The 265,810-nt window shown below is 39.7% G+C and overlaps 5 protein-coding genes and 1 long non-coding RNA gene across 12 annotated transcripts; 4 read left to right on the forward strand and 2 right to left on the reverse strand.

The window, feature by feature from the left end:
* Positions 1-9,588: 9,588 nt before the first annotated feature.
* On the forward strand, positions 9,589-53,068 carry LOC146309648 (vesicle-fusing ATPase). Of its 2 annotated transcripts, XM_084744382.1 has the most exons (21): positions 9,589-9,707; positions 34,184-34,269; positions 36,766-36,865; positions 36,988-37,027; positions 37,472-37,638; positions 37,764-37,871; positions 39,299-39,374; positions 40,270-40,425; positions 41,575-41,774; positions 41,855-42,020; positions 44,740-44,814; positions 45,402-45,589; positions 46,681-46,776; positions 46,880-47,036; positions 47,651-47,784; positions 48,028-48,174; positions 48,689-48,823; positions 49,210-49,323; positions 50,368-50,423; positions 50,798-50,855; positions 51,741-53,068. In XM_084744382.1, exons 1-20 carry the CDS (start codon positions 9,696-9,698, stop codon positions 50,826-50,828), a joined length of 2,244 nt encoding a protein of 747 aa, XP_084600508.1. In that variant the 5' UTR covers positions 9,589-9,695; the 3' UTR covers positions 50,829-50,855; positions 51,741-53,068. The 2 variants fall into 2 exon arrangements, with proteins under 2 accessions (XP_084600508.1, XP_084600509.1); XM_084744383.1 differs by lacking the exon at positions 50,798-50,855.
* A 4,606-nt stretch (positions 53,069-57,674) lies between these two features.
* LOC146309649 (thyroid hormone receptor alpha) lies at positions 57,675-181,447 on the forward strand. Of its 5 annotated transcripts, none has more exons than XM_084743622.1 (12): positions 57,675-57,950; positions 58,684-58,767; positions 75,683-75,788; positions 107,789-109,000; positions 146,945-147,173; positions 164,837-164,898; positions 167,328-167,449; positions 171,676-171,823; positions 173,945-174,150; positions 176,995-177,141; positions 179,833-180,091; positions 180,890-181,447. In XM_084743622.1, exons 5-12 carry the CDS (start codon positions 147,118-147,120, stop codon positions 181,138-181,140), a joined length of 1,251 nt encoding a protein of 416 aa, XP_084599748.1. In that variant the 5' UTR covers positions 57,675-57,950; positions 58,684-58,767; positions 75,683-75,788; positions 107,789-109,000; positions 146,945-147,117; the 3' UTR covers positions 181,141-181,447. The 5 variants fall into 5 exon arrangements, with proteins under 5 accessions (XP_084599748.1, XP_084599750.1, XP_084599749.1 ...); XM_084743624.1 differs by having other exon boundaries at positions 167,349-167,449; XM_084743623.1 differs by lacking the exon at positions 58,684-58,767.
* A 20,089-nt stretch (positions 181,448-201,536) lies between these two features.
* LOC146309650 (dual specificity protein phosphatase 3-like) lies at positions 201,537-206,923 on the reverse strand. Its single transcript, XM_084743628.1, has 3 exons — positions 206,702-206,923; positions 202,522-202,754; positions 201,537-202,251 (listed from the first exon to the last, which is right to left on the reverse strand). Exons 1-3 carry the CDS (start codon positions 206,875-206,877, stop codon positions 202,043-202,045), a joined length of 618 nt encoding a protein of 205 aa, XP_084599754.1. The 5' UTR covers positions 206,878-206,923; the 3' UTR covers positions 201,537-202,042.
* Positions 206,924-208,869: 1,946 nt separating this feature from the next.
* prl (prolactin) lies at positions 208,870-211,786 on the reverse strand. The gene is made up of 5 exons (XM_084745256.1): positions 211,675-211,786; positions 210,938-211,050; positions 210,683-210,790; positions 209,560-209,742; positions 208,870-209,366 (listed from the first exon to the last, which is right to left on the reverse strand). Exons 1-5 carry the CDS (start codon positions 211,715-211,717, stop codon positions 209,175-209,177), a joined length of 639 nt encoding a protein of 212 aa, XP_084601382.1. The 5' UTR covers positions 211,718-211,786; the 3' UTR covers positions 208,870-209,174.
* Positions 211,787-215,115: 3,329 nt separating this feature from the next.
* Positions 215,116-229,065, forward strand: LOC146309652 (uncharacterized). The gene is made up of 4 exons (XR_014772486.1): positions 215,116-215,273; positions 218,537-218,686; positions 227,967-228,076; positions 228,718-229,065. It is a non-coding gene; the product is annotated as an uncharacterized LOC146309652 (long non-coding RNA).
* Positions 229,066-237,910: 8,845 nt separating this feature from the next.
* On the forward strand, positions 237,911-262,153 carry brsk1b (BR serine/threonine kinase 1b). Of its 2 annotated transcripts, none has more exons than XM_084744699.1 (20): positions 237,911-239,210; positions 241,091-241,185; positions 245,456-245,541; positions 245,811-245,951; positions 246,780-246,896; positions 248,184-248,217; positions 248,305-248,373; positions 249,326-249,472; positions 251,958-251,989; positions 252,143-252,307; positions 254,125-254,222; positions 254,416-254,566; positions 254,914-254,974; positions 256,200-256,812; positions 257,155-257,203; positions 258,024-258,147; positions 258,273-258,374; positions 258,937-259,045; positions 260,433-260,522; positions 260,629-262,153. In XM_084744699.1, exons 1-20 carry the CDS (start codon positions 239,123-239,125, stop codon positions 260,850-260,852), a joined length of 2,595 nt encoding a protein of 864 aa, XP_084600825.1. In that variant the 5' UTR covers positions 237,911-239,122; the 3' UTR covers positions 260,853-262,153. The 2 variants fall into 2 exon arrangements, with proteins under 2 accessions (XP_084600825.1, XP_084600826.1); XM_084744700.1 differs by having other exon boundaries at positions 256,536-256,812.
* Positions 262,154-265,810: the final 3,657 nt, after the last annotated feature.

A 265,810-nucleotide genomic window follows, 5' to 3' on the forward strand; every position in this document is an offset into this window, starting at 1 on the left:
ATTGTTTGACATGCATGTGTGCTTCTATAGGTTTCCTAGCATGCTGCTTTGTGTTGGGCACACCGCACCACATGTTACAGAAGAGACTGAGCGGTCACCGTGCTGAACTGTTGGAAGCTAGACTCAGTGATGTGACATCCAGGCAACTCGGCACAAAGACTCTCGAATGAAGGAAAGGTGTGAAAGGCTAGTTGTATCCTTGCCTATGCTGCACATACACTGATAACGGCAAGTCCAAGCATTGACCCCTCATCGGGATTTTTGCTGTTCTTGGTTCCATGGTGCTCAGGGGCCTAAAAGACCCCTCCAAGATTAAGTAGTTCCTGCTTTCAGAAACTAATTATGGCTATGAAAAACTCAAGGATTTGTTCAGACTGCAGGAAAGACTGAAAAAACCTCTCTATTAGTGGTCAGATGAGATTTGTGTGTCCAGACGTCACCAAACTATCTGCTTGGGTTGCTGTGGTAACAACAAAGGCGTCAGCAACTAGGTACGCTGGTGATGTGGCTTTTCGCCATAGAAGCTTGAGAAATGGAGATCCATCATCTCGACCTCCAAACAATCATGTGGACAAGTCGCAGTTCAGAACTTCTCTGTTGGAGAAGGCTTATACATACATTATGATGCTCAGCTGCTCCAATTTACTTCAGTCACTCCAGATTTGATGTTGTGTGTCAAGTTGCAAGTGACACAAATAACAATTTGAAATCTGTTTTGAGCGTTCCATCTACACCTCAACCTGTACCTATGGTCATGAATTTTGAGTAGTGACCGAAAGAATGAGATCATGTATACAAGCGACTAAAATTAGTTTTCTCGGTAGGATGTCTGGACTCAGCCTTAGAGACAGGGTGAGGAGCTTGTACATCTTGTACTTTCTGTCAGAAGGAGTCGGCTGAGTTGGTTCAGGCATCTCATTAGGATGCCTCCTGGATGCCTCCAGAGGTTTTCTGGGCATGTCCCACTGGGAGGAGACCCTGGGGTATTCCAAGAGCCCGCTAGAGGTATTACATATCTCATATGGCCTGGGAACGCCTTGGGGTCCCCCAGGAGAAGCTAGAAAGTGTGGCAGGGCAAAGGGACGTCTGGAACACCCAGTAAGAAAATTATTAGATGGACTTTCTAAAATCAGTCTGGATATACCAAAAAACTGATTTTGGCTGGCAGTCTGAACAAGGCCCAAAAGAGTTTAAATCATTTTGTTTGGCTATTTGAGGGGTACTGAACTGATGTAGTGAATCAGTATTGTAGTTCATTAAAGAACGGGGTGTCACATGAGACAGATTTTTTTTTTAAATAAGAGATTAAAATTGAAGCAGTAGATGCCAAGATTTCCTAATGTTTAGTCCCTAGTATGGGTCAAGCTCCAAAAATCCTACATTTCCAATAATGCAAGCAGATTTCATGACTCATTCTTTCTGTTAAACATTTTAAGTCTTAAGCCCAAGCAGAAATAACCTCCAGAGCCACTGAAGACCTCATACAAGCAAACCGTGTGCCTCAAGAGATTCTTCGCCTTGATGATGTCACATCACTAAGTCTAACTGTAGCCAATAAACTGTCTACAATTTTAGAAAAGCTTTGCCTTCTCAAACAGGGCAGAGATCTTGTGCCATATCGTTCTAAAGACTCATCATTTCATACAAAAAAACCAACAAAACACAAAGAAACATGAGCCAACTCAAAGTCTCCGACTGCTGAACAAGAAAGACTATACAGGAATCATGAATAAGCTTTTTCACGATGGTGCTACATCATATCAGAGATGTAGACCATGATGGAGAGACTTCGTACAGGCGGTGAGGACGTGGAGTCAAATGGAAAGCTTGTGATTTTAATACACGGTGAAGTTTTATGTGTCACTTTGCAAAATGTAAGCCAAAATTGGAGTCATCCAAAGCTGGACCATTCAGTATTCTGTTAGTGAATTTATAATTTCTGAAATCATTATATTTGGCCTTCTGTCTTACATGATAAAATAACTGAAAATTGAACAGTTTCCTATTTACCTAAAAGACATGGGGAATGGGGTTTTAAAAAAAAACCTGTTTCCAGACTGGGTGTCTCCACGATGCAGGTGATGTTTTAACTCTGGTTGTGTTTTGTGTTCAGATGAAAATCGGTGAGGCTGCAGTAGGTACCATGCTGTAAAAATAATGTAGCTTTGATGCAGAGTCAGACCTCATGAGACAAATATGCACACGAAGAATGAATCCATGGCAAACAAGCTTGTTTACACATCCTTCCTCCTATAGCTGTTTCTGACGGGTTGAACAGTATACAAGTAGCATTTCTCTGAATGGCATTCCCAAGATGACTGTTTGTGATCATACTATTTCTTAATTTGATGTACCTAAAGATCCAAACTGTCGGTTTGGTAGGAAGCACATCACAGTAGGTTTATGGACAAAAGACCATGACAAGACATTCGATGAACTGAAATATGGTGATAAGCATAACTTTGTGTTTCTGTATCACCCAGATTCAGTAGAGGAATGATGAATTTGTTGTCAGATTTGGATTCTTTGTGGTAAATCTTCAGGTTTAATTGGTCACTCACTAAGCCCTGCCACCTTTAGTTACAGCCAGTACACCTGTCAAGCTTTCTCTTCTTGCACAGCACAAATGCAGTTTACAATGAGAACGGTGGAAGATTTTCAAATAAAAGTATGCATCCACAATTTCAGACAGAGGTAGACAAAAGATTTGTTTGTCAGCTTCTCGTTTGTAGCTGGCAATGGTTGATTTTGGCTGGCTGATTTTATCAACTGTAGCTAGCTAATTCAGCTAATGTTTGCTCAACAAGTTGGGTGAAAATGCTGCCTTGGGCTGATTTTTTATTGTCAGCAATCAGTGGTTGCTGGAGTGTAAACTGCGCCAGAACCAGTAAGACACAGATGCTAATTGTACAGCCTAAACTCTGATAGCATCCATATCCAGCTAGCTCACAGTAGTAAAATACTACACAGAGGAAGTACGGAAGCCCTGTGAGGCAAACGGGGGAAAAAAATCTGGTGGTCCATTTGCCAGTCTGATAATTGTTTTCTCTAAGTGCTCAGAGTAATTTAAACTCCCCTGGAAGAAAACATGAATGCTTTTGGTCCTATTTAGTAAATGGGATAGTGAAATCACCTGCCAGAATATTTTTTCCCATATGTTTCTCAGATAAAAATAAATGACTTAGACAGATTAGCATGGAAGTTAAACTTTAGACAGGGTTGGCAGCAAAAGGTATTTTAGCTGCTTAAGAAAGGTCCATCTAAAAAACAACAACAATCAGTTTAAATGTACATTATATTTAGCATATTTTCACCACAATACTTTGCTGTCAAACAGCTGCTGTTAAATAAGCCAAATATCACTCTCTCTAAACCAGTGTTTCACAAACCTGGTCCTCAAGGCACACTGCCCTGCATGTTTTAGATGTTTCCCTGCTCCAACACACCTGATTCAAATGATCAGGTTGTTGTCAGGCTTCTGCAGAGCCTTGATGACGAGCTGATCATCTGAATCAGGTGTGTTGGAGGGAAACATCTAAAACATGCAGGACAGGGGTCCTTGAGGACCAGGGTTGGGAAACACTGCTCTAAACCACTAACTGACGCAGGTAGACCAGCAACTCTGCTGCTCTGGGAGGTAAAATGACTGATTTCGCCTGTGGAGTTTGTTTGGTTTGGGGAGAGCGATAGAGTGGCTTATATCACCCAGTAGAAAAGGCTGTCTGACAGGTAACGCAGTGAAAATATTCCAAGCATGCACTTAAACTGATATTGATTTTTATGAGTGGACCTTCATTTTTTTCTTCTTGCTGTCTCTGTCCACTGCAGTTCATTGCTTAGCTTCTGTGCTGATACTCCTGTCTGCTTCTCCTGACTGTGGACATACCTCATACAACCCAACATCAAATAATCTGAGCTAATCCTTTAAGTCTTAAATTCAGGATTTAGATCAGATGTAGAAAATGGATCACCAGAATTTTTCTTCTTCACTTTGAGGGCTTCTGTAGAATTCATGAATATGGCTTTTTATGTAACTGTAGCCCCCCTTCTCCAATTAATGCACTATATTTTCTCCTTGAACCTGGATGCAAAGCTGGGTTACTACTGTAGCTAGTAAGCTAGTTAGTCAGTCATGCTAAAGCTTACTTCAGCAAATAAACACACTGTTTAATCCTTTCCTTGCTCTTTGAACTCTTCGTTACTATGTGCATCAATAAATCCAAAGCTTGACAGGCCTGCTGTACTTAGTTTCAGCTGCTAAGCTCATTAAACAAGTACTGTTCAATGGATGGAGTTAGCAACAGTCAATTCTACTATTTCTATTAAATACAAATTTGCCATCCTATCCTCTTTATAAAACACACAACCCCACACACTCCAAAGTATTATATGTTGACTACTCAATCCTATGTGGATGTCAGGTAACAGTTTTTTTTTTTTTTTGACAAACCAGAAGAGAGATGATGCATATCTCTGCGAAACGAAAGAACGGATGAGCAAAGATCCTGTGAGATTTCTCAGTATTTTTGCTTCCACCTGCTCCGGACATTCCAGCTGCGCAGGGACGACAAAAAAAAAGAGAAGGAAGTCAGGACAGGAGACATGTCCTCTGAATGAACCCTTTTTCTAAAATTAGAAAGAGAAGTATGGGTTGACTACACCCCCTCCTATACATGCTCTCATCAATGATCAACTCATGACAATGTGCCATATTTTATCTTGCAACACGTACAAGACAAAAACTATCGTGTAACATATGAAACTTAATGATAATGATGATGAAGTTATTATGGTTTTTCCTTCCTTTTCATTTGTGAATCATATTGTGTAAACAAGAATCTTTGTTGAACAAAAGTCAAGGCTACTAGTGTTACTAGAGTGCTGATGCTGCAGTCTGTTACTATGTGGATGTATGAATATGTATGTGAGAAATAAGAATAATTTGGTCAACTGTTACAGGTACTTTATATAAAAACCTTTACAAGCATGGTCTCCTTTGTTTATTTTTCAGATCATGTGATTTCATATTGAACGAAAATATAAACACTTATATACCTATATACTTACTTACCTGTATAACATTTTTCAGAGTTCAACTAAAATATTCTCAACATTTTCTGTGCATGCAAAAGGTTTATTTCTCAAATTTTGTTCACAAATTTGTTAAATTCTGTTTTTTCGTATAGTGACACAACCAACAAAGGCAGAAAGTACTAGCCAATCAGAGAGACTGAAGCAGGTCATGCCCTCCTTGGACAAAAATATTGGTAAAATCTGTAGCCCTACTCATGAAATGGCTATAGTTGAGTGTCTAATAAATATTTCTGTCACACCTGTCAGGTGGATGGATTATCTTGACAATAGAGATGTGCTCACTAACACAGATTGTGAACAAACTGAGAGAAATAAACCATTTGTGTGCAATAAAGACATAAAGATAGATAGTGGAACAGTTCTTAGTGTGGCCACAGCAGGGCAGCACTGAGATGCTGAACTGATCAAATGCAGCTGCAGGTGAGGCTGATGGAGAGTAAAGTGCTATCTGGGGAGTTTTGAGAGCTCCTATCCAGGAATAAGCCCCATAATAGGCAATGCAATTATTGCTCGCTGGCTCTCTAGCACCTAAGTGGTTGTAGTGTTGACAGATGTTGTTGGGATACACCAAGAGTGATGAAATTTTAATACCACGTGCCACATGAGATGTTGGCCTGTGAGAGGTGTGGGAAAAGTGCAGCTTGCAGCAGCCTTCATGTGTCTGTGTGTATTCTGGAAGGAGTTAGTCAAGCTACAAGCTTGTTTAGGTTAACACAGTCTGAACATACTCAGCCTTACACTGTAAAACTAAATTGTTTCTTTTCTTTTTTTTTAAAAAAAGTGAGTGTTTGGACTGTCTTCAAAGTTTAAGTTGGAAAAAAAAGCAGCCACAGTGTATCATAAAGTGTATTAAAGACTCAGTCGCAATCATGCGTTTTCTTCAAACCATAGAGGAGAAGGATCTCATCTCAAACAATGCATGCTGGGAAGTCTGCTAATATGCTGATCATGCATTAATTAACTCAGTTTTGAACTCTTTGTACACTACATTCATTCAACTCATTTCAAGTTTAAGACTTAAAGTTAGAAAAAGTTGTTTTTAAATTCTGCTGCATTATGAACATAAAAAACTTTAAACTCCAATTTAAAAAAAATTATGTGAATGTTAAGGAGAAAAAAAAATTTACTCCATTAAATTTCTGCAGTGTGTTTATATTGTAGAGCCACGTATCTGCGCCACGAGCTCAGTTTAATAAAAGCATCTTTAACATCAAGTCCGTAAACAAAATATACTGAATCATGTATTAGAAAGTGGAGCAGTGACAGGAAACCGAGAAGAAAGAAATGCAATAGAAGTCTCCGGCTGAATTCAAATCAGGGACATTGTGGGTCATAGTGGTGTCTTAACCCACGAGGGCTTCCCACTGAATCAGTAGCGTTTAGCTCCCCTCACTGGCAGTTTGTTCAGATTACTCTGAAATGTTTTCAGCTACTGATTACATATTACATGGCATTTTTTTCATTAGTTACATCTTCCATTGGACTAAAAAGGATGTAATCTAATAATAATAATACTTCTGGATTACTTCAAACACCTTATACTAAAAAAGGGAAACAGCCACAAACATTTGATTTCTCTTTAAACATTATAAATATTATATGACAGTGAAAATTGAAACAAAATTCTCTACTCCAAAGCTAAACCCTTATATTTTTGTGAAACATTTTCTAGCTAACATTAGCTAGTTGACAGTAGATATGCTAGGCTATCCAAGAAGGAAATGTATCTCCTACAAACTATATTTCAAAGCTATTTTAAAGCCACTATGAGTATTTATCTGGTTATGAAACAGTCTCTGATGTCTTTATGTGACCCACATACACAAAACCATCTGTGAGAAGATTGGCTGTTTCTGAGTAGATGTTTTTAATTCCTGCAACTGGGTCAGATTCTCTGTTAAACCAGATGAAACAAGTCCGTGCTTACATTTTTCTAATTTACAGTGAGTAGTATGTTAGCCAATTAGAAAGAGGACGGAGGAGATTTTCACACACCTTGTGGTTATTATGGTGGAAACACTCCTGCTTTTGTCCACAGTTTAGGGTCCAAAATCATCACCACATGTAGCTTGAAGTCGAGGTCTTTGCAGATGAAAGCAATTTTATTTTTGTCTTGCATAAATTGTACTGGACATATTCTTGCGTTTAGAGAATAGTGAAAATTAGTTGCCATGAAAAAAATATGCTAACTTTAATTTGACCGCATTTTACATATAAAACATGTAATCGAGTAATCCTTGATAATATGACTAAAATCTAAATCAAATGTAATCTAGGCTGAATATAGTCAGGCTTCTTATTTTTGTAATCTGATTACATACTCATGATTACATGTAATGCATTAATACTCAATTCTGGTAACTTAAAGCATCTTTATCACCTAAACTGTGATATACAGTACGTCACTGCTGGACGTCAGTGTATTGTGTCATTATTATGGCAGTGATGTGCAAAAAAAGAAAGAGTGGGTGGGTTTTGTGAACCACCTGCAGGTGACCGATGTAGAAATAAAGCACAAAAATTAATCTAATCTAAATATAAAAAACATTTTGTGTGTTAGCTTCTGCTCACTGTTGCTGGCCAGCGTGCTCAAAGAGTGTTGGTGTCACTGTGGGTGGTGCTGTCCATGGTGCTGAAGGAGCACAGGCTAATGCTTGTCCAGGAAACCATAATATATAGCTCTTAAATGCATTTTATGCAAATCAAAATGACTCAGGCAGCCTGTTTTTAATAATATTTTCATGACTTCAAAACAAAAGTAAAACTGCAAGCAGACCGACCACACTGATGATACCATTGTAACACTTTTCACACAATACACAAAATGGCAGAGACACAGAACGCTGCATGGTTTCTCATCTGCTGTCCACGGTGCTGAATCTGCTTCAAGGTCATCCAGGGTGGGTGGTGCTGCAGTTTAATTATTGTGTTCAGCAGTCTATTGATATTTTACTCCTGTACATGATGTTTGTTACTGTTCCACTGGCTGCTTCCCTGGTAAACAAGTAGTATACTTATTTACTTACTTTTTCAGTGTTAGTATTTATATATGATAAAGTATATAATATAATATATAATTTAAGAAAACAACAGTTCTTACATGTATGTGTGTAGCATTTGGACTTAACTTAAAGTATATTTAAAGGGTAGTTTAAAAGACTGTATTTCAAAATAGATGTCATTAAGTTCAACTTTGATGCACTGCAATTCTGCAATACTAAAAATGGCATTTCAGTGTCCTTACAAGAAATGTGCTTTATTTTAAGTGAATTATTAATTGTACATCAGTGTATACTAAATTGCAAATACTTATTGTGGGAAGTTTACTTTTGAACAGTATAATTATTTTCAATTCCTTCATAATACACTATCAATATGCTTTAGTAAAAGTGTACTTTAGACTCACTTCATTAAAAGTACTTCAGTGTACTTTGAAAAAAACAGCAAGTACATAAAAGTACACTGAATATACTCAATACTGAATATATGAACACAAAATTGAGCTTTTCTACAATTCAATTACAACTAAAACTACTTAGTACAACATTAATTGTCCCAAAAATCAAACTTCAAGTTAACTAATCAACAACATGCTTGAAGTACAACTGTATGATGATGATTAGTCTGTCTGCAAGTAAACTCAAGTATGCTAAAAAAAAAAAAAAATTAATATACTCTGCATATCTACTTTTCATTTACTTCACTTTTCATTTTAATTTGGGTCCTTCATACTGTCTTTCCTTGTCTCAGCAAGATTTATTACTGCGGGGACACAGTCCAGAGAGAGGGGCGCTGTCCAAGGTGCTGAAAATGTGAGCGGGGCCAAAAACCTGATATTCACCTAATTATAAGCTGCTGTATAAAAACATAAGGCGGAAATAACAAATGAAGATGATCAGTGGAAGGAGATATTTTAAAAACTAATTCTTTCATGTTATGAAATTAAAATTACTGATGCATTAAATTATTAATTGTGATAGGCACTTGAGCAATGGAGCAAACCAAGCAGTTGCACCCCCACTGTTTGATATTTGATATATATTCACGACGCTTTTTATTTTGTGTTTTTATGTTGTATTTCATATTTTAAAATGGGGTTTAGCGTAATATTTTCAACGAGTACACGCAGGGAGGTTTAGTTTAATTCAGCTTTCTGATATGTTAATGGTTTTTTTTTTCCTGCCATATTAATCTCGCACCCCCACTTTAGGCGCCCAGGATCACACTGACATTATCAGTGAGAGCAGCCCAGTCAAAAACGTGCGCACGTGCCAAGTTTGCTCATGTGCATCAATAAGAGTCGACGTCTCAGCTCCAGTATAACTACTGTCACAGTGAGCCACATGTCAAATGTGTGTTTTGCCCACTTTCGTCAATCTGCCACGTGAGTGTTTCGACACGGAGAGACGTAAAGACGAGTGGTTTGATCCTCCTCAACAGCACGCGAGCTAATCGGCTCGCTTCCGCTTGAACCAGCCAATCAGAGCAAGGTGCGCTGCCGCCTATAAACCCATCTGCTGCCGAGCCTTTCCGCTCACTGTCCCCGCTGTCCTATGCATCATTGACCCGAGCTGCATCCCTGATCTACCGCAAGAGTGAAGATGGCGGCCCGGGTAAGATATACATATAATATTTTTATTAAAAAAAAATACATAATATTCCCGTGTTCGTGTCTGGGAACGGAGAGAAAACACACAGAGGGAAAATGTAAAATGTCGGGCGAGCGGTAAGCAGTCCTGGTACGTTTAGCGCCTGAATGTCACCGCGACAGCAGGATGTGGTGTGTATTTCACATGATGCTGCGGCACCGTAACACTGGCATGTACCAGGAGGAGTCGTTTCTGCCAGGACCGCACATTAGTTCCAGCATCAGAGCCCCGCAGCCTGCTGCCTTCCCTGCGAGTATATCTGCTTAATCTCCCTGCTTGTCCTTGAGCCGACGCGGCTGCGTACCAGGCGGCCACCGAGCAGCCTTTACGAGCCGTGCATCCAAAACAACAGAGTGGACGTTGCACAGAATGGTCAGAACACGTCGTGTACATCGTGTAAAAAGCAGCCTGTATAGAGCATGTCAGCATGCATTGGATGGTATCGGTCGGAACCATTTATCTGTCAGTGGTCAAAACAATGAGCCGGAGAGGTTCTGCTTTATAGCCTCCAGTCTGCAGGGTGTTTGCGGTGTGCACATCTGGCTGGCTGCTGGATTGACTGTGTGTATATTTATTTCAGTGGTCGACGTACAGGGAGGATGATGTAAGGTAACCAGTGTCAACCAGCCCAGGCCAGGCCTTACTGTACAGGGATGCAGATGTGACTGCATGTAACAGGCAGCACAGAGCTAAAGTCCCCCGTTTAGCCTCACAGCTGGAAATTCACCCCAAATTACCCTCCTTTGATTGTTCCTTTTTTTGTTAAAATTTCTCTGCATCATAAAAGTAGCATTCATCGATTAACAGTAATGTAAAAACTGTGATGACGAAGGGTAGGGCACCCCAGCAGTTGCATTTGCTGCAGCATGTACATTTATATTCCTGGTGGAAGCAGGTTTGCAGTAAATTTAGTGAAGTGATCACAGATGAAGATGCTCTTTCAAAGTAGTGACCCTGTTTTTCCATCAGGTTATTTTAAAAAAAGAGCATAAAAAGCAACCAAACTTCAGATGTTACATTTTGGTTCTTCTTGTAAGTCATCTAAAACGACTTTTGTGCAGTAAACATGAAGCTACCGCCAGCAGGTTTTTAGGTTAGCTTAGCATAAAGACTGGTACCAAGAGGGAAACAGCTATCCTGGCTCTGTCCAAAGGTAAGAAAAAGTACCTACCAGCACTTCTTAAGCACACATACTCAGGCATGGGTTGAAAAGGTGTGGTTCATCTGTACTCAAGTATGATCCGCATCAGGCCTGACAGCTAACCATACCAAAAGTGAAGTGGCATTTAGATCTTGACATTGGCAGGCTTTTACATGCCATAGCAACAACATAAACAAATGTTGTGTTTGGGTACAGAACATCATTACTATTGTGAAAACTGACCGGCGGGGGAATGGGGAGGGGGGTAATTGTATTCAGGTACGGTACAAAGTAATCGCACCTAATATTAAAACATCCCTGATTAGGTTTTGTTTTTAACTTTGTTTAATCTGTACAAGGAATTAAGCGTAAAACAATGATAGACATTTTGAGATAATCTAAAAAAAACGTTCATTTAAAGCTGTTCTATAACTGTCATGCATCCTGTTGTAAAAGTCTACATTTCCTCACTCACCATCATCCTATATAATGTTAACACGTCTGTACCATCCTAAATGACAGTAAATATGAAACTGTTACTGGCTGGTGTCACATATATTTATTGTAATAATGGATATAATAATGCAGTCCATGTTGCTTTTGACATGCTGTACCTCACTTTCCCTTAAATGCCAGTCACGTTCTGAAATTTTCCATGTAACAGAGCACTAGAACGGTCCATGACTATTTTTCTCCAGTTGAAAAAAAAGAGAATATTTGCAGTTTGCATAATCTTTTTATTATTATTATTAGAGTGCAGTTTTTGCAGTGAGAGGCGTCTTTTTCCAGTTGATTTCAACAGACAGTAAGGATTTTTGCTTGCTGCTAATATGGCATAGGTCCCTCTTATTTTAGACAAGAGAACCAATAAAAAAAAATGGAATTGTTAAAGTTGTCATATTGATATTTAATTGATGAGCCACTGCAGACTCACAGTGACAACAGGGAGGGAGAGGGTGAGAGAGCACTGCCAGGTAATATTCTCAGCATAACAAAATTATTCATTAAGTCAGTCTAACATTTGATCAGGTGGTCAGTTATAGTTGACTAACTGTATTTAAACAGTGGTTACATGACCTGAAACAAGCCACAATTTAAGCATTCAGGTGCATGTCATTTTTTTTTTGTCTGCGCAATAATGCAGAGTCATTATGCAAAGATGCTAATAGCTGTAGCATTACACAGCAAGAATGTCTCATTGTGATCATGTTACACTACAGGGAGAGGGAATGTAAATCATTTATATCTATGCATGAACGAATACCTTTGTGCTGGCAGCAGAGACCTTATTCATAACACCTCAGAGCAGACGTGCAGATTTTCAGTTTATTCACTCGTTTCACCCATTTACTGTTTGAGCTCTCAAGCTAGATGTGAAAAACAGCACATGAAGTGACTCTCAGGGGTTAATACATGCTTTTAGGCGGGCGCTTTTATCCAAAGAGCCTTGAGCTGCTTGTCCATAGATGTTGATCTAAGTTGTTTCCGAGGAAATGTGCCGGCTTCACCACACCTACAGAGGGAATGCTCACTGTGTCAGTGAGACTCTTTTCTAATAGCTCTAGTAGTCTTTTTTATCTGTAATAGTTCTGTTGAAAAAACAAGCAAAAATATGCCTGACGCTGGAGAGAAGCGCTGACCTGCAGGAGCACAGAGTCCGTTTTTACTGCAGAGCCCAGACAGGCTCCAACAGCAGCATTTTGTTTAACAGTCTAACCACTGCTGTGTCTCAACAATCTGACCACTGGCTGATTTGTGGAGGAGGCTCAGCACCCGAGGGAGCTTGGTCAATACCACTTTGAGCGGACGCTCATTTTCATTAGTCAGTTTTTACATAAGGACATGATTTATACATTATTTCTAAATGTAATTAGTTATATTAAAAAAACTAAATTCTGTACTCTGATTTTTAGAGAAAACCTTCAGGGCGGCTGCAGGGTTGTGACAGAAGAAAAAGGGATTTCTATTCTGCTTTCATATTAATATAGGCCTAGTTGATTTTTGTAGGGGTTGTAGGCATAGTGAGAGAAAATTCCAATTAATTCTGATTTATTCCAACCTCAGCCTCAATATTAAATACATATGATAAAAAAGTATGGAGCAAACACTTAATAATCACATTTAAACATGGTGAATAACTTTGATTTGCTGAAGCTGAGGAGTTGACTGCTTGCCAAGCCCCGCCCCCCTAAACTGTTGCCATGCGTGTCACTAGAAGATTTTTGATGCGTCCAAAATAACATACTGTGCACTACATACCCAAAATGTCTACTATCATTTAGTGTACTTTTGTTTAAATTAAAAGTAGTATAGTTCTTTTTGGGTGCACTACTCTGCACGTACAACATCACTTCCTGAGAGCCTCCTCGCCAGTTGGAGACACGTAACCATGGTAATTCTTGCAAATTTTAAAAATATTAGTATATACTCAAACCTTATGTTTATATTTTTATGTTATATAAATATTTAATTTGTTAAGATGTCGTATAGAGCTGCTTTAATCACTGTCTAACTGTGTCTCCTACGTTGTTGCTGTTGTCATCGCTACTGCAATGCATTGTGGGATATAGTATTTGTTAGTTAGCATTCTCACCTTTGAAAGACTTTGAAATAAAGAAACAGCATTGTTTTTATATTGCAAAGTAGAGCTAGTTAGTCCTGACAGCATGCTTAGCTTACATAATTTTTCAAGCAGTACATTTAGAGCCTACAGTAACTGTATGTTTTTTTCACTTTAATGGTGACAAGAAAAAAAAAGCTGTATCCCTGCTAACTAATTTGGTTAGTTAATGATATGCTCCATGGATCTGCAAGTATAACTACAGGTAGCCTGGTACGCTAATTAGCCATGCTGGCATGCTAATGACTGCTATAATAATGACTTGGAATCAAAAGTAGAAGAACCTGCAGCCTTAAATAAGAAAAAAGGTTATGTTATTTGAAAGAAAATTTTATTTAAATGAGACATGGATGCTCTTATTAATTGGAATTCTTTTCTCGTATCAAAATGCATCACATTTGGTATGTGTGTGTGTGTGTGTTTGTGTGTGTGTGTGTAAGATGAGATGCAATGGTACATTCCTCCTCTTGGTCATCCAGCATGAGTCAAACATGTCCACTGGGGTGTTGTTTGAGTCTCCCCGCTGCTGACACACACACGCTCATATACCCCTCACCCTCTCGTGCCCAGCAGTCCATGTGCTGTTGCTGGGCATACTGCAGCTTGTCAGAGGGAGTCAGGACAAAAGAGACAGTATCACAGACTGACACCATGATGGGCTCGACATCAGTTTCAAAATGGAAAAAAGAAACAAAGCATGAATGAAAAAAAGAATTGAAGTGTGGGGCATTAATTATTTAGATTTCCTCAATTTGCACAATGGTGTTGGCAGAAAAACTGTTTTTACAATCTTCTCCCCCAGTTCTCACTTCCAAAGCAGGTGATGGCCTCTCAACAGTCTGACTGTTTGTCAAACATATTCATGAATTTTTCATAGCTTTCATAATTATACTGCCGGGAAAGCTTTCAGAGGGGAAAGAAGAAGATGTATGTTGATAAGCCTCTGGCACCAGCTTGCTGTATCTGACCTCATGTGCTGATTTCCCTGTAGAGGGAGAGGAAGGCGAAAAGAGAGTCCATCACTGACGCCTAAGTAAGAAACACTGTGGTTTGCTTGTTATGATGCTGATCTCAGACTGGGCTGTTTCCTGTTTTAAGCATGAGTCTGTCCACCAGTGTGCACACACAGCTGCAAGCTTGTCTTTGTGCATCTGATAAAAAAATGGTGTACATTAACTTTGATTTTTAATGTATCTTTTGATGATAAATTTCACCAGCTGTGTTAGTCATTTGTCAGTGAAACAAGTATGATCTTTCTGAATTGCCAGTTGTAAGAAATTGCTCTGGTAATGAAAAGTATTTTGTTGTTGCTGACATGAGGGTAAAAATAGTTGTATAGAATTTTACTAGTGTTGAAAATTCAAGCACAGTGTTCCCTGAAGGTCTTTCACAGTGTCTAGCCTTATATACAAAAACAACTGATTTCTCAAACTTTAGTCGGTTTAAGTTTAAGTAGAGGCTCAGCATTTGCTAGCACCAATGAGAGTGAAAATAAAACTATATTTATATCTGACATGCATAATGGCTAACATTAGCCTAATGCTGGATGCCACTTAACTATTTCCTGTATTAGACAAACTGTAAAGACAGCAAGATAATGGCACTTGTTCACATGTCTGCCAGTTTAAAAACAGATTGTGTAGAGCCAGACGGATATATTGGTATCTGCGTATTAGTTGTCTACATAATGTTGATTGATTGGTGGATGTTTTCTTCCTCACATATAATGTTTCAAGGATTCTTAGTTTTATGATTGATTGAATGTTAATGATTCAGTGTTGAAAACAAAAACCTAGGGGCGGGAGTCGAACTAGGGGCCACTGCAGAGGTCTAACACTCTGCCGAGCTATAGGGCCGCCCCAGAATAGATTTTTCAACTTCAACAACACAGCAACTTTTTCAGCTCAAAGTTGAATGAACTTTTGCTCTCCAGGCCCCACCAACCCAAACTCTGTAAATGCACAGAATCAGTAGAACAGGTGACCACAGCCAACGTCTTTATTATAACATGCAGGAGCTTTAAGATTAAGATGCATGTGGGTACAGGAGGCTCATGCAGCTTGGTGATATGTTATGGATTATTGATCTGCTATCTTAAATAGTGAACTGATATCAGGGTCCACTCAGGGATTTTCTGTCTTTTCCTTACATGGCCTGAGATAAACACAGTTTAAGGTCAGAGAGGGTCAGTAAGACACTTGGACACACAGGATTGAGTAGGAGAGCAGCAACTCAAACCTGAAGCATGTAAACATTACAAATTGTCAAAAATAACACAGTTGAGCCTATACTTACCAAAACTTACTATATCCTGCTTGATTTAATAAACTACTGACAACTTAAATTCAAAGTGAAGCAGTGGAAATAACTTTCGCATCACTATCCAGGCATGGCAACGTTCTTCCCTGACAGTGTGTCAGGCATGATAATTATTCCCCACAGTCTCAAGTTCAGAAGAGTTCAATGGAAACGGAAAAAGTAATAATGGCTGAGTTTTATTCTTGTTTCAGTTTTTTTTTTTTACGATGCATTGAAGAGAGTATCAAGAATCGTGGAAATTCACTGGTATTGGTATTGACCACTAAATTTCCGATATCGTGATACAGCTAGATACGATACAGCTGGAGTGGAGAAATGCTTTAGCTACTTGACTCAAGGTGTAACAGTAAACCAGCACAGCAATGACAGTTACCAACCCAGACCACATCCCAAATAAACACAACTCAAACACAATAGAAACACACCAGAAACTCATGTCAAACACATTGCAAACTTGTGATATGATGGAACTTAAAAAAAAAATAGCAGTGATTGAAGAACATCATTACACAAGTTACATTATACAAACTACACAAGATTTTCAGACTGAAGTTCAGTAATCTTACCACTACTACTACTACTACTAATAATAATAATAAATCATAATCATCAAGAAAAAAAGTGTGCTGGTATCGGTATCAGCAGATATCCAAATTCAGATAATAGATTGGAACTGAAAAAAAGTGGACTCTTATCATATTGACTCTGCAGGTTTTGTGTTGTGGACATGAAACAAGGTTATTTTCAGCCAAAAGTTGAAGCATCAAACTAAATTCAACCACTGACAGGTGGTTTCAGCCATAGATTGAAATTCTCCTCGTTGCTGTCAACATTTATTTAATCTCCCAGCAGTGCAAAGAAGGTGCTTTTTGTGTTTCAAGGACAACCTGATTGATCTAATTATGTGAAAAATCAATAGATAGAGCTGGGGTGTTTTTGATCCGACACTCAGAGAAGAAAAAAACAAAAAGAAACTGACGCCTTCTGGAGTTATGGAACAAGCGAGTGGGCTACAAAAGATGGCAGCTCTCCCGGTGTGTGTCTTCTTCCTCTGTGGCTTCTTTCTCTCTCTTCTTTAATGAATTGAGCAGTTTGATTTCCTTCATAATTTCCCTGCTGTTCCACCGTCTATTGCTCAGCAACTATTCGTCAAACGCCTTTGATTTCTTTCTCTGCTCTCACCTCTGATTTTGCACCCACGCCCAATTTTGCATGTAGCAGAGTGCACTGTCGACATCTCTGTCGAGCTCTGCGTTTGACAAACACACCTCTCCTTCCAAACAGCAGAGAAGCTTTTCAGCTGTTTTTTTACAACCCTGATCGATGAGCGGCACTGCACCAGCCTGGACCCGCAAACTATTTTACAGACAATGCAACAGCACATTTTCAACACGTGTGTTTTCTGCCTCCCCATCTTTCTGCCAGTCATCCTCTCCCTTCGTAGTTTTCTCTTTCTCTGTCCTTTTCCTACACAGACAGGTACTCACATTGGTGTACAGATTATACACATACATCACTGCATAAATCTACTCTCATATTGAGTCCTAAAATTAGATGAATTAATACGATTTTTCCTTGTTTTCAATAGGCTACAAATGAAGTGAAGCACCAATCCTTCCATGAATGCTGGAAATCCAAGAATTACCATGAATACAAGTTAACTTAAGAAAGCTCTCACTCTAACCAAGCAGGGGTGGATATAGACACTTGGGGGCCGAAGACAAACACAGGCATGGGGTCCTCCACATCCATGGTCTGGAGTCTCACAGCCTCAATGTTCAACTTGAAAAGGCAAAATTGACAAGTCTCCCGGTATTTTTCCCCCTGTGCTGTCTCACAACTTACACATACATGACTTAGCTTACCACCTGTTTTATCACCATCAGTTTCAGCTAGAATTTGAAATCTGTTGATCTTTACACACAAGACTTGATAATCTAACAATGACATAACAGTCAGTGCAAAAAGACATGTTTAAGCTGAAACATTTAGTCAAATCTTGTCAAGTCAAATTGATCGTGTATTTGGAGAATCTGATAGCCTTAGTCCCTCCAAGATACAACAGAGATTTTTAATATGAAAACCATGAACTGTGAACATGAGAGGAGACTTTCGGTGTAAATTAAGTCTTCCTTTCATTGACCATTTAATTATGATTAAATTAAATACCTTGTAACTACATCTATTTATGGATTAAAACATTCACTTCTGACATTGTTTATTAATCCCTATTTGTATTTTTCAGCTAGATATCAATCTATTAAGTGCTTTACGTCATTTACACAACACCTGTCGTCTTCCTCACACCTCAGATGGCTGTGAGTCATGGTCATTGAATGTTTTTATCAATCATTTTAGGAACGTACAGGCCAACAGACACTGAAAACACGTAACGTCATTCCTTTCCTGTAAGTGTGTGTGGATATATATGGCCCTGATCTATTTGTATGGAAACCACATACATGAAAATATATATCTGTTCATACTGATATTGTGTTTGTGCGAATCATGTATGTGCTTGTTTAGTACGTGAGTGGGTGTGTGTCAAGGAATGCATGTGTGTGAGACATAGTAATGGTTAATCCCCGATCGTCTCGGTGCAGGGCCTTCCTCTGTGAGCTCTGAGCTGGAGCTATTTTTAGAGAGACACTCTCTGCTGTGGGGCAGCCAACACAACAACACAAATACACAGTTGCACACACACTGTACACACACTGTGTTTGTGGGAGTGTCTTTGCGTGAGCCTTTGTGTGCGTTCACTGAGAACAGGAGCAACCTTCACGGTGGCATGTTTTCACCTTTTCCACGGCAGCCATATTGATATGAAAAAGTCGGGTAAACACAGTCGGGTGTTACCAATGATACCAAATAACATCCTGTTCCATTTAGTGTAGCAGAGCCTTTACAGAGAGCCGACATGCACGATATCAGCACCCAGACTGTTTGACCTGAATGAAACAAAATCTTCATTAGTATCATGGTTGGTCTTTATCATTGGTTTAATAAACAGGGAAAACACTGATGATTTAGGGTTAGGTGATATTAACATTTTTTAATTGGGTCACCAGTTGTCATTGTAAAATGCGTACTGTATTTCCTCAAATAAAGGCCGGGGCCTTTATTTATTGCCAGTTAAAGAAATTAACATGGCTTTATTTGAAGCAGAGTTCTGTTAAGGCATTTATTTCTAAGCCGGCCTTTTTGATAAGAAGAACCTTTGAATTTTGGAACATAAATCAGCAGATTAAACAAAGTGCCCAGTCAAACACTAGGCATTATGGGAAATGTGGGACGTGACTACAATATTGTAGTATGAAGCCTTATTGATCCACTCCTATTTGCCCTGTTAAAGTTACGGTTGAAATAAGCTCTTAACTCTTAACTTCCTGTTTCAGATTAAAAGCCTGAGCCTTTGAGTGGATGGTGCAAGTTCTTAATGAGCAGACTCTGCAAATTTGATTATTGCTGTGTTCTGTATCAGCCTATAAATGCAGATGTTATAGCAATTATATAATTTCAAAGGGGATAACAGGAGCTACTTTAGGATGTCAGTGCTTCCATTCAAGACATAGTCCACAAAACTGCAATTTTAAAACTTAACTTTTTGTCTGGATTAAACAAACAAGATATAACTTGCTAATTTGTCAGTTCTTGGATGATGACAGTTGAAGGCAGAACTGTCACTGCACTGTTGGTCCTCTTTTTTTGATTTAAAGACAAAATAATGCTGAAATTTCCTCCCAGTGAAATGTTTTTTCTCTATGCCATGAATTGACTGTAAGATCAGATGGTTTGTCTGAGACCAGAGGGGTGTTGTGAGTCTCTGGGGTGTTGTAAAACGTGTACTCTGCACATAGTAGTTCTTTATTTTAAAATGCTTTTTAAGATTGTAATCCTGCATCTGTAATATGATCACATTTTTTTTTCTGTAACTGTAATGGAATCCCATTGCATATAATCCATTACTATTGTCATATCATTGTGATATGTTCCCACATTAAAGGGATAGTTCACCCAAAAATGAAAATTCAGTCATCTATTCAACGTTCATGCCAATTCAAAGTCAGGAGAGTTACAGGAAAAGAGAGTTGCATAATCTCCCAAACAACTGAAGTGAAAAGTTAAGAAGAACTGAAATAAATAAATGAATGAATGAATAAATAAATAAATAAATAAATAAATAAAGTGCCTCTATACTGCTCTTCTGGTGCAACCCAAGTCTCCTACAGCCCCAACATGCTTGAAAATCATTATTTATCATTATTTACACCATGTTTGTAGCAGAAATCTTCACTTTAGATCCTTCGCTTGGAGCCACGTTAACATGTCAGTGCACACCATTTGAACTGGTCGTGTTGTGTGATGTTGAGTGTGTGCAACTGAACGGCATGTTGGGGCTTTAGAAGACTTTGATTACTCTTTGACGAGCAGTATGGAGGCGTTTTATTTATTAATTTTTTTGTTTGTAGTCTTTGTTTGAAAACTAGTCACCATTCACTTACATTGTTTGGGAGGTTCTGCAACACAGTTTTTCTGTAAAACCCCCGCAGTGTTTTGTGGACTGAAAAACTAAACCTGACCTTCAATGCATGAGCGTGAGTAGATAATGAACAAACTCTTTTAAGTCACAATAATATCTGGCAACCATAGTGAGTGGTGAAAGGTTTACACAGCGTTCATGGTAGATTGTCCTGAATCTACATCCAGTTTATCTGCTTGTTAGTTTGCAAGTGTTGGCTTAGACAGTACAGTACCTCACTAATTCTTACCTGACTGTTGGTGCACGAGGACTGTCGTTTTCTTGTAGCAGAAGTTGTCGAGTTAGGTCGTCGCCAGCGGCAGCTGCCGATTGATGTGTCAGTTTTGAAACAGTGTGGAAACACTTGGCGAGGTCAGGTTTTGAGGAGTACTTACTGAGATCTATTGACCTCTACATGACACTGAAGACGCTACTCTGGCTGCTTGAAGTGATGTTCACTTTACAGACTGACAATACTCTGCAGGAGCTGAACAACAGGTCAGTCACTCAAAATAGCTCCAGAGCTAAACATGACTGTAGCAAATTATATTTTATTTATAATAAAACACTGCCCAATTTTCTGCTACAATGCATTTTTTGCAAAGTTTTTTACTTATTATACATGGGTAATTCTTTATGCTTTACAAAACTTAAAATGGCATAACAAAAATATAATTATGTTCTTTGATTAGATGGACACTTACTTGTAACAAATTAAATCTGAAAGGGACGAAGCATCACCCCCTGTGAAAAATTACAGCTTCGTATGCCCTGATACTTTCTTGATTTAATACTGTCTTCAACAGAAGGCTGCCAGGGAATTACTTAATGTGATTTATTCACATGGGAAAGCAAGTTGGCTCTTATAGGCGGCTTATTAATTTTGTAATGTGCTCTGTGAGGGTTGATGGCAGATATTGAATTTTTGTCTGCTGGCCTTAAGTGCCAAACAGGACCTAATCAAGGGCTTTGAAGCTGGTTTGTGTGTTGCCTCTTATTTATTGTAATTTGTCTCTTTATACTCTACATCAAACACACACCGGTGAATGTTGATTCCTCATGCAGTGTTTATACGTGTTGCCACATAAATTCCAAGGCTTGAAAATGGACCCAGAGCTGATAGAATTAACTTGTTGGCTTGGCTCGTGTTACGTGCACTTTGACGAAAAACTCAGACAACAGTGGTTCCAAATTGAATTGCAATGAAGAAAATGCAAGAAATTTGTTTTACATCGATTTTTTCTGATATTCTGTGGCAAGATCACAAAGCCAAAGGTTGTGAGACATTAGCTTAAGTGATTAAGATGGAAAGATTGTTGATGATCATTAGGTTTTTATCCTATATTAGCTTTCCATTTCCGTCTTGTACAAAAACACACTCAGCAGATTGTTTTGCAAAGTTATCTTTAATGTACTCTAATAAACCCTTTCTGAAGATTATAATGTTCAATTCATGTTGAAACCGATTTAGAGAACTGTTTGGACTGTATGAAGATTTTGGAGGATGTAGTTTATGATGCTGTTGAACACTGAGCATTGTGTGAGGCCTACGGTGAGAGGTGTTCAAGTATTTACTCTCCTCTCATTGAGATAAATAATAGTAATTAGAAATACCACTCAGCATGATGCAACATATTTTAACAGCACCAAACTACAAACTCTAGTATACCCATACAGTCATAATAACACCTCTTTGTTCACAAAAATTAACATGACAGCCTTCATGATAGTGGGATTTATTGCAGCACAGTTATATTGTGCAGCATTAGTTTTAGCTAGGTGACCCTAATAAACTAGTAGAATATTCCAATATTCCAAATGAGGCCTTATTCGGAACGTAGCATTTTTTAATTAAGATGTGGAAAATTCTGATATTATTTGGGTTTTAGTAGCATTCTTTGGACATGTATACAGCACATTCAGAATATGCATCTCAGTTGGGATTTTTACCACAATGCACATGGCCTCTCGCCTGTTTACAGTCAGCTCTGTTCAGTGTAAACCAATTATCCAACATTTCATGAGACTGGGCTAGAGAAAGAAAGGCCTACACTTCTGGTCAGAAGGAGAAAAACACCTGCTTTTGAAAGACTTGGATATCAGCAAGTTTTTGGATACATGCAAATATCGTGGTTTGTGGTTGAGCGAATGAAAGAGGAATTTTTGGAATAAGTGCACAAAACTGAATATTTTGTCAATGGAAAACAAAGTCAATGAGCTGAGGAGGCTCCCTGCAGCTAAGGGACACTGCAGTGTTGCATTTATTTCTCTGTAGGTTCATGTGACCCCTTTCACATTACGCATATGTCATGTGACCAATTCTTTTTACACAAATATTGATTAGCGCAGCTGTAATCTCAGCGAGAGGTCAGAAATAAGAGCATTACAGGGTATGTGAGGAAGAAAACATATGTGAAATGGGATGTAACCACCAACAAACGTGTTGAGAGGTTCTGCTGACACAACATACTGCAGAGTAATGTATCTTTAGAGTGCCAGTAACATGGACTATTTTCCAAAACTTGAGAATGTCCTCAGGATTAATTTTGCAGTCCACAGGGAACAACAGATACCGTGCTCGTAAAACCTCGCCTCTGATGCAGCAGCGGCTTCGTTACCCATCGATTGCCAGTGTAGACTTCTGACTGGATACACCCCTGAGGCAACGCGGGATGAATAATTTAATAGGAGGCTCGGAATAAGAGGAATATTTAGATGGAGTGAGGGCAGACGCAGGGAGACACCGTTGCGTTGTCTGGCCACTCCCTGCCTCTGCAGTTTTACTCACACGCAACACTGCCAAAAGAGAAGAAACGCTGCAGCAATAGGAGATACAGTAGCTTTGTCACAGTCTCATGGGTGAGAGTTGACTGATTAATAACTGAAAAAAGTGTGATGTCCCCTTTTAAAAAGGTAGGAGAGAAAATTGATTGGGGGCATTGAAATTATGAATTTTTCCTGGAGATAATGATGTTTGCTGAAATGAGCTCAACAAATAATTAGATGAGCGCGACACAGTGAACCGAAATCATTTCACAGAAAGCCCAGGGACGGGTTGTTTTTCTGCAGACAGTATGTGGAGGGAGCAGAGAGGTGGGCGAATGAATCCAGCAGACAAAACTGAGATGATGTTTTGGCAGAAAAAAAGCTTTTCTTGGAACACATGACTTTACCTTATTTAACCTGACATTAAATATGGAGAGATTGCCACACAGAGCAGCTTTGAAAGAAAAAAAAGAAACACCTGAGCCAGCAGCAACTCAGAGGAAATCCTTAGAAAACAATGTTCTCATATCAGCGATCCAGACAAAACAGAGACGGTGGCTGAAGCTGTACTTTCTCGGAGTAAATCAAACAAAGACACTGTTGAAGCCTCTAATCATCTCTGTAGCCAGGCTGCAGTCACAGCACACTTTATGAAGAGGCTATTGTAAATATTTTAATAACAAGGGAAAGGAAGGAAGGAGGGAAGGAGGAAAAGAAAAGCAAATGTTTAATGTCACAAGAGCCTGGAGATATTTCAGCAATTTATTCTAAATGTCTAAATAACTGCGATTTATGTCCTTCCATGCTGAAATGTTGTAGAAAAGCAGTTTCCAACTTTTCTGCCGGAGCCGCCCAAGAGGTTGCCGGATAAATCTAAAGGAGTTGCAAAATAAAAATGAAAAAAACAAACAAGAAAAGCATTTCTGTCATACAATCTACTCAACAGGTCCTATACATAAACAACAGAAGTGGTTGATTGCGAGTGATTCCCAACACAACATAAAAGATTGTTGGAAAGTACCAGCGACAGGCAGCACCAGACCTTAAGTATGTTACATAAGTCACATTATGTAAACAAACGTTTAATGTTGTGAAATGGTCACTGTTCAGTTAGGTTTAGGCCCCAAAACTACTTGGGTTAGGTTTCAAAACACTGTTGTGGTTTGGTGTAAATTAAGTAAGTTATGTTACACAAGTCATGTGATGTAAGTCATAGCAATGTTGTTCCTCACTTGGTGTGTTTGAGAGGCATCAGAGGTCCAGGAGAATCAGAATGTGTCTTGCTGAAATAAGCAGGGACATCTACAAAAAAGACATTGCCTGGATGGCAGCATATGTTGCTCCAAAACCTGGTTCAGCATTAATGGTGCCTTCACAGATGTAACAGTTACCCATGATGCCATGGGCACTTGCACACCTCTATAAAATCAGGGATGCTGCCTTTTAAAGTTAGCGCTGGTAAAAATCTGGATGGTCCCTCTCCTCTTCTATGTCAATAATTTCCCAAACCAATTTGAAATGTGGATGACCTCAGGCCCAGAAAAGTCTGCAGCATTTCTGGATGTTGGATATATGGCTTTGTCTTTGTCTGCATTTGTGAATGCAGTGAGAAACTGTCCGATAATGGTATCCCAAGTGTTCCTGAGCCCGTGTAATATTCTTGGTACGTGGGTTTCTTTTAAGGCAGTGCTGCCTGAGAGGTCAAAGGTCGCAGGCATTCAGTGTTGGTTTTCGATCTTGCCTCTTACGTGCAGACATTTCCCTGGTTTCTCTGAATCTTTTAATGATATTATGGATTGTAGATGGTGAAATTCCAAAATTTCATGCAGTTTTGTGTTGAGAAACTATTTCACAGATACGCCTTTTATACCTCATTATGATACTGTTACCTGTTACCAGTTCACCTGTTTACCTTATGATTGTTCCAAACAGATGTTTTTTGAGCTCTCCACAACTTTCCCATGTTTTTTTTTTGCCCCTGTCCCAACTTTTTGGACACAACAATGAGTGTATATTTACAAAAAACAATAATGTGCCAACTGATTTGGAATTAGGGGTTGTATAATCTGTGTGATATAATTTCAAGCCACTATTCACAGATGCAAAGAGGTAAATGAAAAAATAACATTTCCATCCTTTTCTGTTCCTACAAGGATACTTTCTTTACAGTTGTATTCCCCTGCTGTTCCTCATGAGTTTAAAGAGTTGCTAGAGGTAGCTGACAGCTGCCTTGAGGCAAAATATTTAGATAAAACTGCTCAGAAACTGGAGCAGGAAGTCAAAAAGGGAGTTCATTCAAGACGACTGATGTTAACGTGACCGCTTGTTAAAAACGTGTTCATGTATTCTCTTCTGATATTGTTCCACTACCTGTGATGTCCTGTCTGTTTGAGCATGCCAGCTAATGCTAACTGATCCAGTCCTAACAGCCATAACAGTGCAACAGTATAGACCAAACACAAAGCATTAACCGGACTAGTACTGGTGTGAATCACTGCCCTTCCTACACCGTGAGGGATTCAATTCAGTTTACAAATTTTCAGATGTATTCCTCCATGATTGACTGATTTACTGATTGAGTGAAATGTGAAATTAAATTACCATAAGGGCATATAAACACAGTAAAGGTTCCCATTCACAGTATGGTCACATTGTTGACATCCTCCCTCTCATCCATTAACAATTAACATTCACCCATAAGAGAAGAAAGTCAACTGATTCCTCTCGCTTATATCCATGTCTCTTACCACATCTTGTCTCTGATGTGGAGAAGAGATGCAGCCTAATGATGAACATAACACTGTATGTTTGGCATGGCACTCTGCATACAACTCATCTTCATCATACCACCACCACCACCATACCAAATTTGGGGTGTACTTTGTAAATGCAAAGTGTGCAAATGTGGCAACTGGAAAAGAAAAGAAAGAAAATCACGAACGTTTTCCAGCCCAAGCAAACCCCAAATCTGGCCTGCATGCACTTGACACCATCACACATGATCTGTGTGTGTGTGTGTGTGTGTGTGTGTGTGTGTGTGTGTGTGTGTGTGTGTGTGTGTGTGCGCGTGTGAATGAGGCCTGCATGAGTGAATCTGTACATAGGGTGACCAGGCATCCTGAAAAAATTAGGACTTTCCCAAATTACAGTTGTCAAACTGAATCCTGTCCTTTTTGTCCCGAAAATTAACCGTTACAGCAAAAGATAGTATTAACGACATATGAATTAATGAAAATATTCTGATCAAATTAATTATGTAGGTCATAATTCCTGATTTTAGTTATTAAAAAAAATGTCCTGTTCATTTTTTTAGATATATTATTGAAGTGTTTTCACTTTCACGTATTGTACTGATCAGTACTTGATGTCATTTGACCAGTTTAAACCAGCTGATGGAGAGTGCAGAGACCACTGCTGGATGAATTTATGATAACAAATATCTAAGAATATGTGTTTTTTTAAGCTTCTACAGCTTCATGACAGCAGAAAAGACATTTAAAATAACTGGAAAACACACGTCGCCTGTGCCAGGACTCTGTGCTGCATATCACCTTCAGAATCTGTTACTGATCTTCATAATATTAATAACAAACCGAATTTCACCCATTCTCATCTGGTCACCCTATCCATCTATGTGAATGCGGCCTGAATGCACGTGTCCTCAGCTGCCACAGCTTCGCACCTCAGCAGCTTGCTGCTCTAAGTCCCCCTCCGTCTCAAATACTGTCTTCTGTGCTTCCTCTCTGCTTGCCCACGCTGGCGCCCTCAAGGTCGTAATATTTTTCAAGGTATGTATGGATACACACCTGTTGAACTTTCAGAACGAGCTGCCGTCTTCCTCGTCATGTGGAATATATTTGCTATACCCGCTATACTGTATAGAGGATGTGCGTCTCTGCTTCCAGCCCCACTGCTGCAGGTTGGACAGCTGGTTAGCGCCGCAGGAGACAGACAACCACACACATAGCAGCAACCCTAGAACGTGTGTCACCATTGCAACCAGTGACTGAGTTGCAATGTCTAGCTGGTGATGACTGAATGGAAACGCTAACTCATTAGCATCCATTAATCACCTCCCCTGTCGCACTGCAAGTCAGAATGCCTAGTCTCTGTAGCCCAGAACAAAATGGATGTGTTCCACGAGGAGCTGGCCATTTTGGTTCAGGTGGCGGGTAGTCTGAATACAGATTAAAGTCAGTGAGGTAGATTGGTATTATAGCATATTAGCCAAGTCAACACCTAAGATAAAAAAAGAAGTGATGGCTGATATTCAAGAAATTTAATGATAATGCCATTTTTGTCAATGAGGCAGCTGACAAGTTATTTTAAATTACGCTCCACTCAAAATTTGTGAATATCAAACTGAAAAAAAAAAAAATTAAAAAAGGAGGAGATGTAGTAAAACAAAGGAAAAACTGGAGGCAAAGTCAAATCACCAAGTTTTATTGCAAACCAGCTACCACTGCCTGTTAAAAAAATGAAAACAATGGTGGTCAAATGTGAGAAAATGAAAGCTGGGAATTGAGGTCAAGCCGCAACAAAATGAACACAATGAAAAGATTTCAAGCAAGGAAATATTCTCTTTTATTTTTGTTATTAAATTGAAAAATACAACTGATCACCTTCTCAATCATTATTTCTCTTTTTTATTGAACTAAGATGAGCTTTAATTGCCTTGTAAACTCCGCAGGACGAACTTCATTTAAGCTCAACAGGCAGAAACAAAATAAACATCACCAAAACCATCTTGGTCAGTCTGTCTGCTGTTGTGGCAAACACCAACTCTTTACTTCACCGTGTTAGATGTGAAAATAATTTGGCTCTGCTGGCTGTTTACCTCTCACTCGTCCCCCAGCCCAGTGGGTGTGCACTGTGCTGCTGAGTGTGTCGTTAAATTAACAAAATAAAACGACACAAATCGCCCACTCCTTAAAAAACAAGAGACGATAGACTTAGCCAATCGTCAAATCGTCCAACTCGCAACTATAGAAAGATGGTCCATCCACTGAGTGAGCGTGAACGGGTCGGCCAGTCTGCTCTCACTGGTTAATGTGGACTTCTTTAAGTAACGCTGAGAGTGACCGTACATATTTAGAAGAGCTTGCATTTTCTGCTGTCATTGTTAAGACACAAGTCAGCAAAATTCGCCGGATAATGTTTGCTAACGTGTTTAGGGAATTGTTTTGCCTCCACTTAAGCTCCTCACATAAATCTTTATAATGTTTACAGACAGAAAACATTTTTGGATGCCATTTTTAAACTGCAAGTTTGGCACCATCCATAAATCAAAGAAAAGAAAGAGAACTTGCCTGCGAAACAACATGTTTGTAATGGTGCAATTTCACCAATTTTTAATTTGCAATTTCAAAATCGAGACTGGTCACACTGGGTGGGGCGCAGAGTGTGTGGCCCTCGATGTCAGACTGGATTAGATCATTGTTTTTAACTGTGAAAACTTGTTGCCACTGTAGGAATCCATTGGAACTGGTATAAACCCAAGCTGAGGTGCTACAGATTCCTGCCTATATTATACATTAAGTTGTTAGCAGACTAATCTGGTGCTAACATGCAGGCAACATTAGTCCCTGAGCCCATGAAATATGGAGGACTATGTGCTGAGTATGGAGGTTCATTCATGACCTTAGAAACAGTTACGGGGGGAAACGATCTTAAGTCAAAAGTCCACCTGCGCCTTTAAAATAAAAAAGTTGAGAAAACTCTAAATTTCAAGGCACTTTACTTCAATAGATTTTTGAGTTTTGACTCCTTTGGATAAATTTGAACCTTTGAGTTTTAGAAACCCAAAACTGTTTTGTGAACTCATTAAAGTGAAAGTGAATAATGGTTAATAATTTAATATTTTCAGTTGCAACAAATTCATTTTTAGGCACCCAAATTTTGACAAATCAGGTTCACGGCTCACTGTAAATACTTTTTAATAGAATTTCTGGGGGTTTCTATAAGTCAGAGATTCAAGTTTATCTAAAGAAGAAAAGTAAACTCTCTCAACAAAAGTGTCTCAGTCAGTAAAATGTTTAGTTTATTTCAAAACTTGAGTTTGATTCAAAACTCAAAAATTTAGCGAAGGCACTTTTCTCATCTTTCTTTTTACAGTGTGCTAGCTTTTACCATAGCTTTCGACTGCCTCTCATGGTCTTCATCGGTGATTGAAATTGGCCCAGCTGTCATCACATGACCTACTTTGGGAACTTCGATCACTTTGTCATCAGATGTGATCTTTCTCAGAGGCTCTGAATTCAGCTTCAGAAAAAAAACAGTGTTAATGGATTTTGGAGTCAAGATTACTTTCTCACAGTGCAGTTTCTGTATCAGGTAATTTGAGACCATATCACAATATTATTGAATACCACATCTTAGTTTTAGTTTGAAAAGATTTTATGAAAGCTTGATATAAATGGGTTGTTGGTGTAGTGGAGTTAAAAGTACCATAATTGTTTATATTTGATTTCTTTGAGAGAGCAACCAGACTGACTGTCACAAACTGTATTTCTCAACATACAGTTGAGAGTGTATGATTCTAACCAGATCATCATATATGTCATGACTTTGGGTTTTAAATAAACCGTGTTATGACACTTGATAGTTACTGTTTTCTAGGTTACCCAGATGCTTTCTAGGGTAGCCTACATAGGATGCAGTTTTCAGCCATGGCAATCTTGTATTTGTATTTCATGATGCTTTTGCTCCTTCCTGCCCTCTCTGTCATCCATATCGATCTTTTTTTTTTTCTTTTTTTTTACCACTTTTCTGTCCCTGCTGAAAGTGATATTTCCCATCTCCATTACCATAAAATGTTTTTCAACATGTATCGCATTTGTATTCTGTTCCACTGTTTATTATCCCCCAGTTTATGGCACACTCACGTTATAATTACACTGCGGGACGCTGAAGATGCCTGCTTCTACATTTTTAACTAGCTCTAAAGAGCTTTTGATTTGAAATGTGTGAATTGAATATCTTTGCTCTGACATGCTTCCTAATGATAAAGCATTGGTGTGCTGTATAACAGAAACAGGAAAAAATAAACACATATCTTTAATATATACAGACAACTTACAATTATATCTATATGGTCGTCCAGATAACTAAATTACCATATTCCGAATGACCATATGGATGGAAAGGATTTTTGACTATTTGATAGTGCAATCAAAAATGGGATACGTTAAAGATGCACTGATCAATGTTTTTATATTAACATTGATCAGTTTAGTGTGTGTAATGCAAAAAGGGTCACTTGTATAGGGACCACGCTCACCAGTTTTGCAGAGCACAGTTTGGTTTATTGTTTTATGGCCTGTTTTGGTTCACTCTCACTGCTCTAATTCACCTTCACTTAAATAATAATAACAATAGATAAATAGAAAAAGTTTAGCAACTAGCTGGTGAACACAGTGTAGCATTTAGCAGCTAAAGAGGTTAACATCAGCAGTTGGTGGAGACCAAAAAACAGAGCCAAAAGAGAAGAAGAAATTGTGATGAGCTTTTTTTTTTTTTCCTCGACATTTCATAGACTAAAGGAATAATCACCTAATTCTGGAATAAATAAACAGATTAATCGATAATGAAAATAATTGTTGCAGCCTTACATGACAGTTTTGAGTTTTATGTGAGTAGTTACTGAACTAAAATGTGCACATCTCCTCCCAGACATTATTTAAGTGGCCATGTGATTAAGATTTTTGAGGCTGTTGTGTTGTTGTTCTGAATTGCTCGTTGTAAGTCAGCCCTGCTGTATAAGATAAGAACTCTTGCTGATTCGATTTGGGAATAAAAATCCAAACAGAATCAAATATCCGTCCAGTCATCATAATGAAATCCTCTTTTGGGAAATAAATACGGCTAAAGGGATGAAGGGATGGAACAGAAATAAAGGGGAAGGATTGATATTTATTGTGAAGTGAAAGGCCCCTTTAAGGCTTTGCTGACACATTGGTCTCGCTCTGTCTCACCTCTGTCTGGTCAGACTACAGGGGAGCAGGTGATGTGGGCACGATGCCAGCACTGCAGTGTTTTCCACCAGTTTGTCTCTCTGTCCCTGTTCTCCCAGTTCCCCTCTCTGTATCTACTGTCTCCTCAATTTCCTATACAAAAACACTGTATAATATTTTGTACACTACTTATATTTTAGCTCTTTTGATGCTGTGTCTATCCCCCTGCATCTCTTTATGTCTAATTAAGCTTAAAACCTCAGGGTGCAGCAATCACTTTGATATTTGTCTCCACGCATGATAACTCAAGAGAATTTTTTCAGCCATCTGCAGGTGGTTTTCTTTCTGCTTCAAATCTCAAATCTAATTTGACACCTTATCTCATTTTGGCAATCTATATATATTAAAATTCATTCTGTAGAAAGGAAAGGAAAATATCCGAACTGTTTGTACTTCTGGGAAAGATGTATTTGTGCAGAAAATTTTGAGAGACGCTTAGGCAAAAGAATGGTTGGTTGGTAGATTTTGCCTCTGAACTGGATCTGAAATTTCACCCATGAAACAGTTTTTGTTTTCTATGCATAGCTCCTCTCCTAACGAAGAGGCCTGACGATTTAGCTGCTAAATATAACTGCATTTATGTGCTATGCTGGCAGCTGATCAAAGGATATAAATGCTGATTTTAAATTGCTGCAGCGGGTGCAGCTCTGCGAGTAGCAGCCAGTGTTTAAGTGCCTGCTGGTCATGGATTTACACTCAGTGTCCAGAAAAACATCTACATACATCTACTGTTGCAAACAAATGGAAGGAATGATTCGTTATGGATCAAATGTCAATGTAAAAACAATATGACAATATATAGTGATGAACCTATGGGGAATTATCACCTGAATATGCAGCTTCCCTCAGTTTTGCAGAGCTTTCTAGTGAGTTTCAGCTCACTGTTTAGCTGTCTGGCTTCAACTTTACTGATCTGGTTCAGTCTCATCACTATTATAGCATCGTTTTCATCAATGAAATAGGAGCTCTAAAAACCCACTGTACACGTGAAGGGGGCGTGTTCTAACTAAAACCAGGTGCTGAGTCGCTCAAAGGGCGAAAGTTTCAACAGTGTATGTCGGCAAGCTGCTATATTGCATTAGTTATAAATGAAACACTTCAGCCGAAGCAATACAAAGAGCAAATAGGAAACGCCGAGGAGCTTTACCCTGTCAGTGAGTGCAGGTCTGATGTATTTACTGGAACAAATGACTTAAAACTGTTTGCAGCAGAGTAACCTGTGCTGCCTCGGAGGGACAGCGCCATTCATGGCTGTGATAAATAAACCAGCAGTAAAGCCTGATTTATCGTCCGTGGCTCTGCCTGATCGCTTAATGCAGTTACCATGGTTACCACTTCATGTGCTCAGGCTGCAGGGATGTGCACAGGAATTCTCTATCTGCTGGAACTCGCGGCTCATCCTTGTACCTTTCTCTCCTGTGCTGCAGAGATGGTTGTACTACAGAGGCTGTTCAATAGGTGCTGAAGATAAGGACATGGCAGCGTGTCCTTACGAGAAATTTAACATATTCAAACCTGTCTTACCACACCTGCAAAGTAGTAGGAGTCTCTCTGAAAGACATGGTTCAAATGGCTGCATTTTGTAATAGGAAGTCAGTTTAAATTTTTTAACAGATAATAAATAAGCAAGGCCTTTGATGCACAGGTGGCTTCTCTGCAACATCATCAAAGACCCCAAATATTATCTGTCTGTCTCTGACCCTCTCGTGATTTAAGTGCTCAGAAAGCTATGAGCCATATCCCCTCTTTGCTTTATCACCTTCTTTGGTCATGTTGAAATGTTGCCAGTATTGATTCTTCACTCACTTTGAGAAAAAACATCTGATACAGCGATTAATTTCCCTTGAGTCGTTGCTGGTTCTGTTTTTTTTCCCCAAAGCTGCTTCCTGCCCGTTTAGCAGCCTGCAGATGCTGAATCTAGCTCTGAATCTTTTCTTTACCCTGTGCTAATTTAAAGAGCTGTTTTCTAATAATAGAACCGAAGTGAAGACTTCTTAGACTTCTGTATCACCGCAAAACATAATGCAGGATGCAAGTTTTCAGTCCTTACCGATGGTGCACTTTTAATTTAACAAACTGAATTTGGCACAAAAGGGCTCAGACAGCAACCACAGCGGTTAAGGCCCAAATACACTGAAAGCATCTGACACACATTTTGCTGGAGAAGATAAGGGTGATTTCCCCCAGTGGTCTTTCATTTTTTATCCCCAGTCTGCATGTGTTATCACTGCCTCTAGTTAGACTGAATAAATGAAATGCATTTCCCATGCCCACCAGTAGATGGTGCAAATTAATTAGCCAAGCTAGCTATTTTAACGAGACATTATGGATGGCCCTAAGTGGACTGAGTCACGAGTGAATATGTTATAATTATTATTATTATTATTTATTTTATTTTTTTTATTATAGTAAACAAATAATCAGTTACATATAAATAGCAACTTTTTCATAAAATACTGCTGGTGATCAGTGAAGAAGGGAGGAACAGTACTTAAGTTTTTACATTGAACCAACTTGAAATGTCTTACAGTTTGCAGTTGCAAAGAAAAATATAATGGATGTGTTATAATTTTAACAGTTTTGGCATTTTCGTGAAATTCAGTTATATTTATACTGTGTTGGAAATTTAAAATCCTAATAACTGGACACAGTTTACATCTAAATCACTGATTTCATCTTAGGCTGCACATTCGCTCTTTGACCGTACACAAAATATTCAGTATTTTGTTAATGCGGAGAGTAAATAATGTTGCTTAGTATGTGAAGCAACAAACTTAGCTGAGACAACACACACAGTGATTGCATTTTTTATCAGCCAGAATAAAACCCACCGCCTATTGCAGGAAAAAGACTTCATATGTTCAGATGGTGAAAGTGGGTGTTTGTCACGATCAAGTTAACATTTTTCCCCTTGCTCTGATGTTTTGCATGCTCAGAATTCATGTTCATCAATAAATAAAGGCTAAGACAGAAAGACAAAAATCTCTACTGGACTATAAAATGTTCAGTCATGCTCACTGTAATTTAATCATTGCTCCTTTTTCTCTATCTTTCTCTTCACAGACCATGCAAGCGGCGCGATGCCCGACAGATGAGCTGTCGCTGACTAATTGTGCTGTGGTGAGCGAGAAGGATCTGCAGTCAGGACAGTGAGTAGTCATTATCGCCTACTCATCATTGCATTTGTCAATACAGGCACGCACCTGGGCATCTCTCCAATCATTTCTCATCTAACCAAACACCCATCAATCCACTTTATCTCACATCATTCATCCAGAAGATGGTTCTTAATTGGATCAACCATGTGTCTTTTTTTTTTTTTAGTGTGTGGATTATTTCCTCCCTGTCAGACCATTCTGTGTGACTGTGAAATAAAACCCTTTCGTGTTGGGTTTGCACTCTGCAGAGTTAAAAGCATTCAGATACTTGAGATGTCATTGGGCTGATGCTTTTATCTCTTAGTGTTGAAGCAAGAAAAGATGATATTAAAAAACAAACAGTGATGAAGGGACTGAGCTGCTGACAGACAACAAAACAACATTCTGGTTGTAGTAGCAAATGTATATAAGAATGTGCGCAGGCACTGTTGCATATAAAATAAAAACACATTTAAAAATTTAAAATTGTAGCGTTACATGCAACTACATCCTATTGCGTCACAGCATGAATTGTGACACACACATTAGATTCCCACCAGAATCACCTGTTATCATTTTGTTATTCAACACAGTAAAAGCACACATTATACAACACCTGACAGGTCTTAGAACAAATGTGAAATCTGAGTTTGTCCTATAATTTTGCTGCCATGGCAACTGCAGCCTTGTCTTTATCATACAGTGCCACCAAGCAGTGATGTCTGTGCTGCCAGTAGTGTACTGTGCACACTCAGTTGTCTTAGAAATTTATCAATGTGGAATTTTCATGATTGAAAAACAGATTTTCTGGCGTCAGTGTAAACAGCGGTTCATATTCTCCTGGTAAGATATCGTATTTTTAAAGCTATGACCAAACCAACACATGAATTTTCAAAATGAAATCTTTCATTTCTAACAATATATAGGATGTTTTTGCTCAACATCTGTTTCCACCTGAAGGCAGACTTACAATAAACTATCTTGATGAGCCTTGTTGGAACAGGGGTCATTTATGTGAGAAGAATGGACTGTATCCTAGTAACCAATGGAGATCAACCAATCACAAATCTTCAATAATGCCCCCATGAAACCAGCCAATTAAATAGTGCTGCGTGGTCTGCAAACACACTGATGTATGTCAGAGACGTGACCTGGAGAACTGCAAAAACATCAGTGGCATATTTGATTGAATTAATTAAAGCTGCCCTAAATATTTTTAGTCAACAATTGTATTATATTTTAGGAAGGCTTTTAACACCTTGGCCAGGGAATACGGATGAGAGCCTTTTGGCTAATTTTGGGATTTTTGTTTACCATGTGTATGTAAAACCAGAGAACGTGTCACCAAATTCTGTGATTTCCTTACCTCTGCTGAGCTTTTTACTCTGTTTTGGATAATTTTCTTGATTTTTAAGCAGGCAGCTACCTGTCCAGCACCGAGCAGAAGACAGACAAAGTTAGCAACTAGCTGCTGCACATAGTGAAGTGTTTTAGGCTCATATTTCTCTCAAGAGTTGGTGGAGACTCAACCAGAGCAAGATGGAGAATAAATATTGGACTTTTATTTGTTAGGTGGTAAGAAATACAACTTTTACGAAATGCTAATGTTGCTCCATGTCTATTGGATGTGTAAAAGGCAATTATTTAGCAAAACATTAGCCATGTCATGGAAATGAAATCAATGAATGCAACTTTAATCCATACACAGTAACTCTGGGGAGGTATAGGCCTACAATCAACATGTCACAGAAAGGTATAATAAATAAATAGGTTAGTTACAGGGGAATGGCATGGCAAAAAAACAAGAATAAAACTGTAGATGAATGTAAAAGCTGAGGTTATGCTGCCTTCAAATGGCCTTGTGATTATGATATGGGAAGCTGTCTACACATCTGGTTAAAACTGGCATTATACAACTTTTCAAGCAATCTTACTGTCTGAAACAAATTTCCAGTGTCAGAATAAATGACACAAATGAGAGTTTTGCTGTAGTTGAGGCATGCTCCTGTCATCCTGATTGTTTGGTGTAAGGTGGTCATTAAATTCAGTCTTTGTCATGAGAACACCATTGCTAAGCAACGGCAACATGACAACCAAAACTGTAAGCATCTAGAGAATGATTCGGTAAGTGAGTAGGTAACGTAATGCAGAAAATGCAAAGGCATAATCAAAATTACAATGTGAACCTGCCATTCACCGAAATATGGACTCCCATGGCCTCCACCATTTCTGAAAACATCACCAAACACATCAGAACTATCAACAGCTTTCAGAAAAAGTGTGGAGGTTGTGAGCACCGCAGGAGGTGGGTGTTCTCAGTGAACACGGTAAACAAGACTCCATCTGAAGGCACTGTTGAACCGCAAAACAGAGTGGAAAAGAACGTATCAGACCATGAAAGGTCAAATAAGATAAATTGGTTTGAAGGTGAGTCAGCAGTGTTACACTGCATATAGATGGATGTTTCACCTGTGATAACCAGAGTCCAACTGTCTGCTGTCTCTGCAGACACGTGACCGTGAAGACCACGCCCAACCACAAGTTTGTGTTTACAGTCAAGACCCACCACACTGTGGCACCTGGAAGCATCGCCTTCAGTCTGCCACAGGTACACACACACACGCACACGCACCCACACACACACAAGCACTCCCACACACATTGTTAATTCCCAGTTGCTGTCTTAATTTCAATATGTCTTTATTTCCTTTTCACGTCTCTCTCTTATAGAGGAAATGGGCCGGTCTCTCCATCGGCCAGGAGGTGGAAGGTAAAACATTTGTCATTGAATTGCTGCACATGATGTTTAACAAGCAGTGCATCTAAGGTGTTATTCTGTACTTGACATTCACCACGCCCTGCTTCAGTGCACATAAGTTACAGCTAGCATAGCAACTATTAGGAACTGGACTGTTTACCTTGAATAAATTAGAGATTTCTCTGGATTTGACTATTGTTGGAAACATTTGTGATAATGTAAGTTCACAGCTGAACTAAATATGTAACATTTCTTGAGTTTTTAGATATTTTAATGCAGAAATGTTAGAGCAAGAAGGGGTTTGACCTAGGTATGGTTAATTGGCTGTATCTGTCCTCAACCTGAGTGAAAGATTTTGCATGTTGTGTTCAGTTGCTCCTTGCTGTTCTGGTCTATACTGTCAGTCTATCGGCTAACTTGAATTTCTGACATCAATTTATCAATCTGTCTCCTCAGTGTCCAACTACAACTTTGACAAGTCCAAGCAGTGCATTGGCGCCATGACTATCGAAATTGACTTCCTGCAAAAGAAGAGTACCGACTCCTCCCCTTACGACTCAGACAAGATGGCTGCCGAGTTTATCCAACAGTTCAACAACCAGGCCTTCTCTGTTACCCAGCAGGTTCTCCAAATAACAGAAACAAACATACTAATACACAGACGTGGAAGCACACATACATTTTGCCTTGTCCTTGGCTCTGTAGGTTTTCTGATCTTGTCCTCCTCTTGCTTGTCTCCGTCTCTCAGCTGGTGTTCAGTTTCTGCGACAAGCTGTTTGGCTTGATGGTGAAGGATATCGAGGCCATGGACGCCAGCATCCTCAAAGGAGAACCAGCATCGGGAAAGAAACAGAAGGTACCCGACCACACACAGAACCCGAACTAGTAAAATCAAAAAAAAAGTTGAGAGTGTCACAACATTCACAAGCCTTTCTCAAATTAGGCTTTTATTGAAATGAGTTATCCACCTTGTCCTGTTCAGGAAGGGGGTTTTCTCCACTAAATGGAGATCTCTCATGGTAAACAGGAATGCTGTCACGTTGCTACTGAAAGCTCATTCTGATCCCTTTTATTTGGAATTTGCACGTCTTGCCCTGGTGGATTTTATCGATCCTATATTTCATTGCACCTCTGCTCCATTCTCCTCAATTTAAAAGCCATATATATTTTGGATAAGCAAACATAGCTCTGCTACTGGACTAATGTGTTGCTGCTTCTCCTTAATTAAACTCAAATAATTAGAGAATCAGCTTGAATATGAATTGCTTTTGAGAAATTTAATGGTCTGAATATCGTCTGGATTTCTAGGACCATCAGGCATTGGTCATAATAAATCAAGGGGATGGAAGCATCACAGTGGTGTACATCGTTAAATGATGTGTCATATCTGTAATATTTACTGCTGCAGCTTAATGACCTCTGGTGAATAATTATTTTTGCATTAAGCCTCATCTTGATCCCCATATACACCCATAAAGTTATTACTATCTGACAACCGATGGCTTTGCACTATGGAGAAGCGTCCCTACTCCCCAGTTTATTACATCATTGTGCTCATTACTGATTCATGCACATTAATATGGTATGGTAATAACAAAACACAAACGCTCCAAATGCAGAGATGTGATACGTACCCTTATACAAGACACTACAACTTCATCAGTTCATAAAGTACTACAAAACCTAACATGCTAGATATATAATTATTGGTAGAGATGTTGTTTCAAAGTCAGAATTGCTGAAAATTGTTGTTTTTAGATCCTTTTATTCCTGTTTTTATCTTTTTATTCTTGTTTTTATTGTACTGTTCTTGTATTTTATAGGTTTTGTCTCATTTTTCTTTTTATTTCAGTTTTTATTTCAGTGTAATTACTCTTTACTCTTGTTTTTAATCATTTTATTCTATTTTTTTTTATTTCATTTCTTCTTGTTTTATCCTTGTATTTACATTTAATAAACAAATAAAGCATGGTATGGCTTAATATCTTAAATGAATGAGGGTCCTCTCCCAGCTAATGTTTAAATCAGTAGATGGAGGGAAATATTTTTACATCATCAGAGAATCACAAAAAAAGATGGCCTCAGATGGCAGGTGATCTCTGGGGCATCAGTGACTAACCAGAGCTGTTAAAATAAACAATGAACAAAGCACATCAACAACTTTTATCCTGTTTGATCCCATTAAAGCTTTTAGCCAAACGAAGGATGCTGATGAATAAAAGTGTAGATCTGCCACTTCTCTGAATAAAGACAGATTGACTATGTTTCTGTTTTCTCTAACAGATCGACATCGGGCTGATGGTGGGGAACAGCCAGGTGATTTTTGAGAAGGCGGAGAGTTCATCCCTCACACTTGTTGGTACGTTCCTCAATTCTCCCTGCAGGTTGCTGATATTTCCCAAAACTTCTGAGGGCCTAAATCAATAAATGTGTTTTCTTAATGTGTTTATTTAAACATAACATAACATAACAGTTATTTTAATGCTGTACAACTCACCATGGTAGCTTCAGGGTGCTGCATAAACAACATGAGGATCATGGAGACGTCGTGCAACAGTCTCATATACATTTCCTCCACAGGGTGGCAGTAAGAACACAGTAATACAATACAATAATTCTCTCACTAACGGATCATCTTCCACAGATCACCTCACAAGACCCCTGTTTACTAAAGAACAGGCCAAGAAAGACTTATAGACCAAATCTGGCTTTTATTCTATGGTTTTTAATTCATTTTTAAACTCCTCAGATATTCCCTTTACCTTTCCAACATCATGAAACATGGTTTGTTTTCAGAACTATTCAGATCTGCTTCTGTCCTCTTGTAGCCACTCGCTTTAAGATATACTATAACTGTTATTTTCTGTGTCAAGTAGTTCCTTTATCTATTGGTGGAATGTAACTAAATACATTTATGCAAGTAACTTTACTTAATTATGATGCAGAGCTGGAGATTAAACTATCCAACAGTTTATAAAGTAGTTAAAATAAGTTCAACCTTAAACAGCTACAGCAGTAAAATGCAACCTACACATTAATGCAGCTGTAAAATTAATCCACCGTCATTTAATAATAAAACACTGACATGGAACATTTGACCGCAGAATTTAAGTACATTTTGTTAATAATACTTGCATACCTTTACTTCAGTAACGTTTTGAATGAAGGACTTTTACTTGGCGCAGAATGTGGTGTTTTACTTGAGTTAAGGATCTGAATTCTTCTTTCACCTCTGCCTTTATGTGTCTTAACAGGTAAGGCAAAGACCAAGGAGGCACGACAGACAATCATCAACCCAGACTGGAACTTTGAGAAGATGGGAATTGGAGGTCTGGACAGGGAATTCTCTGACATTTTCCGCAGAGCCTTTGCTTCCCGAGTCTTCCCTCCAGACATTGTGGAGCAGATGGGTGAGATACCCCCTCTTTCCTCACTCTTTTTTGTCACTTTCAAGACTTTTACTATGGTTGTTTTGTTTTTTACATGCCTCCCTCCCTGTGACAGCCATGATCTGAGGCATTATGTCCTTGTGTGGTCCATTTATCTGTGCGTCCCATTCTATATCTCAAGAACGCCTTGCTGAAACTTCTTCAGATTTAGTCCAAACATCTCCTTCAACACAAGGATGAACTGATTGGAATTTAGAGGTCAGAGGTCATGGTGATGTCTGTCCCATTCTTGTGAGCGTAATATCTCAGGGACATCTGGACAGAATAATACCCAGACTGGCTGAGGCTGCAGCCGAGGGGCCCGGTGTGTGCAAGGGCCCCCGGACTGGTCGGGCTGTTTTTAATTATTTAAATTTTGCCAGAAAATACACGTAATACCTTTATTAAGTCTGGACGAACATGGATGTGAACTGCAACTTGAACGGGTCTCGATTTTTGACATCCACTGTCCTTTTATCGGATCATTATGAGACAATTTGTCATTATGTCTATATTTTTCTCTGTTTTTCTGAGATCAGAAATGTCTCTTTGTCCTCATACAACGTACATGTAATGCAGGCACTTCAATTTGTTCTCGCGTTTTACTGCAAATATATTGCTTTTTCGCCCAACAAGTGAATGTAATTACTGTGGAAAATGTATTTTATATTATGGATCAAACATCTGATTTGGATAACCTAACCTCGCCAGTAATTTTGTCTAGTGCATCTTTCCCACGGGAGCGAAATGTAATATACAGTAATACGATGGAGGAAACAGGGTTAGTCACAGTACAATGGCAGCTATTTGTTTTCATACCCACACGCACACACACAGAGCAAGAGACAATAATGTACAATTTATTCATTGTTTTCATGATTCATTTTATTAACCTGGTCTCTTCTCCCTCTGGCTTTGAGCACATAAAACTTGCATATAACATGCATACATCTTTTCTCCTTCCAATGTCTCCCTCCCCCCGTCTCCTGCCTTGTCACTGCTTTTTCTCCTGACTTCTTCCTTTCTTTCTTTCTTCTTTCTCATTCTTCTAACACTCTTCACGTCTTTTGTTTCTGTCCTCCTCTATGTCTCTCTGTCTCTTCCCTTTCCGCCCCTCCTTCTTTGTTCCAGGGTGTAAGCACGTGAAGGGCATCTTGCTGTTTGGGCCTCCAGGTTGTGGTAAAACACTGATGGCCAGGCAGATTGGCAAGATGTTAAATGCCCGGGAGCCAAAGGTCGTCAATGGCCCCGAGATCCTCAACAAGTACGTGGGAGAGTCTGAGGCAAACATCCGCAAACTGTTCGCCGAGGCAGAGGAGGAGCAGAAGAGGGTGAGAGACGCTCAGTGTATTTTTTTCACCTGTTCGATTTTAAAAAAACTTCATCATTTTTAAACACAACTTGTCTCCAGCTGGGAGCCAACAGCGGCCTCCATATCATCATCTTTGATGAACTGGACGCCATTTGCAAGCAGAGAGGCACGGGCGCCAGCAGCACGGGCGTGCACGACACCGTGGTCAACCAGCTCCTGTCAAAGATCGACGGCGTGGAGCAACTTAACAACATCCTGGTCATCGGTCAGTAGCATCCAGAGTTATTATAGTTTTGGTTTTTTTTCATTTGGTATTTTTATTTTTATGTTGGTTTTCAGTTACAATTTATTTTACACCACAATAATAAGAAATAACAGGCTGTGCTTTGTATTAAATTAGACAAAAAAATAAAAATGAAACTTAAAAATTGTGGAAGTAGAGGAATATTTTGTCTATGGGTGACTGCACAGACTCGTTGTAATAATGTGGGCAGACAATGTGATTTGATCAAAGAAGTAGGCATCAGTCTTGGCTGTTCTGCCAACTGTATGAGACCACGCAGCCAAACAATGTGTGTCTCAAGTAGCAGATCTGTGATTTCACTTTAGTTTACAATGCAGTTCTGTTGTAATGTGTCCATAATTACTCCCTAATAAGTCTAATAAGCATCTCATAAGTGCAGCTTTATTTGCCAGGGGCGAGATTTACAGAGTTCAGAACAGGTGTTTCAGTACAAACATAACACTTTGCACATTGCACCACTGCCTCCTCATGCTTGTTTTGTTGGACCATTTTATTTTAATTTCATTTCATTCATTGGCTAAATGTTTTTTCACACCTATTTTAGTATTTGGTTTAGTTTTATTTACTTATAATAACCTTGGTAATAACCTGATTTAGTGTCCTCACCAGCTGTATGATGTGATATGATTATACTGACTGAGAGCAGAGCATACTTGTGACCCATAGACTCAAGAGTCCCATAGGACTCCACAATCTGCAACAATCATTTGTGAAACACTTGCACATCATTTCCGTGAAATGTGCCCCAGATTGTGAACGATCCAGTGATGTTTATTTTATGTGCGTATTTTCTGTGTGAAATGACATTTTATGTTCCATGATGATTGAAATGCAGTTTTTGCGCACAGTGTTGCCATCATCTGAACAGTTAGTGACGGGACTCCAGTTCTACAGATATTGGAGAATCTGGACCAAGCAGCACTGCAGCTACCCTGGAGGCACTGGGTAGCCCAGTATCTCACTGACTCATTATATAATTGGGCTTTCCTTCAATTTGTCGCCCATTCTCTGAACATAGGTATGATGGCAAGCTTTGAAAATACTACATTTCAGCAGGAAATATGTCTACTGACATCTTAGGCACAGAGACAATGGGCCTCATGTAAGAACATTTTTGTACTCACATCTTAAACCTCTCTTACTTTTTTCTGTGAGGTTTGTTTGTACGATCAGTGTTGGAGAAAATAACTACTAGCTACTTCACAATGAAACATAGTTAAACTACATTTAAAAAATATATAGCTTGTCTACTTTTAAAAAGTAGTTCAACTACATGTCTACTACTACATGTAATTACCCTGACTGTACAAGTGTTCCAAGTCAGATTCACCAAACTCTGTCAACTAAATTGACTTGTCGTACATCGCTCACTTCAACTTGATGAGTGCCATCTGTTCACGTGCAGCTGTGCGCTCCTGAGATTTGATCATTAGCGTAATCCACGTCCCTGAAGTTATTATATCAGACTGTCTGCTCTGCTCCATTTGTGGGCGAGTTTCATCTATGATAGTTGGATAACAGGACCCAAAAGAACTTGCTAAAAAGTGAAGATAAACCGCCAACAACGTTTCATTAGATCAACGCCGTGAAGAGTGAATAGTTTGACATGAAGTCAGACAGTGGACAGAGCAGAAGCTGTTGGAGAGGCAGAATGTCTAAGTTGCAGCAACACATATGCCAAACTTTAAAATTAGAAAGGAAAGTTTTTAAACCTGCCTTGACATTTTGAGTTTTCTCAAGTTTTTCTGTATTCACTATGTAAAGGAACTTTATACACAACCTTTATGGGACCTTGGAAAATGCTTAGAACATGCTTAGAAGTTCAGTTATTCTGCAATTATTATCCTGAGTGTAAAGAACAGTGGGCGGCCACTATGCTGCACCCAGGGACCAATCCCAGTTCTAAACCAGCTGATCAAGGACAATGACAGGAAAACTAACCTCACACACACACACACTTTTTGATGGTGGGGAAACTGGGAACCGAACATGCAAACTGCTGGACTTGATATCCACAAAGCAGATTAGAAGAAAAATTATCTCAGTTCTTTTATAAGCATGATTTCTGACTTTATTTTGGAATATACCAACAGTAGTATTAATATCTATTCAATCTTTGATCCTTTGGTTCAATAATGTTACTGTAATGCAACAAAATGGACCAATGTCCCTTGTAAGTGCTGGAAGTTCTTTTTGTGGACGTTCCTGGATGGTACGTGACTCCTGGTCTTTAGGAGACTGTTGAACTCACAAGGTCATTTAGCGACATGACAAAGAGGACATCTGGGAGGGTAAACTTAGGGTCCCCTGTTGGTCATATGAGAATGTTTCGCCCCAGATGTCCTTTCTGTGATTTTGCAGTGTGACCATAAATTACAACTGGGACATCCCCATGTAGGGAACTTTGAACTGCAGCACTTCCATAACCAAAAGAGGATGTTTTAGGAACATTCCCAATGTTCTGTAAAGGTTCAGGACATTCATCACCTTAGAACTTTTAAGGAATGTTATACAAGGTCTCCAAAATGTTGTCTCCTATGTGGGGATGTGTCATATCTTCAGTTGCATCTTTTGACTCCTTATAAGGTCCATTGTATGGATCTGCACACACAGTACAGTATCAAAAAATATATAGTCAACATCCATAACACAGTCCTGCCCTCTGCCTCTTTCTCTGCAGGTATGACCAACAGGCCTGACCTGATAGATGACGCCCTGATGAGGCCTGGCAGGTTTGAAGTCAAGATGGAAATCAGTGAGTGTTCAGCTCCCTCTCTTTTTTTCTTTAGAAAAACTAATCTTGACATTGTGGTTAAAGTTAGTATCTCTCATCCTCATCCACGACTGCAACGTGCTGAAATATCACCTTTTTGTGTGAGGTAGTTTCTCATGAAATGTGCAAGTGAGAAGTTTTATATAGTTTACTTGTGGTTTTAGAATAAAACAGAAGTACTGATGAATGAATATGATCACCAATCGCCCATTTAAATGGGAATGGGTTGCCTTTTAATAAATGTCATATACTTTTGTTAAAAAGGAAAGAAATCCAATATACAAATTTTACTTTTACCTTTCCTGTTAAAAGAAGGCCTTGAAATTGTGGGGATTTTATCAGTGAATGGTTTGGCAGTGTGTTTTCTAAACAATACATCAAGCTGATAAAGCAAAGTGGAGCTGAATTGAGTCTGAATTTTCCCTTTTACCTGTTTATTACCTTCTTGTCTGCTTCTCTCATTCACTCCAACCTCTCAATACTCATTTCTTGCCTTTCCATACCCACGGCCATCTCTTCCTTCCACCCCTCTTCCTCTGGTCCTCGCCACCTCACCATCTAACTTCCAGGTCTGCCTGACGAGAAGGGGCGCGTCCAGATCCTGACCATCCACACCAACAAGATGCGAAGCTTCAACCTGCTCGCTCCCGATGTCAACATCAAGGAGCTGGCAGTCGAGACGAAGAACTACAGCGGCGCAGAGCTGGAGGGGCTGGTCAGGGCCGCTCAGTCCACCGCCATGAACCGGCACATCAAGGTCGCTGCACTTTCAAATACACAAAGCTTGCTTTAGGGCTGGGTTGGGATCCTGTTTACAAGAGTTTAAAATGTTGTAATAACAGCCAACAATGATCCACAGAAATTAAATATGCAAACTCTTTAAAACCTTGATTTTCAAACTGTGGTACTGTGGTTTTATCTTTTCTGTATTTTTGTTTCAGTCTCAGCCTGTTATGTGGTCGCAGTCATGCATGTAGCACACACATATGTCATCTATGATTTACAAGATGAACTGTGATGGTGAGATAGTGAGCAGAAGTAAAATAAAAAAGTACTATTGTGGCTCCAAACTGGAACTATTATGAAGAGAAGTGCAGATCAGGGAGACAAGACTTTGAGCAGCCGTGTTGAAAATGAAGTGGATGACCAGGGAGGTGTCCACAGCAGCTGACAGCACCAAACAGCCCTCTGTTGAAGCAGGACTTATTAGGAATAAACCTGCCTCTTGTCTTTGTCCAACTGTCCATAGCTGAATAGAGTGGGCTTAAAATACCGTATTCTAACTTTGAACATAATGGTGGTACTTGAACGGCTAAATATTTTCTGAGGTGGTACACAGTGTAAAAAGTTTGAGAAACACTGAGCACACACCACTTCCTGATAAGGACTATAAAAAGTGGTTGAAAGCCTCAGAACACAGCGGGTGGACAGGGAAGTGGCAAGAAATCGACACATCTAAGGGCGTAATGTACTGCTTTGTGTGCTACCAGTTTCCTCCTCGAGCTGAGAAATCTGGCTTGTTTTGCATGGCTGTGTTACGTTGTGTTAAATTGGCTGTGACACACACGGACAGTCAAATAAAATGGAAGACGAAATTGGTTTCTATATTTCCCATACAACTTGATAGTTCCTTTTATTAAACTCCCCTGCCTCCTTAGTGCCCGCTTTTCTTAAAAATATCGAAAAATGCAAAAATTAGATTTATTTTTCTAGATTTCTCCAGACCCATAGAGAATATTATGACTGTTTTTACAGGCTGAGTAGTTCTCTCTGTGTAGAGTAAACTGAAGGTATGTCTCTTAAACCCGACAATGGTTTGATGCAGTTATCTGTTATATTCCTTTCCAGGCTACATCTACAGTGGAAGTGGACATGGAGAGGGCAGAGAAGCTGCAAGTCACCAGAGCTGACTTTTTGGGATCCCTCAACAATGACATAAAACCTGTATGTACCAGGTCTTTTAAAGACTGACTGCAGAGTCCAGTGTAATCCTGTCATATGAAAAGGCAAAACACAGTTCCTAACACGTCCTCATATTGTCATCCAGGCGTTTGGAACAAACCAGGAGGATTATGCCAGCTACATCATGAACGGCATCATCAAATGGGGTGATCCAGTCACTCATGTCCTGGATGATGGAGAGCTGCTGGTGCAGCAGACCAAGAACAGTGATCGCACACCACTGGTAGCTGTGCTCTTGGAGGGTGAGAAACTAGAAACACACAGAAAACGAATATTAAGACTTCAGTAACTTTGGTGTTTTTTAAGCTGGACCAGGCCTGGAATTTCATGGTAGGGGGAGGCTGCTTACCTTAAAATAATGAGTTAGTATCTTAAATTGCTCGATTGATGCTGGACCAATTAAAAAATATATATTCTCCCCATTAGTTACTTAGACAGAAACACATAGAAAAATAGGGTCCAGGTGGAAAAATAATGAATTTACCTTTTTGTCCAGACCAGTGAGATCAGTGCAAAGATTTACACCAATTGCAGAGTGTGCATCTTCATTTTTATTCTTGCAATTAGGTTACTAGCAGGTACCAACAGTTTGATCTAGTTTACAACTCCTTCTGTCGCATGGACACAGCCAAAATGGACGACCATCCCCAGCCTCACACGTGTGAACAGATGTGCAAGCTGGTCCTGATGTAGATCCCTCCGCGGTTAGCCTTAATGGCTACGTTCTGTTTTTTTACTGTCAGTCAGACAAACATTTGAAACGATTTTGTGTAAAAATCTTGTTTATTTGAAAAGCTTACACACATACAAATACAAACACGTGCAGGCAGTGAATTGTCCCCCTCCTCTCCCGCAGGTCCACCCCACAGTGGAAAGACAGCCTTGGCAGCTAAGATTGCAGAGGACTCGCAGTTCCCCTTCATTAAGATCTGCTCTCCAGACAAGATGATTGGACACTCAGAGATCTCCAAGTGCCAGGCAATCAAAAAGGTAAGAGCTGCAGTGTGTTTTAACCCTTAGAGCATGCCAGCAAACAATGAAGCATTTGCATTTAAATAATAGCTTATGTAACTATTTCATCTGGTTAATTGCTTCTGCCCTTCCACCACTGACTCCTCCCTTTGTTTTTTTTCCATCCATTAATGCCTTCCTGCATCCTCCCTGCCTGTCTCTCCATTGTCCTTCTCTTCACTCATTCGTCCCTCCCCCTCTCCCTGCCTCCCTCTGTTTCAGGTCTTTGATGATGCCTATAAGTCACAGCTCAGCTGTGTGGTGGTGGATGACATTGAGCGTCTGCTGGATTACGTCCCCATCGGACCTCGTTTCTCTAACCTGGTGCTTCAGGCTCTGCTGGTGCTGCTGAAGAAAGCTCCACCAAAGGTCAGAGTGCATCTGCACCCTGGAGACATATTGTTACAGACTATATTGTTTTTTACATTTCTCAAAATGTGGACTATTCCTATAAGACAAATGTATAATATGTAATAATCAGACAGTAACAAAGCACTACCCCATATTGTTTTATTTTTGGTTTTAACTTTCTATTTTTTTTCCCCTGTTTCTACACTGATTTCCTTTCATTATATTACTGCATCATAATTTTGTGCATTTAATTTAGCTTTATGTGTCTTTGATTCAGAATTTAACTTTTTAATTAGATCAACAAAAGCTTGAACAGTTTATTTGCTCATCTCAGAATTACCGAACCATTACCCCAAAAATCTGCTGAAATGAAAATCTGCAGTGTGCCTGTGGTTACAGCTCTATTAGTATTGTATTTTTTGAACTCGTGACTTTGTGACTGGACAATTAACCTTCACTCACCACAGAAAATTGAATTTCCCATGTGGCATAATTAATAAAGGACAAAACGAGTCATCTGTTCCTCCTGCAGGGCCGGAAGCTGCTCATCATCGGCACCACCAGCCGGAAGGACGTTCTGCAGGAGATGGAGATGTTGGACGCCTTCAGCACCACCATCCACATCCCCAACATCTCTACTGGGGAGCAGCTAGTCGACGCCTTAGAGGTATGAATACACACACGCACGTACACACACGCACACACCTACATGCATACAATCACAGGTCTTTAATGTATTCACTGCATTCAGTTGCTTGAAGGTAAAGATGCTCACGATTGTGCTTACACGCAAGGACACACAGATGAATGGGGTGAATTAAACATAACCATCCCCCATTCTCAAGAGCTCATATTCATGCACACACTCAGCCTTGACGTATTCCACTCTGTAACATTTGTGGCGCACATCAGGAAAAACTACGTTCACCTCAGTGACTGAAAAAATGTGACATAATTAAAAGGGTGTTTTCAGGGGCACTCTTCCTTTATTTTGCTTTTCCGTTGGAGGTTTTGAGGGTAGAATTTTTTTTTTTTTCTTTGTTGTCGCTGTAGCTGCTGGGGAGCTTCACAGACAAAGAGCGTGCCAGCATCGCACAGCAGCTCAAAGGGAAGCGAGTCTGGATCGGCATCAAGAAGCTCCTCGTGCTCATCGAGATGTCGCTGCAGGTATGAAGACAGTAACAGCTCACAAAACACCACACATCAGCTGTGATGGGACCTTTGAGGATATATACTACATTCTTAGAACTAAAGGTGCTGACTAGAAACACTGAGGGTTCCTTGGCTTGTCTCCATAGGAGAACCCTTTCTAGTTCCTGAAACTTGGTACCCTCTCAGAGAGTTCTACCTATAAGACAATATTATATATATGTATATACAGAAGTATTTCAACAATCATTGAAGAACTCTTTCTACCAAAAAGGTTTCTCTGGATGAAAAGGGCTCTCAAGGGAACCCTTAGTCTTCCAAAGAGCCCTCGACAAACCCTTTCTTCTTCAAAAAAGGGTTCTTCAGAAGCAAAGAGTTGTGGATTGTGCAGGTCTTCAGAAAGAACCCTTTGAAACCTTTATTTCTAAGAGTGTGGAGTCTTTCGACGGGTTATGAGCATGTTTGTTCCTCCTCTGTGGGGCCAGATGGCTTCCTGTTGCATCTCTGCTCACAAGATCAGTGTTGGGCAAGTTACTTTCAAAGTGTAATGTATTACGTATTACTGTTACTTTACAATGTTACTGTTCCTTTTCTATCAATTGTGTGTCGGAAAAAAGTCTTCATTCTGCAATTTTAGATGTTCCAACCACACCAAAACCACCTGATAGTCCTGCAAAGAAATAGTCCCACATGCAAACCCCCATAAAGCCCCAGTGTGTGGTTTTCACACCGCCAGATGAACACGCTTTAACAACATGCATGTGCAAAATGCAGGCATCTAACATGCTAATCATTATAAACACTTTAAAACGTCTCCATCTGAGGGAGGGAGACAGTTTCACTGTCTCCAGTCACGTCCACAATCGTGTCACTAGATAACAGGGGATGGTTAGCTACTATTTCTGCTCGAGTGGTCCTTCACAACAGCTTCAGCTGCGGTGGCTGGCAGATTTCTGATGTGGCTGCGTGGCCCCATATTGACTTTGTGCTGATTATTTGCATTACTACTGTCAACAGACCGTTCAGTCTCTTTCTGTCTCTGCTTTCTCTCACTGTCTCTAGATGGACCAGGATTACAGAGTGACCAAGTTCCTGACTCTGCTCAGAGACGAGGGGGCGTGAGTACAACCGTTCTGCACCAATCACGCTCAACGTTATTGCTCATCAACAGCCCCCATCCACTTAAACCTTCTAATTTTATTCTCATCTTCAGCCGTTTTGTTTCTATTCACTTCCCATTTACTTTCCTTTATACCATTATGTGTCAGTATGTTATTTCCATCAGCATCATTGACATAATATAATATGTTAAACACAGCTCAGTAGTGTCCCAGAAGAATAGATATTGATTTTGAAGACTCCAGTCTTTCCACACTGCACACCCACACAGTAGATGTCCCCATTGTCCTTTAAGAGTGCAGAAAAAGGCTAACAATCAGTGACTTCTTCCTACCAACCATTGACCATAACGCCTTTATTTTGCAATCACCAGGTTGAATGAAGGCGATCAAATCCGAATTTAAGCTGTCGGTCGCTCTCGCTGTGTACTGGTAAGGTCAACCACAAAGCAATGAGATGTGTGCCTGAAGGTTAGGAGCATAAAACCTGTAGCTTCCCAGTTAGCTAATAGATTAGCATTTACACATTTATTCTCCCACCACCTAGGATTTTGAGTGCAGTAGCAGCTTCAAACAACTGTTTTAGTGTGTGCAGTATATTTTACATGGAAAGCATTAACACCAAGGGTACAGATTTTTTGTTTTGCATGATTCATTTCATTTCAATTCATGTCTCACTCATTTGACAGTTTAAAGAGAGACAATGTAACTTTGGAAAACAGTGTCCAACAATGTCCAAAACCCCAACAGTCTGAAAAATGTCCAATTAGACCAACAGCCAAAAACAACCCCAAAACAAATGCCCATTGCTCTGAAAGCCAATTGCTCTTAATTTATGCAAACCTGTACCTTAACTGACGACTTGTAACTAAAATACGCATGTTAACCCAAAACCATGATATGTGACCAGCATCATTTAGCTTTTTATCACACTGACAGTGAATATTCATGCATCTTTTGTGCCTTAAATCTCAGTGTGTGTGTGTTTTTGTTTTACAACCTGCTACACAATAGCTTTACTGGATTTTTGAACTTTGCCTCTCACAGGATCAAGATTGGACTAGAGTTAAAAGCTCAATGAGTGATGGTTTTTTGTGTGGCTGTCTTCTTGTTTTATAGCCCGTTAAATCCTGCTCATCACTTTTTGTTTTTCTCGAGACACCGCCCAGCGTTGTGCTGGTGTTGTGTGAGTACTCTGGAGTTTGTTGCTAAAAAAGGACCCCTCTTAAGTAGGAATTCTGTTGAGGGGGAGCGGTGCAACACAAAAGAAACTTAAATGCTCTTGTCTTTCTTCTTCTGCTGTTTCGTTTTTTCTAGTGACCGCAGCTTCTATGAGTAGAGGAGCCCGAGGAATGGAGCAACCATCTCGCCATCGACAAGCCACATGTGGGACAAAATGAGGGGGAGGAGAAGAAGAAGAAGAGATCTTCCTCTTTTCCGTCCGCCCAGTGATCCATCCGTCTGTCTGTCTATCTGTTTAAACAAACACCTGGTCAAAAAGAGGAACACACGAGCCCTCTTTATCTCAGCATGTTTCTGATATCACTGTCTCACTGTCCTGCTCATCCACACTTTCACTTACTGACATATCGAGCAAACTACTGTTACAAATCTGTTATCTGTAAAGAAATTGCAATAGATGATTGTAAAAAGTGCTGTTTTGTGCATCGTGCGTAAAAAATGACCAAAAAAAAAAGAAGCCATGTATGTTTTTTGCTATAGTATTTGTTGTATTTGTTGCATATTTCTCGTCCTGCTAAAGATAGTTATTGTTAGTGTGATATGTATCCCCACAAACACAAGCCGTAGAAACAGAGTACATCCAAAAAACTGACCCAGAATATTTGAATATTTAAGATGTGAATCTATGAGAGGCTTTTAGTGAATATATAGTGGCTGTAAAAAAGAAGCTGTTCCATGTGTAAATGTAAACCCTTTAAATATAAAGTATGTATCTTGTCCATGTTCTGTAAATAGTATATATAGACAAATTGCAGTATATCATGAGAATAATTTAAAAGATCAGTCTCAAGTCTATTTCGTACTATATCAGTATGATTCTTCCTCTTCCCTATTGCTCTGGAGATGTTGACTTTACCAGGTTACTGTTATAGTGAAAGTAAATGTTGGATTGTTGGCCTGTGGGTCTGTCTGTTTTGCGTGCAGTACGGTTCAGTCTAGCTAGTGTAGTTCTGGCATCATCAGTGTTACAGACAAAAAATATAATATTCTGCACTTTGAACATCCGAAGACTCTGAAGACCTTTATCTCGACTCGAGCTTGTGTCCGCTCGTGTGCATGTGTGGGGAACTAAATGCTGCATGTGTTCATGTGTGTAGGAGGCAGCGTGGGCGAGTGTGTGGGGGCAGAATGTGCTGTAGGATGTGAGCATGCGTGTGTTTTAAGTGTGTGTGTGTGTGGAAAAACCAGGTTTAGACAGTTGGTGGTTAATTTGTGGGTTTTTTCTCATGTCATGTGTTCAGTGCTTGGTGTCCAAACTTCTTGTTTTGTCCTGATCATTGATGATGTGTGTGTGTGAGAGAGTGTATGTGTGTGTGGGCGTGTGCGTGTGTGTAAATATATATCAACATGCAGATGTATTATTGCAATAAAAAGCACAGATGCACAAGAAAAAGAAACCCCAACTGCTTGTCTGGTCTCATTTATTTATTGATGACTTTGTGGACATAAATATGTCGATAGATAAAACTGTATTTAAGTAGAATTTTGAGGTTTTCAAATGAAACAAATAAAACAAACGAATGCAATGATTTGCAAAAATGTTTCAACCTATATTCTATTGAATCCAGTACAAAGACAAGATATTTAATGTTGAAACTGCAAAACTTTGTTTTTGATAAATATACACTCATTCAAAATTTGATGCTTGCAACATGTTCCAGAAAAAGCTGAGACATGAGCGAGTGCATCTCTGTGTTGCATCACTTTTTTTTTAGGCTTGACTTTTTACGCATCTTTGATTCAATCTTTACTTGCTGGCTGAAAAAAATGGAAATTTCCGCATATGTGTAACAAGATCAAAACAATATCTGGCAGAGGGCAGGATGAAGATAATGTCCATAAATGTCCTGCGTGGGCCACAGTCGCAGACTTGATCCCTGATCGCAGGGTTCCGATTCAGTTCAGTTTGTTCCTCCACACTTCCTCCAACATCTTTTCTTTTCATGTTTGGCCCTGGGCTGACACTCAAAACAAAAAGCTCGGGGCTACTTCTGATTCATCCAGCACTTATAAAAAGCTGGGAGAAGAATTCGTACTTGACAGCTGGGGCCCGGGGCTATTGTCTGCGCAAAACTCACAGTATGTGACCTCCACTTTACTTCACTTCTACCTTTGTTGCAAATCAAAAAATACTTGCAACATGACTTGAACTTCACACCATTGACTTATGACTTAACTTGGACTTTAACCATCTCACTTAAACATACTTTTTCATTATATATATATATATATATATTTTTTTTTTATTATTATTATATGAATGTATTTGGCTTTCTTAAATGATAGAGCTGAAGTTATGACAGGAAAGAGGGGGTAAGAGTCAGGAAATGCTGCAAAGGGCTGCAGGTAGAAGTTGAACCCACAGCCGCCGCAGGGAGAAAAAGGTGTGTGTACTTCTGTCAGAGCCTGGTGCTGACAGTATCAAACACTTTCTGTTTCCTCCACCCACTGTAGTGTTAGTGGGACAGACGAGCCAGGATGGGAGGAGGAAATGAGGATGAAGAGGACAAGAATATCTCCTCTCACTCCTCTCCCCCACGCCTCAGTCAGTGGAGCTGCATAATGATAATGATGATGATGATAATAAATTACAAAATACAACATAATTTCAAGGTGCTTACACTTCTCAAAGCAGGAGATCTATCTCCTCTTGAAAATCTTTTCGCTTTGTTTCCTCTTGGTAAATCCCCCATCATGCAGCCACCGCTTAGGCTCCTGGACACCTGCTCATCAAAGGCGATGAGAGACGACGTTCTGATTGGTTTATTGCATTTTCAGCCTTACCTGGGCTCAGCTGATAGGTGTATACCACTGTGTGCTGCTGGCACAAGGGGCAGAACAGAGCAAGATACCCCTGCGCCCCTGGCACAAGACAGCAAAGGTGGATTTGGACACACCTTGAATAAATTAAATCCATTGCACCTCACGCTTTCAACTTGCACTTCAGATCAGCATTCAACAGAGTTTAAGAATTTAGGATTTATTGGGATTTGTCGGTTTTAACTTGGGACTTGACTTGGGACTTAGGTTCAAAGACTTTACACTTACTTGTGGTTTGCATAGTAATGACTTGGTCCCACCTCTAGAGGAAACAGAACTGTAATCCTTTATATAGATAAAAGTAGCAGTAGTGCAATATAAACACACTGCATTAGGCTGACAAATATTTAAAATCCAATATTCACTTTCTATTTAAGACAAGATAAGATAGGACAAAACTTTATTGATCTCCTGTGCCAGAGATTGCTCCAAAATTATCTATCTATCTATCTATCTATCTATCTATCTATCTATCTATCTATCTATCTATCTATCTATCTATCTATCTATCTATCCATCTATCTATCTATCTATCTATCTATCTGTCTGTCTGTCTGTCTGTCTGTCTGTCTGTCTGTCTGTCTGTCTGCCTGTCTCTGTGCACTGCAGGGCTGTTGCTTCACACATGACTGTGCTGCCAAATATCATAACAGCATTGTGAAATTCACAGATGAAACCACAGGGATTGGACTGATAAAGGAAAACAAAGAGAACGCCTATAGGAACGAGGTGAGGGACCTATCCATATGGAGTCCAGACAACAGCCTCTCTTTGAATGTTGAGAAATCAAAGGAGATAATTAGAAATAAGAAAGTCCAAGATGGTTCACACACTAGCTTGCATCAAAGGTGTCCCTGCTGAAGTGAAGAACTTCAGATTTTTAGGTATTCATATCTCAGACTCCCTCTCCTGGGGCTGTATTCACAAACAGTCTGAGAATCCTTTCAGTGAGCTTTTAACTTAGCCATAAAACTTCCGGCAAGGACTTCTACCTTAGGAGTGATTTAGGAAAACTCTTGGAGCAACTCTGAACAAGAAGGGGACAAAACGCCCATTGATTAAAAAAAAAAAAAAAACAGCTTATCTTTCTGGTGATATGCCATCCCCTATTTGTTTGGAGTGTGAATTCAACAGGTGGCCAATTGTCCTTTTGATCGTCCATTTGACATTTAAAAAGTAGTTTAAAGACACGTGTTACCAATGATACTAATTAAGGTTTTGTTTCCTTCAGATCAAACAGTCAGGGTGCTGCTACTGTGCATACTGGCTCACTGGAATAAATACCATTCATAAAACCATTGGACCGTATGTTTTGTACCCAAAATCAGTTTGTATCTAGAGTAGTCAAGTAGGGGTAGACGGGGGTCAGTTGCAACAGGGGATGGTTGCAACAAATCTTATTCCTCCAATCAGCAAGAGTGATGATACACTGAGGATGATACACATACTGCAATCATGCAGTTAGACCCTCTCACCACCATGAAGACAGAAAACACATTCAACATCTGCTGCATTTATTGAAAAAACTTGTTTTGGAAGTATGAAAATATTTTTTGTTTTTGTCGTACTGTTTTTAACTGTTGTTTTAATTGATCAAATTTAAATAAGTTTGAATCTTTTTGTTGTTGTTGTTGTTGACTTCTAAGTCACGTGGCTAAGATGTGTCAAGGTCACTGTATCTAGCACATAATGTTCCTGTCATGGATGAGGTGAGGCGATTGTGATCGTGAGGGTAAGCAACAGCGTCAAAACAGACCACACAGCAGTATTTTTGATCCTAAACAAGTCAGCGTGGTGCACATAAAAGGGTGGTTCACCCAAGTTCAAGACTTTGCATTGTTTTGTTTTTTCAATATACACACATCTATATGAGATAAATTAAGTTTTACAAGGATAGTTCACAAAATAGTTTTTAAATAAGATGCAGTTTTTTGCAATAAATACATGTTTAATACAAGTGTGTGTTTTCCTGTTTCACTTCACCAATTTGAAGCTAATTATCAAATACTTGACCATGGAATTTGGGGGTAATTTGAATGTAATTTGTGGGTAATTTCTAAGAAATCTCAAATATACTGCTTGGTAATTAATACCTATTTACCATGAAATTATGGGACCTGGAAACTGAAGCCAATAATGTCAGTGCCTTTTTCCATCACTGATTGTAGTGAGTGTAGGGCAGGGGTCTGCAACCTGAAGCTCCAGAGCCACATGCAGCTCTTTAGCTCCTCTCCAGTGGCTCCCTGTGACTTTGGCAAAAAGTATATGGAAATGAATAACATTATATTTTTACTTTTCATTTTTCATTGCTGTAGGTCTATGAAAAAAGTTGAGACAGCTCAAACTTTCAAGCCAACATACTACATACACAGTACATCAGTTTGAAGTCAAATTCTTCAGTTTTGAAAAAAGTTTTACCCACTACTGGTCTTTTGTTGAGATAATTTACTTTTCTTCTTTAGATAAATTTAAATATCTGAATTTCAGAAACCCCTAAATGTTGTATTTAAAAAATTACACCGCAAACCATTTAATTTTAAGGCAACAAAACAGTAACAAATCAGGTTCACGGTTAACTGTGACCAAATTTTGAAACATTTTTTTTTCTTAGTTTCTCCAACTATCTAAGGAAGAATAGTAAATTATCTCAACTAAATGTCAGCAGAAAGTTTGTAAAAGTTTGAGTCGGGCACAAAACTCTATTGCAGCATGTTGTACACCGAATTTAAAAAATGACTGTGTCTTCCTCTAAATTGTGATAGTGACTCGTCTTCTTGAGTCTCCATACGTTATGGCTGCCAAACAAAAAGTCTTTAAAAAGAGAGCATTTAATAGTTGCGGCTCCGGACATTTTTTTTTCTCCCTTTTTTGGCCCAAAACGGCTCTTTTGATCGTAAAGGTTGCAGACCCCTGGTGTACGGAGTGTTGCTGGTGTAAAAACGGGTGAGTTTCCCCTTTAATTGTCCAGGCTCTTGGGATTACGCAACTACCCCTTCGCCCCTCAACCCCCTCCCCCCCTGCCGCAGTACTCCCGCTCGGCCGGTAGAGGCCGCTGCAGAGCCTGGTGATGAATCATCCCCGGCGGCAGCTCCACTTCTCCTGACCCGCATTCACCCGTACTGTACAGGCAGGAGGGGGGAGGGGGGGGGAGGAGGACCGAGCACAGAAAGCAAATAAACGCTGTGGAGTTCTCCTGCAGACCGTGGTCATGGCTTTGGCAGTCCCTGGCAGACACGGCGCTCCCGTCTCCTCGCACATGATAGCGGACTGAACTGAACGGGGGCTACCACCGGGGGAGCCGTCATCGCGAGCGACGCCGTTTGAGACGCTTATCAGCTGGACTCGCTCCTGTTCCTACCTATTTTGTTCTGCTTTTTTCCTTCACGTGTTAATCCGGCTGTTCCTCGTTCACGGGCTTTATGTTGACGGTTCGGGAGGCGGGTGTGAACCACAGGTTGAGCACTGGTGAGTGTGTCATTTTGTTGCGTTTATCCTATAGCGACATACAGCTTCTTAATGGGGCGGCGGTAGGCTATAACGTGAGCGCTGTCCTCACGTCAACCCGGGCGCTGCGCCGGCCTGCATTACTGTACTGTACCAATAGGTTAATGCACAGGAACCCGGCCACTGTACTGTCTGTACTGACTCTGTGTGCCAAAGTGACCTGCAGACCTGCCATGTGCTCCCTTCACTGTTCTCACGCCGAGCGACCTGCATGGGTCAGGTAGGGCTGAGTTAAGGTCGGGGAGCTATATGATGATTGCAATAAGAAACCTGTTTACCTACACTGTGCCCTAAATGGCTGTACCTTCTGGACATGTGAGAGGTGACACCCTAACCCAAGAAGGTACAGACACAGAGCTTTGTGCCAAGATGTAGGCAGTTTATAGGTGTGTAAGGTTATATATACATATATATGTGTGATTTACAGCTTGGTCACTTTCCCTGAAGTAGGTCTGTGTGTGCGCCTGTCAAAGTGTGCCAAAGTGTGCTGCTGTAGACTTGATATCAATCATGCATGTGTTACAGGACAGCATGAAATATGAAATATGTGTTTTCCCCAGCCTATAGGTGCTCCTGCAGGCATAGTGTGTATTGGATGATATCATGTATTGAGTTACACATAATAAGGGATGGATGAAAGGTGTAATTAGGAGGAGGAATGTGCTGGTAATTATCCTTTAAATTTTAATTCCAGGTGAGGGCAGCATCATCTGCTTCATTTGTGGACCAATCAGAGGGGTGTCTGTGAGAGCAGCAGTACAAGACGTCCTGGGTTAGGGTAGGTGGCCAACACAAACAGCTGAGCAACATGCAAGGGTCAGGATGTTACAGGGATAGTTTGGTTTTATTTGATGTGATGTGTTGTAGTCGGTGTATTACCTACAGTAGATGCTGGGCAGCATGCCCACAGTTTAGGGAAATAGAGAGGAGCACGAGAACAGAATGTACTTCTGTGGGCAGGGTCAGCAACTAAAGGTATTTTAGGTACTTTAAAAAGGTCCACTTAAAAGAAATTATATTAGTTTAAGTGTCAACTACATTTGGGATATTTTCACCACTTTATCTTTCTGTCAGACAGACTTTTCAGACTGGAAACCACCGTTATATAAGTCAAATATCACTCTCTCCAAACCAACCAAACTGCATAGACCAAATCAGTAATTTTACCTTGCTGAACATGAGAGTTGCTGGCTGTCTTGATCTGTTACTTTGTTTGTATTATGGTGTGATTTTGGTGAATCCAAACTATCCTTTTAAAACACCAAAGTTACGCAGTAACACAAACAAACTAACAGATCGAAACAGTGATACATCAGCAACTCCCTTTGGTTTTTGCCTGTGGAGTTTGGTTGATTTGAATGGAAAGATATTTGGCTTATGTGACATTAGTTTACCATTGGAAGAGGTTGTCTGACAGAAAAGTGAAGCAGTGAAAATATTAAGTGTAGCGTACACTTAAACTGATATTGTTTTTTTATGGTAACCTTTTTTAAGTGGTTAAAATACCTTTTGTTGCTGACCCTGTGCTGACTGCCTATAGAAAAGTACCTCTTACAAGCCTATGTCAAATACTGAACTATCCCTTTTAAGTGTGATAAATCAAAGGTGATTCCATATAAAATGTCTACACAACACACAAATGGTAAAGATTGCTCTACCTCGTGGCGTGCATCATGCACGACTTCATATTCGAACCCTTGTCACTCCACATTTCACTTGTGAGCAAATGCTGTTCCTCCAGCTGCAGGTGACATGGCATTTTTGACATGGCGCGACCCATTTGTCATTTGTCTTTTTGTCAAAAACCTTCAAATCCGGTCAAGAAATACAACGTGCACGTCACATTGTCAAGAAGAACATTTCCAGTGATGTGGACACGAAGGAAAACTCTCAAGCAACCACAAGTGGGTGTAACGTAAGAATGAATGTGGAACCAGAAATGATATTTCCCTGTAGGCTAGAGCAGGAGGCTGGCCTACATAAAATTACACGGGAAGCACTCTCACTCACATTGTTTACAAGAGTTTCCCCCAGTAACCCAGTTAGGATTTAAGAAGCCGGTGGTTTTTATTAGTTTTCAGCTGCAGTGAGTCCTTCCCTCTGACGTTCTTGGAAGAGAGGAAATTTGTCTGTGTGGACATTTTTTACTGCTTTACAAGCAATGATACAATACATAAAAAAAACCCCTCATGAAGCTTAATAATGCTAAAAATGCAGTTAATATCCGTTTGGCTGGTATAAGCCACATGTCAGGATTTCACTAACATCATAGAAAACTGAAGAAATATATTACAATTACACGTATCACTCCTCTTAAAGAAATCACAGTGAAAATAGCTTACTTCTGCAATGCATCACAATCAAAGCAAAGAAAGTCCATCTAAAAATACTTCATGTATGTATGTATACAAACATACAAAGCCATAATCTCTGCCTGCAGCCAGACGTGACCTCCTTTGACGTCCCTTCCTAACACCTTCCTCCCCCTCCCCTCAGTTCCCATAGCTCATTGCTGCAAGGCAGCGTCCTGGTTTTCCGAGGTTGAGGCTTAATGTATGGCGAGTGTGGGGAGGGGGTGGCGGTGGCGGTGGGGGTGAGAGGGGCGGTGGGGAAGAGACAGGAAAGAAAACCAGTCCCTCTCTCTCTCCCCCCTGCCTGCCTCAGTCTGAGTGAAAATCAGTTACATAACAGGCACTGTGGAGGCAGCTGCTGCCCCAGTCCCCGAGGTCCCAGGGACTGCTTACATCACAGAGGTGTAGACAGCAGGAGGAGGAGCTTATAGACATCTATCCAGTTAGTTTTGAAAAATACTCACTTTGTACCCTAATTTAATTTGACATGAGTGTCTACATGCGACCCACATAGTGCAGTTTAAATTGTTTACTGGAACATTTTGTACTGTGCAGTGAAGTGAGGGATTGATTCACTAAATACTTCTGCACTTTATAGATGTTTGAGATGTTCCAGTACCATTATTTCCTTCCCGAAACCGATTCGATTACCTGAGTTTTGCATATCAGCCGATACAGATTACAGATAAGATACCAGTGCATTTAAAAAATGATTGATTAAGTGTTGAGGTCATCAATAACCATCACAAGTTACCAGACCTGAAAGTGACATGTGCCCTACAAAGGTCCAAAACCCCCAAATTATTCAATTTTCAGGGATATTAAACTGAGAAAACCAGCAAATCTTCACAATTTAGAGGCTGGAACCAGTAAATGTTTGACATTTTTGCTCATTGAATGACTTAAAATGTTAATCAGTTATCAAAATTATTGTTTATTAATTTTGTGTCGAGGAACTAGTTTAGGTCTGCAACTTATAATTATTCTCATTCTTGACTGGTCTGCAGATTTTATGCTTCTGCGCTGGTGACAGCTGTGGCAGGAGACATTATGTTCTAGGGTTGTCCGTCTCTCTGCCCTTCTGTTCCATTGTAGTGAATGTGACTCAACTTATTGGAATTTGTTGGTCAATGATTAAGGCCACTGTGACCACACAAAACATGTTGTTGGCAAGAATTCTAATTATCATAAAATCATAGTGCTAATTTAGGCAACATATGATTGCGTGCTGCACAGGAAAACCCCTGAACTTTTTGCAGGATTTGTGATCAGTCCTGTTTGCAGATAAGGCAGCTCACTTTTTTTTCTTTTTTTTCAAATTTGATTTTTTTGTAGATTAAATAATTGATTAATTGCCTTATCATTTTAGAACCACACCAAAATAAAAGCAGCACTGCAAAATAATCATTTGGGTCACTGCAGTACATATTTTTCAGTGTTTCTTCAGTATTTATGAGTGTTAAATATGGGAGGACAGGGATGGACAGACATGGGTTGTTACTTTGATTTTTGCAGGTTGCTGACTCTAGCAGAGACACCATGAGTGTGATGGAGGATGTTGTAGAAGCTGTTTCTAAATCACCTTCAACTTTGGAGTACATCATGTCACACTCCAGTCGATAAAACCTTTAAATTCAGTCTCTGAGCTTTCTTCTCTGCTGTCAGCAGACATACCATCTCCTGCGATATATCCTTCCTTTGTGTGCATTGAAATACAAATCCATTTCTTTTACTGAGCTCAGTTAGTTAGCAGAAAACTTTCTTTTGCACTTGGTTTTCCTGGTATGCTTTCTCTGTGACAAAGAAGTCTGTGTCAACTGACATAATCAGTGTTGGTAAATACCATGCTAAATTGAAAACATGTGGTGATGAGAAAGGATGCTCCCCTAATGGTAATAATGTGCACAGTAAATCTGATTTAGTGTATCCATGTTGTTGACAGTAAGCCAATTAACAGAGTACTTCTGCCCGCTTCCAGCTGCACAGGAAAAATACCCCCAGACGTTAAAGTGGGCCTTAAATTAAGGAACATTGTAAAGAGCCTTTAAAGTTCTCACACCAGAGAAACACACAGGAGAGGCACTGTGCAACAAGGTTAGATGAGTTAGCATGTAAAGGATGGGGATGAGTTCATTCTAGCTGAACTGACATTACAAATAATAAAGTCAGGTTGATGAAGAGTTTTCTCTACTTGTGCTATTGTTGTTTTAGCATGAATTTAATACATTTTTTGTCATTGAAAAGTTTATTTTTCAACTGTAAAACATTATTCTGATCTTAGGTGTTCTTATAACAGTGACCAAATTTGAGAAATTACATGTTTATGATTTTATTTTTAAAAAGTATTGACCGAACTTTTGGATTTTAAAACTTCGTTGTCTTCTGTGGTCATGTCTCTCTTGAACTATTGGCCACACTGTCACGTTGCAGTCCACGACTTCTGGTGACACAGCTCCTGTTTGTCTGTATACGTAAGCTTTCAGAGAACATGCACAAACGTAGAGCGTAGACAGACGGCTCTGTCCATATCCATGTATCTAAGGTTAAGCATAAATGAACTGTTAGTTGCTGTCCATGTAGGGTGACCTGATTTAGTTAGAAAGGTGATTTAATAGCCTTAACCATGCTATCAAGTCGGGTACAAACAGATTAAACCTTTTATTAGCAACATGAGTCTTCATTGGCACACTAGCCTCAGTCCAAGTGCAACAACAACATTCCTACACTACTTTTTGTAGCATTGATATTTTTTGAAAATTAGCACACCAAAGCTGTGGAGCACATGAATGAAGTATTATTTGGGCTAATTTGCCTTGCTCTCTCTGCAGAGGACTGTGTGGGTGTGTACAGACTGTGCCTGATCCCTCGCTCTCCTGTCAGGGTGTGATACATTACACCTTTATCATTGTCACTGTTACACTGTTGTCATGGTGTCAGGTGACTCTGTACGTCATTCCCAGCGCACTGTAATTCTGTTCACATTCAGCATGAGCAGCACTATGATTAGCCAGAAATACTGAAAACACCTGTGTGGGTGCAGTGTAGGGCCTTCATGCAAATCACTCAAAGAGTGTAGGGAAATGTGGGGAGATTCAGTGAGCCGGTGTTGTGGAATTACCACTTGAGGCCACAGTGGCCGCTGTTCAGCCCAAGCTCTAACTGTAGCCCTGAAGAGGCCAATACAGATATAAATAATTGACAGTTGGCCTATAGCAGCAGGGTTTTCAAGTCTGAGGCTGTGGGCCCCCTCCTCTCAGGCTAAGGTTGGAAATGGTGGCCCCATTAGTTGACTTGCCAAGTTTCACTCAATTCCTGGATGTCTAAGGGATCATGATTATGTCATTTGATCCCATAGACACTCAACAATTGTGCCAGGATAGCCTAATATTGCTGTTTGGCATAACTTCAGACTACATCATACATAAATAGGGTCTGTTAGTGCTCTGTGGGTGACAAACTATTAGAGCTGCAGCTAGCAATTATTTTTTTTAAAATGAATAATCTAAAGACAATTAAAACATGAGTCATTACTATTTCATTGTTTTATTGAGTCATGATCCTGAAAAAGTAAACTTGTGAAGCACATTAGAATAATGATAATGGGGGCATATTTTAAAATGAATCTGATTTCCAGGTCGTACACTCCATTTGTCACATGCCTGATCAGAAAAATACTTAAATTACAAAGGATCGCTGTGACACATATTAATTTAATCAACAGTCAACCCTTTGCCTGAACTGGACAATCAGTATGTTTTGTACTTAAGTACTTGACTTAAGACTTAAAATGGGTATGACATGGATTTATTTCATCACTGGACTATTACGCAGGTAAGATCAGTGTTGGGCAAGGAAAACAACAACAGTCAATAAGCTATTATCGGCTGATATATTGACCTGTGTAATATATCGGCCTAGCTTGAGCTCTAACTTTCTCAACTGACCAAAGTGTAATATAGTTTTTAAATGATTAAAAGCTCTTTCAATGTAATGGAATTATAAGGTGATTTCCACTGAAACACTGAGTTGATTAATTGATGAATAGATCAAGAATATTAATCAGTCCTTTCTTTTATGTTCCTCAAACAGTTTAAGTCATGTATCGAGGAAAGCTGATGAGCGTTTGATAGTGTTAACTTGTCAGTTGTGAGGATTTGCTGCTTTTCTCTGTTATATATCAGTCTAACTTGAATGTCTTTGGGTTTTAGACTGTTGGTTGGACAAAACAAGACATTTGAACATGTCAACCCGGGGTTTTGGAAATCATGTCAATCAATCGGTTAACCTGAAAAGTGAGTAAAAAAGAAACCCCAGATGACTGTAATTAAGGGGCAGAAAGAGAATGGGATAGGAAAGAGATAAAGAGCCTGAACGGAGGGACTACTTTGAAGTTAGTACCTGGTGGATACACAACCTTAGTGCCAAAGATTTGATGCCTGCAGCACGTTCCAAAAAGTTGGGACACGGCGAAGTTTGCCACTGTATTACATCACTTTTTCTTTTTACAGCACTCACTCAGCGTTTGGGAAGTGAGGACACTAATTGCTGAAGTGAAAGTGAAATTCTTTCCCATTCTTGCTTGATATATGATGTCAGTTTCAGGATCTCTTTGTTGTATTTTGCACTTCATAGTGCGCGACACATTTTCAATAGGAGACAGGTCCGGACTGGTGGAATCAAAGTGTCACAGGTTTATATCGCTGTGTTTTTTAAGCCTCCTGGCTGAGGCTAATGCGAACCTCACTGTCCACTTTAACTATTATTATTTGATGTTTTCTATGCTTCATACACAAAATCTGTCTATGTTTTTGCCCTAGGAAACATTTGTGTTAAATATTGCTGTATTAGCAATGGCAGCAAAAAGAAAACAAAAAGACGAAGAGAAAAGTTGCAGAGGTCAGAGTTGGCAAGAGTTGGCATCTGAACGAGAAAGGAGCCCTGAGATCCTGCCTGAAATACTGTGTAAAGCTAACTGCGGCCATTAACTTTCTTCTGGTGACTGCATGGCTGGTTAGCTCTGACTATCAGCTCTATATGGCTGTTCATGCCACACAGAGCGGTGTTCAGACTGTCTCTGTTGGTCACTCTAGTCGGTGTCTTCTTACCCCATGTGTCGCACACTAACCATGAGGCCACACCCCCTACAGTGGTTGTCCTGTGCAGACCTCTGCTGCATCTTTTAAATAGGCTGCAGGGAGCTAGCAGAGTCTCAGTTTTGAGAACAGGGGTGGCGAAAACATGTTCGACGAAGTGTATGAACAGTGTGAGTCAACGTAATAATGTTTTAATTGAAAAAGTTAGGAATAAAAGTCAAAAATCTGTGTTGTCTACTTGCAATTGTTGCTTTGAAGTCAGCTGTTGCTGTTTTTTTCTTTTCCAAAATGCAATTGGTCACATGCTGTGTTCCTCACAGAGGGAAACCAATCACAGTAGCTCCTCTCAAATGGGACTGATGTAAAAGTGGAAATGCATCATCCAGGCGCTCTGTAACAAGCTCTCCCTCTTTCATTCAAACAAAAAGCGGTAATGGTCACAGCAGGAGAAAGACAAAATTAAATCTCAAGATGTTATTATAATTATTAATTGTTCCAGGTAGACTTTTAAAGTTGGATTGTTTTTATCGGTATGAAAAATACAGCATAATTCATGTATATACTGCCTGTGAAGACAGAAAGAAATCTCAGATATTTAACAGACTTGGAGAACTCCTTACAGTTGGCTTCAATCTAATATTATGCAGTGATTTTAATACAGTTACATCAGAAAATGACAATAACTGTCCTTTTTGTTTCTGATTGCATTTCTATGCTGATTTTTTTTTATAGGTGTTTCTATAGACTTTGTGTAGCAGAGTGGTTCTACAAACAAGTCAGTGCATCATTAGATGTTTCAGAGAGTTACAAGCTTCTGTAAATGCATCATGAAAACAATACAGCATATACTGATATTAGAAAATGTACTTTGTAAATTGTACTTTTGAATACTTAAGTATTTTTAAAAACGTACTTTTGAATACTTAAGTATTTTTAAAAGCAAGAACTCTAGTACTTTAACTCAAGTAAAAAATTGACTGAGCAACTTTCACTTGCAGTTGAGTAATATTTGACCAGGAGTATCTATACTTTGACTCAAGTACTGGGGTTGAGTACTTTGTCCACCTCTGGCAATGAGTGAAGCTTCAAAGCTTTGGAGTATTCAGTACGGGCCTATATTCAACAACTTAACCAGTCTTTTTTTTTTGCCTCTGTTCAAACTTCTTTGCTGGGATCAAGTTCAGAATAAAGTAAGTTCCTGCACTGATCCAGAAGTGATGTATGTGTTTGGGAACAGACTTCCTTCTTTGGAATTGGAATTTTTGGTATGAGGTGATTCCCTGCACAACAGAAGAATCCAAGAAAGTGGTCTGCATGTTGCCTTCTATGCATCTGATGTATCAGCAAAAATATTAACGCAACACTCATGTTTTTGCTCTCATTTTTCATGAGTTGAAGTAAACAATTAAGACTACTTCTACAAATTGGCTGAAATCCTTGTTAGTGAGCACTTCTCCTTTGCCAAGATAATCCATCCACCTGACAGGTGTGGTATATAAAGATGCTGATTAAACAGCATGATTATTGCACAGGTGTGCCTTAGACTGTCACAATACTGTAAAATGTGCAGTTTTATCTTGAAAATGATTAGGCACTCAACTATGGCTATTCACACAAGGCTACAGATACCAATTAACACTTTTTTTACCAGGAGGGTAAAGTCACGACCTGCCCTACTCTGCCTCTGATTGGCGTACCCTGATATCCCTACCCTTAACCAATCACTCCACATGCCTAAAACTAACTAACCCAACCAATGAAGGCAACAAGTACTAGCCAATCAAATCACACAAAGTAGGTGGGTCATCACTCCTGGGGATAAAAAAATTTGTGTCTGTCAAACAGCCACATTTCAGTGCCTTGTAAATATCTTTTTTTTTTCAAGATCAAACTGCACATTTTAGAGTTTTAAAACAATTTGTGAACAAAATCTGAGAGAAACATTTTCCGTGCATAGAATAAATCTTTGTTCCGTCCTCAGTTGAATATGTGTCGGAAAGAGTTTAGAAATGATCACATTCTGTTTTATTTATGTTTTACACAGCGTCACAGCTTTTTTTGGAGTCGTGCTTGTACATACTGTACATACTGCCTGAGTACAAAATAAAACAGGCTGTCCAGCTCTTAAGTGAGCTCATTCACACTCACACTCACACACACACACACACGCACACGCACACACACAGACACATGGTATTGTAGAGCCTCGGGGCACCTCCTTGGTACTGGTTTCTTTGGAATGTTCTGTTCTTTTCTGTCGAGGCAGAAACATCTTTATGTAAGTCAGCCTCAATTCAATTAGTCTTAAACACCAGATGTATCCCACGCAGAAAATTAAATATCTATCAGTCAGAGACGGACAATTCTCCCTCCATCTGACAGGAAGTGACTTATAAAGGAGGTCTTAAATTGGAATTGAGAATCACCAGAGGTCTCATGATATGTTGTTTTAGGGTCATGACATAGTGCTTTAACTGAGTTTGAGTCTTAATGTTCTTTTACTTGAGTGATTCAAAGGGACGTGTACCCAAAACATGAGACAAAGCTGGACACGTTAACGATTAGAATTGCATACGGAAAGAGTTTGTTTCTTAGCAGCGTGTTAGTACCACCGCTGACCTCATGAAGGGGTGTTGGAGTTGTTAATAATTAATGAATTAGTCTTTATTACTCTAGTCTTTTCTCTACAGTCAGTGATTCCCACTCCTGCCCACCTTGACAGCCACAACCAGTTCCCCAACCACAGCAAATGGCACTAAAATGTAGAGCTGCAGCGATTAGTCGATTGAAAGAAAATTAGATGCCAACTATTTTAATAAACGATTAATTGTTTTGGTCATTTTTCACTGGAAAACATCAAATATTTGCTTGTTCCAGCTTTTTAAATGCAAAGATCTGCTGATTGTCATTTATAATAGTAAATGAAGAGTCTTTGAGTTTTGGACTGTTGCGATTTTGAAGATGTCACTTTGGGCCAGAGCTACAGCTAACAATCAGTTTAATTGTTGATTAAACTGTTGATTATTTTCTCAGTTGGTTGATTAATTGTTTGGTGTAGAAAATTTCAGAAAATTGTGAAAAATGTTAATCAGTGTCTACCAAAGCCAAAGATAATCTCTCAAAGATAATCAGTTTACTGTCATAGAGTTAAGAAAGAGTTAAGAAACCAGAAAATATCCTCATTTAAGAAGCTGAAATCAGAGAGTGTTGACTATTGATTACCAAAATAGTTGGTGATTAATTTAATTATCGATTAATCGCTCTACTCTGAGCTCTGGGCAATTGTGATGAGCATTTTTCACAATTAATGGGGCATTTTATAGACTAAATGATTAATAGATTTATTATGAAAATAATCGGCAGGTTAATTGGTAATGAAACTAATTTGTTGCAGTTCCATTAAAATGTTCACATCAATTACAAGATCATTTGACAGCAAACAGAAATCTTCAGACGTTGTTTACCTTTGCTTAAAGAAAGAGAAGCAATTCTGTTGGAAAAAAAAATGTTTTTTATCTCTCAGTGTGTTGTTGGGAAAAGTTTGATTACATACAAGTTTTTAAAAAAAATATTGTACACGAGCTGTATATAAGGTAAGGTACATAAGGTGAGAGACAGAAACAGACTGTAAATGAAAAGAAGCCAAAATGGTATCCACCGTGGCACCCACTGTGTCCATCAATAATGTGGGATAAAGGCAGGATAATATAAAAGGGGATTTAAACAGAGGCTATTATCTTGAAAACAGGCCAAGGATCTAAAGATATTAAGGTCTGGAACAAAGCAGAGAAGACTGGAATTTGTCTTGGAAGACATAAACCCTTCTGTTAGTCTTGGGTTTAACTGTTCTGCCCCTACTTGAGGGCAACACTAATGGCTAAAGTTGAAATGGCTCACTTGTGAGCAAAAAGTTGACTATTAACACATTCAGCAGATCTTAACATTTCTTGTGTTTCTGTCCATCTGACAAGTATAAGTCTAATGTTCAATCGTTTTTATCACCCTCTCAGAAAAATGTTTAGCTGCTAAATGCTCCACTGTGTTCACCATTCACTAGCTAGTTATCTAAACTTGGTCGGATCTTGAGGTTACAACTGGTGGCTGTTGCTGGACTTGTGGATAATGAAAATGATGGATGTGAACTGCAACATTATAGTCAAATTGCTGAGCTCCAGTTGGACAAAATGATACCAAAGATAATTTTGTTGGGCTACAAAAACTATGCAGTGATCAACAAAAAAATTATTTAGGGCAGTATGCAAAATGTTCTCATCAAAAATTACAGAGAGAAGCAACGACTTCCAAATTTATTCAATATTAAAAATTGCACGAAGAAAGGTAAGTCGAGGCTGCTTTGTTAAACGCGAATTATGACTTGTTTAGGACTCAGAACCTGAAGGTTAGGACTTGGGACTGGACTTGGGACTTGAGTGCAAAGACTTGAGACTCAGGTATAGACTAGCACTGTAAAACAGAGCCCTACTGGGTCTTTTGTATAATTTGATGTTTTTTTTGTGAAAAAAACAAGACAATAACCAGAAATATTCTTCATTTGAACTCAGTAAAAATTAAACTAGGTCAGCATCATGCTTTTGTGTGTGCTACGTTTGTAACGGGACACCACAAATACAATTTAAACAAAACCAGGGGGAAGTGATCCATCTGTCCACCTACTGCTTTACAGCGTTTTCAGCATTAACACTGATGGGCCAGTGGGATGCTAAACTTTGTAATTGTTTGTCCATGTGTCACTCTTGATATCTCACACTCTCCTGATCAAATTAGCTCAAACCTTGAGGAAATTATGCATCTCATCAATGTGGTTTCATGCATTTAAATTACAGTGACTGGCCCAGAGGAGGACATTACGTCAATCATTCAGTGCTCATCCACTTGTCACGTGTGGCGTCCCTGATGCCGCTGATCAAATTCTTATTAACCTGTTCTCAGTGAATGTGGGGGACTGAGCTGGTGGGCATTCACCGAGAAGTGAAAGAAACAATTTACAAAGTATGCAGCAAAGTTCTGGGTCCATAAAAGAGGCCAACTAACCAGAACTAAACTCAGGCTATGAGAACAGAATCTGACAAATTGTTATCATTTCACCACTCCCCAGTTGATAATCTACTGAAAACACAATGGATAGTGAAAATCTGGAGGAACATTGTGCCATATTTAAAGATAAAACAACATATTTGGAAACCTATTAGCTACTCTGTGTCAACAGCTAACATTAGCAGCCACTTCCTAGCTAATGTTATTCCCGCCACACAAAAAACACATGGCTTAAGTGCGTGTAACACACTTTTGTGTTGAATGTATGAACATTTCACAGATATATGTGCTCCAGTGAGTAAAATGTCATGTTACTGACTTATCCAAAATATTTCTGAAGTCGGAAAATGGTCTGAAATGAAAAAACTCATGGAATATCTGCACTCCTCTGAACTATATAAAAAATAGAGTCAAAATTCCTTAGGTATTGAAATTTGGTACCGAATGACAAATAATTTTTGATACTCGATAGTACTGAAGCAATTCGGTGCCATGAAAGTATCGAAGTACCTGGTTGTGCGAATATGCTGAATAACACAAACGTATCAACTGAGGCAGCGGCTGACCAGCAATTCCAGTGTTCTGCGATGTAAAATGACGTTTAGCCAAAGGAGTCCACTGGCTTTGCAGAGAGCGATATTTGGCTTATATAACAGTGGTTTCCCTCACATAACCCCACTTCAAAAAATGTGAACTATCCCTTTAAGATGAACATAACTCTGATAAAGTACTGGCTGTGCTGAAGTTCACAAAATGTGCGCGCTACAAATAGAAACTAATGTACTGCCAAAAATACCAAATTAACTCTGAGTATGATGTATGAGACAAAAGGTTTGTGTCATCATTTGTCGTCTTGTGGCGTCGTTCATGAGTGATGGTATGTTTGTCGTCGCTGTGTTTGCAGTGGCAGGCTCTGTTCTCTCTCCCTCTCAGTTTCTCCTCCCTCCATCTCTGGCTCTGTTGCTGCACGGTGTGTCTCTTTCTTTCTTTCAGTGGCATCTCTCTGGGGGCTTGTATTGTTTTAGGGGATAAGAAGAAAGACCAAAAAAAAATCCTGCTTTAGTGGGATAAGAGAAAGACTTTATAACAAGCTTTCGGCCCTCCAGGGAGGACTCTCGCTCACACACACACCCAAATGTTTTCAGAGAGTAGACACAGATCCGTGTAATACGCGACACACACACATGGACTCCCTGCCCTATGGAGAAAGGAACAGAGACAGAACAGAGAGTGTTAGGAGTGGCCACAACAGGAAGTGGTCCAGGGATTACATTAAAAGGACGGACTCCCTGCTCAGAATGAACTTCTGCTGGGAGGTCGAGGTCTTTACTCCTCCCCTCAGGGGGTTTCAGCAATCTTGTACAGTAAAGCTCGCGTCACGACTTTTGAAAGAGTATTGTCCTGGCGTCCCGTTGTTCTCAACATCTGAGAGAGATGGGAAAGATGGAAGAGAGGAGAGAGAGAGAGACACTGTGCCGGGGAATCGACTTCAAGAAGGGAGGCACCGTGCAGTAAAGGTCATGTTCCGGACGTGGATCCACAGTGTTGGAAGCTTTTGGCGTTGCCCCTTCTACTCCTATAAGCCTCCACCAGGGAGGAATTACACTGAGCTGGGATTTTATCAGTCAAACATTAGCTGTGCTGTTATTGTTTTTCTTCGCATAACCTCTGAACATTACATTGTCAGCTCTTCCTCTGCCAGAGACTGTGAAAGATCTCATTTATCCAGCAGCACGCACCAAGGGTGTAATGGTACACAAAATCCACAGTTTGATATGTACCCTGGGTTTAGGATCAATATTTGGTATGTTTTTTGGGAACAGTATTAGATGACAGTGTTAAAGTCAAAATAACTTAATAAATTGGTACTGGCAGATATCCAGATTCAGATATGGGATTGGAACTGGAAAAGGGTAGATTGGTGCTACTCTCCTAACTCTGTATGGATGTTAAAGTTAAATCTTTTGAAAATAGACATTAATAAAGTCTGTCTTCTTCTTCTCCTTCTTCTTCTTGAATGCCGCAGAACATGGACACACAACATAACTTGGCCATCCTGGGCAAATGGCACGGTCCCATTCCAGGTTCATAAATTAACTGATGCATAGTCTCGTGTGCTCGCCGTGCTGATGAGGCATTTTCTGATACTGGTATTGGATCAACCTTATTTGTGTCCGTCTTATGAGCAATATGTCCAGGAGCTAACCTGAGTAGCATAGTCTAGCTAACAGACAACTGTCCTTTTGTCAAAGCAGGTAGAGCTCTTATGTTATTCCAGTAATTATTTTGTTCATTAGGCACACCAGTCTGTTCAGTTCAGGACAAACATTGTTAGATCATTAGCTAGCTGACTTTTTGCTGTTTTGGTTTTCTTAAATATGGGTTACAACAGAGTAAGCTAATATTTTTATTAGTGATTGTTAATTTAATCTGTTGATAAGTTTGGCTAAATAATCAATTAATTGTTCGTGTTGTTTGTTTAGTAATTGTTTAGTCAATGAAATCTCACAAAATAGTGTAAAATGCCACTTTCCCAGATTCCTCATTTTGTTCAAACAACAGTCAAGAACTCAAAGATATTCAATAAGAAACATAGAGAAACAGCAAACTGTCACTGATGTGACTCAGACAGAAATCATGTTCACAGATGAGGTAATGTATTCAAATTTTTTCGTTTTGTCACGTTTAACGACTTCTTTCATCACTCTCCGGCTTATCCCATGGTTCCCTTGAAGTTTTAGAAGTATAGGGGTAAAGGGCATGTAACGCCATTTACGAGCGACCAAATGACCATTTTTCTGTTTGAACATAATATAATCATTTGGGATAATTTAAGCATACAACTCAACAATATATATAAGATAGGTCTCATCGTTTTTAGACATGTCACTGCACAGATGTTACATATTATACCTTTAACTTTAACCCAGTGCACTTGCTGTAGTTGTGGCCATATAGTTTCCCATGCAATGGGGGACTGTTACCAACATTACAGCTCTGCTCACTTTGGAGCTTCAAAATCCAAGTGGTTTAGCAAATCTGGGGTAAGATGGAAACTGTGAATGTTTGCAATCTTATGAGTGTAAAGATTAATTTCTCTTTCAATTGTCTGATTTCATTAGCTTATTAATTAGATTAATCACCAAATCATTTCAGTGTAAAATTACATTATTGTGTACAGTCAGCCATCTCTCCATCCATTTTGGCCTTTAGTGTATTTTTTTGGATTTCCTGACATTTATTTTACAGTAAAAAGTGTTTTATAGCATAGCTAATCCTTTAACTGAACCCAGATGAATGTTTCCTGCTTGGTGATGAATAAGTATGAGACGAGGAAATAGCAGCCTAAGGCGGTGACATGCATGTGGAAGTGGCAGTATTCAGGCTAGACTCTCCATAGGAGGTAAATGGAGTGGAAACAACACATAGTCTGATGGTGAAGGTCAGCTTCAGGTCAATGTGATGTTTGTTTAGTAATTTAGACGTTTTCTTCAGTCCTGGTGCAGGATTTGCTTCGGGCCAGCGGCTTTGTGCGGCTTGTCACATACGCTACATCATTAACACCAAGCATTTCACTAGTTAATAGATTAAATGCGTTCTCAGTTTTCATTAAGATCACCAGGTCAGAGCTGGCAGCAGATATTCAAGTGGAGCACTGAGGAAAAGGTCTGAAGGCGACTGTTTTGAGACGAGCTGGGAAATTCTTCTTGATATCAGCCATGTGATACGACTTGAGGCACAAGTTGACCCTCTTATAAATAGTCTGTACATTCAGATCATAGGTTGATTTTTTTTTTCTCTCCCCATTCATTCAACTGAATCAGCTTAACAAGTATAACAAAGACACACACACAAACACACATACACACAGTGTGCTGTCCTGAACATGACCCAGCTTCACCCAATTTAGTACAAAATCACATAAAGCTCAAATAGTTGGTGTTCACTGGTGATTTTGAAGTGATAATGAGATGGGATCAATGAAGAGTTGCTTGACTTTGTGTTCTTATTTCAGAGGTTAGTCCTCGGTGGTCTAGTAATGAGTTCTCTCTCTCTCTCTCTGGGTGCTACTGGAACACATTTTGACTTTGGCTTTTCACTTCACCGTATTTAGTTGATCCAAACTAGCACTATCCAAATTCCATTGATTTCAGTTTCTAAGAAAGCACATTAGGCTTATTCTATGTGATTTTATTTGCATTTTTTCTGATTTTCTGCAGTTTTCAGTTGTGATACATTTTGATAAAGTGCACCACCAGTATGAGTCTTTAAAAAAGTGGTTGCTAAATGAGACCACAGAGGTGAACATTACCGCACAGAATACTAGTCTCATAGTGGTTTTGACCTGAAACTCATGCGACCATGGTGAAGTTATTTTATAGCCGTTAGCTTTTTACTTCTGCCGATGGCATTTGTCAAGATCACTTTGTGCACGAATCAACAATCCAGTGGAAAAATCCCATTGCTTTTTGTGGAGGGAACCATAGCGATGCTATCTCTTGGGTTGGCCTACAAAAACATGTCATCCCTGCAGAGCTCTATTGACCCTTCTTAAGCTCCACCCCCTTGCACTGCCCCCCAGTAACAGTTGAATAAGCTTAGTACCTTTCAACTTTCTGCTTTTCCTCTTAAAGCAACGTATAGAGTCACATCTTAAGTTAGCTAGTGTTTGCTAAAGTTAGCACAGAACTAGCTAACTAGCTAGCAAACAAGCTAATGATAGATATTAATTAGCTAGCTACTTAACTAGCATTTTGCTAACATTTGCTAACTGAAGATGTGAATATAGCTGCGTATACGTGTATAAGTTCCTTGGCAGCATCATTTAACCATCTTCAAAATTTGTTTTTCTCTTCAACATAGACAAGCATAGTACATAGCATATCTAAGTTCAGGGGACAGGAAAGGAAACAGTTGACTGAGGTTCCAGGCCTGCTGACATGTCATTGGAGCACAGGTGGAAAGGGGGCGGGGCTTAGAAAGTTGTACCAGGCGGACTTTTTAAGGTGATAAGTGTAAGGCAGTGATGACATGATGTTAGTTAAAGTTAAATTGGGATACTCCGACAACCCCGTCTGCCAGCTGTCATTTCATTTATGCTTCTGTCTAAAATAAAAAAAAATACATCTCAATTTTACCATGTCAAAATGTTAGATTTTCAGGAAAATAAGTTGTTTTCTCATCTTTTTTTCAGATTTTCCAGACTGGCATAGGAACTGTGCCTCTATTTCAATGAAGACGCTCTGACATCTGATGTTTGTGTTGATTAGGAAGACTGGCCTTCATCTTCATAGCACCAGGTTTGTTCTCTCCTCTTCGTCGTGGTAGCCTATCACAGTGAATGTGGTCGCAGTTGGACGAGTTACCAAACCCTTTTCTGTCAGAGCTCTGTCCTGAATGAATTCACTGTAAGTGTTTGTCACCTGAATTACTGCACAGATGATTTTCAATTTGAGGCACCATATTTTGTAAGCCACAAATTACAGCGATACAATGTTCTCCTGATACTTTTTAAATATTAGCAGGGTGGAAAATCTTATTAAAAAGATTTACACACAGGTAGTCGTGCTCAGGTGTGAAATCACATTTAGTAATTATAAGGAAATGTTTGTTCAAGAACGGTTAAATAAGAACAAAATTAATATGGCATTCAGTCACACTCACATATCTGAGCACATACAAATTGAAATTCTCGCCATTGTCATATGATGCTGCTAATTTTGTGTACCATCTGCACATCTGTGACACAGTCTGTCGTAAGGTTATTCGAGGCAGAAACTGTTAGTGAAATCAGCATTTTATTAGTCAGAGGAATAACTGTGTCACGTCTGCAGGGCACAGCAAGCAGCAACAAGGTATGAAAAGAACAAGAGCTGTGTACTTAGTCAGCAGACAGTCGAAGCCTTCAGGCTTTTTGCACTTAGATAGATCTTTTAAATTAGATACTAAAACATGTTTTTACATGAGCATATTGGCCCTTGCAAAGTTTTGAGAAATCTGGTCTGTTTTCAGAACCAAGCCATGCCGTGTGTATTGCAGCATAAATGACTTGCTCATGTTCTTGCAGTATGATGAGAATGCCATGTTAAATATCTGATAAGTCTTTGAACACATTGTTGCCTTTTATTTCCAAACAAGCGGCTGAGGTTTTGCATCTAATGATTCTGCAGGTGAGACGGTAAAAACATTGGTGGTTTAAATGGCAGCAATTTAAACTTATAACTCAATTTCAGCCACACTAGCAGCTAGGGTTGGGTGACAGACTCACGCAGCTATACAGTGATATTGTTCTCGGGGGTCGGGGATCTACTTAAATGTAAGGTAGCTGCTTGAATGGCATTTAGATTGGCCACTAATGGCTTGGCCAGACGACGTGACTGTCAGATTGCTGTGCCAATCACACTACATAACTTGTAATCAGGAATCTTGAATATTTGCTTTGCACACTACATGACTGATGAGCCACAGGGGGTCACACAACATTTTGCACCTGAGAAAATCCCTCAGTGTGTCTCTAGTCTGTCTGCTCTCCAATCTACACTGGCTGACTTCCTTCCTTGTTGTCTGAAGGAATCAAGGTCATTTATTGTCATCGCACGACACAAGGTTGTACAACAAAATTAGAATTGTATTTCCTTCATACTACACACAAAATACAACAGACCGATAATGAATTTAAATTCAGAATAGAGTAGATACAATATAAAGCAAAGATAAAATAAAACATTATATTCAGTTATGTACATATATAGTGCATACAAGTATACATCCAGAAAATAATTCTGTAGTGGATGTTTTGAATAGTAATCAAGTTTGAGGAGCTGCATTCAGATACATGTGCAGCTGTTGGCATGTATCATCAGGTGTTTCCCCAGAAGTTGTAGCAACTATATGTGCCACCATTGACAAACGATCATATGAAATGAAAATATCTTGATTAAAATGATGGATTTCTCTGGGTTTGAACATTGTTGGAAACATTTGGGATAACGTAAGTACACAGGTCAGCAAAATATATAACAAGTTTAGATATTTTAATGCACAAAATGTTACATATCATGACTTTAAATTAGCAGCACAGTAGAAGAAACATGTGAGTGTGTGTCTTGACTGTAAAGTGGTACCTCCCCTGCTGTTACAGAAATGTACAGACAGTGGATAACGGTTGCATGGCCTTATTACCCCCGCTGAGTGAATGTGGGGAAAGCAGAGCAGAGAGATTAATGTAGCGGCGGGGGTCACAGATAGATGTTCTTGGAGCTCTGATGTGATGCGATGTGACAGGACGGTTGATGTAATGTGATTTGATATAACTTTGTCTCATACACCTCAAATTATTTTCACACTCTTGAGCTCCCATGATGTAAATTGATCACACATGTTCAATACCCTTTAAAGCCTGTGTTAACACTGTCCTAATTTCCTCACATGCAGCACAGATCTGAATCAGTGTGAGCAACCATATCACAGCGAGTGCAAGTGTCGGTGATTTGCTTTGTGCAGAAATTGATGCTTCATAGTCATGCAGACAGTCACTGACCGCACTAACTACCCCTTGTATGACTGGCTGATATTGTCGGGGTTAAAGTACGGTCACAGTAGCATTCAGTTCAACAAAACTGTCCTACAGTCACCACAGAAAGAGCATGTGATGTCATGGTTGTTATGTGGGTAGTAAGTAAACATTGGGCAGAGAGATCATCAGCTCTAAACAGTGTATGAGAGTCATGCATTAGGTTGAAATAAATGAAATATTGTCGTCTGGTAGGATTGAGATTCAATAATATTATATCAAATCTGAATCCAGTAACAAGTTCCCTTATCGAATCTGCATCCTTTTGAATCCCTTATTAAATTTAATAAGTCTGTGCTTTCAACATTTTCAGGTAATTAAAGTTATTAATAACTAAAACTCAGAGCTCTCTAATCATCTGCAGAAACTCTGCAGTTTTCAGTGTCAGCCTCGTTAATATTCACAACCTGCAGCTACAATCTGAAAATGAGATGAGCAGCAGGAGATAAGAAACGCTGATTAAATATATCTGACACACGCACTGAAATAACTTAGGTGGAACTGACTTGCTTTACCTTGTTCTGCATAGGCTACTTGCTCAGAAGAATGGAGGAGCTGATTCAGAAGTGTGATGCTGATCAGCTTGAATTGTCGATATGACATGCATGAAAGTTGAACTTTGAGATTCTCCTGAAATTGATATGATGTCATCAGCCAGATCATTTCTGGAGTCAGCACGTTGGTTTTCACTGATATCAGGGTACGGTATTCATCAGGTTTCAGACTCCCAACACTGATCCGCATTCCAATCTGAATTTCCTAGCGCCATGTTTTTGCCATGCGTTTGCCACGTGTTTTCTATTTGTAGCAGTGTGCATCGACAGCTGAATAGGACTTTCTTCTACTCTGCATTTACGTGTGATGTATGAAGAACATGTTCCAAATTACTGTGCTACGATACAGCTGAAGTGAAGAAATGTACCCCTCACACATGGTTTAACCATAAACTGACAACTACCAACATAAACCACCATGAACTATCATGTTCTGAACAAACACATTACAAACACTAATCATAACATTTGCATTTTGGAAGATAAAATAGCTAACTTAAACTCTCAGCGGTGCCATCTCTCAGCCTGTCAGTTGCTCACAATTTCACAACCCACACAGCACCCTACAATGACTAAAGGATGCCATCACAGAAGTTACATTACACAAACTATACAAGCTTTCCGGACTGAGGTTTAGTTTCAGTAGTACTTATATTGATATGTATGACAAAGAACAGACAAACAGGTAGAAAGGTAGAAGGACATTTTTGCTTGAAACATGCAGAAAAGTATCACTTAATGATGCAGCCCTACACCCATCCCACATGAATATTTGTGCTTTTACTGTAGGCCTGGGGTTCTCATGTGAAAGCCAAAGTACACAATGAGGGGAGAACTTAAGAAAGCTTAACTGGTAGGAGGTGAGAGTCTTCAGTGAAGCACAGACGCAGTGAGGGATTTCATAAACAAAATGTGTTAAAAACAAACAAGGGAATTGCTCAGAAACCTCAGCACTATGAATAGGTGGTGTAGTCCACATTGAATAATTCTCAAAAAATATGGTAAGAAATCCAATATGATAATTAAAAAATAAAATGAAAGAATGCTGACTGAGCATAATCTGTGGTACACCATGAAATTGCAATTTCTGCTTTGTAAAGCACATTTTTCAGAAAATTGTGATATAATCTGATATGTTCTGTTACACACTGAATTTGCTGCAGCACAGCAGTTGGGAATTAAGTTCATCATATATCCCAGTTATTCCAGTGTGGTGTTTCTGAGCTCCAGAGCTTTGTGATAAGAAAAAGAAGTTGCATCCATGCACTGAGTTGGGTCTCTCAGTTAAATGCCTTTATAAGCTAGTGGGTATTCAACCCTTTCAGAGCCGCTGAACATGTACTGTAAGATGCAAACTCTCCCCTCAGCTTAAATTATAGAGTCCTTCAAACGTTGCATAAATAATTTTGGTTGCGAGCCCTACATGAACATGAGTACATGACGGACCCAAAGGCAAAAAATGCATTAACCTACATAAAAGCTGAGACGTGTCATCATAAGCGAGTTAGTTTTTATATAATCTATCTTTCTTTTAGTTTTCAGAAGTGGGAAGGCAGATTATATCTCACCATCAGGCACAGCAGCACTCTGGTTCTGAAACACTATTAAAGGTTATGGAATATACTCTGTAGCTGTTAAAAATAAGCACTTACGCTCTAATGGCTGTGCTAATTACCTGAACGTTGAACAATTTGTCCATCTCCACACAGTTTCTTGGCCTTTTTCGTAGTTGGGTTAGTCAGACTGTGCGTCAGAAAGGTTGCCAGTCAGTCGTTTCGTCAGCTTATCTACCACTCATCCAGCCGACAAAGTGTGGAGCAGGGCAGGTGTGATGATGGACTTGAAGGCATATTCTTTGTTGTGATCTATGCTGCCCTAAGCCCACATGAAATTACCAACAACCACCCTAATGGCCTGCTAATGGAAGCATTTCCTGTACAACCAAGACCTTCCTCTGTCTGCCCCCTCACCTCTTGCTTTGCTCTGTTGTACTTTCCTTCGATCCATCGTTAAAGGCCCCTTCATACTGGGGACAAAACGAACAAATGAAACGAAAAATATTGTTCCATCCCAAAACCAACACTGGCTGCTCTTGAGTACATGTCCATGTCTCTGGAAAATGCCAACACACCATATACTTAACCCACTTAATGCATACTTACCTAGTGCTGCAGGACTTGAGGTCGGTCTTGGTCTCAAGACCATTTTTTGAAGGTCTTGGTCTTGTCTTGGAAACTAGTGCATTTTTACTCTGTCTTGTTTCTGTCTTAGACAAATAAAGCATAAAGAAAGGTAAGCTAAGTGTAAGTGATTCAAGCAAAGGTAGCTAACTATGTTGTTTTCTCTTGTCTTGGTCCTGGTCTTCTCAACTTGGTCTTGTCTTGGTCTTGATACACTGTGGTTTTAGTCATGACTCGGTCTCAGTTTAGATCTTGACTACAACACTGATAACAACCTCATACATAGTGGTGTGGGGAAAGAAATTGATTCACGTAAGAATCATGATTCTCATTTATATTGATTCTGATTAGTTTCTCAGATAAGATTTATTTTTTTTATGTTCATAGTTAAGTATATAATATGTGTTATATTGACAGTTTGGCTTATTAACTAAGAATGTTCCTGTCTGCTCAAAAAATGCTTGCGGTCTTAACAAGCACTTAGGCTGTGATAGCAACTGGAACTGGATACTGGAAACATGTCACACAAGTAGACACTTAATTACTGGAAAATACTATAAGTGTAGATATTGGAGCGGACCTTATTTTTCCAGACCCAGAAGTAGGAAATGAATGACCTCACAATTGCCATTTGGTCAGTACTTTCCTCCAAAGTGCCTCACAGTACGACAAGAACATAACAGTGTAAGAGCCTCAAACAGCTGACAGGAGCTCACCACGCTGCCTGAGCAGAATCAATAGAGAAAAAATGATTCTCTAAAATACCATTGTCGGGATACAATTTGTCTGCTTTTTGATGAGCAGAAATAGAGATCTTGGGTGTATAATGTTATTCGCAGGGAACTCCAAAGAGATCATCAGCATTCTGAATAGATAGACGGTTTTCACTTTTTTCGCCTGGAGGATTTTGGTTGAGTCAGTCACATGAGCGCACATATTCTACTAAATAATCCCTGCTTTTTTATAGCTAACATACAAAAAAGCTGTGAGAATAATATGTACAAAGGGTTCGATTTATTTTCAGTCTTGTTCACACACGAGATCAGAGCCACAGATGAAAGCCTCTGGGCCCAAGGGTGACATCTTCATTTGCAATGCGCTGTTTCCGACAGGCGATATGATTAATGTTCAGCCCCAGTTGGGAGTCAGAATATCCATTGTCAACACATGGAAACACGGATGGTTTCCCAGCATGCCCCAGATCATGGGTGTCCCAACTTTTAATGCCAGGAGTTTTAAGCACTCTGTTCTGTGCACTTAAATCTGCAGTGAGATGATTTTATCACTATCAAATTTATTCACCAGTAAATATCATCTCTAATGGGAAAAGTGCTGCTGGGCCTTAGACCGAAGAACTGCTGTCAGGTCAGGTGTATGTCTTGCAGTGGAGACATTAAGTGTGTTTTGTAACCACATGTTTTTTTATGCTCATTTTCAATTTGCAAGTAATAAAACTTGAGCTTTCTTTTTTCACGATTGTCTGAGTCAGAATTGTTGATGCATCAATAGACACTAAAGTTCAATGGGTACAGACTTAGGGAATGAATCATGACACAAACCAAGCATGTGACTAAAACATCCACTGAAGCGTCCGCTCTACTGGAGAGATGAAAAATAAAGACGGACAAAAATATCGGATATGTATGGAGCAATGAAGGGACTGTAAACTTCCTCAAATCAATATAAGAAACAAACAGAAATGCCGTACTTCCACAATGTCTTCCACCCTGTTTTTTTTTTTCCTGTTTGTGTTTTAAATAAGTTTAAGTTTGCTTATTCAACACATGCCTCCACCAGACAAAACAATGTCAAATTAGTCACTATTACTGCAATTTCTTAACTATCAATTGATTATCAGTTAATATATTTTTAATCAGTATCATTCTTAACGTTGATTAGTCGATGAATAATTCATCATTGACACCCTTAAATCAGGTTCATCTCTACTTAAAAAAATGATGATGATGATGAAAATGAATTCATTTGCAAATAACTCTCGAATGACCTTGTTTTGAGCATTGACTCATCTGTGTTTAAGTATCAGCTTAATGTTGTCTTTACGTAACAATCTGGAAAACTGATATTACTAGAAATAGTTTGAAAAGCCTCTAATTAAAAATGGATTATAGAAGTCTCATCAGGTTGTTGTTATAAGCTTATCTTTTGTTTGGTGTATGAATGTGAGAAATGTTTGTCTGACATTTGGTGGAATTAATCGTATTCCCCCAACTCCTTTTGTGTGCTCTCACTCAGTTTGCAGCCTATATACAGTTTTTAAGCATTTGTCTGTGTATGTACCATCAGCAGAGCCATCCATCATTTAAAATCCTTTGTGACATTTACCTCGCCGACCAAATCAAAGCACAGTCAGATATCTTGCATGCCCACACTGTGAGGGGAACACAAACATGTGTATGTGTCTGTGGGGGGTGGACGTGTGTACATCTTTACGTGTATCAGTATCTTTTTGTGTACACGCATTTGATTGCGTGTAAATCCCTCTTTTTGTTTGTGCTCATCATGCTCATCATCTTATAATTTGCTCCATTCTGACGAGGCATGATTGAGACGCTGAATGCTCTGACAGCACAACAAACACTCCAGCTCATTTCCATTCACTCGCATGAAGCCTTAATGAAGCAGCTCACAGCATCCAGCATCTTTGAGCGGTGTTTGGTCATCTGTTGTTGTTTTCCAGGCCTCATTTACAAAACCATAAAGTGCTGCTGAGTAGGTTTGAATAATTTGGCATGAGGCCCAGATAATACGGGTGGACCGCGAGACAAGTAAACCCCTGTTCCCATCTGAGCATCCCCCAAATCCACCGCCACTACCGCCGCTCTTATTGTCCTAATTCTTTTATCTATATCTCCCTGTTTTGTTGATGTTGCGTGATCAATTTGAATGTCAAGAATCCAGCTGACAGCTGACCGTGGGATGAACCCGTCATCAGGTTAGGGTCAAAGGGGACGTTGCCATGGTGCTGCACAATCTGTGTGGTGACCCAAATTGAGTCCTCTGAGGTTTTTTTTTTTTTTTTTTTTTTCAGTCAAATGAAGTAGCAGTGACAATGCAGGCATAGTGCTTTGTGGTAGCTCAGTGTTTGGTTGTAATGTCCCAAGCTGATCCTCAGGATTAGAGCCAATTAAGGCCTTTTATGGCTCAGTTTCAGCTGTATAAAGCCAAATCAATTTCTTTTTTTGTTTAATGTAGGCCTTTGCACACAGGATGGGGGAGCACTTCCTTGCCCTCTTTTAAAACACCAGAACAGATAGGATTACAATGACAATTTTTCATAACAGGGCTATGAATTAATGTCTACAAATTAAATTGTATTGGCGGACCACATGCAGGGCTCAACAGAAGAGATTTTCCACTTGCCTGGGGCAAGTAAAATGCCACATTGGGCTAGTAAATCTAGAAACTCACTCGCCCCTCTAGGCATGTGATAAAAAAAGAAATAAAGTATTAAAGTGTTTTGATAAGCAGTTAGTTGTGAAAGAAGTGTTTCCTGCAAAAATGGCAGAAAATGCTGTTTTCAAATCTGGAGATTTTCTGTTTTTCTCTTTTTATTATCATATTAAACTGAATTTGGGTTTTGGACTGACAAGAAGTCTTTCTGAAAAAAATAACAGAATAAAATTTGCACTAAATTTGGATGGAAATTTGACTGTTGTCTTACTCAAATCCTCTCAGTTTTTTGGCTTGTTATAACCTCATGAAATTGATAGGTCTAACATGTGTTTAACAGCAAAATCATAAAAACATCAGGATTCATTTGAAAATATGTTTCTGGTGAATGTAAGTGTAATGTCTAAACTTTTTTAGCTCTATGTTAACCAGCTAGTTGAGACTTCAGTGTTCCTTATCTTAGAGACACATTGAGCCTCATACAAGAACCACTCATATGTACAGAAAGTGGTGTGTACAAGTGATTTAGGAGAACTTGTCTCATTTTCACGTATTTTGAATTTTCTTTCAGATATGAATACAATTTACGAGTCGTCCAGACCCGTTGTTGAGTCATATGCAGAAGTTCTTCACTAATGAATGTATATTTCATTAGTTTGAAAACATTTTGAGTTTGAAAAATAAATTGCACTTCATAATTATGTCCACATCATTCTGTTTGACTAAATTTCAAATTATAATCTACTTGTAAATCTTCAAATAAAGCCCCTTGCTGTGGCGAGGCTAGTTTCTTTTCTTTGAAGCCATTTTCATATCGAGACATTTCTTCTTTATTTCAGTGAGAGTCCAACCACTCGTTGGACTTGTTTCCCTGTTTCTTCGCTTTAGCAGGTCTCTTAATTCCACTACTGATGACACACTTCCTGACATATCGGGCAGGAAGTGTAACCGTATGTGGTATTATTGGGTATTATTATTAATTGTGCTCATTTACAAATCGCATGCGTGTGCTCTCAGATAAGCACAACTGGATCATTTACAGTTATCTGAAGTTGCGAGTGTTTGTTTAGTGTGACGTGGCATGAGAAATTTAAGATAAGAATACGAAAGTGTTCTTGCATGAGGCCCGTTTGTCGTGCATGTATGAGGCTGCAGGCTTCTGTGACAAGGTGACACTGAATCAAACCAGCCTGTAAGGTGAACAACTACTAATCGCCACTTTCCTAATGTTCCGTGATAAGCTGCGAATGTGTGTGTGTGTGTACATAAAGCATGCTTATGTTTGACAAATACACTTCCTTCATGTACCGCAGGCCATGGTAATCCATATGTAAATTTAACCCATATGTTCTTTTTGTAAGGGAGCAGCTCCCTTCCAGTATCCTGACTTTCAAGTTCTAATACACGCCCAGCTAACATGTCCTCAAGCTTGAGTGCACAATGTAGACATGGAGACGCATCAAAAATACATTTGTCCATCTTTATCTGATTCTCTTGGATCGTGGTGAATATCAATTTGAGTTTGACTGCTGGACTCATTTTTCCCTGCAATGTTGTTTTCGTATCTTGCGCGAGTCTGTCACTTTTTGTTTTGTCTTGTTGGATGCTGACAAGGTTTAGACCAGGGTTGTCAAACTCATTTTAATTCATGGACCACATACAGCCCAGTTTGATCTCAAGTCTGGTGATAGTACACAGTGACTGTGTTAAGTGAAATAAATGGGGCTTTTGTTCATGTAACCTGTAACTCCACAAACTAATGTGGTTAATGCTCAATTACTACCATGCTTTCTCTGTTTTGGTCCAGTCTCTAATAAAGTCAAAGATTGTTGATTTCTGACCACGTCAAACATTTTTGCAGGGGTTTTCAGCTGATTAACCTTTTTTTTTCCCTGCTCCAAACTATCGTCTTTAAAAATCCACTATTCATCATCCTCTAGAAGAAATCCAGAGATTGACAGGCCTGACTTATCTGTTTATATTTGCTGAGCTACACTTGGACAGTCACTGTTTGGAGGAGGTATTTAGCAAACAGTCAGTTCACTAGATTTAGTTGAAATATTTAAAAATGCTAGAAGGCTCTTGCTACTCCCCAAAGCTGCCTCCTGGTTGCGTCGCTCAGGCCTGTTTTGTTCAATCAAAATTATTGGCTGTGACACCTGATGTGTTATAGTCACACTGTTGCAGGGATATCTGCAACCCTGGCTGGAATGTAGGACAGCACACTGTGTATAGATTGTAGAATAGCACAGCTAATAAGTGTCTGCCCACAAGACTGGGTACAGACCTGCTAAGTGGGTCATTGGTCTCTCGAAAAGACAGACAAACGCTCGCATGTGATCTGTTACTGAATAGGATTTTTTTTTAGAGTGCTGGGTTGAGAGAAAGTGGACATTAAAAGAGATAGATAAGTGGACATGTGATCAGAGCACTGTGATTTCCCTACAGAAGTCAGAGGGGAAAGGGAATGTCTTTTGTCTTCCTTAGCAACTGTTTAACAGATATTGACATAGATATTCCAGATATTCGAGGCATATACAATCCCCAAAAGTAGTTGCTTAGTATCTTAGTGTTGTAAATGTGTATGAACCAGTAGGAACAACTCAAAGAGGAATGATGACATTTAAATCAGAGGTGCCATGCTGCTCGTCGGGCCTGTGCTAAAGATTTTATTGAGGGATAAGTCTGCGGCAGCCAGCTGATCAGGATATTGCACTGACTTAATGACAGCAGTGATATCTGTGCTATCACTGCAGTGTTAGGGTACATTTTAATGAATAGGTAATGAGACTAATGACTGTGACTGTTCCCGTTTGCCTTCAGCTCACTATTTCAGGATGATAATAGGAACCGCAAATGGCATGAGTACATATAATCTCCATTTTATTACAAGTTGGTCTTGTGGCAGTAGATTTCCATTTTTATGCCTCTGCTCCAGGGACAGCCGCGGGCAGAGGCATTATGTTTTTGGGTTGTCCATCTGTCCATCCGTCCATCCATCCATCCTGTTCTGTTGTGAATGCAATATCTCAAGAATACTTCGATGGAATTTCTTCAGACTTGGCACAAACGTCCATTTGAAAAAGTTTGGGTTAAGATAAAGCTGGTCAAAATTTTGCCCCTTTTTTTCTGAACTGTGATTCTTAGCCTGCTAGCGTTGCAGCGCTAAAATGTGAACTGCATTCAGACAGAGAGGTTGGCGACGAACACATGGATTTGTCGAGCCACAGTGCTAATTATCATTAGCAAAGAGGAGTGTACGAAACATTCTGCTAGCAGCTTCTCATTTTCAGCCGTCACTGATTGTATGGGCCAAAACATCTTAATTGGGACATCCCTGGTGATGACTCAAGATCTTTGTACACTTTGTAATAACAACTATCTTGCAAGACATGGCCTCCAGTCACAAGTCGGTCTCTAAACAATTTCCTCAGTAGAGACTGAGGACAGTCTCTCAGCTGTCATTGTTAAAACTGTGTGGAAACAAGCCAGTGTTTAAAAACCACCTGCACTAAAGGACCAATCCATAGTCTTCGGTGTGGCCCTTCATACCCAGGCAGTGTCATGCAGTAGTGATTTGCTTACTACTGGCAAGGGAATTATTTCCGGTAAGGCGTGTCCTAAAAAATATATGAGGGGCTTCTGTTAGCAGCTGCAGCCGTTCAAGCAGCTACCTTGCATTTAGAAATCCCCAGACAATCGCTAAATGGGGAGATCTCCGATTGTCTGGTATTGAGAGCCTGAGATGAGCCTAATAAAATCTCAGTTGGAAGACTAAGACTAGGAAATAGGGATGCAATTATCCACTGATATTATTACTTGATTTAACAGATGATATTACGTGAACGTTTGTGAAGTTTCATATACCTCACTAGAAAAAGTAAATGAACATTTGAAGAGTCAGAGTTGTAATTTGTTTTTGTTTTAACAGTGATGTCAGTTAGATTTGGTTCACTCAGAGCTATGGAATATTAAATTATTCATCTTTTCTTGCTACATCTGAGCCTTTCCTACCATTACATGTGCGTAAACTACAGGTTGTATGAGCTTTTTAAAATACAAGTGTGTTATTATCGGTTTTCTTATCATAATCGGCCATTAGACACAGGTAATTATCAGTTAGTAACTAAGTAACTTTGTCGCCAAAGCTTTAAATATGCTGTTGGTGATTGTGACATCTCAAGTTTTGAACTGTCAGCTTTCGTCTTGGACAGTCCATTATCACACAGTTTATAGGCCATAAATTGGCTCCTAAACTGGTGAGTGATTCAAAGGCATCCAAAGACATGTTAATACAATTGTTCCCTAATTCGTCTTCTTAAACGGCCCTTTGTTGGTCGTCTGCTGACATGCGGCTAACCCCGTGTCTCCACCGCGAGCATGTCAGACGCGTTCCTCACACTCACGTCTCAAGCAACAGAAACGCTCTCATTTTAATGTATGCTGCTGTCTGCACTGGTTCCGTGCAGACGTGTGTCTCAGCTGCGTCTCACGAGTGCAACCGCGACCTTAATGCTGAATAAATATATTTATGTACATTTTGCAACCCAGAGAGCCATTCCACTGCTCTGGTTTGTAATCCCACAGACTCTGCCCTCGCTTTACCCAGCAGCTGGGAAGCAAGTCACAGGAACATCTTGAACTTCTACTGCAGTGTTTATTCATGGGCAAAATATTATCTCCCTTTTACCGCCAGTAGACAAGTTCACCACTAAACTTTTCCTCTGATCTGATTACCAACACCTGCCTGCTCCGAGCGTAGCCACCGGCAGTCTCCCTCTTTTGCTCAACCACACACTCACTACGCACACACACACTGCTTATAACACAATCATATGCATTGTGTTGATGGAAAAATAGTCCAAGAATATTCACACATATTAAAGGAAAACTGCGCACTGCACAGAAAGCTTCTCATATGCTGCTGACACATTAAAATGCACGGACAAGATGGAACCGGTATAGACCAATGCTTCGGTGTGGCGTGGACTCTGTCGTCACGCCACACTGAAGCGCCCTGCTGATGTGATGTTTGTGGGGTAAGAATGTCACCCCACCTCCCTTCATCACTTTATATGCTTTATTTTGATATTTGAATTTTCTCTGTTTGTTAGTGTACACATCAGGCCTGGAATTTCATCATTTCAGGGCCACTTTACCTTTTGGTGTTGTCAGTTTTTTGAGGGCACAAAGGCCAAATGCCAGAGCAGCAATTTAAAAGTCCAAGTTGGTATCTCAAAGTAATGAAACTCTAAAATGCGGTCTCTCACGGCCACGATCCTTTTCATATTGTTGTCAGACACTAACAGTTACAATCTGAGCCCGTCAGTGACAAAAACGAGAACAAACAGCAAGCATCACCTGTGCCCCTCTGCAGGTGTGCCTGCATGGATGAGGTGGCTGACAGTGCATCAAGCTGCTCTGCATTTCTGTCTATCCTCTCCTCATCCATCAGTTAGTTTTGTGGTTTTTGTATTTAGAGACCTGGCTTGTAAAGTTTACAGCCTGTTGTGCTGTTGCACTGTATACAATGATGCAGAAAATATATATATATATTTATGACTCCCATTAATTCCTTATTGAAATGTTCTACCTGTGCATTTTTGTAAGCTTCTATCCGTTCCATCCTGTAACTGTAATGCACACTGACTGACTGCAGTAACATCATCACATCGAGTACAAACAGGCTTCATCCTCGAAGAGAGCTTATATCACGTCAGCGCTCCTTTTATTGCGCTTATCCTGAGTGCTCTGTTTCTGCTGCAAGTCATCACACGTAAATTTTCCGGTTTTCCAGCAGCTCATACCAGGCTCAGAATCCAACCACTGGCTGTGTGTGCAGCAGTTTCCCAACCAGAATTTTAACAAAAGACATTTGTGTTTAAAAGGAGAGGAAAGAGGCAGAGGAGAAGTAAAATTAGATGGGGTAGTGCAGGCGGGGCATCGAGGTCGGTGTGACTCCAGAGCCGATCATTTTTTGAGGGGCATAACATCAATCTGAGGGGGGAAATTCCTGCCTTGGTTCGCCTCCAGTGGCTGTCTTTCAAGAAAGAAAGTTGCGTGGCTCCTCTGTGGGAAGCCGTCATATGAGTTTGCCTACAACAAACTGACCAGAAGGCTACCCGCAGAAGATACAACCACCCACGGTATGCTGACTAAAACCCACTGGCATCCTAATATTAATTGGCTGCTCCCTGGAGTGTTTGTACTTTCAATGCCAGCAGTGAGACTTCTGCTTGTCCCTTTTCAATAAAACAGTACATACTGTGTTAATTCATTGTATGGAGGAGGCAGGGCTGAATGACACGGCCAACAAGTAAAATCTCAGTTGTTGTTTTTTTTTCTTTGTGTTGAGAATTGAAGCATGTTTTTTAGGACTTCATGTACAGAACAAAGTGGAATCAGAACATCAGTGTGGGTGTTTGTTGGCAGATTTTTATGAAGCATAAAAAATCTACACTCAAACAGAAACAGTTTTGGGAACCACTGTGTTCAAATGTCAAAAAACAAAACAAAAAAACATCCATGCAGCTTGAGTGTTTTCTGCTGATGATTACTGCTTATTTCCTCAGCTGTACAATGTGTGCTTTACAGTGACACTCAAGATGCTTTCTCAGTACCTGTTCCCTGTATGTGTCAGATATTGTTCCAGACTAAAGCTTAGGCTGTCATACTTTGAAATACAGTTTAAAGCAAGGATGTTATACCGTTCTGAGTGATACTGCTATTAGTTTTGCTGTCTATGGAAAAGGGCTGACTGTAGTGGAAATGAAAGTGTTACGGTTCAAACAACTTGATCAAAACTATGATAGTGAGGATTACTGCTACTTTTTACCCAAAACATCACTTAAGGCGTTTATCTTCTTTTGCATGACTAACTTAGATTGCCTTATCTAAAGAGATACAATCCGATTTTATCCAAAACAATAGATGTGAGTGCCGATGTGGGAGGTTTGAAGAGCGTTCAAAGGCATTTTTGCATTTACACAAAGAGCAACTGACAATATCTAGAAGCTACGACAGAAGACGTGTTCCTGCGAGCCTCAAATGGTATTGTTCATAAATAATCAGCTTTCAGCTCGCTTTTTTCTTTTTATAACTTCCTTCATCTTTCTCCCTGCTGTCGTCCTCTGCTCCGTCTCTCGTCATTTCATCTCCCCATCCCTTAAGCTGTTCCTCTGTCGTCACTCCTTAACCACGTCCCTTCTGCCTTCAAAAGCTGTATGGGATTTGTGCGTGCGTAGGTTGATGTATGGAATTGTGTGTGCGTGATGCACAAATGGGGGAGTTGTTCGGTCTCTGAGTGCCTGAAAAGCACAGAGTGGTACTTTTTTTTTTCCTTTTTGGCAGATTGCACAGGGTTCAGTTTTCATGACTTTGGCATGGTTGCTATGCAACCATAGGAAGACGTTTCCAGCTAATCCATATACATGGCTTTTCACACCTCCACTCTCTTCCTCAGTGCTCCTCATCCTCCCCTCTCCTTGTTATTCTTCATTCCTTCTCAACTTCTCCTGCTCCCTTTCGCCGCCTCAACTCTCTCCGTCTTCTTTTTTCCTCCTAATTATCTGTTCATACTTTGGCTCCTCTGCCTCTCCTCCCCTGTCATCTGTCTACCGTGCTGCTGCCTCCCTCCTGCCCTCCTCGCTGTCCTGGTCTTCTTGGCTCAGCTGCTGGCAAAGCTTACGGCATCCAAGGTCACCCATACTGAGCTCTCGTTGTGACAAGTGGGAAGGTTTGTGCGTGTGTGTGATAGTTGGTAATTCTGCACACTATACAATAAGCGTGTCCTCATTCCTACACATTCCTACTCAAAATGCTTGGTACATATGCACCCGTGCATATGAATAATAGCTTCTGTGTGTTGCTTTGACATCACTGAATGTTCTGATTTATTTTCGTGCTTGTGTATCCATGTGGCTGTCCTCATAGAGTACATTCCTGTGTGTGTCCTCGCATGGCCTGCTTGTATAACTGTCCCCTGAGGTCATGTAGGCGGCAGTATAGGAGGCAATATAGGAGGCTCTGTGCTGCGTGTGAAACATGCAGGACCTGCCTTCTTTCTGTCTGCACCTCACCTGGCTGTCACTTCACCCAGCAAATTACCAACCCTCGCCTTTGATGAAGAGTATGGGGAGAGACGTGTCATTATAGAGGAAGGAAGTGATTGGTTGTAAAGCTGCACAAGACACACATGGTATCGTTGGCTGCATCTGAAATGTGGTCCAGCAAGTCAGACATATCATCCTCCAACTGTACATCCATATGTACATTCATATACGAACAGGCTTCACAATTAACAACACTGACTGTAATCCAATTAAAAGTCACATTTTGTTACAGAAAACATGCAGATGGCTGAATCATCTAATTGACTAAAACAGGCCTTTTTTTTTCCAACAAAAAACTGTGAAAAGGCAACAAAACATCACAGCAGTGTGCAGCTTTTACTGCAAGAAAATTTAATGGTAGACATTAACTTACAGGTGGAATAATACATTTCTTTTTATGTATAAATATTAATTGTATCAGTGTTGGGTGGGTTACTTTTAAAACATATTCCACTACCAAAATGTAATTTGTAACGTATTCCATATTCGATTACTCAAGTAACATCTTCTAAATACTTTGGATTACTTTTGGAAAACTTTAAAAATGTCTTGCTGAGCCCATTTGTCTGGGTCCAAATGTAGTTAACCTTGCTTTTGGGAACAATCTCACTGGAGAGATCCCTTTACTGTTCACACAGAGCACTGCAAATCATGTGTTGAATGAATGGTTCATATTTGTGGCTAAGGCTGAGTTAATTAGCCTGCTAGTTAGCCAAACTAATGAGAAGGTCAAGCCAAATTTTACATATATATAGCCAGAAATCACAAATCACAATTTGTCTCAGGGGGCACTACAATCAGTACAGCTTACAACACCCTCTGTCCTTAACATTAGATCCTCATTAGCATGTCAGAGCACACTGGCATCACAGAAAAGAACTCAAAGTTACTTCAAGGAGCTTCTTCTAATTAGATGTGGAGACTTTTGATGCTGAAAGCAGCGTAGTCGATGATAAGCAGAACTCGCACTGCACTGTGATGGTATAACCTTCTTGACCATGTGCGTAGGGAAAATGTTCTTTATATTTCCATGTCAAAAACACATTGGTGTCGAACTGTGTGTCTCCTCTTGTGTTCTGTGGCAGGTGCACAAATTGTCGCACATTTATTAAAATTTGTTCTTACATGCCTCACATGAATGAATTGGACTTTTTTGTTTATTGTCTGGTGGATAGACTGAGACTGTCCTCCCAAGAAAAACAACCGCACCAGTCGTTTCAAGTGACAAACCCGTCTTATGAATGTAGAAATTCTGATGGGGTAAAAACACAGAGTCATCTTAGGGATGTCAGGGTGGATGGATGGGTCAACCACACATTAGACACAGGAGTCTGCTGTTTCTAACCGTTACCCGTTACCCGTTTGTAGTCATTTGCAGTCATACACCAGCCAGAGAAATGTGCCATCATTAATTCCTTGCAACTCAGCAATAAATCATAAGTTTACAATTTGTTCACCAAAAGTAAATCTATAAGTCACAGCTTTCAAGAAAAGGGGACATTACACTACAAAGGAGACCTCTTACATTTTCCAGGTGTTCATGTTGTCACAGGGATGGACTAGGAATGAAAAATGACCCTTTTTAACTCACACTGGCCAACCAAATCCCCCCCTAGTGATACCTTCATTAAATCCTTTTACAAGAAAATGGGCTATAATGGTGGTTAGTTTCTAATTTCTTAATGCCAAAATACTAATTCATGCATAACAATGCTTTGAACATTTCCTATAAAAAAGATTAATGGAGCACAACTACCTTTTTTTAATGAAGTGCCCAATTGCTTGATTCATAAAAAATGACATTGAGCACATCCACTTTATGTAAGTTGAAAACGTTTTAAACAAAAGACACCCAATACAGCTGAATAGCCAAACCCAAACCTTGTTTATTTCATGCCTTTGTGTTTTTCTTACTGCTTCAGCTGCAAAGCCTTGACTAACAGTTGAACTTATATTGCTGGGCTCTCAATGGGCTGCTCTTTCTGCTCTCCGCTGCTGGTGCCCTCAAGCTCTCTCTCTCGGCTCACATGATTGACTGGTAACAGCGCCAAACATATATAAATAAATAATATAAATAAATAAATTTATCCACCTCGTAGAGGCAGAAAAGGAGCAGGGCTCAGATAAATTTACAATGGACTAGACCAAAAGTAATTGGCTGGGAGAGAGAGGTTGGCGGTTTTTATACCCAACCTCAATGGACTGGCAGCCTACTCACCTGGACCAGACTTACTGATCCAGGATTATTGATCATCTGACAAACTGACAGCATTGCTTTGTATCGGCATAATCCAAGTGGCCAGACAGCGCATGTCTCTTGCTCTTGTTTTTGTATAATGAACTGTTCAAGAGGCCCACAGACCGGGATTTGTCCTGGACTAGATGGTAGGACAACTTATTGTCTTTACTTCCTGCATATTTTTTTCAGTGTCATTTTTTTCTACAGCAGGAAATAATTTTTCTATCTCCACCTCATGTAGTCAACAGAGAACACAGCTGGTATCTCTGTCTGTCCATTTAACGTTGTTTTCTTACAGTTTTGTCCAGGTTTGGCTGACTCAGTATCCGTTCTGCTGTCTTAATGCTGACAGGTTAATGTAATCTTCAGGTTAGCTTTTTCTGTGTGTTTCTCACACACTGTGACTGTTGAGCCCCGAGGACCAACGGTCTCTGAAACTCTTTATTTACTGTCATTATATGGTAGTGAAACCAGTCCTATAAGTTTTATATACTGATCATTTCCATATGATAGCTTTCTTCCTCTGAAACCCCTGCAGACATTCTTCTGAGACTTTCGTCTCTGTGTTGTCTGATACGTATATGGTGCCAAACCTGTCCTCACAACGATACTGCATGCACCCGTTGAACTCTCTGTCTGATGATTTGCCTACTGTCTTCCATCTTCTCACAGTTTGATTTGTTAGCTGAGCCGTCTCATGTTGACTCGTCTCATGTTGTTCTAAATGTGTCTCTCACCTGCAGTGGGATGTGCTGCACAGTACTGTTATAATGGGTCTGTGTCAGTGTATCTGAGAAGTTACCCAAGCATTTATATCTTATCATTTAACAATGGCCAAGTTATCATAGGTCATCAGTTTACTTTAATTAATGTCAAACAGGACACTGATGAATTAAACTTTACAGTTAAACAAACCCACAGTAAATTCATTTAGTGGCTATTTTAAATTCACTGCCTTCTTCAGTGAGAATTCTGATAAACCTGCTGTGTGCTTTCTGCCCAACACCAAACAACAGGCAGACAAAGTTAAGAGACTTGCTGGTAGCATTTTGCAGCCAAAGGGAGTGATATTTCCCTCAGGAATTGGTGAAGATTGAAACAGCTGTGCATCACCCCCCACCCCCCCCCCCCACTTGCCATGCCGCTAAAGCAGGCCACAGATGTAAGAGAAAGAGTGCTGACTCTTCCTGGACTGAGAGACCGGAACCAAACAGCCTCGGAGTCCAGTGGAGACGATCGATCACGGTGAACAGGTTACAATACCAAACTCGTTTTCTGTCCGTGTTTGCCTTCTGACACCAAGCTAATAGCTGTTAACAGTTAGCTAACATACTTTAGCAACGAGTAAAGCTATCTCTCTGTACTGTATTTTGCTCAGACTCAGAGACTGTGTTCTTCCTGGTCATGTTCACTGGGAGGCTACTGAGCTCGGTTCTGGCACCTACTAACAGTAGCTAACAGCTACTTAAACAACAAAGCTAAAGTTATCTGTCCATTTCACCCAAATCAATGAATGAAGTTGTAAAGTTTTGTTCAGTTAAGCCTGAAGTCTGCTCCGGTGAATGGGTGTATTCTCTTTCCGTGTCCTGCGGAAAGAGTGCAGGATGAGTCATCTGCGGTTTATAATGAATGATCACGGTTCAGACAAAAAAAAATCAAAGCAAAAAAAAACTCACTGAATTAAACCCTCAAGATTCAGGCCTGCTAAACAGCGTGCACTGTCTGTGTCTCACGCTAACATGAGCCCAAACAGCTAACTTGTGCACAATCCTCCCCAGAAAGTGGTGCTGAAGGTTTCAGCTGTTTATAGCTTTCTGTTTAATCCAACAATTGTCAGATGGTCAGAAACACAACTTCAAACAAATGCTAATTTTGCATTGTGTCGACAGGATGTGTGAATAGTATTAATAATATTATATTCGCAGTAACATTTAAAAATTGTGATTAATTTGTTAGCTTTGTGTTTTACATTTCTGGTGCCACAATTAATGCAGCTTTGAGGGATTCATTTAATTATTTTCAGGTTGCAACTCTGAATAAATTCATTCAAACATTATAATAACCGTCATCAGAGTTTACGGTGTTGGTAGTACTCAGATTTAAAAGACACTGATACATAATTGGCTGTCAGGTGGAGGTGACTGCTTCATGAAACCAGTCTGCTGTTGTGGAATTAGTAGAGCATGAAAACAAAGGCAACAGCCGTACATAAAAACTCAATAGAAATTAATGAAATAAAAATTGATTTTCAATTCAGTCGCATACTTATGTCCCAAAGCAAACAGCACACACCCTCCTACTCAGTCCTCGCAAGTCACTCTGGATAAGATTTCCACTGATTTAGACTTTCAGGTTCTTTTTCTCTTTCATTACATTCTACAATGGAGGAGTAAAATTGTAAATCAGGCCGGAGTCTCATTAATGGCTTCATTATTTTGTAACATAGATGCTTTATTTGTATGAAATTACTGTATAATTCAAATTCCATCGACGGTGTAGCCGAACATGTTGCTCCTCACCCTGACAGGACTGATAATCAGACACGCTGCTCTGTTTGCAGTCCACACTGTCCTCTAGATCATCTTTTTTTTTTTCTCACCATTGAGCCTTACTCAGCTCCTTCACTTCATTTTGGTCAGCCTTGAGTCTCAGTTAGCTCACGCCGCTCATGCTGATTTCCTGCTTCTTATTTACACAACCTGCATGGCTCATATTGCACATGCTGCATTTTGGATTCCCGAATGGCTTGTGAATTGCACTGAGTGGGTCTGAATGAATCACAGACGTGACATGAAAGGAATATTAATTCATATATAATCGAGAGGTTCACATCAGACTCGAGCTAAATTAAAATAGATTTGTGTTTCATCATTTCCAGCATTGTGAGGACTTGTGTAAATGGCTCTTCTCGTTATTTCTCAGGGTGTTCTTTCTTTTTCAAGATCTATTATCTGATTATAAGGATGTGACAGACTGCATGACCATTTTCAAACACCCGTGAGACAGCAATGACCTGTGCTCCTTTCATCTTGGACCTATTCTAGACAGCACCCAGCCACATTTTCCTGAAAAATACGCAATTAAAATTTGGTCTACCAGGTGAATTGGCATGGAATCAGTCGTATTATATATAAAAAGATGTACTTTGCTGCAGTCAAGCCGCAGGTGTATCTATTCTGCAGTGGTTCACATTGAGAGGGATGATCAAAAGAAGCCAGATGGTTTCAGTTCATTTTAATGAGGAGTAGAGAAAGAATAACAGTACAGATATATGAAGAAGACTGCATGAAAAATGGCGTTTTACTCACCGTCATAAACACGCAGCTTTAATAGCCCACTTTCTATGGGTTTGACTTTCCTTCCAAGATGTTAGGGTTATTATAGAAAGAAAAGAGATTCTTCATAGTCTGCTGGCTCATTATGTTGGTGAGAAATGCTCTTGATAAATGCTGCATTTAAAAAACGATTTTCGTGGAGCACTAAGTTCACCTAGATTATCATTTCAAGCCGTCTTATAATATTCCTATTATATTTTATAAGGACTTAGAAAGTGTGCGATAGGTTTTACTGATTTTCCACTGCCCATGAGATAAGTTAAAGTTTATTTCATCTCTTTTTCCTGTTGGTAATCATATGTAATTTGGCACTGATTTTAAGGGGGAAAGGGTTGACCTGAGAATTTTAGTTTAATTAGTTCAGCTTATTGAAAAATCAGTTGTTGATTTCCAGAGGAACCGTCTTGAAAGAAGTGCCCCATTCAAACCCAAGAAACTATATATTGCTCATTTATTTTTGTAAACTTAAAGGAGAAATCAGTATATTTTTAATCTAAATCATAAAATGAAAGAAAGAAAACATTTCGCTTCAGTACTTTCCTGTCATAAATCTCTCACTTGACTTTACATGTCACTTCACTGTCTGAATGACACTTGCTAATCTGAATACTAATTCCTTTGATAGCATGAAAGCAACTCTGGTTGTGTTTTCCCTGGTAAGCAATGCAATGCTTGTAGGGCTCGTACCACTTGATATTTCAGTGATTTTATTGAATCTTTAATTGTATTCATACCAAGTTAATTCCATTAATTTTGTTACTGTAGCTCAGCACTGACATGATAGTATTTTTAATCATATGTCTCTAAAAAAATGACAGGGTTTGATCCAGTAGTGTATTCTCTTTTATTTTATTGCAGTTACCTTGTCCCAGGCCGAATTTGCAAAATGACTACATGGATTTTAGGGCCGCTAAACCTGCACAAATCAGACAAGAAGAAGTCATGTAGTTCCAGTCAGATGTGAACATTCATTTCATGTCCATATCAGGAACACCACACCCTTGCCAACATGAAAACAAAGCTGGGGTGTTATCAGGCTTTGTGGTGGCATACTGCCATCAAACTATAGAACATACTGCATTGTTAAACAGGCTTCACCAGTTTGACAAGATCACATGCCCTGTCTCTTTATGTTGCCATTTAGTTTCACATAGTGTATAATAACTTAAAGCCAGTGAGTACACACTGCTCCGTCACAACAGCCCTCTGCAGTGCCACACACTGACTAACAAGCATGTGATCCTAATTTTACAGCCCAGCTACTTACCAAATTAAAAAATGCACATATGCAAGAAGAGCTTCAAAGCGGAGAAAGACATTTTTAATTATGCTGACATATTATGCTCTTATCTTTTTAAGCTTTTTGGAGCAAACAAGGTTCTTGTCTTAGTAAAAGCGGACGAAAAACATTTCATTTAGCCTGGTGTGATTGGCAACATTGCACTGCACAGGACAAGAGAAGGTCTCTCTCTCTCTCGCTCTCTCACGCACACACACACACACACACACACACTTGGCTGAGTACCCACTGTTGTTCCTGCAGAGTAAGTGTAGGCGGGTTGGTGGGTGTTTTTCTAGTCTTAGAACCCCATCTACATCCAAAATTGGAGGAGAAAAAGTCCTAGATACAAATGCTGTGTGACCTCACTGCTACCTGCTGCCAAATATTGAGACAGAGCTTCAGCCAAGAGACTGTGCTCACCGCACACACACACACACACACGCAGATGCACCCATGCATGCTGTTCCAGGTCAGTGTGCCAGCCTCTTAGTAGTAAAATACAAGTCAGCAGGTTCAGAGACAATGAACCCACAATGTGATCGTTTATTAATGCCTGGAGGATAACTTCCCTTTTTGGTTTCCTGCCTCGTCTCCAAAGTCAAAGGTCAGGGTTAGATACAGAACAAAGTCAGGCAGTCAGCCTACTCACTTACCAAACAGCCCGAAACCCTCACACTCTGAATCCAAATATTATCGCTGGCCAGTAAAAATATGTTAAATGCTTAATATAAAAATGATAAATTAACTCTATTTTATTTTGTTTTGGGTAAAACTGTAGACAGAAAGAGAAACAAGGAAATAAACAATGCCCCAAGCCCCAAGCCCATTCATTTCTACTTAAGTTGTAAATCTTTAAAAATGTATCTCTCATATATAGTTTCTTTGTTTAAAGAAACATTCTGTTATCCATATTTGTGTCTGCTGTTTTCTCCATTTATCATCAAGTCTATAATATACTGAAAAATCATGGTGAAATGTGTCATTTTTGGATGATAATTGCAAATTACTTGATTTTCAAAATTGTTGGTCATTAATTTTCTGTCAACTTATTAATCACAAATTGTTTTGGTGCTACTGTAGTAAACATCACTCAAACAGGAAGACATTGTGCATTTTTAATGACACAGACTAAAATACATTTGTGGGGATTTGCAGCAGCAGGATGATGTTTACGGGATGCATGTTAAGGTTGGGCAATATGTCAATATAAATCATCGTATACATTTATCTGCCATCAGCCATACTGGTTATTCAAGGTACAAGGTAGATTTATTTATTATTTACAACACAGTGTTGAATAAAGCCATTAAGATGTGATTCACTTTTTTGGTGCTCACAAAAATAACATTTAAAAATTACGATCAGTAGATTAACTGAACAAGTACTAAGTCATAGAAATAGAAATAAAAATAAAACAAATTTGTCTTGCATGGTGGAGTGTTGAGGATGAGTTATTCATTCTCACAGCCTGAAAGAAGAAGCTGTTCTCCAGTTTGTTGGTACAGTGGTGGATACTTCTGTATCTCTTGCCAGACAACAGTAGGGTGAACAGGCTGTGGCTGGGGTAAGTATTGTCTTTTAGTGTCCTCTGGGCTTTGTGTAGGTACTTAGGCTCACAGATGTCACTGATGCTTGGTACATGGGTACCAGTGATGTTCACAATGACCCAATGATGGTAGTATTACCTGCAAATTTCACAATAGAGTATTTTCCATGTTGGGGGCTGCAGTCAGGGATGTAGAACATGAACAGGAGGGGGCTGGACACAAAGCCCTGGGGGGCTACGATGTGAAGGAGGAGAGACTGCCAATTCAAACTGTCTGGGGTCTGCTTGTGAGAAAGCCCAATATCCATTTGCAGAGGTTGGTACTCAAGTCCAGAGTGTTCAGTTTGCCGATCAGCTTCATGAGGGAGATTGTTTTGAATGCTGAGCTGAAATCAACAAGCAGCATTCTGATGTAGGTGTTGTTTTCCTAAAGTTGAGTTTAGACTGAGTGGACGCGCTGGAGATGGCATCCTGTTCCCATCCTCATGGGAATGTTATTAGTTTTGCGCGTTGTTCATCAACCGAAGAATTGGACAACTTGACATTTTGACCTGATATTCACCACAAAAGACTCCACTGACAGTACTCGTTATTTGGATCAATTTATTGATGGCTTTGCTCTTTTCATGTAGTTTTTGACAGCTGGGAGAATGTTGAAAATTGTCAACCTCATATTGAGGGCCCGGCAAAGCCATCGCGCTGCCAGTGTAAATGCAAATGCACTTGCGCTGGGTCTGTGCCGCTGTGGGCAGGAGGTCTAAACATAAAGGCAAAACGAAGCCGTGGTCGGCGCGTTTGCTGTCTTGTGCTCAGCACATTGGGGTAAAAAACCACTTGCGCTTTAGACCAGCCAAAACCTGGTCAAAGTGCAAAGTCTGTGGTCTTTCAGGACAAGATAGCACCCGGCAGGCTTGGCCGAAACACACACACGTCTTCACAATCACAAAACACCTTAATTTATGGTCATTCTCTCTGGATTAGTTAAGTGTTATTTGAATATGTTTTCTATCAGGAATAAAGTGTAAATATTGAAGTTAAAAGCGTTCACGTGTGTCTCGCGCTTGCCTGAGGCGCCACAATCACAGAACACTTTTCATTAATGTTAAACAGTCGTGCACGTGTGTCTTTAAAGATAAACTCACTAATAAGGAAAAAAAAAATAGAATTATAAAGCCTAATAAATCTAAACAGACCTGCAAAGTGTGCACGGGCCGGGATCACAGCTGTCAGATCATCTTTATCAGATGAGTCAGGATGACAGCTGGAGGAGCTGTAGTGTTTATGTCTACGTGTTTGTTATGATCCAGGAAAACAATGTTTAAACAATTATGATCTATAACATACAAAATATACAAGACACTGTATTGGCCGCACAAGTCCGGCCCAACTCAGAGAGAAAAAGGTCTGTGTGCTTCTATCAGAGCTGGTTGGATATATCTGCATAATTTTGCGCACTTCAAACTTCAGAAACACTCTCTGATTGTTTTGCAGCTGGTCAGAGGAGCAAGGATGGGAGGAGGAGATGAGGATTAGGTGGGAGAGGAGAAGAAGGAGGAGCACGGACAGCCGCGTAACTGCTCCTCCACCTGGCTCAAGTGGGCCAACAGGACCAGGAAGCTTCGCGGCTAGACTGGATCGGTTCGCCTCCCCTCTCTACTGCACCATCTCTCTCCCCCACTCCTCAGCCAGCAGAGTTAATAGTGATGATGATGATAATAAAATACAGCGTACTTTCAACGTGCTTCAGGTTAAAATATAAGCAGTTACATATCTGCATGACATTTGCGGTTCATTTATTGTATTGTTTTTTGCAGGCGTTAATGTAAAATAAATTATTTACACATGAAGCTGTTTTGGAGACATCCTGCTCTATATATCCTCCATATATTGTGTGCTCTAGCGTTTTCACTCCTCGAACCAGGAGATCTGTCTCCTCACTTTAACAATCTTTTCTCTTTGTTTCCTCCTGGTAAATCCGCGGTCATGCTAACACCGCTTGCGCTGCTGGCAAAAGGTGATGAGAGCTGACTTTCTGATTGGTTTATTGCATGTTCGGCCTAAACTCGCCTGTGACTTAATGAGGGCACATGGGCACACCTGATAGGTGTATCCCGCTTTGCGCTGGTGGCGCAAAGGGCGGGGCAGGGCAAAATATCACTCCGGCCCTTGGCACAGGACGGCAAAGGTGGAAAAAATTAAATCCATTGCGCCTCGCGCTTGCCACTTGCGCTTTAGACCAGCGTAAGATAGGGTCCTGAGTGTCTTAAACCAGACTGAGAGGAAATATTTGACAAGAGGGTGGAATGAGCCCCAAAGACCCTGAAGAAAGGCCCTGAGTCTCTAAGACTCCTGAGCCACCAGGTCACCCCGTCTCCTTCCTTGTTCTGTTTTTCCCATCCAGTCTCTGTCTTTGCCTTTCCAACAGCCAAATGGTTGTTAATTCTGTCAACGGATGGTGTCTTTTTTTCCACATTCACAGCTAATTTGGCAGGCAACCAGCCATACACTCAGATTTTCTTTTGCATTCTGACACTCATACTGTATTTCTGTTGAACTACTGATAGCAGCCTGTACTATACATCTGTCACTGTAGCTGATGGGGGAGGGAAGTTCTTTTCCCTCCTGCGTACAGAATAATGCATATTGTACGAAATGGCTTTTTCCTTTCAGCCCCGCTCTCTCTGCTACAGTCTTCCTTCAGAAGATTAATCTTGATGTCTCTTTCATTTGGCGTTTCCTGCTGCCGCTTAATTAGCCCCTCTGCTGAGGTCTGATTTGTTTGCCTGGGAGGCTCCTGTGTATTAGGAAGAAGATACTAGTAGTGTGGTGCCTTTTGTTGTTGTGCTAGCCACAAATAGAAGTGATACGAGGGCAAAGAGGTCAAATGTCTATGCATGAACCTTAACTTACTGTGCTGGTGCTGTGCATCTCTTGCCTACATGCCCTTAGTTAAGGTTTCAAACAGATGTTTGCTAGAGTATGGGTGTGTTTGCCTTTGTGGATGTGCCAGGGGTGGCACAGCCCCCCTGGTGTCCTCCCAACAAGAGTCAAAATGTTCTAGGTGGTTGGCATTTCAGTATCAAGGATGAACAGAACAGACCTGTATGAAGAGCCTCTGTATTAAGTGACTATTAAAATATCCCGTTGGAAAGCCGATCAAATGAACAGAAAGAGCCCCAAAACAATCATAAAGAGGCACACAACAAAAGTCACGAGACCCAGAACAATCGGAGACACAGAAAGACACAAAACGATGAAAGAGGCAGGAAACAACCCCAGACTACAAAGATGGATACAATAGATACAAAGACTACAAATGACCACAAAGAGTTGACCTCAAAGAGACACAAAATGACCACAGAGAGACACAATAGAACTATAAAGAAACACAGTTGACCGCTAACAAATGTTTTGTGTCTCTTTTAGTTCGGGTGTCTTGTTCCTATGTGTGTTGTGTTGATGCCACAAAAGCTTAACAGAGACAAGGTTTCAATCCCACTCATCAGTTCAGGATGTTTGAACAATGGAAACCATACCCATACTTATACATCATGCACCTCAATAGGCTGACAAGCTGTGCAACAGCAGGTGTGGTTAAGTGTCCAAATCACACAGGGCCACAAACATCCAAAAAGGGAGCCGAGGTATCAACATTCCTCTGACGTTTATCCAGATCACATTGCAGTGAGTTAGAAATACACCTATTGTATTAATAAAACCAACATTTTAGAAATATGTCTTTTAGGGTCTAGAACACATTTATATGGTCACAATGATACTGCCACCATTTTTATTAATTTAGACCTCTAGGTGTGACAATCTGGAGAGTACAGATATAAAAACTTAAAAGTAAGAAGATATTTAAATAGCCTCTCCATCTCTCTCTCTCTGAGATCTATCAAGATCATTGGTCCTGAGTCCTAATGCAGCTCCTGTGCTCTGATATCATGGTTTTTAGTGCTCTCACAGTTTTCCTGCATAGGCTAAACCACATGGGTATTTTATGAGAGAGATTACATTTCTTGTGGAACAAGATATAGCGCTTCTTACTTTCATAGTTTAACCTGTTATCAGGTGAGTGTGTGTGTTACACTTCAATGTGAAATTGCACTTTGTACATGAGCCACAGTGATACTTCCCTGGTGTAGGATCAAAGAAAGTAAGAGTTTTTACATTGAAGAGATCAGATTTAACCAGCATTTGTCTCAGGTTAGGGGAATGTTCATACTCTACGTTTGGTAAATCTTTTAATTCATTTTTAAGTAGTGGATCACAGCTCCTTCATGAGTTTCCAAACCTGCCCCTGGTGGGTGGGTGTAAAGTTTGAGTATGTCTCATTTTAATTGAATATGTGAGTGAGTGTAGGACTTTGTGTGTCTGCCTGTCCTTTTCACTGCTGATGTATCGACAAGTGGTGCTAACCAAGTTAAGAGTGCTTGAGCCTCAGTCATGCAAATAGAGGGTATTGAGATGAAAAGGTGGAGTGTGAGTCTTAAAAATGTTCTTAAAAGGGAGGACAGACCTTGACTCATGGTTGCTTTGGTCGTCACCACTTAGGGTGGAGTGGAGCTTTTACCTGTGTGTGTGTGTGTGTGTGTGTGTGTGTGTGTGTGTGTGTGTGTGTGTGTGTGTGTGTGTGTGTGTGTGTGTGTGTGTCTTTGTGTGTGTCTGTGTGTGTTACAATGAATCTATCTTGTTTTTGTGTGTATGAGACAGAGTCACACCACGAGATGTATGTGTATGTGACAGAGACCCAGCCCAAGAACAGCTTGCACAGATGGAGGAAGATTAACAGGGAATGCGTGTGTGTGTGTGCGTATGTGTCTGTACATTGTGTGAATTCAAATGTGGGTTGCCAACAATAGATTTTCCACTCACTGGCTGCTTTGCATACTGATCAAGTACTGTAGCTTTTGTTATTGCAGAACAAACTTCATGCATTTGTTTATGTGCGTCTTTCATCACCACTGAGCTCTTGTAACACGCAGAAACATGCTGCAACATTTGACTAGCTGAACAGTGTGTTTTTGACACATCTGTTTTATGTATATGTAATTGCAACCACTTAGGAGTATTTCCATGATTGAAACACTAATTACTGTGCCACATCTAATTTACTGTGATTACAGGCAAAAAGGAACCTTTTTGATAGTCATTTTGGAAACCAACCAAGTTATGCAGGTAAAAACGAAACACCCCCTCTTTGACTTAGAATATGAGAAACAAGACGGTTAAATCCTCAGCTTTCTTCCATCTGGTTTCCTGACAAACTTGTTCAGGGTTGCCTGGAGGGACTGGGGGGGTGCATTGCCAGATATTCGTTAACATATACTAACATGTAATAGTCAGGACTATACAGCTATCAACAAGACTTTAGGATTGTACCAAATAGTTTGAAGCTTCATTCAACAGCTGCAGATAAAGACTAGGCTAGGCTACTGACTTGTTTGATCCAAACATTACCAAAAACTCTATAATGTTGTTGTCTCAGCATGCACTGTACCAGTCCATCACAAGACTGTATACTGTGAACTTAGCTTGCCGAAGTGCCTTAAACCTGCATTCTTTGTAATGACCAGCAGGGGGCGACCCCACAGGCTGCAAAATCTAGTCTGATTGTATGTACTCTTATGGCAAAATGAGCTATCTCACTTGATTTATTACCTCAGAAGACGGTTTCCTCATGTGTTTATACTCTCAATTGCTACTTTCAAGTCTTTTTCAATGTAGCATAATGTTTTTGTAAATTATCAACCCCTTGATAGTAAAACAGATGATAAAGCAGGATATGTTTGAAAGCGTGGGAACCTCAGGATTGACAAGTCATTCTCACTGAGTCCATCCAGTGCATTACACATGGCTCATGAAACTCAGATCAAACTGTCAAACTAGGCATGCTGATCAAATATGAATCAGGATTCTCTTATTACATTGCCTATTTCTCACCTCAAATGTTTTTTAAAACATTTCTAAGTGCACTCTTTAGCTGTAATACAAGACAAAGCCAAATACCACCCAACTCATAGTACATCACCCTCCAGCTATGGTCACTTGATGTTCCAGAAGACAAGATGGCAAAGTCTTAATGCCAAACACGAGATCTCAAAATGGTAGTCCGCAAACCAGTGGGTGAGGTGACTGTGAGTTTTCCCTTGATCACAAGACACACACATAAACAGACAAATACATTAAAATCAAAAGGTCAATGCAGAGTTTCTAAATCACCTGATGTTCTGTCCTCTGGACTGTTTATGTGTGAGACATTTTGAGTCCAGGATAATAAGTGCATGATGCCTCTGCCCCGTGCTGCCATTTGACTGACTTTTTTTTAGGTGCAGCATTGGTGCCACAGACAAATATCCCTGCAGAGACTACAAGTTTTTCTTTTTTTTCAGTTTTATTTTTATGTTTAACTTATGTCTGTATTTTATGTCATTTAGCAAATCCACAGGGGCTAAGTGAAGGACAACTGAATTTCTTGATGATGTTTTACTACTCAGCAGTTTTGAATGATTGGTAGGGGGTCTCTGGCATTTAACGGAGAAATTTTTATTGTGATAAACCATAAAATGACCATGATATGTCATCCGAGATTGAGGAAACATGCTAAGTTGAAATTTGCACTTCTTTGACATTTTCCTCATTGTTGTGGCATGTAATTTGTGTTATTGCTTGAACATTTCATGTTAAGTATAGTTGAAATTAATTTAAATGAATGAAATTTATAACTTGTAGGAAATCATCATTAATCTTTTAAAAGGTGAAGCTGTTGATAAGAGTTAAATTGAGCAGTCCTTGGCTCCAACTCGCTATTTGGACTGTAATGCTCATTTTTGGATGTGCAGTTGTTACATATTGCTCCTTTAATCTCCATAGGGTCCTGTTATTCTCAAAACATGTTCTTAAAATGCATTGTCCTGAAATCATCAAAAACTCGACTATGACGAGGTTCCGTTAATGAAAGTCACAAGCGGATTCTGTGCTAAGTGACTTCCTTGGTGAAGCCCAAAAATAATAGGAATAATGTGCTGGTCATATTCTAAGCTGTGTGTGTTTTTGTCCTCCATAGGCGGAGCCCCTGAAGAAACCTACCTGTGCATGTCGAGAGGCAGAGCCGAGCATTGCCTTCTTCAGATGGACACTGGGAAACCACCAGCATTCTTTTTCAAAAGACATTAGAAGAAAAAAAACTCAAGATTGATACAGCACAGTTTTACCTCCAACTGTCCCCGCCAATCAGAGAAAACCTTGTCTGCTTGCTACCTCCCAGAGAACTAGAATAGGAAAAAAAAACCCACAGCAATTTATTATCCGTTATTATCAGTTCCTCTTTTTCTTCTCTTCTTCGTGCAACATTTCTCCATTTACCTCAGGGATTTTCTCCCACTGCCTACCTCCTCCACCGAATCAGCCAACCCAGTGACGGGAACACAGAGCAAAGACACTCCTGTGACCCCTCACTGCCGTTACCGTGACAACCTGTATTGCCTCTCAAGATCTCCTCACTGCAACCGTGACGACCAGCAATGACCTTGGACCTCTTACCACCTGCCAGCTCAGACCTGCTCACTGCCTAAATTGTACTGAACCGCTCTTCGTAGCCCGGACGTCGGGCCAGTTGTTACTGGAAGGAAAAGGATCAGAAAGGAAGCTACACACTCACAATAGCCTCACCCGTCTATACAAAATACCTGGCAGGCAACTATATACCTCAGCAGACAGCTCAGTCAACAGAAGGGAACTCACTATCCTGGTGCTTCAATTCACCTAGCAGGTATCACATGCTCACTAGCCTGGTGCTTCAATCTACCCAGTAGACAACTCACTTCAGCATCTTCCATTTGCCTTAGAGGCGGGAGTATAGCAACAGTAGCCAGGGAGGCCTCCAGAGAAGCAGGGAGAGAGACTCAGGAGTATTGCCTGGCAGGCAACTTCACTTCATTTGCTTTTCAGCAAAGTCACATCATACACAAGCTTTGTGATCTAAGCGGTAGCATAAATCAGCAATTGCCCAAGAGGCCTTCAGATATCACAGACGAGACTCAGACGTTCCTCCTGCCTTGAGCTGCCTCCTCAACCCTGTGAAGCCTTCAGAGAAGTGGAGCTGCCCACGGAGCAGGAGAAGTTCTCGGGAACTTCATCAGCTTCTTACTCTGGAGGCAAGCCACAAAGAATAAAGAACTTCCTGGCAGATTAAACTCCATAGAAGATCCATATTGTGTGACAGCGGAGAGAAAAGGAGGGGAAAAAAAGCATTAAGAGTAAAGAGAAGAATGCAGCGGTGAGTTCCTTCTTCTTTCCTTGTACTTGTTTGTCAGCACACTTTCCTCTTATTTTTCTTCATCTTGTTTACAGGATATTGTCGTTAAATTGTACCAATGAATAACAGAAAAATACTTGTAGCTTTTCATCACTTATCTTTTCATTTATGGCCTGATTCCTCTGCCAGAGATGATTGCTTATGATTCCACCAGACACACCGCAGAGCATTTCAGAAGCATGCAGATGCAGCTCTCTGCTCTGCTCCACTTCAAATATGCGCCCAGTCTTTTTTTGACGGAAGCTACATCAAGCTGCACAGAGCAGACTGAGCTGGGAAGGAAGTCGGGCACAGGAACGGCATAGAGCAACCGATCAGTTTTCAAAATAAAACACCCAGACTGAAGATCATATATCATATTAAATGCATGTGTTCTCCGGCGCTGTATGTTAAAAGATGTTTTTAACTAAACTAGGAAAACACAGCCACAAAGTTTTGACCCATGTCATTCGTAACTGAACTTTTACTGTACAAAAGCACAAAAATGAAGGAAAAATGACCAGGTCAACAAATCGGGCAGGCAAAACGCTCCGCTCCTAAAACACTCCTGGTGGGGTATTAAATCCTGCGGAGGACAGAACAAAAGCGCGTCGCAGACGCAACATCATAGAGCTGCGCCTGGTGGAACAGAAGGGTTGGTCATATCACTAAGTGACATTTAAATGGCATTTCTGCCTTATTATATGATCCAGAGTGGAGACAGACAAGAGATTAAGAGAGATGGAAAAAGCGCTTTGCAGTAAATGTCAGTCAGTGAATTTGAACTCTCCTACAATAACATACATCCTGGCAAAGAAACCTCATATAAAAGAGACTTTGAAATAGTTTAAAGCTTGAAGAAACCCTAACAGAGTACAATATGTAAACATATTAATCAGTTTTTCTAATTTCCATGCTTCAGTTGGTGCATGTCAGTGGTAAACAAGGTTTGACCTGACAACTATGCTGAGTCATAGCCCACATTTATGGTTACCCGTCTGTGGATTTTATCGTGAGCAAAAAGTACAGACATGGAGGAGGAGGATGAACTTTGATCCCCTGACCTTTCATGTAGAGCCATCATCAAGTCAAAATTTCATCTTGGTTTATGACCAAATACCTGCAAAACCAATGACATTCCCATCAGCCTCAGCGATGCTCTGTGTTGAAGTGTACTCTTAACTGTGCTGGTGACTATACTGTAGTAGACATGAAATCAATATAGCAACTAAAAATCAGCATGTTAGCATTGTCACTGTGAAAATGTTAATATGCCGACTTCAGTATTTAGCTCAATGTACTTCTGTGCCTAAATATAGCCTCACAGAGCCACTACCAAGGCTGCAGGGCTTTAGTCTTGTTTACTACCATATTTTAAAATATGCATTATGTAAAGTAAAAGGAAATGGTTTGTCAGCAAACATTTGATATTACATACAAGGCCTTTTTACCATATACTATAGCCTAATAAACCTTGTATAAAAACTTGTTTACGGTGAATCTACAAGCATACACATCTTCTCTGGAGTCCAAAGACAAAACAACATTCAATAAAAGCCAGGAATGATTGAGTTGCCAAGCTGTTCGTGACTCAACAGTCTTAGAGTCATTGTGCAACAAAGGCTCTTAAGAGTGGTTAAACAGAAGAATATTGCAGCAGAATGGCCCAGTGCTCTGATGAGATTAAAGTGGAACATTTTAGCTGAGACAGTAAGTGGTACGTGCAGACTGAAGCTAACAGTGCACATATAGTACTCACTGTTGAGTCTGATGATTGTAGCTTCAAGAAGGAATGGGCACAGAGGACTACAGATGCTCCAGTACTATTTTTTCCTTCCAAATGCAAGTTCTGGTACCTGAATTTTGTGTGTGGTTGAGGTTACATTTTGCATTTTGTAAGACATTAACAAACAAATACATACAGAGAATTACTGCCAAAAATGAAAAATAATGGCATACTGCTGGGAAGTAACAAGGTCCAGTTTCAGGGTTAATAAATTATGGTATTATGGTGGTATTGGATTGGTGCATAAACTTGGATTACTATGCATTTTCCTATATTGGTATTGTAACAACCCTACTAAGGACCAGTCTTAAATTGATATTTCTTCCTGACTGATTGAAGGGTAATACTGATATGTTTCTGTAGAAGGTTTGGCAGTAGATCAAAATTATATGAATATGGTGATATGAAACAAGATATTGTTTTATCTTGATATGGCACAAGCGTTGTTTTTTTCCTGGTTTTAAAGGCTTCATTCTAGTAAAGTGCTGTAATTTTCTGAACTCATCAGGTTGTTCTAGATGGGTTATTATTTGCCTTTACCCACATAGTCATTATATCCACATTACTGATGATTATTTATCAAATATCACATTGTGTTAATATTTTGTGAAAGCACCAGTAGTCAACCCTACAATATTGTATCAATAGTGAGGTATTTGGTCAAAAATACTGTGGTATTTGTCCATTATAACATTATACATCAAGCGTGTGACATTTAGGAGGATCTGGCTCTTCAAACGGCTTTCCGTAGCTTTCTCCTACATGCTTGATAGGCAAGTTAATTGCAAATCTGCTGTTTTACCACCAGATTTACCACCAGATGTCGCTAAATCCTACACACAAACATAATAGCATTGACATTGTGAGCATGCTGACTTTAGAATTTAGTTTAAAGCTGCTACGAGGAACATTTGCATATGCTTCCACCATAATAACCACAATTTATAACATAAAAAATGTAAATTATTTAAGTTAAAATGTCCTGCCTCTTTTTAACTGGCTAACTTGCAACTGCTGCGGCTCTGAATCCTTTGCATGGAAAAGAGGGGAACTTAATTACACCCTTTTACTAAATAACATTCACTGTGTTACAAGGGAAACCCACACCCTAGCTTGACAGCCATGCAGGACAGTCACTACGAGACAGTGTGCCGTGACAAGACTCACTTTAACATGGAAAAATGTAAACTCAGGCTCATTTCATCTGACTTCGCTGAGAATCTGACCTGGTGGCAGGCAGTAAGAACAGCTATTCAGAAATAAGCTATTTTCTGGCGTATGGTCTCATTAACTTAAATAGGTCATATAGAGGCATCAGTAATAAACTGAGACTTTTTCATAACCAGTTAAAACTCCTTTTAGTAGCTTTAAAGCACGGCTGTGCTGAAGAAGCTTCACAAAGCTGCTGCATGGCTGTAGACTCTTGATTTCTTGGATTGTAATTCTTGACTGGTTTGTGATCGTTCTGTATTTTTTATGTGATTCAGCAGCACCAATCATTCATGGAATCCATTCCAAACCTGATAGGATAAGCCTGCATCACACACAATAAGAAGACAGTTTGTCTTGCAAAATGTAGATTTCGGTTGTCAGTCCAAGGCACCCCACAGAGGAGAAAAGAAGCACCGTGGCCTAGATTTCCTAAATCATTTTAGAAAATTATGATCTGTGTAAGATCACTTTAAATGTAGAGCAGTTTTGCTTTCGTCATAAGACAACTGATGAGATTCATGCATGGAAATAATGAACAGCACTGCTGCTGCATATTAACTCAGTTCTTTGAAATACACTGATATAATACAGGACTTTGGCAATGTGGCCTCACTCTGTTCCTTGTTTGACAAAATGTGAGGAGGAAGAGAGAGAATGAAAGTAGTGTAAAGTACACAATAAAGAGTGTCAAAGAGATTACAGCGAGAGACAGAAAATGTCCAAGACTCACCTCAGACACCCTCTGTCCTCTCCCTGCATCCCTCCATCAGTCATTCAGAGGGCGTCTCACATGTATTACCCTCCATCATTGATAGTCTCCTCACATCATAGTGCTATAAGTTGTTCCCGCCCTCTGCTTCGTGTTGCCACGGCAATGCACACCCTTCCCCAGGCACCTGTGGCTCAGATACGCAGTGATGTATAGAACGCAGAGCCCACATCAGCCAATCAGATGGCCGACTTGTTTGTGTGCCAGTGCGCGCATGACCACTTGTGTTTTGTGTGTTTGTTTGTGTGTGTGTGTGTATGTGTGTGTGTGTGTGTGTGTGTGTGTATGTGTGTGTGTGTGTGTGTGTGTGTGTGTTGTGTGTGTGTGTGTGTGTGTGTGGTGCTGGGCCCAGTCATATTTAGGAAGCACTGACCTACTTGGACCAATCAGACGGAGTGTGTATGTGGTCACGTATATTGCTAAGTGGCCCAGTTGTTCTACTGCCGCATTAAAGGGCACATGGGGCCGTCAGAAGCTGGATGAGATCTCATTATCTCATTGTGTGTGTCGGTGTGTTTGTGTGCTCAGGTACATGAAATTGGAGCATTGGATGAGTCATCATTGGGCTCTCTGGGACTATTGCTGCAATCATGCTGAGTGTGAGTGCGAGTGTGTGTGTGTGTGTGTGTGTGTGTGTGTGTGTGTGTGTGTGTGTGTGTGTGTGTGTGTGTGTGTGTGTGTGTGCGTGTAGACATGTAGGTGTGCATTCATGCCACCAGTGCTTGCTGGGTTCACTGAGGACTTTTCCACCTGAAAGATCACAATGATTGAAAGCAGAAGTCTGAAAACCTTTTTTTCCAGACATATCTGTCTACTGGGGAAGATGAAAAACACTCTTTAGACAGAAATCTTTTTTAAATGTCTGAAACATGAAGACCCACAGAGTACTTTATAATTAGTGACAGCTTTATGTTTCTGTTTCAGTAGTTTCCTTTTGTGATGTTGTATATGTATTTGTAGGGCTGTGACGGTATGGATTTTTTTCTGACTGCAAAAAAAGCAACATATGCAAGGATGCTGTCGTAAGTGCAGCATGGACCCTTTAAGGAATAGGACACTGTGTAATGTGTGTTGGATGATGGATGTTGCACAATTAAACAAAAAGAAAACCAGAGGGGGTTGCCATCTTTTCGGTGTTGAATTGTTTAAAGTTTTAAGGTACTTAAGTTTCATTGCCTCTGTGGCTTCCGTTGTGTCACATTGTGACATCACTTCCATGATGTGACATGTGTAACAACCTTTTGTAACCCCGAAACCCCTAACCAAAGTGCAACTGTTTTACAATGTATACCGTGTGTGTAATGTCACATGACTTACGTAGTTGAGGTTTGGTAAGTCTATATGTTATTTTGGGACTAACTGGCAATCAAATTATTCTGTCATGTAGATATGAGGAATGTATTAAAAACGGTAGCGACAGCTGTGGCCAGAGGCATTATGTTATCAGGTTGTCTGTTCCAGTCTTGTGAACACGATAAACTTTAGTACAAACATCCACTTGGACTCAAAGATGAACTGAGGCCAAGGTCACTGTGACCTCGAGAATCCACACACTACTTATGACATTTCACAAGAAAGTCTGATAGGATAAAATGGCGATGGGTGAGGGGAACGGGTAAAAGGTCAACTTTTCTGTGACATAATGTTCTGCAAAAACACCTCTCTGATCGCTATTCAGTGCCAGTAGTCAGGAACAGAAAGGGATATTGTGTCCATCCATAGTTGAAGCACTGTAGTCTTCCACAAGCCCAGTGGCTTTACTGATATTGATTGTGATTGATTGTCTCAAAGGGAAGGCAGCATGTTTCTCGCTGGAAATTATTCACTGGAACCATACAAGCCAGTATAGTGAAAATTTCCATTTCACAAAAAAAAAACAAAAAACACTTTTATGAAATTCATGCAAAGTCTTCACTTGCATATATTGGTCGAAGCAAACAACCTTGATGAAGTAATTTTAGTTGCACTTGTTTTTTGCACAGATTCAACAAACAGTATGCAACATGTTAATTAGTGAGATTTAGAGGTGCTGATAGTCAGATTTTAACAGAGCCAACTTTGCCTCTCGCATTTGATCTTCTATCTGTATCCTGTTTAAATATACTACTGCAGCTTTGTTGTTTTGCAGTAATGCCGATGTTATTTTTGTTTTCTTGGCTTGTACGTTTATAATGACACTGACTTCATTACCTATTTAATTGGTAGTTGCACACAGAGCAATTTGGAATCTTTTTAATTAGCACTCCCTTGCTTGTTTCTCCCTCCTTACTGTTATTTCTTGACCAGAACATCCCTGTTAAAACATGCATGATGTCCCTTTGCTTTAAAATAGGTCACCCTCATAAAAAAGTAGTTTTTTGCTCTGTAGTTCCCTGCAAAATATAAGTGTAGGCAGGTTTTATGCACTATATCACTTGAGCATTGGACCGTTGCAAACAGCAGCTGTGTTTGTAAACATCTGTCTGATTTTTCCAGTATCTTCCTCCCTTAAAACATTAAACTAAATTATACATAATGCAAAAAAGAACTTACAGTACAGAACACTGTGTGCCATCTTGTCACGTCCATGGCTCCAACACTACTGGGTTTAAAATAGTTCACTCCTCTGGAAGTTGATTTATTTCATTGTGCAAAACAGATGTTTCTTCTGTTTCAGTTGTCAAGTGCATGTTACACTCTTTTGCTAAACATTAAATTGAACACAGTAAAAATATAATTCAGAGTTATAGGAATCCAACACTCTGTTATAAGAGTTGCCATCTTTTCAAGACGTTTTATTCATACTTTAATGTGATTCAACATCAATTTGATGGTATCTGGGCGATCGTTGAAGAGGACATCAGTAAATGCCAAACAAACTTGAGAGACCTCATCAGCGTCAAAGACCATTTGGCTGCATTTCTCAGGTAAAATTCTGTTTTTTACATGTTATTGGGTGCCTAATATTATGTTATATAATAGTTTAATCACTTGGCTACTTGGCATAAGGTCCTGTAAATTCAAGTAAATTCATCAAATCTCTCTGAAAGTGATCCCAATGATATAATTTGCCACTGTCGTTATTATGGTTGTGGACGCCATCCACTTGAGTTAGAACTATTACTTAGTTACTGTTATAGTTTTTGTTCTCAGTCACAACTCTATTTCTGACTTAAAAAAACAATATGCTTTTCCAGCTGGCAGTGGAGAGTCAGTAAATCATTGGTTAAGCCTCATTCTGCTGTTTCACTTTCACTTTTTAAGTATGCAGTAATATGGCATGGATTATTGTGGGTACAGTCACAGTTTTCCTGTTTAATTGTCTTCCAACATTGTCTTTCACACTAATCAATCGTTAGGTCTGTGTGGATTGTCCTTTTTCCCGTTCTTTGTAAAACTACTCCGCTCTGCATGGGGATGGTGAGTGAACAGCCTCGGATTGAGATCTAGATTCTGACTCGTCCACTCCGGGGCATCAACACTCTTGGGTACAGCATGTCGAGGAAGATTTACAGCTGTGCCATACTCTTTCCATTTCTTGATGCTTGATTTCACTGGACTCCAAGGGATGTTCAGTCACTTGGAAATGTTCTTGTATTCATCTCCTGACTTTTGGTTTTCTATTAGTTTTTCATGGCGTTGCCTTGAGTGGTCCTTTGTCTTCATGGTGAGGTTTGTGGGATGGGACTTTTTAAAACGATGGTCACACCCCAGAGGGTCATTCACTTATCCATTAGAAACAGGTGGGCCTGAAGGGTTAGGTACCAAAACTCCTATTCCTGTTCCTATAAACAGGTATGTACTGAACCGAATCACAGTGCAGATCATGGTGCGTCATTTTGGTGCCACATGCCTGAGCTCTTGATGAAATGTTATAGACTCGCCACCAAACACTTGAAATGCCAACCTAAATGATTTTTAGTGTGGCTGTATTTCACTCGAGAGGATTCCAACACCAAGCGGGACGTACAACAAATGTTTAGAAACAACTGTACGTAAATGAGCGTAGATGAGAAATATCTGGTGGATTCACGGGATACACCTGAGAGCAGAGGGATGCACCGTGCTCGAGTGCTTGTGTGACCCCATGCCAAGCACATCAGGTGGCAGGGTGGGCATCCCCGGCCTGAATGTGTTGAGCGGAGATTAAAAAAAAAAAAATAGATGCGACGTGCCTGATGACAGGAGTGATGATGATGACAGCAGCCTTTCTTCAAGTTAGCAAATATGATTATATTTTGGCAAAACAGTTGCTGAAATTTGAAGAAGAAGACCAAGAATAACAACTCAATATTTATTACAGTTATTGGTACTGTAACTGTTATTTAGTTAAATTCGTGCAGGTCAGTTAGGTTTTAGTTATTATGGGATTTGTTATGTAAGTGTTTTGTATTTATTTATACGGTTAAGTAAACTTTTAACTGTTAACAGTATATAAATTTGTCAGTTTTAAGTCCACAATAGCCTTAGCAATGAAAATAAAAGGTGTCATTTTGTGCTTCTTGTTCCGTATACCCAACTCTAGCAGTGACTATACTCGCAGGGTTTGTTGGTGAACTGCCTGCCAAGTTAGCGCTAGACAGTCAAAATAGCTCCTGGAGATTCTACTCTATCTATTTTCTCTCTACTCTTCTGCTAAATTCCCCCTGCCCTTTTGTTCACCATTGCACACCATTTTGTTCAATACAAAGGTATTGATGGTGGACAGTGAAGCTCGCCGAGCTAACAGGTTCGCTAAACGCACGATTTAATCAACAGACGTACCATCGATGCCTGTCATCATGGCAACTAAGTTATGATAGCCTCTTCTATTTTGGGCTCTCTGCCTCTCTTTCCTCTCAAAGGTCAGCTCTGTGTAGACAGCTTGCTATTCGTCAACGGCACAAATTCATAGGTCAAAGTTCACCAAAGCTGTACTGTATGCAGAACATCCATGCTGATTAATTGGCCTTCATCTCATCACAGCAATTCTATTTATTCCAATTATTTATTAACTGCAGTAGCAAACAAGAAAAACAACAGCAAGGATGCTCGGTCTGCACATTAAGGTCGAGAACACTGAGAACACTTAAGTATTCACAGTGAAAGTAATCCCAGTACTGATCAGTATGTCCATGAAAACTCCACATTAATTGATAAGAGCTTGACTGATAGGAGCCGATCGATACCATTGATGTAGGACTAATGTATGACTGGCAGCTGTAAATTGTTCAAGCATTCAAACTACAGATCCCCCCCGAGTGTTTTAATAATCCCTGGGCAGGATGTCAGCAGAAATTACAGGATAAATAAGGATGTTTTACCAATACAAAGCCTGTAACAACATGTAGCACAAATTTATTGCTGAGAATCATTTGAGAACACCTCAGGGTGGAGGTTATCAGGTCCACTGTGTTTTTTCTCAAAACATCCAATATCTTGTGGGAGATAAGGTAAGAGGGAATGGAGTTTTTCACCCGTGAAAGTCATGGAAAGAATTTTGAAGAAATAAAAGAAGAAAAAAGGCACTTTATATTTCAGTCCTATATACATGCAGTATTTATTCCCCTAATGTTTTTTAGCTGTTTGTGTCCTAAAGAAAGACTGCTCTTGTGGAAGCCACCCTATTCATCCATGCAGATTTTTTCTCGACTGGGAAACATAAAGTTGAAAATAGAAGATACTCAGGTTATGGAAGTCTGATTTTCCAATTTGGTATGTGCTGCCCCCCCTCAACTTATCTTATCTACTAACCAATCTAGTAACTAGATAACACGTTAAAGTTATAATCCGAATTTCGCTTGAAGCTGACTGCATGGAGTAATAAAACTGCCACCAGGAGCAGGTGTTTTGTTAGGTGAACAGCTGCAGGTGACAGGCTCCACACCTCAGCAAGGGAATCAATTCCAGTTACCGTGCCCTGCTGGAAACCTACTCGCTCAGTGTGCAGCAAGAAATCTCATGGCAGTTGATCGTGGCATGATGGGAAAAGGCCAATTATTGACTGACATCTTTATTAAGACAACCAGAATTTGTTGGACTGCACTGTAAACGGATACACCAGTCGCTCTAATGTTGTGTTCCTGACAAAGTTGTGGCTGAAATAGTTTTAATGCAATATCCAGCCACAGGTCTCGCTAAGTCGATCAGGACTGAAATCTTTAGAATGATAAATTTAAACAGTTGCTTCCCTCATCAAATACCTTGCCTTTGTTACTTGATGTATTTGTTTAAAATGTAGCCAAATAATTTATTCTGTATATTCAGGGATTGTAACACCCTGTACTATCAATCAATATGTGGTAGGGATGAGAATTGATAAAATTTTATTGGTATCAATGCCTTTATGCTTTCTTCTTATTTGTCAGATTCTTTTTTGAGTCCCTTTGTGGATTCTGATCAGCTTCTCTCATCGTCTACATGGATGAAATGAGGGAGTATTTATACTTGTACTGTATTTGTTTTCATTTAGGTTCTTAGTCAAACAAAAAAGTACTACTCAATAACAACTCAATAACAAAGAATGTCTGTTGTGTGTTCCCTGTGTAGATGATCCTTCCCACAACAACATAGTGGATCTCACTTGCCCCAAAGGTCCCATGCATCATTCAGTCTCTTACAGATGCAGAGCAGCTTGAAGCTAATAAGTGCTGCTGTAATAATGTACTGCGCCTACTGTACGTCAGTAAGAAATCCACCCAGGATTTAACTTTTACCCTGGGAACCATAGTTTGTGAATCTAAGGATCTGCAAGCTCTCTGCCAGCTCAGTTCTCTGACAGATGGGTAATGGCTACACAGTAAAGTTAAATAAAACATGAGCCCATTCCCACACTTTTGTTTACTGCAGTCCAGATGTGGCAGGTATCAATATACCCGATCTTACCCAATCAGTGATGCTTCACTGCTAATAATCCTACAGTTTCCCCTCGAAGACTCCAAGCAGCAACAAGGATTCTGCTGGAGAGCTAATCCCACTTCAACCCACCCATACATCAACATTAGTTGATGTGATGGTTGATGAAAGCTGCCTTGTATACTCTAATGAACAGGGTTGGCTGTAGCCAGCTGTTTGCCAAACAGCTAATGCACCAATGAGCCAATGAAACTGAGCGTGAATAAGACAGCTGACAATAAGACAGTGAATGTCACCGTGCAAACCACCAGAGCTGCTTTGGTTTTACCTCTTATAAGTTGACTGCACCTGTAATTGGCTACTGATGATTGAAAACTGTATTTGAACTTCAGCTTTTTATTTGTACTGTGGATGAAGGGTGGCTTCTCCGTTCTACGCCTCACAGCAGCAGTCATTCTTGACAGTCCTCTCTCTAAAGATCATGGAAGATCCTTGATTAGAGAGTAACTTTGTCATTTTTCAACCTGGTTTCTTCTTTCCCTTGTTATGCTGGTGCTGTAGCCATCAGCCTTGAAACAGGCTGAATTGTAATCCTTATGGGCAATTATAAACCATCCAAGTATGGCTACTAAAAGTGCTCGTTTTTGCTGCTGACAGTCCTCTTTGGGTCCTCTTTGGGTCATTTTATTTTGCAGTACACTAATAAGACATAAAAGGCCTTATGTTGTTTGAAATTAGACAAGACAAGACAAGAAAATTAGACTAGAAATAATAAGTTCTGTATTAGACAGAACACAAACACAGTTGCACCCTAATTAGACACCATACATCAATGGTACACTAATAAGACATACAAAGCTCTACTTTGTATCAAATTAGATGAAAAGAAGAAATATTATGTTCTTTATCCAACAATATTAGACCCTTTTCAGACCATTATTAGACTTTATTAAATACACATTACAACAGAACTGTATGGTAAACTAAAGTGAAATCATGAATCTGCTACTTTCCCATTTAAAGCAAAAAGATGTACCAAGTAAAAGTTAAAATTAGAGAGGTTGATGGATCACTGCACAGACTTATTGTAATGCCCTGCTTTAGGCAGATAATAATGATCTAAGAGTGGGAAATAATACACTTTAGTTTACAGTACAGTTCTGTTGTAATATGTCCCTAATTACCCTCTAATTAAGTCTAACAAGAATCTAATAAAAGATCTAATACTATATAATAAAGAACATATTATATATATATTATACAAGTTATGACTTTTTATGTCTTATTAGTGTATCATTAGATGTATGGTGTCTAACTAGGTGTGTTTGTATACTGACTAATAAAGTGTACTGTCTAATTTACTGCAAAGTACAGTTTATGTCTTATCAGTGTATTTTAAAATAAAGTGTAACCCCTTTTTGTTAACCAGAAACAGATGATTTATTGCTCTCCCTAAAGCTACCAGACTCCATTTACAAAAACAGACCACAAAATAAAACTCAACAAAGCCGTCTTGGTTTGTCTTTTCCCCTGTTATACAACTGTAAAATGAGGTTACTCTTGACCAATTCTCTTATCAGGCTCCGTCTAGACAGAGGGCCAGGCAGTGTTATGTTCTGTACATACAGTACACACTTTTATAATTCATACATAAGAGGTCGTTTGAGGCCATGGAATGTGGTGTTGAGCTTTTCCTAGCCTGCTGCCTCCCATCTGTCTGTGAAGTCACTCAGTTCAAAGAACTAACACAGTGCAAACATGTGCGCACACACATAATATACACTCCCTCGCGTTAACACCGGCAGTCCGTGAGCATAGATACACGGACAGTACACACAGCAATGCTCTTGCGCAGTTCTTTCTTTTTTTTTTCTTTGTGTTGTTAACAGTTTTCCGTCCTCCCTCTTCTATCACTGTAACACTATTTTGGTCTCTCATTCTCACCTGCGTTCTCACCTCTGCTGGCTTGTCTTTCTCTTTCTGCTACCTTGTCTGTTTCTCCTCCCTCAGCATCTCCTCCATCCCTTCTTATCCTCTCAGTGTTTGAACCGGCCTTTCTTTTCTTTCTACCAACTTTTCCTATCTCCGTGCATGTGGCTTGCCTGGCAGGCATGTTGAGTGAAGCTTGGACGGACATGGAGTCCTTGGCTTGGTTCCACTGTGTCAGCATGATCTGGGGCCGTGCTGTCAGCTGTCCTCCTATGGAGGTACTCATATACAGTAAATAGATCAAGACTATCAGCTGCGGTATGCAACCAAGACAGTCATATTAGTCCAGGCTTCAAATTCTGTTTGACGCAGGAGATGAGATCAAACCTGATATGCAGGTTAGATATTCAATTACTGCTGTTTTCTGCAGTTTGTGATGTATGCGTATTGGCTAAATGCTGGGAAATTGAATAATTTCAGTGGAATTCTTCCTAAAATCCTTTTTCTGGCAATAAAACCTGCACGGCCCTATGATTTTTAGCATCTGTGCTTGTGTTTCTGTGTTTGCCTGTGTACTGGAAGAAAAACGCCTTCTCCAAACTTGTTTAATGATACCGCGCAGCTGTTGTAGCTAAACAGTACGGACCTTGAAATGCTGTTAATATGGTGATGTAAATAAAATATGATATTATGGCAAAAATTTAAATAAATATGAACATAGATGAATACAACATCTACAGCAGCGTAAGTAAAGCTTGGAGTAATTATAAGGTTTGCCACTGTGATGAAGTGTTAATGTGGTGAGAGAGAGAAAAAAAACACTGCATGTGGGTTTTGTTGTTTGACAACAATATCTTGACAATTTCTAACACTTCAGTTTTATCTTAACAAGCACGCTGTGTTTGTGTGAAGCAATAACTCTGGACCAAGCAGGTGGAAATCTCACTTTTCTTAAGCAAAACATGATAGAGAACTTTCAGCATTGTCTTTTTTTCTTTTTTTTTATTCATTTCTCTTCTGTCTCTTTTATGATTTGTCTGACATATCATAAAGTAACCTAACCTTTATTTGCCATTTCATAAATATCGGATTTAAACAGTTAATAGACATTTTTGAAAAAGCAACGCAGTTACAGCCGCAGGCACTGCAGTTAATCTGCAGTGCCTGCGGCTGTAACATCATCATCATGTAATATCATAAAAATTAACATTCTGATTAAGACAGAAATAATTGACCATTTATCTGCAGTTATTTTGATAATAAATTAATTATTCTGAGTCATTGTTTTAAAAAGAAAATCTTTGATTTCAGGTTCTCAAATGTAAATATTTTCAGGTTTCTTTACTCCTCTGGGACAGTAAACAAAATATCTTTGGGTTTTGGACAAACCAAGACATTTGAGGAATTCACCTTGGGCTTTGATAAAAAAAAAAAAAAAAAAGCAATCAACATTTTGCACCATTTTCCGACATTTTATCGGCCAAACAACTGATCTATAGGTAAGAAAATAATCAACAATGAAAATAATCTTTAGTCTCCCCAAAGAAAGAGAGGCGCAGTGTGTGCAATTATGCACAAGGTACAACGCCAATTTATTGATTATTTAATTCAGTTTCCTCTGCTGAAGTTTTTCATTTTGCTGCCTTATATCATACATATTTTCTCGAGTGACATTACTGCATGCATGGAAAACAAAACTGAATGCAGCCTCTTTATAACATGAAAATTAATCATTAAAGAAAATACCCATACATCAATACAACACATGACAATCACATGAAAAACTCTTGCTGCTCGACAGAGTTTAAAAGGTAATAGCCTACAGGGGCTGGTAGATGTGCTGGTCTCTAAACTGGAGAGAAGAATACGTTTGGGTGGGTGAGAGGTGGATAATTTATGTAAACGTGGACTCAGACGAACTCAGAGCCTTTCCATGCATCACTACTGCAGAGCATTTGAATGTTGATTCAGAATTCAAATTTCAAACTTATGAATGAAGCTTTGAATTATTTGGTACAGTCATACTACAACAAACCTTTTAAACATGGTAATTACAGATAAAAGGATTTAAAATGATTTCTTCCCTGGAGTATGTCCATTTTCCCTGGATACCTGGGGTTTCTCATCATAAATGAAAGGGGCAAAACTCGCTCTCATTGTGCCTCTCATTAATGGAGCAGTGTCAGAGCTGAAATGCCGCCTGCTTGTCTACACTGCAAACCTGCCAATAGATCTACATGTGATGTGATTCGCCTGCCCCCCTCTCCATGTCCTCCTGTGGAGATGCTCCTGTTTATTTTCAGCTATGCAGGGTTGATTAGTCAATCCTGTGGCTGCTGATTCCTCCAGTGTCACATGTCTGTGTTCCCCCTCATCCAGTGTCCCCTCACGCATCAACCTGCTGCTCTCAATCAAAGCAATATATAGGCATATAAAGAGTCATGTGTGCCAGTACTATCATACAGTCAGCACAGACTGAATAAACACACTCTATCCATGCTGCGCTAAACATAGAGATGTCACTGATGATTTACCTTGAACACACATGATGTGAAAGTGTCCATTTCAATACCGTATTAATAAATAATGAGCAGGTTTACAATGTCTTGTTAGCTCTTGGGTCAGTTGAACAGCTTTCATATAACATTTTAATAAAGAATTAATTTTTTTGCCCTGAAACTACTGCACATTGTCAGGTTATGGGCTAATTTTATTTTATGTAAGACAGTAAGTAGTTACTCTTGCTACTCCCGTTTTTCATTCTCATATGGCAAATATGCAATTCTCAATCAATTTAATATATTAAATTAATAATTTAACACCTGGAATTAGGGCACAATATTAGCACCATCCAACAGCCAATTGCTGGTAAAATATGCAGGGGGCTTGTAGATTTGCTTCACTCACCAGCCAAAAAAGAAAACATTAACTGAGTGGCTGGTAAAATCTGAACATTCACAAGCTGGCCGTTGGACAGAAAAGTTAATTTTGCATTTTGATGAAATTCCAATTTGAACTAAGAGGGTCTTGATTTCAGACAAAAGCATTTCTTATGTCTAGCCATTAGCTTAGCCAATTAAGATAACGTTTGTAATGCCCATGTAGGATATTGTGCCAAAAGGCAGAGGCTGAAGCTGCATGTTCCAGGAAAAAAGTTAGCATGTTGATGATCCATGTTCAAGACATAAATAAAGAAATAAACAGCATTGCTCTCAGTGTAGAACTACTTCTAATAAATGTAATAATGTAAATTATAATAAATAATAAGTAAATTATATGAAATCACACAGTTATTTCACTCTAAGATAAAGTTTGGCAGCTGAATTATTTGTTTAAATTTTCAGACAACAAAACACTGTCTCAGGTACTGTTGGCTTGGCTTGCTATGGTGTTAACATCCTCAGATCCAGTGAAGAGCGTAACAGAGCTGCTAATAATCTGTTAATAATAACAATTCCTGACATGTGTTAGCTACTGCAGGTAGTAAGCTCTATTAGAGCAGATAAACACATTGTTTAATCCAGTTCTTACACTTTTGCTCTGGAGCTTTTGGTTTGAGCAACGTTGAGAGAAACACCACTTTCTAAACTAAACGCAGATTATATCTCTCACTTTCCAGTCTCTCGCTATGACTGGAAAATCACTGTTTTGGGGAGGAGTGAAGGGAACCGTCAGTTGTTTTTTCATGGACTTGGTTGTGAAAAAGGATGTTATTTTGTTACCATTTTACTCCTCCGCATTTTCAGAGTCTGTCTAAAAAAAAATTACAGCACAATCACCTTCATCAATCATGAAATCACCTGTCCTCTAGACCCCTCTTTACATTACTCTTCGTGTGTCTGTACACACTGCAGCTCATCACGTAGTTGCAGTCATCAGGTTTTGTTGCCCCCCCTTCGCAAAAAGCTGCTTTAATTGCCATAGCTGGATAATCCATCACAATTAACACGAAGCCTTCATTTGGTTTTATTCCACTTTCTTGTTAGTCCTAACTGTGCAGTCTGCACGTCTTTTCATATCAGAAATTTGAATATCTTGGGAAATAATCCCTATAAAATATGACATCTCACAACTTGTTTTGGGCCTTTTTTAGCCTGAATGGCAGCTAATTTCCAATTAAGTGCAATGCTGTGAAGTTTAGGATTTAAAAACAGTGTTTGAAAGGCACATTCATTACACATCGCAAAATGATTGGGTAAAGTATAGACGAGACATGGACAGACGTTGAGCCCTAACTTTAAATGATGCTGTTAGTCTCAGTGCATCATGTCAGACTGCACACTTTGCTTGTAGATAGACGTTTAATAAGGATAAAAGCTGAGTAAAAGAACAGAGTGCTGCAACAAGCACATGCTGTACCTGCAAGCAAGAAGGATGATAATTGTTGAGTGTTTTTAATTAGTTTGCAGGCTCCTTTTGGGAAAGTGGGTCATCAGAAATTTAATTTGTAAACTTCTGTAATGGGATTAGTTTGTTTTATACTTAAGGATGATTTGTCTTTACTGAAAATATTCAAACAGACCCACATAACAGGTAGTGAGGTCTTGCGACAGTGTACAGAGCTTGTAATGTCACTTTTACCCATGTCCATATTACAAAAAAAATAGCTAAATGTCCCTGTAAATGATCTCTGTGGGAAATGAGGATACTTCCGCAGCAAGGACAGAGAGAGATATACTAATTCATATGAGCTGAACATCAAACGTCATTTGAAATATCCCCCATATTGCAGAAAACTTAACAAACCACTGAGGATAAAGAGACAGCATGTAAAAAAGAACCCGAGCTTTTGATCTGTTGGGTTCAGATTTATGAGCTGACTCATTTACAGTTTGCGGTGTACAATCTATAAAACTAAACCACAGTGCAAGACTGCATATGCAGGATGCGCAAATGGGATGTAGAAATAAACAGAAATTACTTACAATATTTAGATTCTATATAAAAGAATATGTAGATTTAGATAATAAATTTCCATTCACAATGATAACAATAATGCCATTACAGCCAAAAAGTAAATTTTCACTCTTTTTAATAGAGCATGGCTGTCACAAAAATTTGACCATTTTCCTATTGCCAGTAGACATTTTTTTTTTTTGTCTGATGTACACTGGAAATCTGAGAGTCATGTGAAGGAGAGCAGAGAGAAAGATGTTTTTAAAAGTCTCTGTGTGTTCAGCTCTCAGCACTTTTGTAGCCTCTAACTGAATTTCTGTGTTTTGAAGTTCAGTTTATTTCCTGCGTTGTTGTTTGTACTCTCAGGTATCTGCTGTATTTTACTGTTTCATGTTTGGTTTCAGCTGGATAGAAGTTGTATTAAGTTACTGATGAAAACACCCACGTTTCTTGATCCTGTCGTTTCATAATAAATGCTTTGATATAACAAATAACAGGGGACTTTGATTGTGAAGAATTTGTTGGAATTAAAATGTTTATTGACCAGTAGCACGTGGGGATGAAAAAGGAGCTAGAAATAGTTGCAGACAGAGGCGACAAGCCCTCCAAAAACAAGCTGTGAAAACGAGTTTCCATCACTGCCAATCAGAGATGGAGCCGATAAATACCCATGACCACTGCAGAGTCATATGACCTGGGAGTGAATGTCTCTTGTACCCTTTCCCATCGTTGGTGGGGTTTTTTTCCCAGTGTAAAAGGGGCTCCACAGTTGTTTCCAGGGAAGTTTCTCCAGGAGTTGTCAGTGTTTTACTAGATTGAAGGTTAACACTTCAAACCAAACCCTCTGAAATGCAGTGAATTAAAAGTTTAAAGTAGTATAAAAGAGAAAACTCAAATCAAACACGGGTACGACACTAGAGTGAAATGTACCCCTGCAGAATCTGCAGTTTGCCAAATGTGGGCAAATTAGTTTATGAATGAGTCACGACCCAGTTTTCTGAAGTGCTTTAGATCTAATAGAAACAACTTCTATCTCGAATTGTTTTTTTGGTGGTGTTGTGCGTTCAGGGAGAAGCGGCACATAATATAATCCAACAGCTGCGAGGGTAATGCCTCTGTCGGTATACATGGTGATGGATGTTTCCTTCGTAAGGTCGAGAGTGGCTGCCTCCTGCAGTTTAACTGTTTATTTGCACCCTCACACTCGATGATGAGTGCCCTCCACAGCTGTGATCGTGACTTCATGCAGGGTGACCCGCCGCAGTGAAGGCGTAGTGGGGAGGGATTGTTGGAAAAGGGCCATGGACAGAGCTGCACAGGCATGTCAATTCTGTCTGCCTCCATTTCTTCATGTATCTTTTTCATATCTAGACATGCAAGCCTGTGATGAGTAGTTTTAGTGAACACTGTAGCAGAGGTTGTCATTCATCTTTAAATATATTATCTTTAAATATATATTTAAATATATTGGCCCGATATGGGCCTAACATAGTCTGGTCACAGATATACTGGTGTTGGTGTACGTTTTTTACAGAATATTTACTGCAGAAAACAATGAAGTGACACTGACACAGAGGAACACAGGGACTAAATAGACAGAACTAATGAGAGACAGGTGGACAAACAGGTGTTTTCACCTCTAGCAGAAAAAAAGTCTGTGGGGCCTTTCCTCAACATATTAAATATGTTCACTTACTTTCTTGTATGTCATCATTCAGAAGTTCAGGGTTAGCTGGGCACAAGCAGCTAAAATGTTGGATAACATCAATTAAAAAACATGTTACTTAAGCATCTAGGAGACGATTTAAACAGCCAACATTCTTTAAGTTATTCCTACCGACAGTCTATAAACATGATATGTCGTCGACTGTAAGTAACCTTATTTAAACTACTTTAATCAGCTCGTCTCGTTGAGATTGAGATCTTTTTTTTCAACAGAGAACTGAGAACAATAAACATTCATAATCAGACAATCAGCTTACAAAAATAACACAAAAAAAGGCCAGACAACCACAGTCGACAAAGAATTAACAAAAACAATTGTCATAGAGCATCAGATAATGAAGCTTTACAGTCTCCCAGGGAAATGAAGGAATCGTGTGCAGTTCATTGGAAGTACACACGGCTCATCTAAGGATATGTTATTATAGGATCTTGGCTTATAACAATAGAGCTTTATGGATGAATACCATAAGATAATTATTCATCTTGTCAGTAACCTTGTGATACAAAGAGAAATGATCAGTGTGAAATTTGTCGTTAGTGATGAAGTATAAAGCTGTGCGAGGCTTCAGCTGCTGAAGTAACAATCAAGCAGCGAGACAGAACAGAATATCCCTGTAAACACGTGCAGTTGTGTCCCAGTTATTGTTTACAGTCTGATTAGCAACTTGAGATGCAAGAATGGAAGAGTTGAGCTCAGATCATCTCTATGAATTGATATCTGCATACGAATGCAGGCAGTTTTAAAAACTTAAAGCTAAATCATTGGCAAACAGTTCAGTCTCTTGCTCTCCACACGGACTGCTTACCTGCATGCAACCAAAGCCCACTCAAATCTGATTGGTCAATATTACTCTGACTGCACACACAAACCAGAATGCTTCAGATACCAAAATCTTGCCCCTTGCTAAGAGATGATGAATTCATTTGCAGATATCTGCTTAAAGAGAGAGAGAGACTCTATCCTCCACCTGGCACAAAACAGCGCACGGCACAGCGCAACTGTCATTGTTAGTTTACCACCAACGCAGTTGTCAATTTTTCGCCCAGCACCCATGTTGTGCAAGTAGTAAATGTCCTTTTGCCCATCTGAGTGCCCGTGGGCGTATTGGTCTTAACATGAGGTGAACTGTAGGCGCATTACTATCTTTGAGGCATCAGAAATTGTCCTATTGAACAACAAAATCCTGGTCTTTACACAATGGCGCAGGGTTTTCCTGCTAATTAAAAGATGCATTATTTGCTACACTACTGAACAGGGGTGCAGTAAAGTGTTCTTTGACAACATTAACACTGGTAAAGTGCAAGTATTTGACCCCAGACTGTCATCTTTAGGGGCAGTTGAAAGAATATATTTTCAGTCTGCATGGTATTTTATCTGTAGACCAAGGGGGACGGTGGGAAAACGTGAAAAGCGGCGATCAGATAAATACTATGAGGGTGACAGAAAGGAAGAGATTAAAAAGACAAGCTCACATGCATAGAGACAGTGGCGAGGCGATGTTGGGATTCAGGTTTGGTTTTATTTTTCAATTCCAGTACCTATAGCCTTTTCAGAATGATTTAAAGTGATAATATCAAATATTAGATTGGATGGGTGAGGAGCTGAGACAAGAATTCCAGGTCATATATCAGGAGAGGATTAGAAGAGGAAGGGGAGGTCAGAGGGAGGATGGTTGGACTGGAGGTTATTGAGTCCATCCAATAACAGAATAGTCACAGGTTTTATCCACACCACCAGCACTGTGTCCTTAGGGTCATAGAGCCGTTTATCCTCAGCGCCAAAACTCCTAACTGAGATTCTGTTCAAAATACAACAGAGAAAGTGTACTTTGGTAGGAGCACACACGCATGAAGACTTTTTTCTACACTATTTGTTTGGTTTTATAGCTTCATAAAGCTCAAACTATTAGTTACATCATGATACTCCCTCATGCTGCCTCAGTTAATTCTGCGATTTATTTAATTAAATACCTCTCATGTTTTATGAAAGCAAGATTTAATTCGCGCTGGCTTGGATTTTACACATCTTGAGTCTGCAATCCTGTATATAAGATTTCTTGTAACAATAAAAAATAGACTTTCATTGTGATTTTAAAATCACGTGTTGCAGTTCAGTCATAAGCAGACATACCATTTTAGGAAATTTGTGTAATCTACCACAAAAAAAAACAAAACAGGAACATTAACAAGAAGACTGCCAGGCTCAGTGCTGTTCAAAATGTACCAGTTTGGCACTGGCTGCTTGTTTGGCCTCTGGTGTTGCTGTTTGCAGCTTTTTCTCAGCTCATCCTAACACTTAACACTCAAAACTGCGTAGGATTACCAAACGTCAACATGAAAATCCAAATTAGCATACGCCTCATGAGGTATAAACAGAGCTGTGGAGAAAGAAGTTTATCCCTAACCCTTTCTGCTCTGGGGATAAAACTGAGGTCTGCACCTAACTTTTTTTTTGATTAATCTTATGATTAATGATGTCAGAAAATCTTGCTGGTATGTTCAGGTCATAAACTTAGATTTAAGATGAGCACAGAGAAACTTTCCTCCTTCAGCAGATGAATGTAAAAAAAAAAATCCTTGTAGTGTCAAACTCTGCACATACATCATCAAAATTCAACTCCTGCTGTTGGAAATCCACTGATGGAAACACTACAGATTCAGCAGCGTCAGTGCTCATGTTAGAAAATATGAACACGGCTGCCAGAGGCGTGTCCTCAGAGCAGAGCTGCACCGTGACAGAAGTAAAGACAGTTTGACATAAAGTTGGATTCAAAAAAAGACATCTCGCTGAAGCTGTGAGTTCGACGGGAGGAGGCAAAGGAGACATGGCAGTCACGGAGAAGGATGAGAGAATATTATACAGCAGGTGATGTCACACTGTCAGGTGTTATAACAGAAGATTTTCTCCTGGACAGAGACCTGCAGGAAGACGCAGCAGCAGCTGTGAGAGGACTTTCCAATGACTGGACTGAAGATGTTGCTGTGCCAAAACATAGCAGTCAAATCATGAAATGTAAGAATAAGTTAAATACACTGTCAAGCTTGTATTATGACATGTGATGAGTGCTATCAGAAGGCAGTCACCTTCTTTTACTTCAGCTTCAACTTTATTATAATGCCAGGGAAAATGTTGCAGGCTTAAAGCAACACAGCCATAGACAGCACACAGAATAATATGAAAGTTAAAAAGACATATACTTACATACATCACAATGGGCTTTATGGGTGAAAAAGTCATCATCATCATGAAAAAGAGAGCCTGAGAGGCAGAACTCAGGGCTAAAAAAGGCCACCGCCACCAGCATTGCAGCTTAGTATTGCTGTGATCCTATTTGAACAATTGAAGACAACATGAATGAGCATCAGCATTTCAAGTCAGAGCTTCTCACATCTGGATTTTGATTGATGGACAGTAAAAGTGTAGTGATTTAAAGGACCAGTGTGTAGGATTTAGTTGGATCTCGCAGTGAGCTTGCTGATTACAAACACCTCATGTCAACTTGAACCTCTGGTGGCAGCAGAACTTGCAAAAAAAACCGCAAAAGGCCGTATCTCTAGAGCCAGTGTCTGGTTTGTCCGTTCTGGAAAGACATGGCAGCCTCCATGGAAGAGGACCCACGCCCTCTGTAGATACACAGGGCTCATTCTAAAGTGACAGAAACTCAACGATTGTCATTATACACTAACGAAAACATACTTATGAACATTATATTCCATTTCTGCCAATAAATCTTACATTAAACCTTTAAACAAACTGAAGCAGTAGCAGAAGAGAAAGTTAAAATGAAGAGAATGCAGTAAACCCATGCTGCTCTTTAGTTATGATCACAACGCCATCGTCAGCCGTGTTTTTGTTCTTGCTCGGGCAACAAGACTGGCTCTCAGATTATGATTGTTCCTACATGTTTCCAGCAGCAGGGTCAATTATGCAGCTGCAGTCAGGCCGCAGCTTCTGCTGAATGAATAACAGCAACAGTGGACAGAGGGATGAGGGGGAGTGCAGTCATTCTAACACATCCACATAAACAGAAAGGAGAGGCGAAAGGAAGGTCAACCATGGCAGACTTACATTCTTGGCAGCCTTCACACTGGCTGATCATTAGGGGGAGAGAAAAGGGAGGATGGAAGGGTGGAAACAAAGGAGAGGTGGAGGATGAGAGAGACTGCAGGGATATGGAGACAGAGGGGAGTGAAAGCTATAGAGCTTTGATTTCAGAAGGTCAGTCTTTGCTTTTATGTTGTGTGTATGTGTGTGTGTGTGGAGGGGGGTGGTTGTTTTTATCAAAGATTAATGGAAAGATTTTTTTAATTTGAACGGCAAAAAAGGTGGGTATTGCGTTTGTCCATACATGGTAGTTCCTTTATTGTTTGACTGTATGCAAATATGTCTGTTTGCCTTAACTTGCCTCCCTGTGTTCACATTCCTACATGTGTACGTTACAACACGGCTCGTACAAGTGTTGCTCAAGTGTTGTTCACTCTAACAGAGAAAAGGAGGGGTTTTGTCTGCGGTTTAGAACATGTGAAGAAGAAGTGCAATAGTCTATGCCCTCGCAATGCCTCAGGCCACTGGATGTGCAGGAATATATGCATCTAAATCGATAAATCAGTCTAGTAAGTAATTTAGGCCTGCAACTATTATATTATTTACTATTATTTTTCATGGTCTGTCAAGTGCTGATATTGTTTCATTCAGTCTACGAAGAGAGAATGAAAAAAAATGCATAAAAGTTAAACACACCATGACAACCTGATAAAAAATATTAAAGCAGAGATGTTCTTTTTGATAAGCCTGTGACAGAGGTTTTCAAACTGTGAGACGTGTCTCTCTGGGGGTCCGTGGGAGGGCGCAGAGGGAGAGATGTAAAGTTACAGCGTGAGGTGAAAAAGGCAGGTGCACGCTGGTGCTCTAAAAAGAGCAGGAAGTTAGTTACTGTAGTTTGGCCCACTGACGTGGCCCACTTATCCACAGTGTGAGCACTTGTGGCTGCTGCAGTGGTTGTGACACACCAGCTCAGTGGAGGCTGTTAAAACCATTAGCACTCAGCTGCCGAAATTTGTGTCAAAAAGCATGCTTCTCCTGGGAGTCACAACTCGGTCAGACCTGAACACACCCATAAAACGCATATTTTCACTTTCAGTGTAACAAATATACATTCACATCTCTACGTAGAAATAACAGAAAAAAGATGCTTCAGAGTTTGCCTGAAGTTTTCTTCAGTATCAAAGTCATCCAGTCACAGTTGTCTATACATCCATGGGGACATTGCAAACTGGAATGGCTAATATTTAATTCAGCATGCTTTTAATTGTGTCAGACAATCTTACTAAAAAAAGATAAACAAATATTTAAGAAATGACAAGATACTTTGAAAACCTTATGAAAAAAATAGTGAAAAATGACTGAGAGCCCAAAGTGACACTTCAGTGTGTGACAATATAAAACACAAACACATTTGAGAAGCTACGTTTTGCCAAGAAAAAAACAGTTAATCAAAATTGTTGCAGATAAATACTCTGCCTTATTGATGAATCAGTTGTTGGTGTATTCGCACAGAAACAGATTCTTTTTCCTCTCGTAGCATCGAGGATGTGTTTGTGTTCAGCTCAGCCTCTGACTGAGCTGCACACTTGAAGACGCCAGTTCTTTCTATTATTTCCAGTTTCTCTTCTTTTTCCCCATAATCCCTCTGTACATCTGTACGTTCACAAAGTAAAATATATCAGATCAGAGCAGACTCCAGTGAGACTCGCAGCGTTTGTTCCTCGAGAAGCTCCGGCTCTCTCCTCAGAGCTCCCTGGAGTTTAACAGCAGTCTGTTGACACAGGGTGTCTGTCCCTCCTCTCCACACTGTGCAAAGTGATGCACGCAAACTTCTCACTCAAGCTGAATATTTTCAGCTTGTGCTGAAAGCATTGTTGTCTATGACACTGTATAAAACACAAGTAATTTTGGGGTTTAATTTGGGTGCTTTTTAAAATGTTAAAGTTAAAGAGCATTGGGCTGCAACCAGGTCACCTCTAAACTACAGCTGCTCTGCAGGGTCGGACAGAACAGCCAGTAAAAAAGGCACAAGGTCTCCCACTGTAAATTTAGGGAACATAACAGTGCTCATAGTGAACATCATGCAACTGAATAAAAAAGTGACTGGGTTACTGGAGTAAAGTTTAAATATCCTATTGGTGAAATCATGGATTGTAGTTTTGGAACTATCCCTAGAATAACACATGGTAACTGTGCAGGGCAGGTCTATAATACACAATATATTAACATTTGACCCAACAAATATAACCGTAAGTCAACAGTTTGCGCTCGGGTGTATGAAGGATTTTATTCATTCTGTGCATCTCATGTTTGTTTTTTCCAGGGTTAATGTGCAAGTTCTGTTTCTGATCTGGGAGGTATTAAGTATTGAACCTGTTTTGTTTCATTTCTTGGTACTGGTATCAAAATTTTAGTATTGTGACAACCTTTCCAAACACAGATCTAGACATTTATATCCTTCCGTACTTGTGTGTTATTCACAAAGTAGATATAACTATTAATTGAATGCTTGACGGTGTGCTATCACAATGTTGTAACTGTGGTCTGTGTGAGCTCTCGCTGCTCTGTCATACAAATGATTATGTTGAGTGAAAGCAGAGCGTGGACTTCACATTTAGTTTGTTAAGGTCCATTAAAAAGCCTCTTGAAAGATGAAAACCTTAGGACTTTTTCTTGATGCCTCTTCGCTCTGAAAGGCGTCCTCAGTGGCACAGATGGATGAGAGAAGTGAATGAATACACTGGCTCAAGCAGAAAAGCACCAGAGTATCTATTGCACTGTCACCAGTGGTAATGTTACTGGTCTCTCCACAAATATGGAGATGATCTCTTCATTCATAAACACAACTTTCTTTTTAAATTAATGTCTTCTGGCAGCCATATTCCAGGTGCATTAAATGTGCCAGATTTGGTCTTGACGCTATGTTGAAATAATGGCAACGTGTGCTTTAAAGTAAATGTTGATAAATAAGAACAAGGTAGTGATGACACCACGTCAACAGAAAATTAATTGACAACTGTTGACAACAATCTTACCACGAGATCCGCTCTGTAGCTGTTCTGGAGCGTTCAGTCCCAGGCCAGCTGTCATGGATTTGTAGATATTCGACTTCTCACCCCTGTTGGCTTAAAAGTTGATTGAAAGTTCACTATTGACCTTGGAAACAGCTGTTGACTTTTTGAAGCCATTTATCAAATAAAAATGCCAAACTGTTAGTTTCTCATACAGGATTTTCTTATTTTGCCAGTAACTTTGTGTTTGGGACACAAACAGACAAGTTTTTGACATTTAGTAGACTGGATAACCAATCAAAACAAAGTAATCAGCAGATTAATGTATAATGCAAATAATTTTTTAAATAGCCAAATGTACAACAGTTTAACACCCAATGGTGTTGTGTATGTGATGACAGAACCTCACCAGAACCTTGTGATTAAACCGACTGAAGTCTCTCTTTAAAGCTCGTGGAATAACTTTAACATCATGCAAGATAATTCTGTCTGATAATCTGTGTAGATCAGCAGATGGGTGAGTTTTGCATCCGGACGGCTCAGATTAGAATCAGGACGAGGGTCAGCGAACTCGGCAGCTTGTGTGTGCGTCCATCAGCAGTTGTGTGTCCTGAGAGTGGTGAGCGTCCGCTTAAAGAGTAACTTAACACTAAATCCACTGACACACAGTGCCTGAGTCAGCAGCACACTTTTAATTTCATAAAAAAAGACAACTTGGGGTTGTGCGAGTGACACCAGCCAATATAAGCCAAGCTTCCATCCAAATTTAAAGACAGCGTGCAACCGAATTTCTATAAGATTGGTACAAGAAAATATAAATGGACACACAAACAGTCTGGTGCATCACGTTAGCTCCAACTACTACCGTTGTAATATTAGTTTCTTAGTTTGGAGTTAGTTCATCGAGATAAACAGCTGTTGGTGGTAATTCTTTAATTTGGTGCAACTTGCTTCATCTACATCTTGATTTATTCTCTTAATTTGTTTCTACTGGGCATGTTCAAGCTGACACAGGTCCTTGAGTTGCTCTGTAACCATAACTTCATGAATCCAAGGATTCAAGGTTTTAATATCATTTTATTAATTTTATTTTATTTATTATCATTATACAACTACAACAAAATTAGAGTTGTAGTAATTTCATAATACACACAAAATACAAGATATATACACATGATTAAATTCAGAATTGAATAGTAGATACAAAACAATAAAACACAGAGCATCATTGATGTGAAAAACAGAGTCCTCCTCCCCTTGTCCCGTCAGAGTCCTCTGTGTTGCATCCTGCCAGTTCTGAGTGCGATTACCCCTCAGGTGCAACAGCCTGATCCAGGGTGCTGTGGAGCAGGTCTCTCTCTGTCTCTGGTTTTCTGTTGCTTGCCCAGCCTGACTCCCCCTTTTTGTTTCATTTTCCTGACATTTTCTCAACAATTATCTAGGAGCAGCCTGAAGCTCTGACTCTTGTCTCTGCTCACCACCTATCTTCTTGGTGTCCACCTTTACCACCTGCTCACCCACTCATTTGGATATTGTGCAACGTCACCATTTACAAGTAATGTGCCTCTATTTTCCGCTTCAGAAAAAGCTGAAAATATTGCCTTCACTTACTCAGTGGCAATCACTTATTTCCATTTTTCTTTTCATTTATTATTCATGAAGCCAATTTATTCCATTCAGTCAGTCTGACAGAAATACACTTAAATTACAATGTCTTGCTCACAAAATGTCACATTTACCAGACAGTAGCTCTTCTATTGTCCAACCATCACTTCTAACATGCACAGATACGTCAAAATACTAATATACTAAATTTGTGTCACAAGTCTAGATAGCCGTCCCGTGCTGTTGGTGTTGTCAGCACCTGTCATCATACAGTAGTAGGAGCTGGCTGGGCTTGACATGCCAGGATGGCTTGTATATAACCCAATGCTGTAATGTCTGGCCCCATGTGGCACTGGGCTGTAATCCTTTGCTTGGAGGACCCAGGCATGGTCAAGCGACTAACAGGTCAGCTCCACCCCTGACTGACTGCTTGGGCCAATCACCCAGCCAGCCGTAAACCAAGATGACTGAAACCGAAACCGAAAGCAATTATTCGCACTGTCTAGATGGAAGAGAGATGAGACGGAGAAAGTGTCAGTTTGACAGGAGGAAGATACAAAATGGACATTAATGCACAGAAGAAAGAGAAGAGACAAGTTTTCATATGCCCAAGAGAGACAGGCAGCTAGACAGTGCTCCCTCACACACACACACACACGTGCACACTCACACATACACACTCAGTCCCACTAAAGCACACACATACACAGGAAAATCTGTGGGATACACATGCATGCTAACTCATTAGTGCGTACACAGTGTGCAGGCAGACACCCACAGACACAAAGTCACATAAATGCACTTACATATGCACACTTGCTGAGAAACGCACACATAAATGCGCACATTCAAGCACCCACACATCTACACACACGCACACACTCATCCGACGGTAATTACAGTCGCTGGCAGAGAAACGGCAGCCATACATAGTCAATGAGAACTGGGAAAACAATGAACACACAGAGCAGATGATTGCTGTAAATAAAAGAATGAAAGTGGAGCGAGGGAGGATCGGAGGAGGACACGATGCTGCTGGCACAGAGGGAAATGGGGGATTGGAAAGAACGAGGGCGAAAATAAAGAGGGGAGAGATCGAAGAAGGGGAGAACAGAGGCTTAAATGAGGAGGGAGGGCATGGATATGAAATTAAGTTTACCCTTTTTCCATTTCTGTGTCAGTTTGAAATATTAATAAGTGAGTTTAGACTAACGTATTTCACGATATGCACAGAGCAGAAGAAAGAACTTTAAATAAATGTCAGAGGGGCTGTGGTAATTCCATCAGGTTAGGGCAGAGTGGGAGGAATAAAAAAGGTTGACAGCAGTAATGACGTTCAAACACTTCACTGTGATCTTCTCTGTCTGGACTGTCTGGGTTCGGGCACAATGTTCCAGTCTGTTGCTTCATGATGCTTAGGAATTGGACAGACGTCATACACTGTACATACTTCTGTAATCCACTTAGTCTTTCCAGCGATGGCTATAACTTCTGTCAAGAATGACCTTTTAATACTTAAAGGGATAGTATTTGATGCGGGGTTGTATGAGGTACCATAGTCAATGTATTATCTACATTAGATGGCTGTTGACATGCACCCTGTTAGGAGAAGCAGAGAGGAGTGCTAGCATGAAGCAAAGGACTGCTGTGGACAGGGTCATCAGCAAAAGGTATTTTAGTAACTTAAAAAAGGTTCACCTAAAAAAAAATATCAGTTTAATTGTACACCATATTTAGAACATTTTCACTGCTTTACGTTGCCATCAGAGACCTTTTCCAAGCCAAGTGTCACTGTCATCAAACCAACCAAACTCCATAGATGAAATCATTAATTTTACAATACCTTGCAACCACACGTAAAATATAATTTTGTGATATTTTGAGGGTGGTTGTTTTGTTTTGCACTTCATCCAGCTTTTCTTATATGGAACATGAAAGTGCACAGTCAAACAGGTGGATGGAGATTCACTTAATGTCTGACTGGCTAGTTCGCCTGCCCACTACTTTGACTGAATATCTTAATGGATGGAAATATCAATGGAGCTCCGTGAAATTTTGCAGACATTCATTGACCCCGAGGGTTGAATCCTAATTGTTCTGATGATGGCCCAAAGTAAGCTGAGCAAGAAAGGTAAACATTAGCTAATGCTAATGCTAAATGTACCTTTACAACATTGGCTCCAGTGCAATCATATTCTTTTCAGAAGTTTTGTTATCCAGCCTTGTACTACAGCGTCTTTTTGGAGATATAGTAAAATATGTAAATCCATAATGATAAATCCAACAGTGACTGTGATTATTATGTTTCTCCATCTTGAAAACAGTTGCTGTTGTTCTTAGCATGACTGGAATGGATAATAATAAGCTCGACCCAGCAGTCATCACAGAACTGTGGTCTTGTGATTGTTGTCACAGTTATTAGCCCCTGACTGCACCACCAGCAGGTTTGCCAAGTGTCTTCAACTTTGATGGATTGCCATAAAATTTTGTGCAGATGTTCCTGTCGTTAAAGTCAGAGGATGATCATCCTGACTTTCCTTCTTGTGCCACCAGTAGGTTAACGTTTTCTAAGAAAATGACCCCTGCTTAGCAGCCACATGCTTTAACTGTCATGTTGAGTATGGTGGCATCAAGGGCATGGTTAGCATACTGAAGTTAGCATTTAGCTCAAAGCTCCACTGCACAGCCTCACAGGGCTATCAGCAGGCCCGCAGACACTTTGTCTTGTTGCCCTCTGAAGTTGTAAAATTAGCCTGCTTAACACTCCACCCAAACAGTCTAAAACAAATCATGTCAAGTACTTCAATGTACTGTGTGTGACCCAGTTCTCGTTACAGAAAAAGGCGGGGACTTCACAGCAGTCATTAACTCGTTTGCACTGATAAAATCATCTTAGCCCAGGACATCCTAATCGTTTTAGCCTGGCTTTGCCTTCTAAGTTCTGCCTTCAGCCCGTCGTATACCCTGCTGATCTGTCAGATTTTAGCTGCAGAGATCCTGCAGCAGCTGATGCGCTTCTACATCTTCAGCCAAGATACACATCAGCTAATATGGACTGCATACAGCCCTCAACCTCCAGTCATATCAGGGATCATCCAAGGTCTCTCATGTTTACCATGCACTCACTGAACTTTAAAGCGTCCAGTGTCAGCTGTTACAATGAAAACCATCCATTAGCTGCAGACTTGGGAGAGGCTGCTGCCTTCACTTTTGTTGTTTTAGTGTTTTGCACCAGGAAAAGGTGAGGTAATAGAAGACAATATGTTGGACCATAGACAATGCAAAGTTCATTGTCCACCATGGAAACAGCAGTTGACTAAACAGACTCGCCTTAAAGGCCACTCATTAGCTGTGCTGGAGCTTTCGATGTTTAAGGTGCTCAGGAAAATGTAAATCTGAACATTAACAATGTCATGACAGCTTTGAAAACTCAGTCAGCTTATGCTGGTTGATTGAAAGCTTCAAAGAAGCTACTTAAAGGATGTTGAGGTGAGATTTTTTTCCCTTTATGTTGGGTGTCGGTGGTGGATGCAAGTGTGAAGGTGCCTTGATTTCTTTTTCCCCTGCACAGTTTCTTTTCAGTCAGGCTAGTGAGCGGTTACGAGGCGAAAAAAGTCCCGCTGATTGAAGAAAAGAATAGTTGTGTTACAGATTTTAGTCTGAAACGAGAACAAGCACTTATTTACAGCAACCTCCAGGGCAAAGATGCATTTAGATAGTCTGAAATGAGAAAGACACTCACTCACTCATCTGTCAGCTTTGAGTCAGAACACTCTGCTCTTTTTGTGCCTCTCTTATTTTCCAGCTGATTTTGCTGGAGTGATTACTGAGTGATACAGTGGGAGAAAGTAGAGGGAGGGTGGTGATTTGGACGAAGAGAGAAAGCAGGAGGCAGAGAGGGAAAGACAGTCATCTTTGATCATGTGCTGCTTCTCCTTTCCGTCTAATCAGCTTGGATGCCATCCAAGGCCTCTTTACACTGAGAGAGACAAGGTGTGTGTGTGTGTGTGTGTGTGTGTGTGTCTGCACACAGATTGTGTTTGTGGCTTTGCCTTTGTATGTTGAAGAGAATAGGTTTCACAAAGATTCAGGTGTGTGTGTGTGTTTTATAGTTGAAATAGACCGCAAGTAAATGTCTGTGTGTGTGTTTTGTAATACCCGTGAAAGATCAGCTAATTGCCAAGTCCTGTTTCCAGACAGACTGGTACAGTATGTACACAGCAGAGTGTACATACTGATCTCTCTGTAGTTAATGCACAGTACATTGATCTCTACTGTGCAACAGGCTTGAATATGCTTGAGCTGATTTTCTCAGCTCCTCTGATCTCCTAAAAGTCATTCTTTTTATTTCATGGCTTCCTGAAAGTTTAACTTTTTGTGTCATGTCAGGTGTGTTTTTTAATTCATAATAGTTACAAATGTAGTTGTAGGAATTGAACAAAAAAAAAGTAATTAGAGACTGTCAATGAAGTTCAGCACTTCAGAAGTCTATGTGTTCACACCACTGAACTCATCCACCCACTGAAGTGCTTTTATTTTTAACACTCACTGTAAAAAAAATAAATAAATAAAACATAAAACTCATAATGGAGGCAACAGCCTGCACCAGAGTTTTGAGTTTTGAATCAAACTCTAAGTTTTGAAATAAACTAAACAAAATTTATATAATACTATATATAATATTTTGTTGCATGCTTGGTCTTTGTTTTTAGTTGATATAATAATTTTCTTACTAAGTAATATCGCTGTCTGTCCTGAAATTCTAGTATTGGTTGGGCCCTACTTTGCAGTGTACAGCTATCACTGAATAAAAAAATAACGATCCTCAGGCAAAGTCTGGACATATAAGGATTGTCTGTTATTTTTTATTTTTCTTAAGAATATTTAGCTTTTCTTGACAGTATAATTTGAAATTAGCATTGTTTTACAAAAAGCTCTCAGCACCAGCAAAAAAACTGACCATTAATTAATCTTATAAAATACAGCAGATGTCAATGTTGATTACACTTAGCAAGGTATAAACTCAGAACAGAGTTAAATTAACTTTATGCAGAATGAGAAGTTCTCAAACACCAGAAATTTAGCTTTAAAAATGAGTAAATAATGGATGATTTCATAGTAGCATTGAGTTTCATTGTGACACAACATAAAAATTAACTTTTTACTTAGTTTCAGAGGCCTAAAAGATTATTTATAATGGGTGAATGGGTGCATCTTTTTTCAAATATTTTGTTCCGGTCTAGAGGTAATTGTTCCCATTTGATACACTCATGTCACACATTTACATTTCTGCTGAGTCGATGTGCAGTTATACATTTCCTTGGCTTAACTAAAACAATTTTCAGCAAAGTTCAGAAGTTGCTGCAGTCTTGGGAATCATTTGCAAAGAAACCTCCAACACAAAAGAAGAGCTTAAGTCTGAAAGTCGGCCTCGGACCTGACCAATAAAGACATCAGTATAGTCAATAGTCGATAGTTTGCGGTTTGTTTTTCACATTTACTAGAGCTCTGGAATTTTTATTAGTCTGTTTGAGGACAAAAACATTTCTGTTGCAAGTTTTACTTTGGTTGTCTTTATTAGTTATGATGAGCATCCTAATATACATCATCCACACTTAACTCCCAAGTTTTCCAACCTCAGATTTATTTATTTATTTTATTTTATTTTTTTATTTGTGGAGCACTGTCTTTTTCCATGGTGGCAATACTTTAATGTCATTTTGAGACTAATTTATAATTAGAAATTTATTTAATTTCATATTTATTTCACATACTTATTTTACTTGTTTTGGATCTGAAAACCACGTGGAGAGAGTAAATCTTTGAGGTCCTGGAAGCGCTCCAGCTCAGAGTGATACAAGTGGCCGTCAAATCTTGTGTATCAGATGTTTTTATTGTTGGTGTTGTGTGTGTGTGTCTGTGTGTCTGTGTGTGTGTGTGTGTGTGTGTGTGTGTGTGTGTGTGTGTACATACATGGCTTATCTGATCTCTCACACTCTGATGCCATCTACTGTCACATCTGGAGAAGTGGAGCTAGACTGCCCTGCTTTCTTTATTATTTTATTTGGGTTCAGTGCCAAACAGCAATAAAATCTTATGTTGAAAAATAGTGGCATAAATGAAACTGGCAGATACTTTATCTACATGATCTTAAGTAATATTAGCATTAGACATTTTTCACTGTTTCACTATCTCTATAGGATAGTTTAAAGAGTAAAAATCAATCAGTAGTGTTTTGGTTCCAACTTCTAAATATGAAGAGTTGTATTTCTTTCTGATCATCTATCATTGTTAATGGAGTATCCTCCGGTTTTTCAGTGCTGGTTGGACTAAATGAGACATTTAAAGACGCCACGTTGAAGAAAGTTATGATGGACAGTTTTCACAATTTACTGACATTCTGTGCATGAATTTTAGATTAATTAAGTAGATAATCAGTATAATAATAATCGTCAGTAATAGAAATGATCATTATTAGCAGCTCTACAATGAACACATTAAGTTTAATCTATCTGCAACTTTGGAATTATATTCAAATACAGGATGCTATTATTAGCTGTCAAATGCACTCAAGATTCCATACAAGCAATTATCAGGTTTTATTAGCATAGAGGAAGGACCACAAAAGTTTTGGGGTGAAAGTTTTGACAATATTAAAAGTTCCAGAAGGTAATTCTGATATTCTCTGATAGGAGAGTGACTGACATAATGACCCCATTAACCCGTCTGGTGTACCGTCGGGTCAAAACAGCGTGATTTTCATTAAACTTCTGCCAAGGTCATCATTTGGAACATTGATTCTGACCCATAGCAGTGTTGCTAAAGCACAAGCATAGTTGTATAAGTATAAATGCGCATGCAAATTCTTGCACATATGCTTCGCCAAGTATTTTTGCAAAGTCAGTTAATCAGTCTTGAGGGAATCAGACTCTCTTCATAAGCACGTACTCTAAATAATATGAGAACAGCCTGTAAAAGCCAGTCTCTGTGCAGGAGGCAGGTCAGCTCAGGTCAACATTCATATTCAGACCACCAGTGTTGTGGTGACTCTGGTGCCCTCACCTGGCACTCTCTGCTACTTGCATGTTAATATGCATACAGCTTAAGTGGGGCAAAACATGAGATGTTTTTTTTTTTTTTTTGATGGATTTATTTATACATAAAAAGTGACAGGTCTTTATTGATAGTTAAATTTTTAGTAGAGTTTTTTTTATTTAAATGATTCTCCCTCTGGAACACGAACAGTGTCTCTTCAGAGGCAAGATCATGAGTGTTGCCTCAAACTATGAATAGACAGTAATATTTTAATCTCTGGCAACTGTCCATGGTGTTAGCAGGATAATCCACTCTGAACCCTGCAGTCATAGAAACATGACACAGTTAATAATGATTAATAAGCAGGATTGCATTTTTTTTGATAACTTTGTCAAACTTTGGAAAACATCAGCAGAGAAGCCTGTCTGCTTGAGTCAAGAATTAAAAACATTGGTTTGCGTGTGTCAGAGTGCCTGCCATGTTTAAAATCTATTGTTACAACCCCAGTTCCAAAAAAGTCTGGATATTGTGTAGAACATAAATAAAAACAAAATGCAATGGTTTGCAAATATAGAGCAACGTTTTTCAGAGATGTCCCTGCTTGTTTCAGCAAGACAATGTCAAGACACATTCTGCATGTGTTAACAGCATGGCTTTGAAGAAAAAGAGTTTGGGCACTAGGCTGACTGGCCAGCAGTCCAGAGCTGTCTAGACTGAGAAAGGGAAAGAATTTCGCTCTTAAAACTTCAACAATCGGTGTCCTCGGTTCTCAAACGCTGTGAGTGCTGTGAAAAGAAAAGGTGATATATCACAGTGTTAAACGCTGTTCCAACTTTTTTTGGAACATGTTGCAGGTGTGAAGAGTGTATATTTACAACAACAAAAAAACAATAAAGTTGATCAGTTTGAAAATTAAATATCTTGTCTTTGTACTGTATTCAATTGAATATAGGTTGTAAAGGATTTGCAAATCATTTCATTCTGTTTTTTCTTTACATTTTACACAGTATCCAAACTTTTTTTGGATTTGTGCTTGTATGTCTGGCCTGCCAATCAGGTTTGTTTTTTTATTTTATCCTGTCCTTTTTATCCATCAGTCTTCTATGTTGGACTATTTATACTCTACATCTTTTGAGCAAGCCTGCAAAATCTGAACACAAACATGTTTTTAGTACGCATTAAACATTTACTGTGTGTTGAAACCACAGCAACCTGGCAGAGAACAGAAGCGGAGAATTGGCCTTTACTGTTTTTTCCGCCCGGTCTGACTGTAGCTGTGAACTTTAGCCACAAAGGGGGGATGAAAAGCTGAAAAGAACACCCATTAAAACTGTGGAGGGCAATGTACCCTGAATTCTTTTTCTGAGGATTTGTAAGTAGCTTATAGTAAATTAGATTTGGCCGGAGTCTGCTTCCTCTAATAGATGCAGGATTGAAGTAGTGAATGGAGCACAGTGAGCACAGAGGCTGTATTGTGAAAGCAGACGCCTGTATCAGACGTAAAATGAGGAAATTAACAAAGGGTCAAAGGAGTGCTATACCTTTAGGTCGAAGATGATTTGATTCCTTGTTACCTTCAGAGTGGTCCTTGTTGTGTGTTAAAGACATTACTTGAAGAAGTTCTTTTAACACAGATCACTAAAAATACAGTCGAGACATTTGTCTCCTACCTAATAAATGAAATCAAAAACTCTTGTTTATTAAATTTGCCTGTAGCCTGTTCTCAAACTGTACTAAACCATCAAACACGCTGGGCTTCTTTATCCTCCTCAAATACTGGGCTAAACCTGCCGGGTTATTTTGTTTGTGTTCCCACTGAGCTGGGCAGCTTTGTATAACTCAGCCTGTAGGTCAGAAGTACAGACGATGACTTCATCATCAAGAAATACAGAAATAGAATTGGTCAAATAAATACATAAATAATCAAATATGGTATTTTATAAATCAAAGTAGTAATAATAAAATAGTAATTCTTAAATAAAGAAATTAGTAGGCTAAGTAAACATATATACCGGTAATAAAATGTATTAACAAAATGAATAAATGTAGGACGTGTTGGATGCATGTTGGATTGCTTTTGGTGGAACATTTGTGGCTAAATCTACACAAAAGAAAAGGGTAACAGCTGCTAGCTTGTTTACATTCATATGTTACGGTAACTTTGCAGTTTTCAGCATGTAGGTTGCCAGTTTGGAGGTTGTTTTTGTTGTTTCATGTAGCGACGGGGGCTTTGAAACCTGCGATGTTCAGATAGTGGAGGGAGGAGAATGGCAACTGAAACTGTTGCCCAGTGGCAGGCTACAGTCTATATCTGGTGAACCAGACGACTGAAACCTAACCAAACTGTGACCATTTTATAAAGTTAGCTGTGTTCAGTGTCACTTGACTTTTGTCACAAGACTTACGCCACATGACAGAATGTATTTATTTTAACCCACACTGTGATTTTTCTTAAACCTATATAGTTTGGGTGACTTTGGCGACTTATTTCATATTATTGTAGTCCGACTGTGCAACCCTACAGTGAAGAGCTGTGCTGCTGTTTATCTCCTCCAAAATGTCATTTCCTCACATGTGGAGAAACATTTTGGTTTTGGTTGTCAGTCAACACAAAATGAATTATTGATTCATTGTTTAAGTCCTGTGTTCTTTCAGATATTGACTGGTTGTAGCTACAGTGTGAGGATTTTCTTTTTGTTTTATATCTTTCAAAACTGAATATCTTAGTTTTTGACTTCTGGTCGACAAAAAACATTTGAAATAGGCTGAAGGCAGTTGTGATCAATCTATCTAGTAACTGAGAAAATAATCAGTAGATGAATTGATAATGGAAATAATAGTTACAGTGTTAGAAGGCTTGTATAATTTTAGTCTCTAAAGGACTGGTCCTCCTTTGGACATCACATCCAACCTTGTGAATACACAATTAGATGAACATAAAGCTCAATACTGAACAAACAAAATGCCTTAAAATACAATATGGAAGTAAAAAATATCTTAAAACCCTAAATATTGTCTTGGTTGTATGTTTATACATGTACACATCTTATTACCACTATGTGTCTGTTTCTTACTGTTTCTCCTCTCTCTGCCTCTCCAGCTTTCTTTTGCTTCCACTGATGTCACACCCACCATGCTCCTCCCAACCAATTGCCGCCCAGATTCTCAGATGGCTGTCTATTGAAGGGGCCGCCGGCGAATGCTGAGCAGGCTGGCGAGGTCGAGGTCCGCCTCATTGTCCTGTGATTGGCTGCTGGACGGGGCTGAGGGTGCATGGAGCCAATGCCCAACAAGCAGGATAGCAACTCATCAGAGGGAGATGAGAAAGGGTGAGACTCGGAGGCTGTGCGTCTGCGTGTGTGTGTGTGTGTGTGTTGACCAAAATGTGATGGATTGTACATCTGCATGTGTGTGTCCATCTTTGATGTCAACATGAAAGGAAAGCAGAGATTAGTGGTGGATTTGACAGATGAAAGAATAGCTACAGGCATGGATGGATGGATGGATGGATTGATGGATGGATGAAAGTATGTACTGATGCAGAGCTGCATAAACATAAACACAACCTCAAATCATCCTCAGTCTGCACAGAAGCACTTCACATACAGCTGAATGTACATTTTGTATAACATGGAGAGGAGAAATCAATACAGTGATGAAAAGAGGTATGAATGATTGCTCAGAAACTTGAAGCTTTAATGAAAGGAAGAACAGAACATGAATAAATGATTAATAACAGATGAGTGATTGTGCGGAATAATCTATGCAGATGGAGAAAAGGATGTTGTCAGGGTGGATGGAGGAAAAGGTAAAGGGGGGAGGACTGTATTTAGTGTATTTTTGAGGTAAAAGGGAAGGCAGAACAATCCATCTCGCTGCCATCTGTGCTCTCTCTGTTTCTCCGGCACGTGTAGCCTCACACACACACACATGCTGCCCTCATCGCTTCATTAAATAAATTCACAGACTGACTTCAGAGCTGACGAAGAAGTGAACACAAGCACTGAGCAAGTTAAAGCCCGCATCACATGAATAAGTGGATACATAAATGAAACAAAATTTTGTGAAATTAGTAAAGTACAATTATTTAAACACATCTCATTATTTTTCTTCTTTTTGAATTCATAATAGATTTAATCGTTTTAGTTCAGTAGTCTGTTAATGTTACCTAGTGGCCCTTTTCCCAGTAACAGTTTTATATCATGATAAGTTGTTTTTCATACTGTCACTTTTCATGACAGTGGTGTTGTTACTGCTCTCTCACCTTTTAGCCAATCACATGCCCCATGCTAGCAAACTTTAACAACCGCTACTGTTTTAGCCAGTTATTCTTTTAGCTAAAACAACAACGTCAAAGAAATTCTGAGTTTACATGTCTGCATAAATCATCCACCCACCATCCAGCAAAACATAACTATTTCTCTAATTTAGAGACCCGCTCCTGCACCTCTACCCATCTCTGTAGGCAATATTACCTTTTAAATGGTGTAGAGAAGCGTGAGCTTTCCAGGTGATTTCTTTATTGTCTCTTGTATTGATGTATGTGTGCGTTTCGCTAATGATTAGAGAAACTGTTTGCAGTTTTGCTTCTATGCATGCAGCAATGTCACTGCAGCAATGTGAGACGTTCTCAAGCAGCAAAACTAAAAGTTGTAGTTATAAACCTGACAGGACAGACAAAACTCCCAAACTTAAAAATCCCAAAGCTCTGGTTTGAAATCTGAAAATCATCTGCAGACCATCCAGACCTTTAATCACAACTCTGATCAACACACGGGACTGAACATACCAGTGACGAGATATAAGATAAGGTCCGGAGTTAATGTGATGTTTCACTAAATATGATGCAACAGCAGTCAAACTGTCTCATTTAAATCCAATGTTTTTTATTACTTCTGATTACTTTTAAAACAAACTTACAAAATTGAAACTTAAAAACATTCGATTTATCGCCAGCAACCTCTCATGGCCCACCTGCAGTACTTTGAGGACCCACTAGGGGGTCACAGCTCACATTTTGGGTAATGCTGCTCTAGAAGTCACTGAAATAAACAATCAAAGAAGCTGTGCTGCTGTCTCGTGTGTAAATGCACACACAGCATCTCTCTCTCTCAGGAGACGCACACTCTTCCCCACCAATAAGTTAAGTAATATTATTACTTTTTAAAGGAGTAATGAGTAAAAAATTTAATTTTCTCAACTTCAAAAGCAAAAGGTGTTTATTGACATGGACTTTACTGTGCACATTCTCACTCTAGATATAAAGAAAGCTGTCAGTTCTGCTGACCTTATGACCTTTCACCTTGTCTACCATCAGATTAGCATTTGGGTTTTGTCCTGACTCAATCGTCATACAACAACATTCATTGAGAAGAAAGAGGATTTTCCTGCATGACCTTTGGTATAGCCATCACCATGGTTGCCCTTATGTAGGTAGTATGGGATGTAGCCAGCAGAGTGTTAAAGGAGCATCTACCTGGGGAGCTAATGAGGCTTTGGCCTATTCAGTTTGAGTGGGTGCCATATGCATGTGTGTGTATCCTTATGTGAGCAGATGGGTTTGTATAATTGACCATGTATGTGTGCATGAAGGTGTAACAAGCTTTTCTACCAGCAGACCTGGTTGTGTATGTATCTATAGGAGTGTGTGTGTGTGTGTGTGTGTGTCTGTGTATGCATGCGTCAAACGGCGTGTGGATTAGTGGAGTGTAGAGAGGTGGATTAGGAGCAGCGAGGGCAGATGGAGCCACAGAAAGCAGAGGACAGCTCAGGACGCCTCAATATGTGACAACAACAGGGGATTGTCGCTTTGTGTTTGTGCGCATGTGCGTGTGTGTGTTTCTCGGTGTCATTGAGCATGCACGTGTTCTTGTGAGCGCTGCCTCATGCCCTGACCCCTCCCCTCTGTGATTTCTGAGTCACGGAGCATTCTGGATACACACACACACACACACACACATACACGCACGCACTCACACTCACACATTCATGCACATAGAGATGTTGATGAAACACTTCACATAGCCTGGAGTAGAGGATGCTGAAATAGAATTTGGTGCATGTATGTGTGTCTATTTCTGTGTGTGTGTGTGTGTGTGTGTGTGTGTGTGTGTGTGTGTGTGTGTGTGTGTGTGTGTGTGTGTGTGTGTCAGAATTAGCCGCAGTGTGAGACCTCTGAATATTTTAGGAGATGGCTGGAATTCAGCCTTTCAGTTCAATTAACATCTAAATAGAAGGAGTTTAACTGTATATGTTTGTATAGGTATGCAGGTATGCAATGTGCCTGTTGATGTGATTTAGGGGTTTTATTTCAGATGCTGGTCGACACGCCCCCAGTTTGGAGAATCAGAGAGCAGTAACAGTTTCTCCTATCTGAGACTGTGCCAACAGGCATAAATACACTTGTTCCAAATACTGGAAGTCCCAGTTTAAAATTATCAGTTTGGTTTAAAGTCTTGATACCTCATGCAAGTCAAATGGGAGATTCTGACTACTGACACTGACATGAGCTGACTGACATCAGCTATATCATTTTTCCAACCCTGTAGAAGTTGAGTTCCTGGTTAAAAGTCCTACTCATTTTTCCCATGGACGTTTTGTTCAGATGACTCACAGCTGGAAGACTTCCGAAGCTTGTATGTGTGCATGAAACTCTCAGTTGAATCATCAAAAGATGAATAACTACATATCTGGTTCGATAAACGAAAAATTTACTCTGACACCCAAGGTGAATCATCCAGTCACAAAGCTTAATATTCTGTCACAGCAAACAAAAGCAAAGATTACCCTGTTGAGAAAACTAATTACATAATGTGCAGCTTAAATGAACTCATTTTCAACCTAGGCGCAGCACAACTGAAACAACAATTACAGGTCTTCATCTGGAAGATATTCGCGCACAGTTTACACACAACAGTGCTCTGATAGTTGTCCATTCATATGTCCATTTTCTTCAGCTTTTCTGGGTTGGGTTGCGGTGGCAGCAGGCTGAGCATGAGATCCCGCTCCTCAGAAATGCTTTCCAGCTCCTAAACCTCAGCTGGTTCTTTTCGACGGGGAGCGGTTCTACTCTGAGCTCCCGAGATGTCAGAGCCTCTCACTCTGTGACAGTTGCCATTGAACTTAAAAATAACTACAGAAATGTGCCATGCCGCTCACACTTTGAACTGCAAAAGCAGTAAACTTGTCATCAGTCAATCTTTGCCTGACTACAGACACCAGTTTTCAAAGACCAAGCCAGACATTAGTTGCACAGGTTACATTTTGTCCTTTTGCAAGTTACTTCTGGCTTGAATGTTAATATATTTGTCACTTTCATCAACATCAGGAAAACTAAGTGCTTCCTGAATGTTTATAGCTGTGCTAGCGGCACAGCTCTATACATGGCAACGCCTATCTGTTGCTTAGTTTGTCGGTTCAACGCTGAGTTAAATATCTCAACATATAGGATGAATTTCAATGGAATTCATACACTGATGGTCCAATCATGCACTGATTTTTCTTCATCTAGAGAAATATCTTGAACATTTGTTTACTAGAGGTATTCACACAAACTGTATAGACTGTCATGGTTGTATATTATGCCAAATACTGGACTGGATCGAGAATACCAAAGTTTAGGTGTTGCACATGACTTAAATGCTGCAGAGTGGGATATGACAGTGCATGAATTAGAGTGCAAGTTTACCACAACATGTTCCTGAAAATAAAAGACTTGTTAAGAAATGAAGGGGTTCTGTTCGCTGAAACGCTAGAGGGCTTTGAACCTGACAGAGGAAGTGCTGAGTTTGTATTAACAGCATAATGCAGTAACTTTAATAGGGCAAATGGCAGCGGATCAAAATAGGGCTTTTGTTACTGACTGTACTGACAATCTATAGCTGGCAATCTACCACACCGACATAGCAAACAGTCAGGAACAGGGTTAGATTAAAAGGGAAAATGATGGGATCATTGTTTTTGGCAATGTATTTCACAAGCTACTTAACAATAGGGATGTTACAGTATGGATTTTGACAAAGCCAGATATTTCCAAGACTCAATATATTTATATTTTATCAAACTTTATTGAAGCATTATGTCATAAGCATAGCTTAGCTTCTATAAGGAAGGGCAGAGTGTGAGAGTGTGTCACGTGAAAGTAAGATAGAGTGAGCAGCAGACTGATGGTGCAGAAATTTAAACATAGCAGTAAACAGTACAGCAGGCAGTAAATGTACAGTACAGGTTGCATTGTATCAGTTAATAAATGCTGCAGCCTCTTAAGACCAAGAAAAGTGTTGTCTGTGTTAGCTTTGAAGCTGAACAATGGGTCCATTATGATAACTCCAACACTGAGTGTCTTCTGTAGTTAGTTTATCAGTTTTTCCATGTTGAAAATAGTTGTTATTGTTGTTAGCATGCTGTTAGCAACCCACTGGATATCCCAAGATGTTTTGGGTCTACCAGTCAGCAGCTGTCTTCCTGACTTGTGACAACACTGATCTGAAGGTGTATTAATTGATCAATGTGCTGATCTCAACATGAGATTGACCCCGCAGCAGACATCACATGTATTGCGATTATTGTCACATTCCAAGTTAGCAATTTAGCTCCACATCACCATAAGATCAGCTGTGATGCCTACGTGATACATGTGCTGCTGATACCATCCACGTCTCCCATCAGGGTTTACTAATTCTGAAACACATCACCAAACAGTAAACTAACCAAACTGCTGTGTAGGTTAAATTTGTTCGCAGATAATTTGTTATTGTCAAAAGGGATGTGGTTTTTAATTGAACAGAAAGGCTGTGAATAAAGATAATAAAGAGTTTTGTAGCTGATACTGTTTGCAAACGGTGACTGAACTGTTAAATCGACAGTTTAAAAAAGAGCTGTGGAATAAAAGAGAAGACTTGCAATGAGTGCAGGAACAAATATAGAGCGTGTTGTTTTGAGCATTGCTAATCATAAAGGAGCTGAATTCATCACCGTTAAATAGCCAAAACACATTATTCTCCTTTGTGCTTTTTGATGGTGGCGGTTACTCGGTGCTCTTGTGCTTTGAAACTGCTAAAGGCAGTCAGACTCATAATCATGGTAAAGAATATCCAGCTAGTGGTTATGATAGTCATGGAAACATTGCATTGAATTATTCTTTTCAACACTTTCTTATGCATTGAACATGCGTATAAACATCACTTAATGTCAGTACACTGATTCCAGAAAAGAAAACATTTAGTGTTAGGGAATGCTTACTTCCTGCTTTTACCGCAAACAAAAAGAAATATGTTTGTTTCCCAAGAAACTGATGACTGTACTAGTAATAGCCAAGGTTCTGTAGGTAAAATGAACAAATAGGCTTTATCCCTCCTTCACTGCTTTTCAAAGGGCCATTCTTCCTCTCTTAGTCAGGCCTTGTCCTCAGGTGATCCCTCTGTAACTGTACATTGAGTTTATTGGCTGAAGCAGCACAACCAAACACAACAACAGCTGTGTATTAATTCACAAGCCTCTTTGCCATTTGACCCGCTAAAGCATGTGACACAAGCCAATAATCAAGTAGTGAGAGTGTGTTTCCCGATATTTACCACAGAATGATTCAAGAAAAAAGGTGTTTGTGTTCACTGTGTCAGATGAGATGATCATCGTAGGCTCACAAATTCTTGCTGTGAGTTGACTGAAGCATGACAGAGGACATGTAAGACCCCTGACCAGTCATAGCTTGGTGTCTTTCGAAAACTTAATGTACAACGTAATGTAGAGAGATGATCAGGAAGATGATGCCACAGATGGACTTCACTCACCACCAATGTTATTCCTCTTTCGCTTTTGCCATGAGTCGCACTCAGGAAACCGCTCTTTGTTCCTGTGGATTAACATTACAGAACATATAGAAACCGTCAAACTAAACATGATGTCATGAGACATCCCAAAAGCTGCTTCAGTTGTCTTTCATTAAAGGAGAAATATGTAATATATTTACTGTACTGACACACGAAAGACCCCCCCACCCAAATGTACCTTTAGCGATTCCCTGTCGAAATCAGCGCAGCAGTTCACTTCAGCTCACTTCAGTTCCAGCAACGCAACATAGAACGAAAAAACATGCCGTCCTCTCACTGTTCTCTTGCTCAGGCGTGTCTAGACATGTCCAATAAGGCTGTTAGATGGACCATCTGTGTTTCAGGTCATTTTCAGGTCGTAGTGGTATTTGCCACTGAGACAGCGCAGCAGACACGCCTCCAGTGTTACATTGTCTCATGATTTTGAGACCTAACTTAATATATTCAGTGATTTTTGTAATCATTCAAATTTGTGATCAATAACACGTGTTTATTTGCAGTATCACAACCACTCAACTCAAGACAAGTGGATCATCTATTAATAGGCACACCTATAAGCAAGTAGTCCTGTGATAATGGAGATGCAAATCCCTGCTGCGCCGGGATGACGTACTGAGTCAAACTGGGTCAAGCCAAGTCAGCACATATGTATAGAAAAGTGTCTTTAAGACACCAAACATTGCAGCAGGGCTACCTTGGGAACTTCACATCTCTCATATTTCACAACTTGCTGCTGTCATTTTCAACTTTGACCTGTCTTTTAGCAGCAATTTTAGCAGATGGCAGCTATCTGAGACAAAATCTTGAAGGGGAGAAGCTCTCAGTGTTTGAAAGAAAACTCCACCAATTTAACATTGCACTCCTGTAACACTTTTGTTGCCTTTATTCCACACATTCTTCCTCCGTGTCAAAATCTGGAGGCTGGCCTTTCTATCACTTTGGTCAGATATTTGGGTACGTTATGCTAGTAGTGGCTCTAACCCTTGAACCTAAAGCAGAGATGAGACAGAGGTCTGGTAAGCTCACTTCTTTCTAACTCCACACTTCCAGGTTTTATAAATTTTCCAAACCTGCACAGAGAGCTTTGATGGACCACTGTCAACATGTAGCCATACATGTGACTGCCCAGCACCCCTACAGACACGCACTCACAAAAGAGTATCCAAGCTAACCCCTGGCTCATGTGACTGTGTGACATAACATTGTCATGGTTGCAGGCAGGGTTTCTCCTCAGTTCAATATAATGACAGGATGTCATTTAATTTTAGCGTCACGGTCCATCACATGAGATCTTGTGTACTCTTTGTAAAAGTAAAAGTAGCTATGTAAAAATGTTTTTTGTTCCCTCTTGCACTCATTGTCCTCTATTTGGACCCATTACCGGGAACAAGGCCAGACACGCCTGCAGCCTGCAGAAGCTCACCAATAGTGCAACAGTTGTTGGCTTGATCTCCAGCGGCAGCGTGTCGCCCTGTTGGACAGACGTAAGGAGATCTGTCGCAGTGGTGCCAGCCAGATAACCTCTCCCTTAACATCATTAAGACCAAGCAGGTGGTGAGGGATTACAGGCAAGCATTCCTCCATTAACAGAGGCAGAAAGAGAAAGTCAGCTCTTTTAAGTTCCTCGGTGTGCCCAACTCAGAGAACCTGTCATGGGATCTACGCTCAGGAACTGTGGTTAAGACAACACAACCGTGAGTTTATTATCTAATGCAGCTCAGGAAGTTTGGTGCAGGAAGTTGTACAGCTGTGCCATAGAGAGAACATCCTGTGGCTACATCGCTACCTTCTAGGACGGTATGAGGACGGCACAGAGGACTGATAAAGAGCTGAACATTATGATGTCACAGTGAAGTTGACCTTTGACCTTTTGGATATAAAATGTTGTCACTTCAGTTTTTTATTCTATGTGTGAAATGTTGTTAGAAATAGCACATGAAATCCCAGGTTATGGCTAAAACCCTGTTCTGAGAGGTCACAGTGTCCTTAACCTCTGATCTCCAAATTCTACTCAGTTCATACTTGGGTCCAAGTGAACGCTTGTGTAAAATTTTAGGACTGTCCATGCTTTCTTGAGATATCACGTTCACAGGCATGGGATGGACATGAGGTCACACTGACTTTGACCTTTGACCTTCAAATTCTCCTTCATCCAGTCCAGGTGGACAGTTTTACCAAATATGAAAGAATTCCATTGAGGTATTTCCAAGATATCATGTTCACAAGACTGGGACTCACTGACGCCATTTGTAATCTGTAAATATAATGCCTCCGGCCACATTAAATTTATTGCCTGTTCTCTTCAAAAGATCCTTCCTCAATGAAAAAACCTACTGTAGAAGCTGCTCTTGACCAGTTTAGAGACTTAATGGACTGGTAAATCATGTATGTATGTTTTATTTATTTCTTTAGCTTTCATACTTCAGTGTAAAGTCAATTCTTAGTGTATGTCCATTGGTGGCTTCTATGTCACATCTGTCTCTCAGCTGCAGAGTGGACCAGGGCTGACTTCCAGTCTAGTTGTCACAAATCATGCTCGCAGGCCTAAAATCAGATTTTCAACGAGTAATGAAACTTTCCACTTTCAGCAGATGAGTGTGAAAACATCCTTCTAGTGTCAAACTCTGCACATAAATCATTCTGCTGTGAAGCTCAAACATCCAACTATGGGAATAAGAAGAAAAACGTTTCGGTGGGAGTGTTTTGAGTCATAAGTAATAGCATAAAAAGCTTCTGTAATCAAAGGAATAGTTTGACATTTTGGAATAAATGCTTGCTTTCTTTCAGAGAGCTGGATGAGAAGATTGACACCGCTCTCATGTCTGTACAATAAATATGAATCTGCCACCACCAGCTGATTAGTTTACTTAGCATAAAGACTGGAAACAGCGCCTGGCTCTGTCCAAAGGTAACAAAATCCACCTGCCAGAACCTCTAAAGCTCACTAATTAATATGTTAAATCTTGTTTGACTAATCTCTATACCTTACTTTTAGGCAGAGCCAAGCTAGCTGTTTCCCCATTTCCAGGCTTTGACCTATAAGCTAAACTAACCAGTCCGACATGGTGAGCGGTATCAGTCCTCTCATCTGGCTCTCAGCAGTACAGCATTTAAGCACACTTCCCGGAAAGATAAGTTTCCTGAAGACAAAATTAGACAGTATTTACATTCAATATTTGAATACTTTAAATGTTTGTTGTGCTAGAAAGCAGATGATAGATTGTACTTGTTGTAGATTATGATTGTAATCCTTTCAGTCCACCAGTTTTTTTTAATGGGCCTCTCGGAAAACAATTGTCAGGACACCACCACTGTGCAACGTGAATGTGCCAGCACTGATAGTGACATAACACTGTCTGTATGTGTGTGTGTGGGTGTGGGTGTGTGTGTGTGCGCGTGCAAGAGAGAGAGTGTGTGCTTGTGTGATCACCAGGGGAAAACAACTGTATAAACCCTTACAGAACCACTGAGGTCATCTGACCCCACATAACTTATCTTTTTTTTTTTTTTTTTTTTTTGTTAAAGCTAACTCACTGGCTTGTCACAGCCCAGGAGGATTTTAAACTTTTACACATGACGTGGCGAATTAGTGTACGACATGAAAATAAACCATACATGCATGACTTACTAACAACCAAATTCCAAAAAAGTTATGAATTTTATGCTGCAACATGTTGCAAAAAAAAGTTGGGACAGTGTCATGTTTACCACTGTGTTACATCACCTTTTTCTTCTAACAGTATTCAGTAAGTGTTTGGTATCTGACGACACTACTTGTTCAACTTTTAAAAGTGAAATTCTTCCCCAGGCTTGTCCAATTTATTAAATATATTGCATTTATATAACATTTAATTGAACACATTACAAATCATTGTATTCTTCTTTTATTGACATTTTACTTTTTTTTGGAATTGGGGATTCTCAGAAGTCCTGCATTTTGGAACATCAGCTGAACAATAGGAAACTTTTTCAATGCCGTTTCCTTGTCTTCAGTCAGGGAGGCATCTGACAGAAAAGTGACGCTGTGGAAATTACCTTGAGGTGTTGCTAAAACTGTCAGTGTATAGTTGAGGCCTGACAAAAGGATGACATTGTCAGTAAAATGCTAAAAGAAATTATAGCGGAAGTCAGGGGAGGAGAGGAAATAGAAGAGTTTTATGAAAGGAGACAAAGAAGTAAGAGAAGATGAATCCAAAATGAAATACTCACCATTTAAATAAAAGTGACATGTTCCCTGACAGTTAAACTATTTTGACAGTCCATACAGAAAAAAAAATAAACATCCTGGAGGCTTCAGTTATAATTGCACTGTGACTGCCAGGCAGCATTATTTAATGATCTAAGAACTTTTATTTGAAGAGAATGAATGCACAATAGAGAAGATGAACTGTTGAGAAATTTTTATGCTAGTTAACAATCACAAAAATCTGTTTATGCCTTATGTGACTGGACCACCCTGTCTGTACTGATGTCTCTGCGTTCCCTCTTGTTATCGCAGGTGCAGCTGAGTTAAATGGAAATATTTAATCAAGTAGTAATTTGCCTTTGTGTTTCAATCAAATCTATTTTAAGGAGAGATTGTATTGACCGGTTAATTTCCTCCATTACTGGTTGGCTTGGCCGACAGTTTTTTCTGTCCTCAGACTGCAAATGTATTCAGAACATTTTCCAGTATTTGAGAGTTGATTTATTCATCTCAGTTACCAGAGAAAATCAGGCCTTTATTTGAAACAGGCTTGTATGACAGATACGCCGCTTCAAGTATACTGTATTTTACTTCCCTGTTCCTTCTTTTATCTCGCTAGCAGCGTGGCTTTAGGTCCACACTTTGGTCCGGACTGAAATATCTCAACTATTGGATGGGTTTTCATGAAGTAGTGCTGCCATGAGGCTGACATTTGTGGTTTTGAGTCATCAGTATACATACTATAATACTGCATATAAACAGTAAATGTTTGATGGACTGTCATGAAATTTTGTTCCCCTTAGAATAAATTGTAACTATTTCAACCCATTTTTTGATCAAGGTCATCATCAGGTCAGAGTTTGTTCAGTACTTTGGTTTATGACCACGTACCTGCAAAACTAATGACTAAGTTTGTGTTAAGTGCCTATTGGCAATGCTAATGCTAACATGCTAATTAGCATGTTAACATGCTAAAATGCTAAACCAAGGTAGTGAACATGATAAAAGTTATACTAGCAAAACATCTTAGTGTTGTTAAAACCTTCCACCATGTTTTTCTGTTGTGTTGAAGAATTCAGGTTAATGTATATTTCCATAACACACATTCTATCTGTTCAACAATATTCACATTAACCGCTCTTTTTCCTCAGAGTCTCTATTTTATTTCAGGTTGCACAATTAATCAAAATATTACTGAATCTGCAATATGGCCAAGTGCAATATCCAGATTATATGAACTGCAGTTTTTTTGATTAAGGACAAATGTGTGACAAAACATAGATGCCCTGGTCTGCAATTCAAGAAAATGTGTTTGTTTGGTTCAATTTTGGGGCTTTTTAAAACTCATTCAAAACAAGATTCAAGCGTATCTAAAGAAGAAAAGTTAATTATCTCAACAAAAGATTAGTAATTTGTCAAACTTTTTCAAAACTTTGAAATTTGAGTTGAGGTCAGACTCAAAAATCCTTTGTAGTAAGTTTTTACAGTAAAGATGGCATTTTGGATTCTGGGAAATTGTTATGAGCATTTTTTGCATTTTCTTTGACATTTTAGTGATTGATAGATTAACTGATAATGAAAATAATCATTAGTTGCAGCAATGTACATTATGCAAAATGTTTCTACCTAGTCTTTACTTGTAACCAGACTTTTTGTTTGCTCCAGTCATGTCCCTGGATATTATTAGAATGCTTTTATTTGAGGTGCTTAACATGCTGTGGAGCTATCATGCCTGAGATGACCTCGGCTAGTGATCATTCAGATACACTCCTCAAGGTAGTGTTTTATCCAGCTGTCACTGTGGACTTGACTACAACTGGTTATGATCACACTTGGAGCTAAAAGTGATCATAGAGCAGTCTAATTCAATTGATTTGATATCTAGCGTCTATTTGTCCTCATAAGACTTCACTCAGCCAAACTGGGGAGACTGCATCATCATGCCGTTATGTAATCAAGTTAGCATTAAAGCTTAAGTGAGTTTGGATGTAGAGAGGAAACAGGTTTTTTTTTGTTGTCTCCTGGGGGATGGAATGAAAAGAGCAAAATAGAAACAAAGAGGGCATGAAAGGTGAAAGTGACAGGAGTTAAAATGTAAAAATAACATGACAGGTGACAGAGATGGAGAGGTGGAGACAGAGGAGTTAAGAAAGAGTAGAACAGAGCAAGTCGGGAGGAGAAAGATAAAATAAACAGAGAAAAGCAAGGACAGGGAGTGATAAAGAGCAAGGAGGGTTGCACAAGGTAAACCGGAGCATGACGTGGTTTATTGTGATGACAGAGAGCATGTCACCCAGGGAGGAACCACACATGCACACACAGACAGACAGACAGGGAGGGAGACAGCGAGGTGTTGGGGGAGGCTGGACTAGAACAACTAGAAGGGAGGGAGGGAGGGAGGGAGGAGAGGGAAATAAACAGAGTAGCCATTCCTCCCAGCAGCAAGTCTGAGGCAGAGAGCTACTATTGCCTCAGATAACTCAGCTGATAGCAGCAGCGAGGCTCTGCTCGACTCTACTGTACTTCACTGGGATCGGCTTGAGCTCTCAGGTCACTGTGAGTTCGGTGGCGGAGGATATTCAGGACCTCCTGGTAGAGGTTTGCAGATCAACGAAAGCTGCTGCTAGCCACAGTCAGACGTATATACTCAACAGAAACAGCAGTTTTATGTACACAAGGCTGAATGGGACACGTGTACTGACAACTGGGAGGCTGAAACAGCAGAAAGAGCTGCTGGGTTACATTCTCTTCCTCTGATATTCCTGCAAAGAGAGCAACATGCATATATTACAGCCGTACTGCATCAACAGGTTGGTGTGTTTGTGTGAATATACAGTATTTGTTTTTGTTTATGTGTGGTAAATGTGGGTGTGTACCGCCGCTGACCTCCACGTCCCGTAGTGTGTGCATGTTTACAGCAGATAAAGTGAGAAATGTGTGCTGGGTGCAGTTAAGAAGGGTCGCTTCTGTCTCTTAGTCTGTTTGTATTATTGCCCTTGCTGTTTTTAGACAAATTAATTAGTCTTGAGGTCATAAATATGGTCCACAAATTGGATTTCCACATGATTATCGCATTAAAATACTTTCATCTAATAGAACTTCTCATATAAAACAAATAATCTACTTACTCACATGATTCTTGTTGTACTTCTCATGAACTAATTTGCCGTTATCTTGCTTTTTGCTAAAGTGATTAGTGGGGAAACTCCCACAAAATAGTACAATGTGTACATTTGGCGAGATTTCTGAAAATGAGCGGTGTTTTATCAGTTGACAAGTGGTGTCTGTAGTTTCATTGTGGGGGCCGTGATATCAGTTGTCAGTGCATGTTAGTGATTCTATAAACCATGCTAACTTAACAATCAAGCTTTTTCTCAAAGCTCACACCCTTCCAGCTCATGATCTCTTACCTGATGCATTTAAAACGGAGCTATAGACTGGCTTCTGTGTCTGTCTTTACATCCGTATCATCTGTTACCACTGTAGCACCGGGGTGGTGCAGTTAAAGTCACTGTTTGTCAGTTTTTCATGTAATTATGGCACCAATCAAAACTTTTTTTTAAGCTTATTTAATTAATACAGGCAAATAAAAACATAGTACTCACAACAATAAAAACATTACAGTATAGCAGAAAGTAAATAAAAAATATTAGGATGATTAGATAAAAAATAGAGAAAACATAAATAGTGAACATTAATCAAGTTGAAAGGATCAATTCAGTAATTCAAATAATTATATTTACACTACTAATACAATTAGGAACTGACAGATACGTATGACAAGAAGGATGTGGGAAATTTAGGGAGTCATTTGTCGTCCCATTCTTCACAAGAGGAAATCTTTTTCGATGTCATATTATGTTGCTCTACTTCCTAATGCTTTTTTAAAACAGAGGTTCAGATGAGTTTTTAATGAAGCATCAAAATATAAATATTTTATCTAATAGAATAATTGAATTTATTAGTTGAAAAACAAATGCACCTGGTCCTCCTCTTTGTCGTTACAGAATCTTCATACTGATGATAGTTCAGTGTTTAACATGTTCAGTCATTTTTTGGTGGCAGTGATTTTGTTGAATATCTTCAATTCAAAGAATCAGTTGCTGTTTTTTTTTAAGTCTTCAGAAAAATTGTCATTTCTGAAAAAACTCTGTAGCAGGATGCATTGCTGACTGTCACAATGTCTTATTTTGATGCTGGCATGAGTACACAGTGGCTCTAAAGCCGACTAATCTAAACTTACCTGTGAAAGGTGTAGAGTTTGAATGGTGGTGTCTTTTTTGACCTCCTCAAAACTAAAACTACAAGAGTGAAAATGTAGGGAATGGATTTACCGGTGCATTTGTTATTGTAAACTGCACGTGCTGTGCAAGAACAGAGACAAGCGAAGCAGAAATCAGGAGACAAGGTTTAGTGAACGGTCAGTTTCCATCAAACTGCAGCGCTCATCAACTCTACAGCTTTAGCCTCTTTTCATTCATTCATTTTCACTTCTGTACACGACTAGCGCACAAAGTTACCTACTAGCTGGTGGAAACATTGGAGCGTTTAGCAGCTGATGAGTCAGATATTTCCATGAGAAGTTGACGAAGACCAAAACATAACAAAAAAAAAACTGACAGTAAATACCGGGCTTAAAAGTATTAGGTGGACAAAAATAAAATTCCACTGGGATACTTATGTTTCTTTGAGTCTTTTTCATGTGTAAATAGGCAACCATTTGCCAACATGTTCACCATAAATATGTAATTATTTTAAGTTTGTTCTGCTGCCCCCTACTTGCCAACATGATTATTATTAATTAATTTTTGCAGCTTTAAATTGCACAGAGTACACTTTATTGTATTTATTGATGTGTGAATTTTTACATCCCCACCACGTCCTATAGGCCTAAAATTTCTTCATGTTGTGGAAACGCGGCGGATATAGACCTGACACTGTGACAAGTTCCATGAAATTATGTGTGTTGAAGATTTAGTTTGTTTTTAGCCGATGCAGAAATAATAATGTGGGTTTTTGTGTTATGGTAGCTAACCTCACAGTGATCAGCAACCAGAGCCGACAGTTTCCCACCGTGTTACTGCCTGGCCATGTGCACAGCAATAAAATTAATAAGTTTGCTCAGCCGTGAAGAGCAGCAAGAACTGAGAAAGAAACGTCAGAGGAATTTTCTTTTTTTTTTTTTTTGGGTTGGAAGAGGAAAGTGGATTTGACAGCCAAAGAGAGGAAAGGGGGGAGGGGGGGGGCGGCAAGGGAAAGGGGTGTTACCTAATACTGCTGATGGAAGTTTAGAGAGGAGAGGAGAGGAGAGAGAGATGGGGTGGAGGACAGAGGGAAACAGAAATTACTGGGAGGAAAGAGGGAAAGTTGATGGAGCAGATAGAGAGAAATGCCAAAGAGAAGCCAAAGTGGGAGGGACACCGAGAGATTTTATTGAGGGGAGAGGGGAAATGGGAACGGGAGGGGTTTGACAGACAGAGAGAAGGGAGGGAGAGAGGATGGTAATCCAAATCTGCTGCCAGGAGCAAATGCAGAAACCATCTCATGAGAGTGAGACAAGGGGAAGGATAGAGAATTATAGAAAGTGATATGAGGTGGAGAAGAGATGAGTGAAGGAATTATCCTGGAGTGTGGGTGTGTCGTCTCCATACGTACAGGTGTTTGTCCATGTGAGTCATTGGTGTAGGTATTATTCATTCATTCATTCATTCATTTCAGGCACTGAAATCACAATGTGTGCTTGTCTGTGTAGTAAATTATATCTATTTATTTTCAAAAAGGGTAAAGGATTGAAAGTGAAAACGCAGAAATGAATTCAGGAAGACGGGAACAGGGAAAGGAGAGATCTCATGGAAAGAGAAAATTGACTCAGACACCCCGCTGGTCGAGCTGTTCAGGGGCAATTAATGTTCAGCCAAGCAAGCTTTAACATGTTTACCTGCCACCAGCAAGTCCACAAACCATCCAGCACAAGGCAGTTCATTTTCAGAAGAGGAGATTCACTCTTTTTTTGTTGGTTATTAGTGTAGACAAGTTGGCTGCAGTTGAGCTTTGGTCCATCACATACTATCTATTAATGGTTCAAACTCTCTCAGCTTTACAACAGGAAAAAATAGTTTAAAGATGCACTGATTAGCATTATTATATGGAGAATGGTTGTAATGTGACCTTTCCGAAGTCCCTCCCCTTCTGGAACATCAGTCAACTTTCTCCTTTCATGTTTTACTGTACTTCAGGATGCTGCATGCTAGGCTCGTCTGTGTTTGTCTTGGTTTTTTTGGGGTTTTTTTTCAGGCTGGACATTTCACTCTCATTAACGTTACTTCAAGCTGGTAGCTGTTTTTAGCAATAAAAAGCTTTGATAAACCCAACCACTGCAGCCAGACTAAGACAAAGTTAGCTGCTTGCTGATGAACATAACAGAGAATTTAGCACCTAAAGAACAGATATTTGTTCTATATCTTATTCTATATCTAATTATATTGAGCTTATTCTGCTGCCCCCAAGTGGCATAAAAAAATCCACTGATGCAGCTTTAAGTGTAAGTGAGTTGCTCAGTAATTGTAATTTGTGATGAGCTCTAAAATCTTGATAATTTATTAATCAGCGAGTGATTTATCAAGCAAAAACACCAAAGATTCACTAGTTTCGGTCTGAACTTTTCAGTTCTTTGCACTATGATTAAACTAATTGTTTTAAGTCATTTGTTTTAATCATCAAGCCAAAGGTTCGAAGGTTTCTTTAGGCTCCTATGTGAGGATTTGCTGTTTTTTGTCCGTTTTGTGCCTTTTGTTCTTTCGCATCTGTTGGTCAGATGCACCTTTGACAGCACTGACAAGCTTTTCAGCATGTCAGTTTTATATATTAAGAAGTAACCAACCAACCAACAATGATGAATTCATGGATCATGAAAAATAAGTTTGTGTTATCTTCTTTTCACATTATAACATTGTTCTCTCCCTCTCTTTCTCCCCCCCAGGTGGCCAGATGTGCCGAAAAGAAAGAGTAAGAACAGCCAGTGTTCGGGAAAGAGTATGTCTGGTAAGGACTTATCATCTGAGCTTCCTCTCTTTGTTTTGTTGTCGCCTCCAAACAAGCAGGAGAACTCACCTGTTCAAAACAGGTTTCTTTTAAGACGCTCAGTCTTTTGATGTGCTTGGTGATTTGGTCAATGTTCGGTGGAGCCCGTCACTCCACAGCTGGCTGCCCTGGGCTATGAATGGTGTCCTAGGTGTCATTACTTTGGTAATCTCCTCCTCATCATTTTATATTTATATTATTTTCCGTCAGAGCCTTTGTTGAACACAAATTAGCTCACCTAGGTGACTGAAGCTTAAGCTTAAGAGATTTGTTTGAGTAGAGCTGCAGACGGTTTTCTAAGGTACAAAACAACAGAACAGAACAGACAGATGGGACCAAACTAAATGTGATTTACAGTTTTAAACTTTAAACATCACTATTGTTACCCACCATTCATTATCAGTAAGTGTATCAAATCCTGCATGCTTAATCAAATATTTTTTAAAAAAAATCCCCTTATTAAATGAAAAGACTTTGAAGCCAAAAGCTGTGCTGTTACTGCTTGATTTTGTAAATTAGGAAAGAAAGTGTTTTGTCTCCTTTTCTAAAATGAGGCCCCATAAATCCTATAATTTTGAGAGTTTTGCTTAAGAATGCTATTTTAATCTATGTACGAGTAAATGCAAGAATAAAAAAGTTCTTATAAGTGAAGAATAAGACATTTGTCAAACAATGTACCCCTTTCTCGAAGAAAAGATTTATTACTTCTTTGAAATCCTAAAAATCTTGAGCAGCAATTAACACATAAACTACCCACAACCTGTATTCAGTCATTTAAATCAAGGGTAATGTGATATATATACATATATATATATATGTATAGACCTTAGAACTTAGAAGTGGTTTTAAAAGAAACTGTGTAAAAGTCTTGCATCACTATGTTTGTGTGTAGGAGTAAAAGTGAAGTTTTTTAAAGTAAAAATGAAGGATGTTTTTCAGACAGGATGTCTTTAAGATGTCAACACTATGGATCTACTGTCTCTGTGGCCTCAGCGGGTCTTAGCACTTTTGCTTTCCAGAAACCTCTAAGCATGTGTGTGTTTATGAGCTACTGTCACATGGTGGTTGGGACCGGGGTGTGTCAGGGTGTGTGTAGAGGTGGAAAGGATGTTGAGGTGTTTCAAGCAGTGGCTCTAAGACTGGGTTGCATTAGTGAATGTTTATTTTTAACCCTGATTAAATCATGGTTAAACTTTAAACTCTGTATATGTATAAAACTTTTAAACTAACTTATAATAAAGAAAGATTACATTTAAACCACAGTTTAGCTTTTACTCTAAGCCTAGATTATTTTTAATTCTGTTGCACCAAAACTTTAAACTCCAATTTAAGGTGTGATCCAGTATTAATTTAAACTTACACTTGAGGATGTTTAACTTGGCTAACTAACAATTAAACCAGCTAACAAACAGTGTAACAAAACAAACACAGAGCAGTAAATGGAAAGTAAATGGTTTCTCTCTTTTTTTATACTTACAATGTCCTGACCGTGCTTGACTTTATTCATTTATTTTCATTTGGGTAAGAAAAGTATCTCCATATTGATTTAACTGTTTAACTTTAATTTTGGTTTGCATTACTAAACTTGAATTTACTAAACTAAGATTAGCTTCTAATTGTGCGACAGAGGTCCACTTAATTTTAAATTTGGATTTATTCATTTTAAACTTAAATAACTTTTAAATTAAAAAAAGAAAATTAATCTCAGATTAAATTAATCTTTGTGGTGCAACCGAGCCTGTTTGTATAAATGCATGCCTGTGCTCTTCAGAAACTCTACGGTGGGCGTTCTGTTGGAGGAGGTCCTGTCTGAGCATGTCCAGATGACTGTCAGTCTTTGTGCCCAAACATGACAGCGTAGATGTTAAAGAGTTCTAAAGAGAAGAAGATTTCATACATATTTTATGTGATTTAGAGGGATCAGGAGGCTACAAGGAGTATTTCACCCTCAAGAAGAATAAATACTCAAATGAAAAGTCAAGATCAGAAGCATATTTCATGAATTCTGGGAATGTGACTGTGAACCTCATGAGCCTGCATGATATCGACTCTGTGTGTGCAGAAAAGACTGCCAGTCTTGCATATGCTCCATCCTGTATCACAGTCGCTTGGGGCCCTGTGCACAGGAGCTTCATTGAGGCCCCTGTGATAACACTCAGCCCCCTCCTCCCTCTCCTCCTCCACTCCTCCATCCCCTCATCTTCTCTTCCTCTTCTTCTTTTTCTCCTCCCTGGCTCCTCCCTCATCCCTCACGCTCGTCCCCATACCTCCTCCTCCTCGTCCTCACCTCACTTCACCTCACCTCCCTTCTCTCCCTTGTTCTCATTCTTCACCCCTCTCTCATTCCATCCTGTCTTCCTCTTCAACCTTCTCCTCCTCCTCTCCTATAGCTCTTAGTGTCTCTGTTCCAGGGTACATCCCCAGCTACCTGGAGAAGGATGAGCCGTGCGTGGTGTGTGGGGACAAGGCGACTGGCTACCACTACCGCTGCATCACCTGCGAGGGTTGCAAGGTACAGTCTCCCTAAATTACTAAACGATCTTTGACACACAAGAGCAGAACAGATGAGGGTGGAACTGACTGTTCGCTAAACCTTTCACCCGAACAGTGGTAGCTAAGCAACAGTAGTAGGCTCAGCAGGCCTGCCAGGCTCTGCTGTTCACCACATGTTGAAGGAGTGTGCATGGGGCTGTAGTGAGAGAGATAATCCACACAAAGAGTTTGGATTACGGTTACTTTTTTTAGCCTTTCCAAATGCAAGAGCAAAACTGTGACAATTGGACAAAACAGTGCGGTTATCTCATCTAACACATCTCCTGCAAATGTTAGCATGTCAAGCTTACTGACTTATTACCTACAGTGGTCTCTAAAGGCTTTGCTCAAAAGAAACTGAGGATAATCGCCCAGCTTTTGTTTTCAGTTGACCCTTTTCAAAGACCTGCCCCTTTGCTCTGGAAGTCACTCTGGCAACTCCAAGATAGCATTGTGTTTACCAAGCACATCTGCCAATCCTCATAAAAACTTGTTCTCTTGCAACATTAAGCATAAAACATACCAACTTTTTGCCTGGGTCATGTAGCTTTAGCCTCAGTCTGTTAGCATGATATCATGTATGAAGCTATAAAGTACATATTTCAGAGCCTTTTACAGAGTTCTCGTTTTAAAACAAGAGACTGGACACATTAAAAAGTCAACTGGAGACAGTGGCTTTGTCTACATGCACAAAACATGGTGGATTTTGCCCTTGATCCTAAAAAGACAATCAGTCATTTGGAAAAAAGTGTCTCCAGCTCAAAATTAGCGCTGGCATGAGAAGTTATTTGGAATTACATCTTTGACGTTTCGATTTATTTCTCTGTCACAGTACCATCCTTTGAGCCTTTAGGCTAATCAACACTGGCAGAATTGTCTGAAGCAGTTTTTAGTCATTCGTTCACAGAACAAATCTTCAGATTCAACAAACACATCAGTTGATTCTGCCTCTTAGATGCACCTCTGACACAATATATGATCCTCTGAGATTTTTAAACTCCAAGTCTGTTGTTTTTGCACAGTGTAGTCAAAGCTGAGGAGAAACGTGAAAAGTCGTTGTTAATCCCATGAAGCATTATATGAATATGTTAGGACTATGCACTGCTGACTAACTTCAGACTGAAAAGCAGGTTGGATGTGATCTAAAGCAAGTTTTCCTGTGAAGATCATAGGAGTGAACATAGAGCTGAAGGCTCTGACTGAATGTGGTCAATCAGTTTCTGAATTGACAGCTGACAGCAGGCCAAAAATGAGCTATTTAAAATTCTGACAGCAACAATATTTCTGTCAAACAACTCATGTTTTGAAGACATTTATTTACAGCAGGATTTTGAGGACTGATGATCTAAAACCTCCATCAGAGCCTGCAGGTGGAGCACCGGGGCGGAGGTGGGGCTGAAAGAACAGGCAGCAGTGATGCATGTTAGCAGTGGCATTGACAGGCAGAAATGAGAATTTTTTCAGTAAATAGGATGGAGAGATTTTGGAGAGTACTCATGCATTTGATATGATTACAATAATTATGATCAGTCTACAACTTTGCTGCTTACACAGCCAAACATCAAGCAAGTGCAAAAACACAAGACATAGCAAGCCAGCTGATGTAACTAGTTCAACAGCAAGAAGACAGTCTCTGTCTTGCAGCCTTTTATTTTGCGAAACTCTCACTAACGACTAAAAGCCAGAGACCCTGCTCCTCCAAAGCTCCCATGCTAATGATGTAAACAACAACACTTCCCTGGTATTCTGAGCACCCAGTCTGAACATTACAGCTAACTGCTAACTAGCTAAAAAACAGCCTGCTCAGCAACAATTTAATTTACCGTGCATCAGGAGAAATCACATCGAGTTGAGGGAGAGCAGCCAGAAGGAAAACCAGAAACATCATCTCCATAAAATATGATCAGTGACATAGTTGGTGGTGTGTGACTTTGTGCTGTAACGTGTTACACGCTTGTTGCAATCCGCCCACCACAGTTACACTGTGTGAGACAGTGCTTACAGGGTGCAGAATGGGAATCACAGGGGCACCGTTCACCCTATTTCAAGTCAATGTGGCATCAAAATGGTTTTGAAGTTATCTTAAGGGAGAATGGTTACATTAAGGGACCATGACAAAAGTATTATGTGAACACTTGTAGTCAACTGACTGAGTTGAAGCAGAAGACAAGCTAATGAAAAGTGGTCTTCCTGACAGAGCTTTTGCTGAGCTTCATGTATTGTTGTGGCTAACTTAATTTTCCTGGTTGAATTAACCAATTAAAGGCTCCTACAACAGCCTTTTGTATTCACTAGAATGGAATTTCTGTTGCACTGAGGTCCCAGCCTGGTTTCTGCTGGACATGTGTTTGGGCCACAGATAAACAGATATATGCTTTGAATTTTGAAAAATACCAAGTGTGTGTTTACGAGTCATAAGAAATAATTAACAAGAAGGAAAAGATGTTTAGAATGGTTAAATTGAGCAATATGTTAATGGAGTCTTGCAGACAGTAACACAGGCAGTCAGACTTTGTATTTTCAGGGCAGTAGGCTTTTGTTTTCAGGATAAGAGGCTTAACTTTACAATGACAGACAACTGACAGTTATGAACAGCCGAACAACTTACGGTGCAGGACTTGTCCTCACAAGTTATTGTCAAAGTACAATGTTGCTTGAGCATTGCTCTCCTGCAGTGTTCCTGCAGCCTGCCTTAGCTTCCTTGATTCTCAGAACGAGGGAGTGGGGGGAAACAATACACTTCAACCATAAACTGCATATTAAATAGGATTTCAACCTATTTAATATACTGTCTATGGCTCCTTTAATACTCATTTGGTGCCCTTGCATACATATGTTTGTTGGATTGAAAATACAACTGTGTAAATGTTATTGTCTGGTATTTATTTGTGGACAGCTATTATTCATTTTCATAGCCAACTGTTATGCTGTTAGACTAATAGTTTTTGGGAAATACGCTTATTTACTTTTGGCAGGAAATTAGATGAGATCATGGACTCCACTCTCAAAACCATCTATTGAATATAAGACTGGAGCCAGCAGCCAGTTAGCCTAGCTTAGCACAAAGAGTCAGATCTGAGCAGCTGCCAGGCACGTAGTAGAGACTCCAGGAAATTAGCCAAGAAATAGTTGGGCACATAACCTTCTGTCTCAACAGATTTCAAGTCTCTGAGAGCTGATTTTGATGCAATACTCTAGAGATATGAACTGAAGCAAAAAGCTGCGTAGAAGTTGGGAAAACATATTTATCTCTCTAACAATCAGTGGAATGCATTGAAATCTTGTTGGCAGTGAATGTAAAAAAATACCAAAGAAGGGACTGAAGTTTGATACTAAGCTTTTGCTCAATTGTCTGTATTGCTTATTATCATTCGGGAAATAAAGCCTAAAGCAAAAGAAGACATTATTTTCCTTTTTAAAAAAATGAATTCATGCTCCACTGTACAGTAATGACTTTGCAGGAGGCCTCTTGATGGCAGGCGTGGGTGTGTTTATCCGCTGAGCAGAGGTTTATTATTCAATGATTGGCGTCCCGTGGAGCAGCCTTTCCACGGGCTCTAAAAATGGCTTCAGCTATTCTTGTACCATCCTGCTGTACTCGCACGAGCAGTGATGTTCAATGAAATCCCACTGTGGTGCTGAAAAGCAGAAATTAACTCCCTCGGTTTCCCTCGGGGAGATGCAGCCACGAGAGTCTTATAGTATTGGTATTATATTATTAAGGGTGCGGCTGTTTTTTGTTTTTATGGCTGTAAAAGAGGATGGATTGGGGAGTGACCGGTTAGTTAAATGTTTTGAGATGTATTCAGAGGGATTTTACAGAATAGCATAATAATACAGTCTTGTAAACCACTTCCAGAGTGTGATTCTAATCCAACTGCCCCCCAGCTGCACAAAAGAGTTTACTGAGAGACATTCAGTCAGCCATCACTTGATTATTTAACCATTCTTGGCAAGCAGGATCCTCTCATGCAATCATCAGCCTGCCATGTGATATGACCCATTTAATGCACTTGTTTTATGCTAATCAACACACAAGAAAATTTAATTGGTGGATTTAATTTTGAGGTTATGGTTGTTGCGTATTTTCCCTCAATCACTGAATGCCCTCTCTGTCTGTGTTCTTTTTTGCAAGCTTTCCTGTATTTATTTAACTGTCCCTCTCTTTGTTTTTTCTCCTCTTGGTGCTTTCTTTCTTGACTTCAGGGCTTCTTCCGCAGGACCATCCAGAAGAACCTCCATCCAGCGTACTCCTGTAAATATGAAGGCTGCTGCATCATCGACAAGATCACCCGCAACCAGTGCCAGCTGTGCCGCTTTAAGAAGTGCATTTCTGTGGGCATGGCCATGGACTGTGAGTTATAAACTCATGTTTTCTTATCACTGTTAGTGTTTACAAAGACATCCATGAGGTTAACGCTGCTACTGTCACTATACAACTGTTTAAAACATATTAGAAGCACAGAGCAAGAGAGGAACATTTTTAGCCATGCTAGGTACGTGCCTCCATGGATGGTAAGTCTGTCCTTCACTTTAGTCCAGACCACTGACTGTAAATAAAGATGGACACCACCTTTTCATGTCCTTGCACTGTTCAAAACTGAGGCCGAAATATCCCAGGGGATGTTTTTGACTTTGGGACCGATTACAGGAAGTTCAGGCAGGTTATCATCAGAACCAGAAAAAGGAAAAACAAAGCAATAAATAAAATGAGCACATGGGGATTAGGATGGCAGCAAATGTTTAATTGACATTTTGTCTGGCGAGTCAGTTCAAAACATTCCCAAAAGTTCCAACACAAGAGGTTGTTAGAGAGAGGAATTGAATTAATAAAACACCAGCATCAGTATAAGGAGACACAGCTCATGTAGATGATGATGAGAGCACATAGGTGTCGTACAGTTCTCTAATGCACTCGCATAATTGCAATGTGAAACCAAAGCTAACTGGATGAAATGTATACAGTGCAACCTATTATGTCTATTCACAAGAGAATAAAAACACACATACTCAACAACATCATCTAATTTCATGTTTGGGCTGATAGTAATTTAGCTGTACAGCTGCTCCTATGGATAAAGGTAATGGTTTCCGTTCCTCTGGATGTTTCGATGAAAACATGAATTCAGAACATCTGGACTTGACTTTCAGCACACTGCACTTAAATTATTTGGCTTAAATTTCATTCACTGCAGTGGTCCTTTGAATCTCTGCTGTAATTTGTCGCAGGGGTGGATGCTAATTAATAAACAGAGAAAGAAAACACAGCATGCACACAAACACACAGTTTTGCGTCCTCAGTTGGCTGTAAAAGCTTCTGCAAGTAGCGACACATGTAAGACAACAAACTAGACATGCTTATGTAAGAAATTTGTGATGTGGGTGAAGCTCTCGGAAATAAAGATGCTAACTAGAACCAACTAGAAAGGGTTCTTTAACTAGGAGACAAGTTAGAGAACCTACCTTTTTGGTTCCTAGGGTTGTTTTTTTTGTTTCAACAATCCCTCTTTCTTGAAATGAAAGGTGAAAATAGTTCCTAATGGAACCCTTTCTGGGTTCCTCAGAATCAATTTAAGCAAATGGTTCTTAGTAGAACCTCAGGAAGAAAGAGCGTACTGTTGCTGAGCACCATACAGAATCGTGTCTACTCTGTGCTCTGTCCTTTATAAAACATTTTGTATTGAGCGACACAAAGACAGTGGCCTTGAGTTTGTTAAATTTATTTTGCTGGCACAGCTCCAGCAACACAAGTAGGAGCTCCTCACAAAGCACAAAGAGTCCTTTTTATAAGGTTTTAGCATTCGGTGTTAGATCTGACATTTCATTCGGACTTTCTGTCAATATGTCGCCGGATGTTTTGAATGTCATCCAGCTTCAGTTCTGATCACACTGAACATTCAGTAACATTTCTGTCTGTTCCTCTGTGGACGCAGTCAAAGTCACATGTGTAGTCCGTGTTCCTGCAGAAGATGTGAGATTCATTCTTTAGTGACATTGAATGAGCTCAAAGCAGAGTGAGAGCAATCAAGTATTCAGATAGCAGAGCTCTTTGATTAAAAGCACTCACTGCATGAGTCATCCAGTCACACTGTGTAAATAACTATTATCCATGGCACTTAAGGTCCTTTACGACGCCTAAAATGTACAACAAAACCAATGGTTGACAGTCGTTGCTGAAAACATGACAACCTAACAGAGGTCGTCAGACAGATAATACCCACTCACAGCTCCCTGTCACAAATGGCTAATTTCACAGCTATTTCATTTCAATTTTTAGCCATTCTAGCAGCGTAGCTCTGTGCGTGTCACTTGGACCACCGCTTTGGTCCAGACTGAAATTTCTCAACAACTGTTGGGTTGATTGCCATAAAAAAAAGAAAGAATTTTACAGTGGCGCTAAAGAAATGCCATCCTCCACCGAAGCCTCGCTGCATTAACTCACACGACTGCTTTCCTCCCCCATCTTATCTTTCAGTGGTGTTGGACGAGTCGAAGCGGGTGGCCAAGCGGCGTCTGATCGAGGAGAATCGACAGAGAAGGAAGAGGGAGGAGATGGTGCGGACGCTGCAGACAAGGCCGGAGCCAAACACCGAAGAGTGGGAGCTGATCAGGATGGTAACCGAGGCCCACCGGCACACCAACGCCCAGGGCTCCAGCTGGAAACAAAAGCGCAAGTTCCTGGTAAGCTTTTAGTTTTGAGCTTACAAAGTGCTGTTGTGTAGTAGTAGAAATATTTTACAAACAAATCATTAACACTTAAAAAACAACGGCAAGTTTGGGTCAGATTAAACAATTGCAGCAAAGTCTGTGTCACAGAATCTAGGATAAGAGCTACATTCATAACAATCTGTTATTTAGAGATAGCAGACGATACACTAGACGGTATTTATTAAGTATTTACAAAGTATTATAAACACCAGTTGCAACTTTATGATAACCATCCAGATATTGTTTATGATCAACACGTCGTCACTCCCAACTTGTCAAATACAGCCGCTTGATCAGCGGCCCTATGCTTCAAACTACGTTGCTGTTGTGAAGGGCAGTCAAGTTAGCAATAATAAATATGCAACATCAAGCGACACTTTAAAAATAAAGGCATAAAAACTACTACTAATTCATGCTTTGGGTTGAACTAGATACATCACTTGTCTAAGTTTATCCATGTAATAAAACGTATCACCAGTAATCATCAGTTGCAACTATAATGTTTGTAGATGGATTACAAACTAATTAGTAACTATTAAGTATTGCAAATATCTGGTCCATCTCTGTCTGTAATGATTTCTTAAAAGTTTACAAATCATTTCGTAATCATTAACAAATACTTAACATTGTTTGTGAACAGTTAAATACTATTAACTAATAATTTGACTAATGATGGTTATTATAAAGTGAACTTTTCCATTTCCTAAAGAGGTTGTAACGGAATATCCTCAATGTTCTGTAAAGGTTCAGAACATTCACTACCTTTAGAGAACCTGTATGGAATATTTTCAAAGTCCCCAGAACGTCTTCTCCTACATGAAATGCGAGAAATTAAATCACTAGGATGGGAAACTACACAGCAGGCTCAACTCCTCACTAGCTTCTGAGCTGTTGTAAAAAAGGCCTCTATTTAATCTGTGAAAGCATAACACAAAAAAACGTAACCAAGACAAGTTATTAGTTATGTCATATTTTCATTAATGCCCATCTAAATCAGGATTCTCTTTAGGATTGCGGCATGTAAGCTTTGTTCACACTTGTTGAATCTGTCATTCTGACTTTCATTAATTACTCGCAGGATTCACACAGTAGTTCATTCCGTCTTTCATGTGGCTCATTATTCCACAATGTTCGACCAGCAGTGTGTTGAAAGTTGTTTCCACTTCAAAAATCAAACTCGCACATGAAAGCGAGCGACGTCGTTTCATTTTCAAAAGAAGCTGTTTTGACAGCTCTCCTTTTCATCAGCGACTTGCTGCCTGCCGTCCCATGTGATCACTGCCACATGCACGTGGTGCCGCCGACCTTAAGGCAAAGGTCAGATGACAGTTACCAGGCAACCGCCGGATAGACCCATAGAGACACGGACAGGTTTACAGTCAAATACAGTTTTTGAAGGCCTGCTGAAAAATTGCTTGGGGAGAAGGGGCAGCTAGTCCAAGGTTAAAAAAGAAGAGACGGATGCCCAAGAGAAAAGAACAGAGTCTAAGTCCCGTCCATAATCTGGTAAATACCATGTTACTGTTAAATGTCAGTGCATGATTTTATGGCTTTTTACAGTTGTTTTTTAATATATTTCATTAAGTTTCATCCTAACATCTCCAAGCTTCCCTCTAGTGATTAATAAAGTCTGACTGTCAGTGTGTTGCCTAAAGCTGTTTCCTGTCCGTTATAGCTCTCATGTTCTCATTTTAATCAAAAGAGGATAGGGAAACCCGTGCACTGTTCACATCATGTTCCCAGTCAGTTAGATTCCTTCTGGCAACACTTAATTTGAAGGGGTGTGCATAAGACTGACATAAGACTTTCATAACCACATCCTCTCACCTGCCATGACTGTGAAGAAGTCTTTATGAATGTTTGTAGCTATTTTCATTCAAGTGTCATTCTTTATCAAAAGTCCAAATGGTACTACTTTAATAGCAGATGACAGTGTAATAACACTCAATGACAGTCCAAAAATATCACTGTAGTTTAGATCAAGGAAAATATTCATGCACATTATAATGATCTTATGACAACCAATGACAAACCCCCTCACTCATCTCTCCATACTTAAATGTATTTGTATCTTTAATTAACACAAATATGATCTTCTCATTGATGGCCTCATTAACTTATGTAGGTCACATTGGAGGCATCAGTGACGAGTAAAGAAAGTCTCATAACCAGTTAAAAATTCCTTGCAGGAGCTTTGAATGTGGCGACATTTGCAGCAAATTCCAGGTGATGAGGTAGCATTTTGGTCCTTTCACAGAAAAATGTGTCTAAGCTAAAGATGTTTTACAAAACAGAACTTTCCAGTCGCCCAGGTGGATCTGATACAGTCTGCAAAAATGAAATAAACAAACAAACAAACAAACAAACAAAAACACTCCAAGATTATCAAGGCCTGGATTTAATTATAAGTCCTATTTCAGGCCATTGTGTATAAAATGGCACAGTGAAAAAATTAATCTCTCCCTAAAGGGATTAATAAAGAATGCTCTCTTAAATACAGAATTTTAACCTCTAATTTACTCTGGACCCCTGACTGCTACCTGTACTGTATTTTATAGAACTGTGGTATTTAAAGTGGTTCCATGTGAGTCTCCACACGGAAACAGTCTATATTTTGTGCTCTTTACAAGACTGTAAACCTTTTAAGATTCAAGGGTGTTCTTCTATTTAGTCAGTGTTCCAGTCCAACCTCACTGGAAAAACTGTAACATGTAAAAAATGAAGAAAGTCTGAGCTCAGAGATCATCTCCACCAGCATGTCCTGCTGACATTTTAGCAGTGAATGGTTTTGTCACCTGTGTTCTCTCTTGTTCCCAGTCGGATGATATCGGCCAGGGTCCGATGGTGCCCACTTCTGACGGAGATAAGGTCGACCTGGAAGTCTTCAGCGAGTTCACCAAGATCATGACCCCAGCCATCACACGCGTCGTTGACTTTGCCAAGAAGTTGCCCATGTTTGCAGAGGTAGGTTGGAAAGTATTAAACACTGTTCATCTGCTAACTATTGTACAGTAATGTCTTCTAGCATTACTTCCAGGCCAAGGACAGCATGATTTAATAGGTTAAATTACAGGTTAAATTTTTAATGTCCTGTTAATTAAAAGCAAATGTGCATAAATATGTAATTTATTGTCCAGGAGCCCCACACAAACCTCTGTCTTGCTCATCCAGGAATGTAGGCTCAGCATCCAAACAGTAGCATTGGAACCAGACGAATCTGCAAACTAATGTTTAATTTTCTCTGGTAGATATGCTCCCCTTCCAGTCAGACAGATTTCTACCTGTCCTGTGTTGCATTGAGGAGGCTCAGTATTTTGGTCTGTGCCCTTGATATTGCCCTTTGGAAACCAAAAATGAAGCCAGGCTAGCCAAACAGGGTTATGTTAGAATAAAAATACTTGTGTACACTGTGACCTGAGAAGAATACTGTTTCTTTTTTTTAATCTATTCTACATGGTTAGGAGGCTGATTTTTTACCAGGAGCATGTAGCTTTAACCCCAGTCTTGTAGCATGATCATGTATGAAGCCCTAAAGTGTGTATTTAGGACCCTTTTACAGGGTTATTATTTCAAAATGAGTCGGCTATTACGGCATTTTGCCACTGACGGTCATTTCAGCGAGCAAAATCGACAGTCAGCAGCTAGAAATGACAAGCTGTTTTTTGTCCGAAATAAAGAACCGATTGTTGAGTTATGAATGGTAAATCTGTCACAGTTATCACTGTAAACTGCCTATGTGCCGGGAGGATGGAAAGCTTGACAGGCGTAACAACAGTTGCTAAGGAAGGAGGGTGGAGCTCAGTGAATGGTGGATTGTAACAGAATTTTACAAGTGTCTGGTTTAGATTGAATAATTATATTCAATGGTGAATAGTGCATAGCTTACCAAAATAATTGTTACTTTAACCCTGGTGCGATACACTCTTGGACTGAGGTTCTACCCAGAACCCTTTACTTTTGAAGAACCCTTTTTGAAGGAATGTTTCTTTGTAAGACCAACCTGTTATGTACCTTTTTCATTGAAATGGAAGGAGAGAGAGGGAATCATTGAAGAACTCTTTCATCAAAGGTTCTTTGCACAGTAAAATGAATCTCAGTAGAACCCCCTGGGTGGGTTCTAGAAAATTCCTTGGACTATAAAAGAGTTCTTTGTAGAACCCATTTCATGGCTTCTTGTTGTTGTACGGCTGAGGTTTTTCACAAAACCATTTGCCTATAAAAGGGTTCTCAGTTGAACCCTCGGGTTGGATCCTTGTTGGCACCCTTTAAAGGTTCTGCAATTGGGACAAGCCAAAGAACCCTTTATGGTTCTAGTTCGCGCCTTTGTTTCTAAGAGTGTACGGTTAATGCCACGCTGTACCACAGGAAGCAATCTCCATTTTCTAAATTAAATCCCATCTGTAGATGGTTGTCATCAGCTGATGCATTATCATAACATAGTCACAGTGTGTCCAACAGCCACACCCTCCCTCATTCAGTCATTCATTATTATATTCATGTAGCAAACATTCACTGGTTTACTTCATTTTTCGACATCACTGACAGTGTGAGTTTGTGAGCATTTCTTCCTCATTAATTCCAGGCTCGACTCCCGTTTACCTACTAGTGCGCTTGTTAACCTTAACGAGGTGTGTTGATTGGGAACTTCCTCTTTCCGCTGCCTCTGTCATGCTGCCTGTCAGCTATTATTACACCAGAAAATAATGAACCCCTCACCCCGTCCTCCCACCTCTCCCTCTTTCTCTCTCACTGGAGAGTGTGATGAGTCACCACTCACTGGTATGAAATGATCTGTGTGAGAGAGAGTGTGTGTGCCCCCGCCTCGCCTGTGTCCCACCTTACTAAGTGCAGTCATCATGTATATTGTAGGGGCTGCCGAGTTACATAAAGTGTAGCAGGGGAGCTGTTGTGAATAGAAAATGATAGCCCTTTCCCTGCAAGGAAGCACTTCAAGATAATTATGCTATAGGTTGAAGGGAGCCTTCAATACCACATCATACCATACATTTCAAAGGCTGATTTTTTTCTTCAGGTTTGTCTTTTGCTTATAGCTATTTAAAACTATGTTTGCATGTTTCGCCAAATAGCACAACAGTCCATTGGTGAAAATATGTAAAAATAGTTTTATCCATTATCAATTACCAAAGCAAGACAAAGTTAAGCTAAAACTGAGGCAAAATTAAACACAAAGCAAAGTACACAGAAACATAGTAGAAAAAGTCAGCACTCCATAAAAAATATTACATTATTATATAATATAATATATATTACATGTATCATTATTATTATTATTATATATTATAATATTTGGGGATATTTGTCTCCTCACAGTAAGAAAATATTGTGGGTTTGAAACCACCAGCTGACTAGACAACTTGCTTTATTTTGAATTATAAATAGTACTACGACATGAATTGCGACATATAATGAGCTTTACTGTACTATACGGCAAAAGGCAAATAAGAGGACAGTTTACAGTTCATCAAATGTGATAATTTAAATTTTTTTAATTGAAGTACAACAGTGGAGACAAGCTGTAAATGTAAAAAAAAAAAGAAAAAGTGGATGAGAACAGTTTTAAGATAGTGGCAGCCTCATAGATTAAAATTCTTTATGTGTTCATGTCATTTCCTGATGACCTCATGTGTTTCCCAGCTGCCTTGTGAAGACCAGATCATCTTGCTGAAAGGCTGCTGCATGGAGATCATGTCGCTGCGCGCCGCTGTGCGCTACGATCCAGACAGCGAGACGCTAACGCTAAGCGGCGAGATGGCCGTGAAACGTGAGCAGCTGAAGAACGGCGGGTTGGGCGTGGTGTCGGACGCCATCTTTGATTTGGGCAAGAGCCTGGCTCAGTTTAACTTGGATGATTCAGAGGTGGCTCTGATGCAGGCTGTGCTGCTCATGAGCTCAGGTGAGGAATAAGTCCTGTTATCATAATGCTGCATGTCTAGACTTCTGGTGTGAGATCTCAAGATTTTATGTATTATTTATTTCAATAATAAAGTTTTAGTTTTAATATATTGTTCCATTCTCATCTGGCTCCTTTACAGTGAACAGTTTTCCTCTTAGAATAGAAAGATACTGGCAAAAACAGAATAAAATATTTAATAACTGACACATAAATAATACAGTGAGTGAAGGCTTTTCTGCTCGCGGAATCACAACACTTAACTGGTACAAAGAATTCACTTTTTACCTTTTCACATGAACAACACAATGTGTCATTTCCTCTGTAAGAAACAGAGCGGCGTATCTCGCTACATCAAAGGAGAACTCCGTCAGTTTTACACATCCGGATCATTTTCCTGGTGATGTTGAGCTTGTGTCAGCACCTGTTTCATGTTTTCTGTGGAGGAACTTCTGAGAAAATAACATCATCAACTTATTAAATTTCATTCTACTTAGAAAACTTTCCAGAGTTTCTCATTTTTGAACGTTCTGTTGATTATTGTCACAGTTAAAACCATTTCTTACAAAATCATTGAGATTCTAATTATAAAATGATAGCTTGTTTAATGGCTGATTAATAATTTATAAATACAATCCTGGCTCCAAAAAAATTGACCTGCAACATCTCCGGTTCTGTGGATTCATATCCCTCTTGAACTGTTAAGTCATCTCCATCACAAGACCAGACTAAAAGTAAATATTTTGCAGAGTTACTCTCGTAACAAATGTAATTTTCCTTTTCTCTTCGTCATCAACCCAGACCGTTCAGGGCTGACAAGTGTGGAGAAGATCGAGCAGTGCCAAGAGGCCTACCTGCTGGCGTTCGAGCACTACATCAACTACCGCAAGCACAACATTCCCCACTTCTGGCCCAAGCTGCTGATGAAGGTGACGGACCTGCGCATGATCGGAGCTTGCCACGCCAGCCGCTTCCTCCATATGAAGGTGGAGTGTCCCAACGAACTGTTTCCCCCGCTCTTCCTGGAGGTCTTCGAGGACCAGGAAGTGTGACTTACACAGAACGCTGAGTCCCCCTAAAAGAACCCTGGACACTGAAGGAAATAAATGGGGTGGCTTTGGCAAAAGAGGAAGTGTGGGGGAAGGACAAGAGGAGAAGAAAAACTGGATTTTTGTTTTCTTTAGTGGGAACGTACCCTGTAAACTTTGTCTTTTTTTTTGTCCCTTTTTTTGGTCAAAACACCCCCAAGACCCTCCACCTGCCACCAGCAAACACACATCATCATCACCAGATAGAAACACACTGACAATCTGGATTTGTCATTCTGAGAGGTACACACGCAAACACAGAATACGCAGTTATTCAAATTCCAAAACACACTGCCATGAACGTACAGTAGATCTATATGCAAATCTCAGCAACTTACTCCTCATGCACCTGTATGGACAAACAGCTGTACTCCGTCTACACTAATCCAAACCCACACTAATTCATCTATCACCTCAGAAAACAGTTTTTATTTGAATCTCTGGGACCTGACCATAAGCTCCTCAGACAACCCCCACCCCTGCCACACACCCATGCGACTCCCATAACTGCAATGGCGTCCTCCGTCTGCGGGTGCAGCCCACCCCTCAGTCCGCCGAGGCCCCGTGAGTGTTTGTCGACCTACCTCCCTCACATACTGACCTCTCTGTCTCTCTCTGTCTCACGTACACACAGAGACACACACACACACACACACATATATACACTTTATGTACGTGCACAAAACACACCCCTGCACTCTTACCTCATAGCTTGTGAAATGTATTTCCTCATTTTTATCGTGTGGGTGGTGGTAGTTTATTGAGAAAACATGGAGCCATGCAGTCCTCAGCTACCCATGTATCTCTCTGCTAGTGTTAGGAGACATTACTGTGGGAACACTTTGTATGAAGCCCTTATCTATTATTTACACACACATACCGGCTTACAACTGCAGTCATAAGATACTACAGGTATGATTATAATGCTTGAAAACTTATAAGATGTTATGAACATCATGGTGCTTTCTGTGGAAGCTCATTTCTGCCAATGTGATGAGAGCAAAGACCCTGTAAGTCATTATAATGGGAAACTTTCCCAAAAAATTACTTTGTGGTCATTATTTTGGTAAAGTTTCTAATTATTAAGAGATATTACGTCAGTATTTTGATACTAAGTCATTATTTTGAGAGTTTCTCATTATTTAGAGATACTAAATTGTTATTTTGAGATACCAAATCATTATTTTGAGATAACAAATCATTATTTTGAGATACTAAATCATAATTTTGATACCAGCCCATTATTTCAAGAGCATTTCTCATTATTAGGATATACTAAGTCATTATTTTGAGATACTTACTCATTCGGTGAAGTTTCTAATTTTAATGACTTACAGGACTTGCTTTTGTCCTGTTGGTGGTTATGGGCTTTCATAGCTTTCTGTGATCACACAGATTGTGGTTATGGCAGCCCCTGCCTGCTTCAAGGAAGGGTACATCGATATCTGGGAGGTTTTGAGATGCAATAAATGCCTGTTGTTTGCTTCAAGTTTGGCAATAGTTAATAAGCTTATTTGCTTTCTTGCCAAGAGCGAAACGAGAACATTGATACCACTCACAAAAATAAGAAGCTACAGCAGGTTACCCTGGCTCTGTCCAAATTAATACCACTTTTACTACACTTTACTTTATGACCTAATACTTAAAAAATAACAGCAAATCTATCTGTCTAGGCAAGCTGTACTTTGTGAGTTGTGTTAATTTGCAAATATTAGCTTGCTCACACACTAAACTAAGACTGTGAGCAGGTTAAAGCAGCTATTTTCAAAAACCCAGTGAAGTTTAACACTGTTATTGTGAGCATGTTAGCATAACCACCACTTCCATTTTTACATACTTCTGTGGCTTTGCTCTCAGGATAATGAAACTGTGTATCAGTTTACCCTTTCAGCACTTGCAGTTGACAGTGAGAGGTAAAAATGCTGTTATTACCTGCCATAACCCCAGTTCTCACTCAAAATGTTTACAGAAAGTTTTTTTTTTTCACTTCTTTTCATGCAAAATGGGTAGAGGTTTTAGCTTGAAAAATTAATTGAGCATTTTGAAAATAAAACGGGCTATATATAAAGTGTTTCCACTTCTTTTATAGTAGTACAGTGTCACTGACTGTACTTACAGAAATAGTTAGATAACAAACTTATTTCACTGAAGCTCATTATAAAGTCACAATACATGTAGGTGCAATATGACTTGAATAAAGTTACTCATTAACACAAGTAATCTAGAGTAGTCATATACAGATATACAGTATATGAATATACAGTATAAATATATATAAATATAAATATATACACACACACATATATATGTATGTGTGCGTATATATGTATGTATAGCTAGAATACCTCTCCAACACATACCTCCTGTTTTCACGTACCTCACACACACTCACACATATTACACACACCAGTCATTCAGTTGTTTTTGGATGTATTACCTCAGTTGTTTTGTTGTTCTCATCTCTTCCTCCTCCTCAATAACTACTGGGCTGCACCACCACTTCCTGTCTCCGTAATGTATAAGAGCGCGTCTCCTCATCGGAGCCCCTGTCCTGTCAATCACACCATAGCCCCGTCTCCTCACCTCCCTGCTGTCTTGTGATCCGTTCAGCACTGGCAGATAGTGGCGGGAGTGGATGTTGTCACTTACCTCTGCAGGCCTCCTCCTGTCACCTGTACCTGTTTCAAGTCCAGCCTGAAACAGACTCTACCTCACCTTTCATCTCAGTGCAGCTGCCCCTCTGTCTGCAACACACTGGCATGCATGCACACATATACAAACACATATATCTGTACACACAGTGCACAACAGAGTTGCCAACATGGACCCTTTGAGTGCGCTGCTTCACCGACAGTGTACAGCAGGTCCTTCAGACGGGCCGTGGATCAACATTTGACAGCTGACATGGCAGACTTTGCAATTTTCTCTCCGTTTTCATTTTCATCACACAACACGTGGGACCAACAGTCACTCTGGATTCTGTTTTTATTTAGGAACCTGAACTGACACAGAGGGCGGGGGTGAATTTGTGACATTACAGTGTGCCGATTGAACTCAAAGGAAACTGTCGGGGCACAACGACAGCTGGAAGCTGGGACTCCAGTAGAAGCCATTTTGGCCCGGTTGGGTCAGGCCAACGGACTACTGTGGGTGGTGACTGGGAGGCAAACAAACAGCAAGTGAGTCAGCAGTATTCGCCTGTGGATATGGTTCCATCCCGACCGAGGGGAGGGAAGCAGCGAGTGAGCGACTGGTTCGGGGAGCAATGTGAGTCAGGCCAAATCGATAGCAGACCGCCACACAAGAAATGGACCCTCGTTCTCGCACCTACAGTACATCTCCAGATCCTTCCCTCGCCGTCGCAGTAGAAACGGACGCCGAGCCATTTTGAGAGACTTTCTGAGCGACCGTCCTATCCCAGAAACTTACAATATGAATTAAACACTGCTGAAATAAGCTCCACCAACCACATCCCAAATTGCCATCCACTACAAATAACTATCAGGTTTTTTTCTGTTGCACTAAAACCACAATGTCTGTATCCCCTAGTAGCCCTGAACCCCCTTCCTTTACCCCCCTCCCCCCACATCTTTCCTGTTTCTGCCAGTCTTTAGCAGTCTTAACAATATTCTCTCTCACACACACACACACATAAAAAACACACACAGTCCATTAGCTCATCTCTGGATTACCTGTTGAAACCAACAAGGACTGTGACATGGCCTTCAGGCACAGCCACTCTCAGTGTTACTTACTATCTACGTTGCAGGGTATTAAAATAGAACCATAAGCGCTGATTATACAGGGATATACATATTTTCACACAGACACTGCAGCAGCAACACACACACAGCAATAGGATGATCAAGCAGTACAGTTTCACACCCGCCATCTCCAGGCCTTGTGTGTTTGTACCGTACTTTGCTCACTATCACTGTGAATGAAAGCCATGCTGCAACCGGGTCATGGCTCAGACAGGGAACCGCTGGCTTAGTAATTATGACATGTTAATGTGCCTCACAGAGGTCGGTAATACAAATATACATTATACAGTATACTGAAGCATATATTTATGGATATATATATAGATATATATATATATAAATGTTACCGTTATTGTTTGTGGCATTAGAGCTAACAGTTTTCTGCTGCCAGTTCAAATCAATCATGAATCTGTCTGACCAGCCATGTAGCAGAGGATGTCAGAACTCAGTTTACCCAGCTGTATTAATATAGAGTAATATTTATGCATTGTTTGCAGTTGCATTATGATGCTTGCTTGCCTTGTTAACCCTCATAGTTTACCCACCTTTTGCATACCTCTAAGTCACTTCATATATCACAGAAAGTACCTTATCAGCAGAGATACATCCTATTTTGGGACTACAAAGGTGAGATCAGGTCTGGTCCGCATAAGCTCGGCAAATTCAGGTTTGGATTTGAGCTGGCAGCACGGCCGCTCTGTCTCTGTCTCTCTGTTTCTCTGTCTCTCTCTTTCTCTTTCTCTCTCAGCCAAATGATCATTGGAGAAATCCTCCCCTGTCCTCTTAAAGAACCACACCAGCACCACAGAGCACACTGCCTTCAGCCATGATCAGTTGCACCAGCATAGCAGAGAGACAGACCAATGGTCGGCAACCATCCTCCTCACCAAAAAGCCGTTTTACCTGGACATCACTGCTAGCTATCGTAATGTCGTGTTCACACAGCAGGCAAATCCAATTAATCCTTCACATCTGTGCCCAGTTGCATAACACCTGCTCTTAAATTGTCATTTAAGGCTGCCGTAGGAAAAAGTGAGTTGCATAATACCACTCTAAGGATTTCCTAAGGATGGTGTAAGGGAAAAAAATCTGTTTGCCCTTAGCTACTTAGAACTTCCCTTATGTGTTACAAGACCTTTAATGACCATTTCCCTCAGAAAAGTCCTTTAAAAATTAAATAATTACTGGCTGAATGAATATTTGGTGATTGAAAAGGAGGAGGGCTAGGACATATTTGTCAGGACAGGGAAAACCCACTGGACACTATGAGCTACGTGCAAATTGTTATAGAGTATAGATTTGATGTTAGCAAGCCAAACATTAACCCAACTCTCATATATTAACATCAGCTTTTATTGAAACTCAACTGTTTTTGTTGATGTCTCCTTTCTTGCTGTCAAAGTAATAATTTCATATTTCTTTGTTTCTCATATTTCTCACATTGATTTTGACAGTTAAAGCCTTAGTCTAAACACTAAAGGTAAGTTAAGGAGACAACCTAAGAGGCTTTATGAAGTGCTCCCAAGTGAACCCCTCAGCTTAGAGACACATTTTTTCTTAGGGAACAAGCTTAGGTTTTAAATTTAGGGTGGTTTACGCAACCGGGCACCGATCTGTTAATTGCGCAAATTTTAATTCACTAGACTTCGGTTTGGGCAGTAAATTCCTCCGCTGGTTGTCATAGTGACAGGGCAAACAGGCCCACAGTGGCGAGGAACACATCTTCTGTATGACCAACAACTCGAGATGCTGCAGCAAACCGATGACACGGAGTGTTTATTCTAACTTTTCTGGCTTCATTACCTCCTTGCAGCGCATTCATGAGAGGAAGCATGAAGCTCATGAAAGTCACTTATTCAGAATAGAAAAATGGATTTGCTCTGCGTGTTTGAACGTGGCCGGGGTGGTGATACACGAGGCAGTTTTGCAGGCAAAACTGAGTGGAGATGCTTCTCATTGTAAGAGCCACAGAGTTAAAAAAAAAAAGTATTTTCTTGTGATAGTAAACAAAAGCAAAAGCGGCAATGTTGAGGCCCATGAAAGTTGCCTCAAAAGTTGCACTCTGTATTACTACCTGTACTCCCTGTATTATTCCAAAAAAAAAACATGAACACTTTTGTTTTTGCTCCCAGTTTTCAGTTGTTGAAGTAAAAGAGCGAGAGCCCTATGTGAAATAGCCATTGTTCAGGACCTAAGAAATGTATTTTTTTTTTTCAAGATAAAACTGCGCATTTTGAGAGAAATAAGCCTTTTGTGTGCAGATCTTTTACTTCAACTCATGAAAAACAGAAGCAAAAACAAAAGTGTTGTTTGTATTTTTGTTGATCGTACTTTCCGCACTTCCTAGCCAAGCTGCAGAATAAAACCAAGAAGTCACCATCTTTTCTGCTCAGTGACCACAGAATTGTGTTTCCTCTCTCTCTCTGTCTCTTAGATTAAAGCTAGGATTAAGTTTTCTGTTGGTTTACAATAAACTAAAAATGTGAACTCGATGTAAAAGCTCTGTCGCTGCAGCATGGCACAAAACTATAAAACAACCACTCTGAAGCAGTTCAACTCTCATGCAACTTGTTTTCCGCAAATAAACTACTTCTACTACTTTTATTACTACCCAGGGAAAACATATGTAAGTCAATAACATCCTTTCTCTCTCTTCCTAACATCTGTCTTTTCCCGTCCTCCCATTCCCATTCCCCAGCGTTCCCATTCTAGTTCCTGTTTTTTCAATCTTCTCCCGAATTCACATGCTCATCCCTGTCCCCATTCTCTATTTATTTCACTCTGTCCTCTTTCCCTCCCTCCCACACACACACACACACACACACACACACAGAGACCTACCCCAACTCATACTAGCACTCTATGGTGGAGAAAGATGACAATCCCTGCAGGAATATGTCCACATGTGGAATGTAAAATACGGAAATTGTACGATTAAAGACACGGTGTGAAGTCCCACACTCATGTTGTTTTTGATGTTGTTGATGTTGCTTTTGTTGTGCACCAAGTGTTCGTTGTTATGCTTATTCTAGGATGGATGAGTTTGCAGGCGGGGTTAAAACCTTGATCGTGTGACAGACTGCTACTGATAAGTCCTTTTTTAAAAAAAAAAAAAAAAAATAGTATGTTTATAAAAGATTTGTGGTGTGGGGACTGAAAACCCTGAGTGATGTAAAGCAAGAGATGAAGTGACTTTATTTTGGATAGAGAAAAAAAGCTGTTTTTTATGATTATTCTTTTATGTCGTTATTACTTTGCATCTGATTTTCTTGGTAAGTGAATGTCTGTCTATCTGTGTTGATGCTTTACTGTGAGAAAATGGCTGTATATGCACTTTCAGACCATTGTTGGTGCAGTGGTAGCTAGTGGTCACAACATCATCCTGTGGGCCAAGGTTCAAATCACCTTCAGTTTAGCCGACTGAAAGATAACTCTGCAAAGATCTTTACAACAGCCTGCACTTCACTTTATGTAATCACACTTAGCATTTAAACTTTTTGGTTGCCTTATTCTGGTGTTACAGTCTGCAATGAAATATGTTACACATTCAGACAAACACTTCAAAACACATTTTTAGAAATAATCCCATTGGTCACATTACATAACATTACCTGATAAGAGTTTAGGTAACAGAGCCTGCTCTGCAGTGTGTAGGCTAGCACTTTAATATGTGGCATGCAATTATAGATGACTTGGATTACTCGAAATATAACATTAGTATAATTAGTATAATTAGTAACACAAATTTGACACTGATCTGGAGTCATACTGTAGATTTTTCATAAAATTATTTAAAACAAACTTTTGCCAAAAACTTTGAACAGAACAAATTAGGCTCATTATTATGTGGAGTTAATGTCAGGCTCAGGGTGAAGTGCTTTTGCTAAGTGATTAATTGTAACTAAAAATTAAAAGATTTTTCAGTAATTATTTAAAACGAAGTTATACCGTCTACAATTGAGTTTTCCCGCCTTTTTTGTCAGTTGACAAAACCATTGCCTGTAATAGACTGAGACTCTGGAAACAAGTATATACAAGTATACACATCCTTTTTAGCCTTAAAAAAAATAAAGTTTTTTTTGTTTGTTTGTTTTTAAATCTAGCAAATATCAGCTATCAGAGGAGTCAGAGCTACGAGCTAACAAGCTAATGATTAGTTGTAACTAACTTAGGAACTAATTTGGAGCATTTCACCATACAATTTGCAAACATCTATACTGCAAGAAGGTGCTATAGGTCTAAAGGACAATTCACTCTGTGCTGTCAATGAACAGTTAGCCACTGGGCTTCTTCAGTGTCTAATGTTCACACTTGCAGAATAATTCTCGTCATCTGTTTTACAAGTCTTAGCCTTAGCATGAACATTGCTTAACTCTAACAGCTGTGTGATGTTACCACTCTCATATTGGGTAAGGTGGACCAATGGGTCAAAGCTCCACAAATTGAGGTTCAATTCCTCTAAAGAAACTCTAGCTAATGTCACAGAATAACACACTTGAAGTGCAGTTTCACTCAATACTTGTACAATGAATCATTTTTTAGGGACTGTATGAAAATTACTGGTGTGGGTAGATGATGTTTAACTTTAAACAACAAAAAGCAAGTAGTGATATTTTACCTGGATCCTCCCCTTGACTTAGAAAAAACTTATATACCCACCCAGTATCTCAGAACAATGGTACTACTTTATTTATGGTAGATAACTAAGCATGACATATAGAATTTAAAATGGTGTACCATAACTGTATAATAAGAATCTGTGGTGAGAAAAAAAATAAAAGAATCATCCCCTGCTCTTCCAAAAAAAATAAATAAATAAATAAAAGCAAGACTCTTCTTGCTTCAGCAAAAAGAATATTACATAACCCTGCCCCTCCCTAGTAATTTCCATACAGTCCCTTGACGCTCATTATGGATGCATGTGGTATTGTTTATACTTCCTGCACAGTAAATATGTTGCTATTTTGGTCAAGATGTTTCATGAGTTCACTGTAAACTAAGGTTATGCCAAATCCATTATCCAGTTAGTTAAACTGAAAGTGAATGAACCTGAATCCTGCTTTCCACAGTTGCTTGGGCTGTATCACTCGCTAAGCTGGGCGTTTGCTCACATCCCTGATCTGGGTCAATAAAAAATACACAACAGCCACATCCTGATCTTAGCCTTTTGCTCAAAATTAATCTGACCTTAGACCAGGGTTCATCTGCGATGTATAAATCTGCCATATATTAATCTCAATGTTGTGACAAGAATATTGCGTTTGATGGAATAAAGCCTCACCATACAAAAAGGAAAGAGTAAAGAAACAAAAAAAACACAAAATACAACCAAAAAAAGATAGATTTACACTGATATTCATACCTCATTGTACTGCTATGTGCCAGAGTAAAGGAGGGGGAGTGATCAGTCTCAAGCAAGGAAAATCAACAGTGGTCAAAAATAAGGAACAGGACCCAGCAGTGTCCTCAGGAAGATTAAAACGTGGCCCTAGTTTCTTTGAATAAAAACTGGTGGCTTGAATAGTTTTTGACAGGACACTTAAGTTCAAAGCTTCTGGCCACGTCTGAGAAATGTAAGCTAGACTGAAAAAAGAAAACACGCAATGCACGCAAACGTGTTGAAGAAGTGGGTGAATTTGGTTTTTTAAAAAATTGCTTACAGGATCTGTTCATCATTGTGACAATGTTGTGGCTCTAGAAAAAAAAAAAGTTTGAAATTACTGCACTTAACTTTGTTATGTCCGTGAGGAATTGATAGCATGAAATATGAAGCCATGCTTTGAGTATTTATCATCAGCTGGCTGACATTTATTCCTTCTCTACGTGTGTTCTGTCCTGACAAACCAAGAGAGGACTGATGTTTCATCAGAACAAGAAGAGCTGGGGTGCAGTGAGTGGTTCGGCCAAATGAAATATTTAAATGCAAAACACAGTTTTAAAAAAATAGTCTGCAGTGGCAAAGAAATCAAAAAAAAACCCTGCTCCCATAAAAGCTTTGAAGAGAGATGCTATCTTCTTCAAGCCTTTAAATCTTCTCAAGTGCAGATATGCAGTTACACGCTTCTATTTGTGTCCAGTGTACTTTAATACAGGCCAGTACATTGTGCCTTGAACAAGAAAGGTTTAGGACCCCAAGTCCCAGACTACTATTCCCATGATGACAATGTCCTCTCTTGTTTTTGTTGGTTGCTCCCTGCAGCTCCCCTTCACAGTGACTTTATGCAGTTGCACACAACCCGGCCCTAATTAGCGCATCTGAGAGACATCATGTGAGGCCCCTGCACAGGCAGTAGGCTATCTCCTGTTCACGAAGCAGCCATAATTTTTTGGCACAGCACAGTGTTGAATGTAAAGCTGAATGAGACGTGGGGTTGAAGCGCCCCAGACGAGAGTTGTATGATGGTGTATTTTATAATGCTGGTTGTGGGTTTGTAATGGGCACGGTTGTTGTTTGTCTTGTTTTCTGTGACAAATCATTCATGGCACAATCAGACAATGGCATCTCAATGGCTCAAAGCTGTTTGTGTTTGTGGCTATGTGACATTCATTTTCGACATTAAAAATTATTTGATATCAAGTTTGTCTGTTTTGTCTTTGTCAAGCTGCATGAGAATCTCACGGTTAAGGGTGGTTTTTTTTACTTCATACTCTGACTCCGTGTTGACAGTACATGTGACAGATGGACACACACACACACACACACACAGGCCGGATAGGGTTTTAGTTTTCACCCAAATGAACTTGGACAGTTATGAGTCCAGTCTTGTGTCACTGACCTCTGCCAGATTTCATTATTGATTCCATTGAAGAGGCTCCAGATTTTAGTTTTGGATGACAGCATAGGTGCAACAGCCTCCCACTCCAGTCCACAAAATAAATCAGGACATTGTGTTCAGCTAAAGCTAGTTAGGACAGTCTTTATATATTGTGTGTATATCTGTTTTTCTTTTTCATTGGCCATTTCGCAATCTGCATCCCCCAAAAAGATTAAAAAAAAATTTTTTTTTCTTTTCTGTAGGCTATGATTTTGCCCCAAGCACAGTGCTACATGTAGCCCTCCCCAGATAAGAAAGAAATTGGGAGATTTAAACTTTATTTGAATGGGATGTGCATAAGATGATCAATGCATTATCATAACCATGTCATGACATGAAGGAGAGTTTATGATGATTTCTCACTGTTTTCATTAAGGATCATCTTTATGACCAAAAATACCACTTCACTAAATATCAGGGAAAATATTTATGACACTCAAAAAGCCATGAAAAAACAGCCTTATAACAAAAGCCCCCCACCCTCCGTCCACATACTGTATGACATGATTCTGTATTCATATAGTACGAGCAAAAACCTGGGAGTAGATAAATAATTGAGATCACTTTTAGAGACTGGCGAACACAATGTTGTTGTATTGTTTTTTTTGGCATTTTAGCAAATATACTATACTTTCTTGCTGTAGAAAACATAATGCACAAACGATATTTCAGTTTTTCATAGACAGTGATGACAGAAACAGAAACTGCCAGAACACAAGCTCACCAGGGAGTAGGTGGGACTCCAGCTGTCTGCATGACCTCTGTGCAAGACATAGCATACCATATTTGAATGTCATCACTGAACTTATTTAAGATTTACAGCAGTGCAACATTTTCCAAACCATACAAGCTAATAAAGTTCTGAACCATTGTATGCATTTACACAACTGCACACTGACACATGCAACATGCGTTCTCATGTCCCTGTGTGTTTTAACCTGCTCCATGTTCAGGTAAAATAGCCAAGTCTAACATGAGCCCTTCAGTTTGTATACCCAGTCTGAGTTCAGACCTCAGTGACCTTTCCATTAAGAGTGACAACTGAAGGGATATTTTGTGGCCTATTCCTTTAGTTGGTGAACAACATAAGCTTGGTCTTATTGTCATGGTTTTGGTTTTTGTTGATTTCCTGTTTTATTTTGGTAGCCTTGCTTCTCCCTCATGTGTCCAGTCTTAACTTCCTGTCTTTGTTCTTTTTCCCGCTCTTTTTGATTGTGATGTGTTTCACCTGTTTACCCTCCTGTCTCTCATTAGTTCTCCCTATTTAGTCCCTGTGTTCCTCTGTGTCTTTGTCAGTTTGTGGTTGTTCTTGATCTCTGTCTGCTTGCATCCCTCCTGTGATTCTTCTGTGTTTTTTCCCCCTGGCTTGTGTTTTTGAGTTTGCCTTTTTGGACTCTGTTTTCTTGGACTTTGGATTTTACCTCCATGTATTCAGTGTAAGCCTTTGTTTCTCTGTTTCTGTTTTATTTAATTAAACCTTTTTTTTGAACTGCTCTCCTCCATCTTGTGTCATCTGCACAACACTTATCTGAATTTAAAGCTCAAGCAGTGTATTTTGAACAACACTGAAATCAAATTTCAAAAATTCAAATTCAATTCTGTACAAGAGTTGCTGCACAACAATATATAACAGTGTCATCAGCATAAAAATGCAAACTAGCATCTGACACATTTTTACCCAGATTGTTTACATAGATATTAAATAAAAGTGGGCCTACAGAGCCATGTGGTACACTGTTGTTGATGGATACAGTATCAGAACATAGACCGTCATACCAAATGCACTGAAACCTGTTACTAGTAGTGTGAAAACCAAGCAACTTTTTCTTCCAAAAGTCCTGAGCTCAGAAGTTTTTAAGCATCATGGTCATCTGTGTCGAAATGTAGCATTAGTGCAACTGTTCAACAGTACATGTCAGTCTGTGCATGTAGACATCACAGATGCTGTCAGAGTTTCTGTTAGTACTGTTGTCTGCAACAGCTGTAATGTGTCTGATACAGAGCTCCAGCAAATCCACATTTAACATCACGGACCAATGTGTCCCTGCTGACCACTGGACGCCAAACACTTTGTCCCCAAGCACTGAGAGTGGATTATATGAGGGTAAAGCGTGGAACTGCCCTGTGGCCCCAGAGGTCACAAAATCCCCAGCAGGCTCTCCACATGTCAGTTGACTTTAGTTATTTGATTGACCCCAGGAAATACATGGAACATCCTTCAGTGAAGTTAGTTCATGCATTACAAGCTAATTTTGTTACCCAGTATTGCAGAGGAACCTTGGTTCAATCTAGTTTTAAGACCCTTTGTTATAACAAGACTAATAAGTCCTAAATCAAGCTAGCAGCTCAGTGAGGCTGTATTTAAGCACAGTGAATTTCAATGAATTCAAATTCCTCAAATAATCTATGCATGTTATTCATCTCCAGTACATGAAATTAAAACTCAGTATTAAATGTAATGCTCGCTATAATTACACTGCATGTGCACAGTCTAAGTGGGTTATCTGTGGTGCACTTTGGCTAAATTTGGAAACAGACTACTAAATTATTACCAACTCTGAGACTCATGAAAGCAAGTCGATGTCAATTTTGTTTTAGGGTTGTTGTGGAGGAGATGATGTAACAATGAGCAGCTTTGCTCTCCGCCAATCCAGAGTCCTACACGGCGCACACACACCAGCACTCCTCCATCCCCTGACCCCACCCCTGCCTCCCTCCCAAAAACACACAGAAGGGCACAGCTGGTACGACGCAGACATGCTGCAGATTGGCGTGAAGAGGGTGGGCGTGCACGGATGTGTGTGTGTGTGTGTGTGTGTGTACGTCTGTGTCTGCATGTTTGTGTGAGACACAGACACAGATTGACAGACTGGGACATCCATTACAGATTTTTCCCCTCAACTAAAGGAAAAGTGCTTCCAGCAAAGCTCTAAAAATAAAACTGTGTGTTTTGATGATGATGCTCATATTCAATTATATCACATATAATTTTAATAATAAGAAGAAAAGCACATGCTTTCCTTCTCATGCTTGCGTCTGACTCATAACCACGTTGCTGATTGAAGTGCATATGATTTGATTACATAACGTGTCTTACCATCATGATCAGAGATGTTAAAAAAAGGATATATCTATCATTGGAAATCAATAGTTTCTGTGATCAGGTCAATGTTGGGACAAAACCCATTATATTGAAATGTAAAATTATTTGTTTTTTTTGCCAGTTTGCCCTTTTGTTTCCAACACTACTGCCAACAGGCAGATAACGTACCTTAGTACAAAGACTGCAAACCAGAGGAAACAGCTGGCCAGACCTCCAAATCTGACCACCACCACCTCTAAAGCTCACTAATTAAAAGTCTCTGCTTGTTGCTCAGCAACTCCACAAATGACAAGACTTCAGGAAGTCACTGCTTTCCCAAAATGTACAACCGTGCTAATTGATGGTATAATTATATACTCATGCTATACGATAACAAAGCTCAAGCTGTAATGCATCATAATTTAAAGTAATTGGTATGTTCATTGGTTCCATTTGTAGTTAGTTATAGTTATAATTTGAGGTCCAAGCAGCTACCAGTCCACAGTCTGTCAGGTGGTCAGTGCTGGAAACATAAATGAAACATAAACATCTGACACAAAACTAGGCAGTTGCTTCACATAAAACATCCTAAAAAAAGAGATGAAAAGAGACATCTGACTATGCATTTCACATTGACAACAATTAATAAAGGAATTAAAATGCAAAAAAAGTGCTAAAGTTCTTGTGTATTCATTGCTCGTTGCTCTGCTGTGCTAAGTTGGGGTTTAGCGATAAAGTTCAGCAGCTTGATGGAGGCTGGAACAAATGATAGCTTCAAGCGGTTTGATTGCACTTTGGCACATGGAGTCTTCTTCCTGATGGCAGACGTTTGTATTCAGAGAAGAGAGGATGTTGACAGTCTGAAATGTTTTTTGCTGCTTGTTTCACGACTCCCTGCTCAAATATGTTCTATAATCGCATGTCAGGTGTGCACCCTAGGAAGATTAGTTGGTTGCCATGGCATCAGATAATAGGGATCCTTTGAATAAATAAATAAACCTACATAGCTCATGAAGTGCTCTTTGGATGGCAGGAGGAAAACCAAAGTGATTTCTTTCAGCCACAGCTGTGTGTGTTCTGTTTAGTACTAATTATCTTACTTTTGCATACTAACTGACTAAACTAAGATCATGAACATTGCAAACATTACCTGTCAGACAGTATCATGTTAAAAGGACACCAGTGTTGATGTCAGAGAAAATGTATTTCAACTGAGTATGTTTCCTTAATATCTGATGACACATCATGGTCATTTTATGATTTACCATAGTAAATATATTACAGATTTCTCCTTTAAGAAGATTAAATTGGATCTACCAGTTAGAAAAAAAATGTTTCAAATAGTGAGGATCTACATGGAGCAGTCATACTTCACCACACACATCCACCTGACTTCACCAAAACCTCACACACACACACACATTTTAAACACATGGCTGCCCCACCCCCGTGGATTCATTCATGCAGACTGCTGTTATGTAAGAGAGTTACCATCCTCTCCTAAAAGACATGTCCTGGCGTCAACTCCATGTGTCAGACTAGGACAGAGATAAAGAGAGAAAGAGGGAGGCGGGCAGACAGATGCAGAGAGAGAGAACATGTGTGAAAACAGATGAGAGGGCAGAAAGAGACAGAAAAAGAGAAAATACAGCAAAAATGTCAAGGAGGGAGAGAGGCTTCGCTATGAAGCTCAACCTACAAAGACTGTGGAATGTAATCACACACACACACACACACACACACACACACACACACACACACACACACACACACATTTAGTAGGAGAGGAGGCGGAGGGAGGTGTCTATTAAAATGCCACTGGCAGGATGATGGGGATTTAGAGTGAAGCAGAAGGAAGCGACAGAGGGGGTGGAGGAGTACTACTGAGTCAGTGATGTTTGTTTTGTTTTGGTGGTGAATTGTCTACATGTTGAAGATACTGACAATTAAATAAGAAAAAAATAATGTTTCACATCTTAACAAAATCTGCTTTGTGCATTTTACTCACTAGAGTGATTCATATGTAGGTGACTTTATAACGATCTCACAGTGAAGAAGCAACATAACTACTAGTACTACAACCACTCTCTACTCTGTTAATTACATATTTGCTGTTGTTTTTCTTTTAGTGCAATGCATTATGGGATATAGTGCCTGGTCAGTGGCCATCAGTTGTACACTGTGTTCAGGATTTTTGTGGCAGACCTCCAACACTATATAAGCCCCATGAATGGACACCTGAATGACATGGGTTCCCCAACCCCGACCCTCCCAAACGGTCAGATACAAACGTACCCTAAGCGACTCTCTCAGTCCAAATCAGCCCAGCTGTTCACTTCACCTCACTTCAATTCTAGCAACCCAACGCAGAAGAAAAAAACAATACCATCCTGTCATCATCCTCTGGGTCTGGTAGCTCAAACACATCTGGACATGTCCAATAAAGCTGCTGGGTGCAGCATGTTTCCAGTGGTAGTGTTTGACACTGAGGCAGCAGAGCGGACAGCCCCGCTGCGTTTCAGAGCAAAGGAAAATATTCAGTTTTTCATGAGTTTGAGACTCTAATTTTAATGATTTTTTTTTATAATTTAAACTTGGCTGGGTGGTTAATAACACATGTTTATTTATTGTTGCATTACACCTTCTTTGTTTGTTGTTGTAATACTCATTTTGGCCACAGGAGGTTGAATAGCACAACTTCTCTGTGTCCTGAAGAGGACCAAAATCATTCATGATTTCTTCCAGGTGAGTTTTCACACACTCTTAAGAGTTAGCAAGTTATGTAATATCACTGCCATGTCTTTGATTTGGCTAGAAATGTATTTTGATTGGCATTAATTAGTATGTTTGCTATGTTAAGCCTCAAGCCAACAGCTACAACCAAGTTGCTCTGTTGACACTTAACTCCTCATGGGTGAGACATTTGGACACTTGCTAAGAAAATAAAAAAAATTATTTTTATTTTTTACATGTAATGAGAGCTATACAGATCAAAATAATCAATTTGGATACATTTTAATTTTGGCAATTAAAAATTAATGTGGTTACTATTAATTTTAATGATATAGAATTGATGCAGTTCATTGACTATTACAGTTATAATGCAGTGATTATGTGCTTTCACAACTAGCCTTATTTGATTCAGTTAAAATGCACCCTGGGTTGTTTGTCAGGTCTGTGCGGATCATTTGGGCTGGTGTGAAAGCTGTCAGTTGAACCCTGCAGACCAAACAACTGGACTGAGACAGCTTGAACAGAGCAGATTTGGTCCACCTTCAAGCAGACTCTGATTAAAGTGGACTCTTTTTAAAGGGCAGCTACAATGGTTGGTACCATAGGCAGAAAAATATGCAAAAAAAAAAAAAAAAAAATCTAGTCTATGTAGTGTGCCATGCCAAAAAATATTTAAAATGAGGTTGTCAAAAATATTGTCTGAGGTCTGTCTCTTATCAAGACAAAAAGTAAACGAATAAGAGAAAAAATAAATAATAACTAAACCGTTGATTTGCAAGTGCAGGGGACAGTGTGCTGGAGTCTTTTTGCTTTGTACTATCAACTCTTCACCTAAACACCACGTCTACTTACAGGTGTGCTCTTCGATGATCCAACATGCATTTATAAAAACGTAGTGTAGACACTATGCTGCATCAGTCTAAAACAGTATGCTTTATTTAGGTATTGCAAATGTGTTCTGAACTGTAGCTGTGGTTGAATCTTCTAATAGTTTTACAAAACTGTGATGGTTGAGACCTGCAGTTTGAACAGGGGAGCCTGCTGGTAACTGGTCCTGTTACAGTAGTCCTATTGCTCCCTCTACAGGACAAAGACATTACTACCAAAAGGCTGCAGTATCATTTAGTAGAGTGCCCCACAAAGACTGAATGCAGTAACTACATATTTTATCAGAATGTATGTTTCTGTATATTTTTTTAGATTATTTTTTACAGCATAACATCCATGCGACATGATGAAGGATCATCATCATGTGGTTACATTACTTTTAAATATTTAAATGTAGGATATCACATTGTATTGCTCTTTTTCTAATAGTAATGTCAATGTAATTGCTATTAATTTAAAGTAGAAAGAACACATTATGTTTGCTGATAGTTTCTCTTTCCTTCATATTCCTTGAGCCTTTTCCAAAGGTCCATGTCAGTGATTTTAGTTGTAAAATGATGAGTCTAAAAATACATAAAGAAGACATTATATTCTAACTATCTGCTACAGATTCCACAGTCCACTTTAAAACCCCTTGTCATAGTTTTTGGTTATTTTATATATATTTATTTATTTATATATATTTTTCTTTAAGATTAATTCTTTGTTCTGTGTGTCAAGTGTTCTACTTTTTTGTGAATAAATTCATTGAACTGCTTCAGCTCTGCTTCTGGTATCTGCATTTGGGTTATACATTTTGTTTCCCTGTTATCCTGCTTCCAGATCTGAGATTCCACTTCTCTCAAACTGTAATATTAAGTTATTTCGTGAAATCATATCAGACAGGATAACAGGACAGTGGCCTTAGTGAACAATCAACTTAAATAGCCTTGAACTCAGTATGTGCTGAACTGTCACCTCAGTAATCAATGTTTATAAGAAAGAAAACTATCCATGTCATTTTCTGTTTATTACTGAATGTATGAAAAGAGAGCAACAACAATCACAAGTGTCATTAGATAAAGTGCACTTCATATAAGCAGTGTCATAATCTGTGAGACTCAATGAAGCCTACTGACCTGACCAGTTACATCACATCCTACTCAGTAATGCACATGATGATTCACAAGTTACAGGCTGCACATTGTGACAAATAATGCACACTCAATAATGCACACTATGATCCAATACACATACACAGATACACAGCTGTGCTAACAAAGTTATATAAACATTTCTCACATGTATATTACAAAGCATGCTGCTGTACAATATAAAACTTCATTTACTCTGACAAAAACACACAAATGTAAACACACTAATGTGCAAAAGGTGTAATCCAATAAGATTGAAGTTACTGACAAACGTATCTCACATTCTGGCAGTGTTTAAATTACAATCAGAGACTTTAGTGGCTTAGTTTCACTCACTGGACCATTTGGCATGAAGTCATATACCATCAGCAACCTGACAGGACACCGAGCAACACGTGTAGAGAATTACTTGTCAAGAGCTGCTTGATGTAAGAATGTGAGACACATCAAAGTTGACAATAAAGGAATCGTTCCACATTTTAGGAAATACACTTTGTGACTTTGAAGAGTTGATACCATTCTCACATCTATGCACTACTTATGAAGCTACAGCCAGCAGCCGGTTAGCTTAGCTTAGTACAAAGACTTGAAATAGTGAGAAACAGCTAGCTTAGCTTTCTCCAAAGGTAAACAGCACCTGTAAACCTTACTAATTTACACATTATAATCTGTTTATTTACACTAATGCACGGTAAAGTTGTGGTTTTAGGAGGGAGAGCAGAAGCTACTGTGCTTGAGCAACAAACAGCCCAGAGCATTTTGGTTTTTGGACAGATTAAACAAATGGGGTAAAAATATGGTGAGTACTACCGTTGCTGGCACTCACAGGCAGATAATATTACCTTTGGACATAACCCTGCACGTGGATGAAAATAACCACTCTAATTTGACTTGTAGTCAAAACAAATTCTGATTCTTTTGCCATTTCTATTACATAAAATTAGAAAAACCATTTCACTGTTTGGCTATGAGAAGCCTAAATCCTCTGGCCTGTCAAGTGAGCAATTATGCTACATCTTTGGTGATCAGCAATCCGCATTATTGTATAAAAGAAAATTAAGAAATAGAGATCCTTTCAGTCTGCCCCCATCGATGTGGATGAACCTGACATATAAAACTACCTGACTGAATCTCGAGATAATGTATTTCAGACACTGAAATAAGTGACTCTGTCACTTTTATGTTGTTAAGACACTTGAATGCACTGTTATGATGCTGTTGAGCCAAACTCCATTCTAAAGTTTTATGGTAAGGCCATATTTTTTAACAGTAAAGATTTAAGTTGCACCATCACTGCAACTCTTTTCTGATGCAATCTGATCTACAGACACAGTCGGCACACGTCATTTAGTCAGAAGTAGTTAGTTATTTAAAGTGTTTGCCACAAACACATCCTCCATCCATGCTCATCCATAGCCATTTCCAGTCTTTGAGCTAAACTAAGCTAAGCTAACTGGCTGGTGGTGTTGGCTATCAGTATTCTTACCAAAACTCTCACCAAAAAAGCGAATTTCCCAAAATGCAGAACTATTGCTGTTCCAATAACATCAGACAAGCTTAATTTTACTATTAAAATTGAATATTTTGCAGCATGAAATAGTGTCAAGAATTCCTATAAAGCACCATAACAGCAAGACAATTTATTACTGAGACGTACTTCTGAGGCAGGCTTCTAGACATGAGTGCAAACTAGGTCAAAGATTGTGCAGTTTTCTGAAACATACTACACTAAAACCATTAAATATCATCCTCTAGTACCCTGAAAAATCTGATTTAATATTAAAAAGTCACAGTGTCCACTTGAGATCCCCTGTGGGAGTGTCTGGGAGAGATTTGGCAGTGTTTGCAGGAGTGAGGCCAAGACAGAAGATACAAAGCCAGGACAGAGAAAGAGAAATGGAGACGGGGGAAAGGAGGCAGTGATAGTATCACAGAGTAGATAGACCATCTATTTTTTCACCAGTTCCTACAATTAGTATTTAAATGCATATGAACATTCCCTTTATACTTCGATATTGTTCTCTGGAATAATGAGCAGCAGGAAAACACACCAAAGTATGCAGGACATGAAAAATATGCTTATTGGTTATGTCACTTTGACCTGAACCAAGACAAATCTAATATAATATTCTGAGTATTAGTGAATGCAGTGCAACTGGATTTACTCATTACATTTTATGATCAGCACATGGTATCACCAGTGTTTGTTTGGACACAATTAAAATACCGTACGTGTCAGACGTTTGTGTGTATAATTTTGTACTGTACATACACTCAGTGCTGTCAGCCTTAGTCTAAGAGAAAATGACCTTCATTTTCCACTATCCTCAAACCCAGAACATCTCACAGATCTGCGGCTTGTTAAAGCTGTAGAACAAGTGAAACAAAGTGATGTGCAATTAAGCATATACTTCTGTTCTCTCTCACAGTCTGTCTGCTTCCTCGTCCGCCTCATTTGTCCCAGAACTTCCCCTCGGTATCCAGCCTCTGGTTGAGCCGACAGAGCTGCCGAAGGAAGCCGTCGTTGGGTCCGATCTCTCTTTTCTGACGCACCATGGCCAGAGCCGTGTGGACGTCCATGTTTTGGCGAAGCATTAGGTAGGCTATAACTAAGGTAGGCGAGCGGCTGTAGCCCTCCCTGCAATGGACGTACACTTTACCTGCAGAAGACAAGAAAAGCAGCTGTTCAGGTTGGACCAAACTCACAACAACAGTATCTGAAACATTGCATTTCAGTTTAAAGCTGCATTAATTTATTTTTTAGCCATTTCAGTGGCAGTGGAAAAACCTACAGAAACACTGATTTCATGTTTCCATTCACAATTTTAGGTCTAATAGTAGTCAGATCAAATAGTCAGATCCCCACAGACCCCACATTTTAAACAAAAACAAACAGGATTTTCATCTCAGCTGCGCTGTTATCCTCTGACCTTTTCCATTTTTGTATGCGAGCGCCTTCTCGATGAAGTCTGCTGCCTCTTCAAAGTAAACGCTGATGTCGAAGTGGTCCGTGTCACTGGCCGGTATGCCGTGGTAGATGATGCCTGTGCCGCCGTAGAACTCGGCGTTGGTGTTGACATGCATGAAGGAGTTTCCCTCTGCAGCGTTCAGGATGTGGGTGATGCCCTGGCGCTTGAGACGCATTACGTTCATTGCCACAAACCTGCATCAGATTGGTAAGCAGAAAGAAATACACACTATAAGGTTATTTTACACTTAGCTCTATGGCAACTGAGGTGTTGCCTGGATCTTTTAAATTACGATAATCATACCAAGTTTAGTCGACTGTTATTGGAGCACCGAGAAAAGAGGGGTGGGAATGGTCACTTGATTGATTGAGTAACATTGCTGAACAATGAACTAAACTCACAAGCCAGTCTTGCTAGTTACCCAGCTCGGAAGAAAGCATGTGGCGCCTTGTTAAGCTACACAAATAAAGGGAGAAGTTTCTGTCTGTGTTCTGTGTTTATTTATAGCAGCAGCGTCTCTTTGTTCCTCTAGCTAACAGGAGCTGGCTGGCTGAATCTGATAGCAGGCGTTGAGCATGTTCGCTTAAGTGGCAGGAGGACGGGGCTGAAAGGTGAGAGGGTGGTGACAACACCGCTGTCATGAAAAGTGACATAATTAAATAAAGTGTTTCATGAAATACAAAGTGGCAAAACATGTGTCAGGTCACACTTTAATTTACAGCACACTAATAAGACTTAACAGCTGTACTTTGTATTAAATTAGACTAAAATAACTTGCTCTTTATTAGATATCAAACAAACACAACTATAACTTAATCAGACACCATCGACCCCTTTACTTTCTTAGAGGGTCATTTGGGACACATTACAACAGAACTGTACTGTAAACTAAAAAGTCTAATAAGGATCTAACAGTGGGAAATAATGCACTTTAGTTAACACTACAGTTCTGTTGTACTGTGTCCCAGTTACCCTCTGATACAGTCTAAAAAGGCTCTAATAAAGGGTCTAATACTAATAAAGAACATATTATTTTTAGGTTTTGTCTCATTTTGTACAGCTTGTTATGTCTTATTAGTGCACTGTAAAATAAAGTGTGACCATGGGTCATTTGGAAAAATGCCATAATTAAATAAAATGAGACTTTTGAACATTTGCACACTAGTTTTTATTTTCCTGTAATCCACTTTCAGGCTCAATAGCAGAGTGTATTACATTATGGGCCTACTATTGACACCAGCTTTAACAACAGCCTTAGTTTTGGTGTCTTGGAATTCAAGAGTTCATTTTTCTTGCTCCCTCTTACTTTTTCTGTCATACAAACGTGCTGCTTTGCCAGAGATCTTGCTGCTTCTCGCTGCGAACCCCTGGGATCGCTGTACCACTTGGCACCTCCTGCCTTTTAGATGTCGAGAGCTAAAAATAGATCCGATGCACACTGGTGCTAACACTGAAAGCAACATCACGCCTCCACACACACACACAAAAAAAAAAAGTCTGCCAGGCGTTCAGGAACCAGGACAGATACATCAAAACAAAAAACACCCGCTCAGAGAGCACGATGCGTGGGCGCATGTTCTCTTCATGAGGCTTCACAGGGCTGCGTCGATGCATTTCTGTGCTCAGACCTATATTTGTCAGGACATATGCTCCGTTATAAAAGACAGAAGTGTTTCTGCTCCGTCCATTATGTCTCCATTAGGAAGGCAGGCGGAATAAAGGAGGCACTAGAGAAGCTTTCTCTCCTGAAATACACTGCCATGACTCACTGTGCTGGAAAAAAAAACATCCAAGAGTTTCTATGTTCATTAAAAATGTAGAACACACACTTGCTTGTGAGCCTGGAATATTCTCTTCCCATCTCAACACATTGTGCTGCACATCAGGAAAAACATTTTTTTACTGTGAAAAAAAAATTCTTATGTGCAGTAATCTGCATGGTGAACAAGCTTCTCCTGCTAATGACTCAATTAGAAAATGCTGTATGTGCTTTCAAGCGTAATTTAATTTAAGCTAAAGGTCAGTGTTGTTAACATCTTGATCATTTCAAGATTACTATGACATATACAGGAAATTGCACACTAGAGCACATGCATATCATCCCTTTAAGGCAGATATTTTAACACTCCAAGTCAGACTTTTTAAGAAATATATAGACCTCTTTGTAACACATTGTTTCAGTTGTGGGGTTCATGCAATTCTGCTTTTCTCAAAAAGTACATTTGGCTTGTTCTTCTAAGGAGGGAGAAATCAGCTGCACTGCCGCAACATCATTTCTATGATATCTGGGCAATATACCACCCTCCGTCTGCTGGAGTTTGCTTGCTTGCTTCCACTTATGAAGTTCAGACAACTCACATTTTAAGAATGTTTATTGCAGCGGCAGAACAGAGAGTTTGGCGTCTAGGCTCCAACCTCATCACTCCTCCCAGATTCTGTTTACATAGAGATATTGAGGAGTGATGAACGCATATCTTGGACCTCCTGTCGGAGCCTGCAGGTGGATGCTGGGGTGGTGGTGGGACTGAATAAACAGTGACTCTGTTGCAAGGCAGCGATGGCATTGACAAGCAGAGGGAGAGATGGGAGATGTTAGCTGTTTCAACAGACTGCCAGATTGGAAGGGTGGGTTTGGTATATATTACAGAGAGTGAGGCGTGTCACGTGTGATTGCAGTGCAGGTTGAGTTAACTACATTACTGTCAGCCTGCTCTACTGCATTTCCATAGAGTTGATGAACTCACAACAGATAAGATAAATCAATGTTAAACTCAACGCAGCATATGTTCAGATGTTCTGAGTTTTTAGTCCCTTGTATGGTCCAAAAACATTGGATCCTACAGCTCCTGTCAATCAACTTAATATTGCATGATGGGATAAGGCAAAAATGGTGCTTCAGTTAGAGATTTTTTTTTTTTTCCTAGGATGGGAAAGAGAAGGCATGATCTGCTATATTTTGCCTCTGACTGGCTCATCCCAAATCCTAACCAGTCATTGACAGAAAACTGAAAAATAAGTTTAAGTCAAGTTGATGGTGTCTGTCTCCTTAACTTCCTTCAAACTCCATGTCTCCTTTCCTTCTATTGTGTCCAACATCTAGATATTGTGACAAGCACAAGATATTGTGCTGCTGATTTTTCATCACTATGACCATCCCTTGTTAACATGTGAATTTAGCTCAACCTCTCATGACGAAATACATGAACCCTTGATATAGTCTACTATCCCTTTGTGTTAGTGAATGGATTCTGTGTTGTGTGTGTTTCTTTCCAAACTGACTCACTTGATGCTACACAGAGAGGTCCGTAATGTTAATTGCAGAGATGGAAATGTGGAGCACTCTGGGTATTTTAATTCAACAGGGGACTAACAGGTTCAGCAGCACACAAGCTATTTTCAAACCCGCCTCTCCTGCCAGCTCTGCCTTCTTCTGTCTCTGCTCCATTTTCTCTTATTTTATTATTTTTATTTTAAATAGCATTCCTGCATCCACCTCTTCAAAAATTCAACAAGCTCCTGTCTGATACAACCATCGTGGCTCTGGTTGCCTTCATGGTCTGTGAGCAGAAAGGAAATCTCTCAGACAGGGAAATAAAAATATCCAATTCTTAAAAGAGGCATTAACTTAACCTTAATTTATAGGACTGCCAATTAAAAAAAAGACTAATTATGGCACAGCAATGAGCTTTTAATGACCTCACTGTGAGCCATGGCATTCATTTTCTACAACAGATTATTCAAAGGCAAATTTAAGATGTTATTATAGTAAACAGTTAGTTTAAATTGTGTTTTAAATTATTTTAAAGGTGCAGCTTAAATAATTTATCATCCTTTGTGGTGTAATAACCTTTAATACAATAACACCTCAAACCAAACACATCATTCTGCTGCCACTGTCTCATAATATCAACGTTTCACCACATTAGAGTGTAATGGGATAATTAGAGGGATAAAAAGAGATTAAATTAGGATTGATTGTTTCAGCTGTGGTCAGATATTCACAATCTACAGGGACTGTTTATGATACGTGACCTGAATTGGAGAGCGACGTGTTCACTGAAATGTGTCACATCTGTACACGGGTGGAGAAAATAAACCTGAGGAGTTATAATCTTTTATAATGACCACAGCAGTGACTCACGCGTTGCCGACGTAGATCCGCGGGTAAACCTCGTGGAAGTGTTTGGTGGGCCAGCTGTAGAAGCCGCTCTCGTCCGTCAGCAGGTCGTTGAGCTGCTGGAGAGTCACCTCGAAGCTCGACATGTCGAGTCGGTCAGGAGCCGCTGCCTTCACCTGTTGGTTGTGTTTATTCTTCATTCTTCATAAGATCCGAAGAAGCACCTCCAGCAGACACACACACACACACACACACACAGAGAGGGAGGAAGGAGGTGAATGTGGCGGGCAGGTGTCGGGTTCTCGGTGTGGAGGAGCGGCGGCTGCTCTGCTCTCAGCGCGCTCGACAGGACTGAGAGCTGCTCAGTGTTGTGGAAACTAAACCTACATGCAGGGCCGGACTGGACTTTTTGAGGGGCTGGGGTCACCAAAACAATAAAGAGATAAGGGAGAAAAACTACATTTTAATACAAGGGTGTTTGGTTTCAGAGGTGGTGGTTTACACATTGAAGTCCATCAGCAAAAAAGGAAAAACAGATTATATTTATTTTAATTTTTAAACCATGGCACCCCAATTTAGTGATTTTCTTTCATAACATAAATGCCATTTTTTCAGGATTCAACATTAAAGGCATACTATGTCTTTCCTAAAGAAAAAGAACATATCTTAATGTATGGTATAATCGTTACAGGGTGTGTAAAGGTGCATTGATGTGCCGTAAGGCAAGTTCAAGGGTACGGTAGAATTATTAACCATTATTATTGTAATATACAACTATACAAAAAGTTCTGAATTAATTTTTTATTTACTATAATCTCTAAGTCACTCTTCATGTCTTTATCCATCTGTCTTATTTGTTGAGTTTGGGAGGACGGCCAACTATGAATGGTGATTTCTACCTTTAAGTGTGCTTATGCAATTTTGTTCAGAAGTAAAATGGATTTTTTTTTTAAGCTTTTCAAGGACAAAAAGTTAAGGAAGTTAATGGAAAGATGCAAGTGGGCGTAAATTCAACAGAGGTGGCGTGATTAGATACAAAGCAGCATTGATGTGAGTTCAAAATGTTTCCAGTGCCATGGGTGTAGCCCTAATATTAGAGCTGGATACTGGATGCAAAAATGGTGCCTATTTGGCCCAATAGGAGTTGTCCACCCGACACATGGATCAGAAAAGTTTCTGGCCTCCAAGCTTACTTCCATGGTTTCCGGCCCCATGAATATGTGCACTAGTGTTTCTCCTGCTGGCCCCAAATGTGAGTTCCTGCTCAGCCAATAGACTTAACATGGTGATCACGTTAGGGATCTTTAATTTCATTTTCTCGGCTCCAGGAAAGTTGACAAATATAAAAACTCCATGGAACTCTAAAATAACAGAAAGAGGTGAAGTCTCTTTTATTATGGTGGATTAAAGGGAAAAGGCTTTTTGGGTTGCAGGGGTATTTCTCACTGACCAAAAATTGAATGCAAGGGGCAACACTGTGTAAAGGTCTTGATTCTACAACCATGATCAAGCCCTTACTTTTATACCAATTTATCAATCAAGCAAATAACAGATTATGATGGAATTTGGTATCATGCTTTGCCACCTCTGATGTTTTGCTCTACAACAACGTCACACTATTTCCTCCTCTGCCTCTGCCCATGTTGTTTTGGGGAATTTGCTTAAACGCTTGATAGTGTTTCTTGGGAAGACAGTGGAGATGAAAAAGGTGACACTGATAATTTTACAATGCAAGAGATAATTTTATTGATATACAGAGTTTAAAGAAATATATGAATTGACAGGCATGGCATGCAAAATGCTTTCAAGAAAGTAATTACATCTAAAGTGCAAATGCTGCAGTTTGTCACCAGACAATCATTAATTAGGAAGAGTACAAGTTATTCTCCAGTGAAGCCCTGCATCCCAGTGTGAAGACTGACTTGAAGAGAGGATGGTGGAGGGATTTCATGTCACACCATGCCTGCTTCTGCAAAGCTCCTTCAGCAGCTTAGCTTTGAGGGTATAAAGCTTTAGTAGAAGGAAAAAAAACAAGGAGGAGATGACACACAGATTTACCACAGTTTGTGACCTCAATATGGACAGTATGCCAGACCAGCTGGAAACATTTGGGAAAGTGTATGACCACATTACTGGGCTGCTCCCCTACCTACCTGTTTTAACCTTTAAATTTTAGGCCATTAAAGAAGCCTTTACCCCTTTTGCAAGTGTAGAAGGGAAATGTTTCAATCAAGATCATCAGTGTTTTTCACATTTTTTATCATCTACACATTCACATTAAGAACTGGATCAATATTTTGTGCATTATGACGGCTAAGAGGTGTCACTTAAACCAAAAGGTAATTTTGTGTGTGTGCCATGTCATCCCTCCTTATCTTCATCTCCTGACAGCTCACAATGTCAACTACTTAGCAATTAGCTCAGATAGCAGATTTCTAGTACATATATTAAATCTCTAGCTGGTAGACAAAAATCCTTAAGTTGGCTGCCTCACTCTTCAGCACATCTCAGGTTGCATTTTTGCTGCCCGGCAGCGGAGGACTTTCAGAAAGCTGTCGATCTTGTGGGAGTCCCGGCGGAAGCAGGACAACAGGAACTGGAAGTTGATCAACTTTGAAATCCTGTCCTGGCTGATGTCGTTGCCTCCTCTGTAGGGCAGTGAGGAGATGGACTGAGCTGCTGGACCCATCTGGGAGAGAAAGTAGGCAGGTAAAGTAAGAGGGAGGTTGGGAAAGAGAGGAATTTATGTATTTTTCCACTGGCTTGTAGTGCTATCCATCTAGACTGTTTTGGCGTGTGTTGCTGAGTTTTGCAGGTATCAGCCTTCTCTCGAATAAAATGGAACTAGGTGGCACTCAAAATCAAAACAAACACTTACACACCTTGCCAGACAGGATATCCAGTCCTTCTCCCAGGTTTTTGGTGTGCTCCTGGAGCTCCCGGATCTTGTTGGATATGCTGTTTTGGGCTGGGTGAGGCAGGGTGTTAGCTGAGTTGGACAGGACTACCAGGGGGTCGAGCCAGGCGTGGAGCAGAGAGCGAACCAATGACAACAGGTCTGACTCCTGCAGGGAAACAGATAATAATAAGATCAGACAATAAACTCAGGTTAATTGGTGGGTGGGGGGGCAAAAGATCAATATGCAATAAATTAAGATGTTCCAATTGTGAAGTTGCTAATCGAACTGTAAATATTGACCAGCACACAAAAGGAAGTCTTGGCCAATATATCTGTTATCCTGATATCCGCTGGCTACACCAGAAGACCCGAAACACCGGAAAGTAAGTATGTCAGTAGGTATTACAGATTTGTCAATGTTAACATAAAAATAAAATTAAAATTTTATTTCTTCAGGTTTTATCCAACTAATTTATTCTATTCAATTGCAACAGGGTCTCTTAAACAAAATGTGCTTACAGTTTCAAATTACTTATAAGTTTTTGAACTTTTACAATGTTAAGTTAGTTCAACTGGTTCATCCAATCACCTGCTAAGTATTTTTTGAAAGTGCCAGCTCTTTTCCAAACTGCAAGGACTTCACAGATGATTGCATCTTTTATGGAAGTATGGTAATGAGAAACACTGAACTGAACAAAACTTTGACTCCTGCTGGACAAAAAAAAATGGAAGTGGAAGTGGAAAAGATAAGATAAGATATTCCTTTATTAGTCCCACAGTGGGGAGATTTTCAGTGTTACAGCAGCAAAGTGTATAGCAAAAATTGTAAAATCAACAGCAAAAAGAGACAATAAATAGCAGCAAGCAATATAAACAGGGAAATATAACTGGGAAAAATATATAACATAGGAAATGGTAACAGCAAATATACATTATTTACAAATTTACACCATGGCACAGGGGGATTATGGATATTGCACATTGAGTTAGGGATTTTGGTACAGATATTGCACACTGGATGATAATACACCTAGTTGGAGTATTGATATTGCACATAGGAACACAAGCATGTACTAGAGAAAAATAAAAGAAATACAGTCACTTACTGACACTTGCAGAGCTTGCTCCTTGTCATTAGGTGTCTGTAGAGAGGAGGTGTGGCACATTGAGGGGCGGGGCATGATCATCCGGCCTATAGGAGGAAAATGAGAATCCTGGGCGGGACATAAGATGATCGTTATATTGTAATGCACAGTCACAAATAACTGCTCACCTGCTAATACATGTTTCGCTGCGATTGAAAGATAGCAAGTATCAGACACCTTCAGATAGTGCAAACACACACAATCACAGGTACTGACCAGGTCGTGGGTGAGTGTTGTGCTGAGGGAGTGCAGCGTGTCAGAGCGCTGAGAGGCTCGGTCGAGCAGGTCACTGATGGGGACGGCGCTGCACGCTGCCACAGTATACAAAACTATGAAGCAGGGAAATAAGACAGAGATAATGGAGTAATCTTTTTTTGTTTTTTATTTATTTTTTATTTTTTGTAAGGCCAAATGTCACAGAATCTCAGTAGGCTAATGAGTTTAAAGTGTTCATTCTCTTTTGCTTCAGCAGCAGTAGCACAGGTGGTTAATTTATTAAACGTTAACACATGCATTGACAGTACACCCCTCTCCAGGATATTAAATGTTTTTGAAGGATTTAATGAATGACTAATAATTGATGAATGAAACAAGCTGAATTTGTACATTGGTAGGTAGCCCAGATTTTTTTTAATTGATAAAAATCCAATATCAATATACTGACCATTATACATAAACACATAAGAGATGGCAAGTATTTGTGATAAGGATCCTTGTCTATATGTCATAGATCATATATATGAGCTAATATCGGCCAGTATAATAACGGCCCAGGTGATTTATTGGTCTGACTCTAGTAACACAATGTTTAAAATCTCTGATTTGAGTGCCAGAACATACCAGTTTTAATTAAGATATTCTACAACCCACATTGTATTGATCCCACACAAATAAAAGCAAAAAGATCCTATTTTCATATAATTTCATAGACAGATAAAATAGACAAGTCTCACCTGTCATGAAGAGTTTGCTTCCATTGGTTTTTCTGTGAGCCATCTCTTGTCTCCTTTTAGCTTTTTGTTAGCCTTCACTTCTTTCCCTCGTTGCAGCTTCTTTCTCTTTCTCAGTGTTGCCTCCATTTTATAGTTCCTCCTCGGCTTCATCCGTTTGCGTATGCAGCAGGTGGGTGCGTGTGAGCTGATTGTTTGGTCCAGTTCCTAATGAGAAACATGGTCAAGGAGATTTGAATGGATGCAACAGGTCGAAGTGGAAAAAGTTCCTCCCAGATCTTAATTAGAGGGATGAAACAACACGTGTCTTAATTCACAACAACGTCATTTGATGGTTAAATTACTGATGACCATCTAAGTCCATGACTCACCTGACATTTTAATTTACAGTCAGTGATAAAAGAAGTACTTTACTTCAGTTCAAGCAGCAATACCACAGTGTACAAGTACTCTTCAATCTATATTCAATATTCAGTAAGTGTTTGGGAATCGGGGACACCAATTATTGAAGACAGTTTGGAACCCGAACTCTTCATAAGAAGCCACACCATTGTAAAATGTGCAGAAAGTGTCTTGGCATCGTCTTGCTGAAAAGAGCAGGGACGTCTCTGAAAAAGACATTGTCTGAATGGCAGCATATGTCGTATGCATGCACCCTTCAGCATTAATGGTGCCTTCACAGATGTGACTGTTATCCATGATGCCATGAGCACCACTAACACACCCGTCACAGATGTTGGCTTTTGAAGTTAGTAACAATCTGGATAGTCCTTTTCCTCTTTAGCCTGGAGGATACAACGTCCATGATGTTCAAAAACAATCTGAAATGTAGACTCAAGACCACAGCACACTGTAACACTTTGCATTAGTGCACCAGAGAAGTCAGCAGTGTTTCTGGAGGTTTATATATTTTATTTGCATGGTAGAGTCTTAACTTGCATTTGTAGATGCGGCAATAAACTGCGTTCACCGAAGATCGTTTTTCAAAGTGTTCCTGAGCCCATGTAGTTATATCCTTTAAGCAATTATGTGGATTTTTTTTATGCAATGCTGCCTGACAGGTCAAAGGTCACAGCCATTTAAAGTTGATTTTTGGCCTTGTCCCTTATGTACAGAGATTTGTCTGGACTCTGTCGTTTAATGATATTATGGATTGTAGATGGTAAAATCCCCACTTTTTTGCAGTTTTCTGTTAAGAAATGTTGTTCTCAAACGGCTGGACTCTTTGCATGCAGTTTTTCACAAAGTGGTGAACCTCACCCCATCCTCCCCGGTGAAGGACTGAGCCTATCAAGGACGCCACTTTCATATCCAAACGTGATGCTGTCACCTGTTACCAATTAACCTGTTTACCTGTTGAATGTGTTTTTGAATATTCCACAACTTTCCCAGCTTTGTGTTGCCCCTGTCCCAGTGTTTATGAAACATGTTGTAGACATCAAATTCAGAATGAGTATATATTTACAGAAAACAAAGTTTAAAAAGCCAATGTAGCACTATTAAACAGCAATGAGACATGATACCTAGATTTAGATAAAGCGAAAGTACTGGAAATTTGTAAGAACTGTTTAAATTTTCTTTTCTTTGTCTAGAGGGGAAAATGTCTTTAGGGAAAACCTGTCCTTTTTTATGGACTTTTTTTTAATCCTCACACTTGTTTGTCACAGTCAGTTAGTGTTTTTAGAGTTACTGCAATATTTTCCCAGAATGCATTGAAAATCTACAGTAACACACTGCACACAGTGAGGAACTGCTGAGAATACAGTAATGCTGTATTACCGTGAAAAAAAAAAAAAATCATTTACAGTGCAGTTTTTGATCTATTATTATAGGCTCAGATAAAATAAGACTTTATTGCTCCAGGGGATATTCACAAGTTAATGTGGATAATGCTGCCTTTACCTTGTCATTGTTTGGGGAAAAATATGTTTTAAATTATTTATTTTCTTCTGAGATATAAAAACTAATATGTAGAAATGTACTGCATGTTATTCTAAATATTGTCCTTAATTGTCCCTTGGTCAAAATGTGTAATGCAGACAGCTCTGGTAAAACAAACCTGTGTGCAGAGGAGGTGTCAGGTTAGGTGAAAGGAATTTAATGAGGACATCTGGTGGACACATGTGGGATGGCAGGTCCAACATGACACTGCAAGACTCAACACAGAAAACAGAGAGGTGAGGAGGATAGAACAGAGAATAAGACAGACAACTAAGACATAAACTGTACTTGTACATTAATGTGGCTTTGTGTGCAGAAAATGTGCTTTTCTGAGTCTGAGCACATTTTATAAAACATTAAAACTAGCCAGCTAGCAAATAATCTAACTTCTTTTTTGCCTTTCAAACCATGTAATGTCATCGAGAAAATTACTGTTTCTTCCCCTTTCATGTCTTCTGGGTCCTGACAGTGTTCAAATTTATTTTTTCTGTATTTTAATTTGGGTAAGCTTGGGTAGTTTTGCTAAACTCTGATTAGAACTAATCTTATGTGAAATTAACTTAATTGAAATTTTTTGAGTTGTTGAAGAGTGCTCCAAACAGATCACATGGGTTAAGTCCATGTCTTTATCCTTTAAAGGGAACCTCTTCACAAAGTTACACATCAACTTTCTGTAACTTTACACAGAAACTACACATTCTTTCAGCCTCCTGATCACGTCATGCACACAGTTTTTCTTGATCAAGAGGGGACTTTTGCACCACATCTTTCCCTTCCTGTGTCCTAATGCCGTCCTCTAGCCTCCTCTGATCAATCTGCAGTAACAAATGTGACGTATTGTACATGTGCTAACATGCACATGCGCAGCAGGCCTCCCATGTGCGACCTACAGACTGACTTTGAAGGCTGATTTTATCACTTGTAAGAAATCACCTCTAATAATGTCCTGAGGCACAAACACACAAATCAAATTGAAATCGAATTGCTGCAAGCGAAATTCCAACTTGTTGACAGGAAAACAGGTTAGAGTTGCTGGCTTTGGCTTACAAAGCAAAAAAGAAGGTGTGAGTGTTTGAACATGATACTTTTGCAAAGTCAGCATGAAGCCTGACAGTCTTATGCATATGCATGTAAGTGAGGAGCCTGAACATAGAGACAGATAGGGAAAGGAAATGAAGGCTGAAGTAAAGACTGCAAGGAAACAACGTGAGAACTGCAGGAGCCATATTTCACTTTTTTATGGACTAAGACATCGACCTTGCTGCAGTACACCACAGCCAGTATATGTCACACATGTGCACAAACCCATCCCCCTCTATAGGACTGTTTACCATAACCCTCATGGAATCTTAAACACTTGTGTCTTCTCTTTTTTCATTCTGCCAGTCTGTCTTTTTCCTCTCTAGATTTCTTTCCCCCTCCCCCTTTGTCTTTCAGCCCCTGGCGGCTTGCACATACCATGAGCACACACATGCACACACATGCACGCTCACTCGTAAACCAAGAGCTACACACCCCCTTTCAGTGAGATCACATTCACTACAGAGCAGTTGCAGCACACGAAAAGCCCCCCTTGGCATTTTCCTGGTGGTTCCTGCACACACTTAGACTCACTTTTTGAGCTGTCCCACTCAGGACCAAGACGTCCCATCTGCAGATAGGTAGGTATCCATACCATTGTTTTATGAATTCAGCATCATATAGAGGGTTTCTGCACAGGAAGCCACTCATGGTACTTAAAAGTACATGGTGTTCCCTCTGGTCTGTGTCCACATGGACTCACAGGGAGGTGTGGATTGAGCTTCCCATTGAAGCACTTTTCTATGTGCTTCAAAGAGAAGCTCATTTGTTGCTCAGAAACAGAATTTGGAGACCATGTATTTTAATGAATGGTCCAGTGCTACATATATAGGTTCACTTTTACACTTTCCCCCTTATTTTGTGGTGTCTTTGGGTCATAAGTTGTTCTAGCTTCATCTTGTGTTGTTTTGCCAGAGAATTTATGCATGAAGGAGCTTTTTTCCTGAGAAGAGGAGGGAGTTGGTTGACATTTAATGCTAATGTAATTTAGGCACTTTGTGGAATATGAATGAGTACTAATTTAGGAAACAGCAGAGTTAATGTGGGCTGTACCTGATATAACACACACATGTTGAGAAGAGGTTGAAATTTTTTAAAAATAATGAGGATATATGCTGGTTTTCCTTTTTTTTTGTCTTGCCTGCAACTATTCAACCCCAGGTTGGGAAGGGTACACGAGTGCATACGTTTAGGACTACATATCCCATAATTCATAGGGATGTGTTAAATTTGAAGCGCTGTTACCAGGTGTGCAGGTCGCAAAAATCCAAAGAGGTGTGGAGACGCCAGGTAGGGTGGTTAGATGAACGGTTTGAAGTAATTTAAATTGTCATTTATGTGTCTTAAACTGAAAAAAAGATGAATGTGGTCACTTGTTTTAGTAGAGTTTTAGAGTCGGAAGTCAAGAATCCTTAAGTAAACACGGAGTTTGTGCTTTTTTGTGCTCACAAAAGCGATTCCATCGCTCAGTATGCTGAGGAGCAGCAGCGGCGCATTGATTCATCTCGTGCAGCTTGTTGCATAACGCCTGGTCTGCACTGATGTAACATTACACAAGTGCCGCAGTGATAATGAGTTATAATCTTAAATCAACAATTAGGTCTTTATCTTGTTAAAGGTTCGCTTCACCCAAATCCCCAAACCTCATGCTTATTGAGACACTTACAGGCTTTATTTGCAGGGTATTGGATAGAGAAACGTGTGCAAACAAACTTAAAGGCAAATTAATTTAATCAACTTTTGGCATTGCATTGAAAAAGCATTGAAAAAAGTAGTTTCATTTAATGTTTTGAAAACTTGTAGACAATCGTTAAATCATGATCCACTTCACACTATCTTAACTGTCCAATTTGCTGGTCGCTGACTCAAAAGCAAAAATCTTATTTTGGATTTTTTTTTTTTTTCAAAATCTCATCCAAATCCAAACTAAAAATACAATTCCTATTCTGCGCTTGTCTGGGTCCAAACTAAAGCTGAAACGGTTAATTTATTAGTCTATTAACTGAAATATACTCCAATATTTCATAATTGAGTGATCGTTTCACTCATTTTTTTTTAAGTAAAGTGAGTAAAAAAAGTAAACCTTTTTAGTGGCAGCCTCTCAAAATAGAGGATTTTTTTCTGTTTTAAGTTTCTCTGGGATAATATTTATAGACTGCCGATTACTAAAAAACAAACACAAACAAAAAACTGATAGTTGATAATTCAGTTGCAGCCCTAGTGCAAACTCTTCCGGGCCACATTCTGACTGTGACCTTGAAAAAACTTTGAGTTCCTACAAGGACATGTGACTCAATATGGCCACTGCTCCCACCCGCTGTTGGATGAATGCAACATGTATGGACACACTAATAATAACAATAATAATAATAATATTTATAACTACATTGATTACTGATCCTAAGAAGCATTTCAAGGACAAATGTCCTTTCACTTTGTTTATCCCCAAAACATTTTTTAACATTGCATTCTGACCTTTGCTGCATGGCTGCCATGTGCTGTGATGACTGCAGCTGCAGCAGGATGCTGTAACCTGTTGCACAAAAGTGCCACCAGGTGGCGCAATTCAATGGACAGATTTTGCTGCCACTCTTGATCTTGTTCCAACTTCCCTTATTCCCCTCCATCACATTGTGCTTGGCCTGTGAAAAGTGATTGTCTTTAGAGTTTTGTTCGACTGCTGTTGACACAATTAGTAAGCATACGTCTGTGTACTGATCAGTTTAAGCTTGTTCCTCCAAGCCTGAGCTGTACAGTAAGGTTTTTTTTTATTCATTCTTATATTGTAGTCATTCTCGTTTTATCTGATTATTTTTACAAGTCCAAAGTGATGTCTTCAGATTGCCTCTTTGGTCCAATCAACAGTCCAAAACCTAGACTCTTTATTCACTGTCATAAACAACAAAGCTGAACCAGCAAACTTCTGACATTTCTGTTTCTATATGACCAGAGGTGGGGAACAACAAAGTAGAAATGATTAGTTACTGTACTTTATTTGAGGATTATTTTTTTCTGATAACTTTTGACTTTAACTCCCTACAATTTAACAGAAATATCTGTAGTTTCTGGGTGATTAATTTTTATTTTGCATCATTGTGTGCAGCTTTCCCAACGTCAAGACAAATTTCAAACTAAATGAATTTGACAATAATAGAGAAAAGACGTTTCCTTGGTTTATTCATCAGTGCATATCAGGAACAACAGATGAAAGACAAGACGCAAGACAAAACAATGTAAAGACAAACGGTAGACGTAACGGTGAAGATATAATGAGAGCAAACAGACAAACGAAGGAGACTCGACCATTGATAGAAGGTTCAGTTAGCTTTGCACAGAACAGCCAGTAGACACATTTTTACAGGGTTACTGTTCAGCAGTTCAGCACCTGTACTTTTTCACTTTTGTTTGGGAAAAGAAGGTGAATCAGTACCTCAGTCTTATTTTTTAGTATCTGTACATCTGCTTGAAATAAAGAATCTGACTTTTTCCACCTCCTGTATATGATTGAAACGATCAATCAATTATCAAAATAGTTGCTAATGAATGAAGAGTTTGGTGGGAACTTGGTGTTGAGATAGTACTAGAAGTATCAAACCATGTGATGACCTCCCAATTGTTGCCCAATCTTCTGCCTTTGTACCTCAATCCAGGTCACTGCCCCCTCACCCTTGTGCCCTCCCACCCCGCCCCTGATTGCTGTGTACACACGTGTGCAGCCCTCTCACATGTTATCTCCTCCCACCACCTCCCGTGTGCCCTCCCCTTTCACAAACTCCCTCTCAACTCCACTGTCTCTCTGTCTCTCTCTCTCTGTCTCTCTCTTGGCGGCTCTGGGATCCATCAGGCGTTCGGAGGACAGGAACAGGACAGGACACGCACCCCTGACACCACACAGCAGCACCACAGACATGTCGGACTCCGAGACCGCCGCTGCCCCTGCTGAGGCCCCCGTCCCCGCTGCTTGTGCCAGCATCAAGGCTGACCTGGACAAATGGTAGGCGACTGTCTGCATGTTGCAATGGGGGGTGGGGGAAAGTGTAAATGTGTTCTTCCATCAGTGAGGAACAGTCCTTCATCATGACCCCAAACTCAGTGAGTGCATAAGAAGCTCCTGCAATCATTGGTCCACCTCTGAATGTTCCAGTTCTCAATCAGCTTCATGAGTCTTCAAATGTTCATGTTTGTAGAAGGTGGAGAATCCTTGAACAAAAACTTGACCTTTTGAATCGTTTGTGATGTGCTTGAATGTTACCCAACAAACTACCCAACAGCTCCAGACGGGGATCGTCACATCTAGAGCTTAAAGCAAATATTTCTCAAAATTTTGAGCTGATTTAACATTGCAACCATCTGCCGATTGAATGACCGCTGCAGCATCCTAAAATGCGCCATGTTAAAATGGAGTCTCTCATAGGACGCTGAGGTTAGCGCCGAAAACCACCAAGTGAGAATGAAGTCCTGCATGTTGAAATATAACTAAATTTGACATTCTAGCTGGGGGCGGCGGGGTAAAGGTTGCGACAACTTGGGGTACCCTCTGTTGGTTGAGTGATTTGGGGATTAATAATGTGTGGCAGTGGGGTGATGTTTGATGCTCATCCATACGCATGGATGGAGGCTGGGAATCTGCTTGCGTCACTAGCCTCCTTTTCCCCAGAATACTTTGCGTTAGTTCGTTGCGCTTGTCCCCGTCGCCTCCTTGTGCCTCTTGCTGTGTCAACAGCCGGGGACACCAGCTCAGGGATATTTTGTGGTTTTGTTGCATTTATTTGCGGCAGGCACTGTATTCTGTGAGTGTGTCCAATGACATAACACTTTGGTGCACATCTTCTTGGCTTCTGCACAGCAACCATCCACACCTCTTCGTTGGAAGAGTCCATTTTAACAGATAGGGGTGGATGGACACTAAGCTGTGTCTTTAAGCTCTGATAAAATGGATCATCATGAGCATTTAACTTTTAGCTCTACATTTCTCGACCACTTGAGGCATAATTGAATATTGTAATTTTACCTTTTTGTGTTTATTTGTGCAGAATACATACATGTACTCATACTTAAGGCTGCTAAGTCTGTTGTAGTCAGAATGCTGGGCATTGATAAGGTGTCAGTGGCTGTGTGAAGCCTTCAGATAAGACAGTAGGTTTAGGTGGAGGAGGCAGGGCTGCAGGGCAAGGTGTGGATGGTTGCCTAATCATGTGTAAATGTTCTAACTGCTACATGTGGCAACTTCGTCCTCCTTTTTATGTCTTTTGTCAAGTTAATTTTATGTGTAGAGTGCCAAATCATAACACCAGGGCACTTTGATGGTTTGACATAAAATCTGTTTAGGTTTTCATTAATTTGAGTGATTGATAAATAACTTGAGCTGCTCTTGTGTTAAAGCTGCAGACATAGTTCTTCACTGTGTTCTGTCCCATGGTGGTCAGGGCGAGGGGCCTCGCTGTTTACTGCAGTTAAAGTGTAAGTGGGCCTATACTGGGGGTTCTGGCCAAGGTCGACTCTCCATAGGGTCTTTTTCAAGCACAGCACAATCGGTTTATGGTGATAAGGCATTCTGTCTCTCATGTTACATATCATGTGTGTGTGGGGGCCATTACATACAGAACATGAACCCATGACCTTGAAAGGTGGAAAGTCAGGTGGCATAGTGGTCGCGAATGAGGCCTTAAGCCGCCGGTGTTAATTTGAGGGCCACTGTGGCCCCTCATTGTGCACAATTGACCCTGCTTGCTCTGAATCCTTGTCCCATGACCTTTTCATTGTAGAAACTTCTCTCAACAGTTGATCAAGACCAAAACCAGGGCTAAAACAGACTGAATGTTTGATTTGACTTGTCAGGTTGTCAGAGATATGAGTCCAAATGAACATTTATGTTGCTTCATAACCACTGGATGTGGACAAGCAACTGTTTGCCAACAAGTTATCAACCAAAAGGGGATGTGGCCAACTTTGTCATTTTTTTTTTTTTTGTTTTTTTTTTTTGTGGCCAACTTTGTCAAACTGATAACAAAATGACCAATGACCAGGTAGCCTGCTAGTCAGATATTTGAACCCAGGGGACACAAGTCTTTTATTGAGGTTGACATTTTACCAAATAGATTATGGTCTGACTCAGTTAACTTAACATTGCACTTCTATAACATTGTACTGCGGGTCAGGCATAAAGGGACAAATGACAAAGTGAGATTTTTTTACATTTTGCATTTAGAGAATAAAAGCATACTTTCAGTATCAGTGCCAGGTTCAGAATAAAGGTGAACTTGTGTAGGTGTTTTGATTCCTTAGGAGTAAATCTCCAAGTTGTGGTTTATTTTTTATGCTGTAAAACTGCTTTAAGTGAAAAAATGCCAAAGTGCTGAAACATGGGACCAAAGATTTGAAACAAACACCTTAGATTTATCCATGTCATGTTTAAAAATTTATGTATAAAGTACAATAATTTAATGTAATGAAACTGCTTTGAGTGTGTGAAAAGGAGCTGGAAATGAAACAAGTTATGTACTGTAGTGTAATTTTCCTTTTTGTTAAAATGAATTTCATAAAATTGGTATCAGAAAAAAGTGATTCATGCACTGTTATCAAAATCAATGTAACATTACCATTATCACATTTTTGGAAAGCTACCCAGGCCTTAATTTATGCCAGGTTGAGAATAAAGTTGAAATGTCAACAATAAAGGTGAGCTTTCAGTATTAATGCTATGTCAAAAAAAAAACGGAAATGTGGAATAAAGTTGCTCTAAATTTCCTTCCTCGTACCTGGCTGGAATACTTCTTTATTCTCAAATCATGGACATTTTAAAAATTCACTTCTTTCTAATGTCACATCCCCAGATTGTTTTCAAACAGCTCTCCACCTAAACAACTTTGTGTAAAATCAGAGTTTGCCTTTAAGCCTTTCTTTTTTTTAATTTAAACACAGCCCTAGGCTAAACTGTGAAGTAGAAAACCTTTGGCTGCTGAGAACCACTTCTCCACTGAACTGTGCAAGTCAACTATGTTCCCAAGACGCCTTTGTTACTTGTGACCTGTGATGAATGTGGTTAATATGCTGTCATTGACCTCTGGCCACTGACATTTTTAGTGCCATTCAAATGAGGCTCTTTGAACCCTGCTGACAAAAGGTCAAGGTAAAAAACTGACATGGATTAAGACTGAAGTAACGTGTAGAAAACTTTCAGTCCAGGTTTTACAATCATTTCTGGTCCATTATTAGGTCTGCTTAGAGGAAAGCGTATTCAGATTTCAGATACTCAGCTCTGCCTTGGGCTCCTGTAGCCCAACTCAGCGTGAGGCCTCTGTCACGACTGCTCCTACGTATTGCTATGTGCTGAATGGAAGTGTAGAGGCAATTGGAGCATGCTGCTGGCCTGTCTGGCTCTTTCGTTTTATAGCAGCCGAGCGACACTTCAAACCAACTGTAGATTCAACATGGCTGACTCTGTGAAATGAATACCATAACCCCTACATATTTATAGATGCCACGTGTGTACGGGTCAGACTGTATGTGCAGGATATCATGACATGTTCCCTGCCATATATCATGTTACTGCTCCACCTGACACCTGCTCTTTTTACCAGGCCAGCAAAGTAAGCAACAGACTCACATTCACACCAGTCAGGGACGTATGGAGGCGGCCATGTTGGCTTCAGGCTCTCATGTTGTGGTGATAGTGTCTTTACTCTCGCTACATCAGATCTGATGATTTTTTTTTTTTTTCCAGAGTTTCAGGAAAGTCGTATTTGTGTGGTTTAATGGGGCAATTTTGTGACATTTTTTGGTAAATGGTAGCAGGAGTTATGACCTTGTCAAGGTCACACAGAGGTGAAGTGTGAGCAACAGGATAGAAACCTGTGTGAGTCAACAAAACAAAGTCTGCATTTTCAAACTGGAGTAATAATGCTATAGCAGAGTTGTTTAAATTGCTAAACAAGTAATATTTGTTTCATTTAAATTAGCAGTATGTGGCAATTATGTAAAATGGGCAAACTAAAACACAAGTTGCGGACTGGAATAGAAATTTCAGAGGAGGACACCACAGCTGTAGCTTCGTCTGCATGTTTCCTTAATCTCTGATACATCGTGGACATTTAATGATTTATTACAGTAAACATATATAAAGAATAAACATTTTCTTTCAGCAAGTGGAAAAAATGCAAAGCATGAATAAATAGGATTATTTTAGCCTGTTATTCAATTTGAATCAACCTGTCTTATTGTTTCAAGATCTACTTATTTCTGTAAAAGTATTAAAAACAAAATAACTTCTAAATAAGTTGAAATATCCTCCCACTTTTTTTTTTTTTAAGAAAATTATTATAGCCAGACATTTTTGCAGTGTATCCGTTTGTGGAAACTCGTATTTAGGGCTAGGATAATCAATATGTACACACTCACACACAGAGGACAGATCTATAATGCCCATACTGACATACAGTATTTGACATGTTGTGTTGTTAGTTCTTTGCAAAATACTGTTCATGGCAAATATTAACAAACTCCTCTAGTTAACCTGTTGGTTAGTGGTAAACCTATGAACTTTTAGACTCTTTCACAAGAGTTGAACATAAGCACACAGCCCCTTCCCCCTTTCTTTGCCCTCCACACCCTCACACACTCGGCGTCTCTGTTACTGATTGCCTGCAGTTGTATGTGCAAACATGTATGTACATTCTTGTCAGTGGAAACCGTGCTGTTTTCATTATGGAATTCGGTGACTCTGCAAAGGTCAGTAATCTGAGTGCTGTGCTGTAGCCCCCCTTCCTGTAGTTTGCAACTGCTCAGGATAGCCAGCAATTCTCATAAATGACAACTAGATGAACTGAAAATTTCCATTACCACCTGATTTTGCATTAAAGTTGGTGGTAGATCCCATAGCCCCAGTTTGTTCCTCTCATGTATTACCATTACGTACCCCCCCCCCCCCCCCCAAAAAAAAAAATTAATTAATTAATCCAGTGATCAGTTAGCTCAAGGCATTTCCAGAATACTAAACTACTCTACAAAACTCCAAAAGATTTTGAACCTGTTTTTCAAGTTCCAAGTTTGCAAATTTAAACAAAGATGGTAAACAGAAATTACATGTCTGTGCTCAGTTTGTACAACATAAATTATCAGCTATGACTGTTGATGTTGCATTGGATTTTATATTTTCATACAAAAGAACATGTTTATTACTTGTATATTTTTCATACTAAATAAGCAAGGACATGTTTCATCTTATGGAAGGAGGTTCAAAAACTTGTTGTGCAGCAGACAAATTATATTGAGGGGGTTACTGCTGTTTTAGTTCTATTCTGAAACATGCTTTGAAACGCGTAAGAATGTCAGGATTCTGGGAACATCCAAGACTGACTATATATATTTTTAAAAAAAGCTAATCTCTGTGCATTGAATGTAATAGAAATACATGAGAGGAGGCACAAACTGGTGCTGTAGACCCTATCTAACATGTACCCTTTCTTGGCCGATGTCATGATTGCATCGGTGTTAAGTGGAGGCAAAACAAAGGAAAAGTGAAGGCAAACATGAATCGCTTAAGAAATACAGACGCAGTACAGAGAAATACAACTGATCACTTTCTGAATTTAAGTTTCTCTCTTTTACCAAACTAAGACAAGTTTTAATTGCCTCCATAACTTACGAAAACACACTTTATTCAAACTTAACAGAAAAACAAAATAAAATTCCCAAAAGCAGTCTGTCTCAGTCTTTCCACTGTTACAACAATTGCCAGCTCTAGTTTGGTTGAAATAAATCCTTAATTCATCGTGTTAGATGTGAATGTAGTCTTGTTTCACAGGGTATTTAGCAAAATAAAACTACACAAATCACCTTGCAAAAAGAAAACGGCTGATGCATTCAACCAGTGCACATGTACGGGTCAGCTGGTCTGGTTAATGTGAGATTTTCCAAGTAAGAGTCATGGTCCTGCAGAGCGAGTGACTGTACATATTCATAAGAACTCATATTTTCTTCTGCCATTGTTAAGCAACAAGCCAACACAACTTGCTAGCTAGTGTTGGATAATGTGTGGGAATTGTTTTGCCTCCACCTAAGCTCCACCCACAAAAAAAGGATCTATTACTGGCAGTGATTGTCACGTAATTACTGTAGGAAGACAAACACAAGTTTGCTGATGCTATTTTGTTTATTTCATTAAAATTAAACTTGCATCTTACGTCACAGACCTAAAAAGTTTGAGAAACTCTGGCCTAAAGCACTTGGGGATGCTTTACTGACTGCAGCGCTCGGCACACTTGATAGATGACACTGCACACTCAGCCTTAATCACATGATCTCTTGACTAATGTTTGGCCTCGACATCATGTTTTACCACTGCACCTGCTCCGCGATCTATAATGAATGTTTGTCCCAGTGGACACACTACAGCAAGCCGTCTAAATAATTCAGCCCTCATTTCCTGATTGTGTCCAAGACGGCAGGACGACGTCACTCTCCCACCCAGACCGAGCGCTGATCAGTCAGACCTGGACATGCTGACATCACTGCCTCCAGGATGTAAACACCGTAATGTTCAAAAGGTTTGGATTACCAGGTCACCGGTTAAAGTTGTACATCCAAATATTAGACTCTTTTGTTTCATATAATCTGATAAGTATGATTGGTCGCCATGACAACCCAGCTTTGCCCCACGACCCTGTAACGTGACCTCACTCAGTCGTGCCTTTTCTCAGGAGATTGCGTGATGGCTGCAGTGGTGGTGATGTCATCGGCTCTTCTCCCTCCTCTGCCTGTGCATGTGACCTCTCGCTGCTCTGATGCTCTCTGCAATCCCCCTGTGTGCACTTTATAGACATGCATGCATTCATATCAGGCCTGTGTATATTTGAAGCACAGTTAGTTAATAATATTGCTTTTAAATAAGATTAATTTTAACAGAACTGTGCTTGTGTTTTGAAAAATGAGAGCTCACATTTGCAGTGTTTCTCACACCTTCCTTTTTTTCATTGTTCACCTCATTTGACATTATTTTGTCTGGAAGAGCTTTTTCTTTGGGCTGCTCTAGTATAGCAGCCATTTTGTCAATATGATTTCTCCCTCCACCTCGGTTCAGTCAGCTCCTCTTGGGATTGAGATTAAGAGGTGTGTGTGTGTGCGCTGTGGTGGCAGGATTATCAGACAATGCAACCTCAGGGTTAGACTTTCTGCTGTGCTGATGTTGGGTCATCAGTGCAGTGCGTCAAACCATAAGCACTCATTAACTCTGTCCAAGCACACACACCACCAGAAATGCATGCTTGCAGCGACAAAACTCAATGGTTCCCATTTCGTCACACACACACACACACACACACACGCTCACTCCATCCCTCCTGGCAAAGTAAAGCACAGCAGCAAGAGTGATAATCTGTAGCTGCCAGCTGTGTGTTACATCACTAACAGACACCCGGCCACAATATAGAGATAAAGCAGCAGTGATGGCCCCGTGTAGCTAGATGATATATTAAAGTAGTTGTCAGGCTTTAATATGATGGTGTTGGTTACCACGCTTCTTAGATTTGCAGAACAGACTTTATTCCACTCTGTGTTCACTGAAGGAGTCCTAAAATTAGCAATTCCAGTTCTCCTGTGTCAAGGTCAGGGTTATGGCGTTTTGTTCTACGACATAAAATGAGTCAGTAAATGCCCCACATCATGTGACCATGGTGTAGTTAGTTTCTAGCCTATTGTTATCTATTTACTCCTGGTAATTGTTGGTATGCTTCAAAAATCATAAAAGTGGTGTTTTGTGCAGAATGTGTGAGTATCAAACTTTTGTTCACCACTATCTAAAATCCACAGAAAACCCCATTCTCATTTTCCCCCTTAAAATGTTGAACTCTTCATGTAAAACTGTTGAAACTCTGCCAATTTTATGCATCAAAGTCAGTTTACAGGTCTTGGGATGTACGATAGGCCTATGCAGATTTGTGTAGCTAATGTTAGCAGGTTGTCTTTGTAGCTAATGTTAGCTGTTGGCCTCACCTGTAAATGCTTCTTTAAATTAGATGTTGAGTTCTTGGATGATGACAGCATTTTCACAGCTGAAGGCAGACATGTCACTGTACTGTGCTGTTCCTCTTTCCAGAGTGGTGCTGTGAGACTTGTGAAGTCTCATGCATGTTCGTGGTAGTGCATTGATCGCTATTTAAAAATATCTGCTAATAATCCCCATTTTTACTAAATGTATCTAATCTGATTATGCTTTTTCCATAACTGTAATGCAATACAGTTAGACTTTTCTTGTGTCCAAATTATGTAATCCTCTACATGTAATCCATTACTCAGAAAACCTACTAACAGGTAGTGTTTTAGAGCCACGATGGAGGATTTGATAATTAGGAGCTGGGGATCACTGTCCTGCTCTTCAATGAGCTGAGGAGGGATTGGAGGAAACCCAGAACAGAGGGATGGTCAGACCTCATGAAGCGATGGGAGGAGCCAGACGATGGGTTTACATCGTGCTCACGGTCTTCCCCCTCCGTGTCCTGTCATCTCTGCATTATCACGCAACCTCCCTCCCTCCCTCCCTCCCTTTCTGGTGTCCTATCAAGCAGATGGGTTCATCCACATGGCTTTCCTCCTCCCTCTGCCCCCTCTTTCTCTGTCTCCCTCTCTCCCTCCCTTCCGCTCCATCACCCTAATGCTCTGTGGCAGTGTCGGCTGCTGTGTTTGCTCCTGCATGGGAGCCTGAAATAATCTGTTTGCCCGCATTCTCTCTTTCTCTCACTGCCATCCCCCTTATTGTCTCATCCTTCAGTCAGTCTTTCTGTCTTTGTCCGCCATTGTATTTCAAATGTACAGAATTTGGAGAAAATCTCACTAGATATCGTTCATTTTGGTGTTAAAAGTGGTTGTGATCACACTTTGGTTATCTTTCATTGAGGGGAGGCACTTGCCATGCTGACAACATTACTTTCCATGTGAACTGCACACATTTCCTCTCATCCGTCCTCTACCAATGGACAGACAGGAGTGAGACTACACTGATGTTACTACTTTATTTTTTTGTTTCTGCCATTAACATCTGTTAGCACATGAAACAAGCATCTGTTTTGTCAACAGAATTAGCTGGACTGGGACTTGGATGAGTGTGTTACTGCTGACAGAAGCTAGACCAAAGCTCGCCGTCACTCCTCGGTCCAGCTCACATGCCCTCTGTGAGAGAGGATGACCCTGAAATGCAACAACCATTTGTGAAATGAAATGCCGCGGTACTGAAAAAGTGTGTTAATTTGACTGTTATGTAATTGTCGCTCATCTTTCTTCAGTGTGGCAGAGAAGGGAGCAGAGGGCTGCAAAGATCTGATGGAGGCCTTTGCTGCTTGTGTGAAGAGTGCAGCTGAGGGTACGTCATGAGGAGTCGCCCTCAACCTCAAATGTAAGGATGTTACATCATTTTCTGGTTCATTCAGCCACAGAAATTAGTTCCAGTAAAAACAGTTCAGTGGTGAATTTCTTCAAACTTGGTTACAAAATCCATTTGAACTGATTTAGATTTGGTGATCAAAGGTCAGGGTTGCTGTGAACTCGAGGATGAACTGCTTAGATTTTGGTTTTCAGAGGTCAGAGTTCAAGGTCGCTGTGCCCTCGTGACATTCCATTCTTGTGAATGAGATATTTCAAAAAACGCCTTGAGCGAATTTCTTCAAATTACCTCAGACTACAATTACAATAATTGTTTTTTATTCAGGTGACTGTACACTAATGATAGTGATGATAGTCTGCCAATAAATCCCTGTAAAATCTTATACAGTGGACCTTTCAGTCAGATTTTCTTTTTTTTTTTTAAATGAACCTTTCAATACTTGATTTTTTTAAAAATTAAGCTCATCCAAACTTTGAACTAAGAATCCATTTACACCTGAGATCAAGATGTGATCTGTAACTTGACATCTTATCTGGGCAACAGAAAAAAAGTGATTTTAAAAATGAATGATGCCCCCGTCCATGGAGATTTGATGACAGTGCAGGCAGAATTGAGATAAAGAAATCGCTCACTCCTTCTCATCTGTCTTCCAGGTCCACTGCACTGAGTCCTCCAAGTTCCCAGCATTCCCTTCTGCACACAGCACTGGACTGAATGATGACAACAATGACGATGGTGTGACAAACGTGTTGATTCTGGCTGAATTTGGGATCTGGCGGCAGTAACCACAGTTTCCTCCCCCTGTCCTCCCCCCATGTTTTAGGCTTATCTCGGGTCCCTCAGTCTTACCACCATTCCCCTTTTCCCTCTACAGCTGACATACAGCACATCGACGTGTAGAGAATTCCAGAGATGCTGATGGGCTGTGATGTAAATTGTCGATGTGAGACGAATACTTATAAATGGAAATAAAAGTATCAAATAATTGGTATAAAAATAAATTGTGATCTTTGGCCTCATTTGTTTAAACATTTAGAGGAACATTGTCATAGTTGTACAGAGTCTTTAAAGTTTGGAAAGCTTCGTAAGTGTTGTGTTGTCAGGGTTAGGAATGTGCTTGAATGTGAATACACTTGAGAAATGCTGGATTTTTAACATAATTTGGTGTTTCATCTACATAATCCCTCATGTAAACAATGCCATTATATTTTCCATTCATAGTGAGATAAGAAAAGTGTATTATCCAGTGTTATATCTAAAGTCCTGTGTTGATCCCTTACTGAAAATTATCCAGCATTAAGTAATCATGATCAAAACATACAAGTTAAAAGAAAAAGCTGGTAAAATTAAAAATATTATACATGGATTGCCATGGGTATAAAGAAATTTACAATTGAATTTATAGTAACAATTTAGGTGTGATAAAGGTTTCGAGAGTCAGAATTTTTGATTTGGGTACCCTGAAATCACTCAAAAACCTATAGAATTTTACTGCAGAGTATAGTAGACTGTTTTATGTATGTATAAGTGAATTATTCTTTGGGATAGGTGATTTAAATGATAACAAGAGATACACTGATGGGCAAATATTTTTCAACCTCTATTCAGTTGAATACAGTACAAAGACCAAGATACTTGAATGTTCATGTACCATAAAAACTGGGACAGGAGCAGTCAGTGAACGAAGCATCATAATGTTTCACACATTCTCAGTGGGAGAGAAGTCTAGTACCCAAACTGTTATTATGAAGCCACATTTTGCTATAATGTGCAGAATGTGTCTCGGCTTTGTCTTGCTGAAGTAAGCAGGATGGGTAGCACCTGTTGTTCCAAAACCCCTACGTACCACCTTTCAGCAATAATGGTGGTAATGGTGCATTCACTGATGATGCTTTGGACACTTACAGCTCAGAGAAGTCAGCTGCGTTTCTGGATGTTGTTGAAATGTGGCTTTCGCTTTGCATGGTCGAGTTTTAACTGACATTTGTAGATGCAACAGCAAACTGTGTCTACCAACAACCAATTTCCAAAGTGTTTCTGAACACATATAGTATCCTTTATACAATTATACGGGTTTTTAATGCAGTGCTGCCTGAGGAGTCCAAGGTCATGGACATTCAGTGTTGGTTTTCAGCCTTGTCCTTTATGTGCAGAGATGTTTCTGGATTTTCAGAATCTTTTACTGATATTATGAATTGTAGATGGTAAAATCCCTAAAGTGTTGGACTATTTGGCTACACACCTTTTCACAAAGTGGAGAACCTCGTCCCATCCTTGCTTGTTAAACACTGAACATATTAAGGATGACCCTTTCATACCCAATCATGATACAATCACCTGTTTCTTTGAAACATGCTGTAGGCATTACATTTGGAATTAGAGTATATTGTCTTTGTACTGTATTCAAAAGCAAGTGGATCCATTAATGCAGAAAGTGGAGAACTATTGCATATAACTGATATTGCACTTGAAGAGATAATGCACATGCAGGTACATTTCATATATATAGTACAGTAGTCATCAGAATGTAACTATTGTATGCCTTCATATCTGTCTAATCTTTTGCATAATACAAATGGGGTTAATACACATTGCAAACAAATCGGTGGTAAATTTAGGGACTAAAGGAAATTCCACAATATGCACTGACAGAAACACTTCTGAAACAGACTGAAAAGAAAATCACCTAAAGAAGTAAGAAGCCAAGTAAGAGACGATGCTCTGTCCACACACACACACACACTCATACACTCACAAGTAGACATCAATACTGTCAACTCTCTGTCTGGCTGTCCTAATCCAGCCCCAGAGGGTAAACCTGAACTCCTCTGGCATCACACCCACACATATCCCAGATTAGCCTGCAGCCAGAGTCCCGCTGACTGTCAGTGGTGTCAATTTCTATATGCATGTTTGTAATGCTAAAAAGAAATACATACACACCTAAATTCTCTTCCATTCTTTTCTGAGTTGGTTTTGTTCCTAACTTTAACATTATAAGAAGTTATAATTTTAGTTCTAATTTCTCAAATTTTTTGAAATAACCAATTGTGAACACAAGAGGGAGCCCCACCTACACCAATCACTGTGTATTAGGACTTCTGTTATAGTCAAATTATACAGCTGTAATGTGCTGCACTGCACAAAATGTGTCTTACGTGTCCCAGTCCAGGTGTGCACATGTGATATAACTCTGTACATGTGTGTACACAACATGTATAACCTGTGTAAACAGGTGTGTCCTGTGTTTCCAGGAATGTTCCCCTAGTACCAACATGTGAAAGAACAAACGTACAAATCCTACATCCCAACACACACACACCATTTATGAGGACCCTTTGACAGAACAATTAAATGTCATCAAAGCCAGACTGTAATCTTTAGTCTTATCTTTACAAGGACCCCATGTACAATAATATACGTAGCAGCACATGTAGCAGTTACATGAACACAGTGACGGACTGCACCATTCTGCGCTTGACATCAGATATAGCATGTCCAACCACTTCAGAGGGGCGTCAAGCTAAATGCCTGAGGGAGATTCTACTGAGGGGGAGGAGATGCAGTATTTCTGTCTGACTCTGCAGAGAAGAGCCTAAAGGGCAAAGGGTAAGGGGTAAGGGGTAAGGGAGGTACAGCAGTATGTGTGTGTCTGTGAGAGAGAGAGAGAGAGACAGAGAAAAACAGGAGTTGGGTGGAAGTTAGTTACAGTCAGTAACTTCAACAACATATTATAAAGTAAGAATCTTATATTAAAAGTCCAGTGTGTGTGATTTAGTGGATTTAGTGATTCAGTTAGTGTTTTAATCACCAGAAAATAAGAATGGCGTTTTCATTACCTTAGAATAACCAGTTTATGTCTACAGAGGTCATGGGTCCTCGGAGGCCGCCATGTTGCACCACCATGTTTCCACAGTAACCTAGAACGGACAAACTAAACACTGTACGACCGTTTAGTTTGTATGTAAACTTTGATTGTTTGAACAAAAGACAGAAGACCACAAAGATTAATGTAGCTTAATTTTAATTTTTCCTGCTTCACTTTCTCATATAAAACCAACGTTACATTGTGTTGAACTGGTAGCTTAGGGACATTCAAGGCAAGAGCAGGAGGGGGTGGGTGGGAGGTGTTGAGGGTTGCTTGTTGAAAAGTTAAACAGAAGAAAAAGTAATTCTTTTATTGCACATTGTATGAAAGAAACAGGAGGATATTTTTTATTTAGATCATTTTTTGACACTCAATTTGTTGTTATTACAGTGGAAACACTGGAGGTTTTATCTACAGGAGCCTCCAAAATCAACTAAATATTAAAATTCCTTGTAGTAGTTATGTAATGTAACATAATGTCACATACTTATTTTGTTTGTGTGCAGCTGCTTGCTCCCGCACTTAACTTATAATTTAATAATAATAATTATCATGTTATCATAATTATAGTTGTCACTCATTCAAATAAAAGAATCCACTCTATTTGAAATAAAAAGACATCTAACTGCTTGTATTCAACTTACACCAATTTAATAAACTGAAATTCCTACATCACAGATGTTGGTCATTTGCTCATGATGCTGGAGAAGAGTAATCGCTCCCTGATAACATAAAGTCTACAACCGAACGTGATATTTAAATATATATTATATTTAGATATTTAAAATGATCATCACAGTAGTTCCAACAGCAGACGTTTTGAGTTGTGTCACAGGTGTAACTAATAATCATCGATTGCTGCATTGCAATCACTGCTAGAATGGACCCTCGTTATGATGAATTATTTAACTTGAATTTATTTTACTGGCTACTGGTAATACTAATAAGTAAAAGTATCAATACCACAAAAACAAGAAGTAAAATTCCTGCCCTTGAAATCCTACTTACTCTGGTACAGAATGATCAGCTAAATGTACAAAGTATCAGAAGTTAAAGTACTCATGTTGCAGAACAATGGCCCCTGTAACTGATATACTGTACAATGTGTAACTAGGTGTGGTAACTGGTTGAGTCCACAAGGTCATGAGATAACTCTGAGGGGTCGTGAGATGATTATTATGGTCAGAAAAGGGCCGGTGCTTACAGTGGTTACATTGTCAGCAAACTTAGGGGGAGTAAATTTTTTTTTTTTTTTTCCACCACTACTGGTAAATAGGCCCACCATCTTATACCGAGACAGAACCAAAGATACTGTCACTGTATGTCACTACACTGTAACGCAGTGATTCCCAACCTACACGTGCAGCTGCCTGGGGGTATGTGGAAAGTTTGTGGAGTAGCTCAACAAATTTGAAAAATGTGATGCTTTAAATATCACTCAGCCATTTAAACTGAGTGATATTTAACCTCAAAGCTGTAGTCTTCAACAACATGTCAAGTTAAAGACTATCCACGAGTCAGCTGTAACAGGAGTTGCAAAGACAGCAGGAAAGCAGCTGAAAGTAGGAAATAGTTGAAATAGTTAGCTTAAAGTAGATCTGCTGGATAAACGGTTTGGATGTTTTGCTTTCTTTCATATATTCCTAATTTCCGAACATTTAACCGGGGCATACGGTATTGTGGCCGTGGCTGTGTAAAACTTGTATAAAAAGGTTCAACTTGACTCTGCTCCACTGCAGACAGTGCTCCCTCAACATAGGTGGAGCTGATTGTCATAGCCATTTTAATTCCACAGTTGGGGAAACAAAACACTCACAGGTGCTTTGCTTCAGTCTGGAGAAGCTGCAGCCTTCGTTCATGACAAACTCAAATCTAAACTGTACATTTACTGCCAAATTGACAACTTCACTCTCATCTTCGATCAAGTGTTTACACTCAGGTCACTATGCTACCTTGACTAATCAGTGGTCTGCAGTGTTTGCTGGCTAACCTCCATCATCAGGACTAAACCCAGAATACTCTCAAACAGAGGCAGTGGTATTTTTCTCATTTACTAGTAGGTCCTGTAACTTTATCCCTTGACGGCATGTTGTGCTGCGCACTACAATACACTGCCTCAATGAAGCATGTCCAGATCAGTTTAATAGATAGAGGAGTGTCTGTAAATTTTGACAATATTGCAAATCATACTGTCAGGATTTCTTAATACCCTGTTATACTGTAATACTTTCATACCACCCAAACCTAGTAGCTAAAAGTACTGGATGAATAATGTAATAGTTAACAGTAAAGGGTAAACTAATAGTCCCAGTTGTTAGCTAAAAGTACTCAATAAGAGTTAAAAGTAATCAACAAATGGTGAAAATAAATGGTTGATAGCTAAAATGAATGGATACACATGTTAGCTAAAAGTACAATACTATCACAATACTTAAGTCACCATACGATTTAACAATTTTTAACGTGATATGCTGAGTATTGCAATAATACATATTGCAATGTATTACCTTTTTTCAATTGCAAATTATGTCCCCATGGAAAAACCTTTTCAACACCTGTTTTAAATCTGAAAGGTAAAGTTTTTAGTCTGTTCATCTCACTTCATTCATTTTTTGCAGCAAAGTGGGATTGTCAAGCAGACAGACGGGCTGTGATCTGTCCTGACCTCACCAGAAAAAAACTCAGCACCATCTAGTGGACTGAAAAAGTAAGTGAGTTTATTCTTCTACTACCAAAAAGTTTAATTTGCATTTGCAATAATAATAATTAATTTAATAAAAGATCAGTATTTGGTGTCCATATATTGATATAATATTGCCTCACAAAATATGTTGTCCTACATTGTTCTTCATTGGGCATGTAGAATTACAGTGAACATATTTTTAATCGTTTGTTTTAATCCCAAGACTCAAACCTTGATGTACTAATAAAATGGCAAAACAGTGCTGTGTTCTGTCCATGCCAGTGTGCATCACATTAGTTTTCCCAATTCTAACAGAAAAGCAGACCTGTTTTGTGTTACAGCTGCAGCACAGAGGAAAGTACCTTTTTGGTGAAGCTGTGAATGAAACAAAGAATCAAAACATTACATTATCGGTCATCTCAAACTTCAACCACTACATCTCTATCTTACAGCTTGAACATACCCACACACAGTGAGAAGAAATGATAGCTCATGTAGTAGCATAACAGCACCATCTAGTGATTAGAAAATGCATATACATTTGCAGTTTCCTCAACTTCACTGATTCATCTGTGGTAAACCCTTTTGGAGATTTTAACATATAATTGCTAACATCATGTTTTTGAAAATGTTAACCATCCCAAACATCTTTTATTCAAGTAGTGATGCTTTAAGAAACATTTTTGAATGTAGTGCATATAAATGGGGTTGTTGTTGTCATCATGCTGGACAAAAAAAAGACAATATTTCTGTGACACTGTGATCATGTTTATCACTCATGACTTTTGTCTCATTTTCACTTGTCCATGTGGAAAACCATCTATTCGACAGAGAGTCACTCATGGACTTACACGCAAACTCACACACAGCACCATTAGATAATCTGAACTACATCAACCTGACTACATCAAGAGATTAAGATTAAAAGGGATAAAGATTTGGGAGTCCGCGTCATACAGATATCACAATGTGAACCTTAATCACAGCACACACACTGATGCAGCAATCTGTGGTTTTTGAAAGTGAACATTACGATCTGTCCCAGCCTGGGGTCAGTGGTGTACAGTAGCTCTTCATCAGTTAAGTGTGTTTTAATCTATATTTTCAGTGAATTCTATTGAAAGAGAATTAAGCACATAAAAAGCAAAAACAAAATGAAGTCTTGTTATACGAATATATATTGTATAATCAGTGGAATGTGTCCTCTGAAAGAAGGAATATTTAATTTGTCATCCGTCAAATGCAAAGTTGAATTCACAAGCACTAAAATACATCTTAAGTTTTACTGCAACAGATTTATGTGGTCTGGTATGACCATCAGCCCTTGGTGGCTAATGTTTGCTAATGTCAGCAAACTTTGGATAGATACCGCTGTAGGTAACTCCTGTTTCACCAACATCCTCTCAATGTCACATAAAGACCACTGGGCCACGCAGCAGAATGTACAATGACACTGACGTCTGATGACCAGATGAAGTTGATGAATTAACATCCATTAAATGATCCATTAAGTGTGAATTAATCACATCAAGTCAAAGAGTGACCTGATCATTGCTTAATGATGAGCAACAGAAATTAATGATGCAGCCCGAACTAATTCATGCATCAAATTTTCAAGAGTCATTCATTTATCAGGCATTACTTATAAGGCCTTATATTAATTTAAAGTGCATCTATGACTTCCTGTTTTTTTTTTTTGTTTTTTTTTTAACTCAGCCAGTTAACTTAAACCAGTTAGTTCCCAGAGTGGGTTCATTGTTTAGTTTATTTATTTAATGCCTATCTGTATAGGGACAAATATGTAGCATTAACCAATAGCACACACCACAACATTTATAGGCTAAGCTAATTTGCGATGCCTGTCCGTGTCCTTTAAAATACAAAAACAAGACTAAAACCAGAGACAATGCATGTACAGTACGTAGTTATTTCAGTTTAGATTTTTAAGTACACAATATAGATTTTCATGTTTTTTTTCTAAAGTCTTCATTGTGAAAAGTGTATTTCAGTTGTAGTTTGTGTAATGTGATGTTTTTTTACTCTGATCCAGCTTTCTGCTTTAATAATGTCAGTCTGTTTTTGTATATTAAACTTGAAATTGCAACCTGTTCCCTTGATATGTTAGTCTTATTTCTGTTAAAGTGTGTCAGTGGACTGGTTGCACAGCAGACATTTTGATTTGTTAGAGCAGGAAAAACACAGGTGAGCTTAATAACAGTAGTTATGACGTAGTTCCATTAAGTGACAGTGACGGTGAACCAGCAGGCACAACAGAAGGACCTCTTTTAAGTGGGGTGCAACAATCATTAACACACCTGTGAGTTTCCTAGTAAGACATGTCAAAATGTCTGCTGTTAGCATTCTCTTATTATTGTGCACCTGACACCATGATGTTCACTTCTTTTACAGATTTTTCCCCCCTGCAGTTGAGCCGCCATTTTTTCTTGGTGAGTTGGAAAGAGTTATATTTTGTGGTCAAATAATATACCATGTCAGATATAAAACCATCCACCTGATTTGGGATAAATCAATGTTGTTTAAGTGTTTGTAAACTCACTGAATGAAACCAAGGTAGCAGAATGTTAAGTCATTCTAATATTAGCAATTATATTCATTATATTCAATAAACACACACTAAGGTTACTCTAACAAAGTTTAGTTTCCTGAAACCATACTGTTTGGTTTTTAAAGTGCAGCATTTTACTTGTGGGTAAAGAAAATAATTGAGTTATAAAATTTGAAACGTTTAAGTTGATTTGCCTTAAATTTAGGCTGTTATTGCAAACTGTTGATTTTAAAATGAGATTATTAAATACATGTGGCTTGAAGCAATTGTGTTCATCTCACTTTATAACTTTATTTGAAGAAATGTAATTCATTTATGTGTTACCAATTGAAGATTTTTTTTTTTTTTAAGTTGGTCCAACAATTCTCTTTTTCTATTTTATTTAATTATTTTTTCGGTTAACTACGTTTTTTTTTTCCCGGTTAAATGTCAACTAGTTTTAGTTTTTAGTTTAGTTTTATTTAAGTATAATAACCTTGATGCTGACTTGGACCATGTGGTACTTGGCGTTCTTGGTATCCTGGTCTGTTGTTGCAGCCAATCACATTATGTGCAACTTTGCTGTAGTAAAAAAAAAAAGGGTGGGGGCGAGAGAGAGGCAGTCAAAGAGGAGGGGTGGGGAGCGAAAAGCGGAACCCGGATGCTGATGCTGACCGATGAAGAGAAGGAAGCTGAAGAGAAGCAGCAGGAGGAGGAGGAGGAGGAGGAGTGTGAGAGAGGTGGGGAAAAAAGAGAAAGGGAGACGGGGGATATTACGGGCAGCAGCCATCCCGTCAATGATGGGCACTCCTGTGCAACTTCTGACAAACTGAGAGATCTTTTTTCTGCAAGGCGACTTTGTTTTTTTTATTATTATTTGTTCGGGAGGCAGCAGCTTTGAGGGAGGAGATGCGGTGATATCATGAGCATAGCCGGCCAGAGAGAGAGAAAGAGAGACAGAGAGGAAGCGGGAGGGAGGGAGGAAGAGGAGTCGGTTGCCACCAGGCCAGCTGAGGATGCTTGTTGTTTCTAGAAACAGGATTAATCACCGGGCCGAGCGCTGATCCTCCTCCGGCACGGAGCGCATCCCTCTCCGCTGCAGCCGTCGCCTGTCTCGCCCCAGTCCGCCTGTGTTTGCCTTTTTGATGCTCTCCCCCCTCTTCTTCCTCTATTTCCTGATGCAGGGCCGGGGAGGGGTGAGCCAAAGTGTGCACCGGATATTGGAAAACCCATTCTTCTTGCTGATGCTGTTGTGATAATAGATTATTATCTGGACAACGCCGCATCTGCACAGACAGGCAGATCCGAAGCCGAGGCCTGGCTCCAGAGTAGAAACGGGGGATGTATGAGCTTGGAAGGATTATGAAAACATTTTTGGAGGGGGGTCCCTGATATCGATCAGAGAATGGATTCAATCAGGGCATTCTGACTTGGGATATTTGAGACTCTGCTCTTACAGAAATCAATCTGGTGGCAAATGTAGCCTACCCTGTCCAGGTCTGAATGAGATCTTTCTTTTCTGACCAGCTGCATAAGCTATATAGGATCAATCAGCTTTAAACTACTGTTATTTATAGCAGGGGGTGGGTTTTAATGTGACACGTTCATTTTTGGACAGCTCCCATCACTGGCAAACCTCACACGTCCTCTTCTTTCTCGCCTTTTCTACCTTTTTCCCTCTGAATGATGCTGCTTTCGGCGCTGTAGTTCAAGAGACACAAACCGAGACTGAGTGATACTTTATTGTAGAACTTACTGAGTGCAAACCGGGCCGGTTCTCTAACCGCATGACAAACAAGTGCATGGGAGTAGCCTGCAGGGCCCGGCTTTAAAGAATCACGACCAGTCCTCCGTACCTCTCCACCGCCTGTGATGTGCGTTACGGCATTACGCACGGAGCAGGAGCGACCGCTATCTTGATCTTCTGCCTTATATCAGGAATAGAATTTCATCTTGGGAAGGATGAGCAGCAAAGAGCTGACGGTGGGCCAGTCCAGCCAGTACGTGGGGCCTTACCGGCTGGAAAAGACCCTCGGGAAGGGACAGACAGGTAGGAGCCTCCTGAATTTCCTCGTGTCTTGTGGCAAAGGCAGATCTGCAAGGTGCATCGGCTGAATCCTGAATCACTTCATGGTTTAATCCTCATTCCTTCAGTAAATCCTCTCATCGTCCGCGGCTTTATTCTGCTACAACCTTCTTAAAGGATCTCCTAAAATTCAATAGAGGATGTAGGGGAGACCTGGGGTGTTAGTAACACGTTTTGTTTGAGCACTAGTAACTCAGTGGCTGTTTGTGCTAGATTTCTCAAACTTTGATACATGGTACATATATTTATCTATTACAAATAAAACTAGGGCTGCCCCTGACCAAAGGTTTTTCCTAGTTAACCAGCAGTCTGCAGTTCAAGTCAATAGACAAGTCTTTGCCCATTTCTTATACTGATTTGATTATGTAAATAAATACTTTTGGGGCACTAAGTTTAAATGCTAACAGCAAAAAGGCTAATGACATAATGACAAACTAACTTCCCAAGTTACAAACTCACTGCTCAACCATGTCACACCTCCTGTCCTGTGAAGCCGTCGTCACGTTAAATCACCTCAGATGCTTTGTTCCCTGTTGTCAAACCACCCTTTGTTGATCTGAGGTTGTATTCCAGTCTATAGGACAGCTAACTGAGCTAATTGGCTAATGGCATCCACACAGTTGGCAGCAGTGCACTGATGACTTCAGTGTTACAGGAGAAAAGGTTTGTGTTGCAACAATCCCCCAGGCCTAACAGCAACACACAGCTCCTGAGTTTAAGATGTTTTTTGTTCCCTCTGAGACTAATGAGTGAAGGAAAATGCAATTGACTAAGACCCTTGTCAGCGACTTTTAACCATTTAAATACGCAGTCAAACATTACTAGTAATTAATGCAAATACAAAGAGGTCAGTAGTTATAAACTACCCTACTACTGGGGTGAGTTGTAACACTAGCTGGGAATAGTTGTAACAGTGAGAGATAATTTGCTCCAATTTATGAAAAAAAACTTTTTGACTAAAAAATAATAGAATAGAGGGATCAATTCACCATATTCACACAGCAGCCATTTTTCTCTATTGTCACGTTCAGGGTGGGAAGCTCAAATGCTGCACTGCTACTCATAATCATGTCATCACTTCCTGATTGATCAGCAACTTAAAAGACAATGAACAGTAAAAATCTGGAGGGACAGTGGACCATACTTCAAGATAAAACAAGATATCTGATAACTTATTTGCAACTGTAGCTAACATTAGCATTCAGACACTTCTTAGCTAGCATTACCATTTGATAGTTTTATATTATATGATAGGAAAAGCATAAATTAATTCTGAAATACCATTGCATCTTGGACATATTTATTTAAAGCTGTAAGAAAAGAGTGCTGGATGTAGGCTAATCAAGCTTGCAGTGTAACACTGACAGTCTTGCTGTCTCTTCACAAACCACAGAAATGTTTTGGATAAGTCAGCAATGTGACATTATGCTCACTGGAACATATATTTCTATCTAATTCATACAGATGGCAGTGTGGCAATAATGATGTCGGTGTCAGTATTGCATTCATATTTTTTCCAAAATAAGGTCTCATGGGGCAAACCAGAAGGGAAGGGACTAGTTAGGAGTGTGTGATATCCTCTTTTTTGATTGTTGAAATGACAGTGTTCCAACACTCCCCAGTCTCCCCTACATTTCTTTAGTATTTGGGTAGGGAGATGACATCCCAGCAGGCCTCTTAAACTGTATTCCAATCAGTGTTTTTGTGAGCTGAGTTTGGTCAATGTTTGTGACAATGTCAGTAAAGCTTTTTGAATTATTTATGATATCCCCTCCCTCCAGTTCACACTGCATGATGATTTCTGATACTCAAACATTTTCCTCTTCTCTCTTTGTGTCTCTCAGGGCTGGTGAAGCTGGGTGTCCACTGCATTACAGGGCAGAAGGTGGCCATAAAGATTGTCAACAGAGAGAAACTCTCTGAATCAGTTCTAATGAAGGTACAGTACCAATAATGAACCTCATCTACTCATTCGTCTGTCTACTGTTCTGTCCTTTCAATGTCAAGTCATATTTATTTCTGAAGCACAGTTAAAAACAACCCTTGTTGACCAAAGTGTGCAGACCAGAACAAGTAGATAAAGTCACAAATAATTAAAAAAAACACTGACTGATAAAGATTAATGCACAGAGCATTATGTGTTGTATCTACAGTAGGCTTACTGGGCCTGGCATTATGGCGGCTACAAAGCTCAACTCATAATCATGCACCCTCCAACTCGCAGAAATAGCAACAGAAATGGAGTCTATATTTTCGTCAAGAATAGCCTGTCTGTGTGTTGTAACTTGGAGGTGCCGAGTGTGTGGGCACTGCTTCTGTATACTGAACAATAGAGATGATTTCATTCTGCTAATTAAGCCCTCTGATGAAAGCCACTGCAGCTGAAACACACTGTACTGAAATTAAATTTAAATAGCTTTTTATGTTGGTGTTTCTAATGTGGCTGATTACTTTCAGCTTTGAGCAGTTTCTCTTATAAATACGGCAGATTGCAAAGGGGAAACTTTAGGCGAAAGGTGGTGTACTATGTGGTGTATATAGTTTTTAAAACATACAAATATCTCAGTGTCTTAATTAAGGTTGTTCCAATACCAGTATCAGTATTGGAAACGTCTCCGATACAGCCTAAAATACTGGATTGGGTATCGATGAATACACAATCATAGCAGTGTCCCATATGCCATTATTTTAAGATGAACCAGACCATACAATGTTAGCTGTCATATCACACAGGAGTGTATTTTTGCTCCTGTTTCATCCCACTCTCACAAAAGTGCTTTTCTTCCGTCCCAATCCCATAACAGAGTAAGAAAAAATCCTGTCCTATCCCAGTCCCGGGAGAATGACTCCTGTCCCATCCTGTTCCTGTCAATTCATCATCCACACGTCATGCACCCAGCTGCCAGAGCAGACAGGAGACAATAAAAAAAGAATAAACAAAGAGCAACTATCATCATATTTAAAATAATTAGTGTTCATTTTTATTAACTGCATGAAAAGCTGATTGCTCCTGCATGCTCCTGTTGACTTTTTTTCTGTCCCATGATAATATGTTGAGATAAGACGCCCATCCAATGGGAAAAAATGTCAGCCTCTAAACAGTAGTAATTGATATCGTCCAATAAGCAAAGTTCAGGTATCAGAATCGGTATCATTTGTCTTAATAACACTTGTTTTGAATATAATCCAGAGAAATAAGATCTAACACGTGTAAAAGGTCATACCACTGGCATTAGTACAACATAGTCATGTGACAAGAGTCAAACAGTGCTCAAATAAACGTCTTTTGCGCCAAAGACAAAAAGCCGTCATCCCCTTGTCCCCTATAAATGTCACCCAGTCCTCTGGTTTATACAGTATTGCTTTGGACAGCTGCCCATCGCCTCCTCTGTGCGCTAACCGTCAGTAACCGCATTACTGTGCTGCTGTCTGCTAGCTTCAGCTGGGAAGTCCGGCACATTTAACTACAAGGAACTGAGGTAGTTTGTTTCATGTTGACATTTCAAATGTGGCTTCACACTTACAGCTTTCTGCTCAAGGGCTCCGACATGACACAGAGACAAAACACGGCCGTGTTTCTGCCAGTTGTTGCCCACTTTTTATCCTTAAGTATAGTCCAAGGTCATTTTGCTCCTATAAAGTTTATTTTTATGATGTCTGTAATATGTTTTAGCATTGAGGTCATAGTTAGTGGTGGAGTTGTGCTGTACTGCACTATATTTCTGGTATTCTGCCCCCCTTATGTATGTGAACAGGGAGGACAACAATTCAAAACACATCTCAGTATAATGCAGTCAAGTACAACTCTACCTTTGACTGTGACGTTAGTGATAAACATATACTTTATATTTTACACACTTCTGATAATGTCAACAAAAACTGAACAAGAGAGATGAAAGACAGATGTTATGGCAGGGCTGTCGTATTGCATTACATTAGACGGTACAGGCGTGCCTAATAAAGTGGCCACCAAATGTGTTTTTCTTTTGCAGCAGATCATCACAATCCTTAACTTTTTTATTAAAGTGAAACAGAGTCTCATGCTAAGATTTGTATTCAGGGGTCCAATGGACTGAGTGCAGCTTTAATTCAGTGAATCTGTCCCCATGAAGGGATTCATAACTTCTTTCAGACTATACGTTTCAACTCCACAGACCCCGAAAGACCTTAAATCACAAATAGAATGACATGAATGTACCATCCAATAATCAATCACACCATGTGGAGTGCGAACCAATACTGCGTGAGACTGTTTAATAGGTCATTCTATGGACAGCTGCTGGTGCTGAAATGAGATCCGATTATCTTCATTCATTCATTTTAAAGGATGTTTGGATGTATTCAAGTCCATTTTAATAAAACAACTACATGCCCTTATGTAAGTTAAAGGATTATTGGTAACTCTTAATCTTCCCTCCTCTCCAAACTAGAAAAGATGGGGGACAAAATCCAGAGTCTTTGTTCACAAAGAAAGCTAAAGGTGTCCCTCCACTGCAGTTCAGCAAGAAAACACTGTCCAATGAAACACTGAGAAGAAATGTAGTCCTCAATAGACATTAATGTTGGAAAATAACAATTTAATTTGTCTAATGCAGACTACTGAAGCATCATATTGAGGAGGAAGGATTACACTGACTAAAAAACTGTATGAAGCTATATTCTTTATTGATCAGTGTTATATATTTAACTGAGACATTTGGTTCTTACAAATGTCAAAGATATTGTGAGATTTTATTTTTGCAAAGGAAACATAGCGGAAACAAATAAACAAATAACTTTTTGTGTATCTTGAAATGGTTCTTTTCATTTATCAGTGATCTTGAGCTCAGATTAATCAGAGACATGACATTTGGAGTTCTTGTAGAGCTGCTTGATTTGACTATTGCAATATAGCTTACTCAATAAAATAGGTAATGTCCATCTGTCATACGTTTTAACCTGCATTAATTGACTCAGACTGTGTCAGAGAGTGGTAATGGATAAGCCTTGAACAGAGGAAAAGGTGAGCACTGAAGCTGTCAAACTGGCAGTAAATGTACAGTTTGGGTCTGAGTTTTCCAATGAATAAAGGCTTTGCTGAGGGAGAACTAACTAAAGTAAAGTCTACCAAAAGTGTACAGAGCAAGACAGCTGGTTTCCAACAGGAGTCTTGCTGAGTCATTTTACACAAATACTGTCATCATGCCACAGACCTCGATGAAATGTCACCACTCTTGGGCCTCTGCATTTGGGCACTGAATGATGTCTGACCTCCTTCTTGCCACTCTCCTGCTTCACGCCTCACCTGTCCCCACCTGTGTCTTCGTCATCCTTGGACTCATGAGTCCTGATGGGAGCTGTATAAATCACCTCATTACTGTATTTCCTGTTGTCAAGCTGGACCCCATCGATGCTGGAGGCTGTGTTGGGTTCAAGTCCAGCTGTGTTCACTGGGGGGGTTTCTGAGCCTGGTTCGACTGCCCCCCTCCAGTTCTGGTGTCCATTGCAGCAGTGCTATCAGCATTCCCCACCTGGCCCCCCCAACCACAGGCCTGAACACCTCTTCCTTTTGGTGGTCCAAAGCTGCTGTGTTAACACCAACAATCCCCCAGTGCTCCAGACTACTAGCTGCATGGCTAACTGACCTAACTATCTAATGGCAGCTACAGTTAGCATCACTTAGCAGTTTCTCTAGCCCCTTTTATGCAAGAATCTGCAAGATCGCCGCAACAAAGACTTGCCTCTACACTGTCTCTATGTTTTTCCTAGCGCATCATTTTATACAGCGCGCCGGCATCGCAGGATCAAAAGACGTGTAGCATTACACAGCAGCACACTGGTCAACAAGTGATTCTGCTCATCTGCTCTTTTCTAATCACACCAGCAGACGGCCAGTTCTTAAATATTGCATCTTAAAAATCAAATTTAACAAACAAACATAAAAACAAATCGTGATTTATAATTATATGCTTATTCTGCTGCAACTGTAACTGCTTTTGTTAGCACAACTTCAGCAGCTTGTTTCTGCCCTGAAATGAATACTTCAGAATTAACATTTAACACTGTCTGTCTGCTCCACATATGACCTCACTGTGCCTTTATACTTGCTTCCTCTCTCTCTCTACTGTCCTCTTCCATCTGACATTTCAATCTCCATCATTTTTAACCTCTTTTCTCTGTCCCTCTCTCTTAACCTTTCTCCACATCTACCCCTCCCTCTGTCTGTCCAGGTGGAGAGAGAAATAGCTATTCTTAAACTAATAGAGCACCCTCACGTTCTGAAGCTGCATGATGTCTATGAGAATAACAAATACCTGTGAGTATCTCTTCATCTTTCTGCTTTCTGCTGACTCTTTTTTTAAAAATCTTCCCTCTCTGTCTCTGGATCTCCGCCAGAGCAGAAACAACCTTGAAAGTGAAAGGGAAAAAAGGCACTGTAAGACAAAACTGAGATAAATAACCACACGACACGGAAGATATAGAGGATTTGAGTTTGCATATATGGATGAAGAAAGCATTACTTGTGTGTTTTTGTTACTCACCTTTGTCACCTTTCCTGACCTCTCCAACCCTTCTTTCTCTCAGGTACCTGGTGTTGGAGCACGTGTCTGGCGGAGAGTTATTTGACTACCTGGTGAAGAAGGGCAGACTGACCCCCAAAGAGGCCAGGAAGTTCTTCAGACAAATTATCTCCGCCCTTGACTTCTGCCACAGTCACTCCATATGGTTTGTGAGAGGCTAAAGCCCTTATGAGGCTTGCGTGTGTGTGTGTTTTACATTTCCAGTTTTGGCTTTTTTCTCATTACTGTGTTGGTCATTGTTGCGTATCACACCCCTTTCTATCCCCTTGTTTCCTGTCTGCCCCAATGTTTAAAAGAGAACCAAATTTTGCTGCATTTCTTTGTGCATTATCACCACCAGTAGATCAATGAAATAGTGTGAAACTGGCAGGACTGTGCACTGCATTATGCATATGTATAGATGCGTGTGTGTCACTCACTAAAAAGCTATCGACTTTATTTGCATTTACACATATGATCACAAAACAACCTTATTTTCGCCTTAATGGACTGGAGGTCGATGTATAGATGTGAATGAAACAACAATCTTTGACCCAATAATGTAATATTCTTTATGAATAATCTGAATTAGAATCAGTAACAAAATAACTGATATCATGTCATGGAAAATGCAATAGATACAGCCACCTGACATTATCTGAGGAATTCATTAACCCAAATCACATATTTGTGGACTGATCAAATCTCTATATCTCTTTATTATGTAAAAGTTGTCCATTAGAGCCAGGAAACACACATGACCACCATTTGTTCAAGACCACTATGCTTTAATCAGCAGTCGATCTGTCTTTGTATAATAAATATAAACGTTGACATGTCATACTGAAGTAAAACAAGTGTATAAACAAGGTTAGTTTAGCTTTAGTTATTTTTTATGGTCTAAAACACTTAAGTAGTTTAATTGAGCGTGTGTGTGTGTGTGTGTGTGTGTGTGTGTGTGTGTGTGTGTGTGTGTGTGTGTGTGTGTGTCCAGTCACAGAGACCTGAAGCCAGAGAATCTTCTCCTGGATGAGAAGAATAACATCAGGATAGCAGACTTTGGCATGGCCTCACTACAGGTCGGGGACAGCCTGTTGGAAACCAGTTGTGGGTGAGTACTGGGTTTGCAACTGTTGCTGTTGATTGTATGTTTTTTAGTGATGACTGTGTGATCTATGCTGTTATTGTTACCTGATGCAAGTGACCTTGCATGTCATGAAAGATGCCATTAAGTAAAATGTATTATTATTATTAAATGTGCATGTAGTTATTAACAGTCTTTGGTTATTTATGTATTTAAACATTTTTTAAAATATTTTGTTTACTGTGCTGTATTGTAAATGAAATACAAATATATGCATGTTTAAAATGTTAATTTTGCACAGTCATGGTTTTATAACTGTTAAATAGCTGTGTTAATTGTTAAAAAAATGGATCAGTTTGACACTAATGCAAAAAATTTATTGTTATAACAAGATCTTTTTCACATTATAATGACGTTATTATGACATACATACTTATCAGGTTATATTATTTTTTTTCCTTTAAAACAATATTCTATTTATCTTATAACGTAAAACCTTTCACATTTTAACATGATAAGTTTCTTATATTGATGTCACATTATAGCAATAAGTTATCATGTTGTAACATGATATGTGTCAGATTATAACAAGATAAACTATACTATTACAAGAAAAGTTTGTTGTTATAACTATGTTATTACATTCTAACAAGATAAATAGTATACTGTTATAACAAGAAAAGTTTTTATTAGAAGTATATGTTATAACAAGATGAACAGTATATTGTTATCACAAGAAAAGTTTATTGTTATAACATGTTACACTTGGATGTTGTATATAGTAATATTATATCATGATACTGATCTGTTTTTCTTTTTCGGGCATGGCAGCAGTATGTTTCTGTAGGCCTCACATGAAAAATGAGATGCAACTCCCGAGTACTGTCTGATATTAATACTTAAATGACTGTAATGTTCAAATCTGGTGACATGCACAGTGTGTTCGTGCAGAACATTAGGAACATCTCTCAATATTCAGTGCTCTATTGTGCTTCTTTTTACATAATCGATGGCTTTGCTCATTAAAAGCTTAAACATTTTTAAATCACCTGCCCTTCAGGAGGAATGTGGATTTAACAGATAAATTTAGTCTGGGATTGTAGCTTTCACCTGGATTCACCTGTTCAGTCTATTCAGTGGATAAAAGAGCAGGTGTTGTCAGTTTTTCTACCCTCAGGCTGGAGTGCTGTTGTTTTTTTTGACATGAATCAGCACTCTATACACACAGGGACTGAGTGCTTCTTTTATCCGTCTGTATGTTTGTGTCTGGTTAATTCATTTAATAGGCTAATTTCCTTTCTTCTTTATTTTTAGATCCCCACATTATGCTTGTCCAGAGGTCATAAGGGTAAGTTACCTCCCTCTCAGTGTGTGTGTGTGTGTGTGTGTGTGTGTGTGTGTGTGTGTGTGTCTAATGCTATCCTTTGTGTTTCAGGGGGAGAAGTATGATGGTCGAAGGGCAGATGTTTGGAGTTGTGGAGTCATCCTCTTTGCTCTTCTTGTGGTAAGATGAACCTTCTTATATTCTGTTCTTCTCTTTTTTCCTTACAGTATTTCATTGATTGTATTTTTCTCTGAACCAGAATGTCAGCCTCTCAGTTTTAAATCTTAAAGGTGTCCTGTGAGGTTTTTTTTTCTACCACTGGTGGCCTAAAGCGATGTTGGGATGAGCTGGTCACCATTTTGTTCTGTACTCCACTAGCACATGTGTGATGCAATACACGACAACCGGCATCTTTACACTTTTCCATTTGGTGAGGGTAACCGGCCAAGAGAAGCAGCAATGTGCCAGTAAAAAGCAGGAAGGAAAAACACTGATAGCAGACATGGATTTAAAAATATCACACATTTGTTATGCCTTAAAAATACTGTACGTACAATGTGTTTTCTGAGACAAACATAAATCAGAGAAATATGGAGTATATAGAGTATTGGTCTACAAGAAAGCCACACATGGCATCTTTAAAGGGATAGTTCAACAAAGATAACAAAATCAGCCTACCAACACCACTAATTAATACATTATATCTCCTTAGGTTAAGCCATAAACATAGGACATAACCCCCCAAAAATGTAAAATGTAATTTAAGATGACCATAATAATAAGAGATACAAAAATGTCTGTTTTACCAGATAATAAACACGATCAATGTCTGACAAGAATGATGCATCAGTAATGACTCATGCATTTATTCATATCAATCAATGTGTAACTACTGAGCTTTAGAGGTGCTGGTAGGCAGATTTCGTTTCCTTTTAATCGAGCCAGGCACATCTCTGTGCTAAGCTAAATTACCTTGCTGCTTGTGGTGAAAATATTCACAAGTGCATTACCTCAAGTGCTGAACTATTCCTTTAACTATGCTGAGTGTGGCAGGCTTTTTTGGCACACAAAACAACCAACCACAGACATATGTATGTAATAAAACTCTCTCTCTCTCTCATGCCTTTCCCAGGGTGCCTTGCCCTTTGACCATGACAACCTGCGGCAGCTTCTAGAGAAAGTGAAGAGCGGGGTATTCCACATGCCCCACTTTATACCTCCTGACTGCCAAGCTTTGCTTAAAGGAATGATAGAAGTCAACGCCGACAAGAGACTCACGGTGAGAAGCGAGTGGAAAAAGACACCTTTATTAACTGCCAAAATCACCAGCTAATGCCAATATACTGTGAAGTATATTGTGGTGACATATATATTTTTAGCTACAGTAACATCTGAAAATAGAAAATGAAATGGTTTTGTAGGTCGAACATCATCTTGGAATCAAAGAACAAGAGCTCTCTCTGGACACATGTTTTACCCCATCGTGGAACACAATTAAACATATTATTGTACATAAATATTATATGCATATATTAAACTTGAAGCAGAAGAGATATGCCCACACGTTTCAACAAATACAGTGTTGTCAATAGATAGCAGAGCACTGTTGAGTTGTGGCATTCTGAGTTTAAGATCATAGAAGACATTAGCAAAAATCAGTCAGAATCAATGTCCACCGAAAGTCTTAATCTTGAATGTTGAGGACATTATTTATCTCAGCCCATGTCAGTCACTGGGAGGAGAGCACAGGAGGTGTGACATAGCATGATGTGAAGATTATTAAAGGTATATTTTCCTTGATACATAGGTCACAGAGGACCCAGAGGTCCATAATTATGGGTATGATGAACATAACTGACCATTTGCTGAAATCCCCCACTGAAATTTAGACAACAAAATCATTAATTGCCAGCAGAAGCTGGTTTTGACTGCCTCTTTTTGAAATAAAGGACCCATTGTTTCAAAAACAATAAGCATTTTGATTAGTAAATCTCAGTTATCATTCTAAACTGCATGGAGAGCGTAACAGGAAGTCAACAGAAGAAGTTGGGGCTTAATAAACAGTGAATTGTTGCCACTCATCAGTGTATTTCATCAGTTTCTACAGCGTGTGAAGCATGAACCAGGAATTTTGGAGAGAAGAGAGAAAGAAAAAGACCCAGCCTCAGGCTTTGCTTTAAGTTGTGACAGAAATTGACCCTGACACAAGACCTTACAGATGGAGGAGGAGGGAGAAGAGGAAGGTGAAAAGAACAGAGCAGAGAGACAGTCCTGAGGTTCTGCTTGGAGGCAGGAGTGGAGTCAGCCATTACAGGGCTGCCCTGAGTCTGTATTTCTGTCCTAAAAGGCAAGTTGGTAATTTATTTGGAGACGAGACTCAAGGAAACCAAGATGTAGGAAGAACAAGAGGTATATAAGAATGAATGGATGGATCAAGTGGCTTCATCAGTGGCTGTAAAGAATGATCGAGGCACTGTGGGTGAAAAATATGAGGGCCTCTCTCCCGTTTCACCTAAATGCCAGCTCTCCCTCTTGAAAGCAAGGCTTGAAAAGAGACTGGCGGTTCGGAGTGAGATAGAGGGCGAGGGGGAGTGAGTGAATGAATAAATGAATGACTGAGTGAATGGACTGCTAGAGAAGATTCCCCTGCACTCAGGTTATAAAGAGAAGGTGATATAAAGCAGGCGTGTGAGGTGGAAATGAATTCATGTTGAAGAAGCAGAAAGAGACGAATGAATGTGATGAATGTGCTTCACTAGATGCAGAAAAATCACGATAGGGAGAAAGAATAAGTCTGGTCAGTTAGTCATTCAGCTACAACAGAGCAGATTTAATCAAAGCTGTGGCTTCGTCTGATGAGCTGTTAATTAATGGAGCCTGAAACCAGGTCAGACTGTCTCTCTCTCTCCGTCTCTGTCTGTCTGCTGGTTGCCTCCATGGAAACCATCCACCAAGCAAAAGACAGATTTCTATCCAGTTCAAAAGTATATGGGTGGCTGACAAACAGAACATTAGAAAATGAGGCCTTTTCATCATATTCATAGGAAAAGGAGTGTCTCTGTGCTGCATACAGTACTTTATAGGCAAGTTAAGAGTGCAGAGCTCTCACTACATGCAGCTGCTTGCTAGTTTCGTCTCTGCAGATGTACTAATACAGTGCTCACAGCAGGCTCCACGTTTTACTTTTTACATGCTTGCAGAACTGCAGCTGCTCCATTACTCGAACCCCAAGAGATACAGTGCAGTATTGATGTGATGGCTACTGTTGTATGCAGTCCTGCTGCAGAGAGGGGACTTCTACACAGGATGTAACGTACAAGGGAATTCAGAACCAGACTGCAGGGAAACTTTTCCTGGGGTTGCGAATGTGGAAACGAGTCTACAGCCATGCTATCTAGCAGCTGTGTGAGGCCTGTACTTGAGCGAAATGCTAACATCAGTATGCTAACATGCTCACTGACAATAATAATCATCATAACTAACAATTTATAGCAGGTGAATGTGTTGACCATCTTATTTCAGCATGTTAGCATGCTAATGCTAATGATTCCGCTAGATAAGCTATTACAATTCACTGAGAAAGTTAATTGGATCTCATTGATTCCTGATTCCTATGCAAAAAACAGCTTAATTTGGCATTATGAGTGTATCTGCAATGTTGACTTTGTAGCTCAAAATAAAAAATACAGGTTACATCAGTTGTGAAAATGTGAAAAAGTTTTTATCAGTGCTTTGATATTGTCTTTTATTTTTGTTGGTCACAGCTAGAAGCAATACAGAAACATGCCTGGTACCAGTAAGTACTTTTATTTTTCTTATTTTTTTTTCATACTCCCTCTGCATTTTCCCTTTCCCTTCTCCACCCAAGCCACTAAACTCATTGTCTAATAGTGCTTGCTAGAAACTTTGAGATGTTAACCACACTTTTTTTTTTATTTTATTTTATCAGGGGTGGTCGTAATGAGCCTTGTCCAGAGCAGCCGCCCCCTCGCAGAGTGTGTGTGAAGAGGATCATGTCCTTAACAGAGCTGGACCCTGATGTACTGGAAAGCATGTACTCCTTAGGGTGCTTCAGAGACCGGGTCAAACTCACACAGGACCTTACAAGTGAGGAGTGAGTAAATATAACCCATCAAACATTTCCACTTTGATTAGATGGCAATACATTAATGTACCGCACTATTTGACGAGTTCAAATGCTGGAATATGACACCAGAGGATCTGGTTTATCTCCAACTGTATGATAAATACAGAAAAAAAAAGATGAGATAGATAGTTTAAAAAGAATTCAAAACATAAAGCTGTGTCTCCACTCCACCTTTCAATCCCTAGTCATATGAAATAATTAAAGGGGACCTATTGCTACATGTTCATGTTGCATGCTCACATGCTTACATGTGAAGAAAAGCATAAAAGGTCCCCTTTAAAAAGTTGAGCAGAGGCCGTAATTGTGTGTGTAGTTAATTTAATTTCTCTGTTACAATCTCTGCCTCGCTTTCTCCTCTCTTCTCTCTCGTTCATTGTGTTTTTTTGTCTCATTTTGGCCAGTCAATTACTTACATCATTAATCTGCCTGGCATGACAGGAACAAGAGCAACATATCAACAATGCCTCTTTCAGCTCTCTCCCCGCCCATCCTTTGTGTCCCTCTTCTCTGCCAAAGAGATGTGGCTTCTCACTTCCCACAATGCAACAGCAGTAGCAATGCAGTCCTACTCACACAAACATTTACGTTATAGCTGCACTAATCAATAATTTTGTATTAACAATAAAAAAATGACTAAGCATAATCTTAAAGTGGTCTCCGCAGCTCTACAAAGCATTTTAGCATCGTTCAGCTCATTGTTTTGTCTGCCCTTTAGGCAGCTGTTGTCAGTGAAAAAGCTCTAATAAATCCTCTGTACGCTACATGACAAAGGGAGTAGAATTGGGTAGGGAAGGTAAGGACATGTCCCTACTAATGACTAATGATTACTGAATTGTCCCTTGCAATAATTTTAATCAAAAACTTTAAATGTTATCACTCTTGTCCGTTAGTGTCTAGTCAGTGTCAATTAGTGAGATTCAGTATTGTAGTTACAAAACAATGTGCTTTTAAATTTTGAAAGATTGTGCCCCCCTCCTCTCTAAATGCCTCACAGTGGTTTGGTCCACTGACTACCTATGGAGGGGTCTATTTTACTGCCATAATATTCATTATATGAATTAAGCGACCAGCAACAGATCTAGTGAGGATTCAGACCATCAGGTGGAAAGTTAGAAATATACACAAATGTATTATATTTTAGTTTATTCCCATGTATGCTGAATCTCAGTCAGCACTCCTCTGGAATCTTGTCTCGCACCAGATCATGTCTGGAAAAGAACCCTATATTTGCAAAACTGTTGCGCATGCAAGTTGTTGTAATGGCTGTGTAAGGAAGGAAGTGTTATTTGGTCGTCACTTTGTGCTGCTCACAAAACAAAACAATATAGATGAATAAATAAGTCACAAATTGCACAAATCTAGGATGAAGAATAGAATATCTTAACTTTTATCACATTCTTGGAAGTTGAAACCAAAGTTAAGAAATAGGGTTGGACATTTTGTTTGTAATTTATAGGAATGCAAGTGTGATCATTGATTGACAATGATGACTTTATTATCTTCACACCAAGCTTATTGTGTTGCATTTACCTTCTTCAGAGACAGTTTATCAAATATTACTCAATATATGACTTGAGTGAACAGTCAATTGAAATTTTTTTGCCGTTATCTACATGTGAACCTCCAGGATGGTGCCAGATGTAGTTGTTAGGAGATTTGCGGCGACCCTGACAAGCCTCTGCATTTCCTGTATTCTCCAATTCAGTCAGCTTAAAGCCAAATCTCCAAATCTGTCTGCCCCCTCTCTTTCTGATCTTTCTGTCTCTCTGCCTGTTTTTCTGCAGGGAGAACCAGGAGAAAATGATTTACTACCTCCTGTTGGACAGGAAGGAGCGATACCCCAGCTGTGAAGACGAGGACCTGCCACCGAGAAACGACATAGGTGAGAACGTTTCCTCCCCTTGACGGTCTAACCAAGAGCAACAAGACAAAAGCTTATTTATGACAGTGAATATTATTTTTCCCCTGAACTTTGCTTAGAAGTTAACTAGAAAATGCCCAAATCTCAGGAGAACTCTTTAAAGATGAAAAATTCTGTTTTCAAAATTCTTACTACTGTAATATTTTTGCTCAAGACCCTCCCAGGAAACGCGTGGACTCCCCCATGCTGACACGTCATGGCCGCTGTCGCCCAGAGAGGAAGAGCCTGGAGGTCCTCAGTGTCACGGAACAGGGGTCTCCCACCCCACCTCGCAGGGCCCTGGACACTAACGCACACAGCCAGAGGTACAAACCAGCACTGACATATGAGACACTGAGTTTTTTTTCTTTTTCTTGATTGATGGAAATTGTGGAAAGCAGCCATGTTACTAGTGGGGATCACAAGCTCAGTCCCGCCCCCTTTGGAACCTAAGTCAACTTTATCCACTCGTGTCTAGAAGATTTTTTTGTTCAACATAGTCAAACCTTGCACAGATTATATCTGAGTGCATAAAACAAGAAAGGAGAAAGTTGACAGAGGTTGGGGTTGCTGCTGGGTACTAAACTACAGAACAGAATTTAGATTTTTGTGCCTGAAACTCTCATTAACCTCACTGATGAACCTCCCTGTTGTTTGCTGCTGTCTTCCAAAGGTCTCGTTCAGTCAGCGGAGCATCTACAGGTCTGTCCTCCAGTCCTCTCAGCAGTCCCAGGGTAAGACCTTCTTTTTGCCGCTGACCAAGTTGCCTTATTCTTCATAATTATAGTGAGAAATTGTGTGTGACCTGCTGTCTGGAAACACAGAGTTTTAATTAAACATCCTTATGTTGTAAGAACTTGTGAGATTTTGAAGCGGCATAGCTACAACATTGGATACCTGCTTTTTCTGAAATAATCTCACCCACTTTAATCTCCCTATGTCTATAATGGTCCTGGCCAGTCTGGAAAATGCGCTGTTCTGTACTGTACATCACATAATCTGACTAAATGATTACACTCATGAGGGGGGGACTGGCACAGAAAGCTGCATTAATGTGCACAGTTCACTCGTTTTTAGCATCTGTTGACTAAACTACATCAGATATTGAACTTTGCAACGAGAGGCTGAAAAATATTTCTGTATATCATCACTGTACTTAAGTAGTGGAGACAATTCTCCTTTTTCTTAGGCCAAACAAACCATTTACAAAGTCACTGGCTCATCTGGAAAATGCATTGCCGTAGAGCTGAAAACATTGTGCTTTTTCTTAGCTTCTGAAAAGTTAACAGTATCGAGATGAGTGGTTTTCATTGGGGGTGTTTGTTTTGGTCTTTTCTTTGTAGCTGTTGACAATAAGAAAAATATAGAATAATTCCTGTGTTATCCTTTAACTTGCAATATTTTTGTTGTTTATACAGGTTCCTGAAGGCAGCATAGCGTTTGTTGCAGTTGCAATCAACCAGTCAATCAGTCTTTGTTAGCTCTCTGCAGTGTTGTAGACTAAAAACAGTTTTAGATCACAGAAAACTGACGTATGTCTTTCCAGTCTTTTTCCATCAAATACACAATATATATAGTAAACACCGATGTAGCAGCAGCTTCAATATATGAATATCAGTTTTTGTCATCAGAAGCACAAAACCAAATTTCCTGTGATGCTGTTTTTTTCTCTGATAACTCTGCTGGCCATGCCTCTCCATCATACTGTTACATTCTCAGTCATACACATTCCCATTTCATAGACGTGTTATGCATCAGTCTGTGTGCACATACTGACACGGACAAAAAGGGACTAAAACACACACACAACAATATAAGAGTAGTGATCACTGAATCCATCTTCCATTTGGTGCATCTGATCAAGGCTTGTTGAAGAATCGTTTCCATGAACCATATTTCATGACCATTCTGTCCATCTCTTTTCCTTCTTCTCCCCATCTTTCTCTGTCTGCCCATCAGAGCCCGGTCTTCACTTTCAGCCAATCAGAAGTCACCCCTACCTCCGCTTCCTCTTCCAAAGACCCCAAACCAGGAAGTGCCACCACCGCTCGGCCTACCCGCCCGGCGCCTGACCCAAAAACCCAAACCCTGCCCTCAAAGGGCCCCACTGACCGGCCCCAGCTCCACTCCATGAAGTCCCTCCCTCTCCAGACTCCACGCTCCCCTTCCCCCTCCCCTTCCCCACTCCTCTCCCCCATTCCACGCTTCTTCAACTTCCCCTCTCCATCTGTGTTCAAGTCCAAGAATGTCCACTCGTCCTCTAACTCCTCTGCCACCCCTCCTCCTGTGTCACAGGTCACGCCGCAGGGCTCACCGTTGCCCACCCCACTGGGCACGCCCGTCCACCAAATCCAACACCCTTCCTCCACCACCCCTCCCTCCTCCTCCTCCTCGTCTTCTTCTTCCAGAGCGGACGGAGCCGGTGGGGCCTCGCTGTCGCTGACTCCGCCCTCCAGCCCAGGCGGCAGTGGCGGTCTGGCCGCCTCGAGCTCCGCCCACTGGAGAACAAGGCTCAACTCATTCAAAAACAACCTTCTGGGCTCACCGCGCTTCCATCGGCGCAAACTGCAAGGTGAGTGAAGTTGAAGAATTGAAACAAACACAAAGTGAATGATGATGCTTTGAATCCTCTCCACTGATTGGTTGAATCCTGAAAATGTGTTTCACAGCTGCAGGAAAGTAACATTTTTCTTCACAAATTAAAACAATTTGAGTTCTCCTACTCTGCATTCACATTAAAGATAAAATCTAATAATACCAAGAAACTGCAGCCTGCTGCCTGTGGCTGTGTTGAGTAATGTCTGATTCTGTGATAATCTGTAATTAGGGCAATTAAATTAAGGCCTGTCATCAAGATTCACTGCCCTTTTCACTTCCTTCTTCCTTCCTCTCCCTCTCTCTTTTTCTTTTTTAGTCCCCACATCAGAGGACATGTCCAGTTTGACTCCAGAGTCCAGTCCAGAGTGAGTCCACACTAGTCTCACTTTGTCTGTTTCTATTTTTTTAAGTACAGTACAAAATTTAGTCCTCATGTTTTCGAGCTCCAGAACAGAGGGTTTTTTTTGTCAACTGTTTTTTCCATGGTCAAGAAATGTCAATTTGATAACTTGCTTTAACCATAGATTGTATATTAAATAGGGATGTCAACCTATTTAATATACAGCCTATATACATACATGATTTAGTCTCAAATTATTCAAATGATGATGCCCTATAATGTAAGATGATTAGCTGTTTATAATGAGTTTGAGTTCAGTGACAGCCTGCCAGACTCCATTAACATATTGTTCAATTTAACCTTTATGAACATCTGCTCCCTCTAAAAGATTATTAATGATTTCTTGCTACTCATAAACAGATGCTTACTCATTCAGCAAATATTCTGCATTAATTTGAGCTCTTATTAACATGAAATGGAACAAGAATAACACAGGTTATGGACCAGAAAGTGGCAAGGTTCCTTAATCTCAGATGACATACTAGTAAATTTATTACAGATTTCTCCTTTAACATTCATGTATGTGTTTAAGGAGGCATCAACTCTCCCATGCCGCAGCATTCTTGTCACTTCTCAGACTTTTCTGCCAAATTTAACAGTATGACCAAAATGCTATAAATAGTCAATTCCTCTACATCAGTGTCCCTGACTAAATGTCACTCATTATTGGCCAGTTAAAAATAACACATCCAACTTGAATATTTTGTACCTTAGTTAATTTGTACTTGTAAGAAATGTGTGAATGTAACTAAACTATTTCATATCAAACACTGATTTATTTGCAGACTGGCTAAGAGGTCCTGGTTCGGTAACTTCATCAGCCTGGAGAAAGAGGAGCAGATCTTTGTTATGATTCGAGACAAGCCGCTCAGCTCCATCAAGGCTGACATCGTCCACGCCTTTCTCTCTGTGAGTACTATCAAGTTTAGATATGTCTCAACAACTTCCAGCATGATAATACCATTTGTGGTGTTAAAGAACAGATTACATCTTGTTTTTGTACCGAGCGCTGTCTTTGTCGTTTGCCTCTCCAGATCCCATCCCTCAGCCACAGCGTGGTGTCTCAGAACAGTTTCCGGGCAGAGTACAAGTCCTCCGGTGGTCCCTCTGTCTTCCAGAAGCCTGTCAAATTCCAAGTACTATTCATTTCTTTTCTTTTTTTACCTCATTGGCCTGTCAGATTCATATTACAAATGCATGTTGACAGTTCAGTGAAGAGTTTGAGTCTTCACAGTGTAATGTAATAATGTTAATACTGTAGATACACAATTTACATGTAAGACTGGCATTCAATGGGCCTCATACAGCAACATTTTGTCTCTTCTATTTTCTAATTAAAAAAATAAGAGAAGTCAATATGGCACATGACACTGTGTGTGTGATGAATCCCATGTGAACATAACACATTTTGCTTTTAATTTACAATAATGTAATTTGATTTATTTTGCAGCTTTATCCTGTGTGTGTAAATTTGTAACATTTCCAACTTTGGTGCCCCCCAGTGTCCAACCCAGGGACACTGAAATGAATAGACTGAAACACACAGACCAATAATAATTACATAAAGGCTCTAATGTGGAAAAACCCACCCTAGGAGTGTGTGTAACTCTAACAGTCATTGATGTTTGTATGTGTAAGCAAACCAGTGTGAATTAATTGGTCGTGAACTCAAGCATGAGTGGTCCTTTGCTCCTGTAGGTGGACATTGCTTTCTCTGAGGGAGACAGGGAGCGAGAGAGGGAACGAGCAGAGAGGGAAGGAAGGAGAGAGATGGGCATCTACAGCGTCACATTCACTCTAATAACAGGTAGGAGGATACGTTAAATACCAGTTGTAATGGCCTATTGTGATGAAGAGAAGAGAACATGCTCTTATACTGCACTAAATGTGCAAAATAATACTCATGTTGTTGACATGTAGACCAAGGACTTTGAAGGGGGCCTGTTGGAAGCATGACATTGAGAGCAGTCTGAATCCTGAGCTTTTTTAGAAATTACTTTTATATATGTTTATCTCATTATTTAAAGTTTTGACCAAGTTTGGCATTTAAAGGTAACCTTTAAAATATTGCATAATTATTTACACAGAGTAATTAAACTATGTCTAAATGAAATGAGCATGAATTTAAAGACAATTCAAGAGTCCATCCTTTTAGCCCACATTACTTTGCAGCCAAGCTGTAAATATGGGAAATCCTGGACAAGCCCTTGCTTGTCACAAACCAGCTTTATGTATGTGACAAAGAGAGGAGTCAAGACAGATAAAAAGCACCAATTTAGTTTTTCAATTGACCTTAAACCAACAAAACTACTTTTAAAAACTATATAGTTATGCTGGTCACGTCTCCAAATGACTAGTAATGTCGCTCTGTGAATGCTCACAAAATATAGATAGCTGTTTGCTTGTGGGGTGTTGTTTCTGCTGCCCCCAAGTGGCCAAAGAAATCAATTATTGTAGGTTTAGGGAAGTACTTTTAATGTATATCCTGCAGGCTACATTTCCGTTTTGGGGTATTTAAAATTGACTTAAAAAGCACGCTCTGTCAGCCAAGGCAACCTAAAATTAGTGATAAGTTTAAGGGTGTATATGTCATGCCACGGTTGGTGGGGACACTAAACATACAACAACTGGTTCACATGTGGCGAGTGAAGGAGACGAACAAAATGAAACAAATCAAACCTGGTAACTTCTTATCACCACTGCAAAGTCTGCTGCAACTACTGTATGTTTTCTACATATTGTTCACTATATTGTTCACCCTCTCTGTCTCGATGTCTGCCTGTTCTCAGTTGTTGCAAAGACATAGACTGTCCCCATAAGCATAGTGAAATCTGTTTGTGTCCTGCCAATGCATAATGCGAGGGAAGAGAGAGATGATGTGCTGCTGCCAGAGGAGCACTGACTAAGATTATGGCATGCATGGAAATAAATTGTAAAATAATAGATATGTGTATATTTCTCATTTTCCCCCCGATGGGCCTAGTAACTCACTAAGATTTGTCGCTTCATTCATTAAAGATTTGGCAGAGAAAAGACACCTGTGACTATAGGTAGTAGATCAAACTAATCTGAGGCGTAATGATGGAGAGCATGCAATCTTTCAAAAATTAAAAATGCATTGTTTTGTGTCTATAATTAGCACAGGTACTTTGTCACAATACTGAATCTTACTAGTTGATCTTCTCTCCTCTCAGGTCCCAGTCGTAGATTTAAAAGAGTGGTGGAAACCATTCAGGCTCAGCTCCTGAGTACTCATGATCAGCCTTCTGTGCAGGCACTGGCTGGTAAATATCACACACACACTCACACACATACACACACTACATATACCAGTGAGTTCAATTGTTTGTTTCACGTCTTCTCTCCCTGATTTTACCCCTGGCCCCTCAGATGAGAAGAATGGTCAGCTTTCCCGACAGCCCAGCACTCCTTCGCGTCAGAATTCTCGACGTTCCGAAAGCGGATCTGAGCGGGAGCGTGGGGAGAAGGATCGCGCGGCAGACGGGGGGAGCGGAAGCGGGAGCAACAGTGGAACCGTCTTACAAAGGCGAGGGTCGGGTAAAGACAAGACCAGACTCCTCTCGTCGTCCAACGGGACGCAGTCCCATCCCTGAAAAGAATGTTGTGGAAGAGAGGCGAGGGTCATCTGCCTGGCCTTTTTCCTCTTCCTTCCCTCAGTCCTTCCCACATTCTTTCCTTCCCTATTTCCTTACTCTCTGCCTTGCTTTCCACCATTATTCCAAAGCAATGGGATGTAGGAGGGGGAAGGTTTTCCTCGTGGCTGATCTAGGGATATGACGGAGCATCTCTAGTCCTATCTCTAGTCCGCCTTCAGGAGCACCTTCACCTTGGTGGGACAATTGAAAGACAGGTTGTCCCAATAGTCCCACCTTACTACTTATCTAGCTCACAGCCAGAGAAACACACAGTTCACCTGCTCCGACGAATCAAGAAAGCACATACCCTTCCCACGGACCAATCATATGCAACACATTCACATCCAACAGGAGACCTCCCATCAGCCAGTCCAAATGGCACAGGAACATCAGAGCCCCTTAAATCATTCTCTTTCATCAAGTCTCTTCAACACCACCTGACCAAATATGATGAGTCACTTGACAGGAAGTCGCTCTCCTCTCTTCCCATTGATTTCCAATTGAAGACAAATGTGTATTCTCAAGCAAAGAAACAAAATAAGGCTATCTTTTGAGATAGGAAGGAAGAACCTTGAATGAGGCTGGATTGTTAAAGTGGACATTATTTCTAAATCATTAGCAAGCTTAATGATATACTTTAACAGTCAAGGATTTAAAGAGCAGAGGACGAAACAGAGAAATGATGGAGAATGGATCTGATGTGGTCTATGTAATGTAGCCATAGAGCTAGGTAATTATCAAAATAAGACAGACAGGACACAACTTTTCCTTGAGTGTATAGCAGCATAAAGTCCCACAATTATTTCTGGGTTACACTGATAAAGCTATGATACCGTATTGCCTTTAATGGAGGAGAAAAAGAGGATAGCTAGTTAGATTTAGCCCAATTTTGAGGACACTAGTCATACCACAGGTAGAATGTCTCACACGTGAAACTCCCTTTAGAAGAGAGGGAGATGAGTAGATAGAGGGAGACAAAACAGAGGATAGTTAGCAACGGGTATCCATTTGGTAGGAAAGGAGGGCAAAAATAAAACTAGTAGCCAAAAAAATTAAGTTAACTTAAAAATGACAATGTCTGTTTCAATATAACATTCATACACCACAGTTGCACTGAGAGAGTTCATGTTTGCTATAGTTTCTCCTCTGGAACATGCTGGCTGCAAAGTAATCCCTTCCAAGTGTACTATGTAGTGCATATTTAAGTCCTCTTTTAAGACTCATTAGCTGATTGAGCTAATGTTAGCAAAATATATTTGTCAAAAGCTTGAGAGTCAATTGACAGCCGCCAGCTAGAAAATAATAAGCCTGTTGTCTCAAGTGGTAACATCCAGGGCTGAAAAATCAATCCAGCGTGGAAGTTCCTCAAATGGCCACTTGAGGCTGGCTCCAAGACCAAAACAAGCCCCACAGACCCCCATATTAAAATACACAGATTTACAGCAGAAATAAACATGTTGCTATGGCTTTATGGCAATGGCTGATTACCGCATTCATGACAACTATACGGGGAAAGAATTTTTTTTATAGAACTCACCCATTTAAATTATATTAAGGCTTAAATTTCTGCATAATTAAGAGCATGGCCTCTTTGAGCGACAAGTAGGTGCTGGTGTGCAGCCTGTTGTCTACAGCTGATCATTGAACAGCTCATTTGTCTGTCAAATGATTGTGGTGAAGTTAAGACAGTAACCTCAGAAGGTTTTTCTCTTATAATGGAGTCACTTTTGGAAGGAATCACTTCACAGCCAGTGTGCAGATGATAGCAAAAACTCTTCAATGTACGTACTGAATGGGTATATGAATATTGTAGGGCAGAGCTGAAAAAAGTCCAAATCTATCCTAACTGAGAGGAGAAACAAAGTCCATGAACTTACAATAATTGAAGATGGAAATGTGGAATTAAATAAAGAGGCTGGTCAAACAGGACAACCAAGTGTTCAAGCTTTTTAGGCCCACAATTAGGCAACCGAAACCCTCCCTATGTTCCTTTGAGAATAGATTCAGAATGACTCAAAGCTCCAACAAAAGCCTCGATCAGCTCTTTCTGCCTGTCTGAAAGGAGAAGTGGAGGCAGGCCAGAGAGAGGCAGGTGGAGATGAACAAATAATGTACTTTTCACAGGAATGCAAGAAAGAAAAAGGACTTGGGTGTGTCATTTGTCATAAAGACTCTGCACACATACTGCCTGGGAGAAGGAAAAATGAAGCCACACATAAAGAATGAAGTTTTGCTTGTTTTATTTTGTGTTTTTTCAACTGTGCTATGGTCTTAGTGTTTTTGTCTTTTTTTTTTTATGTTTATGTTTGCCACCAGCAAAACAGAGGGCGGCGCTCACCATGTGAATGTCAAAGACTTTTTTGAAATGATTGCAAGAGTGTGAACATATTTTTGTTCCATATGTTTATTGAAAGTGTATTCATTTATTTATTTATTTATTTATTTATTTATTTGTTGAAAGTGTGATTCTTCTTTGAAAAGAATGAGATGGGTGAAGACGGGGAAATGCCACTTTTAAGATGTCTGACGCTGCAGACCAAACCAGCTTTCCCTGAGAAAAACTGAAAAACAACTCCTGTGCTTTTTCTTTAACATTCTGAAAATTGATGCTGCAAAATACCTTCCATCTTTATATTGTGTTTTTAGCTGCTGGAATTTAACTGAATTAATTCAAAGATGTCTGTGTGTGCATGTAACACACACACTCACACAGGCCTTTCAAAATAGTCTTTTTATAGGCCTTTAAAAGTCTTTTTTTGGTTTTTTTTGGCCACATGGCTCGACGGAAGGCAGTGTTGGTTTGTTGGTTGGTGTACCACTTGATGGACTGCCATGAAATTTTACAGACATTCATGATCCTAAGAGGATTAACCCTAATGACTTTAGCGATCTTTTGAACAGGTATTGATGTATACTGTCCCTCTCACTTTGGTGATCCCCTGACTTTTCATCTGGCGCCATCATCAGTACTTTGCTTTATAAAGAAATGCCTACAAAACTTACATTTTCACAGGCCTCAGCTGCACTTTGTGCTTAGAGCTAACTGCAAATTTTAGCATGCTAACAAGCTAAACTGAGAAAGTGAGCATGGCAAATATTTCAGATAAACATCAGTGTATTAGCATTTTCTTTGTGAGCATGTTAGCATGCTGACATTAGCTTTTAGCTCAAAGTGCCACTCTGCCTAAGGCCACATTCAAACAGAATCAGGTGTTGCAGTGATTAGCCATTAGTGATTATTATTGTGCAACGATGATTATTTGTGCTTAGAGCATAACTGCTATAAACAATCTGGAAATAACCTTTTATTCACCAGCTTTCTCGCTACCACTGCTCCCTTACCTCATTCAGTCTCTAACTTGCACGAAGCCAGCTGCGCTCTCTGAGTCACAAACCAAAGGAAGGGTTAGGCATCTTGATATCAAAATTTTGCAGCATAAACTGCAAGGCAGACCCAGATGCTGATGCTGGATACACAACATAAAATAAGAGAAGACAGAACTGGGAAACCATCATCGTTTTTTCCATGAACTCTGCCTGGGCAGCACCCAGTTTCAGGGATTTTTTTAGGCTAATTGTAGAGATTGATTGCCAGCTTGGCAAGTGCAGCATGATATCAAGTTGCATTTTGCATGTCACTTCATTTTTTTCCCAGCATCCCTTTGTAACCCCGCTACCTCCTTTCAAAATGGGGTGGCTCAGTTGGTAGAGAGTAAGTTCTGTGTGCCGGGGCTGGGACCTCTGCAGCGGCTGTGGGTTGAGTTCTGGCCTGCAGGTTGCCATCCCACACTCTATCCCCCTTTCCTGACTCATTTTCAGCTGTCCTATCAATAAAGCCATAAAATATTTTTTAAAAGATATATTAAACAAAAACTAAAAAGAAAAGAAATGAATAAGATGACTGGCGTTTTCCCCACAGCACCTGATTCTGTCTGAATGTGGCCGAAGTCTAGCTTGCAGAGCAGCTAGCATGGTTGTAGACTGTTAGTCTGGTTGAGTGCTTAATAATTCATTAACAGTGACTGCAAACACAAGTGTATTTCCTTGTCATATTCATTCCCTGTGAAACACTCTGTTGTGTATTCATGCAAACGAACTCCACTGAAACCAGTAAATATTCCTAACAGACTTTCTACGCTCTCTTCGCACGCTGTGCACGCTTAAGTGAAACAGCTGAACAAGAACAGGAAGAAACAACATTTATTTGCACTTTTATTAACCATTTTCTGTACTTTTTTAGTCTTACACAAATATTTTGAAAGCTGGAAAATGTGGTTAGCAATTATACTTCAACATGTACTACAATCTGTTTACACAAGATTAACATCCGACTGAACTTGTGCATCATGGCCACAAGGTGAGGTTTTTGCCCTGGTTTTGGAGTAGTTTTAGAAAGCTTTGGGGAAACTATTTTGACAGTTTTAAACTTTTAAGTGGCATAGTACTCTCAGTTGACATAATCAAAGAAGATTTTCAGTCTTCAGTGGTTTAACATTAGATAGAAATGCATTTTTCTCCCCCCCTCATGTAATCACAGGCTTTCAGTGCTCAACGTGGGCCCCTGAGAATCCGGCAGTGAGGTGAAACATCCGAAAGGTCAAAGGCCAGAGCCGTTTAAAGTGACACACTCACATACACAGACAGAGAGTGTTATGTTAGTCTTTTTTTTTTTTTTTAACACAAGGTCAGTGTCAAGTTCACCTTACATCCATTTATAGAAGGAAAGAAGCTGGTTAAAGGATAGAAGAGGGACGAGCAAAGAAAGAAAAAAGGCTGCTCCAGATTGTGCTCCACTCAGAGCAAACTCTGCATCAAAACCCATTCAAAGACACAACGGGACCCTCGGCCCGTTTGCAGCTGAGAGGCTCCCACTCTCCCGAAACTCTCCTATTGAAAAGAAATCTCACCCCTCCCTC

The sequence above is a fragment of the Lutjanus erythropterus genome, chromosome 19 (genome assembly GCF_056507025.1).
Source record: "Lutjanus erythropterus isolate fLutEry1 chromosome 19, fLutEry1.hap2, whole genome shotgun sequence".
Lineage (NCBI taxonomy): Eukaryota > Metazoa > Chordata > Actinopteri > Lutjaniformes > Lutjanidae > Lutjanus > Lutjanus erythropterus.

Excerpts from the sequence above, each read along its gene's own strand:
- LOC146309648 (XM_084744382.1), top strand. Across the intron at positions 39,375-40,269 it reads TTCATCCCTCACACTTGTTG|GTAAGGCAAAGACCAAGGAG; the intron begins GTACGTTCCTCA and ends GTGTCTTAACAG. Across the intron at positions 46,777-46,879 it reads TCAACAATGACATAAAACCT|GCGTTTGGAACAAACCAGGA; the intron begins GTATGTACCAGG and ends ATTGTCATCCAG.
- brsk1b (XM_084744699.1), top strand. The coding sequence starts at position 239,123 with ATGAGCAGCAAAGAGCTGACGGTGGGCCAGTCCAGCCAGTACGTGGGG. Across the intron at positions 254,567-254,913 it reads ACTAACGCACACAGCCAGAG|GTCTCGTTCAGTCAGCGGAG; the intron begins GTACAAACCAGC and ends TGTCTTCCAAAG. Across the intron at positions 259,046-260,432 it reads CACATTCACTCTAATAACAG|GTCCCAGTCGTAGATTTAAA; the intron begins GTAGGAGGATAC and ends CTCTCCTCTCAG.
- LOC146309650 (XM_084743628.1), bottom strand. The coding sequence starts at position 206,877 with ATGAAGAATAAACACAACCAACAGGTGAAGGCAGCGGCTCCTGACCGA. Across the intron at positions 202,755-206,701 it reads CGGATCTACGTCGGCAACGC|GTTTGTGGCAATGAACGTAA; the intron begins GTGAGTCACTGC and ends AATCTGATGCAG. Across the intron at positions 202,252-202,521 it reads CGCATACAAAAATGGAAAAG|GTAAAGTGTACGTCCATTGC; the intron begins GTCAGAGGATAA and ends TGTCTTCTGCAG.
- prl (XM_084745256.1), bottom strand. The coding sequence starts at position 211,717 with ATGGCTCACAGAAAAACCAATGGAAGCAAACTCTTCATGACAG. Across the intron at positions 210,791-210,937 it reads CAACACTCACCCACGACCTG|GATTCTCATTTTCCTCCTAT; the intron begins GTCAGTACCTGT and ends TGTCCCGCCCAG. Across the intron at positions 209,743-210,682 it reads AGCAAGCTCTGCAAGTGTCA|GAGTCAGACCTGTTGTCATT; the intron begins GTAAGTGACTGT and ends GTTTCCCTGCAG.
- LOC146309649 (XM_084743622.1), top strand. The coding sequence starts at position 147,118 with ATGGAGCCAATGCCCAACAAGCAGGATAGCAACTCATCAGAGGGAGAT. Across the intron at positions 164,899-167,327 it reads TTCGGGAAAGAGTATGTCTG|CTCTTAGTGTCTCTGTTCCA; the intron begins GTAAGGACTTAT and ends CCTCTCCTATAG. Across the intron at positions 167,450-171,675 it reads TCACCTGCGAGGGTTGCAAG|GGCTTCTTCCGCAGGACCAT; the intron begins GTACAGTCTCCC and ends TCTTGACTTCAG.